The 285,610-nt window shown below is 52.8% G+C and overlaps 1 protein-coding gene across 1 annotated transcript; it reads left to right on the top strand.

Annotated features, from left to right (window-relative positions):
• Window positions 1-74,293: 74,293 nt before the first annotated feature.
• Window positions 74,294-202,888, top strand: AJAP1 (adherens junctions associated protein 1). The gene is made up of 6 exons (XM_070604109.1): window positions 74,294-74,462; window positions 135,584-136,380; window positions 189,861-189,948; window positions 192,357-192,599; window positions 194,457-194,587; window positions 201,740-202,888. The coding sequence occupies exons 1-5, from the start codon at window positions 74,434-74,436 to the stop codon at window positions 194,527-194,529; spliced, it is 1,230 nt and encodes a 409-aa protein (XP_070460210.1). The 5' UTR covers window positions 74,294-74,433; the 3' UTR covers window positions 194,530-194,587; window positions 201,740-202,888.
• The last annotated feature ends 82,722 nt before the right edge of the window (window positions 202,889-285,610 follow it).

Here is a 285,610-nt window from a genome sequence, read left to right as displayed (position 1 = left end):
ACATTTCAGATGCCCTTGGGTTTGTGACTTCTGAGAGCAGAGAAGGTAACAAGCTGACCCCTTTGGAGAAGTCGGGGTATTTGTTATCGCCCTGGGGATGGGCAGTTCAGGCAAAACCCTCTGCCTCTGCTGATGCCCTGACCCCTGACTGTGGCCAGGATCTCCTGCCAGTGCCAGGGCAGAAGGAGGAAGGGGCTGAACCCAGTGGTTGCCCAGCCTTGTTCTCTGCTCTCCTTGTGAAAGCGACCTTCACAGTTTAATCAGTTGGTAGCAGAGAGCCAGATTGCCTCTTAGTAAAGCATAGTTTAAGATCAGTTTCAGGAAGTTTCTGGGTGCTTTTTATCTTTGCAGTGAAGCCATAACGGCCCTCGCGGCAGCTGGGCAGGCTGCAGAGTTGGTGCTTCTGATTCGCTCATTAGGGTGTAATAGCATTACCGAGAGGAGACGCTCACGTGAGCGGCAGGCAGAAGCCTCACGCAGCGGCAGCTTGATGCGCAGTCCTCCTCCCCGGGGTTCTGGCTGACGCACGGGCAGCAGGGACGAACTCTACCCGCAGCTCCAGATTCTGAGAGGGTGCGGAGAGCGCTGTTTTCCAGGGTAGGGGATGGGGACAATTTTCCCACATTTGTGTAGGTGCAAATGGAGAAGCGGAAGGGGCTTGTGGGCACATTGGAGCTAGATGATGGTGATGGCGGGATGGGTTAGGGGTGATCTAAGGCCCTTTCCCCAGTTTAGATTGAGCAGTAAATTCTGACGCTGATGTGGCTATCGTATTTGACAGGATTAGGGTTTGGGAGGAAGAGTGGTCTTTGAAGTCAGGCAAATTCCCACTTCAATCTCCACCTAACCTTTTGATAATCTTGTGGCCTCAGATAAATTACTTAATCTCTTTGAGTCTCACTTTCTTTATTAGTACAACCAGTACAGCTGAGTATTCTCGTATCCTTGGCTTCATAGCAAACCAACCTAAAACTCAGCGATTTAACAACAATTTAATAATCCTTGTGCTTTTCTGGGTTGACCGGGTTCAGCATGGTGGCTTTTATTTAGCATCTCCCATGGTTATATTCAGACTGTGGCTGCGTCTAGAGTCATCCAAAGGCTTGGCCAGGCTGGAAGGTCCAACTGGCCTCTTCACTTATGTTTGGGGCGCCTAAGCGAGGATGGCTGGCAGGACCAGGGGCTGGCGGGGCAACTCTCTCTCCATGTGGCCTTTCCACGTGGTTGCCTTAGGCATGCTCACAGCATGGCTCCCTCAGGATAGTTGACTTCATACATGGCAAGTGGCTTTCCGAAGAGTGAGCATTGGAAGGTGGAGGAATTGGAAGCTGCCAGTCTCCGAAGGTCCTGGCTGAGACACAGGTGCAGAATCAGGTCCTTGGTAGTGCACTAGGCAAGCACTCACTGAGCCCACTCAGATTTGCGTGGAGGGTGGAGGGCTCCATCTCTGCACGGGAGGAGTGGCAGTGAACCTTTGTGGCCATCTTGAATCCTCCTCCCCAGTGAGAAAATGTTATCTCCAAGTGTCACTGAAAGAACTAAATGAAGGAAAATTTGTAAAGCATCTTGCTGAGAGCCTGACACATACAGACATTCAACAAATACCTGTCTCCTCTTTTGCTCTTTATCCTTCCTTAGACCTCTCAAAGGCCAGCCCTGGGGTCTAGTGGTCAAGATCCAGCCTTCTCACCAACACCGTCCAGATTCATTTCCTGCTCAGGGAACCACACGAATGTCGGTTGTCATGCTGTGGGGGCTGTGTGGTGCTGTGATGCTGAAAGCTCTGCCATCGGGATTTCCAATACCAGCAGGGTCACCCATGGTGGACAGTCTTCAGTGGAGCTTCCAGACTAAGACAGACTAAGAAAAAGGACCAGGCCACCCGCTTCTGAAAAATGTTGGCTAGAAAACTCTATGAATAGCCACAGAGCATTGTCTGTTAGTGTGCCAGAAAGTGAGAGGATGGCACAGAAAGACCGCAGGGTTCTGCTCTGCTGTCCACAGGGTCGCTAGGAGCTGGAATCCGCTCCAAGGCACTAACAACAAAGACCTTTTGAAACTGAGGTATTTCACCACCAGCTGGGCCAGGAGACCAGGGTGTCCTTTCCAGATGGCCAAGCTATGGGAACCCTGACGATCTCGGTTTTAGAATAAGGCAGGTGTTCGCAGCGCTGGATGCACGTTAGAAACACGTGGGAAAACTTTAAGAACACTAATTCTTGTCCTAACCCTGGAGTTTCCAACCTGGTTACTTGATATGGGACCCCTATGTTTCTAAGCCCCATCCCCAAGTCATTTTAACGTCTGCAATGAGAGGTTCTCTCACTGAGAGGGGAGGCTCTGAGGTTCCAGGGTCCCCACGTGCCCATGCTAACACGTTCCCAGGAGAGGTGACAGGGTGACGTATCCTGAAACCTGCCTGACTGGATGTGCAGGTCGGCCCCAGACAGCCACACAGGGCTCTGAGAGGTTAGAACTCTGCAAAATGCCTTTGATAGGCACTTGACACCCATTCCCACAAGGACCTGGACAGGGAATAGGAAACGGAGGAGGCAGACAGCAGAACCTCGTGGGGACGGTGACGGGGACCCCAAAGAGAATGTGAATTATGCACAAGCCAAATCCCAGCTGGGGCCCCTGTTTTTGATCCCTGGGTGACCTCCCTTCCACCCGGGCTCTCTGGTGCTCAAGAACATCGGGAGGATGTTGACAAAGTCATGCCAAGGTGGCCACCTCCCCATCACCCTGTCTCCTTCAGTGAGCACTGGATGAACTTTTCTTCTCTCGAGATTTAACAGCCATATTCATAAAAAGAAAGTGGTTACGCGAGACCCCTGCTGAAGAGAACCAACCACATTTGGTTCCCATCAAGCCAGGATGGCGGTGACGGATATAAATAGCTGGCTTTTACAAGGAAACTGCTGAGCAGGTACAAATATTACTCACACCTTGAAGGTATCTGCTGAGTCTTATTATTCTTGGGTAATTGGGGTTATGGGCAGTTGCTCTCTCTTATGGGTCAAAGTTTCGGTTCTGAAGGACCTGCCTCCAGGGTGAATTAGCACCCCCTTCGTAAGCAGCCATGAGCCAATTAACCCTTTCTCTCCCCAGGCAAGGAGAGTTTCTCCTAAGCTGCTCAGCTTTCCCTTCCCCACAATAACGGCCCTTCCCTGCCCTCTGCAGCCATCTAAGAGGGTAAAGACACTGGGCAGGACCTCAGGGCAAAGACGGATTAATTAGGTTGCAAGAAGCAATGTAATTTTTAGGAGCAGGACAGCAAAAGAGATGGAACGCTGTCATGGGTTCCTGATGAGAAGCGGCGTGACTGGCCTGAAAGTTCTGACTCACCCACTTGCTTTGCAGGTGGGGGCAGGGTTTTGGAGAGCCAGCTCACCTAAACAAAATTGCTCACTCGTCTGCCCACGCCTCCATCATCGCATATGACTGAGCAGCTGATGTCTTAGGAAGACCCGGAAGCAGAGTTAGGGGGACTCTCCCCCACCTACAGCTTTCCTCTTCTGTGAGTTTCTCCTCTGCTTTCATCCTCTCTGTAATTAAAACAGTTCTATGAGACTCCATTCTGATGGCCTCCAGGGTGGTGGGTGGAACCAGCTGCGGATGGGGGGATAACGAGGACCAGGGGAAGAAGTTTAAGAAGGGGCCTTAAAAACACATAGCAAAGCACAGAGAGGAGAAACTTCTAACGTTTTTTGAAAGTTGAAGGCAGTCTCTATGAAGGACTCTGATTTATACAAAATTTCATAAGGTATTTTTCTCCTTTTTAAATAATTCATTTTTGAAAATATGCTGTTTTATTAATTTTGACTGTCCATGCTGTGAGCAGCTAATTCGTAACCAGCTGTGCGACCTTCCATTGGCCTTGGCGGTGGACTGTGGACGGACCCGTAAACCATCTGCGTCAGTGTCCTGGGGCCGCCGTAACAAAGCACCACAGCCCGAGTGGCTTAAACAGCAGGCTTGCTTTCTCACAGTCCTGCAGGCTGGAAGTCCGGGATCAGGGTGTCCTGTGCGCGGGGCTGGTTTCTCCTGAGCCCTATCTCCTTGACATGCAGACGGCTGTCTTCTCTGTGCAGTCCCACGGTGGTCCTTCTGTGCGTGTCTGTGTCCTCATCTCCTCTTCTTAGAAGGACAATGGACATTTGGGATGAGGGCCCACCCGTAGGACCTCACTGTAACTTGATTATCTCTGTAAAGACCCATCTCCAAATACGGTCACACCGTGAGGTACCAGGGGTTAGGACTTCAACATATAAATTTGGAGGGACACAGGTCAGCCCATGACACCACCGAGGCCAGTCCAGCATCCTGCCTTGTGCCGCCACTTGGCACAGCCGCAGTGCGGGGGCAGAGGGGCTGGCCTGCAGAAAGGCCCTCCTCGTTGGTGCCGGCTGCTGTTTCTGTCCTGCCGCAGCTCTGTCCACTGCTGCTGCCCAGGTCGGGAGGGTCACCCACCTCACGATAGCGACCTTGGCCTCCTCACCGCCCGGTTATTTAATAATGGCAGCTTTCCCTTCCACCTCCCGCGGCCATAAACGAAGACAGATTGCTCCTCTCACGTTTAAAGGCGTTCGAATACAGAACAGAATCGATTTTATATACGGGCAAGGTGGCATTCCGTGCATGCACCAGCGTGAGCTTGCGTTTGATGACAAAGCCCCTTGCTCAGCAGATCCCTCCTCCTGGGGAGATCACACATGAAGCTGCTTCCATATGGAGGTGAGAGGACAGCAGACGTTAACGCTTAACTATCACCCGATGGGTCTGAGTTAACATTTTGTGTCCCCAGTCACTTACCAAGGATCTGCCGCCTCTCAAGGAAACAAAGTTTTGCAAATCATATAAATCGGGTCTATCAGCAGTTTCAAAACTCATTTTCTTCACTGCTCTTCCGAGGTCATGAGTCCCGGTCTTGCTTGCCAAGCAACCTCCCTGTTCTAGAACCTTCAGTGGTTCCCCATTGCCTCTCTGGTCAGGTCCAAACTCCTGCCCCTCCCCAAGGACCCAGATTCTGTCTCCTACTTGCAAAATCGGACCTGTCTTCTTTGCACAGACAGCTACTTGCAGCCCACACTGTTCTCTCCACTAAGTGCCTCCCGCTACCCACCTCCCCCGACTCCTATTGCTCACCCAGCCTGACCAGGGAATTCAGAGCACAGGAAACACTGTCTCCAGGGTATTTGTTTCAAATATATGAACCTCGTTTCTCTGAAGTTGCAGAAAGTGGAGGAGAGTGAAGAAACCGCTCTAACGTTTCTGAGCAACTGCTTGGGGTTGGGCTTCGGAAGCTAGGGCGTTTTTTTCAGGCCAGGCCATTGTTTTCTACTTTAGCAATCATGGTGTTGAAATAAAGGCATTATTTATTTATTCGAATGCCCCAAATACCTTAATCTGCCGGCTTTCACCTCCGTGTGACTCAGCTCAGTGCCCTGCAACAAAAGTGCACAGAGGCAATTATTGTCCTTTCTCTCCTGTCACCCTCAGGGCGGGGGTGGCTCGCACCTGCTGCAGAAAGGAGAGAGCCCCATCACCTGACTTGCTGAGTGACACCTCTGTCATTTCTAATTGAACTGTGAGATTTGTGGAAAGCTCACCTTTCTTTACAGATTTCCCTGCTTCTGTTTTCTCTTGTATATTTCTCAGTCTTGTTTTTGCGAACAACAGAAAAATGTAGGAATCAAGAGCATGGACTCTGGAGCCAGACAGCCAGGGCCCAAATCCTGGCTCTGCCCCTTGCTAGCTGTGTGGCTTTGGGCAATTCCTTAACGTCTCTGTGCTTTACTTTCTTCACTGGTAAAATGAGGGGAAATATTAGTACCAGTAATAGCATCTACCATAAAAGTTTGTTGAAATGCTTGAGACTTGCAGCTCCATAGCTGAATTATCAGCACCCCAACTAAAGCACCTGGCCGGCACAACCTTACTATTTGTCCTGGGAAATTCCGGCCCAGAAAGATAAGGCTGTAAATGAGTAAATTGCTGAATCGCTAGCTTCAGCAACAACCTGAAAATCTATTTAGCTGAACAGTGGTTTGCTCATTTGGGGCGAAAAACCCCATTCTCAGGACAATAGATTGCTCAAGTGGGCAAACCCACTTATTCATCAAACAACTGTTTATTCATCAAAATTTGGCCTGGCAGTGTCCGCCAGTTCTAAACTGTTATATTATGAACATCCCAGTGAGATCCACGCATTGAAAAACCCACGTGACATCACTCAAAGCCAGACCCCAAACCTTATAAGCGTTCAGCTTTCGCCCCCCTCTGCGGTCCGCCTCGGTGCCCTCTCCCTTCCTGCACGAAGCACCAAGCGGGGCTCTGCCTGACCAGCAGCCCAGCCTCCTGCTGTTCGGGGGGAAATGGCAGTTGATGGGACTCACCCAGCTGTCATTCACTCCTAATATCCAGGAAGCACTTAGAACAGCGCTCAGTGCTATATGGGCAACGGAGGTGTTAGTTACTCTTATTATGTCCCATTTTGAAGATGACTTTGGTGCATAAAGACATTTATTTTGCACTCTTTATGTCCAACTAATGCTCAGAAAGGACTCTAAGTGGACAAGTGAAGGAACGAAGGAAATGACCGCAGTGGAGGAGAAAATAACAGTGCCCGTCAGAATGGCAGGGCGACTGGGAGGGCACCAGGGGGACCTCGCCCAGGGATGGAAGAATCTGACAGCTGTTCTCGTCCCCATTTCTGCCCCCCAGCCATGAGCAGGATTCCCTTGGAGGAGTAACGACTGTTCTGAATTCTGCAGGGACTCTTCCGGCGCGACACAGGAGGCAGACTCTGCGAGAGGACACCTCGGGATTCGGGGTAGGAAGACTTTCACAGTGAACGTCCCCTCGCCACCTCTGGGAGGCTTTGGTACATGCTGCCCCACCCTGCTTGATAACCTTACACTGGAAAAGTCAATGGGAATGATGGCTTTTCCCTTTTCCCCCTCATTCCCTATTCTCTATGGGGTCTAGATCTTGTGAACTTCAGTTTTCCGACCCAGTGTACTTTTCTGGAGTGTGAACTCCATGCTAGCCAGAGGTGACAATAATCCATGACACTGTCCACAGGACTAGATCACAGCATGGATCCACTTGAAAAGGCAGGCATGCAATACTTCCAGAATGTTCTCTTCTCCCACTTTCTCACCTTTTCCATTGGATGCCAATTCCTTTGGGTGAAGGGCATCATAAGGACATTTCATGGGAAATGGCAAGGTACGAAAAGAAAACATTGTGTATGCATGCACACCAAGCCTTCTGATACATGGACACTTTCCACATCTTGACCAACAACATCGATTTTTGTCTGTGCTGCTATGTGATGCTTTTAGATCTGAGCTGGTGCTGGAGAAAGTTCAAATGGGGAGCAGGATTGTGACAGAAGGGAAGTCATCTAGGGGAGCGGCTGATGACAGAGATGCCTCAGAGACTCACTCTGGCGAGGGCTAGTGTCTATGAACCACAATCACGTGGAGGGGGTCGCGCCAGACACTTCTTCCCAATGGGTGACCCCATTTCCATCTGGAGATGGTATATGGAACTGTGTTTCACATTTGTTGGGCTTAGTTTTCTTTCTCTTTTTTTTTTTAAGTGCACACAACTAAATTACTTCTTTTCCTCTGAAAGATATTTCACTGGAGAAACACAACTACTCCCTTTCTTTCACATGCTCTTCCCTAATATACAAGTCGTTGAACTTCTTTTGAAATTGTTTTCAAAAGTAGGACATACTGCCTTGTTCATAAACCACAGGGAGGGCAGAAATGTTGACGCTGGCTCCAGATGCCAAGCCCGTCAACCGTTTTAATTGAAAACTTTAGACCCTGAAGAACTGCGTCCACTCCTCCGCCCCCAGTCTGCCAGGAGACGGCCCTCAGGAGCCCGAGGTGGGCGTGAAATGAGCCCACAGCTGCTCAGAAGCCATTCCCAGCTTGTTTTCCCAGAAAATTGGAAGCGAGGGAAAGATCGATTCAGATGTACACCACTAATCTGAAATGTATGATAATTCAGATAGAGAGGGGCTATGCTGAATGGGCGGTTTGGCCAAACAAATTTATAATGCAAACAAGATTGCAGATGCGAAGTTTAACTCCATCTAGTTGGCGGCCTGTTCGCACGGCGTCGAGGGGCGCTATGTTCATTTCATTGTAGGGGAGGAGGACATTTCCTCTCCTCAAATGGGGGTTCGTCTGGCCAGAGAACGAATTAAAGTCACATGAGACAGAATAGCAAGAGAAAATTAAACAAAGCTTTATGAGGAACCATGGCCCGGGGCCTTTCTTCCCGAAGGAAGAAAGGGCACCAAAGAAGTGGGGTGCACATAGTGGTTATATACCCCCAAACAGGGTGTTTCACATGTGATTGAAATGTCCCTCCCACAATAGTCACAAGATTGCCCTGTCAGCACAGTGCTTGATGGACACAGCAGGTAGTGATCTGCTATCTCAGTGGGCGTAGCAGGAGGCTAGTCGATTTTCTGGAGCTGTGTGGTCACAGGTGAGCGCAGCAATCAGTTCCTAGCCTAAGGAAAGATGCTTAATCCTTAAAGAAATGCCAACGTTGGGAGAGGGAGGGAAGTCAGTTACAGGAGGTTACCAGAGAAGCACAATAATATGCAGATTTTAAGTCCTTGCCTTTGGTATTGATTAAGAGTTTTAGAGAGAAGGTCATCTCCTTTCTTCTTCCTGGTACAGAGAGGGAGGCACCTTTTACAGATAGAGATTTACCTTACAAATGTAAAGGTGTCCTAGCAAAAGGCAAGTTCCATTCCTCCTTCCCTGTCCCAGTTTATCAAAAGCAATCAGCCTCAAATAATCCTGATGCCAAAGAGACATATCTTGGGGTGGCCAATTTCAGGTCCCCACATCGTCTATAATTGATTTCCCAATTACCCACCTATCTTATCTGGGTTTTGACTGGACTGTGAGGCAGGGACCTGGCGCACGCTGGGGCTGACATGATGCTCAGTACTCAGCTATTTGCTGATTGAAGAAATGAATATTTTTTTTTTTCAAAATAAGCACCCAAGGAAAAACACTTAGTTTTGGTGATTCGATACCTTGTTTGATTAATTCATCTCCATTTCTTTTAAATTCTCTATTCTAGAATCTTCACTAATCTAGATCAGTGGTTCTCAGCTGGGAGCAATTTTGCCCACTACAAGACATTTGGCAATATCCGGAGATGGCTCTGGTTGTTATAAATTGGGAGAGGGGTAAGCGTTACCGGCATCTAGCAGACAGAGGCCACCCCACGCAGCAAAGTGTTGTCTGGCCCCCAGTGTCAAAAATGCTCAAGATGAGAAACCCTGACCTGGAGGGCTTTCTCCTCGTTCGTCTGGGCAAGCGAGGCTCTGAGGTAGGATTTCTGTGGTTTCCACCGCGGCACTTGAAGGATTTTGGTGTTTCTGCTTCCTGCCCATCATCTCAGACTCAAAGAGACCCATAGATGGTGAACTCATCATTGTTATTTTATAGATGAATAGGCTTCAAAATGGGAGGGAAGGGACAACCCTCACCCTCAGTGAATTCGTGTGTCCAGTGAGAAACCTCATTTGTGCCACCAGGGGGTTTCCCCGGGGAAACGGGACCTGAGAACGATGGGCTTTGCTCAGAGCCATTGTCTCATTTCTGAACAATCCCTGGGGTGCAGCAGACTCTGAGCGAGAGTGATGTGGTGTAAGGATTAAAGCCCAAGTGAGGGAGAAGGTTCTGGAATGCCCCCTAATTAGTGGCATGAAGCAGACTCCTGTGGCTAATTGGCTGGTTTAATAAATTATCCCCTTGTGTAAGCTGGGGATTTCTGAAGTCTTGCCATCTTTTCCTGTCTGTTTGGCCAAGATTTTCATAAAATGCAATTTTGTGGCTGGGAAATATGTCCCACGGCCATGACTTGGAGTGCAGCACAAGGATGCAGAAGACAAAATGGAGCAGGGGTTTCACCTTCTCCAGGAAGCCCCGGTTTCCACTCCTGGGCAGGTAGAGCCTGATGCGGGAAGTCAGGCTCTGCATCGGGTTGGGGTTTTCCATTGGGTTCATCCAACCGCGGGGTCAAGAGCAGGGTCTAGAGTGAGGCAGAAGTGGAGTTCGACCCCAGCTCCATCACATGTTACGTCACACGGGGAGCCGCTTCAACTTGGCACACCTCAGTCTCCTCATATTTAAACCTGGGATGGTGATGCCCAGCCTCTTGGGTTGTCATGGAGACGGAGATGATGCATGCATCTTGCGCAGCCCAGTGTTTGCCATGAGGATGCTCTCAGCAACGAAAGCTGCAAACCCTTGGAGGTAACATTTCCTAAAATGGGCGTTAATGAGAATAATGCAAAAACGGTGTCTTGTGTTCATAAAAGGCTGGGAAGTAGTAAGTGAAGGTGAAATAGGTTTCTTTTTCTGCTGTAGGACTTCTCAGAAACATTACTATGCTAATGTAGATTAGGGCTCTCCAAGAGAGATAAATAGTGGGCAGCGTTTTCCAAACTTATTTTATTCATTTCACACCTAATCACTATGTTCATTTGGATGGAAAACACCGTTTGAGCTGTTCAAGATCATGCAAGAATAAGACATAATGTGCTGTCCTGTAGGTTTCAGCCCAGTGAGCAGCGCTGGAGGAAGGAGAGGAGAGCAAGCGGGAGGAAGTGGGGAGAAATATCAGTGAGTGAGAAGTTCAGAGCAGAAAATGAAAGTGACTGAGAGTGGCGGGTGGGCCACTTCGGAAGGGGAGACCAAGGCAGGACTCCAAAGAGATTTAAGTTGAGGGCTCAGTGATAAAGACACGACCAAGAAACAGTCATGGTAAAGAACATTCCAGCAAAGGAAGCAGCTAGTGCAAATGCCCTGCAGAAAGAAAGAGCATGATGTATGCAAGGAACAGAAAGAAACTCTGAACAGCGGGAATGGAGTCAGGGAAGGACAGAGCTGTGTGAAATGAGGTCAGAAAGGCAGGAGGGACCCAGTCGTGTAGCATTCGACTGAGGTTTTCAGAGGATCCATCTGGCTGCTCTGTTGTGAATAACACAGCAGGAGGTAAGGTGAGAAGCAGAGAATGTTAGGGGTCTATTACAGAAATCTATGTGGGGGATGACAGGGGCTTGGGACAGAGAGACAACTGAGGGGCTGATGAGGATGGGCGTATTCTAGATCCACGTTATTGTTCCTGTGAATAAACATTCTATACTTAAATGTTTGTTCGTATAGAACAGTGCACAAACCGTAAGTATACAGCTTGATGAATTATCACAAAGTGAGCATGTCTGTGCATTAACCAGCTGATTCTGGAAGGTCTCCCCAGTGTACCCTCCCACCACCAACCCCACCAGCCACTTCCCAAGGGTAACCAATATCCTGAGTTGTAAGGCCATAGAGTAGGGTTGTCTGTTTCTGAATTTATGCGATGGAATCACACACCCTGTATTCTCCTGCCTGCAGCTTCTTTTGGTCAACATCCTGAAAGATTCATCCTGTTGTTGATGACAGCAAGAATTCACTCAATTTGTTGCTGTGGAGAATTGTTCAAAGATCCCACAACACATTTATGCATTCTGAAGTTGATGGTCATTTGAGTTAATTCCTGTTTTGACCATTGTGAGTAATGTGTTAAAGCATTCGATCTATGCAATTCTGTTGTGTGTATACATAGGAGTGACATTTCCGGGTCGTAGGTTTTGCATCTACTCAACTTCAGTAGATACTATCTACCACTTTTCCAAAGTGACTGTACTCTTTTATTCCCCCACTACCGGGGTAAGAGGGTTTCACTTTCCCCCCGCTTGGTATTTTGAGGCTTTTAAATTTCAGCTGTTGTGGTCTGTTTATAGTGATATCATCTTGTGACCTTAATTTTCATTCCCTTGATGATTAATGAGGTTGAGCATCTTCTCGTGTTTAATGGGCTGATTTGGATACCCTCTTTCATAAAGTGCCTGTTTAAACCTTTGTCTGCTTTCCATCGCATTTGTCTGTTTAAGCATTTAATTTGTGGGTGTTTACTTTTATGTTCTAGAACTGCTTTTTGATTTATTTTTATAGTTTCCAGTTCAGTGCCAAAATTCTCTATCTTGTTCTTAAATTTCCTGAACATATTAATCACAGTTCCTTTAAGGTCTGCGTCTGAAATTGCAACATCTATGAATCACAGTGAGTTGGTTTCCATTGTCTGTTTTTCTCTCGGTTGTCACTGAATTCTTGCATTGTTTTAAGCAATAGGACACAGGAACCCAGGTGTCTTTAGCAGGGCCTCTCGTGGTTGGAGGATCCGAAGCTTTCGTTTCATCCCCTGATCACCGTGAAACTAGCAAAGATGATCCTTAGCGTCTCAGCTTCTTTCCTGCCACTTCCTTCCTGGCTTTTCAGCCTTGAGACCTCTGCTAATTGTCAGCAAACTCCTTCACCGGAAAAGCCGCACCGAACTGGGTCCTCTTGTCCCTGGAGTGTGGGAGGCCACCTAACCCAGTTTACAGGGAAGCTGTCGGAAGCTGTTTCGTGGTTTGTTGCTGTGTCGTGCCTCCCTCCGTCTTTAATTTCTTTAGGCAGGGATGGGCTAGTCTATTTCTGGTCTGCTCTCATTCCCAGGTTACAGCCCTTCACGGGTCCTCCCTGGGTCCTCCCCTGATGCGTTTCCTGAAGCACGTTCTCCCTGACAGCGTGAGCGCTCTTCACACATCCAACTCTGTGAGTCTGGAAAAACCTCTGCTCGGCTTCTCATCTCCTCGGCCTCCTTTCACCAAACCAGCAGATGCTTCAAGTAGAATAGCCATGCCAAACTCTGCTGTCCTCCCTGAGCAGCCTTCTCTCTGGGATTGTGGCCCCACATTTCCCCGGTGCGTTGTGTGCACTCGGATGCCTTCAAACAGATGTTTTATTTAAAGATATTTTTCCTGAATTTTCTACATAACAGAAATTTTCTATACAAAAATTTTTAAGTTGTTCTATACAAAAGAGATCAACCCAAGCAAGCTTGCCTACCATATCCAGATATGGAATATCTGAATATATTTTGAAGGGAGAGCCGACAAGATAACCTGAGAGATTGTATGGGTGTGAGAGAAAGAGAGTCTTCTCCAAGGGTGTCTCCAAAGACTGCGGCCGGAGAAACTGGAAGGAAGGAGTTGACATCCTTTGGGGGAAGCTGGAGAGAGTTTATGAGTTAAGTTTTGACATGCTGAATTTGAGATATTAGATATCCATGTAGAAATGTTGATTGAGCATTTGGATACATAAATCTGGAATTTTGGAGAAAGATTCTGGCTGAATGTGTAAATGACTATCACTGAGCGGGCAGACTAACATAAGAATTTGGACTTTTGGAGGGGTTTTTTCCTGAAGATGTAAATATGGAGTCACTGGCATATAGATGTTATTTTAAACCATAAAGCTGATTACCTAGGGAGTGAATATACACGAGAAGACAAGAAGGTCTGAGCTCTTTGGCACTCCAACTTTAAGAAGCTGTGGAGAAGAGGAGAAACCTCACAGGACATGACAAGGAACAACCACTGGTCTAGGAGAAAAACCAAGAGCCCGTGCCCTGCTGGAAGCCAGGGGAAGAAAACCACCACTGCAGAAAGTGATGGTCAATCTTTACAGAGGATGGCGTCAAATAGAAAGAATGTGCAGCTAATTTCTGGGACTTGCCAACACTTTTGGGTCAATCAAAGAGTGAGGAGCTGACAGGAGACTGAGTAAGAACTTCCTGTGAAACAGGAGAACACCTAGAAGAGTGTAGGGTCACAAAAGCCAAGGGGAGATGGGTTTCAAGAAGGAGGCAGTGGGTGCCAGCCTGGTGGCTAAGTGGTTAAGTTCGTGCACTCCGCTTCAGTGGCCTGGGGTTCGCCAGTTTGGATCCTGGGTGCGGATCTACGCACCGCTCATCAAGCCATGCTGAGGCGGCATCCCACGTAAAGGAACCAGAAGGACCTACAACTAAGACATACAACTATGTACTGGGGCTTTGGGAAGAGAAAAGAAAGGGGGAAGATTGGCAACAGATGTCAGCTCAGGGCCAATCTCCCCAAAAAACAAACAAACAAAAAAGGAGACAGTGTCAAATGAATCAAATGCTGCTGAAAGTTCAAATAAGATAAAAGCATAGAACCCACCATTGTTTTTGGCGATATGGAGGGCGTTGGTGAACGTAACAAGAGCAGACTCAGTTTAATGGCAAGGACGATGCCCAAGGCTGAGGGTTAAAGAAGAAGTGTTGGGAATTGTATCACTCAGGGTCCTTCACAGACACGAACCAACAGGGTGTGTGTGTGTGTGTGTGTGTGTGTATGAGTGTGCGTAGAGAGAGAGAGGGAATGGAGAGAGAGAGAGAGATTTATTTTAAGGGATTGGCTCACATGATTGTGGGGCTGGCAAGTCCAAAATTTGCAGGGTAGACCAGCAGCCTGGAGACCCAAGGAAGTAGCTCGAGTCCAAAACCGTCTGGAGGCAGAATTCCCTCTCCCTTAGGGTGTTACGGAAAGTTTGGTCTCTGAACCTGAAGCCAACCCAAATGATGAGAACAGAGTCTTGAGTGGAAAGAAAAGGCTTTACTGTCTTTGCCAGGCAGAGGGTGCAAAGCAACAGCCAGTGCCTCAAAAATTGCTATCTCCCTGTTGGGAAGCAGGTAGGGGTTTTCAAAGGTTGGGAATGTGGCTGTTTGCGGGGCTGGGGCTGGCTGTGGCCTTGCCCATCAGTGTTTTCCCACAGGCCTGTGTCTGGGCCTGCTTCCCATGGAGGAGATAAAAGGATCTCACAGACGAGTGTCCTTGGCTGTTTATCCCCATGGTGGATGGGAGACTCTGGCGTCAGGAAGCCAAGTAGCTGGGCCTGGGAAGCTTCAGTATCTTGATATTCTCTGGACGTTAGGTTCCCTGTGATAGACGCCAAGGTCCTGGGATCAGCCACAGCTTTAAGGAGCCCAGCTTGAGGCCATCTGGACTTTAACAATTTGTAACTTCTATCTGGTTGTGAACCTCAGGGGGTCAGAGGGTAAAGAAACAAACATTTACATAGGAGTGGAACCACAGAAGCAGGGAACTGGGATGTCTGCTTTTGGTTTTAACCCCATATATGCTGGGTTCAATGTAGGGGAACCCATATCAGGGCTGGTGTTAATTAAAAGCCCGTAACAAGGGGAACCTGAGTCTTTTTCCCAAAGCCTTCACCTGATTGGATGAGGCCCACGCACATTATAGAGGCCATCTGCTCTGCTCAACGTCTACTGTTGTAAATGTTAGCCCTCCAAAAAGTGCCTTCACAGAAACATCCAGAACAGCATTTGACCAGATATCTGGCAACCATGGCCTAGCAAGTTGACACGTGTCGACACAAAATAACCAACAACCCTTCCATAGATAACAGAGATAAGGTGACCTTTACTTGAGCCAAGGTGAGAGCTATAACCCGCGAAGGCAGTTTCCACAAAGGAAGAAAGCATCCTGAAGACGTGTGGTTTTCAGTACAAATTTATTTCTTTTTAGAACAAAGAACATACGTTAAACACATCCAGGATACATATTCATCTGAGTGTCAAACAGGTGTAAAGTTGCAAATTAGAAGGTCAACAGGGCCTGACGTCCGGGAAGGGGAACTTACCTTGAGGAGTACCAATACCGGCGTTTCCCATAGGGCGTCACTGACACTGTGGGCATCGCAGGAGGGGAGTAGCATTCTCACCTTAAAAGAGTGTGTTCTTTCACTTTGAGATAATGTTTAATGCACTCTTTAATGGTTAAAGTGTGTTTAAAGATGTACAGTGTGTGTTTGATAGACCGTAAATCAGGCTTCTTTAGTTCAAGCCAAATTAATTTTGAACCAGAATAGCTACTCCGTATACCCCAATATGTGAAAGTCTCTTGTCTCGCATATAATTAAGCATCACAGAGGTGAAAAGAGAAACGGGATCTGGATAATTCTTTAAGATGCTGCCTTGCGAGTGGGCTAGAGCTAGAGGGACAGGTGGAATCTGAGCATTGTTTTGTTTTCACAGAGGAGATATTTGATCACAGAGCCTTTATTTTTGGAATAATTATTAATATTTCCCTGATGTGTTCCCTGCAAACCAGTTTCGGAAATTCTGGCTTAAATATTCAAAACTCAGTTTGCAGCTTTCTTTCTAATAATCAGCGAATCAATCAAACAAACAAACAGACCCCACACTGCTTTCCAGCGTTCTCCATGCTCCATCTGTGGGTACCAGCTGATGAGTTTACCAACGTCTTCCTGCCAAGGAGTCGCTGCTAATCTCTTTAGTTCCCTACTCACATTTTGACAAGATTTCCTGGGAAGGAGCAATGCCTTTCTGTACTATATGTAGGGACCTAGAGGTCAAATGGTGTGTGCCCAGACAGTTGATGGGTTTGGTTCTTTGGGGAGATCAGCCATGTCACCGGTGTAAGAGACCATGTCAAGAGACCTCCACCACCTGGACGGAGGCAGCCTGGGTGGCTTCCCAGACACACGTAGAGCTTTAAGGTTTTCATTCACTTTCACTACCTACTTCAATAATGTTGGCAGGTACTTACTGCCCAGAAAGAGTTTGAGAAAAAAATAAGGACAATTTGAGCATCAACCTCAAGTCTGTGCCCAATTCCTGGAAAGAAATACTAACTTTCGACCAGAAAAAAATGTATGGTGATTAGCTGATGTCTGACCCCGAGGTCCTCATTGCCGATTTCCTCATTAGTGACACAGATGCCCTTGCTCTGCAGTTGTCACTAAGGAACCTAAGTTTCCATTTGCACAATGGGATTCACCTGCTTCCCACCTCTGTGTTAGCCAGAGTTCTTAGTCCCAAGCAATAGAAACCAAGGTTGTGGCTGTTTGAGCAGAAAAGGAGTCTGCTTGAGAGCCTGGGCAGCTCTCCGAGTCTTTGAGAAGTGGGGACTCGGGCTCCATGCTTGAGAGCCAAGGACGGCACTCACGTTCGTGCTGCAGAACAGCCCTGAGTGGGCCCCCCGGCGCTGGCCCGTAGCTGTTGACTTTTGCTGCCAGCATCCGCTGGTGTGAGATACAGGACTCTAGAGCCACAGGACCTGCAGCCTCGGTGCCCCAGAAGGGGTCTGGCAAACCCCTCCTCCCACAGACACTCCCCTGCCTGTACCCCTTCCCTGTATCACCAACTCCTGACTCCAAGACTGAACAACTGTGTCTGGTTGGTAGACCCTCGGTTCTTTAATTGTGCCACAAGGACAGCCAGAAACGCTGCACAGCTGCCTTTTCCTGCTTCTGTATGAAAGACTGCAAATAAGGGAAAATTCCCACACATAAGGAAGTTAGAAAGCTTAGTGGTAGGAAAAAAAGACAACGTCTACTACAGCCCACCATTTGGCGCCTCAACATCAACACACACCCCTCATTCCATCCTTACTTCTAGAATAATAGACCCCTACAATAATAGGCCCCCATCTAACATGTTTCTCTGATTTAACTGGAAACTCATCCCCTTCAATAAACAAAAAAAAGATGACTCCAAGTCTTATTAATCGCCGCATCCACCTCCACGTTCAACCATGATTCAGTCTTGATGTTCTGAAACTTGTGATCTAAACCACGAAAGCGACCACCATTGACATACTTGATAGATAATAGTGGCATCAATGGAAAGAAAAGAAGAGGAAAAAATGTAAAAAAACAAAAAAGCCAAAATATATATACGACTCAGGAAGCAAGAAGAGATGGGCAAATGCGAGCGTCCTCGTGTCCACAACTGGCACAGAGATTGCAGCTTCTATTGATGACTGCCCTCTTCCACTCGCCATTCCCTCAGCCTTCAGCCAGCATCTTGGCTGCCCAGGTTCTTTGCTGGTGGCATGTTTCAGTCCTTCATTACTGAGGGATCTGAGCCCTTGGTGGAGCGGCATGTAAACAGTAGCCCTAATGTTTCATTAACCTTTGGGCTTGGCAGCCCTAGGAGAAGCTCAGGAGCTCCTCTGAACTCCATCCCTCCACTGTTTGTCAAGAACCTATTTCTCCTTTGTGATCAAGATCCATCACTTGAGCCAACGTCTTATCCTTTTTTTCTTAGGTTTTTCCCCTAGTGACTTGAGGATCACAAAACATCTTCATAGTTACTTTGCTTCCACTTGAGCCTTCCTACCGTAATAGCTCTTACTTCATGGATCAATAAGACTGTGAGGATTTTACCTCTTACTGATAGATTTCTTCCAATTAGACACTCAGAGACTGGATTGGTTCAAGGTTCCCCTGGGCATATCAGACTGGGGACCAGGTAACTCTCCATGTGTAACCTGATCCACGTAATACTCTCCCCACACTTAGTGTGAGCTGGGCCCATTTCCAACAGTCCCTGAAGGTGGAGCACTTCCCTTTTCCCAATGCAGAGTTGAGCTGTCAAAAGGCTGCTGGTCTTTCTTGGAAAGAAGTAGGAGGAAAATTCATAGTTTTTATTTACAATTACTCCCAGATCCGTCCTCAAGCACGTGTAGCTGAATCTTGTCTCAGGAGCTCCTGGGTTTGTGGACTGACTCAGGTCGGAGGATTTGACGAGGGCTGAGGCTACATCAGCATGGCTCAGTTTAGGCTCTGTTCATCAGGCCTACACACATCAAATATGATCTTAGGTGCCGTCTGTCTATTTTGTTCCTAGGAAACACATCAATGAGCTACCTCCAATGATTTATGGACAGCAGACCATTCCAAAGACTATTTTTGGTGCCTAGGATGTAACCACATCCACTTTGCCTGGATGGTAAAGTCTTGCCATGTCCTCTGACACCCGGGATCCTGGAATTCCTATTTAAATCAGGGAGTTCACTTCAACAGAAGCATTTCCATATCTCCAGCCTAAAGACAACTGCCACTACAGTTCTCTTTAAAGTCTCAGGCCCTTCTGTCAACAAAGTATTTCTTAATCCTTTAGTAGAGGGAGTGCTCTGAGCTTTCTTGTAGAACATAATTAAGGAGTGGGAGTGGGTGATAAATCCACTCCAGCATTTTAACCTTCCTCATCTTGGATTCTTTCCAGTCATCAAAAGAAGGCTGGCATTCCCAACTCGATGAGCGCAAGCCTCTGGTGGAAAGTTGAGTCCTGGTTTCATTCAACCAACTCAACAAATAATCAGAAAAGTTTTCAGAGGTTTGACCTAGCATATTACAATCAAAATCTCTGATACACGCCCCCATATTTGGGAAAAAAGTCAACCTGTTTAATGCTGTGTTCTTTCTGCTTGGACTAGCCCCTTGAGATTTAGCGCCCCCTTCATCACCCTCAGACGTAATTCCTAGCCTTAATTTTGTGGTTATCAATTCCTTACTATTCTTTAGATGTTCGTCATGTTTTAAAATCTTCAAACAGTATATTGAATCTTGTATGCCTTGGCCCTGATACTTAATGGGGTCTATGTTTAATGTTTTTGTCTGGGCCTTGATTTTATTGGTCAAGATTAGAGTTGAAACATTTTTTTGATATAAATAAACAAAGTTTTGAAATTCTTTTGGTATTTTGGTTTACAATTGGTCCTGCCGTGGATGTGCTGGGTTGAAAGGTTTGAAGAAAAGGAGGATTCATGTAGGCACAGCTTCTACTCACAGAGGTCCTCGGGCAAGGTCATTAGGGCATCTTCAAGCAAGGGTGGGAACCACTCCATCAAAGGATGAAGCGGAGCTGCTTCACCTGGCAAGGAGCTTCAGCGGCCGGGGTCCTGTGGTTCATCAGACTCCTCCCACATGCCTCCACTCCAGTTCCTGGCTCCAGTGAGGATGCTGCTCCTGAAAACTAGATGCTGCAGTTTGTACCATCAGTTATTGGTACTGGGTGTCACCAAGGGCTCTAGGAACTCAAGTTGACTACAGTCCCCACTGCCACAGAGAGTCCTCGCATCCTTCCCATGCCTCACTCGCTCCCGGTTCCAGGTCAGGCAAGAACACTGGATCGGTGGAGCCTGGTAACATGAATATCTGGCATTTTCAGCTTTTCTAATGCGAAATAATTCTGCTTCCCATCAAGACCCACAAAGGGAGAGAATTCCCCACACATAGGAAAGGGTTTCAGTTGCAAGGCAGCCAAAAAAGAATGACAAATGTTGATCACTTTCTAGCAAAATTAAGAATTGGATTCCCTTCTCTTGCTAGTGAAAATCAGATCTCAAATGTTATAAAAAACAAAGTAAAAATTAAATTTTAGTGGGAAGATCCTGATTTATTCGATCATGCTCATAACGAGGCCCTAAGAGAGGGAAAGTTTCGCGATCTTTCATCCATTCAAACCCTTCTTTATGGAGCACTAACCACAGGCAGACATCCTGCCGTGCTGGGAGCACAGTAATAATTAACCCAGAAACAGTGCTAGTCTTCAGGGAGATTACTCTCTACCTGGGAAGACATGTAACAAATAAACAACACAAAGAACAAAGTAATTGATAATATCATAAGAACAATGAAGAAAAAGTGCACGGTGTTAAAAGACTCCCTAACAAGGATATCAACCTGTCTCGGGCTCATCCCTCCCTCTTCCCCACTCTTCGAGGCAATAATCATTGGTCTCCTGGAGGGGCTTGTGAGGGAAAGCTGGCGAGAGAAGGTAATGGTCCACACAGAAGACAAAATGTGTCTCGATCCCTGTGGTGAAAAGGAGTTTGGCGAGCTCATGGGAATATTGGACTTGAGCATTTAACACAGAGTGAGCAGGGTGGAGACAGACACGTCACAGAGATTGAGTGTTGGGGTCCTAGATCTCAGAGACAAAACAGAGGAAGCAAGAAGGAGCACGTGGGCTTTGCCTGGCTTCTTGGCAGCTTTGGAGTAAACCTGAAGTGAATCCAAGTTGCTGTCTCCTCATCCTCCAGCCAGGCCCCGGATCTGTCGTAGCTCAGGCATGATTAGATTCACATTTCAGGAAAAAATTCTCCCGGCTGCGCATGGGGACAGAATCGTGTGGCAGCGAGTGAGAAGACATCCCAGAACACAATGGCAGCAGCTATGGCAAGAGACGGGGGATGCAGCTTATACCAGGGTGGCAGAGTGGAGACAGTGGCAGGGCATCCTGAAGGTAGAATTGAGTGGATGATGCGTAATCATGATGTATTCTCAAATATCAGAGGAGCAGGAAAATGCTGAGACTGAACGACAAAAATAAATCATCTTTCAAACCAAAGGATTATTTTCTGGAACATATGAAATACTCTAGTTTTGTTTTTTTGACCATCTCCCCCGCCCCACTGTTTCCAGAGTCACTTCTTGGGACTTGTTTTAGTCAGGGCTCGCCAGACGAACAGAACCAACAGGATGTGTATATATAGAGAAAAAGACTTAAAGGACTTGGCTCACGTAATTGTGGTGACTGGCAAGTCCGGAATCCTTGGGGGAGGCTGACAGGCTGGAGACTGGGGAGAGAGCTGCAGTTTGAGCCCAAAGGCAGTCAGCTGTGACCCAGGCAGAGCTCTGCTTACCAGGTCCTACGGCAGCCTGCGGGCAGGTTCCCTCTTGCTAGAAGGAAATCAGCCTTTGCTCCATGCAGGCCTTCAACTGACTGGATGAGGTCCACACTGGAGAGGGCAACATGCTCAACTCAAGTCCACTGATCTAAATGTTACTTATCCCAAAACACTCTCACAGAAACATCCGGAATAATGTTTGACCACAGATCGGGGCTCCATGGCCCAAGCAAGTGGACCCATAGAGTTAACCTTCACAGGGCTGCATCTGAAACCCTAGCTGGGATCATCTCTGAGAGGCACCTCTGGGTCCTCGGCTCACTCCTAGGGTCCCCCGAGCTGATGCTTTTCTGTGACTCAGGGGCCATTTCCAGGAATTGAGCAGGAACTCTCTCTCTCCACCCAAATGATGTTCTCTGAATGCTATTACTCCCCACGAGCAGGAGCTCAACGCAAACAAATGTTTCTATAAACGGCAGCCAGCAATAGGTGGCCTGGAAAGATGTGACATCTGTCCCCAGGGACCTTCGACAAGAGAATGCAAACCATCCGTCCTACCGGGTTCAGCCTGGGCGCCCACAGGCTTGTGCAGGGGACGGGGCCAGATGTCCTCCTGACCTCTCATCTTACCAAAGACCTCGCAACACAGAGCCCTTCATTTCTTCTGAATCAACAGCTGCTGATTTCATTCAAATAATCCGATTTGAAATTCTGTTTCTGGAACACAGACAGCTTCTTCTGCCCAGGAAGGACAAAGAGAGTGGAACGGGGGCCTTAATGGGAGATATTTTGGGTGTTTTCAGACACAGAAGTCAACATGCTGTTCACTCGGGGGGCTCTGACCTCTTGCTTTGAAGGAAAACAGGAAAAAGGAGCTGGGTACAAAGAACACAAATATTTTACTTTCACCAATTCTCCAGTCTGGGCTCAAACAAATGTCTCTGCTGGACCCTCCCTCCCTCCCCCTCCCTGAACACATCTTTGAAAATCAACGTGAAGATCAGATGAGAGAAACGGATTTGAAAGGTAATTTGCCAGTTTTGAAGAAATACAGGTCGTAGATGCATCTATGTGTTTCAAGGAGAAAGAGGGAGTTTTCTCAGAGGCGTATAGGAGCCCTTGGAGGAACAGACGATGTCCTTCCCATGCGGTGCTGGGCTTGACCAGGAGGGGAGGGCAGAAAGGCCGGGTCCACTCCGTGTTAGGATCTGCAGTGTAAATGCATCGAGGGTAATAGGAGCTGAAGACTCCTGCACAGGGGGACACGCCTAGCTGCAAACCTGTGTCCGCGTCTGAGCCTGGATCCCTGCCGGGTCTCCTGCCCCTGGTGGCACATCTCGGAACTGCCCCTGCGTCTCAACCCCTGCGGTCCAGCCCAGCAAAGTGCTTTACCACAAAGGCCAGAGCCCTCATTGCCTTCTCCCTCTGCAGTCTGGGATCCCTCAGAGTAATTTCCAAAGGAAGACCCCGGCCAGATGAGGGGCAGCAATAGGGACAAGACGGAGGCTGGTCCTGGTTGAACCCCTGGATCAAGGCAAGGACGGGCTGTGTGAGCGGTTTACAGAAAGAGTGAAGTAACTGGGATTATTTTTTCTGGGAAAAACCTGAGACAGATTTTCCCATTATCACAGAAATATAAGATCTTATTTTTTAAATGAAAAATTAAATGTACAGATGATGAAATAGAAGGATTACTGCCCCTTGAGACCAGAGTCCTCTACAGCAAAGCGGCCCTGCCAGAGAACTCAGCCGCTGAGCGCTCATCCCGCCGCACCCTGCTCCCTCCCCTCGCTGGGGTCAGGAGATGGGCGTCCTCCCACTGCAGTGGCTCTTTGGGGTGGTCCTGATCCAGGAAGCCTGACCATTCAATTAAACCCGCAAGAGTCTTGAGCACTTGCTGTGAATCAGACGTAATGAGGGTGCTGCCACGTGAGGATAAATATCCTCTTTTCAAGGAGAACAAGGTTTTGCAAAGAAAATAGATGTATGTTGTGTTGTCATTTGTAAAGTAAAAGGGAAGTAAAAAATATGCTGTGGGAAAGCGGAGGAGGGGGTGACCACCTTTGCAAAAGGGTGCTGCAGCTGGCTTCACAGAGGAGTGAAATTAGGACTGGGGGTCCAGGAGTGGGAGGTGTCCGGGGTGGGGGCGGGCGCCCGGAAGACCTGCTGGGGAAGGTTCAGAGGGACAAGGAGAGGATGCTACTGATGGAGGAGAGTGAGAGGCACCAGCCAGAGGTGAAGGGAGAAAAATAATTTGGAGGCAGAAGGTGAAAACCCTTGAGTGCTACCCTAAGATGTGAGACACCGTCAGTGGCCCCCCGCAGCAAAGGAGCCTCAGAAGGGGGCGTACAACTTCGCTTATTCACTCACCCATTCATTAGCTCGTCAGCAATGTGGTGGAGCCCATCAGACCTACGTTTATTGACCTTAGAGGGATTTGGCTAGATGTGCTCAGTGAAGGGTGGGAGAGAGACTGAGAGCAGAGAGACCCAGAGGGCTGCCTGTTGCCCCAGAAAGAAATGTGATTTAACCCACAAAAGGGCAAGGTCCAGTGGCGGGGGGCTCGGACCTGCTTCCCCCCAGCCACACCACCCACAGCAGCGTCCACATCTCGCTGGGTTGGGAGAGACTCTCTCGTTCAAAGGTCCATATTTTTCTTGTGTCACGGTCCCTAAGTGCACGCCCACTACTCTGTGCAGATGCAAAACCACCTCTTTTCCAGGATGGTCTTGATAGTCCGGTAAGAAGTGCCCACACCGTCTGTAGTGTGTGGCCGCCACAGTGTCAGACACAAACAGCCCAGTGAGGGCTCTGGCCACACCCACCGGACAATGCCATCCAAGAGGGCGGCTCTTGATCCTGCAGCTTAGAAGGAGGTGAGTACCGCCTGTGATGACCTAGGCTTTCCTTCCCGTTCCTCCCCTTGTCCTCCCACATGTGTGGCTCCGGAGTGAGTTCTGACTCACTTTGTTGAAGATGCCAATCACCAGGGACTTAGGGTGACCCGTGCCCAGATGGCGGGGGCTCAGCTCTATCCACTCCCCTCGGCACCTTAGCTTAGCTCAGAAGACAGCCTTTGTCAAGCCCCAGGCTGACGCTTGTGCCAGAATGGAGTGGCGGCACCAAGAAGTGCTTTAACGTCGGGAACAGACTCACGTCCCTTTCTGCTCTGAACCTCTGCCACAGCGTCGCCCCAGCAGAGACGTCCTGGCCCCTAGGCTGTGGATGCATCTAGGACAGACCAAGCATGAGGGAGGTGCTCGTTCCCAAACAGCATCTCCTGCATTTCTCAAGGTGGCGTCTCGGAGGAACAAGGGGCCTCTGTCCCCCAGTGCCAGGCCTGCCGCTCTCGTTTCTCTGGACGAGTGGTCCCGGAGACGCATCTGTGGAAACCCTCACTCTGTGTTGGTTGGACAAGGTCGGTGGTTCCGCCATCCACAGGCGTCAAGCCGGCTTTGAGTAAATCCTCTTTAAAAAGAGAGTTGGGGTGGTGGGCGGGGGCAGTTCCACAAATGCCCTGAAATTGGCTCACACCCTTAGAAAGCTTTAAGTCGGGGACCGTGTTTCTGCCACTCACCCCGTGCACTGGAAGGCCGCCGGGTCCTAGGCAGACGGTCAGGTCCTGAGTGTTGTACCGTCCCTGCTGAGGGACTGCTCTGGAAGAGCTACCCTGACCCTCCTCCCCGTCTGTTGGGCTGTGAAAGCTGAGCTGCTCAGTCGCCTGGTCTGTAGGAAAGCCCGTGTCTTCACTCTCCCGCCAGGGCAGCTCCAGAGCTCCAAGCCCTGCGTGACCGAGAAATCCTCTTCTCTTCACTTTTCTCCTGGTGTTCCTGGAGCACTGGCTCTTCTCCCACCTCAGGGCCTTTGCACTGCTGTCCCCTCTACCCCCAGCATCTCTGTGGCTCATGTCCTCAGCTGCTCCCTGGGGCCTTGACTCAGAGGAGGCCTCCCCACTCCCCGCATCACTGTGGGACTCTCCGGGCTCTGCCCCTCAATCCACACCCCTTACGCATATTTTCTCTGGTTTCTTTGTCCACCCAGCACTTGGGACTCCCCGCTGACCTGCTCTACACTCAGGTGGGGGTTTGCTTGTTTCTCGTCTGGCTCCCCCTCACTGGCATGTGAGCTCCAGGAGGACACAGTTTGGACATCCTCTTCTCACTGCTTCTCCAGGCACAGGGCACTGCCTGCAAGCGGCCATCTCTCAAGAAACATCTGTTGGTGGAATGAACCTATTTCTGGTTTCTCCACCCATCACACCTCTGCCGGGTCTCCCAGCCTCCAGCCACCCTTGCCCCCAAGCCCAGAGTCTACGCGCACAGGTAGGGAGGGGCGGTCAGCTTGGAGCCAACACATCCGCCCACCCCTTGGGCCTACCGTCCAAGAAGCTGACCTGAGAACTCCGCTTGGGAGAGCCTGGCCATTCCTTCACAGCTCAGCCGTCCTGGAAGAGCCACCTGTTGGCAGGTGTGGGTGTTTCCTCTAACTTAACTGCAGGTGACTGCCGCTTTTGAGGCCACGGGTGACCCTGCGGTGGTAAGAGCTCTCTCCCGTCCTGGAGCCTGCCAGGAAGGCGGTGATACATTCCTCCAAGAACAGCTGATTCTCCCGTTGTCGCATCCCCCCAGGAGAGCCATGGGGCCACCCTATGACAGGGAGAGAAGATCCAATTTCTCTGTCAGGCGCCAACACTCAGGCCTCCAGGAAAGAGGGACAAAGAGAAGGTGGGCTGCTGGCTGAGAGCGAAGGCCCCTCCCGCGCCCTGCGGGTTTGCGCTGCGTTTCTCACTGCACTTTGCGCCCCGTGAGGCAATCAAGTTTAGAGCAGAGTCTGCAGGTTTGTAGGGCAAAGGGTGTTTTGCCGTTCCAAAATGCGAGTGCAGCTACCGAGCCCAGGCCTCTGCCAGGAGCTCAGGACTGTCGGAGAGGCGGACAGTGACGCAGCAAGGGAGGAGTGCCGGGCACAGACTCAGAGCCAGGTGGGCAGCGGGGTGGCACGGGGTGCTTCCTGGAGGAGGCGAACCTCAGCTAAGCTAGAAAGAAGGAGGGAGGTGGCCCCATGTCAGGTTCCTAGGCTGCTGTAACCAACCACCAAAATCATGACGGCTTAAAACTCCGTGGCTATTCCCTCGTGGTCTGGAGGGCAGGCGTCTGCCATCAGGGCCACGCTCCCTCCGAGCTCTAGGGGAGAATCTGTTCCCTGGCTCTTCCTCCTTCCTGAGCTGCACCCATCTCATCCCCCTGCTCGTGGCCCCTTCCTCCATCTTCACACGAGCCGCACAGCGTCTTCTTCCGTCTTCACGTTGCCCTCTCAGTCTGCGTCAAACCTCCCTCTGCTTCTCCTTTATAAGGACACTTGTGATGGCATTTAGGGCCCACGCGGGGAGGCCGGGACCCTCTTCCATCTCAGGTTCCCTAACTTCACCACATCTGGGGCCACCGGTTCTCCATACGAAGTTTCTGGGACTAGGACGTGCAGACCTTGGGGACATTATTCAGCCTTCGGAGGAATCCACTCCTGATCCCTCCATCCCGATAGGAGCTCCTATTGTTTACCAAACCGGGGACAGAGTCTGCTCTGATCCTCCCCTGGAGGAGCTCTGAGCGTTTTAGGAGATGGTGTCTGGGGGCCCCTGGTGTCCACGTGTCGTGGGGGTGGGGGGCCCGGTCTGGGGCTGAATGTGCAGCTGCTCCCCAGCTCAGGCACCGGAATCTGCCCGTCCTCTCTGTTGCTGCTCCCGCGCCCCCTCCCCCTCCCTCCGAGCCCCAGCCAGACAAAAGCAGGCAGAGAGTTCCAGAAACAGCTCTGGGGGTTACAAGCAACCTCACATGTTTGGAGAAGGGAAAAGAAAAAGGATGAGGAAGTATTAAAAGAAGCCCTGAGGCGATGCGTTTGGAGGCTCCACTGAGCAGGGAAGCCGGGCGGGGCAGGGGGCGGGGTAGGGGGCTCCGAGGTGCCCCCACTCCTTTGGAAACAGGCTTGGGGCTCCCCTTGCTCAGTCCCAGTGGGGAGTGCAGCCGCGGAGGGCCAGGCCGCATCATCGTCCTCCTGCTGGAGCTGGGGTGCACCTGCGCGCGGGCCTGCGCCTGAGCCCCCTAGTGGAAGTGCGGACGGCAGAGCCCGTAGCACTGGCCACACGCCTGCTCCCACGGGCTGCCCCTGAGCCTTGTCGGCCGACCCGGCCGGGTAAGGGAGGGGAGGAGCCCACCCCCAGCAGCAGACAGAGCTCGGGCATCTCTGGGGTAAACCCAGACCCCAAATCCCAGAACCCACATCTGGGCACCGACGCACGAGTGTATCCCAGCCCAAGCGGCCACATTTCCTTGCGCCCGCGGCTCTCCTCTGGCCCTGACCCAGCCAGAGCGGCTGAGGACGCCTGAGGACAGTCTCACCGGGTGGTGAGATGTTCATTGAGAATAAAACAAAGCAAAACAAAATAGAGAAATTCAACGAGCTGAGGCATAAGTGGTCATATATTTTGGAATTTGGAGAATAACAGGCAAAGGTCTTCAGAATCAAATTTTAAGAAACATTTCTCACTTTATCCCAAAAGTAATCACCGACCTTCAGTGAAAGGCGTGGCAGTCATACTGGAACGTGAGCCCCAGGAGGGGCTCGGCGTCTGTACACGTCGCCCACTGCTCTGTCCCAGCCCCCAGAAGATGGTCTGGCTCATAGTAGGCCCTCAATACAAATGGTTTTAGAAAGAATGTTTCATGTGCTCCTGAGAAGCCCGCCGCCCTGCTGGAGCCTGTGTGGAAGGACATCCTGGAATCTGACCCTGGGAATCCCTGTGTGACCTCTTTCAAACCAATAGCTTCTCTGGCCTCGGCTTTCCTTTCTGCAAAATGGAGCTCACACTGGTGAATAGCCAAACGTTTGAGAAATTACCAGCGCTAAGTAACAGAATTTCAGCTCAGGGCACAAAGTGAGCAGCAGCGACAGCCCTGCTCTCTCGGCACACGTTCTCCCAGCGTCTACAGCGCTGGCTACACAGAGACCAGCAAGGTGGGGCCTCTGTGCATGAGAACCTCACCAGCCCGGATGAGCTGGTGGAGGAGCCAGCCAGGCCCTTCTCTGCCGGGACTGAGGAGGCTCCGTAAGGAACGTGGAGGCGGCTGTAGCCCATCCTTCGCTCCACGTGACTTGCAAGGACACCAAATCCCAGGAGGGTTGGGGGCTGTGTTATAATCAGGGCCCGGGCCGCCATCACTGGTCTTGGGGACCCTCGTGGGTAGGATGGATTCTTCATCCATTTCTAAGGCACCCACCACCTGGGGCAGGGGTCCGGGCCTTCCTCCCGCCTTAATGCATGTGATGAATGATAGGTGTGGCCAGCCTGTCACCCCCACAACTGGACCTCTCAACTGTCCACTACAGGCTGAGCCAGGCCCGGTGGGCCATGGGGCGTGTGTCCTGGCCGGCGTCCCAGGCACAGAGGCTGTGGGTGAGGAGGCGTCCGTGAGACATGGTCATAGGAAAACCTTGAATCAGCCCAGATTTATATTAAAAAGATCACCTGGAGGTGTTAACTGACCTTGTTCTGGTAGTGGTTGCTCCCAGATCCATTCATCACAACGCCTCCCACGTCATCGCCGGCTCGGTTTCCTGACCTTCAGAATCCGCCCGGGCCCAGAAGCCCCTCCGCCAGTCCTGCGTTTCCCTTCCCAGGACGTGGGGCTAAGTCCCAGGATAGGGAGTCAGTGGGTACCCAAGGGGCTCCCCTCTTCTCTTGGGGTATCAGAGCCCCACTGACCCCAACCCAGACAAGCCAGGTGGCCACATAGCTGGCTCGGGAGCATTGGAAGATGGAAGAGCCCTCAGCAGGAGGAACCACAACATGCCAATGTCGCTTGGCATCTCCCCAGCAGTTCACATGCGGCCTTCTCATTGGTTGCTCCTGGAGGAGAACCCCAGATGGGTGCTGAAATCGTGGATGTGAGTGAGTGTGAGTGAGTGTGTGTATGTGTGTGCACCTGCCTGAACACGGAGAGGCGGCCGATCCCGGGCGTCCCTTTTCCTTTGAGTCAGGTGGGTGTGACTCTCATGCAAGAAGCTGGCCACACTCCAGAGCAGTTTGGACCCGGGAGGATGAGCGGCAACACACACGGGAGAACCTCGCTTTAGCTAATGAAGTTCTGGGCTGCTTAATATAATCACAATGTTTGTAAATAAAACACATTTTAGTCGCCCCGGGAGACGTCCTATTTAGAGAAACTTTGCAGGATGTCTGTACCGATTCAGTAAGGACTTAAGTGTCTCCAGCTCTGCGTCAGGACACGGACGCAGAGATCAACAAAAGCCCCATGCAAAGAGTTCACAAACCCCCAGACGGAGGGCGTGAGTCCTCACAGCCGACCCCCAAGGGACTGATGTTTGGGTGGTGTGTGTCTTCCCATTGATTCCGCACCCACCAGCAGTCGGCTTTCATTCCAGAGTCATTTTTCACCAAGGAGTAAAGTTTTGATCATGTCGTCAGATTTTCTAGGTAATACTAGTAAATTACTAAGTATTTACTTACTTATTAACTACCTGCTATTTAGATACTAGGTATACCTATTTAAATACCTAGTATTTAAATCGTGCCCACCAGGTGTTTACCTACCTATTACCTAGTAAATTGCACCTTACCTGGCAAGTTACACGCTACCAGGTAATATGCAAACAGCAACAAACATGTGGGTGCTTGGCCGTCTGCTAGGCTCACTTCTTAGCTAAGTGATTCACTTTCCCACTCTCCCCTCTTAACTCAAATCCATGACTTAAATCCAAATCCTAACAAAATTCCTGGGGTTGCTGTAAACCTTCAGTCGCCTGTGTTTTTGCCTGTATCTGCTATGGGTTGCTGTGCCAAGCCCTGAGGTGGCAGATCACTTAGCTGGGGAGGGGGGCTGTCAGGGACAGCTTTGGGACTAGAGACGTGCTCGGGCATTGCCGGATGGGCAGGGGTTCCGAGGGAGGGTGGAGAGTGTCCTGGCAGAGGGGGCATGCGGCCCGGCTGCAGGGGAGGAGAAAGTGGGGAGGTATAGGCAGAGCTGTGGGCTAGGAGGAGGGCCTTGGAAACCAAGGGAAAGGGCTGGTCCTTCCCCGGAGGCCCCTTCAGAAAGGCCCACACGGGAGAAGCAGCAGGTCCAAGCTCTGGCAATGCGGCAGGCACCTGGCTGGAGTGTGGCTGGGCTGGGGCAGCAGGGACACTTGGCCTGGACAGACACGGGTTCCGCCCTGGACGTCATTTATAGCCCTATGTGTGCCCTGGACTATGGCTTAACCTCCATAAGCCTCCCCTTTTCCTTCTGTAAAAGGGGAACTGTAAAGGGGCAGAGCAGGCTTCCAGCCAGTGCCACTATCCCCTGTTATTAAGACACTTTCGCCACCGTCTAGGAAGGGCTCTAGTGCGATGGGGGCGCCGGGGCGGAGAGAGGACTCTGTGGTAACTCACATGTGTGGGGCACTCCAAAGTGTGCGGAGCTCCCTGCCACCTCATCTGGTTCTCCCAAGTGCCCTGGAAGGTCGCCGGCAGGTGCACCGTTCCTCTGGCACAGATGCAGGAGTTGGGTGTGCAGAGCAATCTGACTTTTTTACACATGAAGTGTCACAAAGGGGAACGTGCTCATGAAGCGTCTGACCCAGAGCCGGCTCGTGCTCTTCCCTCTTCCTCTGCCCTCCCAGGCGAATGCCTGTGATCGCCTCCCTTCCTCCCTCTCTAGGAGCCTTCGGGGTTTCCAGCCTGACATGGGGCAGCTGAGTGCTCGTTTTCCAGGGTCAGGAGTCCGTGGCCCCTCTGAGGCTGGGATCTGTGACAGCCTTTCTCAGGACAGATGCATGAGGCGGGGGCCACAGCTTTGTTGACCAAATCCCACCCAGGATGGGCAAAGAAAAAACTCCCCACTTTCACTGTTGCCCAGATCATCACTTTCATACACCAGCAAGAGAGCTGTGAGGCTCCCAAGTCACTTTGAAACTATGAAAAGAGGGGATGGTGAGAGACAAGGAGGAAACAGGCGTGAGCGGGGCGCCCCGCAGATCCAGCGCCCCCCAACTCAACCCGGCATCTCCATCCCCGCGGCCTCCCTGCTGTTCTGGAGCTCAGGCCGTCTCTCCGGAGGCGGCTGTCCTGGAACCAGCACCCCTTTCCCTGCCTCTTCCTGTTTGTTCTGGAAGGGACAAAACCACACTCCGGTGCTTTCTGACCCCTGGTCCCCCAGTGCTCATGGGGCGATCTCCAGTGTGCTCCAGGTCACCCTGTCAGTCTCAGGGGAGGCGGCTGCTGATGGAAACATTGCCGTGGGGTGGATTCACCAACAACACCTAGAAAGACAAAGGGAATCAGGTGTCAGCCAGCTCTGGTTTGTGACCAGGAGCAAGAGAGGGAGTGGCAGCTGTTTGCAGGACAGACTCACACACCTCTCCTCAATTCATCCTGGCGATTCCCGTGTGTGCAGGCTGTGGGACCCTCCCTGGGTCCTCTGCTGTCAGGACACTGCCCCCATCGGGGCTGCGCCCCTGCCTGAATGAGGGAGGGGGCCACTCAGTCACAGCCTGACCTGGTCCTACCTTGAGACAAGAGCATTCTCAGCTCCAGGGACTCTGATGGGCACACACTATTCTTTCCCAGAGAGTTCTAGAATTCCCAGAATTGTCTCACCCACACTCTGAAAACAAGGGTTCCCAGAAAGAAACAATAATAGCCCCAACAACAGGCATGCATTTCCATCTTAATCTTAATTCCCCCAAATAGCGGAATTTCTATGGGACAAAGAGGCTACGAAGATTGGCCACAAAAGGGCTGCCTTACAGCCAGCTCACGCGCCTCCCCCCACTCCCATCTTTCACAGCAAAAGCAAACCTAGTAGCAGGCAGCTCCCCGCCCCCCACAGCCTTTCAGCCTAACTAGGTCTCGTCCTGGATAAGCCCCAGGCTGCTCAAAGAGCCCCCTGGGAGTGGCTGTCCTGCCCCAGGCAGACACATGAGCAGAGGCCCCAGGAGGGCCAGAGCCCAGCGCACAAAGGCGGGCCAGGTGTGCCGACTTCTCTCCGGCGCCACCCCAGCCTCACCTGGCTTGGGGACACTTTATCCTTCTGCCTGTGCAGTCTCTGCTTTATTTGTTTTCACACTTGTCAGCCTGGTAGGTTTCCAATTGTTCTCAGCAATCTTCTGTTTGAAAGGAAAGGGACGGCACCCAAAGGTGTCATAAAAACCAGCGGATCAGCTGGCAAAACACAATTCCTTTTAAAGCCTGAGAATTAAGATTTTCTGGATGGCTCACAGCAGAACCTTCACAGATACAAGCATGCAGACACAGCCAGTGAGAGAGAGAGAGACAGAGAGAGAGAGAGACTGGTATGATGAAAAGACTCCAAACGCGACGCGGGAAAGGAAGGGTGGTCAGAGCCGACCTTGTGGGAGCCTTTGCAGAGAAACTCAGACGAAAACTCGGGTGAAGGCACGCCTTCCTGTCAAAACCTTGGGGAAGAGCATCTCATGTTTGTTGGCACCTATGTTCTGACCAATGACTGAGTACTGAGCAGGCCAGATCGGTTCCATTGGCAAATTTTATTTTAAATAATTAGGCCATCTACGGGTGGTGGCCAAGGGCCTCTTGCTTGTCCTGACACAGCACTAGGAGCCCAAGGTGAAGGGGGGAGCCCCGTCCTTGCAGAGCACAGCTGGGGTGGAGCCACAAACACCCTGGGAGAAGCCCCATCATCCTTCCACCAGAAAAAGGGAAAAAATAGTCAAGACCGCCTCTTGCATCAGACTCAGACTTGTCTCCAGAGAAAGGTGTTGGCAGGAAATCTCAGATTCCCACTTCTCGCCTTATTCTTCATGCCCGCGGTGCTCTGGGGGCTGGGTCCCTGCAGAGGCAGAGGATAGGAAGTGCCACGCTGTCCCAAGGCAAGACCACCGCCCAGAGCGTTTCATGTCGGGGGTCCCACCCCTGATTTCAGATTTATCTGTTCTCTGCTCCAGCGAAGGCGGGGGGACACCAGCTGGTTCAAGGCCTAACTGGCAGTATGATAGGAATCTCTCTTCGGAATGGAGCTCAGAGTGTGGGCCTAAGTCCGACAGGGGCAAGGAAGGGCTGCGGCTGGGGAAGGATCCCAGCCTTGCTCAGTGTCAGATGCGCCCACGAGACCCTGGGGCGTCCCCGGGTGAACAAAATTTGGCTGCAGGAAGAAGACACTCAGGCTTCACCAGGGGCAGCGCCCCATATTCCAAGTACCCACCAGGGGCCACGTTGGCACCGCCCTCTGGAGGGGTTTGTTTTCATGTTTTTGAAAGTTCCGTCATCTGCCGTAGACAGGAAAATGCCAGAATTTACTGTTCAATTCTAGCAGCATTTTGGGAAGATGTTCAGGTTTAGAAGAGTCACTTAAGAGAAGATGAGGCAGCTTCGGGTTTGAATTTAGTTACTACATGTGAACAGAATTAGGAATCTGCAAATTAATATGTGTGTAATTAATTAACATAATACATGTAGGTATCCTATCTCATAATTGTAATAAAGCGGGGGCTGAGAATGGATTGAGGCAGGTGCTCCACTGTCTAACCCTAATTTAACTACCCAGGAATGTCTTGTGAAAGAACTTAGGAAGCCAGGTTCCCACTCCCAGGCTGCAGTTTGCATACCTGATCTCCAGTGTCTAACGCAGCTAACGGGGGTGCGGGGGCAGCTCCAGCCATCCTGACATGTTTAGGGCATCTTTTTTATATACAGACTTTATTTTTTGGAGCAGTTTTCAGTTCACAGAAAAATTGAGCAGAAGGTACAGAGATTTCCCATACAACCCCTGCCCCCACGCATGCACAGTTGCCCCCACCATCAGCATCCCCGCCAGAGTGCTACATTTGTTACAAGTGACGAACCTACACTGACACGTAATCATCACCCAGAGCCCAGAGTTGACACTAGGGTTCACTCTCGGTGTTGGACATTCTGTGGGTTTGGACAAATGTGTAATGACGTGTAGCCATCATTCTGGTATCATGCCAAGTATGTGCACTGCCCTAAATATCCTCTGTGTGCTGCCTGTTCATGTCTTTCCCCACCCGCCTCAGCCCCTGGAAACCACTGATCTTTTTGCTGTCTCCATAGTTTTGTCTTTTCCAAAATGTCATGTAGTTGGAATCATACAGCATGAGGCTTCTTTCACTCAGTAAAATGCATTTAAGGATCTTCCATGTCTTTTCATGGTTTGGTAGCTCATTTCTTTTTGGCGCTGAATAGTACTCCATTATATGGATGGACCACTGTTTATTTATCCATTCTCCTACTGAAGGGCATCTGGGATGCTTCCAAGTTTTGGCAATGATGAATAAAGTTGCTACAAACATCTGTGTGCAGAGTTTCGTGTGGACGAAAGTTTTCAACTAATTCGTTGTAAATACCAAGGAGCACCACTACCAGATAGTGTGGTAGGAAGATGTTTAGTTTTCTAAGACGCTGCCCAACTGCCTTCCAAAGTGGCTGAGCCATCCTGCGTTCCCACCAGTTGTGGGTGAGTGCCTGCTGCTCCCCATCCTCGCCAGCATTTGGTGGTGTCAGTGTTCTGGATTTGGGCCATTCCAATAGGTGTGCAGTGCTGTCGTCGTTATTTTAATTTGCATTTCCCTGATGACCTTTGGTGTGGAGCATCTTTTCATATGCTTATTTCCCATCTGTATATCTTCTTTGATGAGATGTCTGTCCAGGTCCTTTGCCCATTTTTTAATTGGGTGGTTTGTTTTCTTATGGTTGAGTTTTAACAGTTTTTCACATATTTTGGAAAACAGTCCTTTATCAGATGTGTCGTTTAGGGTTTCTTTATGACATGATGAAACCCCATGATTGAAAAACAATGACCTTGGTCATCAAAGCTCTTAAAAAACCTCGCCCTGGGCCCAGGAGCTGAGCAGGCCTCTGGAAAGGAGGAAATACAGCGTTAATTATGTAGCTCGCTATGACCCAGTGAATTCACAGAGCGAGTCCCCAACAACTGCTGGGTAAAGTTGAGGACGTGCGCACTGGGGGAACAGGGCCTTGCACACACACCATCGCTTCCATAGACCCCACGGCCAGCAGAACTCCCACGTGGCTTCGTAGTCTCTCACTCGGGGAGGCAGCCGATGTGACTGATGCTTTGCCAAACGTTGGGTTAAGTGGCTTCCAGGAACTGTTTCTGCTTCTCGTCAGCAGCAACCTGTCTGGCACAGGGTCAAGTCCAGCCTCACCACTGAAAACTGACCCTCTCAAGGTTGCCTAGGACTCTCTTGTCGCTGCAGAGGACTCGTCTGCCTTCCAACAGCACCTAGCTCTGTGGACCCTTCCGCCCTCCCCCGGGCTGCTTCCTGCCCCACCATCCGCTCCCTCCCCATCTTCTCTGCTGTCCTGCTCCGGGTCCAGTCGCCAAAGGTCTCCGTCTTACCTCTCCTGGTCTCTGTCTCCACCCATCATTCATCACCCAGCCCCGCGGCTTTAAACGACCCTTCGGAGCTGATGACTCACAGGAGTCTCTCTCCCTTGGGTGCTCCAGGCCACACGTCCAGCTGCTTGCTTGACTTCTCCACTTGAAAATACACCAAGCCTCTCAGGCTCAGCATGCCCGCACGGGGCCCTGTGTCCTGCCCTGTCCCTAGCGTTGTCCTTCTGCTGGTCTTCCACGGGCCCTGGGTCTGTTCTCTGTAAGCCACCTCCATGGTGGGCTTTAACTTGCTTGTTTCTAATGTAAATCAGATCCCTCATTCTCCTCCTTGATCTTATCTTTTTCTTTTTTCTTTTTGAGGAAGATTAGCCCTGAGCTAACCTCCACTGCCAGTCCTCCTCTTTTTGCTGAGGAAGATTGGCCCGGAGCTAACATCCATGCCCATCTTCCTCTGCTTTATTTGTGGGACGCCTGCCACAGCATGGCTTGATGAGCAGTGCATAGGTCCGCACCCGGGATCCAAACCCTTGAACCCCAGGTTGCCAGAGCAGAATGTGTGAACTTAACTGCTACGCCACTGGGCCTGCCCCCATCACTCTCCTCCTTAAAACACTCCACTAACGTCCTGAGTACTTAGAAGACAAGCTGAACTCCTTGGGCAGCCAATGTGACCGCTGTGGACTGGTCTCTGCTCCTTGCCCAGGGCACGATCCCTGGCCTTGGGCGTCTTAGGCTGGGTGTGGGCTTCATCTTTGCCTCTTCCTCTCCCTGGGAGGTTCTGCCTCGCCCTTTGCAGAGCTGCCTCCCTCCAACTCTAGGGAAACCCTCTCGAAGGTGGCGTTTGTGCTTCTGCTTGTGTGAGTCGGCTCGGGCACCACAGCAAGCACCCAGACCCGGGCTTAAACAACAGGAACGTATTCTCTCCCCGTCTGAAGGCTGGAAGCCCACACTCTAGGTGCTGGAGGGCCCTGCTCCCTCTGAAGGCTCGGGGGGGATCGTTCCTGCCTCCTCCAGCTTTGGGGGGCTCCAGGCACTTCTTGTCTTGTTGTCACATCCCTCCCGTCTCTGCCTCAGTCTTCATGCAGCCTCCTCTCTACGTGCCTGGCTGAAAACTCCCTTGGCCTCTCTCTCAGGAAGAGACACACGATTGTGTTTATGGCCCACCTGGATAATTCAGGACAAGCTCCTCCTGGCAGGACCCTCTGCCATCGCAGGTCACATTGATACGTTCTGGGATTAGACGCAGTCGTATCTTTGGGGCACCGTTTGGCCCACTGCACTCAGTTTTGTGAGTTTCTTAGATAAATAGGAGCCATGCCTGTGGGATAAAGGGAAGGGCCCCTGCATGTCTTGCAGGCTGGTCCACCCCCCATCTTTGCGGCGTGACATTTGAAGTTGCTTTTCTGCCGTTGCAGGAATATTCTCAATATGAAAAGATAAGACCTTGGTGTTTGTCTAGAAAATAGCACTCCTGTCTTTCAGGGCAGGAGGCGGCCGCATACTCAGGAGGAGGGGAGGTGGCAGGTGCCTGGTGCATGCCTGGCTGCTGGACAGGTGGTCTTTCCCAGGACTGGGTGAGCTGGAAAGCTGCCAAGGACAGATTTGAAGAAGACAACCCTGGGGGCCAGCAAGCAGCAGCTGGATGGAAACCATGCAGCGTTTTCCTGGGGAGGAAAGGCTGCCGAGTTCTTCGTCTGCCTTCATCTGGAGCAGGGTGTACTCCACCCCTCCAAGAGGGTGCACTCCACTCCTCCAACAACAAATACCTGGGAAATGGCTGGGAATGAGGCAGGGGTGGTTGCCCTTGTCCGCTGTCCTGCCGGGTTGGCTCCCTGGCCGTCCCCATGGCTCTCTTCCTGGCGTGTGTGTCAGCATGCGGCTCAGGTTTCCACTCTCTTGGGACTCAGAGGACCCTTTTTTCCCTCCTTACTGCCCCTTTTAGGTACGGCTGTGATGTGCATGGCTGGTCCAGAGGGAAAAGCCCAGATTACGGACTTTAAAAATAGAAGTCAGTTTGTCCTGCCTAGGAGTAAGAACCAGACCCCCGGCAATGCAAACAGACTTACATTGCGCTCCTGCTTGAAGCTCTGCTCCTCCGGAGGAGGCAGAAAGGGAACACTACCTTCCTTTTTCTTGCTAGAAAAGCAAAATGCAAATAAGTCTTCTGAAAATTGCTTCCACATATTAAGAATTTTGTGTAATGTTTTAGAACAGACAGGGCAGACAGAGGGACAGACACACAGATGGGGAGCTGGGAGTTAACCAGGCGTGTCCTCGCTTCTGTCTTCAGCTCTGCCCTGGACCTTCTGTGAGAACTTAGATTGGGCTGTAGCCACACTGGGCCTCTTTTCCTTTAAAACCCATAGAGATGAAGCGTGATCGGGTTTAAAAAAAAAAAGAAAACATGAGTTTTAGAACCAGACAAAACTTCATTCAAACACTACCCAGTCGTGTGATCTTGGGAAAGTGATTTCACTATTCTAACTCTATTTCCTGAGCTGATATAAACAGGTCATATGTTCCTCATCAGGTTGTTATGTAAATTGAATCAGAAAATACACCTGAAAATGCACAGTCCAAACTCTTGCACGTAAGCACTCAAAAACAGCGGTCTTTCCTCCTTTCCTGAGTGAAACCGAGAATTAAACCACAGAAGTGAGCAGTCGAGTCTGGCCCCATCCCACGGCTAAGAGCTGTGCTCATAGCTGCAGCAAGCTAAATAGTTTCTTCTCCACCAAGAGGAACTTGATTTTTATGAATTTGCTCAGAAATAATATCTTTTTCCCCAAACAGTTAATTCGAGGCGTTGAAATGTCTGATTTTAAATGTTACCCTCTGAATACTGCCTTCAATGATCAAATCAGCGAGAAAGGGTGAATTTCTGTAGTGAACTGTGTTTTAGTCATGTAGCTCGTGTCTTTCTCTTTCTCCTGCAGCACCGAGCTCTTTGACCTTATTTGGTCATCATTTGGGGACACCAGGGCCCCTGGGAAGGTGCCTGGGTCACGCTCGCTGTGTGGTTGGAGCACATGTCTTTCTGGGAAAACATGCTTGGACCTCGCTCCGGCCCAGCCATACATGCCCCTTCCCTTACTTTGGAGACCGTGTCGGTCAGGAATTCTCTGCTCACAGATCTGCAGAGCCCACTGAAGACTGGCTGAAATAAGGCAGGGCATTCACGAGCTCTCCTGACCTCGTGGTCCAGAGGTGGAAACACCCTCCACGGCCCCCAGCAGAGCAGCGTCACTCTCAGATCAGGTCCCTAGGGCTGCTGTAACAGAGCGCTCAAGCTGGGGGCCTCAAAATAACCGAGAGTCCTTGTCTCACAGCGCTGGCAGCCAGCCGTCTGAGATCAAGGTGTCAGCAGGTGCGTGCTCTCTCTGGAAGCCCCAGAGGGGATCCTTCTGTGCCTCTCTCAGGCTCTGGGGGCTCTCGCAGTCCTTGGTGTTCCTCGGCTTACAGACACATCGCTCCCGTCTCTGCCGCCTTCTTCCCTCGGTGTGTGTCTCTGTGTCTCCCCTCCTCTTCTCGTAAGGACTCCTGTCCTATTGGATTTAGGGCCCACTCTATTCTGGTATGACCTCGCTTAACTAAGCACATCTGCAAAGATCTCTCATTCTGAGGTTCCAGCTGGGCGTGAATTTGGGGGACAGGATTCAGCCCACCACGCCCTCCCACGCCTGATTTCTCCTGGTCTCTCCACACTGCTTTCAGGAGGTTCCTAAGGCTGATTCTCCCCTCGTCTTTGCAGAATGACTGCCAGGCCACTAGCCACTGGGACGGTAGCCTTCCTGTGCCCAACCTGTGGGAGAAAGTGGAGTTCCGTCTCCTCCTCACCTTTCCCAGAAGATGGCAGGAAGGTCGTCAGTCGGGGCTTCAGTCTTGTGCTGCCGACAATGACCCTTGATCCTGTGGTCAAGGTGATGGAAATCACTGACTGGCTGGAGCCAGGCAAGGCCCCACAGGAGCCCCTGAGAGAGCATGGCAGGACTTCCAAAGAAGTGGGGGTGCCCTTTCCTTAAAGAGGGAAGTGGATGGTGGGTGGAAGAAAACAGGCGCCCACACGAGAGGGAGGGAGAGACGCCATTAGAAACGGCAAGAACAGGGGCCAGCTTGTGGCCAAGCGGTTGAGTTCCTGCTCTCCACTTCTCTGGCCCAGGGTTTCTCTGGTTCGGATCCTGGTGCAGACATGGCACCGCTCATCAGGCCATGCGGAGGCAGCGTCCCACACAGCGCGACCAGAGGGACCTACACTAGGATATACGACTACGTAGTGGGGGGCTTTGGGGAGAAGGAGAAGAAGAAGAGAAAGAAGATTGGCAACAGATGTTAGCTCAGGGCCAATCTTCAAGAAGAAAAAAAGAAAAGAAATAGCAAAATAGCAAGAAGAGCAGTGAAAGGATGCGCTCCATCCAGCTGCCGCTGAGAGGAGGCCCCTTGGCTGAATTGCTCGGCCTGACAATACCCAAATCAAAAGGTGCTTAAACAAGCTCAATGATTTAAATGGCAGTTCCTCTGGAACCCTGCCAGCGGAGACGACAAAAGGACACTCCAGACCCACCAGCCCCTCTCCTGCCACACCCCCAGGGGCTAATCAGGGCCCCAGCTTTGTCTTTCGATGGGTCTGAGGGGCTCTCGTATTATCAGCTCAGCTTTGTTCCCCATCAGGATCTGAAGTGGTTTCCTTCGTTTTTAAATAAATAAAACACAGCAGTGATGAACTCTCATTTCACCGGCATTCAGTTAGAAGAGAAAGCCGTGCTGGGGAGATGAAGTTGGATAATTGTCGGCACAGAACTGGCAGAGGGCAGATTCCACATCGACACGTCCCTGCTCCCTGTGACCAGGATGGGTGGGTTAGAAACTGAAGGGGTCCCCAAGGCTGGCAGGCATAGCCCGCTAGAGTCAATAATGAGACATGAGACGTGGCGTCCAGGGGGTCTGCGGGCGGCCTGGCTTTGAAGTTCTTCTGGCCCCACAAACTGGCAGGCTGCTGGCCCCTCTGCTTCCCCTCCCCTCCTCCTGACCCACCTGCCCCCCATCTCTGCCCTAGATTCCCTCTCCCCTTGCTGTTAGTCTGTCTGTAGGATGAGCACACAGTCATAGCCGTTTCGACAACCAAGGCCAAAATCTTCTTGGGGCTCTGCACAGCCAAATCCAGGGCACTCCGGCCAGGGGACGGCTGTGTTTTGCTGAGGGACAGCCGGGGGTGCGATCAGACTCCTGTCCAGAGCCCAGTTGCTCACAGTGGAAGGACACCCCCAAGAATGCTGCAGGGGGGCTCCTGAGCAGAGCAGATAACAAGGCTGTACCGAGGTCTCTCCCATTTCTGGATGGGGCGCCCACTCCCAGAATCGACTTCACCATCGGGGGGGCCTACACGGTCCAGAGGATGGGGCCAGCAGGGAGCGATGCTAGGGTCATTCCTGAAAGGGCCTTTCCCGCTGGCCTCCTGCTCCGACCTGCCCCCTCCCCACCCCAGGGCGCTGTGGGTCTGCAGTACCCACACGGGCTCCCCTGGTCACCTGCAGGACGATAGAACATGGATCATTTCACATGTTAGTGGCCTTCATTCTCGCTCCATGACGGCTTCACCCTCCGGAAGTTTCTCCTAGAAGTGAACAGAAAGATAGTGTTAAGTCTGGGCATGGGGAGGGTGGGAATGAAAATGGAAACACAAATTGTCAGGTGCCCAAGTGGGGGCAGTAAATTAACAGTTCCGCCGTAAATCAGGCTTACGCTTTGCAGTTTTCATGTAATTGTTAGATTGCTTTAAAAATAAGTCACGGATAAAATGAATAATGATCTAGTTTGCCTCATCCCTGACTCGGTTTGAACCAAGAGCTGACACGGACGTGGTTGCTTTCATACTCGTCATTTGGCAGTGGCAGAGGAAAGGCTTTTATTCCCCTGGGTTTGGGATCCACTTCAATGAAGGAGAGCTGGGTTCAAAGCCAGCCGAGTTTCGGCGTGCAGGCCCTGCCCCTTGGCAAGGAGCGATGCCCTCCCTCCCCTGTGCCCTGAGTCTGCAGCCTGAGCACCTCTCTGCACGCCGAGGCTGCATTCTCAGGCCCGCTCTCCCTACTCAGGCCCCTAATTAACTATCCTTTGTACTGAACTTTCCCCGTTCACCGACCTCGTGGATTCTTGATCGGACCCTGACGGTTACACCAAATTATCTGGACCCAGAAGAAAAGCCGCAGGCCTGAAATCTCATTGACGAGCCTGAGAACATGCAGTCACCCCGGCCTCCCAGAGGGCTCAGCCTTCCGGCCTGCGTTGACCTCAGTCCCCTTCCTTGGCAATTCTATGCCTGGGCTTCTCATGGGGGCTTTTAGGGTGCTGCAGAGACAGCAGGGGGTCCCAGGGCCCCAAGAGACCTGGTCATATATGAGCCTGACACCACACACATCACGGCCCCCAGCTGTAGAAGCAGAGGACCCACAGCCACCTGCAGAGCCGTCCCTCGTGGGGATGAGGTCACGCAAAGTGTGCCCAAGGATGAGTAAGTTGAATCCATTTCACTGAGTTTGAATGAGACCTGACTCTTCGGACCAGCACGTGGCAGGATGACCTCGTACATCCCGGGGGAGCTCAGAGGCTGCCTGTGGGGGGCATGCACCTATAAACATGACCTGCAGGTAGGCCTTGTGCCACGAGGTCAAAGGTGAAGAACGAGGTCACCAGCCTCACTTTGTGAGCATGTGAGCAACAACCCCGGGAGAGAAGAGCCCCCGAGGGGGCACAAGGACAGAGACACGCACGTGTGCGTTCAACGCCCACACACCAGGGTGGAGTTTGCACCAGCCGTTGGACCGCTCAGGCGGAGTGCAGGGGGCAGGAGTGGGAAGGGCACCCTGCAGAAATCGGCCCCAGAGCGGGGTCTTCAAGAGTGACTAGACTGCAGGCAGGGAGGGGAGCACTGGAGGGCGGGCACAGAGACGGGGCAGCGTGAGTGAAGGGATGCATGGTGACATGGCGGGAATTCACATAGTAGAGCGTCAGGTTGGAAGCTGGGAGGTGGAGCACTGAGCTGGAGAGGCAGGGGTGGACACGACCCTGGAGGTCTCTGCGTGCTACAGAGGAGCGTAGCCTCCACCGTCCGGGTACTGGGGAGCCATAGCAGAGCTAGAGAGAGCAGCAGCACATTCAGACTGGACCCTGAGGAGGGGAACTTTGAATGATGGAAGGGGCAGGAGGAGCCAACCTTTCGAGAGGTGAGAAGTGGTCTGGCATTGAGTTCGACTGTACTGCGTGGGAGGAGACCGAGCACCCTGGGGGGATTCTCCTAGCAGCCTGGCCTCAGGTCCCTGGGGGCTCCCATGGCTAGTGTAGACATGGACTTGGGTCATCCCCTAGGTGTGGTGCAAACTGCCTGCGGCCCCTCTGGGCCAGCCTGCTATGCCCGGCTCTCCAGCGTCATGCCCAGGGGACATGGCTGCTGATGGAGGGGTCGTCTGCTTCAAGAAACAGAGCAGTCCCAAACCCCCGGCCCCCCGAGATCCTGCCTCAGAAATCAGGCGGAGAGCAGCCCATGGGGCCGTTCCCCCGAAGGAACCCCTCCTGCCAACCTGGCAGTGCAGAAAGCTGTCAGGAGCTGTTTTGATTGGCTCATTTCAGCGGGGCTCATTAGTTTTACAGGGAACAATTTCTAACAATTTTCCTTGTCACTCAGGGCGCTTGCTGCTGGCTGAGCTGCTCAGGCCGTTATAAATACTTATCAGACACCTTCAACAAGCGCTCGCAGGTAAAAATAATCCCCTCTGCGTTTGCTCTGTGGGCGCAGCTCTGGGACCGAGTTCTGGTGAGGGAGACACCCTCGCTGCTCCGCATTGTGTCTCCTGCAGGGCGGGGGTTGGGGGATTGGAGCTGCACAGCCCCTAGGGCCTGGGTCCAGGGGGTGGGGGCTCAGAATGCCCGGAGGTGTGAGGCCCCCTTCCCTAACCCTTCCTGGTGATGGGGGTTCCTGCAGCAGCTGAGGGTTAGCGATGCAAAGCCACTGAGATGAAGCCCAGAACGTGGAAGGGACCTGCAGGCTGGTGGCCCCTGTGCCCTTTGCATTAGCATCACCTGGGAGCTTCGTAACAGGCAAACCCTAAGGCAGACCTGCTGGATCGGAGCCTCTGGGAACGGGGCCAGGAACACTCTGGGAGCACACCTAGGAGGTTTCGAAGTGAAGGCTGAGGCCCAGGCAGGACATGCACACCCGCATCTCCAACGGGCCTGGCAGGATGGAGCCAGGAGGCAGAGCCAGAAAAGCCAGCCTCGAAGTCCGCTTCCAGCACCTTCTAGCTGGGTGTGGGGACCTGACTTCTCCGAGCCTCAGTTTTGTCTTCTGTAAAGTAGGCACAATACAGCTTACCATGTAGGAGTGTTTCACATTCAACTGTAACAGCCCTTCACAGGCGCTCACAATCACAGTAGTGTCATGAAGAGATCACGGTGAAGGAGGGCCTGCCGGCTGCCACCGCTTCCAGCTGCGTGACCGAGAGCAACAAGCTCATCTCTCACACTCCCTCCTCTCACAGCTTTGGTCGTGTCCAGTGCTAGGCAGAGTGCCTGGAACACCGAGGACAGCACAAGCTGGGGGCATCGGGCTCGTCTTCACCGGGTAACTAGAGCCACATGTGCTACGGGCCCTGGGCAGTGGGTGGGCGTGAGGGACATGACTATGGGACACAGGGACATGGATCCCTCTTGGAGTCTGAAGGGAGAAGAGTTTTCAAGGAGACGGAACTCAGGGCAGTGGAGATGGTCATGAGTCTGTCTGAAGAAGGAAGGTTACAGGGAGCTTGGGCAGACAGACAGGACAGCTGGGACATAGGTAGGACACCTGGTACATAGGTAGGACACCTGGCAGGCAAGTAAGACACCTGGTACATAGGTAGGACATCAGGTACACAAGTATGACAGCTGGCAGACAGGTAAGGCAGAACAGGACACCTTGATAGAATTGGCGGTGGAATTGGGGGTGACGGGACCCCATGGCTGGCGGGAGCCTGCTGTCCCCATCCTCAGTCTTGCCTGGCTGTGCTCACCTTTGCTGAGTGCCAACCTGAAGCCCAACTCTGAGCCAACACCTCAGCTACTCAAGGTGTCTCTGGCAGCCCCGGGGGCTCTGGGCTGTGGCTGCGGGGAGAGGGAACTGCTGTTGCCGCTCACAGCTGCTCTGCGCCTGAGCCAGCGCTCAGACCCAGATCCTTCTGAGTTCAGATCAGAGAAGAAGGGCTACCTAGGGAGATAGGGAATTAACTGCAAAGGGCACAAAAGAACTTTCTAGAGTGATGGAGATGTTCTTTGTCTTGGTTGGGTGTTGGTCACAGGGGTGTCCACATATGTCAAAGCTTATTCACTTGTATGCGTAAGAGTTTTGCGTTTCACTGTGTTGTAAATTGTACCTCGATTACAAAAGCAACAACATAGGTCTCGGCCTCCCTGCGTCGGGATGAAATAAGCCGCCAGGAGATCCTGAAGTTTGAAACCTCCGCGTTCCGCGAACTTGGATGGCGTGTAGGCTGGTCACTCAATCTGTCATTCAGACTGGGCCATGTTAAGAGTGAAAGGGGGGGGGCTGGCTCCGTGGCCGAGTGGTTAAGTTCGCGCGCTCTGCTGCAGGCGGCCCAGTGTTTCGTTGGTTCGAATCCTGGGCGCGGACATGGCACTGCTCATCAAACCACACTGAGGCAGCGTCCCATATGCCACAACTAGAAGGACCCACAACGAAGAACATACAACTATGTACTGGGGGGCTTTGGGGAGAAAAAGGAAAAAATAAAATCTTTAAAAAAAAAAAAGAGTGAAAGAGGGCACTAAAAATAATTATAGCTATATGCTTGGAAAGTATTTTTGACTGATAAGTGGGTTTTAATAGATTGGTAGACCCATTGGAATTTTTCTGAAGAATAAGTATTCTTCAATAGAATCTTAATGTTTTAAATTTTCCATGAAACTCCTTGTGCCCTTCCTTAAAGATGAGGTTTTTTGTTAATACATTTGAAATTGTTGACACCTTAAACTGACTCCTCTCTGTTAGACCATAACATTTTTAATCCAGACCATTTTCTCTCTGCAGGTGCAGGGTCACCTGAGCAGCTCAGAGCAGATCCGCTCCACACAGGAGAGGTTCGTGGTCATTTTCTTCCACGTTGAAATGTGGAATGTTTCACCCAAATGCATTTTCAGAGGCTGGCTTCTTGCTTCCATTCTGAGAACCTTTCCTTGACAAACACTTTCACAAGATAAAGCTCATCAAATAAGTTGTCTATTTTGAAGTTGTTTTTGTATACGATTCTCTTGAACGTGCCTCCAAACTTAGATGCAGCAAACTTGTAGATCTTTTCACTTTGTTCCATCCTCGTTCTGGATATAAATTTGTTTAATTAAAAATAGGGCTTCATTAAATGATGCTTTCTCCTCATTGAGACACTCCAAAGCACAATTATATAATTTCTAAATTAAATCTTATATGCTGTCGGGACTTGCATTGTTCTGTTTGTTCCCTCCCTCCCTTGCTTGTATAGGGATAAATTTAACGTCTTCCTGTTTGCAAGCTTTGTTTCCAATAATTATAATTTTCTAAAAGCCTCAAAAGCTGAAGTGTTTTTGTTGTTGCAGCTCTAGTCATTGAGTTATTCGATGCAACCAAAATTCAGAGGATTTGTTCACAAAAGGTTCAAAGCCGTTACAGGACACAGGGATGGACTTACAAAGAGCCTCTTCAGAGCTCAAACGTTTCTGGAATCTTATTCATGGTGAGCAGCAGAGAGAAAGCACATATTGCCACATTGAAGAGTTTTCTAAAATCCAATGTTCGTTTGTCACAAAATGTTGCAATTCAGTTTCTCTAACTGTATACATATAAATATTTGTCAATATTTGGCACCGACAACTGCATGATTTGATTGTTAGATTGTCTCAACTTGTGGGACACAATTTTGAATTATGCGTGCCCCACAACCGACGACTCCTTCTTATCTGCTCCATACATTTCTTGCTATAAGAAGAACATCGCTTTTATCCTGAAACTTTTATCAAATATATACGCATATTATCATCACAATAGTACAAATAATTTTATCTTCAATGTAGAACTTTTCAAATGAATTTGCAAAAGCACTCACAATAGCCTGGTACATTTTGCCTCCAACAGAGTGACATTCTAAAAGCTGCATTTTTAGTTCATAAATTAGATTGAAAAATATTAACCATTCTTGGAATTCGTTGATTTCCTATCTGAGGTATCTTTGACCAGTGTGCAAAGTCTTTCTTCACTCGTGGCACTGACACATTAATAAGCTCACTGCGTTACCTTTCACAGGTGCACAAGAAAACTTAGAAATGCACCACCTGTGTTTGGAGGAACAGCATTGGATCTAAAGGAAAAATCACGCCTTACAGGGTGACGTGCAAGAGACCTTCTCCAGCCACACGTAGCAAATGCCCGTCTTCAGTAAACATCTTCTTAAAATGACCACTAAGGTTGGAAGTAAAGGCCTTGCATGGTCAGTGTCCTCGCTGCGGCCCGGGGTGAGATGGACAGCTCAAGCGAGAGTTTTGTGCACGCTACAGCTTCAGGACAATTTCAACGACCAATGGGAATTCAGCATTTGCTTTTTTATTGAACGTATATTTTCATTATTTTAGCTCGTTGCTGCCAAAAGGGTTTATTAGAAAATTTAAAAAGCATTAGCAAACAATAAAATAAATACTCAGTTGTGTATTGAGCCCTACAGTAAAGAAAGGGTCATTGTCAGGAACACTCACCTCTCTGTTTTCCTTGGGCTGTTCATAGGTTTGGCTTACGATGTCCCACTGACCCCACCGACTGCCAGCTGGGCCTTTAATGTCTTGCAGGTGGTGCCAGGGACCACAGTGCAGCTGGATGTCCACAAGGATTGGCCTGGGTGGGACAGTAACATGGGACACTTCTCCCTTTGCCTGAGGCCAGAAGAGTTAATTCTTGCTGCCACTCACGTCATAATGGTGCCCGTGGGTCATCCTCATGGAGGCAGGAGAGACAGACTTGGGGTCTGCAAAGAGTTAAGAATGAGGCTATCTGGTCACCACTGGTAGTCTTTCAGCCTGAAGCACGTGTTAAATTAAAACTGCTCATGCACGTGCCTCACACACCAGTGGACAAGACCATCGTGGAAGGCAGGGGTCAAAAGGTGGCGTCTGTCAGACCACACCTGCTTATCTTAATGCCAATGTTCATGACAACACTTGGGTAGAAAATGAAAAATCTGGCACAAATGCCAAACCGATGAGGTGCTGAGGCAACAGGTGTAGACTGGGGTGAAGGTTATGGACTGAATATTTGTGTCCCCCCAAATCCGTATGTTGAAATCCTATGTGATGGTGTTAGGAGGTGGGGCCTCTGGGAGGTGATCAGGTCATGAGGCTGCGGCCCTCATGAATGGGATTAGCGCCCTTATGAAAGGGACCCCATGGAGCTTCTTCACCCCTTCTGCCGTGTGAGGACACAGGAGAAGACACTATCCATGAACGAGGAAGCAGGCCCTCACCAGACACAAAATCTTCCTGTGCCTTGATCTTGGACTTCCAGCCTCCAGAACTGTGAGAAGTAAACACCTGTTGTTTATAAGCCCCCAGGCTGTGGGGTTCTGTTATGGCAGCCTGATGGACAGTCACCCTCCTGGGGACAACCAACTGCCACTGCCCAGGGGTGTCCATCTTCCATGAGCCCAGGAGCCAAGAGCTGATTTTCTTGTACCATCTCCTCATCTAGCCCCTCCAGATGGGGCAGCTATGCCTGTGCCTGCTGTCACCAGCCCCTGCTGCTGTGACGAGCAGAACGTCTGGTCTTCTCTCCGTGCTCAGCCCACATGCACAGGGGAGCTCCAGCCGACTGACTTCATGACAAGTCTAGAGGCAGGGACCTGAGTCTGCATTTCAGCAGGAACCCCGGTGGTTCCAATCCAGGTGAGCACTTTCCCTCCAGGTGGTTCCCGTGCAGGTGAGCACTTTCCCTCCAGGTAGCCCTGTTGGGATGCGGGCAGGTGAGCCCAGTCCATTGCTTCCTCCCCACCTCTACTCCAACCCACTTAGTTTAGGGGAGAGCATGGCTGCACACAGCTCCCTGGGACGCTGTGAGTGGACTCCTGGCCCACGTGACGTTTCAGAGAGCCTCTCGGCCCAGCCCTGGCAGAGAGACCCCTCCTGGGGCAACTTTGCTTGGAAGTTGGGCTGGACACTCTGAGGGAGCACCTTCTGCCCCTCCATGTGCAGGACACTTGCTTTCTCGACCTGGAACCAGGCCCCAGAGAGAAGGAAGCTGCTCCTTCCAGGCCAGAGGGAAAAGCGTGAGGAGGGGTGGACTTCCGTGAGAACCAATGACTTGCAGTGCCGTGTGCTGTACATTCACCCTCAGATGAGTTCCCACCACAACTCTGGGGGAAAACCAGCTCAAAGTCCTGGAAGCAACAGAGGGAACCCCCGTCCCCATGCCTGGGTGGGCTGGGGTACAGCAAGCCCCTGATAGGCTGGTCCCTGAGCTCAAAGCTTCGTCCGGGGCTCCTCCGCTCCCTCTGTGTCTCTTTATGGAGCTTCGTCCTCATGGCTCTTAGCAAAAGAGACCCAGGCTTGTTAGCAATGCTGAATTCCCCTCTATTTGACCCCAAATCTTCATGCAAACTGAAATCCAGAGGCTTTCCAGGCTCTACCAGGGCCACACAGCTGCTTGGTTTCAGGGCTGAGGTCTGAACCCAGGTGTGGCTGACGCCAGACCCCGAGCCCAGGTGGCCTGCTTTCCCTCGCTTGGCTCACCCAGAGGTCACCCCAGGCCCGGAACAGCTTCAGCTGCCTGAACCAGCCCTTGGTCCTCCCCGGTGCCTGGCATCTCTGTTCTCTGTTCCTTTGTCTCATTCCCCTGGGACCAGCTCCCCTTGCTCCTGAGGCCCCACTAGGGAACGTGAGGAAAGTTCAGGTGCAGGTCCCTCTGGGCGCCTCTGGCACAGTGAGGTAGGAGATGGCTGGCAGAGTGCTGGGGTCCCTTCTGGAGATGGGCCATCTTAGGACATCTGCTGCCCGGGGCAGGCTGCGTCCTCGCACCTCCAGGGAGCTGGTCTCACTTACAGCAGAAGGCAGATCAATGCCTCCCTGAGGCGCCTTGCATGCAGACGCACTGAGAGAGGATACACGGCAATTTGTCCAAATTATAAACAGGAAGACTTTCAAACATCCACCGCGATTAATGGCAATGCTTTAATCCCACGTGCTTTTGTGACAGGAAGAATGGTAAATGTGAGCCAGCCTCAGCTCCCTTCCTGCGTGGTTGTCAGGTCTGTAAATGAACTAATAAACTGGGCTGTCTTATGGGAGCCACCCTCCATCCATCCATGGATGATGCTCTTATTGAGCACCTATTATGCGCCTGGCAGAGCTAAACACGCAGTCAGTGTTTTCTGGGTCTGCCCAAGCGGTCCTGGGAAGGGAATGGAAGGACCAGAGCTGACATCAGTCGGGAGGTGACCAAGCCGCTTTGGGGTTTTCCTCCATGGAGCTCCTGCTGCATCCAAGCTTGTGTTTGTGGCCTGGGCCAGTGGCCATCCCCTCATTCAGCAGAGACTCACTATGCACTTAAGCTCCCAGACCCCATGTTGCCTGGTGTCACAGAGACATGAGGAAGATCTAAGCCGAGACCCCCACGCAGAGGGAACAGGGCGGATAAGTATAAAATGACGTGCAGAGAACGTGCTGGGATCTACGCAGCGTTGGGAGGTCCTTAATCTGGCCAAGAGGTGGCTTCCTAAAGAAAGAGACCGACACGCCTGTGCTGCGCTGGCTGGAGCAGGATGGGACGGGAGCCCGGTTGGGCGAGGGGCCCACACTGGAAGGTGTGGAAGTGACAAACAGGAGGCTCTACGTGGCTGGGGCACAAAGGCCAAGGGGGAGTGGGTGAGGCGCGGGGAGGGAGTCTGCGGACAGCAGGCCTGGCATGCATCACCAACGTGGCCTGGCTTTGCTGCATGTCATGAGCCTGCAGAAGAGGTCGCCTGCCCTCCGGAGGCAGAGAGAATGAGCGTCAGCACAGTGGCCCCGCTCCTACACATGGGACTTGCTGTCGGAGCAGAGTGGTCCGGAACGGCCGGCAGGGGCAGGCCCGTGAGAGCCAGCTGTCGGATACTCAGGTTACTGAGCAGGTTGTTCTGGGGCTGGTGGTGTGAATCGGGCCACTGGGAGCATTGACACCATGGGAATTGGCAAAGACCACAAAGTAAGACTTCTTTTTCTTTTTATCCCTGTGAGCTGGTTTGCCGGCTAGCCAGTGCGAGGAGGGGTAGGATGCGTGTGGAGAGCAGCAGCCAGAGGTGGCTCTGTCAGTGAGCCTGGGGGGGCGGATGGGAAGGAGAGGCCGACCTGGACACCAGGGGAGGAGCAGCAGCTCAGTGTCACATTTCTCAGCAGCCGCGGGGCGGGGCCAGCGAGAGCGAGGGCCATGGCAGCAGGTTTACAGGGCCTGCTGGTTCTGCCAGGACGCAGCTGGGAGCAGCTCCACCTGCGGCTTCCTGAGTGGGAATAGGAAGTGAGCAAGACAAGTCAGCGTCTTCACGGCTGTGCTGGGGGACAGCTCGGCTCAGAAGGCTGGACCTTCCTACCACCCACGAGGACACTGAAAACACTAAAAAAAAGCAGTTAGAGAAGATTTGTGATGTCCAGTGTGAGAAGTTGCAGGGGGTGTGGGGTAGAGGGAGACAGGCCAACGGTCGCAGGTCGCGGCTCTCGGTAGGTCCTGCAGAGGCAGGTTCAGGTCAGCCGGAACGTGCCTGCGCCCCAGACCGAGGCGGGGGCCTCCACCTGCTGAGCAGCCAGCTCCCGGGGCCGCCTCCCTGCAGGGCCTCCTCCCTGAGTTTGAAAGCACAGGGAAGGGTTTTCATGGTGCCACTTTGAATTAAAATCTCTCCATTTTGTGGAATTGTCAGCTGCTGGAGGAAATAAAACTGTTCGGCGGCTTAGTCATTTAAATACGACATTTCAAGATGGGCGATGACATGCAGAGGAGTAGAAGTCGCCCCACTTTCAGCACAGACAGATCACAGAAATGATTACTCGCCATAACTTTCCATTGGAGGGTTTAGTGTTACAGGCCTGCTCTGCGTCGATAAATAGCTCGGGCGGAGAAAAAGGCCCGGGGCGCGGAGGCGAGGCTCCGGGAGGGGAGAGGGGCCTCTGCCGTGGGAGCCGGGCAGGGAGGCCGCGGGTCTCCCCAGCTCGGGCGCCGTGACAAAGGTGGAGGACTGGGGGCTCAAACAACAGACATTGTTGCTCACAGCTCTGGAGGTTGGAGGTCCGGGATCAAGGCACCAGCAGACCGGGGTCTGGCGAGGACCCGCCTCCTGGCTCACAGACGGCTGGCCGCTGTCTCACTGTGTCCTGCCCAGCAGAGAGAGATCGTCTCTCGAGTCTCTTCTTCTAAGGGCGCCGTTCACGAGGCCTCCACCCTCAGGACCTCCCAGAGGCCCCACGTCCTAATGCCTCATGTTTGGGGTAGGACTTCAATACAGGCATTCAGGGGAGACGGCCCCTGGCAGGCAGTCACTGGGCCAACGTAGCAGGAATGCTAAGTGGTTCTCTAACTCCCGACGGCCAGAGCCTGCTGTCTCACCAGACTCAGGCCTGCAGGCCGCCCGGGGCTGCCGCTCCAGGCCCACCTGCAGGCCGAGAGCAGGGCGACAGTTGCCGGCATGTCCATGTCCTCAAGCAGATTGCAAAGTAGAGGGGCAGAGCCTGGGCTCTGGAGTCAGATCTGGACTCCCAATTCCCGCTTGCTTGTCTGGTCCCCGCTGTGTGATACGGGACCCGCTGGGAATTGTGAAGTGGGATAAACCACAAGTACATTTTGGTAGAAGTACAGCTCATGCAGAATTTGGGACATACTTATGAAACATGATTTACTGTTCATCTGAACTTCAGATTTAACTGGGTGTCCTGTATTTTATCTCGAAGCCCCAGGCCCAGGCTGGCCTTGGCTCCTCCAAGCCTCAGCTCCTCGTCCCAAGACGATGTCCACCCGATGTGACAGACTGATTCCAGGTAACACAGGCGCGGCCTTCTCTGTCTGGTGATGGGTAGGTCTTGGTGGTCCTCCTAGTGACCCAGGTGCACAGGAACACCCAGAAGTCCCTGCAAGGTGATGGTGCAGAGACAGGCGCAGGACCGGGGTGGAAGCGTCCATTCACTACTGACACAGGGCCGGGCTCAGGGCATGGCTTCAGGAAGAAGCGGGGCAGGGAGGGGGTGCTGGATATGAGCAACGCTGCGAAGACACGGCCTGTGCCCTGCCATGCCGGCACGCCCTCCAGCGCAGTCGGAACCTGTGACAGGCTTCCAGACCGTTGACTCTAGGTATGTCATTAAGGTACCCAGTCAGTTGATTCTGAGCTCATCCAAAGGGAGTTTATTCTAGATGGGCCTGATCTAATCAGGTAAAGGTCCTTACACAGGGGACTGGGGCCCTCCCCATGTCCAGGACTCTCTCTCCTGCTGGCCTTGAGGAAGGAAGCCACTACGATTCCCACAGCTGCAAGGAACTAAATTCTGCCAACAAACCAAGGAGCTTGGAAGAGGACCCCAAGCTCAGGAGAGACCTCAGCCCACACCAGTATCTTGACTGCAGCCTTGTGAGATCCACATGGAGGACCCAGCCTGGACCCCTGACCCACGGCGACGGTGACATGAAGGACAGGTGTGTGTAAGCTGCTGAATGTGTGGGGACAGGCTTCGCACCGTGGACAGCTGTGCAGGCCCTGAGTGCCCTGTGCCTCTGTGTCATGGAGAGACTTCCTGTTGGGTGAAAGAGGGCACCAGACCACCCGCCCTCGGGACCTAGGCCCATTGTTCCAAGTCCCTGCAAAGACTAGAAGGTGGGCATCATTCGTTCATTCATTCATTCACTTCAACACATTTTGTGCAAAGTGTGTGTTTGAGCAAAACCCCAGGTGGCGCCTGCCCATGGGGCTCATACACGTGGAGACCAGATGTTGGCACAGAGACACGTGGCAGCTGGCTCATGCCACACAGCGAGGCCTGTGGGGCAGGGAGGGCCCTGGGAAGGGGTTGACCAAGCCGGGGCTGGGGGCCTCCCGGAGGAAGGGACGGCTGGGGAAAATCAGCGACCTGGGTTTGCTGTGTTGACACAGAGAGGGTAGATCTTCCCTCAGGGCAACCGAAGGGGTGGGCCAGGTGGGCCTTGGGGACTCTGGCCTCCCTCACCTGGGCCAGGGCTCCTGCCATGTGGCCCCCAGGCTTTCACTCAAGTCTCCTCTCTCACTTCGCTTCCATGTGGGGGTTGCAGGCCCTCCAACCACCAGGTCCTCACTTTGGGCTCAGAGGAGGAGGAGAAGGAGGAGGAAAAGGGGAGCGTGGAAGACACAAGAAGGTAAGGGAAGCAGATGAGGGTGTGGGCTCTGATTTAAAGGGGCTGTAGGCAGCTCTGGCCCCCGGTCTGTTGGGGCAGCCCGTTTTTGTAACATCGCAGACAAACTGGTGCAGCGGGCCTCAGCGCACGTCGCTCAGCTCTGCTGTGGGCACCCCTTCTTCTGGCCCAGTGAAGAAGCGAGTTTCCATTTGGGATCTGGAAAGGTCCTCCTGCCGCCAGAGCCTTCTTTCCAAACAAGGCGCTGTTCTTCACTGCTCTCTGCACAGCAGGAAATTTGCATTTTTAATGCTCAGTGCCGCCTGTGTTGATGGAAATTACACTGATTTGCATTTTCGAGGTGGTCAGCCACTGGAGCTGTTTTTCTAATTCACATTTCTTAGAGAAAAAACTCAGAGCCATAAGCCCTCATAATGAGCCGCAGAGGACCTGGAATGTGGAAGCAGCTGTTGGAGCCCCCCTTGGACGGGGAGTGCAGGGGGGTCCCAGGACAAGGGCCAGGAAAGGAGGCCGGCGCTTGGGGCCTGGTGTGAATGCTGGACAACCCTCCTGGGGCGTGGCTTTCCGCATTGGTGGGATTGGGGGCTGTACCCGGAGTTGGCCGGACTCCAAGGTCGGAGGACCCAGTCTCCACACAAGACCACTCTCACTTCTGACACCAACATCCTTGGGAGGGGTTCCCAAACCACCCTCAGGTTTGAAAATTTGCTGGAAAGACTCAGAGGACCCACTAAACCTGTTCACTCTCAGTTACTGTTTCTTACGGGCTGGGACACGGGGCAGAGGCCAGTGGGGCAGAGTCTGGACAGGCTCCCAACAGGAAGCTTTCACTGTCCCCTCGGGGTCAGGACGCACCCCTCCAGCATCAAGGAGTGACAACACATGCCAAGTGTCACCAACCAGACCAGCTCACCCGAGCCTGGCCCCCACAGCTTTATCGGGGCTCCAGTAGGTAGACACGATTGATTGATGATTGACTAATCGGTGATTGATTGATTGGCTGATTGATTGCCCATGAGGTTGACCTCAGTCACCAGGTTGGCTGAGACAGTCACATGATTGGTCTTTCTGCCTGGCCAGTGTCACCCCAGACAAAGGTCCTCCTGTCCAGATGACCTAGGCCACCTCCCAGAAGCCAAGGGCAAAGACCAAACTGCTTTTTGGGGAAGGCCAAATTCTTTACTACACAGGGGACTCCACCGGATCCCCCAAGGCCAGGCCATGCCCGCAGCTCTCCCTGAAGGAGCCCCAGGCTCTGAGGGGCTCGGGACAGTCAGCGGCAGAGCCCGTGCGTTGATCCGGTGGCCTGGCTCGGGGCAGGGGTCATGGTGTGTCTGGAGCTGGACGGCAGGATGGAAGCCCCTGAGCCAGGCAGGGGGGTGGAGACAGGCGCTCCAGCCATGACCTCCGGCCGTGTCACCATCCGCCGGCCGCACCGGCTTGGCTCTTGCTGCCTGCACAGGTGGTGCTCTGCTCTGTGACCGCGCCAGCGCTGGGCCGGCCCCTCCTCACCCATCTGGTCTCCCGTCCCAGGTCACCTCCTCAGGGGGGCTCTCCGGCTGCCCAGTTAAAGCAGCTGCGAGCCCACAGTCCTCCTCCAGCAGGTGATTTCGAGCCCGTGACTCTGGTTTATTTCATTCATAGACTTTTTTCAATTTCCTGTTGCTGCTCGAGCAAAATTCCGTTAAGCCTGGGGACTTGCAACAACACGAGTTTATTCTCCTACAGTTCTAGAGATGAGGAGTCCGGACATTGCGTGCTCGGCAGGGCTGCGTTCTTTGTGGAGGCTCTGAGGAGAACCCTGTCCTGCCTCTTCTGGCTTCTACAGGCCCCTGGCATTCCTTGGCTGGTGGTCCCATCCTTCCTCCTCAAAGCCAGCAGGGCAGCATCTTCCAATCTCTGTCTCTGACTGTGACCTCCTGCCTCCCTCTTATAAGGAGCCTGTGACGACATTGGGCCACCAGACAATCCAAGACCACCTCCCATCTCAGGAGCCTGAATTTAATCCCATGGGCAAAGCGCCTTTGCCACGTCAGGTCGCACGGTCAGAGGCTCTGGGCGTGAGGATGGGGCATCTTTGGGGGCCGTATTCTGCCCTCCATGGGAGGGATTATCTATGTCTATGCAGCGTCTGTTCATTTTCTTCCCTCACTATCTGCCCCCACACACCAGGCTAGACGTCTCCTGGGGGCAGGACTTGTTCATTGCTGCACCCCCAGGGCCTACTAAGTGCCCAGCACACAGTCGGGGGTCCCTGTAGATGCGTGACGTGAAGGAACTCGTGAATTCAGTGGCCAGAGTTAATGGGGCCCTTCTCGAGAAGGTTCGGAGAGGACCCGGGCGAGGGCCGAGACCTTGCTGGCTGCAGTCGGGGGCTGCAGAGCGTCCTCCTGGGACACCTGCCATGAGAGCTGGCGGCTCACAGCCCAGAGGCTGGACATGCAGCCCTGCTTCTGAGAAATGTGGGCAAGTGGCCCCAGGGAGAGAAGAGCTGCAGGAGGTCACCCAGCCACCATGCAGGCTGGTTCTCCCTCCCTTGTCCCCACGATGGGGAACACGGAGCTATGCCCTCTCTCTGGCTGCCCTCCTGCCCAGGATGCCGTTCTAGCGGGGAATCTGTGGGCCACAAATAACAGCACTAGGGCAGGTACCTGGAACCCTAGGAGGGCCTCAGGCTTTGGGGTGCCATGCCCTCCAGTCCCATCAGACTCCTCTCGGGTTCCAGAAGTTACCACCTCATTGCTCCTCCGTCGTCCACGTGGCCCTGAGCTGGGAGGGAAGCGTGGACAGCAGTGGGTGCGATCCTGTTAGTTCAAGATAAGCAGCTGTCTCTGCCTGAGCCCCCACGACCCGTCCTCCCACTGGGATCCCCGTCGTCTCTCTGCAACTTTGGTCTCCCCTCTTCGGGAAGTGGGCCTGCTTTGTTTCTGAGTGAATCAGACATCCTGAGCTATTGTGCTTTGCTTTTCATTTGTTTTTTAAAAGTCTTCAGAGCCCAAAATAGCATAATCTTCCCTGGGCACGTAAAGGCAATTGATGAGGTTGTACCAGTCTCTCCAGTACTGATGGCAGCAGGCAGAGCCGCGTGGAGAGCCTGTCTGCAAGCAGCCGTATCCAGCTGCTCCTCCTGGTGAAACCGACACCTCGTTCTCAGGCAGTTAATCCCAAAGTGCAGTCAAGAGCCTGGCGCTTAGCAAAATTCTTGGGTACAATGGGCTTCCAGAATGAATTGTCACTTAGGATATTTAACAACAATGGGAGGAGATGTCTGCTCTTTAAGGGCCTCTTAGAACGAACTTCCATCAGTTTGTCAGAGGGTTTTATGATGACACAAGGGGCCGAGTCTGCCAGGCGACTCAAGGAGCACCCCCTGCAGGACAGAGAGGGTACAAGGAGCCTGCGATGACCCTCGTGGCCCACTGCACACCCATCCACTCATCTGCCCTCTCAACACACAGCCACTCGGCACCCTCGGCCAGTCAGGCAGTGAGTGGTCCCTCTGTCATCTCTCTGTGACCCCTGAAAAGCCTAATGAGAGGGGAGGAGCTTGCCCAAGAGGCGTGGGCGTCGCCTCTGTTCACAGACACTGGACTCCACGTTGAGGTTCGCGCACTCCTGGCGGAGCTGGGAAGGGAGTCCCAGGGTGGTATCTGGCATTTGCCATGACGAGGCACTAAGGCGGCCAGTTCAAGTTCTGCCCCAGAGGAAAGGGTGGTCCAGAAGATGAGGATGAAAGAAAGAGCAGATAGAAGAGGAGGACGGCGGGGAGGAGACCGGCCACGGGTTGTGGCGACAGAGAACACACGTGGGGTGCTGTGGACACACAGAAGAGAGACATCTAATCCAAAGCTTCCCAGAGGAGGTGACACTGAGCTGAGTCCTAAAGAGCTGGGGCGAGCTGGCCAGGAACACAAGAGCAATGAGGAGGAGCTTTCTAAGAGAGACCACCGGCCAGTGCAGAGGCCTGAGGGCGAGTAAGGTGGTGCAGAGAGCTTCACAACGCACAGGGCAGTGGCGGTACTCAGATGGGGTGGGCTGTGAGGTGGCGAGTACCGAGAAACGAAGGTAGAGGGGTAAGAAGGCCCAGGACCTGAAGAGCCTTGTGTGCCACGCCAAGGGCCTGGGTTGTCTCGGAGCAGTAGGGAGCCATGGTTGAAATTTAAGCCAGAGAGTGACATCACCACAGCCACCACCCACTTCACCATGATTTACTGAGTACTTGCCATGCACCAAACACCATTCCAAGGCCTGGATCTCTGATGACTCATGTAATGCTTAGAACCCCCAAGAGGTAGAAACTACTATTAACCTCATTTTACAGAAGCACAGAAGGGTTAAGTAACTTGCCCAAGGACACACAGCTGAAATATGTGATGCGAAGCCAAGCCATCTGGCCAGAGGCTGCACCTTACCTGTGCTCTTCTGTTGCAGCACAGATCCGATTTGCCTCCACCTTTGATTGAAGCCACCACTCCTGGGAAGAGGGCGGCGTGAGGGTGACCCGGCTGGCTGTGGAGAATTTCAGTATCTTAGACACCCAAGGCCCCACTTCCTTCAGTTTTGGGGGACTTTTTGCCTCTGACATCAGTGCCTGGACCCCACTTAACAGATACATCCCGTCTCAGGACTTCCTTGTCCTATTAATCATACTGGGTAGAAATCAGAGATTTTTCCATCAAGAGTCTGAAAGCTCCATTTTCAAAGGGTGCCTCTCATTGTACGCATGGATAGCCGTCTCCTTATAAAGCATTCTGCTTTGAAACCCCAGGATGAAAGGGCTGGAGTCCCAGCGATCGGAGAGATGGGAGGAATGGTAACAGTAATCCTTGTCGTCATCTTGCACAGTGGTTGTATTTTTGAAGTTAGGGGAGGGCTCGTTAGTGCTCACGCCTTCACACTCGGGGCCTGAGCCACGCCCTTCCTGAGAGCAGGAATGACGTCCGTCCGGCGAGGAAAGTTGATCCAGCAGAGACAGGGCCTTGCTGAGGTACTGCTCCCAGCATGGGGGTTCTCCTCCCCACCCCGGGCCTTTTGAAGATCCGACAAAAATGCTTTAGTGCCACGCAGGAGCCCCCAGGGCCACCAGGACTTAAACGTGTAAGAGCCCAGGACAAATTTCACGGCAGCTCCCGGCCACGTGTCCATCCTGCGCCGCTGGCGTCAGGAGGTGGTGATTCTGTTCTGCCCCAAATACAAGGAAATCCCTCTCGTTGGACCAGGGCAGGAAGAGCCTCAGGCAGTGGCGTGTGCATAAAAAGACCCTGAAGATACTAACAGTCAGGAAGAGGGAAAGGGGGCAGCGGGCCGCCACCCCCAGAGGAACTGTCAGGCTGGTCACACACACGATGCCCTTCTCGTCCACACCACCCTCCGAAAGGTCTTCCTCCGCTGCTCGCTGGAGCACAGGAGGCTGCCGGGCGGGCTGCGCCGGTGAGGGCGAGAGAAATCACAAGATGTTCACAGCCGCCGACCGTCCTTGTCGGGCTGCGGAAAAGCAAGGGCGATCTGGGCTGAGAGAGCAGGAACGGAGCCTGCAGAACTGGGATGTGATCTCCAGCCAGGAAACTCACTTAGGGATGCTCCCCACAGGGAAACACCTGGAGAGGACAGGCGTTTTAACCTTAAGTCCCCCGAGGGTCACCCCTCCCCATCCTGCACAAGATAAGGTGGGGAGCGTCCCCCCCAAACAATCTCTGGGGTTGCCCCAGATGCTCATGGGTCAGAGGTGCTGAGATGAGGCAAAAAAAGACAGAGTTCTCCAAGACGGTCAGGCAGATGCTATACCAGGGCGCTGTCCAGGTCAAACTAGGGGAGCGTGTCCACTGGCTTTCTAGACCCTGGTGGGAGCAAAAACAGCAGGCAGAGTCTGCCTGGCTCTCCCAGCACTGGGGCGAGCACCCAGTGGTCACTCTGGCTGAGCAGGTGACCAGAGGCTGCTGGAGGGCTCGGCTTCGAGAATCTTCCAGTTAACAGAGGATGAGGCAAAAATCCCATCTTGATTCCTGAACTTGCAGATAATCCTTCGGAAACGCCTCGTCTGGCCCCCATTGCAAATCTCAATGTGGACGAGGGAACGGGCCCCTTATCTGCGGGCAGGGGCTCCTGTGGTCAGCGTTGCTCCTGTTGGGGAGGGAGCAGATGGAGAAGAACGGGGAACCGGAATGACCCCTGGGGGCTTGCTTTCTGGTTTCTCATTTATCTCCTTTTGTGGAGCTCAGGTGCACAGAATCTGATTAACCCTGCGTCTCCCTTCAAGACCCACCACCGTGCGTGGCCCTCTTTTGTTGTTACTGTTGTCGCTTTTGGCTGTTTTGATTATTTCTTTATTTTTAATAATATAAGGAACTCCTGCGAATCCACCACAGGATTTTGTGTTCATCGTTCCTTCTTTAAAAATAGTTGTGTCCTAGCTATATGTACGCCTAACAAGATATTATTCATACTGTTTAATTCTGCTGCTTTGATTTTTATAAAGAATATCATGCTGTGTGTGGTCTTCTCATACTTGCTTTTCTCCGTGAAACCTAATTACCAATGAGGTTGGGTACTTCTTCAAATATTTATTGGCCATGCCTATTTTCTCTTCTGTGAAGTTTCTTTTCCTCTATTTTCATCCATTTTCCCAATGCAAGTTTATCCTTGCGTTACTAGTGTGTAGTTTTACAAATTTATGTGTTATTGATATTAACGGTTTTTCAATTTTCTGTGTTGGAAACGTCTTCTCCCAGTTTGTAGCCTGCCTTTACTGTCTGTGAGGAAACTTGATAAACAGAAGTTCTAATTTTAATGAAGATGCATGTTTTAATCTTTTACGTAAGAGCTTTTTTTTTTTTTTTAAGAAATCTGGCCATCCCCCAAGATAAAACTACAGTTTCTTTAAGTGTTGCAAAGTTTGCTTTTGGTTTGTAAGACTGTAGCAGCTGGAGGAGAGCTTCCGTATGGTTGTATGGTGTGAGGTAGGGGTCCAACTTCAAGCTTTCCTCCTGGGTCATGACTTTTCCAGCTTCAGTGGGTGAGGAGACCCCTTTCTTCAGCGCCCTGACAGACTGGGCCTGGATCTTTCATGTCTGTCTTCAGCCCCTGACTGGAAGTTGGTAGGTGTAAAACAGTTAATTCCCAGTTCCTTGTAGAGGCCCCAGTTGATGGGGATCCAGGGTCCCTGAGTCAGAGCAGCCTGGAGCAGTGACTTTGGACCCTTCGGGCTGCTGTCCCTGTGGCTGTATAGGGTTCCTACATGACCGGCCAGAGTCAACACATAATATGGGGTTTCATCTGAGTTGTGCATTCCCACCTGCTGTCTCATTTTAACTTCCCACTCAGTGAAACTGGAAAGCCCTAGGACACTGAGGTACGAGGGGGTGTGTGGAATCCTGGACGCAAACTCAGCCAGGAGTGGGTGGGGTTGGGACCTGACTCCTTCCTCTTGGTCAAGCCCACACTGACCACCTCCTCTTGACACTGTGGGAGGGAAATAGTATGGGGACAAGTGGCATCTGGATGAAGCTCCTTCCTAAATGAACTTGTAACCAGGAGTCACTCCCACATGGTTCATTCAGTCCAGAAGGAAACACAGGAAGGAAGCCCACCCTGCAGAATTGGGAGCTGTGGCCGCTCAGACGCCGGACGTGGTCTTGCCCTCTCCTTCCTTCCCCTTAGCCTGCTGTCCTGATGCCCGAGACTAGATCATCACAACTGGAGGCCGCCTTCCAGGGCTCTGCGCCTGAGCTGGAGGGGCCGGGAAGAACTGCGACCAAGACACTCTGGGGCTCTCCTCCCCATCAGCACAGCTTCTCACTCTGGTTCACGGCGGTGCTGGATGCATATCGCGGAGTGAACAAACGAATGAATGAATGAATGACCAGCACTACAGAGATTCTGATCCAGACAGTGAAATCCAGCTGTGTTACTGTCCAGACTTGGTCCCACGTCTCACTCCCACTGGTCATGTCCCTCCACTGTGGGGGACTTTGTCCCCTCTCTCTCATCCTGGAAATGTTGTCCTCATGCCCACCCTCTTTGACCTGCTTAACCGCTGCTCATAGTTGAACAGGAATAGAAACTGTGGTCCTGGGGCAGCTGGAGGAACTCCTGGACACCCTTACTGTCTGCTGGGCTCTGTGTCAATGAGAGACAGTGGAAGGGGCAGTGAGCGCTTGTGGACGGTTGGCAGGTGGGCGCCATGCGGTCCTGTTTCGGCCAGCTCTGGCTGCCATAGCAAACATCGCACCAGGCAGTTCAAGCAGCAGATGTTTATCTCTCACAGTTCTGGAGGCTGGAAGTCCACGGCCTGTCCTGGGGAGGGCCCTCCGCCTGGCTTGCAGACAGCTGCCTTCTCACTGTGCCCTCACTTGGCAGAGAGAGAACTGTAGCCTCTTCGTCTTCTTAAAAGGGCACCAATCCCATCGTGGGAGCCCCACCTTCACGACCTCATCTAACCCTAATCACCTCCCAAAGGGCCCCTCCGAACCCATCACACTGGGGTCAGGGATTCAACACGTGGACTTGACGGGACACAGACATTCAGTCCACAACACCTCCCAGCAGCCATAAGAGAGGCAGGACGATTATCCCAAGTTTACAGGTGAGGTGGAGAGAGGTGACGTCACTGGCCTGAGGCCACGCTGCTCCTAAGTCCAAGATCTAGACCTGACGATCCGGCTTGAAGGACTGTATTCCTAACCATTGAGCTACCCTACCCTGCAGGCTGACCAGGAAGCCAGCAGGTGGGAACCCAATGCCGTCAGGATGTGGCTGAGGTAGATCCCAGCCTCATCCCCCAGAACTAAATCTGGAAGGATGGGGGAGAGGCTAATGTCGCCCATGATGATCACAGCGAACATCCCCTGAGCGCCTTCCCCGTGGCCACTGAGGATGCTACAGCCACCGACACACGTGCCCACCGCGCCGAGCCCGCGGGGAGGATCTGCGCGTCGGTGTTAACCACGGAAGGCCTGTGCCTCTTGTCCAGGTAGCCCCAGCCGGCAAAAGCCCAGACAAGCCATGACGGGGCTCTGCTCCAGAACACGCACTGCCCGCCTGTCCCCGGGCTGCCTCCCGAGCAGCCGCCTGGGCAATGATGCTCCTTCACAGGGCTGCTGTGGGGGTTAAACGGCCCAGACTTCTAAAGCACTTGACGCATAGTAGGTCGTTTAGAACATTAGCTAGAATTAATGTAATTATCATCATCCTCACCCAGGCACTGAGTGGGCGTTCAACGACCTTTTGAATGAATGAATGAATGAATGAATGAACAGCTGTGTAAGTTCAGTAACAATACTATGTCTATTTTATAGCCGAGGCCAGTAGCCGGCCACTGAGTCTTCAAAGCCTCCCTCCTTTTAAAGAAATGATTGTCGTTAATGTAAAAAACATTTTTATTAAAAATAACATTTTCAAATAAAAAGAAACTGTATAAGACGTGGGTTCTCGTATCCGTGTCTTTATTCAGCGTGTTGCAATATGTCATTTTGGTTGAAGTATATGGAGAAAATGCCGGCTCAGACATACACATGGTCTGGAAAGAGATGAGGACTGAATAGCCCTTCCAGCTGACTGTGGGATCGTGTTTGATCCCACGCTGAAATGGGACAAGCGGTAGTCTCTTAAAGCCTCGTGGCAGTGTGGAACCCATGCCCACGCCTCTTGTATTGTGTTACATTAAAACCCACTGGTTTATCTTACTTGAATGGATCTTTTACCCATGCATGGTTTTTTAATAGCTTTATTGAGATATAATTCACATTTTATACAATTCAGCCATTTGAAGTGTACAATTCAATGGTCTTGGTATAGCCACACCTATGTGCAGCCATCACCGAAGTCAATTTTAGAACACTTCCATCACCTCCAAAAGAAGTTGCACCCTTTAGCTCTCTCTCTCCTATCTTCCTCCTCCCTCCACCCCCACCCCAGCCCTGAGCATCCTGTAATCTACTCCCAGTCTCCGCAGATGTCCCTATTCTGCACATTTCACGTCAATCAGCAGCATGTGGCTTTTTGTCTGCTTCTCTCCCTCAGCACCACGACTGCAAGCTTCATCCATGCAGCAGCCTGTGTCAGTGCTCCACTCCTTTTCACGACTGAGTAATATTCCATTGTGTGGACAGACCTCTTTTGTTTATCTATTCTTCTGTCAATGGACATTTGCATTGTGTCCACCTTTTGGTGATTATGAACAGCCACGTGCAAGGTTCTGTGAGGACTTTCACTCGTTCGTGACGCTCTGGTGGCTTATATCCCCCAGGGGGGCTCTCTCGCACGCCTGATAGCTTTTGATGTGGGAGTACTTGACTGATCAGGTCAACATAAAGTTTATAGTCCAGACCAGGACCTTTTGAGAGCTAGATGGGGCGCTGTGAACAACGACTCCAGGAGGACGGTCCCAGGCAGACTGGAACCTATGGGCCCCTGCTTGCCTCCCTCTGGGACACCCACCTCCCCTAGAGTGGCAATCTCCTTCTTCAATACCATCCGGATGAGGCTGCCCGCCCCTCTCCCCATCGTCAAGCAAGATTTAACAAGCCTGGTGCTCCAGTCACGGACAGTTACTAACTTTCCCAGCTGGGAGTGTGGGGCTTGGGGTCTGACCAGAGGAGTCTGGGCACGGAGACGCCCAATGTCACCAGCCCCTAACGCCAAGTCCAGCTTCCAAAGGGATGTTTGTCAAGTCTGCATTTTCTAGAAGTCACTGGAATGAAACACCCTGAGAGGAGAGACCTCATTTGTCCGATTCGACAGTCACAGAATACATTCTGGCGAAATGAATGAGGGAATTGAAGAGTGACCCTGAACTGCTGGCCGCTCCGCCCGAAGAGAAGTTAGCCCGAACGTGCGGGCGTCAGGGTTCCCCGAGGGTTGCCCGAGCTCCTCAGAGGCGGGCAGCTTTCTCTCCCTCCGGCACTCAGCAGGTGCTCGCCTGCCGTAGGGACGCTCAGTTCCCGTTGAGTAAGTGATGGCTCAGGAACATGCGTGGACGGAGCACGGCTTTCCTACAGGGTCATCTGCGACCTCCCTTCTGAGACCCGGACACCGTCCTTCCACGGCAACTCACAGCGTCATTTGCTGCTGTGGGAAGGAAGGCTGGGGGCAGAGTTTGCAGGCTTCTGGCCCCTGAGAGCAGGAGAGAACTTAGGAGGGAGGTGGTGGTGCTGACTGTCACAGACAATAGCTGGCCAGTGACCTTCAGAAGGTTGGCGATGGATGGTTATGCATTTATAGCTTGTGCGTCTGTTTATTATCTGAATTCTACACTGAACCGTAAGTCCTGTGAGGGAGGGACCAGTGCGTTTAACTTACCACAGTATACCTGGTACGGAGGACCTGGTACAATAAATACTGGTGGCCCGAGGAGTAAGTTAGTAGACAGCTGGCTCCTGTCCTCAGATGTCCCTCAGTCCTACTGATGGCAGCCTCTTCCTGAACGCGGCGGCTCTGGGAGCGCCCAGTGTGGCGGAGCACGGCACAGCCCGTCTAATTCAGTCCTCCTGTGGCTTGCTCCTTCCTCCCCCATTTTTCAAGACGTGAGAACCGTGGTCAAGGAGGTGTTGGAACTGGTCTGAGATCATCCAGCTGGTAAGAAGTGGAGGCAGGACTTGAAATTATTTGTTTGATTCTTAAAAAAAGAAAAAAAAAATGCAAACCGTGTTCTTCCGACCACCATAAGCGTCCTTTTTTGGATGCGATTATCCGTACTGATTTTTCGCATCTCTGTCCTGGGTTGTGGGAGTCGGGGAGGGAGAGGTCTAGTGGTGTTGCTCCTCGGAAATATCCTGGATTGCTGTCGTCACTTTTTATAGCCTGGAGAACAGAAACTCCTTAAGCTCATTTGGGAAGCCTTGGGCCTGATTCAGCTTTTCGACACCTGCTCCAGACACTGCGGATGTGCGCTGCCTCCTCCTGAGCCTTTGTTGGCTTCTGCAACAAAGGAGAACTCCGAAGCACCAGCCATCACACCCAGAGCCGGGAGTCACTGTCTCCTGGGACACTTGGCATTTACCTTCTCGCTCAGTGAAATTTCTGGAGACACTGGAACAGAAGGGATAATGCATTCCTTAGCTTCACTGTCCCAAAGCCAGTGCAGAACTCAGCCAAAGGCGCGACATTGGGCCTTGATGAAAGAGGCATAAAGCAAGACGTGTAGTGGATAATGTGAAGGCTTACCTTAAAACTCACGTGCTACGTTTCTATTTAGCCTTTGATTCCAGATTTATCTCAGTCGCCCTCTTCGATTACAACATTTAGCAGAGGTAAGTAAAATTCCTCCCCAGAAAATTGAAAACCTTGCAGAAATGAAGGCCTATGCCTGAGTTTTACCAGCCTTGCAGGTAAGCACTGACCTGCTCTGTCAAGTTAGGATTACATTTGTCCAAAAGTTATAGAAAGCTGGAGTAAGCTGTAGCTTGAACTAAAGAGAGATTCATTTTTCTTGTCTAACAGGAAGTCTGTAGGTAGCTTCAACTGGGGTTCACATGGATGTCCACAATGCCCTAACTACTTCTATCCATTTGCTCTGGCATTCTCCAGATGTAGCTTCTACCCTCACACTTGTCACCTCATGGTTACAACAGGGCTGCATGATCTCCTGCATCCCATTGCATTCCAGGTGGGAATAGTAATGAGAAAGAAAGCAAAAGGTGTGTTCTAAAGGGTCAGCCCCCTTCTGCAGAACTTTGCCAGAAGTTCCATCAAGCAATTTCTGCTCATATCTGGTTGGCCAGAACTGTGTCACCGGCCACTTTAGGTACAAGAGAGGCTGAAATATGTAAACTTTGGGCCAGGCACATTTATCCTCTCACTACCACCACCAATTCTGTTAGTAAGGAAGAAGGGGAGAATGGACTTTGGGCGGTCAGCTGGCAGCCAGTGATTTCAGCCACGCTCCCTAGGAGACTAAACAAAAGAGAGCATTTTGGAGAAGCACAATTTCAAGGGGGAAACGCAGGGCTAGCAGGGGTTGTGCGGCAACCGGCCACACTGTGTAGGAGGTAAGAAGAACCGAGGGCAGCAACAGGTAGAGTCTGGATGTCGCTGTCGTGAACACATGTTGCTCCCCAGTGTTCTGCTTTTTAACGTGCTCAGGAAGCGGGCAGTGAAGTGGCTCTCTTTGCAGTGTCCTCCAGGTGCTGCCCTATAGAGAGCCTGCGTGTCGCACGGGCCCGACTGGAGTACCAGCCAAGCGGTCCCTTCCCTGCTGAGTGATGTTGGCCAATGGCTTTGAACTCCTTATACGTATGCGTGTGATGAGACCTGACATCCAGCCTGCGGGCCCAGAGCAGCCACACCAGATAGCACGATATTCAAATGCCTTCACACCAGTTGGAAACAGCCCCTGAACTTCCCTAGCACCACCCCGGATTGCCTCAGGTCCTCGCCCAGAGCTGCCCCCTGGCTTTGTGGCCATGGCCAGCCTCCATTCCAGGGCCCATGTTGCACAGCATTAAATATTTTAAATATTAGGCCCAGGTCTGATAATATTACCAATCTCTCCGGTTGTTGCAGAAGTTAAGCTCAGAAATGTAAAATTCATCACAGCGGCTGAGGCTTACAGACTCGAGTGCATCTCAGGCCACACTGGGCAAACCATCTGCGTCTCTGCCCGACATCTGCGCTCTCAATAAGTGACATGTCTTCCTCTCTTCTTAACGTGTTCCGGAAGCCTCTTCAAGTTCAAGGATAACAGCTCGGACAAGGCATTGTTAGAGGCAAGTGGCTTTTTCGCTCAATTACTCTCCAGATTGGCTGGGAGCAGCCCAGATGCCACCTTGGGGAAGATGGGGTCTGACAATTACTGGATGAGGAAGGGGACCATAGATGAGTCTGCTGCTTTTTGGTGTATTGAGAATGAGTCTCTGAGTAGAGCCTGAGCTCCAACAAAATTTTTAAAAATGACGATAATTGTGATGATGATAGTGATAATGAAAATGGTGATGGTGATGATATTGGTGATGAGAGTGATGACGGTGACGGTGATAATGATGGGGATCATGATCATGGTGATGATAATGGTGGTGATAACAGCAATGATTATGAGGATGGTGACGATTATGAGGAAGATGGCAATGATCTTTCTTGATGAATAACAGCGCTTCCCTCTAGACAGAAGCACAGCCCCCAAAGATGCATTATCTGACCCATGTTACAGTTAGAGGTGAGCCAATCATTGTTGACAAGTGTCTGCCTCTGAGTTTCCAGCATTAGTCAGATGCCTGCCTCTTGGGCAGGTGATGAAGTCTAGTCTCGAATCTTCCCTGCCTTGAGATTCAACGATCTGTTCAGAGTGTGGAGGTAGAAAAAGGTGTGCAAACTCAGCATGCTTGCCAGAAAACATGCTTTCTTCCTCTGAATAAATTCTGGCATCGTCAAGTTTAGGGGCTCAGTGAAAACAAGATATAAATTATCTCCTTTCATTGTTGATACCTGCTGGTAGGTGTAGAAGATTCTATGATTGTGTAAAGTGTTGCCTGCCCTCCCTGTGTGATGTCTATGCTTCCTCAGCCCACTGGCGTCAGTGTGGCCGTGTCCCTTGCTTTGGCCAGTGAAATGTGCATGGAAGTGACATGCACCCCTTCCCAGTAGAACCGTTAAGGGCCGTGGCGAGGTTTTGCCACGAGCCCTGGCCCTGTGCTGTGACAGGGGATGTCCAGGTAAGAGCAGCTCCTTCTGGCTGGGTCCCAGAGTGAAGACAACATGCAGTGGGCTGATGGTAACTACTGGTGGTTGTGAGCGTGAGTAAGAAAGCCCCCTTTGTTGGGCTCGGCCACCCAGCTCGGGGTTGTCTGTTGACACAATGTAATCTAGCCTGAGCTGACCCACGTGGTTTATGAATCGATTTAGAAGAGACATCAATAGCCCAGACTCATTGGTGTCCCGCTTTGCCTTTTCTGCCTGGAGCCAAGGAGCAGTGACCACCCCGGGGCAGACCTCCTTCCTGAGCACTTGCCCCGGATGAGGAGTTTCTCTTGCTGCCAGCGGTGCTCGTGCCCAGACAGTCACTGGAACTTTCTGCACACCCTCAGGGCTCAATCCGCAAGATGAGCACATCCCCTCACCTCTCCTACTAGCAGGAGTCGGAACTTCGGGGGCCAGGGAGAGACTCAGCGCCCAGCCCCTTCTCTTACTCCTAAGTGTAAACAAATGACCCACTCCTTCATGTCCCCGATCTTCACCCCTTTACCCTAATATCTAAATAAACCTGTCCCAAGCACTGTGTGAAGTCCAGCATCTCTTCCTCCCCCACTCCCACCCAGGCCCAGAGCATTCTAGAATATAAGAGAGGAAGGGAATTTTGCTCACATTTCTTCCCAAGATAGTTACTGTGTCCCACTTCTTCCTCCTGGCTACGCCCTGGACCTGGTCATTGTTGTCTCCCCTGCCCCTGCCTGCCCCCAGTAGAGACCACCCCTTTCCTCACTCCTGACACATCCCTAACAGGAGCCCCACTGCCCTGGAGCGGAAACACAGCACAAAACACACGTCAGCCTGGGGTCTCAGCCACAGTTGTGAGAAAACACAAGGCCTCAAGTGGGCACTGCGGCCCCTACCCCTGGGGCCCCTGGCCTCTGACTGGCTTCCCCATGTGCGACTGCCCACTCGGAAGACCCTCTCCTCTTCTCTCCAGCTTCCCCTCCAAACCTCGTGGACCCACAATGCCAGGACTGCCTTTTGCAATGCTGATCAGTCCTTTTTCTAGTCCTCCTTGACCCTCAAATAGAAGAGGCCGATCTGACATCACAGAGAATCTCCAAAAGGTTGGGAATGATGGTTTTCCTCCATCCCGGGCCAAACCTAATGTTTAGGCAGCCCTCCTTCCACCCGCGGAGAGAGTCCGTCGCTGGCTCAGAGTAAGCCCCAGGGTCGCCTTTTCCTCTTTCTGATACACACGTACATTTGAGCTGGGGTGGAGGCCTGCGCTCTCTCGCCAGCCCTGGGCTGAGGGATGTCGGCCTGTGAGTCAGCGTGTCTGGGAGTCTCAGCCTCCTTCTCCCTCCAGAATCTCACCAGGCGGCCTGGCCCCTTCACTCAGCTGGAGTTTGCAGCTGTGTGTGCAGCCTCACTGGGGAACAGCTCTGACGCCCCAGGAGGAACCCCAGGGTCTGGGCACTTAACCTCCCCGAGAAGTAGAAGTGACGTGGAGCACCCCCCTCCCACCATGTGCTCCCCCCACCACATTCAAGCTTTATTGGGTGGGGGGAGCTAGCGAGGCAGGAGGGTGGAGAAGATAATGCTGTGACTGCTTTAAAGAAACTTCTAATAATTTTAATCAGCATTTTCCCTTCCCTTTAAAATCACAAACTTAGCTACTTAATCAAATGTCATGCTTAAGACACATTTGCCTCCTTGGGAGAAAAATGAACAATGGCAGCTCAATTTGGCTTTGGATGGGTTTTAAAAATAGTCGAGTCTGTGAAGGCCATTAGGTAAATGGCCTGAGAGAGCTTCAAAGAGGGCCTCCTGCGGGCTCGGCCAGCTCCTTTGTTTGGAAAATAGGGCGAGGCAAGGCAGGGAGCTGAGAGCCCCAGGTGGTTCTGGGTTCCGGGGTGCAGACTTCTCCCGGGGAGGGGGAGCACGAGACTTTCCACAGCGGGCACATCTGAAAACTTCTCTTTTGCACTTGTTGAAGATGGTAGGCGTGTGTGTGTGTGTGTGTGTGTGTGTGTAACTATGTGTGTGACAGTGTGTGTTGGGTGTGGGATGACATAACGCCTACCCTCTCAATTCCCAAGAAAGGAGAAAAATGGAATGGTCAGAACTGTGAGGTGCTGTCAACCTGTAGGAGACCAGTTGCATTGGTGGTGAAATAAAAGTCCTGCTTTTATTGTTTTATGGCATGTAAAAGTGACAGTGTTTCCATCAGGAGAAAAAACGAAAGCAAACTAAAGGCACTGCTTTCTTTGGAGGGGGCTAGACTGGTGTCACCGGTGCCGCCGAGGAAGAGAGAAGCTCCCGCGCTTGCTCCTAGACCCTGCTTTCCAGCCTGGGCGGGTGGGGCATCCTGCCTCCCCAAGGTCAAGAGGCCACACCCACCTGGCTTCTTTAGCCTCTGACCTGCCCTCGTGACTTCTGCTGCAGCTTATTCCCACTGCTGGGTCAGAAAACACTCCTGTTGAATATCTTCTTAGCCTGGGGTTCAAACCTGGGGTCTGGGGACCCCTAGGGTATGTGGGTAGAATTCAAGGGGTGTTTACACTTGGATAGGGCAAAAATTACATCTTTATTTTTGCGAACTCCAGCTGAAATGCAGCATTTCCTTCCACTCTAGGTGTGGGCAGCAGATCGCAGCGCATGACGGGACCTCATGCCTCTGACCATCAGACAGAAACTGCGGGCGTTTCCAATCCCCTTCCTGTGATTACAGATTTCTCAAAAACTACTGCTGCGTATCTCAACACCCAAATTGTGGTATTTTTTTGGATCGGCCAAGTAATTACCTAATGTAGTAATAAAAAAGAGCATACATGGCTATATAAAAAATTTATTTTATTAAAATTTTGACACTGTATTTCAGTATAATTGGTTTCCTAATAATCCTGTGCATTTTAGTGTATGCGCCTAAAAATACTCTGAGACAAGTTCCGGAGGGCTGCGTTCCCGGAGCAGAGCCGGTCGGGAGCCTCTGGAGAGCAGGCCCGGCTTCCTCCAGGGTCATTCTGGCTCCTGGAAGGGCCTCCCAGTGTAGCACCCCCACTTTGGGCCGCTAGGTGGCAGCAGTGCCAGCACCCCCTTCTCTCCTGGCCGTCCTGGGCCCAGCCTGTTGTTCCGGGACCTCCAGTCTCCTAATGGGATCTCTCCCCCAAACCCTTCAAGGAGAGGGCTCTAGGGGGAGGACGGTGCATGAGCGGCCAGGCAGGCAACATGCCGGCTCAGCCTGGTGTGTCTCTGGACCATAACAGTTACACTGGGTATGAGGCCATCTCCTTTAACCCCCACAAACATCTCTGTGTGGAAAGGAACATGAAACCCATTTTACAGATGAGGAAACTGAGGGTCAGCGAGGTTAGATAATGCACCCAGGACCCCACGATTAGTAAACAGCAGCGCCTGGTCTGCCCATGTCAAGACTTGGGTTCCTGCTGCCACCTTCCTAGCCCCAGTCGTCTCCTCCGGGATCTTATGGAAGGCAGGTCACCCTACCCTCCTAGACCCTTTGGCTCTCAAAGACCTGGAGGCCCAAGGGGGAAGGGCCTGCCTGGAGGCCACAGTCCTAGCCATGCTAAGCCTGGCTCTGTCCCCCTCCCCAGCTGCCTCAGTGGCTCACTGGGGCCTGGGTGCTGGTTGCACGGGGCTAGGGTGACCCCAGAGCTTAGATGGCAGAGGCACCTGCCTGGAGCAGGCACCATCAGTTAACTGGACTCCCGCCTCCACATCTGCAGCCTCAGAGCAGCACTGGCTTGATTTCTAGGCCGGGTTTGCACCTCCCCGGAGAGCCTTGAGAGATGAAAGCAGGGCTGTGTTGTGGTTTCCCAAGGAGTCAGCAGGTGTGGCTTTCAGTGGAGTGTCTTGTGTGTCATCTTTTCAGGGCAAGGGTCCCCATCAGTGCTTTTACTCCTCTAGTCACTGTCTTGCAAATAAAGCCTACCCAGGTAGGTGTAGGGGGTGGGGTGGGGAGTCCTAGGATGGGGAAGGGGCCAGAACGGAGGATCCAGGAGGCCGAGTCCTCCGGAGCCAGGAGCGGCCTGGCCCAGTAGCAGCTGCGGTGGGGCGAGCAGGGGCTGCCAGACGCTCCGCCCAGGACTGCTGGAGCGTCGGGATTCGGGACCGGGCTGGGATGGGGCAGAAGGTGCTGAAGCTCCGACCAGGCACAGAGACTTCTTCCCCAGGGTCCGGGCGGGGGCAGGGCAGCGGGAAGAGAGGAATCCCTGGGAGGGGCCCCCTCTGTCTCCCACAGACTCCGCGCCCCTCTCCTGCAGCTCCGCCTGGAGGAAACTTTCCGCGCAGCCCCCCCCGCTCCGTGAGCCCCCGAGCGCTCCCTCAGGAACGCCCCCTCCCCAAATCAGCTCTCCGGGTCCGCCCTGCGCACCCGTAACCGGGTCGGAACCTCAAACTGCTTCGCAGGCCATCTGGTTACCGTGGCAACACCATCCGGCGGCGCCCGGCGGTCCAATCCGAGCCCGCGGCCTTTCTCTAGCCTTTCCCAAGGTGGGGACCGGACGAGGCCGGGATGGGGGAAGGGGCGGCCCGGGGCCCCGCCTGGGGTGTCGCCTGGGTCTGGCACAGCCCCCCGCGGCGAGGCGGACCACTGCGAGGCGGGGCGGCGAGCGGCAGCCGGGCCGGACAGGGGGCTAGGGCTCCAGTTTGAGGGGCGGGGAAGCGGGTGACGTGAGCCGGGCCGGGCGGGCGGAGTTGGGACCCGCTCGGGGAGGCGGGGGCGAGCTCGCAGAGAGGCAGACGCGCGGAGGGAGGAGGCTGAGCGGCGCGGGCGGCTCTGCGGCGGGCGCGGTGGGCGCGGGCGGCGGGGCCCCGGGATCCCCGCGCGCCTCCTCGGCGCGGCGCCGCCGCCGCGCGTCCCCACGCCCCGCGCTCCACGGCGCCCTCGCCCCGCGCGCCTCCCGTGCCCGCCTCCTGCCAGACTCCGGTGCCGCGGCCGTCTGCAGGGCGAGCGCTCAGACGGAGCCCCCGGCCAACTTGAGCTGCGCCGACCGGTGGCCGAGCCCTGGGCACAGCCCCCTCACCTGGCGGCGCGCCGAGGGGACTCGCGTCCACCTGCGTCGCCGCCGCCTGCGCCCCCAGACCGCGCCGCCCCCTCGGCGCGGGGGTCGGACTAGAGGCAAGAGCCACGCCGCGAGACACGCACCGTGCGCGGCGTCGCCCCCTGGCTTCCTTCCTCGCTGCCCCGGGAGGGCGAAGCCGCTGCTCCTCTGACCCTCGCCGCGCTGCCATAGCGCCGGAGCGCGCCCCTCCCAGGCCGGCCGCGGGCGCCCGCGCCTCGCCGCTGCCTTCCCTGGGTCGCCCCCGGAGGGGCCGCGAGCCCCGCGCCCCGGCCAGAAGATGTGCGCCCCCGCGGGCCGCCCCGCCTGAGCCATGCGCCCCAGCGGCGGCGGCGCGCCGGCCGGCATGGAGCCCCGCGCGGCCGCGCTCTGACTCGTTCTGCGCCCCGCGGCCGGCGGGTGGCGGGCGGCGGGCGGCGGGCGGCGGCGGACCGAGAGCCAGAGACCGGCGCCTCGGGACGGAAGCGAGCGGGCGCGGGCGCCGCGCAGATGGCCGGGGCGAGCAAGGTCTGAGGCTCCGCTCCCCGAAACGTGACCATGTGGATTCAACAGCTTTTAGGACTCAGGTGAGCGACCCGGCTGGCGCCCGGGGTGCGAGTGGGTGCGTGGGTGCGTGGGTGCCCGGCTGGGCTGAAGCGGTGCTTTGCTTAGTGTTGCAAATAAAGGCACCCCCTGACTGCTCCCCGCGGGCAGCCAACGGCGTGCGCTGGGAGCCGGGTCGGAGCGCCAGTCCGGAGCTCGGAGCCCCGCGGCCCCGCAGGGAGCGGCCGGCTCTCCCGGGCTCCGCGCCTCCGGGTCCGGGCAGGGACGCCCGCCTCAGCTCCCCGGGCAAGCTCCCGGCGCCAGCAGCGCAGTGTCCTGGCCGGCCGCCCCGGCGCGCCTCCTCCCTAGGGCCCGGGGCGAGGATCGGGCCGCTGGGCGCGGCGGCCCGTGGACCCAGGGCGGGGGCCGAGGCTGCCGGGTAAAGCCAGGGCCCCCGGCTCCCGGCGGGAGCTTGGCAGGCGGAGTTGGAGGAAACCAAAATCCAACTGCCACTCTGCCCTCCCTTCCCTTTCCTCGGGGCTCCGGGGCCGGGCAGGGGCCTCCCGAGCTCCCAGCTGCCGATCCAGCTGTTTGCCGGTGACCTCCTGGCCCGACGGGCGCGCACAGCTGGCGGGCAGCTGGGGCGGGAGACACTGGGGCTCTGGGGGAGCATGAGCGGGCACCCTCCCCTCCCCCAACACCCGCGGGAGCGTCCCAGCGTTTGTCTGTGTCCCGGACTCCGGGGCCAACTGGAACCGGGGCTTCGAGCTCGGAGCCCGCAGTAGGGGTACCTAGGAAGACCCTTTTCGGCAAACTTTGCCCGCGTGCCTGGCGCTCGGCCTCCAGACCCTGCCGTGGGCGGCCTAGGGCCCAGCAGGGCACCGTTGACCCCTTGGCGGGGCAGGCTGCTTCCGAGCCGTCCGTCGCCTCCTGGGGGGTTCCGCGGAGCTGGTGCGTTTGGGTCCCGGATTGCAACCGAGAGCCGGGAGGACACAGGCGGAGGCGGAGAAAGCCAGCGTGCGGTTCTCGAGTTTGTCCACTGGGATGCACTGCGCTCCCGCGTTGGGGAGGAAAGGGGCCGGGAGCTGCTGGAGAAGGCTGCCCGAGCCGCCCCCACCGCCGCCGATGAAAAGCTGGGGGGAGCGAGCCGAGGGGAGGATCAAGTGCGCGTCCTGGTTTTGAGAAATCGGAGGAGGATGGAGCACGCCAAGCGTTTCCTAGCTACCCTTGGTTTGTGAGACGATTCCCCACTCTGGGGATAAAGACTGTTTAAAACATCTAGTGAAAACTGTCAAATATATTCATGGCCTTTTTCTGGAAAGCCGCGTTGCTTCTCCTGGTGGCCACAGCCCCTTGCCGCGTGGGCTTTAAAACGTTAAGTATGAAGCGGATCACGTTGGGTATGGGCTCGGCCTGAGTTGATACCTTGTGCTTCGACTAGATAAAGTCTGGGCCTTTCTGGGACACAGACAAAATGGAGCGAGTGCAGCTTTGAGGGGTGACCCCATCCAGGTGCCCTGCTGTCTGCCTCTCAGTCTCAGCCAGACCTCGAGGGCCTTGGGAACATCAAAGGGGTCCCCGCCTGGCCATGGTGCACCTTCAGCTCTAGAGGCTTCCTGACTGCCGGCAAGTTATTTGAATGGACATCTTTTTTTTTATTACTAAGTTGTTAGATTGAAAGATTAGTACATTTTGATAAGGGGAGAGGAGAGTAAATAGCACAGAAAGAAACCTCTGTGTTGGTTCAAAATTCACTGAAACGGTTCCTCTCCAGCCTGTCCACATGAGAGCTGCCTGGGATTTTACTTTAGGAAATAGTTCTCTTGGTGATTTTGAAGTTTGACCTTTTGTTTTTTTTCCCTTCAGCGTTAGCACAAGAGATTTTCTGTAAGTGTGCCTCTAAGGACGAGCTGTCACCTGCTGGGGAGGCTGACAGGAGAGGGCTCTGTCATGTCTGTTAGAGCTGTCCCCTGGCCAGGAGAAGGGGCCCAAGCTGGGAGGGGCCGGCACTTCGCATCCCACCAGGCACACCATAGTGGTAACCGAAAGCCGGGCATTGCTTGCTTGAGACCTGGAAATGTGCTTTTTCCTTGAAGACAGCCCATCACCTTGGCTTACCAGCCCCTGCATGGCTCCCAGGTGAGCACTGGGCATCCTGCTGCCACGCTTCGAGCCTGGTGATGTCAGGCAGACACTGAGCCTGGAGCCCAGGTGACGGGGGCAGCTCGGGCATTGCCGGAGTGAGGGGCTGTCAGCTCTGAGCTTGGACTTTTGCTCCTGTGTTTGGAAGGAGCTGTGCCTGTAGCCTTTTCTTCTTGGGGGAGCACAGATTGAGTCTTAGTGAGCTGTTTATGCCTTTTTGGTGGTAGTTGTAGTGACGCTCCAAAGTGCCTTCCAGCAGCACAGCACGGAAAACGGTGTCTCTTAAAGGCGGCCCGGAGTGAGGCCAGCTGGGGGGACACTCACTCACAGCCAGGCTCGAGGGCCGCTTGCTGGGTGCGCTTACTCAGCAAGCGGTGGCCGGAGAGCTCTGAGTCCGGATGCCTGGTCCTGAGTGGCCTCTCAGGCCACAGCCCTCTGTGGATGCCGCAGCTCGGGGCTCGGAGCATACATGGGATCTGCTTGGCATCCTCAAGAGCACAGTGGCTAGCCCACGCCACAGCTTCTCCCCAGGCCGCGTCCCTTGGGGTCACTGTCTGTTCCTCCACCCTAGGTTTGGGAGGCCCTGGGAGAGTGTGTGTGTGCAGAGGGGGTGGGCTGTGTGACAACATAATGTGACTCTCTTCTTCCGTGGGGCTCTTCACAGCTCCCAAGCCCTCGCCGTGCACGCTGTGGTACTTTCAGGCTCGCGCATGGACCCAGTGGGGGGGCTGCCACCGTCCCTGCCTGTGAAGTCCTCCATCAGCTGGGGCTGTGCAGCCTGGCTTTAGAGGACGGAAGCACACACTCTGTCCACAGACATCGACCTCCTGGTGAATCCTGGCTCATGCCCATTTCCAGCTGCTGCTACCGAATTGATTGCAACTGGGATCGTCGAGTGCCAGTGGCTGCGATACTCCTCGGGGACAATAATGCTGGCAGAAATGGCCATTTTAGGAGGCAGCTCAAATCTTTCCACCACGTGGGTGCCTCCCCCTTCCCTCACCCCCACCCCCCCCACCTCAGGGGATCCACTGTCTAAGCGGAGGCCTGGTGGCCTCCTCCCAGTCTGTCCTTTCTGTTGACTTATTTTAATCACCTGCTTCCTTTTCTTCTGCGCATCCAAAGGGACGATGAGCAGGGGGCAGGGCAAGAGAGCCCCGTGCCTTCCTGAGATGTGTGGCTCTGGGTCCCTGCAGAGGGAGCGGCTTGCTTCCCTACTGCATCCTGCATCCTCCTGACCTGGGGCACCGGCTGGTGTGGGAAGGGCCATGTCGCATCCCGGCCTTGGCCTCCAGCCCACTGACCTGGGCACCCTCGAGGTGTTTGGCAGAAGTGGGCTGTGTGTGCTTCCTGAGTCCTTCCTTTCTCCAGGCTTTTTGGGGGACAATCAGAGGGTGCTGGAGCATGTGGATGGAAGCGCCCCCGGATCGTGATGGAGTGGCCAAACACAAAACCCCCGACCCCAGTGACCACCCCCGAGCCTCCCAGAGCCCAGGGGCTCTGGTCTGGGGTTACGTAAGAGTCATCTGCTTTCCATGCGTGGTTGCCAAATTTTCTTCAAAGGGTTACAAGTCAGTAGAGACCAAATTGATGTAAAGATTAGCTTGGAAAGCCAAATATATGCTTGATCTAGATTCTCATGTTTGAAGTCTGGCTCGAGAGGGTTTCTCCTGCCTGATGCCAATCAGGCACGAGGGGGAGGCAGGAGCAGGGGCTTGCTGGAGCCGGAGTGACAAACCGTGCGCACACTCGACTCTCTCCCTCTGAGACCCCCTTCCAGGAATGCAAAGGCGTCGGGAGCCATGAGGCTGCCAAGTGGGGAGTGGCGGTTACATAACTCAGATTAACTCTCAGTTAATAGAAAGTCAGAAGCTGCAGCAAGCCCCTGTCAGAGCTCCGGGGGCCCTGGCTTCCCCTACGTCCATGCACGTTGGGGCTGGATCAGGTCTGGGTGCCTGGTGGAGGCCTGTCTGCTCCGGCCCCCACCCCCAGGGACAGCAGTCTGTACCCAGCATCAAGCAGGAAGAGTTAGGCTGCTTCTTGGGCACCAGGTCCCGGAAGCCCCTTCGGGAAGATGTGCAGGACTCATTCCCTGACTGCTCCCGGGGGCGGGGGAGCTGCCTGATGTCTCCCAGCAGCCTCTGGGCTTACCGTGGAGTTAATCGGGATGCCCCAGCGGGCACAGGGAAGTGGCTGTGCTGGGCTCCGGCTTCTCTCTTTACAAAGGGCCCAGGGATGGTGAGAGGTCAGACCCCCACCATTTGTCGGTGGGGATCTTCACGTGACCCAAAGAGAGCCCAGAGTGGAGGGTGGCATCAGAGTCGTGTGTCAGCTGGGGCCCGGTCCTGCTTCTGGACCAAGGGCGGATGCGGGTGGGGCGGTGACGTGGGCTTGTATTTGCGTTTCCATCTGATGAGGGCACTCTGCAATAGGGTGTCGCTTTATTTCTTGATCCTCTCCCACCCAAGAAAAGATTGGGGTGGCCATGCTGGGTCCATCTGTGCTTCCGCCTCCCCAGCCCGCCATTCACTGTGCTGCTTCTGTCCCCTCAGTGGGACTCATGCCATTTGTTGCACTTTCCTTCGGGTGGCTGGCCAAGGAGGGCTGGCTGGCAGGGCCTGCCGCCTCTCTGCCCTCCCCTGGTTTCCAGCCCCGTGTGGAAACCTGGCCATGTGGCTGCTCAGGCCTTGCCACCTGCCCTCCTGGGGGAGTCGGTGTGCGGGCCTGCATGTGACCTCGGAGGCTTCTGGAAAGGGCGGCACCAACAGCAGTGCCAGGACTGTGTAGCTGGCAGTGGAGACTAAGGGGCGTGTCCACCAGGGGACCTCGGGCACTGTGTGCAGGCTTCCTGTTTGGCACTGGAGAGGAGCCTTGCTCTCTGGACCATGGGCCCGTGAGGGCAAGGGCTGTGACTCATTCTTTATCACCTCCTGAGCAGAGTGTCTGGCACGTAGTAGATGCTCAGGAGATGTCTGCGGATGAGTGACTGTATGCCTGGTACAGTGCCCTTGCTTTGTCAAGTCTTGCCCTTGTGGTTACTTGTCCCTACCTCCACACTGAGACTCAGGAAAGGAGCGCCCAGCCAGGGCCAGCCTTAGGTTTAGGCCCTGTCCTACTGCAAATAGATATACCACTTCTTCAACATGACTTTCTGGCACTCACAAATCCACCATTAGAGATTCATTCCTATGGCTTGAGGATGTAGTCACAATTGGAATGCAAGCGTGTTCAGGAAACACTATGCCTTTGAGCTCTTTCAGTCATTATTGGTTCAATAGGAGTGAAAGCATCCAGTTTCTAACTGTCTGGGAGGAAGGGTGGGTGTAGATGGGAAGAGAACATGAAGGCAGGTGGCACAGGTCTGGCAGTGGGATGAGGGGACAAAGGTAACACCGAGGGAGGACAGGAGACGGGGAGGGGCTTGTGGCAAAAGGGAAACTTACTGCCTTTACGATTGGGCTGAGGTCTCCCTTTCTCCTCGGCTTTTGAGGACTGGGGAGTTCATACACTTGCTAGGACTCAGAAGGGTTAACTGGCGACAGAGCCAGTCCATTCGAAAGAGGAAGCTCTGGTCAGCGTATGAGCCCGTGAACAGACGTGTGTACACCTAACACCTCTGCTTCTGTCCCAGATGTGAGCTACAGAATTTGCCCTGTGCTTGATAAAACATGTCTGCTTTTTTTGAGATACAGTTGACATACAATATCTTACTAGTTTCAGGCGTACAACATGACAATGTGATATTTGTATACACTGCGAAATGATCACCACAATAAGTCAGTTAACATCCATCACCTTACACAGTTACCCAATTTTTTTTCTTGTGATAAGAACTTTTTATGGTCTACTCTCTTAGCACCTTCCGAACATGTGGTGCAGAGAGCAGGTTGGTGGTTGCCAGAGGCTGGGCAAAATGGGTGAGGGGTCAAAAGGTGCAAACCCTTCAGTTGTAAAATGAAGAAGTCATGGGGGCGTCATGCACGGCCTGGCGACTGCAGTTAATAGAGCGTGTCCACGTTCAGTGTCTGTGAACGAGCAGCCAAAGCCCTCGTCTCTGTTTGCGTTCGTTTCGTTTGCCTTTAATTCTTCCCCTGGCTCTTGAGCCCTGGGGGGTGGCCGGCCACAGCCAGACGCCACCCAGACCCTGAAATGAGTGGATTCCTGCCCTCAAGGACTCCGCAGTCCAATCATCAAGGGGAATATGTGTGAATAAAAATACTCTTATCAGAGTAGAGACCAGCACTGTCCGATAGAAATATGATACAGGCCACATTTGTATTTTGAAAATTTCCAGTAGCCATAATAAAAGAAAAAAGCAACAACAGGTAAAAATCAATTTATAATGAAATATTTAACTCAATATATGTAAAATATTATCATTTCAATGTGTAATCAATAAAAATAGTGTTAATTTGACATTCTTACCCTGTTCTAAGTCTTTGAAATCAGCATCATCATTCGTTCTTACGACACGTCGCGCTGTGGGCCGGCCACCCTTGGGCGCTCAGTGGCCTCGTGGGCTGATGGCCGCCGTATTGGACCCTTTCCTCTGGAAACTCAGAAGTGAGAAAAGTAAATGTTTAGAGCCTGCCACCTCCTCCGCCAGTGTCTGACTTTGGCACCGTTGCTCCCTTAGTTTGAGCTCTGGAGGACCAGCCTGGCCCGCAGCCCTCCTAACACAACAGTGGCCGTTTGCTGCGTGCCAGCTCTGTGCCTGGTCAGTGCCAATGATGGAGGCAGAACGATGGGCAGGTGGGGGCCGGCAGGCACTGCCTTGGGGGGCCGTGCTCTCGAGAGGGAGGCAGCCGGCCATGCGAGCAGGTCATTCATACCTGCTGGGGCACTTCCCCCACCAGCTTGTCACAAAGAGCCTTTGGGGACCTGAGGAGGGAGTGACAGAGCCTGCTCACTTGTGACGGAGGTGTCAGAGGCCGGGTGGTCAGTTGGTGGAGAGGTAAGGCTAACAAGTGAAGGAGCAGGAGCAGGGTCACCTGCCAGAGGGAGAGCTGACCTCCTGGAGGGTCGTTTTCAGGGTTCTCCCCTGACGCGCCCCAGAGCCAGTGGGAGCCAAGTGGTCCAGACTGAAGATGCCCTGCGGTGGGTGGCATCCCACTGGCTCCTCCTGAGCTCCAGCAAAGCACAGTCACCAGACCTGACCTGCAGGCAGGCCTTCTCCCCTCGCTGCAGCCCAGAGCCTATCCCGATGCCAGGAGTCCCTGCCACCTCGGGCCCTGTGGGACTGGGAGGGATGGCGAATTCAACGCCTGGCTTCACTGAAAACCTTCAGGAATATTGTTCCAGAAGTAGGAGTAGGTGTGTGTATTTGCATGCTGTGTGTGGGGGGCAGTGGGTGCATCTGTTGGGCAGTATATGTGGGTCTGCATGTGTATGTGGGTGTGTGCGATGTGGGTATGAGTGATTGTGTGTGTGTGTGCTATGTGTGGGTGTGTGTGGTGTGTGTTGGGGAGTTTGGGGGCCAGCAGGTATCAAAGCACTTATTATCAAGAGCTCCAACCCCAAGGGAAGAGACCAGTTTTTAAAACAAAACTCCTGAAGCAGGAAACTTGCTGGGTTCACGGAACAGAGAGTCTGAATGAGAAAGTGTGGAACCTCCTACATTAGAACCTGGCTGCTGACAAGTGTGCAGAGAGGCACCTGGTTCCAGCGCTGCACAGGTGCGAGGCGGGCACTGAGGGGGTTTTGAGGGTGTGCCCTCATGGACGAGCCCACCCAGAGCCTTCACAGAACCCTGGTGGGGCGCCTACTAAGTGTGAGGCCCAGCACAGGCAGGGCTTCCAGGCAGCGGAGTGAGACCTGTGACAGGCGTGCCCTTTGCTGAGATGCCTGCGTGATCATCTGTGGCCACTCTTCCTTGAGTATTAAAATAAAGAATTTGTCTTGCTGGACAGTTCCACAATTTGGGAGCTCTGTTTAAATTAAACGGTAACCTCTGAGCTGAGGCAGCTCCCACTGTGATTTCACGTGAGTTATTTTGAATGCACTAAATTGAAGGCACAGATTCATTCTAAGACCCCTACCTTCAAACTTGTGGAACTTTGGGATGACTGAATAGCAGATCGAGTGCTTTCTTTTGGCGAAATCCAATGGTGCAAGCTCCTTAAATTGACATGAGTGTTCTATTAGCTGTTGTGAAGATTCCAGCAAATGAAGGGTGGGGGGCAAATAAACAGCAGTGGCTCCAGGGGGGTGATCTCAGGAGTTCAGTGCTGACTGATGGGCCACAGGGCACCAGGGCCCTGCAGGGCGTTTTCATGCTGTTTCATGGGATCCCTGGTCCTGAAGAAAGAATGTTTAGGTTGGGAGAAGGGGAAACCTCAGTGGGGAAGGTCTGGCATCAGGAAAGTGCTGTTAAAGAACCTAACCTTCTCAATTCATTCTATGAACCTGATAACACAGCCAAACAAAGACAGGACAAAAGAAGAAAACTACAGACCAATATCGCTTGTGAAAATAGAGCCCCCCCTGAAAAAAAAAATCCTTAACAAAATATTAGCAAATAAAATTCAGCAATATGTAAAAAGAAACATCTACTATGACCAAGTGGGGTTTATTCCAGGGGTGCAAGGATGGTTCAATATTTGAAAATCCATCAGTGAAATCCATCATGTGAAAAGGCTAACAAAGAAAAATCATATGATCATAGGCATTTGATAAATTCAACACCTATCGTGATAAGAACCCTCAGAAAACAGGAATCGAGGGCAACTCAGTAAAGAACGTCTGCAAAGCCTCCCGCTAGCTTCATACTTAATGGTGAGAAACCGGAAGCTTTTCCCCTGAGATCAGGAGCAAGTCAAGGATGTCCACTCTCACTACTCTTATTCCACATGGTGCTGGAGGTTCTAGCCAGCGTGATACAGGAAGAAAAGGAAATAAAAGACATACAGAAAGGAAGAAATGAAACTATCTGTACTTGCAGATGATATGATTGTCTACATGGAAGATCTCATGTAATCTATAAAAACTCCTAAAACTAGTAAGTGAGCTTAGGAAGGTTGCAGGATACAAGATAAACGTACAAAAGTGAGTTGTTTTTCTATCTATTAGCAATAGACACATAGACACTGAAATTAAAAATGTGATATGATTTAGAATTGCTTAAAAATGAAATATTTCAGTGTAAATATGAAAAAACATTATGCTGACAACTTATATGCTGAGAACTACACAATGCGGATGGAAGAAATCCAAGAAGTTCTAAGTAAACGGAGAGACGTACCATGTTCATGGAGGGGAAGACTCAACATGGTAAGGATATCACTTCTCCTCAAGTTGATATCGAGGTTTAATAAAATTCTTATAGAAATCCCAGCAAAATGTTTGCACATAAAGATTACTCTTAAGCGCATATGTGAAGGTAAAGGAACTAAAATAGTTTTGAAAAAGAATAATAAAATGAGAAGCATCGGTCTATCTGATGACAAGACTTCTTATACAGCTACTGCATTCAAGACTGTGTAGTATCAATAGGAGGGGCAGAGACATAGATCAATGAAACGGAACAGAGACTCCAGAGATGGACTCCCACAAATATGCCCAGCTGGTTTCTGACAAAGGTGTAAGTTCCGTGGAGGAAAGTAGGCTTTCCAACAAATGGTACCAGAACAACAGGACATTTGTAGCCAATGCCCCCCCCCCCAAAAAAAAAAAACCTTGACATAAGTCTCACTCCTTGTACAAGATTAACTCAAGATGGGTCACAGAACTAAATGTAGCATGTAAAACTTTTAGGAGAAAAATAAGGAGAAAATCTTCAGGCTGTGGGGCTAGGCAAAGAGTTCTTAGACTTGACAACAAAAGCTCGATTCATAAAAGGAAAAACTGATAAAGAAGACCTCATCACAATTTTAAAATTTTCTTTGTGAAAGACTCCTTTAAGAGGATGAAAGATAAGCTATGGAGTGGGAGAGAATATTTGCAAACCACATATCTGACAAAGGATGAGTATCCAAGATACATAATGACCTCTCAAAACTCAACCATGAAAAAACTCAAACAAAGAAATTAGAAACAGGTAAAAGGCCTGCAGGGCCATTTCATCAAAAAGGATATTTAGATGGTAAAAAAGCACATGGAAAGATGTTCAGCGTCATCAGCTACTACAGAAACGCAAATTAAAACCACAGTGAGACGTCACCATCCATCTATCAGAATGGCTAAAATAAAAAATATTGACAACGACAAATGCTGGCAAGGATGTGGCGAAACTGGATCCCTCCTCCACTGCAGGTGGGAAGGTAAAATGGCCCAGCTCCTCTGGAAAGCAGTCCGGCAGTTTCTCCTGAAATGGAACACACCATGCTCGTACAATGGGGCTTTTCACTCTTGGGCATTTATGCTGGGGAAATGAAGACTTATGTTCACACAAAAACCTGTACACGAATGTTTATAGCAGCTTGATTTGTAATAGTCTCAAATTGGAAGCCACCCAGATGCCCTTCAGTGGGTGAATGGTGAAACAAACTGTGGTTCATTCACACCGTGGCATCGCGCCCAGCAGTAAAAGTGAAAGGACTGTTGGTGCTCCCAGCAACCTGCCTGAGTCTCCAGGGAGTTATGCTGAGTGGACAAAGCCGGTCAAGGAGGTTGCGTACTGTGTGATGATTCCGCAGTGTTCCTGAAATGACGACATCATGGAGGGATGTGCAGAACAGAGTGGTCATCACCAGGGGTTAGAGAGAGGGTGGGAGGTGGGAGGAAAGAGGGGGTGGCTGTCACAGGGCAACCTGACGGGTCCTAGTGGCGGTGCGGATGCTTGCTATCCTGATTGCGTCGAGTGTGTCAGTGTCAACATCCTGTTTCCATCACCATGCTGTCGAGTTGCTGCTGGGGGAATGGGGTGAGGGGTAGAGCGGCTCTCTCTGTTGCTTGTTACCGCGCTCGTGAGTCTACAGTTAACCTAAAATAAAAAGTTTAATTAAAAAGCTATTAGTCTCTACCTATCTGTCAAAGATTAGCACCTCATCGTTTGGGGAGTCCGTGTGTGACCTCTTTAGGGACCACGTATTTGGACTCAGTGACAGTCACGGGTGATGTGGAAATGAGGAAAGGGGTGAAAATTTTACTTTACGAAATTTGCTATGTTGTGATTCTGCCACATTTTTTAGAATGCAAAATACAGCAGCAAATGAATGTGCGGTGATGCTAATGTTATGAGATTCATCATCAGTGACAGTAATAAATGACCTGGTGCATAATTATTGGATAAGAAGAGCTGTCCAGATCCTACATAAATCAGGTCAGCTCCGAAAATAGAGCAGCGTTTTTGGGGACAGCCCCACTTCCCTGCCTGGCACATGGGGTGGCTTCAAGACCACGCTCCGAGGATTTTAAGTCAAATGGGAAAACAGTTGGTTTCTTGTTTCTCGATCAGTAAGACGTGAGCCTCAGGTTTGTGAAGGCAGAATGTTAGTTTGTGGCTTTGCTGTTTTCACTTCATTTTGGTCTTTATGATAAAAGAACTGGAGTGTGTGTGTGTGTGTGTGTGTGTGTGTGTGTGTGTGTGCATGTGCGTGCATGCCCTACAAATGCTTGTTAAATGAAGTCAGTGGTGCATTGGGGAGCTCTGTGTTAGACTTGGCCATGAGCTTCTGAGATCTGAACTCAGCCCATTACTTCTCTGTTCCGTCCTTTTCCATCCAGCCAGGAGGCGTGGTAACACACTAGTTCTATACCTTTCAATAACCCAGGCTTTGCACTAAGTGACTCAAGCAAAATGCGTCATCTCAGTCCATCCTCAAGATCCTCATGACCACCCTGCAATGCTGGTATGTTGCTCTCATTTTACAAGGAGGAAACTGAAGCTCAGAGAGGTGAAGTAATTTGCCCAAGATCACACCACTAACTAGTGGGAGAGCTGAGAGTTGAACCCAGGTTTCATGGACTTCAAGGTTCGTTCATGCTCTTCCCACTGTCTGCTATGGCCCCCATGTTTTGTTTTGTTTTGTTTTTTTCTTAAAGATTTTATTTTTTCCCTTTTTCTCCCCAAAGTCCCTCAGTACATAGTTGTATATTCTTCGTTGTGGGTCCTTCTAGTTGTATTATGTGGGACGCTGCCTCAGCGTGGTTTGATGAGCAGTGCCAAGTCCGCACCCAGGATTCGAACCAACGAAACACTGGGCCGCCTACAGCGGAGCACGTGAACTTAACCACTCGGCCACGGGGCCAGCCCCTGGACCCCATGTTTTATATAAAATCTACTTCTCTTTTGATTAAGTTACATGTTGCCCTTTTGAGAAAAACAAAACAAAATTAAAAAAAAAAAAAGAACAAAACTAGAAGGACCCAGCTGCCACGATGTCAGGTCAGCGCTTTGCGATGCAGCCCTCGAATCCAGCTGAGTCTGGAGTCCCAGGTGCTTCCGGCACCCACGATGCAGGGACAAGCTTTATGGTCCAGATGAGGGATTACTTTGTAGCTAAGGATTAATGAAATGTCCTAAAGGGAGGACAACATGTCTGTGACACAGATCCTGTTAGTCGGTCTATTTAGTGATTTCAAATAAATATGGCCCTTAATCCGAGGAGGACCGTCTTGAGAGCTCTGGTGAAATTAAACTGTGGAAATGAGTGAACGGCCACGTGGAGAAAGTTGAGTTTAGCATAACTTAGGAGCCTGGGTGAAGAGGATTGCCCAGTGTGTGTGTGCACATGTGTGTGTGTGTTTACTGAGGTATGATTTATGTTCCATAACATTCACCCATGTTAGTGTACAAGTCAATGATTTTTAGTGAGTTCCCCGTGTGCAGCCCTCCCACAGCCGTTCTGGAACATTTCCTTCAACCCCGCTAAGATGCCTCGAGTCTATAGTTTCTCTCTGTTCCTACGCGCAGCCTCAAGTGACCGCTAATCTGATTTTCATCTCCAGAGAGTTGCCTATTCTGGACATTTCCCGTAAATGGAATCATACAATATGTGTTTCTTTTGTCTGGTTTTCCTCAGTAGCACAATGTCCTTGAGGCCTGTCTACGTTGCAGCCTGTTCCTTCGCTCCTTTATTATTTCTGAGTCCATCCCAGGTTTGGACGTACCACAGTCAGTATCTCCGCTCACCTGTGGTGGCCATTTGGCTGGTTTTTACTTTGTGGCAAATCACGCTGCTGTGAACATTGTATCCACTTCTCTTGCCACCTTGTATACTTCGTAACCACGGCAGTGAAAGCTTGGGGTTGGGCATACAGAGAAACCCCCGTGCGTTGTCGGGTTGGTGGAAATGCTCCGGGCCAGGTGTCCAGGATTCCAGCTCCGGCTTCAGATTTGCTCCTTCCCTTCCCTCAAAGGAGAAGAGCTGACTGCAAACAAGCCATGTCTATTTGTTCATTTTTCATTTGATAAACATCTATTGAGTGTCAGCTGTGTGTCGCCGTGGCGCTGTGTCTTGGCGAGATGGAGACGGGGACAGAGGTTTCCGCTGGCTTCGGCGTGGATCCTCTGAGAAGGAACATTTCCATTCGTGGGAGGAGGGGCTCCTCACTGGCCTGGGCGCGGGTCCGGTGGCTGGAGGAAGGCAGTGCCTGGCTGGGGATGGGGGGGTGGGGTGGAGGGGTTGGCAGGTGGTCCTGCGAGGAGCCCCCCCATGGAGCCTCCTCCCGCTGCGCCGGGGTGCTGTGTCCCTCGGCCTCAGGGAGCCTGAGGGAGGCGCCCTGCTGTCTCAGTGGATGGCGCGCTTCCTTCCAGAGGACAGTGTCGCTAGAAGTCCAGCCTCCTGGCAAAGGGCTGTGGGTATCCTTTTAGATGAAAGAGACAGTGCCGGGTCCTGTCCTCAGTCACACTGTGTGCGGTCCGAGAAGGGGATAGATCAGAGGAGCTGGGACCTTTGAAGAACGTGATCTTGTAGAAGGAAAACAGTGAAGCGAGTATTTACTGTCACGCAAATAGACAGCAGACCCACCTGTTATCCTGCCTTTCAGGCTGGGGGCGGGGTCCTGGCGTCCTTCCCAGGCTCAGCCGTGTGTGTGCACTGGACTCATGGCCCAGCGGGCCCTAGGGGGTGCTGCTCTCAAATGCCAGCGCATTGGCCGATGTCAAGAGCAGGGACTCCAGACCTGGGCGTGGAGGAGAGAGCTCACCTCTGGTGACCAGTGCTGGTTGGTCGTAGTTGCTTCCTTGAGCTCTCTGTTGAGGATTCTGAGTTCCTGAGGCTCACAGATGGAAAGGTGCCCCAGGCACACTGACTGCAGCGCCGCTAGTAGTCACGGGCTGAACACCTTTGTGGAGGCCCGTATGTGTCAGTGAACACGTGTGCTTACTGCGTCCCAGGCTGTGCTCTAAGCGCTTGACTTATCTTAACTCATCTTCGCAACAGGCTGTGATGTAGGTATTTAATTATCTCCTTTTTCCAGGGGAGGCACAGAGAGGTTGAGTGGCTTGCCCAAGATCACACAGCCAGTAAATGGCAGAGCTAAGACTCAAACTGAGGCGATTGGGCTCCAGCATCTATCCTCTGAACCATACCGTCCTGCTCTTCCTAGCCTAGAAGACAACATATAAAATTTGGATGTATTGAAGGACTATGACATCGCCAGGCCTGGGCAGGCAGCATGGTGTGGGGTTGGAGCCCACGTCCGGGGCCTGCTTCCTTCCTGCCCACTCTCTGTGGGACACATGTGGACGCCCAGGATGTGGAGGTGAGAAGGACATGGCCCCACCTTCAGGTCCTCTGAGGCTGGTAGGAAAGATGATGGCCATGGAGTGCCCGTGTGGCGACAGAAGCCTGTCGCTGTGGTTGGGGCCAGGGCCCCAGGAGTTGGGCCGGCCTGGCGACCAGCTGGGGAGCCTCGAAGGCTGCTGCCCCTGGTAGGCTCTTGCCCACGACTGGCTGCAGAACCTCTGGACAGCACCCTGCTGCCGGGGTGGGTGGGGAACGCTGTCCCCACGCAGGTCGAGGACGGCCCTGGGAGGAGGTCGTGATTGAGAGACAGGGCAGGTCAAGTCCACAGCTGCTGCGGTTTCCTTCCGAGAAGCCTTGGGTGCGGCTGCACTTGGCTCCGATGTGCTTCGGCTGGAGCGTCTGAACAGTGCGCCTCACCTTGGGCAGGAGCCCCGTAAGCACCCACCTGGACCCACAGCACTGTGATCAAAAGTCAGTGTTCCAGGGCCAGCCATGGGGGCCTAGTGATTAAGTTCAGCGTTCTCTGCTTTGGCGGCCCGGGTTCGGTTCTGGGTGTGGACCTACACTGCTCTGTTAGTGGCCATGCTGTGCTGGTGGCCCAAATACTGAAAAACAGAAGAAGATTGGTGTGGATGTTAGCTCAGGGCAAATCGTCCTCAGGAAAAAAAAAAAAAGGAAAAAAGTAAATGTTCCCTTGTATATTCAATCTCCCAAATTGTTGCAAAAATCCAGCTTGAGCGATGGTGCAGAATTGCCCAGGGACGGCTGATAGACTTCATTGGCATGCAACTACTATTTTTTAAAATTGACTTTTCTAAAAAAGAGTCTGTTACCAGGCAGGGGCATTATATCTCGCATACCGCGATGAAGCTCCCGAAACCACGAGGCCAGGCTTCTGACAAAAGCCTCAGCCTCCAGACCTGCTGACGACCGTGCTCCAGCCCTCAGCCAGGAGAAGGTTATAATGAGGAGGGAAAGAGCCCACCCAGGGGCCTGTTTTCCCTCGCCCTCCACCCCATCTTCTTTGTAAGGAGAAAATTGAGGACCGTACCCAGATGCTGAGAAAGCTGTGCTCCCTGCCGAGGGACATGGCGGCTTTCAGAACGCGAGGGTTCTTTAGGGAGCCAATTATGCAAGACGAGCGTAAGCATGTTTATTTTTATGGCACCACATTTCAAACTCCCAGCGAATGTGGATGGAATGGCCCCATTAGGTGCGCGGGTCCCCCGATGCTGTGGGGTTACACTCGCGGGTTTGCAGGGGGCATTCGCGGGCTCGCGATTCCGGCCGGCACTGGGCTGATTTACTGCCCTTACCACCCAGAGCTCTGTTTCAGCAATCCCGGCTCCAGCTTCCTTCCCCCCTCAGCATTTCTCAGGCTAATTCTGTTCCCTTCGCAGGAGCTGATGCTCCAGGACACCTGAGGTGCGGGCTCCCAGCTGCATCTGTTTCTCACGTTCTCACGCCTAGGTCACGTGGGAGGTCAGGCTGTGGCTTTGTAGCATCGGCTGCCCAGGTGGTCCCTCCAGGGTCTGCTGCCCCAGGACCACCGCCCAGGCTGGCTCTGGGCCTGGTGGGGCCGAGAAGAGCCCCTCCTGATGCTTTCATCAGCAGATGAAGATGGAGTGCCCACTGTGTGCAGGTGCAGTGCTGGGCAGGGCGTGGGGGACCCTCTCTGGCCCTCAGGGACTTCAAAGCAGAGGTACAAATCCACCAGGAGCCAAGAGGGGGAAGCAGGGAGCTCTCCCTGGAGCCCTTGGGAAGGCTTCTTGGAGGAAGTGGCACTTGACCCCCATCTGGGAGGATGCGTGGAAGGAGCCAGGTGGGCCCAAGAAGGAAGGTGCATCCAGGCCGAGGGAGCGGGTGGCTGCCGGTTGCGGAGCACTTCACGGTGCGAATGCTTCAGTGGCAGGGACACAGAGGCACCTGGCAATTAAGGGACCTGCTGGGGTCCCCTCCCCAGGAGGAGCGCAGGTGGAGGAGGGGCGGAGCAGGTCCATTTGCTCGGTCTCCAGGTTCTGTGTTGCCGGAGAGGAAGATGCATGTGGGGCAGCATGGGGAGGAGCCTGGGTGGGCCAGCTGGGACCTAGTGTGGGGCCTTGAACGCCAGGCCTAGGACTCTGGTTTCTGTCCCGTAGGCTGGGGAGCCATGGAAAGTCCTGGGAGAGGTTCTCTCTCTGTGCCTGTGTGTGTTCAGGTGGAAGGGGAAAGAGACCCTGGGGGGTGAGCGGGAGGAGGGGGGCCCCTGAGAGTCTGGGGAGTGAGCAGACCTGGAGGAGCCCTGAGCGTGGTTGGGTGCTGGGTGCGTGGTTGGGTGCTGGGCCCAGAGGATGATCAGAATGGAGGCTGAGCGCCCTGGGGCAGAGGCCCCAAGGAGGCCTCGGTGGTGGGGAGGGGCTCGGGCGAGGGAAGACAGCCGGCCAGTCCTCAGGGTGTGCCTGCAGCCAGCTACCCTGCGACTCTGGTCCGCGTTCACTCGGAGCTCATCCGAGGGAGAAGGCTGGCTGGAGACCAGGTGGGACAGCGTGCACCGTGCTGCGACCACCCCCCAGGGCTCTGAGTGGCCCTGTCCCCGCCACGCCCCTCAGAGAAACCATCCCCTCCCGGGCACGCTCGACTTGTCCTGCCACATCGCACGGGGGATTTGGGGCAGCGCCCCGGGATGCGAGGTGACGACGCGGCAGCGGGTCGGTGTGGGATCCCAAGGAGGAAGGCGCAGTCTGTAGGGAATTCTCCCCCCTAAATAGTCTCGTCAGGGGGCTGCTTCCTTTGTCCCCGTGGGTCCACACCCATGTGGCAGTGCCCTCTTCTTAAAGTAGCTTAGGGAGAAAACTGGGGGGTGTGTGTGTGTCTTTGTGGGGTGTGTGTATGCATGTGTGGGGTACGTGTATACAGGTGTTATGTATGTGTCTGTGTATGTGTAGGTGTGTGTATGTCTGACAGTGTGTATGAAGGTGTGTATGTGTGTTTGTGTTTGGGGTATGTATATGTAGGTGTGTGTGTACGTGTGTGTATGTATGTCCGAGTGAGTGGGATGTGTGTAAATGTGTGTGCATGTAAGTGTTGTGTAGGTGTGTTTGTGTATGTGCATATAGGTGGGTGTGTGGAGTATGTGCATATAGGTGCATACATGGAGGGGTGTGTGTATATTGTGAGGTGTGTGTGTATATGTGGAGTGTGTGTGTCTGTAGCTGGGTCTGTGTATGGAGAATGTGTGTGTAGGTGTGTGTGTGCGGGAGTGTGGAGTGTGTGCATGTAGATGCATATGTGGAGGTGTGTATGCATGTGTCTGTGTGTTGTGGGGGGGATGTATCTGTGTGTGTGTGTAGGTATTATGTAGGTATATGTGTGTATGTAGGTGTTGTGTAGGAGTGTGTGCGCGTAGGTACCTTTGTGGAGGTGTGTGTTTATGTTTGTGGGTGTAGGTGTGTGTGTGTCTGTATCTGAGTCTATGTGTGGAGTGTGTGCATAGGGGTATGTGTGTGTGTGTGTAGGTGTGTGTGAGGAGTGTGTGCACGTAGGTACCTTTGTGGAGGTGTGTGTTTATGTTTGTGGGTGTAGGTGTGTGTGTGTCTGTATCTGAGTCTGTGTGTGGAGTGTGTGCATAGGGGTATGTGTGTGTGTGTGTAGGTGTGTGTGAGGAGTGTGTGCATGTAGGTACCTTTGTGGAGGTGTGTGGGTGTAGGTGTTATGTAGGTGTAGGTGTGTGTCTATAGCTGGGAGTGTGTGTGGAGTGTGTGTACATAGGGGTGCGTGTGTGTGTAGGAGTGTGTGTAGGTGTGTGCATGGAGTGTGTATCTGTGTGCTGTGTGGGGCGTGAGTAGAAGGCATCGGTGGACTTGAAAATCACCAATTAGTCAGTCTCTGCCCTTTGCACCCATGCAGCCAAGCAGCTCAAACACGTTAATTAACGGCGTCTCTCAGCAGCCCTCCAAGGTCAGCAAATACCACCAGCCTTATTTCACAGATGGGTAAACTGAGGCAGAGCGGGGTGGAGCAGTTTTTCTAAGGCTATGCAAAGTCTGCAGGGTGGTGCCCGAGGGCTCCGAGAGGAACTTGCCCAGACACCGGCAGCCCCTGCCCGGCCCAGTCCCCGAGGGGATGCTGGGGAGAGGGCCATGCGTTCTTGTCTTGTTCGCTGTTGTGCGTGTCCAGGAGCCAGGAGCCCCCGTCTGGGAGGCAGAGCGCGTCCGGGGCTGATGGCCGTGGTGTGGAGCCCTCCCGGGCCGGCCTGCTTGCTGGGTCCACCTGCCTCTGATTCTCTGTTCGTTTTTGTGAGAGCCTGTGGGCTGTAGCAGCTCTTAGGGGATGGGAAGGGTGGGCTTACATGCCCCCACGTGATCTCCCTCAGCCCCTCGCATCGTGCTAAGACCCCCTTCCCTGCAGGAATTCCAGAGTCCTACCGAGTCACAAGCAGGTAGAATTATGTCCTTGGCCACAGGGCATATTTGGACTTCACAGGAGGGGCTCAGACTCAGCCAACACTTCTTTTTCTGTTACTTTTTTTTGAGGTGAAATTCACATGACGTAACCATTCTAACCATTTTAAAGTGTACGCTTCAGTGGCATTTAATACATATGCAATATTCTGTGACCATCACTGCTAGCTAGTTCCAAAATATTTTCATTTTCTAAAAGGAAACTTGGTTCCCATTAACTACCACTTACTTGCCTTTGGCCCTCCCCAGCCCCTGACAACCACCAGTCTCCTCTCTGTCTCTCGGATTTGCCTGCCTGTTCTGGACAGTTCATGGAAAGGGGACCTGACGATATGGGACCTTTTGTGTCTTTGTGGTTCATCCACGTTGTAGCCTGTGTCAGTGCCTCACTCCTTTGTATGGCTGAGTAATATTCTGCTGTGTGGGTGGACCACATTTTGTTATCCGGTCATCCATTGATGCCATCTGGGTTGTTTTACCTTTTGGCTATTGTGAATGGTGCTGCTGTGAACATGGATGTACAAGTGTCTGTTTCGGTCCCTGTTTTTGATTCTATGGGGTGCTTGCCTGGGTGCCAACATTTCTTGAATGTGGGTTTTACCCATAGGAGCCTGGGTTGGAAACAGCTGCACCGCGTGCGTGATCTCGAGCAGTGCCCATGGTCCCTCCGAGCCTGGGTTTGCTCACCTGAAGGATGGGCACGTCACCCTGCGTGGGGCAGGGAGGATGGTGACTGTGCGTGAAAAGCACAGCCCAGCGCCTGGCGAGCACCGGTGGCTGCTCGGTGGCGGAGCCAGCCCAGGCCCCCCTGCCCCGTCTCAGAGCAGACGGTCCCCCACTTTGCCTGTGGGCCGAACGTGGAGCCCTGGGCGTGGAGCAGCTGTTCCGTCTTTACTCCCAACACATCCCCAGGGAGGAGGCTCGGGCGAGAAGCAGCACTTTTTCTAAGCTCTCCACTAAAGAGGGATTAGGAGCCATTCCGGGAGTGGATTAAAGCAGTCGCCCTGGGATGAATCTTATTCTCGGTGACTTTTGCTTTCCCCTCTTCTGGACCTCAGCACTGAGCCAAGTGGTCTATTGAAAAATACCTGAGCTGACATTTATCCTTTTAGTGAGATTCCAGCCCGGACCTCGCAGGAATGTGGGACCTCCGTGACCCAGCCATGTGCCGTGAACTTGCAGCTTCCCCGGTGATGACCCAGCTTGTTGAGACTGTCGCTTTGCATTGAGAGCTGCATCTTGCTGGCACCAAAACAGGATGCCCGTTCTGCTGCTGGCTCCCAGGAACCTGCCGCCCCTCCGCTCCAGCGCCCCGGTCGCTGAGCAGCAACGAGGCGGAGGTGTCACCGTCCGGCCTCACCCATCTGCGGTTTCCTATCCCAAGAATCCACTGGGCAATGTGTCCAGCAAAAACCCAAGTAACTGGAGCACGGTTTTCCAGAATGTTCTTTTGCCCTCTCCCTTTTGGAGGAGAGGAAAGAGCAAATGACAACAAGCTAAGTTGATGCTGGGGATTTTATTTTGGAAAACATCTTTTCAGGGATGTCCTGGCAGGCACGTCGTCTGAGAAAATATCCTGAACCTTATCCATCATTACTCTCTGCAGAGATGATGGTGATAGTAACACTTGCTGGTATTTTGGTTTGCATCACACTTCCCCTGCATTGTTTCCGTTGTTCTTCACAGCAACGAGCAGAGTTGGGTGCTTGTGTTCATTTTATAGTAGAAGAAACTGAGGTCCAAAGCGTAATAATGCCGACATTGTGATGACAGTCTTTATAAAAATAACAACGGCGGCTGACTGTTAGGAGGAACTTACAATGTGTCGCGTAGCGTGCTTCCGTCGTCTGCCTTAATCCTCATGCTCCCGCCCCTCCGCTTTGGAACCCAGGCCATCCCGTCTAACAGGCGTGGGGTCCCGGGCTCAGGATGGCTCCGACTTTCCAGGGTGCCCCCCAGGATCCCTCCCAGGTCCTGCATCCTTCTCCAAACGCCCCTCCCAGTTCTCTGCCCTCGTCATATGCCCATTCATCAAAGGATCCTGGCATGGCAACATGGAAACCTCGTTAGCTGTGCTTCTAATCTAAAAGATATTGGCCCATTATTTTTCCTGTTTTCGTAAATCCAGAGACTGAACAAAATTGAATCCCTGGGTAACCAGAAAATGTAGTTAATGGGAACATGAAGTTTCACAGGGAAGCTGGTTCGAGCCTGCTTTCATTGTACTGGTCTGACCAGGCACCCACGGTGCAGACCTCCCACCGGGCGCCTGGTGAGAGCAGAGACCGTGGAGAACGAGTGCTCTCGCGGGTGCTGGTCTTCCTGTTCGCTGGTGTCCTCGCGGGACCCCTCACCTGCCGCCCTTGGGATCCTGTTGGCTTGGGCCCAGCTGGTCTGAGGCTCTCCGAGCTGCTTGCGGATCACGTTGTGACGTGTACATGTAAGCCAAGCAGCCGGGCGTCTCCACGGGGTGTGGACGGTTATGGGGGTTGTCATGGAGCGTGTGTGCAGCCAAGCCGAGTGGAAGGAGCAGTCAGGGGTCACTCGGGCCTGCCACGGTTGGACCTATGGCTGCCAAATATCACCGAAGTTGCTGAACCTCAAATCGCTGAGACATGAACGAGCTCCAGGCATATCAGACAAAAATGAAACAGCCGAGCCACCAGGAGCCTCGCAGGGCCACACACAGGCAGGTGTTTTCGTGTCGGGCGCACTGCGGTGGTGGAAGACTCTGCTCCCGCATGAGCTCTGCCCACCTGACACTGGGATATAGTGTGCTTCTGCTCGGGACCCCACGTTGCGCTTCCAAACGATGATGAACCTCGAACCCTAAGGGTCATTCTGGGAGCAGAATGTCTGACATAAACTCCTCATTAAGCCCCAAAGCAGCGGTTTGCTGGGCACCAGACCCAGGGTGGAGGTGCTCCCACTGCAAATGCCAGCTCTCTCCAATGTCATTTCCAGGGGTGGGGCCGTGTCTGTCCGGTGCACCAGTGTGTCCCCAGTGGTGTGTGTCCCTGTCTCGTGGGTGATATATGGGGACCTGTGAACCTCAGGCAAGTCCTAACCCTAGTTCCCGGGCTATGACTGTGATGTGACCTCACGTCCTGAATATGTCACCTGACATGCATCAGGGGCTTTGCAGAGGTAATTAAGGTCACTAATCAGTTGATCCTAAGATAGGGAGATTACCCCAGATTATCCAGGTGGGTCCAATACTTGCCCTTAAACACAGAGAAAAAAAGAAAGATGGAGAGATGCAGTAGGGGAGGGGTCAGAGAAAGATGCAACGTGGCTCGAAGATGGAGAGAGCCACGTGTGGAGGAGAGCGGGACCTCAGTCCTGCAACCATGGGGGACTGCATTCTGTCAACCACCTGAGGGAGCTTGGAAGCGGATCTTTCCTTGGGTCTCCAGAAAGGGACACAGCCTGGCAGTGCCTTGCTGTGAGCTTGTGTGACCCTGAGCAGAGAACCAGCTGCGCCACTCTGGCCTCTGACCCAGAGAACTAAGTGCTAATGAACGGGTGGTGTTTTAAGCTGCTGTCTTTGTGGTCATTTGTTAGGCAGGAATGGATAAGTGACACAAATAAATTAGCTGTGAGGTGCCCTTGATGGTCCAGTTTTCTAGTTTTCTCCCCCTCTCTTTCTTTTCCTCCTTCATTCCCCAGCCCCCCCTCCCCCTCACTCTTCTGTGCAGCTTGTACTCCGGATGTGGGGCAGGGTGGGTGGGGTCCATGAGTCCTCTTTTGCACCGAGGGCTGTGGACACATGGATGTAGCTGGCAGCCGTCGCCACAGCTGGGTTTGTGCAGTGACTTCCAGTCTCCGTGTGGACAGACTTGGGTGTGAGTCTTGGCTCTGCGTCACGTCTGGTCAGTGACTGAGTCAGTTCACCATCGGCATTTTAGACGCACGCGTTTTCTTGCCTGCTCTAATCAAGGCTTTATCGGAATCACTGGTTCCCGGGAGGCGCTGGTCCTGAGCCAGGAGCCAAGAATTTGGGATCTCTGTGGAATGTGTTGAACCACACCGCCCCGCCCCAGACAGGGGTGCTAGAGGAGACACAGGATGGCTGACTATGTGTCAATTTCAGACCAACAGCAAGTGCTTTTTTGGTCTAAGTATGTCCCGAGTTTTGTGTGGGATATCCTTATACTAAAAAAAAGCTGTGTATCTCTGAAATGCAAATGTAACTGGGCATCCTGTATTTTTTTTTTGCTAAATCTGGCTGCCCTGGTCCCAGAGATTGCACATAGGCGGCGAGACTGAGTTAGAGCCCAAGGTGTGGGTGGGCAGAGGGCTTGGAGAGAAGATTTGGTGAAGCTTCAGGCGTTAGTAAGGATCCTGTAGGTCAGGGGTCAGCAAACTGCAGACCGAGGGACAAATCCCTCAGCTGCATGATTTTAAATAAAGTTTTATTGGCACATGGCCACACCCACGAGTTTTCAGATTGTCGGTGGCTCCTTTTGTGCTACAAAGGACAGAACTGAGTGGTTGTGATCGAGACCCCTGCCCAACCCACAAAGCCTAAAACACTTGCTCCCTGGGCCTTTCTAGAAACAGTTTACTGATCCCTGCCGTGGGTTCAGAGGTCAACAGGAGATCAGAAGCGCTGGGAGTGGGGTGAAGGACTGAACTCAGACACAAGGGAGACTTTCTGATGAGAGGGCTACTGGCCAGGCCTCTGGGTGCGGTGGGCAGCAGCTATAGCCGCTGGTCCTGGGACCCCCGCTCCTGGGGCCCTGGTTCCGGGAGAAGCTTTGAGCGCTCTAGTTCTTGTCCCGTGGGGTACAGGGCGGGTGAGCAGGCTGCATCCTGCTCTGCCTCCCCGGCTCCATATTTCGAGGTCTCTGGCAGAAAGTTCTGTGCAAACAAAAGCCTCGTTTCCTCTGCATCTGCCTATTTCTGTCTCATTGCCTACTTCTGCTCTTCTTGACATTCAGCATTTTCAAACACAGTTTCTGCACAGAGCATGAATCATGTTGCCATGTGGCAATGGAGAAGATGTCTTGGGCGCTGGCTCTCCATATTCCTGCAGGCTGGAGACTGCTGTCCCTTCGCCATGAGGCCCAGGCGTCAGAGTGTCAGGACTGGAAGGAGGGGGCAGGACCCGGAGCACACCCCGTGCCCTCCTCTCCTGGCCCCCTTCCCCTTTCTAACCCCTCAAGGGCCAGCCGTGGACGCATGCTTAAGCAAAATGGGAGGGAGCTGTCCCCAGGACCACTCTCACTTCTAATGTTGCCTCCAGCATTTGGGCGTCCCAGGGCCACCCTTATATCTAACAACAACTGTAGTGTTTGGGGGTCCCCAGGTCCACTCCCACTTCTGACACCAACTATAGCGTTTGGGATCCCCAGGACCACGTCCACTTCTGACATCAGCTGCAGCATTTGGGGGTCCTCATTACTACCCTCAGCTTCAGTAATTCACTAGAAGGACTCCCAGAACTCAGAAAAGCCCTATATTCACAGTTGAGGTTTCCCTCAGGGACGGGATATGGATTGAAATCAGCCAAGGGAAGAGATGCATGGGGCAGAGTCCAGGAAGGAGCCAAACACAGACTGCCCACTGTCCTCTCTCCATGGAGTCAGGACACCTTACTTTTCGGGTGACAGTGGGTGACAGTTCACATGCAGTGTTGCCCGCCAGGGAAGCTCACCTGTGTCTTGGTGTCCAGAGTTTTTACCGGGGCTCAGTCACATGACCTGGTTGACAGCCCACCTGGCTGATGTCAGTCTTCAGCCCCTTGAGAGGGCAAGCAGATCCCCAAAGCCCCCAGCCTAAATCATACTGTTAGACTGTTTCGTGGCCAAGATGCCCAGGAAAACACAGACACTCTCATTAGGCAGGACATTCCCAGGGCCTGGAGACACCTCCCAGTAGCTAAGGGCAAAGGCTGGACTTCTAATTGGGCAAGATTAAATTCTTTACTACACGGTGTGCCTTACACCAGGGTCTGGTATTCTCACATAATCCCACCATTGGTGACCGTGTAGCCAAAGCCAGTTAAACACTGCCCTGAAGGAAAGCCTTCTGGGCAGAAAAGCCAAGGAGCGGATGGAGAGTGGTTTCTCCATTAACCAGCAAGACATCCTGGCATGTACAGTAAAGTTGCTGCAAGAAGCATCTTTGGAGCCATCACATTTCCCGCGAGGACGCAGACGCCCACGCAGGAGAGGAAGGCTGCCCCGTGGGCTCCCAGCTCGGTGTCCTTGCACGGGGACAGCCAGCCCTGCCGGTGGCTCGCTGTGCCTCCTCCGAAGTGGCTTTTGGACACTCGGTGTATTTCAGGAGAGGAGCCTTTGCTCGTTGCTGCAGAGATCAGTGGGCACCAAGGGTTTGCCTCCTCGTTTCATTTTTGTGCCTGTGTATTAGTCACGCTCCTCTGATTTCCTCATCGCCCATGCACTTGCTCGTGTGCTTTTTTTTTTAACCAGTTCCAAAAAAAGATGATTTGTGTGAAGGAAGTGAAAATTGAGTTTATTTACGACAAATCTAAACTTTGGTGAAGAAATCCAGGAGAGGCCACTGGCTTCTGAAATGTGTCTGGTTGCATCATCATGTGAAGTTTTCAGTCCAGCTGGCCGGGTTAGACTCTGACCCTCGCTCCTGTCCTCCTGGGGTCCCCAGTATCTACTTCTACACCAGCCCTTCTCAGAGACGGTAAGACCAGCGCTGTCTGAGGGACTCTGGGAAGTCAGCTTTCAAATAACGCACACTATGGAAGAGAGAAGAAAGGCTGTTCTTTGGGAACTCCAGCCCACAAAGCACCTGGACGTCGATCTGGGGGCGAGAGCAGGCGGGACTGAGTGAGGGAGCCCTAGGAGCGTTGGGTCCCCCACTCGTCTGCCATTTGGGGACGACACAGCTCTCAAACAGGTCGTTTCTCCCAGGGTCTGCCCCAAGGAGCCAGGCGACAAACATGGTCACTGGAGGGTTTCAGCCTCTCGATGCCAAGAGGTGTATTATTGTGTTACTGAATTTGCTAAAAGTGGGGAAAATAAATGCAATGGTGCTGGCTCCCACAGTTAAAAAAATTACAAAAATATCACTGATGCACTGCTGTCAGCTGGATTTGAGTAGAAGGTTCGGGAAGGGGTGGAAGGGTGTGAGGTGGAGTAAAGGTCTCCAGCCACCCGCAGAACAAGCTCACATTTGTCTTCTTCAGTCATCCCGGCCTCTTCGGGCTGACCCTGTGCTCGCTCTTCCCTCCTGGTCCTTCCTGGAGAAGATGGCTCTGCCTCTACCCAGTGAAGAGGTAGCCATGGGGGCTGTCTTGCCCACACCCAGGAAATGATGAGCCTGAGGAAGACCAAGCAGCAGGTCCAAAGATGCCTGTGGAGATCCTGACCCTCGCCCACCACACGCCTTCCTGTTTCCCAGAGATAAGCAGGCCAAGCCAGTCCCACCAGGGGCCATGGGGAGAACATTCTGGAAGCAGGAATGACTGCCTGGAGTGCCCCAGTGCCCAGCATTTTCCTTGGCTTGTTTGTTCTCACCCCCACAGGTCTCTGTGTCAGTGTATGTCCCTGGCCGTCCTTCTCAAAGGGCCTCCCAAGGCTTCATCACACCCCTCTTTGTGTGTATCTCATCTGAGACTGTCTAGAATGGCCTTGTTGAAACGGTTGCTTCCACTGGGACAGATGCTCCAGGAGAGTGAGAGTTCTGTCCATCTTGCTCCTCCTGGGTCCCAGCGTGGAGCGCAGGCCTGGTGCGTCCCCAGTGGGTGCCTTGACAGTGTTTGTTGACCCCATGGATGGACGGGGGGTGATAGATGGACTGAATGTGTGGACACCTTGGGGCTGTTTGTTCATCTGGGAGGAGAGAAGGCTTGGGAGAGTCGGGAAAGGATCAAGGCCGTGAGAGCTGAGCTCACAAGTCAGGAGGGAAGTCTGGTGGCGTGTGTGGGCCCCGTGATAGAACGGGAAGCCATGGGCAGGAGTTGCAGGGTGGCTGGGATTAGTTCAAGGTAAACAGTGATGTCGTCATTGCAGATATCCAGTGATAAAATGAGCCACCCATGGTGAGAGTGAGTTCCCCGCAGGGAGAAGTGTGTAAGCCTGGGTTGAGTGACAGGTGGCAGGGATGTTGGGGGGGACACCGTGGCAGACATTCAGAGTGGGCCGTAATTTCAGGCACGTTCCAGCTTGTAGGGCTCCCGAAGGTTGAGTGCTCTGACCTCAGACGCCCCTGCTTCCACCGGTGGAGAGGCGGCGCGTGTGTGCAGCCACCCCGCAGAGCATGCTGCGAGGATTAATTGCTTTTATTTGTGGTAAATGAACTGTTCAAATAGAGGATGGCCTCGACGGGAACTGGCCAGCAGCTTTTCTCTACTTTTCCCAGAGGGTAGCCCACCCTCTCTGCTGTGCCACGCAGAGGACAGAGAAGGGATTAAGGAGGGAGCGGGGAGATTAAGAAGAAAACTAACATCTGAAACCAAAGCTGCCAAAGAGTGGGCGTGAAGCTGTGGTTTGCAGGAGGAACTCTTTTAAAGTCAGTCACGGATATTCACATGGGGTGGAAGAGATTTGCCTCATAAGAAGGAACCAGCTAATGCTCTGAATGAAAATGACTTGAAATTCCAAAAGAAAAAAGAAAGTGCATATGTGAGTGTCAGTTCAGGTCATTAAGAGCCAATAGCTAAATATATCCTACAAATGATAAAAATGAAACTTCTTTTCTCCATCCATAATGGTCCTGGAGCTAACCATTGGTTCAAATCAGAATGCCACTTTATTAATTTTAAGAAGAAACATAAATAACACATGGAGCGGGATACTTGTTTGCACAAATAGTGCATTTTCTCCCTGCAGGTGCTTTGCTGAGCCCGGATGAGCCTGAGTGGGGGGTAGGTGGTGGGTACAGCAGCCCCCATGGGGCAGACTGAGACGTCTCCCACTCGCGTAGGGATGGCCCTTTCTCAAGCGCGAGGGGCCATGTGGAGTTACCAGCTCCCTTATGAGTCTTCCCTGTGACCTGAAATTCCTAGGATTCTTCCAGGTCTGGTTGAGGAAGAGCGTGCATTTGTGAGTCACTTGGAGCAGCATCTGGTACAGAAAGTGTGTGTATCACAGACGTCAGTGAATCTGGCCCAGAATCTGCACTGCAGGGCCAGGCCTGTTTCTAAAGATGAGCAGTGTTTGTGTTAGTTATCACTTGCTGTGTAACAAATTAACACAAGCTCACTGGCTCAAAACAATACCCACTTATCATCTCACACTTTCTGTGGGGCAGGAGCCTGGAGCAGGCTTAGCTGGGCGCTGTGCACGTCAGGATGTCAGCTGGGCTGCAGTCTCAGCTGAGGCTCGACGGGGAAGGGTCCACTGCCAGGCTCGTGGTGGGTGCAGCAGGCAGTCCTTGAAGGCTGCCTGACCGGGGGCCTCCATTTCTCGCTGCCTGTCAGCTCCTCACGCTGGGGCCCTCGCCCAGTGGTAGCTCACAACCTAGCAACCTTGCTTCTTCAAAGCCAGCCAGGGAGCGAGTACCCTAGCAAGATGGAAGTTAGGATCTTATATAGTGCTATCCCGGAAGTGACATCGCCACCTTTGCTGTTTTCTGTCAGTTGGAAAAGAGTCACAGGTCCTGCCCACACTCAGGAGTGGGTTATGTAAGGCCTGAACCCCAGGAGGTGGGGACTGCACCCCACTGGAGTCTGTCTACCATCGTGGTAAATTGCTCTGTCTGGGGACCCCAAATAATTGCTAGCATTTATGAACTCAACAGAACCAGGACCAGGGACACCTACCTTGAATCATCTCATCTCATCCTCATAACAATCCAGTGAGCTCGACCATGACATTATCCCCATCTGACAGCTGAGAAAATTGATTCACAGAGAGGTTCAGTAACTTGCCCAAGGCCACACAGCAGGTGTTGAACTACACAGTCAGGTGTGCATGCCCTTACCTGTTTCACCCCTGAAGGTCAAGGACAAACTGCTGACTAGGACCTGGACTCTGAGGGACAGCTCTATGCCACGCACCCTCTGCTTCCCCCAGTCTTAAAGGTACCATCTTATTTCTAACAGCACCCCCTCCTTAACGCTCTGTATCCCACTTCCTGATGTGCTCATTTCACTCGCTCCTCACTGTCTGGTCCACTGTACATTTGCCTGAGCTGTGTCTGGCCTGTCTCCCCTCCTAGAACGTCAGGTCCATGAGGGCAGCGAGCTGCATGCTGTGTCCCCACATCCTAGAACAGAGACCCTCAGAGAGTAGACACTCAGTGCACTCAGTAAGTATTTGGTGGATCAATGAATGAGCAAACGGATGAGTGAGGCTCACATGCTGGACTCTTCGGTAGGGGCCTTGGCTCATAAGTGCCCCCACTGGGTTAGTGTCCCAGGGCTGTCACAACAAAGGACCACACGCTGAGGGGCTTAAAACAGCAGGAATTGATTCTCTCACGGTTCTGGAGGCCAGAGGTCAAAGGTCAAGGTGTGGGCAGGGCCATGCTCCCTCTGAAGGCTCTTGGGGAGTGTGTCCTTGCCTCTTCCAGCTTCTGGTGGCTGCAGGCCATCCGTGGCTTGTGGCTGCGTCACCCCAACCTCTGCCTCTGTCTCAGTGTGGGCTTCTTCCCCCCGTGTGTCTGTGTGCCCTCTCTGCTTATAAAGACACCAGTTGTATTAGTCAGGGTTCTCCAGAGAAGCAGAAAAGCAGAACCAATAGAAATCATGTCTGTGTATATATATATAAACACACATGTATATATATACACACACACGTATATATAAACACACACGCATGTATACACACACGTATATACATACACACACATATAAATATGCACACATATATGTACATACACATGTATACACATATAAACACACACGTGTATATACACATGTGTATACACACACAAACACACATGTGTATATATACACATATCTAAACACATGCATACACACATTTGTATAAACACACGCGTATATACACATGCATAAATATGCACATGTGCATACACACATAACACACATGTGTACACACATATATAAACACGTGCACATATATACACACATGCAAACACACAAGTGTGTATATATACACACGTATAAACACACACATGCACACACGTATAAATGCACACGTGTACACATATACACACAAACAAACGTATGTATACACACATAAACACACGTGTGTATATACACACATAAACACACAAGTGTGCATGCACACATAAACACGCACACGTGTGCACACACGTGTGCACACGTGTATACATGCACACACGTATAAACACACATGTATATATACACACATACAATCACACGTCAATTAATGACAGGGATAGGTTCTGAGAAATGGGTTGTTGGGCAATTTTGTTGTTACGTGAGCAGCAGCATAGAGTGTACTTACTCAAGCCCAGAGGGTATAGCCTGCCACACACCTGGGCTGTACGGTACTAAGCTTATGGGACCATCATTGTAGAAACGGTTCATCATTGACTGAAAAGTTGTTATGCAGCACGTGACTGCATGTATGTGTGTGTGTATGTAACCAGCCCTGGGGTTCTAGTGGTTCAGATTTGGCGCTCTCACCACTGCAGCCTGGGTTCGTTTCCTGGTCAGGGAACCACACCACCGTCTGTTGTTTGTCACACTGTGGTGGCTGCGTGTTGCTGTGATGCTGAAAGCTCTGCCACCAGGATTTCCAATACCAGCAGGGTCACCCATGGTGGACAGGCTTCACTGGAGCTTCCAGACTAGACAGACGAGGAAGAAGGACCTGGCCACCCACTTCCGAAAACACTGGCCACGAAAACCCTGTGAATAGAAGTGGAGTGTTGTCTGATACAGTACTGGAAGGTGAGAGGGTGGCGCAGAAAGACTGGGCAGGGCTCCGCTCTGCTGTGCACAGGGTCGCTAGGACTCAGAATCCACTCAACAGCACTAACAACAAAAAATATGTGTGTATATGTGTGTGTGTGTGTATAAATGTATATACGTAGTATTAGGTATATATTTGTATATGCAGAAATAAGAAGAGACTAATTATAAGGAATTGGATCTTGTGATTATGGAGGCTGACAAGTTCCAAGCCTGTGGTTTACAGGCTAGAGACCCAGGCGAGCCGACGATGTTAAGTTCCAGTCAAAGATCAGTAGACTTGAGACCCAAAGAAGGGCCAAGACTTCAGCGTGAATCTGAAGGTGGGAGAAGATCGCTGTCGTAGCTCAAAGCAGGCGTAGAACGAGCCGCCTCTCGCTCAGCCGTTTTGGTTCTATTCAGATCTCTAACTGATGTGGTGAGGCCCACCCACAGCGGGGAGGGCCATCTGCTTTCCTCAGTCTGCTCATTCCAATGTGGCTCTCGTCCAGAAACACCCTCCCAGACACACCCAGGACAACCTTTGACCAAAGTCTGGGCACCCCTTGGCCCGCCCCTTGGCCAATCAAGTTGACGCATAAAACTACCCCTCACGCTAGATGTTAGACTTAGGGTCCACCATAATCCAAGATGACGTCATCTTAACTTAATTACATCTTCAAAAACCCTCTGTCCAAATAAGGGTTCCAGGCAGACATGAATTTTGGGGGGACTCTGTTCACCCCACTCTACCCTCCTACGGGAGGCAGAAGCCGGGAAGGAGCTGGCTTGTGGGTCAGCAGGCTCTGCCTCCCTCCATCCCACAGACGCTTGTGAACGAATGACCATCATGGGGCTGCTCACAGCGCCTCCTGCTGGCCCCGCCTCTGGCCACCATCCAGGCCGCGGCTGTCCATTTCACTCCCTTGCAAAGCTGCTCTCGAGTCTGGCACAAATGTCAGGCAACGATGTCTCTCGGGAAGGAGGATTACAGTGTGTTTTCAGGTGCCCTGGAGTTGTTCTCTATAGTCATTTAAAATGTGCTTCCACCCGGTAAGAATGGTGATGTTCAGCGTGGCATTGCCGCTCAGGAGCTTTGAGTCCGGCACGAGCATCCTTCTGGAGCTGTTTTTATATGGGCTTTTGGCTGAAGGGGAGTAGAAATGGACCATTTCTCTGCAGGATTAGTTTAGTGTCTTATAACCTATACGATATATAAGCTAAATAATAGGACTTTGGCATTGGAATTCAGGTGGATTTGGAAATATTGCAAAGATAAACTTCTGAGCAAGTTCTGTTTGAAATGGAGTGTTTTCCAGCACCCGTTATTGGCTTAAAATCCTGAGGGGAAGAGTTAAATAAATCAAAGAGACAGGTGCAGTTTTTAGATTAAACAGCCAAACTCATACAAAATCCCTTTGTCTAGACTGGACAAACATCAAGTGTTATTTGAGACAGTTTGATGAAATGCCCCACTGTTAGCCGCAGCCCGCTAAATGCCCGCAGTGTTTGGTAAAGCCCTTCGGAAGCCCGTGTTTTCAGCAGCACGGACAGTGTGCAAAATTGCCACAGACTGGAACGGAGAGGGGTGTCAACCGGGCCACGCTGTGGCCAGCCACAGGCCGAGGAAAGGAGGCCAAGTGCCCGCCAGAGCAGGGCTGGAGCGCCGGCCACACCCTGCTCAGGGACGGGCTCTGGGGGATGGCCTCCGTCTGGTCCAGGAGTCTGGCCTGAGGCAGGGCCGCGTTCTGTCTGTTCCAGGCACTGCTGCTCACCTCATCAGACAAGGCTGGAAGGGTGGACAAGGGGCAGAGGGGACACGTGTAGACAGAGGCCACTCCTGGGGCAGAGGAGTTCCCCTTTTCGCCTGACCAAGCCCTGCCCTCCATTGTGGTGTAGAAGTGAGGCCTCTCTAGAAATGGCGCATCCTGCAGGTGCAGCTCCCGCGGGGTCTCCCGGAGGAGGGGCGGGCCAGGTGCGGGAAGGCCACACACTTGGGTTCTGACAGACTCAAGTGGGGAACCTTAGTCAGCCCTGTGACCTTGGGCAGGTTAGTCAGGTTTTCTGCCTCAGTCTCCGCATCTGCGAAATGAAGCTGATGACAAAAGCTGCGGCCACAGCTTCTCTTGAGCCTGCTGGTTCCAGGTACTGCTCTGAGCACTGGCCACAGTGCCATGGTCCATCCTCAGCACCCCTGCCATGTCCCCATTTGACAGATGAAGAAACTGAGGCACAGAGAGGAGAAGTAAGTTCATAAGGCCACGCAGCTAGGAGGTACCAGGGCCGGAATCAGTCTAGGGAGTCTGGCTCAGAGTCCACTGATAACATGGTAGTCAGTGCTACCTACGATGCTGTGGACTGGCAACGCATCCGCATCGCCCAACTTTGGAGTTGCTGAATGGGCAGGCAGCATGTGACTCAGAATCCACAGGATACAGAGGTGCTGGCGTCGCAGGGCTTGGTGCTTGTTGATGAGGTTCTCCGTGAACAGTGAACGGTTGTCACCATGTGGTTGTCATCACTGAAGTAGCCTCTCCCTGCTCAGGGGTGCTTCCTCCCCTCCCCAGTCCAGTCCGGCCACCCCTCTGGCTTCCGCCTTCCTCCGTGTGGCTGTCTCCCTCCAGCCCCACCCAGGCCCGCCCCCACCTGTGCCTCCACCTGCACCGCCTTTTCTCTGATCTCCAGCCATGAGACCACATCAGCCCTTCGAGGCCAGCTCGCGTCTCCACTGCCCATGGGTTCTGGGGCCCCTTCCCTGAGCTCTGTCTCCCACGTGGCTCCATGGCGCCTGCATGGAGTCGGCTTGGTTTCATGTGGTCTCAGACCCAAGGCTGCCTTGTGTGCTTCCTGTCTCCCCACCCCCACAGCACCAGAGCCATGCTGAGCCTTCATGGGTTTTGGACCTGGGTGTGGTGATGATGATGACAGTCTGTGAGGAGTAAGGCAGCCTCGTTGTGAAGCCCCCTATGTCAGCTCAGACCCCCAGTGCTGTCTCTGTCCCTCAGTCTGCAGGCTCCAACTGTACCACCTGCCAGAGTCCCAGCTCTGAAATAAGCTAGGCCTCAAATCTGGACTCTTATCTGCTGTGTGGCCTTGGGTGCATTATTCACCCTCTCTGTGCCTCCTTCCCATTATCTGTAAAGTGAGCTTAATCACAGTGTCTGTCCTCAGGGGTGCAGGAGGATTAAGTTGGAGACCGTGTAGAGCCTTGCACAGAGCCCGCCGGGAGCACGTGCTCAGGGAAGGTCGGTGGAGAGTCCCACTCACCTGCAGAGCGTGGAGTCACTGCCGGCCGTGTGAGAAGGCAGATTCTCTGACTTGGTGGGTCTGGGTGGGGCCTGAGAGTTTGCATGTCTCACCAGCTCCCAGGCGATGCTGGTTCCACTGGCCCCGGGACCCTCTCAGAACCTCCAAGCCAGTCCCTTCCGTTTCAGTGGATCTTCTGCGACCTTGATGTGGGCGAAAGGCAAAGGGGACCCACACACTCAGGACAGCAGAGAGCAGGAAACGCCGACGTGGTGCGTTTTAGGGTTTCCGCTTCCTGTGCTAGGTGCCCGCCTTCCTGGCTCCCCGTGGGGACTCTGGCAGATGTTCTGGCCTCAGAGCTTAGCAAACCTCCAGGAGACTCACAGGCCGAGAAGTTGTTGTCCCAAGCCCTTTCTGTCATTCAGTCCGCAGCCATTGGAGGGCACTGCCTGCGTTCCAGCTCCGAGAGGGTTCCAGGGGCTGCGGAGGCGGGAAGGATAGGTCCTTACTGCCTCAGAAAGCCGGGGCTGGACCCCGACAGGTGCAGACAGGTGCAGCGTGAGAAGCGACAGGAGAGCTTGATGCAAGGGGCTAGAGGCATGAGGAAGGGGGGCGGGCAGGGCCAGGAGGAGGAGGAAGAAGGTGGAGCGAGGAGGGGGTAGGGCGGAAGGCCCAGGGGAGCAGCCCAGAAAGGCCAGGAAGGGCAGGGCCCTTGGGTGTGCAAGGGCTGGCTGTGCAAGGGCTGGCTGTGCAAGGGCTCCCTCCAGTGCATTTAGTTTCCTGCATCTGTAAAGCTCCAGAGATCACAAAATGTTGCTGCTCTCTGCATGCGCAGGGTAGAATGCGTCCCCACCTGCTTGGGGGGCAGCTGTTAAGGAGCCGATAATTTTCCTCTGTGGACACTGTTCTCCATTCCGTTTGCTCTGGGCTCAGCACATCTTGCAGGTTTAAGAGTTCACAGGGCAGGCAGGAAGGAGGAGGCCATGAGACTCCCCAACGGCCGGGCCGAGGGAGCTACATGGCCACGTTTATGAGGCCACATTTATGAGCGGCAGCTTTCGCAGCCATCAGCTTAATGAGCTGCAGGAGGGAGAGTTCAGGGAACGAGACCCAGGGCGGCTCAGAGGCCTGCCTGGCTGCCTGGTGGAGGCAACAGGGTGGGGATGGAGGGGGTAAGCAGCTGGGGAGGGGAGAGGAGAAGAGGTGGGGGCAGCAATATGAGCAAATTACCCACACATCCTGGTCCCAAGGAGCTCTTTCTCTCCTGCTTCTTAGCCACTCCAAATCTGCTGCCTTTCTTGGGTAGACTCTGGGATGGGGAGATTTTTCAGGCACCTCTGGCTCATCGCTTGCTACCAAATACAGCTGCGTGTTAACCATCAGAGACAGATGGGCATCTCTCCACTTCACAGATGGGAATGCTGAGGCACAGGGATGTGACTTGTCCAAGGGCAGCTGATAAACGCAGAGCAGGCACAGCGATTGAACAGAGGCAGGGTCAGACGGTCTAGTGCGCTCACCTCCCCAGGCTCCTGGCTTCCCAGGGAGCCCCCTGAGTTCTTGCTGTGGACAGCAGGCCTCAGAGAATGGAGTCAGACCTGGTCCCAAGCAATTGTCTTCTGCCTTTTGTTATCATAAGTCATCATGGCAGGAGGAAAAAGGACAAGATGACAAAGGCAACCTCCTGTGGCTGGAGTTTCCCTCTCAGCAGGGTTTCTCTGGGGCTTGTGATAATGGCCTGGATCCCATCCGGCAGCCATCCCGCAGCGGTGTGACAGCCAGCCAGCCTTCCTGGGCACCAAAGGCACGCGTTAGCATGATCGTGTCCAGAACCACGAGCTGTGAAATGCTCCAGGCCCGTAAATCATGGAAAACAAGGACATAACCTTGGTTCTTTCTGCACCATCAATACATTACCTAATTCAATCATAAAATGGAAGAGCAGTTCCATTTGTATAATTCCGTATGAAAAATCAGCAGATCTCTGCATTTTAAATGCTGCCTGCATAGCCTCTCCACGGGGACGAGCGAGCCTCCCTTTGATGGAACAAGTGTCAAGCAGAAAGGATATAAACAAGCCTCGTGTCACCACCTTCGGCGAGGACACTGATTTAGGGGATCTTTGAATGCCTTGCTGTGATGGTTTATTTGCAAATGGTCTGCAAGCTGCTAACCGTTTGTATTTCACAATTTGTGGGAGCCCAGTGGCAGCCACCGTCCTTACTAATAACACTGACGGGCCACCAAACCTGGCATCTTTGCCTCCAGGCTGCTGCTGGCAGGATCTCCCTCCAGGGACCAGGGCCCTGACCCCACTCCAGGGCTGCCTGCCCCGCCCACCCAAGCAACGGACACACAGGCTCCATGAAGACCGCTCCTTGTGCCATTTTAACGTGCGCAATGGGGACCTCTGCTCTGCCCCCACGGTGCACACCTGACTGGGGGTGGGTGCTGCTGGTGGCCTGTGGTCAGCCATCTGGTCAACCTGAGGCCATGCGGTTGAAGGCCTGCATGCTTGGTCATCACAGCCTCTGCCAGTTTGGGGACGGCTGGAAGCGCCAGGCAACAGAGGGACGCAGGTGGCCACTGAGGCCCACACCAAATTTGGCAGGACCCCTTCCTTCAGGAGTTGCCCTCCATTTTCCCCGGCTAAGCCAAGACGGGAGCCAGGATGGCAGGGCCTTTTCTTCTCCTGTGGGGTAGTCCGCAGAAAGCACATGCAGGCACAGGCGGCTGGTGATTGATAGTTGCCGAACTGAGGGTTTAGCCTCATTTTTGCTCCTTCCTTATAGCCAGTACGATCCCCTTTACTCAGCGACCCTTTATCAAATGGACACAACTGTGTTAGTGTCCTGGGGTTGCTGTAAGAAAGTACCACTGACTGGGGGCTCGAAACCACGGGAATATATCCTCCCACAGCTCTGGAGGCCAGAACTCCGAGATCAAGGTGTCGGCTGGGCCCTGCTTCCTCCGGAGGCCCTAGGGGAGAGTCCTTCCTGTCCTTCCAGCTCCTGGGGCTCCAGGGGCTCCTTGGCTTGTGGCCGCATCGCTCCCGTCTCTGCCTCCATCTTCACGTGGCCGTCTTCTCTGTCTCTCAAATCTCCCTTTGTCTTTCTCTTAGAAGGACACTTGTCCTCCTGTTTTGGGCTCACCCAGATAATCCAGGATGACCTCATCGCCAGAACTTTAACTTAATCACGTCTGCAAAGACCCTTTTTCCAAATAAGGCCACATTCTGAAGTTCAGGGGGTTGGGACATGGACATATCTTTTTGGGGGCTGCCATTCAACCCATACAACCACATTGTCACATTGAGTGTCTACTGTGTGCCCGGGACCTTGTGTCCATCGTCCATGTTCTTTCTAAAAACCCCACCAGGAGCTTCTGTCATTCATAATTTACAGAGGAAGAAACCGAGGCTCCCAAGGAGGCAGTCACACCGACGGAAGGCTGCATGGAGCAGCCAGGGAGCGAGCGGCTGAGCCCGATCTCACCCCTGGACGGCTGGGCTTCAAGGTTCAGATTCCTACCTTGATGACCCCGTCTCCTTCCTCCGATGGGAACTTCAAGGGGCGCTGGGTTCAAGTCCTTTCTTCATTGAGAGTGGTGTGTAAGTCCCTAATTCGTTTGTGCCCCCAGAATAGCCCCATCTCCAAAAGAGCACCCCACACACATGTTGGCTTCGGTAAGTCGATGGAACGGTAAACCCCAGTCCTTCTGGATCCCTCCCCAGCTCTGAGGGGCAGGTAAGCCCGTGGCAGGCCCCCACTGAGCCTTCTTGTCGTGTGGCACCAGTAGGAATTTATTTCCTCATTGCCATCTACCAGTCTCAATGCCTACAGATAAAAAAGGAGATTAGCTTGGACGCCGGTGTGGAAAGACCATCGTTCCAGAATGTTTCACTGCTCTGCTGGCTGTGGTCAGGATGCCAGCCTGGGGCACGATGAGCCCTTGGTCTTTGTCCCCTTCAGCCTTCCAGAAGTCACCAGTTCTTCCGTTCCCTCAGTGAGACTCACTGGCTTGTATCAACCCTGCTTTTGGGATTCCAACTCCAGGTGCAGGGCAGTCTCCACTTCCGCAGGGGGATCAGAGCAGGCAGAGTTAGCGCCCGAGTCTGACCAGCCAGCACCATTGCTTCCTGCTGCCTGGCCCCAAGCTGACCGGCCCGCCACCTGTCAGCTATCAGCCACGTCCCCCACGAGGGAGCCCTCCCATAAGTCCCAGGACTGAGAAGATGGATGGTGACAGCAGCCAGGAGCCCTGGTCCCTCCCTCAGACCCTTTAATTGGTATCTTCCTCCTAAAAGATGGCTGAGTGTCTGTCTGTCTGTCTCCTTTCTCTCTCTATGGAATCAATTCAATGAACATAGAAAAGTATTTAATTAGTTTTGTGAGGAAGATTGGCCCTGAGCTCACATCTGTGTCAGTCTTCGTCTGTTTTATGTGGGATGCCACCACAGCATGGCTTGATGAGCGGTGTGTAAGTCTGCGCCCGGGATCTGAACCTGTGAAGCCCCGGCTGCCGAAGCGGAGTGTGTGAGCTTAACCACTACGCCACCTGGCCAGCCCTGAAGAGTATTTAACTTTTAAAACCCTAATCACAGTGAGAGTATAGGATTGAGGGCTTGAAAAGCTCATGAAATCCACCGTGGGCCCTCACCATGTAGCGGAATCCTGGGGAATTTATTTAGGGAAGCCAGGGATCATTGTTGCAATCTCCCACAATTATCTGTTGTCTCAGCTGAAATTCGGAGCTAGGTTCCCCTTAAGCCCAGCACGGAAAAGGACAGAAATGCCACACACCTTCTGTGGCCTCAACGTACTGATAGATGCAGCTGTACCACACCATGCCCTGCATGAGGTCAAGCCCGGGTAGGGCAGCCTGGTGGGCATCCTCTGGGCTGGGACTGGAACCCCTGGGGTTTGTGTGCTGGACCAGCTTCCCTGAGGTCTGAGTTTCCTGTTTGAATGGAAATAAAAGACCTAATACCTTTTCTGCGCTCCTCACGGTGGGGGACAGGGGTTCAGTGGTGCCAGGCGAGGTGAGCGTGTCTTACCTGAGGGCCTGGAGGGATCTGACACGGAGCAGGCCCAACGAAGGTGTGTTAGCCAGGGGGTGGACTGACTGATCCACAAAGAAAGGAGGGAAAACGGAGAGAAGAGAGGGAGGGAGACAGAGAGAGACAGAGACAGAGAGAGACAGAGACAGGGAGAGAGAGATGGAAGCCCTGAGATGAAATGCAACATGGGAGAAATTTAAATACACTGATCGACATTCAAACATTGACTTGTTTAGTGAAAACACTCAAGGTGTAGCTTCTCACTTAAAAACAAACAAGTGATTAACTTGAAAATAGAATTCTTAAAAAAAAAAAGGCCCTGATTCCATGTTTTTTCTCGTCGTTTTCCTTGGCTGTGGAGATTCTCCACATACTCGAATCGTATCAACTCACGAGTTCAGGGGACGTCCCTAAGAACATCCCTGCCCTTCCAAAGATGGGGAAACTGAGGCAAGGAGGCATGGGCTGGCCGCCCAGCCCTGCGGGTGCCTGGGCTCCCCTCGCAGGCCCCCGTCAGCCCACACCCATCGCAAGAGAGGCTCGTCTGGATGGGAGACTCTCCTGAGGCCGAGAGGCTCTCCTGGCACCTGGGGGAGGAAGGCAAGCATCCCCTTCCCCCATCACTCCCTTTAGGGCGGCGAGGGCTCCTGGCCGATGCCGACATAGCAGCTCTGGTCTGGAACACTCTCTATTCTCTGTGGAATGTTCCCGATCATGTAGAGGGAGCAGAGCATCCAGAACAGCTCCTGGCAGAGTAAAGAGAGAGAGAGACACCGACATCCTTCTGCCCCAAAAGAGGTTTCAGAGACGATTACCGATAAATCAGAACATCGTGCCCAGTATGAATTCAACTGATTAAGGTGGTTAAATTGTTTTCCCTTGCCTAAGGGTTGCCCGATTAACAACCGAACAAGCAATTTGTTATACCTAAAATACCTATTTTCTGATCTAATGGCAAGATGAGTGGAGTCTGGCAGAGCCCACCCAGGGGCGGGCGGCGGCTGGGCCACCGAGGCCCAGGCCTGCTCTCCATGCGGAAGGTAGAAGGCATTCCTGGTGGAGTTTTGCACACAGCAGGGTGACTACCAGACCCTCCACTACCCAGGCCCCTGGGGCGGCCCAGAGGATGGCACCCAGCTCTCCGTCCTGTGGATTCTGCCGGACGTGGTCGCCGTGCGAAGCTGGAACAAGATGCAGGATGAGGACGGGGGCCGGGGAGACCCGGGGCTTGGTTTCAGCTCCTTTGTGGGGGTGCACCTCGGCGGCTCCCTGGACTTCAAGCACTGGTGTCCTCAGCCGTGGACCACGATTGGGCCGAGAGCATCCAGCGCGAGCATGAAGGAGATGGTGCTTTCCACGCTGTCAGGTGCTCGCCACGCGTGAAGGACGGCTGTGAGGACCGTGGAGAGGCGGGGAAGCGGGGCCGGTGGGAAGCACAGCTGCCGGGGGTGGGCAAGTCAGGAAAGGGGTTTGTTCTTTCTTGCTCTGGAAAGAGAAAAGGAGTTCCCGCCCCCGTCTGAGCTGCCTGGGCAGGACAGCGTCCGGATTTCATGGCTGCCCCCCATTGTAACAGAACCTCCCCACCTCCGGGCACATGGGCCACCTGGTCACCCCGGGAGAATTGATGGATGTGTTTCCTGTTCTCCGACAGAGACAACCAGACTCGGCCCTTCCCTGCAGGAGCACAGAGTCAAGGGTGGGGCTCACCCCTGCCCGTGGCTGGACCATGTTCCCGACTTCCTCCAGGAGGCCTGTGGGAGCTGCACCCAGCCAGACCAGCAGGAGGATTTCTGGGCTCTGAAATCGGCCCCTTCGTTGTCCCAAAGGCCAGTCCCCCAGGCAGGGATGGTCTCTACCCTGCCACCACCTCAGGGTCTGGGATGCTGAGCTGGGGCTGCAAAGCCGACCCTAATGTGTCCAGATCTTCCCACCTTTACGACTTGTATGACCTCTGGTTTTAAGGACGGGAGCCCAGAGGAGCAGCAATTGGCAGCCCCCATGCCCACTGCCTCTCATCGCTGTGGATCCTCAACCAGGGCCCCATGTGCTGGAGCAGGCCACTGGGAGAGGGGACGCTGTTCCTTCTGTGTGCGTCTCTGGGCCTGGTGGGCGCTGGATGCAGTGCTGGTCTCAGAGAAACATGCTCGTCCCTTGTTAGTTGAGCATCTGCCAGGGGCCGGGTCCTGGACTGACCTTACTCCGTTTAGTCCTCACCACAACTCCAGAGACAGGCATTTCAGTCCATTCTACAGATGGGGGCGCCGAGAGCTTAAGCAGCTGCCCAAGGCTGCACGGTCCACAAGGAGGAATGGAACTTTCCCGAGTTCTCCCGACACTCAAGGTCCTCGAACCATTTCTGGTAAAAGAGAAATCTCCACTCTGGTTGACTCAGTTCCTCCTCAGGGGGCACGCCTGGGGCTGGGGACTCCCCGCCACTCTGGGCAGCCCTCCCTGCCTCCCTGCAGCTTTCTCAAACCAGGCTGGGGCTGGGTGGTGGGCTCAGGCAGGGCCCAATGACCGCCTCCCTGGGTCCACCTCTGGGCAGTAGGGCTTGGCCTCCAGAGGCTGTGGACAGAGTGCCCTGGGCTGCCAGTCCGTTAGCAGGAGCCAGCTGCCTGCTTGCTCTGAGAGTGCCGGGCACAAAGCAGATCTCAGGGGAGTGTACATGTGTCTTACTGGACACATGTCCTGGGCTGGCCAAGGTGGGATCCAGAGAGGACAGTCGGGCGCCGGCTCTTGCACCCCATCTTGACCGCGAGCCCAAGAGGTATTGCAGGAGAATCCAAGAGTTAGCTGGCCTTCCGAGACGCCCTGGCTGATGGGAGCACCTGCTGGGTGCTAAAAGCAGGGGACTGGCTAACTGTGGTCTGGGGTCAGGAGGGGACAAGGAAGGAGGGGAGAGGCCAGGGGGATGCGGAGGAGACAGGCAGGCGATCCCAACTGGGAGAAAGCCACAGGCAAGGGTTTCGAGGCCGGAGTGTGAAAATGCGTTTGGGGAGAGTCTCGTAGAGGGGCCCCCTGTGGCCCCCAGATCCAAGCCTGCCCCTGATTCCTCCTCTCAGGAGCCTGTGGAAAAGCCCAGCCCAGCCCTGTCCTGTCCTGAGTCAGGCTTGGGGGGCATTGCACGTGGGCCTGGGCCTGGCTGGCCTGAGCTTGGCAGGGTGGCGGGGGGGCAGAGGGAGTGAGAACAGCCTTGCCCCATGGGCTGTCTCCCTCTGCCTCCCTTCTGAGGCCGGACACAGCCCAGGGCTTCCTTCCAAGGAGGCCTTGCCCCTCCTTGTCAAGGACAACAGGAGGCCTGTGGGCAACAGCGGCGGTCCTCGGGGCTAGGCTCCAGCCCTGCACTCCTGTTACCTTCTCCTCCCGCTGCCTTCCTGGGGCTCGGGTGTGCTCCCGCTTTACAGGTGAGGAAACTGAGGCTCCGAGAGGGCTCCCCCTTCCCCGGTGCCTCTGCAGGGTCTTGCAGAAAAGGGGTCTTCTCTCCTATGTGCCTGCTGCCCTCTCCCATCCTCTGCCTCCCTTGCTCAGCTCTTACCCTCCCACCGGCCCCAAACCTCCACCTCCACCTGGGAGGCACAGGGGCAGGTTCCGCAGGGGGAAGTGGCGTCAGTGACTCAAGATTAGGGGGACTTTTAACGGCTTTGCTGGCCGGTGCCGAGGAAGCGCCTGCCTGTCTTGAAGGGAAACAGAGCACGAGAGGGGCTTTCTGGTCCAGAGAAAAGCCGTGGGCACTGAGGACCCCCAGGGGACCCGGGGCCACCACTGCGTGTGGTCACCAGGATTGCACCCTTCGACGTCGCTCCCCCAAATCTTCCTCTGGGAATCATCCACCGAGTGCATCTCTTCACCCTCTGCTCCGCAAGGCAAAACAGCAGAGCCGTGGTGCCCGGGCCTTCGGGCCCAGAGCTGGGCCTGAACCCCGGGTGCGCAGATCACCTCTCCCTGTCTTATTGATGAGGAAACTGAGGCACAGGGAGGCGGGTGTCCTCCATCGTCGTGTCATCATGGGACTCGCTGGGCTCAGGACAGTGAGAGCCCAGCCCTGCTCCTGCCCAGGCAGAGTGCTCAGTGACTGTTGGGGGGTTCCTAATGTCCCAGCAAAAAGGGTGCCAAGAGTTCCCCTGCCCACCTTCCTCGCAGCCCTCCTGACTGCTGTTGGGTCTCCCCGAGTGGACTCCACAAACCAAACCACGGCATTCCTTCCGCTCGCCCCACCTCCTCTCCCCCGTAAACTTTGATGGGCATTCCAGACCCATCACCTCCTCCGAGCAGGCCCCCAGGCTCACCCAGACAGAGCTGAATCCACCCCAGCATGCTGACTGCCCTGCCTCTGGCTCATTTGTCGGCTAAAATGCCTGTTTTCCCGAGTGGGCTGCAAGCTCCTGACTCGTCCGTTTGTTCACTCATTCACTCCGTAGATGATCGTCGAGTGCACGTTTGTGAGGAAGCCCGTGAGGCGTGCGCTGAATCCAGGAAGGCGGGGACGTTCTCTCCTCATTTCCACATCCCCCGCGCCCATCCTAGTAGTTGCTTAATCAATGGTTGTAGAATAATTGGATAAAAATAAAAATCAAGAAGCATAGTTAGCTTTAGTATTAAAACGTAATTAATATTAAATAACAATCAAGCTTAATAAACGCCCACCTCAGGCTGCAATTTGTTTCTCCTTGCGCCGTCCCTCCTCCTCCACAGCCTTCGGAGGTCGGCCGGGCCAGGCTCCTCTCCCATTTTATGGGGAGAAACCTTCTGCGGAAACCCCAGTGAAGCCCCCGGGATGCTGCCAGGATGCAAAGACCCGCCTAACGGAAGCGAACGGGGGTGCCCCAGTGGTCACGGGGTACACAGGCAGGCGCTGGTGGAGGTGGACTCGGCTTCAGGGGAAGTCCTGTGGGGACCAGAAGAGAGGAAGGTAGAGGGAGGGGGTAGTCATGGAGGGCTTCTTGGAGGTGGTGTGAGGAGGGGCTAGGGATTAGAGGATGCCCAAGGATGGGCAAGGAGGGCTTCTTGTGGGTGGAGGGAAGGGAACGGGGCTAGAGGACGCCCTCCTTGGAAGGTCCAGACCCCCAACTCCTACTGGCTGCAAAGTGGCCCTTCCTCCCCCAAGTGAGGCTGGGCGCACGTGCATTGGGCACCGAGGGACTGAGAGAGGGAGAGAGAGTTGCCAAGTTGTGTCAGGAATGGTTAGTGCCAGAGGAAAATGAGCCCCCTGCCCTGAATCAGGGACAAGTGGAGGAGAACGGACAGTCTCAGGGAGGAGATCCCCTGTGGGGCCCGCAGGGTGCCCCTCCATGGAGCTGCTCCTTCTGTCTCCAATGACTCTTTGACCCCTGCAGCTGGGAGGCGCGGGCTGAGGTCCGTGTGCTGCATCTCCTTATGGTCCTCCCAGACCCAGCGGGCACCAGCCCCATCCTCATGGAGTGCACGCCCTTGCACAGTGTCCTCCGCTCATGGTGGGGAGGCTCCGAACCCATCCAGGAACCTCGATGGTCAGGGCCCCCTCCAGGGATGGTGGTCATGTGACCGTCCCAGAGCTGGCACCATTTCCTCTCTCCGGCAGGTGCAGGAAACTGAGGCTTAGAGAGGTCAAGTGACTTAAGTACTCATTCGTTCCTTCACTCACCATCCGTCCATTCCCTACACGAATCTCTGTGGGGTGCCTGCTCTGCCCGGGGGTCTGCGTGCTCATTGGAGAGACCCCGGTGAGGAAGGTGGCGCAGTGCCTGTTCTCCTGGCGGGTCAACTCCAGAGAAAATGAATAAGCAAACTAAGGAGGAGATGAGCTCGTGGGTTGCACAAGGGGGCTTCCTTTGGATTTGTGGAAACTCGGGTCATCTCCCTGGAAGGATGCTGAGAGGGAGGAGTGGTGCACCGTTCATGTAGGTTTTAGCATTGTTTTGGTAGCTGGATGGAAAGTGGATGGTGGGGAGCCAGCGTGAAGCGGGAGACGGTATGGAGTCAGGCAAGATGGCAACCTGGAGGAAGTGAGGGTGGAGACAGGGCTGGATTCAAGGCATGTGTTACAGCAATGATTCTCAACTGGGGCAGCTGCGCCCCCCAGGGCATGTGTGGCAATGTCTGGAGACCTTTTTAGTTGTCACAACTTGGGGGCTGCTATTGGCATCTTCTGGGGGGAGGCCAGGGGTGCTGCTGACCATCCCACAATGCGCAGGACAGCCCCCCAACAAAGAATGATCCAGTCACATGTCCATGCGCAGAAGCTGAGAAGCCCTGCATGGCAGGGAGGAATGGACAGGGTCCACTGAGCGTGTGTTGGGGGAGCCGGGAAGGAAAGGGTGGGATTCGATGGCCTTTAGATTTTCGACTGTGGTACCTGGTAAATGGTAGTGCCATCTGGGCACGCAAATGGGTGTGCCATTTTGAAGCAGGCAGGGCTTTTGCAGGGGCTGTGTTGAGTTCTGCTGTGAGCTGGCCATGAGGCTTGTTAAGCCTGGTCCAGATCTGTGAGGCAGGGTCATGTTTGGGAGTGACCCTTGCATGTACAGCATCTGGAGCCTTGGTCCCTGATCCCCTAGGGACAGAGTGAAGATGGAGATGAGCCCAAGGCACTGAGCCCTGGACACCTCCAGGTGGGAGCTGAGGCAGGAGTAGCAGAAGGGGGAGGGGCCTCAGTCAGCTTGGCAGCCATCACAAAGCACCTCAGACAGGACCCATTCAGGGTTAGGGATGGGCTGGAGGTCCAAGACCAAGGCGTCCGCAGGGCTGGTTTCTCCTGAGGCCTCTCTCCTTGACTTGCACGTGGCCGTCTTCTCCCTGTGTCCACACGTGGTCCTCCCTCTGTGCATGTCTGTGTCCTAACCTCCTCTTCTTGTAGGAATGCCAGTCATGTTGGATTAGGGCCACCATGTGACCTCATTTTACCACAGTCACACTGAGGTCCCGGGGGTCAGGACTTTAGCATATGACTTTGGGGAGGACTCAGTTCAGTCCATGACAGAGCCTCCGGGAGGTGGGAGGTCGACCCTGAGGGAAGACCCCACTTGGTGAGAACAGAGGGCAACTGTTCTTGGTGTTGCCGACAGGTCCTGCCTGGTGACAGCCGCGGCCTGCCTGCTGGTTTGCATCCGATGGTTGGAGGCGATCCTGACGGGTCTGTGGAACAGGGAGCTGGAAGCCAGGCCAGAGCAGGCTGCGGTGGCGAGAGGGCGCCAGGGCAGCCCCTTTGCGGAAAAAACTGCCCTAAGGCCCACAAGCACAGGGTATTCTCGGCCCCGGGGGGCTTTCTTCACACCAGGGCAATGTTCCCACGAGGGGCAGCTCAGCGCCCAGACTCATGCCTAGAAGGATCGCAGCTTCTGTGGACAGGCCTTTCTCTCCATGCTCTTCCTCCCTTGAAACTCAGCCTGGCCAGTGGTCCCTAGGAGGCCATGACCTCTGCCCCCGCTCCAGCCTAAGGGCCAGCTTTGGAGCAGTGAGCTTTTGCCATGTGACTGTCTCATAGTTCTTAGTTAATGATGTTTAATGACACAACAAAAGGCCGTTGATTTCTGCAGAGAGGAGCCGTCCCAGCCCCTTGTAAGGGTGGTGACCTGTGATGATAGAAGGTGGTGTGGTGACAGGTGGAGGTTGGACACATTTAGCTCTTGGCTCTGTCCCCAATCACCCCCCCACTTAACTGCTTGCCACCTTGGGCCTCAGTGTCCCCATGTTCACAGTGGGAATGGCCGTTCCTGCCCTGCCTGTATCTGACATCGTCTTTGGAGCATGGAGCTCAGATGCAAGATGGAGCTGAGATGTAAAGTCAGACCCGCTTGTCACAGACGCTGCAAGATAGAGCTGCCAATTCCAGGGAGCTTGTCAATATCCCATTGCCATGCGTCCTGGGGGACGAGAGGTGGAGAACTTTCCAGAGAATCATATGAAACCCACTGTTGAGTAGGGAATGCAGATCTATAACCCAGCCTCTCTTGGAAGTACCCAGAAGCTGGTCAGAGACTTCCACACAAAGCCAACCAGAGCTTGAAGCCAGGCATCCTGGGATGGGGTGGGGGGAGGCCTCCTCTGCCCCTGGTCCCTCAGAGCCCGGCATTTGGGGACTTGGATTGCCCAGGAAACAGAGGCCTTCTTCTCCCTTCAAGGCACAGCTGCTGCCCAGAAGCTCTGGGCTTCCTGGAAGTGCTATCACGCGCCCTAGATGTTCCAGGAAGAACCCCCAGGACACCCACTCCCCAGGACGTCATCAGGATGGGTGATCTTGTCAGGAGTCCGAGTCCTGGCCCCTGGGAACCCCTTCCTGGTCCGCACACAGGCCTGCCTCCCCTGGGTTCTTCTGGGAAGAATTTTCCCAGTTTTCTGTCCCCATACCAGTGGCGGCCGTTGTGTCAGGTTGATGCCATGCATGTTTGTGGCCAAGCTCTGGACACTGCACTCGGAGACTCAGGCGAGATGGTGTGTGCCCGGCGGGGGCAGCAAGGACACTGGGTCTCCCAGCCGTGCCGCAAGACGAGATGATAGGGGACCGGACAGGGGACAGGGGGGCTAGTGTCTGTGTGTGCATGTGTGTTGCTGTGTGTGCACATGTGTGTGTGCCTCTGTGTATCCATGTGTGTCTGTGTGGAGGCATGTGTATGAATGTGTGTATGTGTCTGTGTGTGCGAAGTGTCTGTGTATGTATATATCTGTGTGTCTGTGATTGTGTGTGTCTGTATGTCCCTATGTGTGTCTGGGTGTGCGCAGCCATGTGTGTCTGAGTCCATGTGTGTATGTGTGTACCTGTGTGTGTATCTCCGTGTGTGACTGTATCTCTGTGTGTGTCCATGTGCATCCACAGTGTGTCCATGTGTGTCTGTGCATCCATGTGTGTCCGTGTGTGTGTCTGTGTGGGTGTCTATGTGTGTCTGAGTATCTCTATGTGTGTTCGTGTATGCCTGTATCTGTGTCTGTGTGGGTCTGTGTTGCGTCCCTGTGTCCATGTGTGTCTGTGTGTGTCCATGTGTGTCTCTCTGTGTGTGTCCGTGCCTCTCTGTGTATCCATGTGTGTCCGTGTGTCCATGTGTGTCCATCCGTGTGTGTCTTTGTCCATGTGTGCCTGTGTGTGTATATCTGTATGTGTCTGTGTGTGTCTATGTCTATGTTGTGTCCCTGGGTCCATGTGTGTCTGTGTGTGTGTCCATGTGTGTCTCTATGTGTCTCTATGTGTGTCCATGTGTGTCTCTTCGTGTGTGTCTGTGCTTCTCTGTGTATCCATGTGTGTCTGTGTGTGTCCGTGTGTCCATGTGTGTCCATCCGTGTGTGTCTTTGTCCATGTGTGCCTGTGTGTGTATCTCTGTATGTGTCTGTGTGTGTCTATGTCTATGTTGTGTCCCTGGGTCCATGTGTGTCTGTGTGTGTGTCCATGTGTGTCTGTGTGTGTGTGCATCAGGGCACATGGAAGCTGCGTGTGGGAGTGCAGCTCAGAGATTAGATGGGAGCTGAGTCCCCTGCAGGACAGAGCTGGGAGGGGAGGTAGAAACCCCATGGAAACCATCCGTGGTTCACACAGGAAGGCTTTTCTAGCTGAGACGCTGCCCCACATTTCCTCAGTGTTCTTTTGAGGTAGTGAGTTCCCCATCACTGTTTGTGTTCAAACAGAGGCTGGGAAACCACTGACGGAGGTGGTTAGAGTGGAGATGTCTGCATCAGGCCAACCTTCCCCCGGCTCCCTCTGACTCTGCACAGTGGACTGGAAGCTTGCCGCCGAGTCGCTCTGCACCCAAGCCCCTGGGGGGAGGCAGGGCCGGGTAGCTACAAGGTGCGTTCTGAGTACTGCAGGCCAGGGCTGGGTCCCTGAGGCACCACCGACTACCTGGTGACCTTGGGCAGGTGCGCTGACACCTCTGAAATGTCCATGCCCTCGTTGGTGACACAGGGGGACTGAGGTTGCCTCTCTCAGAGGGTGTGGACGGGGCAGATGGGACCAAACGAGGACCTAGGAGGGAGCTGGCTGGGGTGAGCACGCAGCACAAGGCCGTCGTAGCAGCCACTGCTGCTGCCCGGTGAGCCCATCACACCCAGGGCGCTTCCCCAGGGCAGCGTGTCCACGGCCTCACCCACAGCCCTTTGGGACCTGCGTCTGGTGCTCTCCTGTCGGCTGGGGCTGGGCTCAGGTGGGGCGTCCGGGTAGGGGAGGAGCAGAGCCTCTCTTCTCTTGACGGGGACTTGGGAACTTCTGTAGCTGGAGACCAGACAGCCGTGCCCTACATTGTGGGATTTGCATAGATGACTTCGTGTCCTCCTGGCAATTCTAGCTTGTTTCCAGGTTACCATTTTCTTTCTTCCTTCCATGGATGAGGGGGTGTTAGCTAGATCGTGGAGGAGCCCCTGACTGCCCCTGGATCCCCAGTCCCTCCACTCAGGTCCCCTGTGCCCCGTACAGGCCGCCAAGAGTCCCTTGATCCCCTGCAAAGGCCCCATTTCATCTCAGCCTCATTTACACTCAGGTGTAAAGGACTGCGGACAGTGATGCATTTGCAGCAGGGTGTGGAGAAGGCTGGCTGAGGGCTTCTGGGCTCCCCAAGCCCCCTTAGGTGGATGGGTCTACTTTTGACTGTGTAGGGCTGGACCCTCCTTCTCCCTCCTTGTGCTACCCAGAATTGGCCAGTCACAGACTCAGAAGGACCTTCAAGGTCATCTCGCCTCTCTTCACCCCCAGCAAGCTTCCGAGTCTTTCCAGGTTCTTCGGCGGTTTCAGCTCCTTCACAGCGCCCACTCTGAGCTCTTAAACTGCCGATTTCATCTTCTTCCCGGTGTATCTTCTAGTGTGAGAGGGCCACGGTGCTCTAACTACACTGAGCCCCCCTGAGCAATCACCCCCAGGAAGGTGGGCCTGGAGACCAGTGGAGAGAACTGAGAGGTCCCAGCCTTAGCTGGTCCTGGGGGCTCCTTTGGCTGTCCCCCCTCTCTGTCACTGGACACACAGCTGCTGTGTCTTAACCTCCTGTGGCCAGAGTCCAGACTTCCTTTACATTGCTAACAAGCATAGCCGGCCCTTTGCTAAGAGCTCTGCCAGCATCTTGTCATTCTTGCTCCCCTCGCACAAGGTGGGCGCATGACACCTCAGGAGACGGTGCCCAGGGGAGGTGAAGGGAGCTGCCCCAGGCCATGCGATTGGTGAGCTGGTTAGTGATGGAGCTGGACCTCGGGCGCACATCCACCTGACCACAAAGCTTTCCCTAGGCCAGGTTGCTCGTCCTTCCTGGTGCCTTGCCCTCCCCACCTCCATCAAGGTCATTCTTTCCCCGTCTCTGCAAACCCCAGGAGCCCGTGGAGCCCACTGCTGCCCTGCTCTTTTCACTCCGAGAGGAGGCAGCTCCTTGGCCGTTCTCCTCTATCTTCCTGGTTGGCTTAAAGAGTCCCTGGTGTGCGTACTGAGCTTCGTAAATACCGACATAAGAGTGGAAACAGAACCAAAATAGATCTTCCCCGTGAGGAAAGAGGGATGTCACTGGGCGTTTTGGAAGCCGGCGACATTTATTCTTCTGAGTCCACTTTTCAGGGACAAGACTATCAGTAATGAGCTGTGTGTCTCCAGGAGAGAGTCTCAGATGCTCGGAATGCATATTTCTCAACCTAAGAGGGATGGTGGGACAGTTTTCAAAACCGGGAACCTTGGAAAAACACAACCTTCCTAGAACCAGCTTCTCCCGGCGGCTGGGTATCTATCTCCTTCAGCATCCCCTGCTTCCGGTTGCATTTTTAAGAGACTTCCTCCCAGAGAACACAGCCACTATCTTGATAGTTTCCTCTCTTTTGCAAGATGAGAGTAACAGCAGCTCTTCTCTGAGGATTGCCGTGTGAACGGCATGAGACGATACCTGAGAAACACTTCGCCCGGTGCCTGGCGCGGCTGTCGCTCAGTCCACGTGGCTTCCCACTTTCGTGTTCCACTCCATCCTTTCTCTCTGCGCTCAGTCATCCTCCATCTAGTTTTCATAAATACGCTCTTGTGCAAAACTCCTGTCTTTTCACATGGGTGGGTCAGAACTTTCTCATGAGCATCTTCCGGCCTGACAATGCTGGCTGAGGCAGCTGGGCTCAGGAAGGAGAAGCGACATGTGTGTTTATGCCCTGCCCGGACCCCTGTTCTGAAGGGTCACCGGGCATCAGGCTGCCTGCAGCCTCCCTGCTCTCTCCACCACCCCCATCCTCTATCTTGAGTTAAAAAATGGACATAAGGCAGGATTAAATCTGGTCCCAGTGAGGAATGGGTGATGTTCAGCTCTCAAGCTTGAATGCCCCAGGGAGCTTCCGAAAACTACTGTTGCTGGGTCTGGTCCCTTGAGATGCTGACCGGTGGGTCTGTGGAGGGGCCCGGCTCTCAGTGTTTTGAAATCTCACTCTCCCCAAACCAGGTGGTTCTCACGTGAGGCCCAGACTCAGAATGTCTGCTGAGGGTTTGCAGAATCATCTGTGCCTCTCCAGGGCCTTCTGAGATTCTTTGTTCTGAGTCGACTTTAGTTGGGGGGGTGGGTACTAGACAGCAGGATTCTAGTCCAGCTGCTATTAATGCCCAGCTTTGCCAAGTCTGTTCCTTTGCCCAGGGGAAGATGGAGAGGACACAGGCTTTACTGTAAGATGGGCTCGCTCGTGCTGGGGCCTGTCTCATATCCTTGTCCCCACCTGCAGAGGAAGCATGTGAGGGGTAGACCCGGGTACCTGGCGGACCTGGGGAGGCCAGCCAGCCACTGGGGTAGCTGCTGGTCACATCGTGGTGCTGCCCAGAGAGGGCACAGATGCCATGTAGGAGGGACAGCTGAGCTGGGGGGACATGCTAGGCTGGAGACACTTCATGGGGCAGCTGGTCCTGGATGGCCTGCCCGCTGTCCCACTGCAGAATGGCTGCAGGAGGGCATCAGGGACCAGGCTGAAGCAGCAGGGGCTGTAGTGTCAGACACGCAGAAGCCCTGCTCCCCACTCCCGGGAGAGAACATTCCCACCCACAGTGTTACCCACCCACTGCTTGTCACCACTTCACTCCTCCGGAACGCTCGCGGGCACGTTGCCCAGGCAACCAGAACGCCAGCGTTGCTATCCTTCAGTCTCCTCAAGCACCTGCGAAGGCTGTCGAGTGACATCCCCCGTGCCTCTGAGTTCTGCAGACACCCTGCTCCGGAGCTCTCAGGGAGAGGAGGCGGGCCCCTCGGCACCGTCCATGGCCACGAGCGAGTGCAGAGATCACAGCTGACATTTGTGAGCACTTACAAGGAGCAGAGCCTAAAGTGTTCACCATAGAGTCCCTGTGATGCCCTGGTGTGGGTACCCATGCTCACCTTGTTGTACAGGTAGGGAAACTGAGGCACAGAGAGGTTATTTAGATTGCCCAAGCTCATGCAGCTAGCAGGTTGCAGCCCAAGACTGGAAGTCAGGCAGCCAACCGTGAGCCCCTCGTGTCACCACCACACCAGGCCCCTCTGGGGCACATGTGAGTCAGTCATCACTGAGTCTCTTTGCTCTTGGGGATACAGATGGTTATTCCCACCTCGCCAGGCCCTGGGAGGAGCAACCACACGTGTGCAAGAGGGTTTCTCGGCCTCAGCCCTGTGGACCCTCGGGGCTGGGTGAGTCTGGCGGCGGCGTCCTGTGCACCATAGGATGTTTTGAAGCATCCTTGGCCTCCCCCACTAGATGCCAGCAGCAATGCCCTTCAGCAGCCCGAAACCAGAAATGTCTCCAGACATTGCTGAACGTCCCCTGGAGGCACAGTCACCCCAGATGAGGAGCATCGATGTATATAAACACGCCGTGTAAACCCTCAGGACCACGGAGATGCTATGGCTTATTATCTTCTGCAGAAGCGTGCGAAGCAATTCCCTGGGCCCCACAGGGCCCTGATGCTGTGTAAGGTTGGGAGGGGGCCGTGCAGTAACACCTGCCGAGGTCCAGTGCCCACCCCACATCTCCCTGGGCAGAGCCACCGTCCAGGCTGTGGAGTCACCACCATTATGAGTACAGAGGTTCTGGTTTGGCTCTATTTTCTGTGTCCAGTATGTTCCTGGTCCCACAGGTCTAGGATTGTTGGGACCTAGTTCCTGAGCACAGAGGTTTTAAGTCCCTGAGTTCTGGGCTCTGGGTCCAGGTCCGGTGCTGGCTTGCTGTGACCCCAGCCCAGCCCCTTCAGTGGTGGGTCTCACATTGGCGCCCTTAGGGTGTGAGGGTTTGGGTTGGCAACACCCACCTCAGATGCTCCACGAGAGAAGGGTCAGTCAAGGGGCCGCTCTCCCTTTGCCTCGCCCACTGCTTCTCACACAGCTTGACCGTGGAGCCTGAGCTGCTCGCCCCGCTCGGGTCCCAAGCACCAGTGGGTGGAGGACCTGGCTTCAGGGTGGGCTGCACCAAAGACTGTGGCTCTTCCTTCCAGCCAGGACATCCTGCGATTCCCGGGGAGGCCAGTGGATGCCAGCAGGGCAGTTAGGTGGGTGCATGTTTGGTGTGGGCTGTGATGTGATGACACACTCCTTGGGCTGACCCTCGCCCTGGGGGCCATGTTACAGCCTCTCTGCAAGGTGCTGGCCCTCGGCCGCCCTGGAGTGGGCGGGAGGCATCACCCCTGGTTCACTCAGGCTTGAGCGCCTCCTGGGCTGGGACCCTGGAGTGAGGCTTTCTCTCGTGAGGGAGGGTGCTAAGAGGACCCTGGAAGCCCGTGGCTGAACCCCATGCTCCAGGAAAGAGAGTAGCCAGAGACTTCTTGTCCTTCTGGAGGTTTCTGTCAGGCACTGCTCCTTCTCTGTGGGTCAGATATCACCTGTGCACCTGACATCCACCGGGGCTGTGGAAGATGGAGCCTTCTAGATCACCGAAGTGCCTTCCCTGAGAGGGAGGAGCTGTTAGTCACGTAAGTCACGAGGGGGAGTGCAGAGCGGCTCTGACGGGACACTCGGCGACATCAGGCTGCGAGCACCGTTCAGGAGAGTCCCGGCCCCATGGTTTTTCATTAGGAAAATGGCACCTATGACTGCTTTCCAGAAGAGAGTGTGTGTTCCGTACCAGTGCTGGGGACGGAGACGGCGAGACCGTGGGTCTCTGAGTAGGGAGGGTAGGTCTCTGCTACCTTTCGGGGGACACGCTTGAAAGGAGGCACCTGAGTGTGTGTGGGTGCCAAGGATCCGTGCGTGGAGGGCAGAGACAGACGTCTGCAGCCTTGGGAGATGGTATCGCTCTCTCCTGGGCAGGGGTGCCAGAGAGCTCGGAGTGGCATGGGGTCGGGGGACAATCTGGGGGTGACAGGCCTTTTCTGCACCAGGCACCAAGATCTCCTTTCCCCCCGAAAAGCAAAACCCTCTTGCTGATGGAATGTTCATTTCAGAGGAGGACAAGGGATGAGAGGAAGGCCCCCACCTGGAGCTTTGCTCTGCCCAAAGGTGAGGGGCCGAGCGTGGCCTCCACTGGCCCCTCTGTCACAGTCTCGGGTCTGGGATTCGTTCTCAGCAGGCTCACTGCCAGCTCCATCAGTCCAGGACACAGAGCCTGCCACCCCTTGGTCGCATCTTTGCAAGGAACAGAGTATCACGTCGTGTTCTAGGAGAAGGTGGCTCTGAACGTGCCCGAGAGCCAATCTCCGTGATGACCCCCTCCCAAGCGCCCCTCCAGCGCCCCGGGGAGAGAGTTCCAGGGCCGGACACGCCGCTCCCCACTGTCAACCGGCACCCCGGGAACAGAGCCCCAGGGCCAGACACACCACTCCCCACTGCCGGCCAGCGCCCCGGGGAGAGAACCCCACGGCTGGACACGCTGCTCCCCACTGCCAGCTGGCACCCCGGGAAGAGAGCCCCAGGGCCAGACACGCCGCTCCCCACTGCTGCCCAGCCCCCTGGGGAGAGAGCCCCAGGGCTGGACACGCTGCTCCCCACTGCCAGCCAGTGCCCCAGAAGCACTCGGAGCTCAGGTTTCAAGGAAAGAGAAAGTGGTGCCTGTCATCTACCCTCTGCTCCGTGTGGGACCATTATTTCCTTAGATCCGTCCCCTTCCATTTCCTCCGGCCTGTTCTGGCTGTCAAACAGGTGAGTTAAGAAGAGTTAAGAAAGAGTGGGTGCCCCCCACCCCACAAGAGTGTGCCCTGTACTTAGTGATCTGCGTGCCAAGGTTAGCGTGTGGGAAGGGACACCTGGCGAACAGGACCTCAGCCAGGTGGCCACGGTCAACATCAACAGTGGCAAGTCGTGTTGATAGCAGGGACCCATGAAATGATGGGATGAGAAAAACCCGTTACCCCGTCTCACCACGAGAAAAGCAGCAGACGGATCCCAATAGAGGGACAGTCAACAAAATCGTGGACCAGCGCTCCTCAACTGTCAAGGTCCTGCAAAACAAGGACAGTCGGAGCAGCTGTCACAGCCCAGAGGAGCCTAACAAGACATGACGACTGGATGTCATGTGGTGTCCTGGGTGGGCTCCTGGAAGAGGAGAGGGTATTAGGGAAAAAGTAGTAAAATCCGAATAAAGCACAGAATTTCATTAATGGTAGCAGACCTGTGTTTTCCCTTAGCTGCGACAAATACACCAAGTGGCGTAGGGTGTTAACTGCAGGGGGACCCGTGACAAGAGGACACAGGAACTCTCTGTGCTCTTTGCAGTTTTCTGGAAATCCAGAACTGTCCTGAGATGACAAGGTTATTTGAGCAAACAAACCAATGGAAGATGAGTGGGATGGGGAAGTGTCTGGCCGTTTAGTCATGCCAAGGAGGGGCAGGGGGACTCCGCAGGATCCCTGGGCCCCAGGTGAGGGGACGTCCATGTCTGCAGGTGCAGAGTGTCCACAAAGGATCACGGACTCCCATGAGCAAACCAAGCGTGAGAAGCTCTCCGTGTCTCTTCTGCTTGCATCCGTGGTGTCATTTCCATCTGTCCCCTGTCGATTATTGATCACAGACACACACATGTTCGACGGCAAGAAGACCTCAGAGCTCACCTGCTCCAACTGTCTCATGTGAAGGATGGAAAAGCTGGGGCTTGCAGAGTGGAAGCAACAGGCCCACGCTCAGGCCGACTTTTCCATCAAACAGAATTGTTCTCCTGGTGGCTTGTTCCCCGAGCCAGCTGATGGCAAGCCCAAGAGCCAGCTGATGGCAAGCCCAAGAGCAGGCCCTCGGGGGGCTGGGGGTCTTCCTCAGCCATCTAGTGCTGGGGTTGCACGTGGGGTGCCCGTCACTGCCCCTTGGACATCTCTGAGGTCCCGTCCCGTCCAGGCAATTCCGAATGGCCTCTGGGCCGTGCAGTCCCCAGGCTCCTGCTTGAGCTCCCTGCCTGGCCAGCCCAGGGCCTCATCGCCCCGGTGCTCCGGCAGCTGCTTGCAGGAAGCAGCCCTGCAAACCTCGCCCTTCAGGGAAAAGTGCAACCTTAAGTGGAAGCGATGTCTTTGTCTCCTTAAATTGACAGAGATTTTCTTCTGTGAAGGAAATATACAGAAGGTAGCGAGTTGAATCTCAATTCACTGAATCTTATTAAACTGTTCTTGGGAAAAAAAAAAAGATTTCAATAAAAATTTAAAAGGAAGAGAAGCAAGAATGCTACAAACTAGGAAATAAAGTGAGATGGAGCGGTAGTTCTCAGTTTGGAAGCAATCCTGTGGGGAGGCGGGCGAGTCTGTTCTTCATTTGAAAGTCTGGGCCAGGATGCTGCCGAGTGGGAACCAGCCCCGCCCGGCCTGCTCAGGGTGTGGACATGGGCCCTCGGGCGCTCCAGCAAGGGGCGAGCCCCAGTGAGGATCATGTGGACGGATCCAGACGTCTCCACAGCGTCATCATTGCAATGTGCCCGCAGCTCAGAGGCCCCTGTGGCCTTGGCATCCTTTCCTCCCTTCCACCTGCAGGGCCAGGGCCCAGGTTAGGACTCTGTGCAAAGCACCCCAAATTGGTCTCTCCACTACCCTCCACACATCCACTTCTTGAGATAGAACCTACCAACCCTAACATTCACCTTCAGTTCAGCAGTTTGAATGTATTCACAAGGATGTCCAGCCGTCATCAGTACTCATTCCAGAACACTTTCATCACCCCCTGAAAGAAACCCTATCACCATGAGCAGTCACTCCCTGTTCCCCCCAGGCCCAGATCCTGGCACATACTGATCTATATTCTGTCTCTACGGATCTCTCTGCTGCCTCTGGGCATTTCATGTAAATGGGTCATACGACAGGAAGCCTTATGTGTGTGGCTCCTTTGACTTCACACCACGTTTTCAAGGTTCACACACATTTTAGCACCTGTCAGTTCTTCTCTTCTTTTCATGGCTTTGGGGGTGGACCACATTTTCTTTATCCGTCCATCAGTACTGGACGCTGGGTTGTTTCCACTTTCTGCTATTATGACTGATGCTGCTGTGAACACTCATGTACCCAGTTTTGTGTGGACATATATTTGTACCCAAGAGTGGAATTTCTGGGTTGGCGGTAACTCTAAATCTTTGAGAAACTATCAGGCTTTTCCACAGGGGCTGCACCATTTCGCGTTCCCACCAACAATGTCTGAGCGTTGTCGTCTGCCCACATCCTCACCAACACTCGGAATTGTCTTTTTGCTTGTAGCCGTCCTCGTGGGTGTGACGTGGGGGCATGTTCTTAAGGGGTCTGTGGATGCCCCAGAGTTTGCGGGGAGGTGACACCGCCTCTGCCTGCACCGTGGCCTGGCCTCCTTGGTGTGTCACACGCCAGCTCTGATGGTTAGTGGTGTTGTCGGCAGCCAAGGGGCCTCCCTCCTGTGGGTGTGTGGGGTCCTCTGCCATCTTAGGACATGGCTGATGGCACCACGATGCCTTCCTGGGGTGAGAGCACCTGGGAGTGGTCCTCCGAGAACCTCTTAATCAAGAAATGAGGGTGGAATTGGGGGCCTCCCGGGCCTGTGCTGAGCGGGGTCGGATGGAAGAGCGTTCCTGGGGTCCTGTGTGGTTTCAGGGTCAGCTGGAGGGATGAGGACAGAGGCCAGCTGTTGTCCCTCATGTGGTCCTTCCAGATGTGGCTGAATCCCCTTGTGCCAAGATGCAGCCTCACCGAGGAAGTCCCCACCTGAGGCTCAGGATGGGGAAGGTCCAGATCGCACATTTGGCCGACGGGCCTGGTGACAGAGCAGAGGGTGTGGGGCCTTTGACCTCTGTAAAGAGATCAATGGTGGGTTCCCTGCAGGCCGTGGAATTGGCCCCTGACCTCCCTGTGGGAGGGGCTCTCTCAGCCCACCCTCCACCCCTGGCCGGGCCTTTCCTGCCTGCTGCGGCTGAGGTGGAGCCTCTGTCCTGACTTGGCCACCTGCCCTCCTTATTTTCCCTCTCCGAACAAATCCATCACTTTAGAAAGGAAGAACCTGGACTTGATGAGGAGACGCAAACCCAGCTCTCGCTGCCGTTGCCATCAGTGGGGTTTCTGCGTAACAGCTGAGTGGCGTGGAAATGAGGGGGTTTCTATGGTAACCAATTACAGCTCATGATTGGTGACAAATGACAGAAATATCCTGTGTGTGAAGTTATGCTGGGGCAGGCAGGACAGGCTCAGGTGCTGCGGTTTTAATTTCCTGGGGCGATGTTTCTCCAAGTTCTGACAGCAGGCGGGTTTGCACGCGGCTGTTCTTTATTCAGCCTGCCTGGGGGGGGCCTGCTAGTACCCTGCGGGCCTGGGGGGATCTGAAGGTGTCTGGTGAGGCCTGGTGGTACCTGGTGTGGCCTAGTGAGGACTGGTGAGGCCAGATGGGGCCTGCTGAATCCTGGTGTTGCCCAGTGGTGGCCACTGGTCCCCTCTGGGCTTGGGCTCCACGGCCACTTGAGCAGCGTCTCATTTCTCCGAGGCAGCGCTCTTTCCGGTGTGCAGAGCGGTGGGAGAAGCAGAGGCCTAAAGCATCCACCCTCGGTCTCTGCGGCCTCAGAGTTGCTGCCCTTAGCTGTGCAGGGCAATTTCACCCTGACCTAAATTTCTGTGTGCAGTGACGGGGCGGCCCCAGTCCCTGCCCCGAGCCTGCCTGGCTGTGCGGGGAAATTGCACCGCGACAGAAGCCTGCGGGGGCATTAGCATAATGAGCAATTCCTAATTTTTGCAGTAAAGCACTTTCATTCTGATTAAAACGCTGGGGCCTTGTTATTTGGGGATTAGTCCTTTTTGGTAATTAGCGCTCGTTAATGCAAGTTTCTTCCTTTCCACATCCTGGTGGCCGGCGGGAGCGCACAGACCTCAGTGTCAGCACAAGAGGGTCAGCCCCACAGGGCCTCAGTGCAGACTGCGGAGGGGAGCACACACACGGACACACCCACGCCAACACTCACACACACGCCGACACACTCACCTCACAGTCACACACTGACACACACTCAAGCACCAACACACTCACTCACACGCTGATGCACTCACACCCACTGTACACTCAGTCTGTCACACTGACACACGCTCATGCACTGACACACTCACACATGTACTGATGCACATGGACATACCCACACAGACTCACACTGACACACAGACACACACACCAATGTGCATTTCTGAGACACACCCCATGTGCACACTCACACAGTGACGCACACACACTCACTGATTTAGTCCCTTTTCCAGTCACATGACGCCTTATACGGAAAACCTGCCAAACTTCGTCTCGCGGGCCTGCGGGGAGGAGGAGCTCTTCTGCTGTGGCTCTGTGCACCGAACCCCTCGCCCACCCCACCCACAGCAGTCACCGAGGTTCTGGGCTTGTGTCAATTTTCAGACATGATGTTGGTGACAAGCACTGACTTTGAATGCACCTGTAACCAGGCCTCAATCCTCTGAGCTGGTGGGAGGGGAGCGTGGGCTGGCTGCTAGCCTTCCGCAGGTCCGCCCCCCACACCCTGCATTCTCAGGTCGCTCCGAGATCCCAGGGGGCTGCACCCTCCCCTGCAACCCGGCCCTCACCCTCACCAGGCTCTGCAGGGTCTGCCCTGTCTCCAGCCTTCCAGGGGCTGCAGAGGTACATGAGTGGGGTTCCAAGGGCGCCTGCACTGAAGATGAATGGGGTGCGGGACCTCAGTGGGACAGGGGTGGGACGTCAGCGGGACAGGGATGGGACATCAGCAGAACAGCCCTGGGCAGAGTGGGAGCATCCAGAGAGTTTCAGCTTATCCACAGCAGGTCTCAGGTTCCTGAGCGAATCCAGAGGAGGGCGAAAATAAGAAGCTTGCCCCGTGTACAGTGTTTGAAAACAAGCCTGCTTCAAAATATGCATATTCGACTGAGATGCCGGGGGAGGGGAGAGGGGAGCGCAGAGCGCAGAGCACATGCCTGGCAGGGGCTCTGGAGAAGCCTGGCCTGGGCGCCTATGGGATGTCTGGCACGGTGACCCTCTGCCCCTCCAAACATCAGGAGAGGTGGCGCCCTGCTCAGAGTCACCCGCCTGGGGCCGGGGAACTTCTGTGACCTAGAGGACAGCGCCGGCTTCTGGCCTGAGGTGTAGACTGCGTTCGGGCTCTGCTGTTCCCTCACCTTGTGTCCTCTTGGTGCCTCGGTTTTATTCTGGGTGTAAGCAAAGCAGAGAACGGAAGCCCTTTGAGGCCATCCTGTCATCAGTGGGGGGTTTTGAGGCTCGGTGTCCCTCCCGTGCAGTGGACTGTGTGTTAGTGACCAGCCGTGGGGGCTGCAAGCTCCTGGGAGGAGCCTGAGCTGCAGGCCGGGCACTGGCTCTTGAGAACACACAGTCAGGACTGTTCTTTCAAGATGCTGGTTAATAGATCGCACTTAAGGAGCCTTTGAAATGAACTAATGAAGGGTTCAGTTCCCCTCTGAAGTCAGAGTTCGAGCTCCGTACAACAAGAGAGTTTCTTTGTCTCGGCGGGGGGTGGACAGACGCCCAGGCAGAGCCTGCCCTGCGCCCCACGCTGACTGATGCTGTCTCTCTCTTCCACGCAGTTCCATGTGCATCCGCTGGCCGGGCTGCTCCCTCGGAAGCCATGCTTGGATACTGATAGCCATGTTTCAGCTCGCCATGGATCTGCCCACATGTGAGTCCCTGGGGCCCGGCCCCGAGTTCCGGCTCCTGCCGCGGCCGCCGCACCGGCCCCCCCGCCTGTGGAGTTTTAAAAGCGGACAGCCAGCCCGGGTCCCTGCGCCGGCGTGGAGCCCCCGGCCGCCCCGCGTGGAGCGCGGTCACGGGCAGCTGCAGAGCCCCCGCGCCAAGCGGGCGCACAGACCCAGGGAACAGGTGGCCACCCTGGTGCCCAAAGGGGGGCTCGCCAAGCCCCCAGCTGCTGCAAAATCCAGCCCTGCCCTCAGCTCCTCCTCCTCGTCGGCAGCGTCCCCGGCAGGCAGCGGGGCCACCACGGACCAGCAGGCCCTCCTGCGGAGGGGGAAGAGGCACCTGCAGGGGCCCGGGGTCAACAGCTTCGACTTCCGAGGCAGCAGGCCCACCACAGAGACGGAGTTCATTGCCTGGGGGCCCACGGGGGAGGAGGAGGCCCTAGAATCCAACACATTTCCGGGGTTTTACGGCCCCACCACCGTCTCCACCTTCCAAACACGGAAGACAACTGTGGCCACCACGACCACCACCACCACGGCCACCACGGCCACTTCCATGACACTGCAGACTAAGGGGGTCACCGAGCCCCTGGACCCCAGGAATAGGATCCCAGTTGGGTTTAGCACAACGGAGCCTTCCACCAGTCCCAGCAAAGACAAGCCCCCGCGGATTCTGGGGGAGACCTCAGGTACGGCCCTCTCTCTTTCGGTTGGGTTCACTTGTGGAGGGGAGGGATGCTGAGCTGTACCTGCATGATGCTACCTGGTGGGAATCTGCCTTTACCATCGGCAGAAACTAAGACAACGACGAAGGGTGAGAGCTGGGTGTGGGACCTGGGGAAGCATGGGGCGTTGTGTGTCTGTGAACTTGCACATGGGTGCGTACTGGCAAATACAGGTTGTGCTCTAGGAGGAGGAAGCCAGGCTGCTCTGGCTGCTGGAAGAAAAAGGGAGAGCCTCTGTCCTTAGTCGGGGGCTGGAAGTGGATGTAGTGCCCGCCATGCCCGTGTTGGGGGCATCTGAGCCCCACCAGACACACTGCCGCATCTTCCCAAATGGGGGAGCTTTGTCATCTGGGCCAGCCTTGGGAATAAGATGTGGGCACATCTGCTGAGGGAGTTAGGGGCCATGTGGGGTCTTCAAAACCTTCAAGGGTGTGGCCCTAAGGAGGAGCAACTGCCAGATTGGTCCAGAACTAGGAATCAACTTGAGCAGCAGGAGAGAGTGAGGTCAGGGATGCGGAGGGACTTCCTGTGCTGTTAGCTGAGGCTTCGCGGACTGACTCGGGCTGGGCAGTGAGTGTCTTTCCCCAGAGGCCCGTTGGGAGGTGTTTGGAGGACGCAGATCAGAGGGAGTGGCTGTGGCTCTTCTGCTTCCGTTATTCCAGGTGCATGTGGATGACTTCTTGGCTCTGACATATCTACTGCCATGTAGATACTCATTTTCCTTTCTCCTCCTTTACCTTCTCCTCCAAGTGCTTCAGAATTGCTCCTTGAAATCTCCCAGGCCGAAACTTGTCCCTTCACCAGTAGCATGTACCAGCTTCGTGGCCGGCTGAGGGAGAGCGCGGAGTCCGGGACTCCTGTGTTCCAACCCGCCTCCATCCCCCTTGCCTCTGTGACCCGGCCGTGGCCCCACGCCCCGCCGTGACTCCAAAGTTCACAGATCGGATCCATGCAGGAACGTCCAGGACACACAGCGGTATTTGCTGACTGCGTAAAATGAGAGGCAAATTCTGGTCATCAGCACAAAGGGGTGGGGGCTTCTTCATACCCTCCGGGGTTTGGGCTGCTGGCCCCCTACACACGGGTCCTCTTCAGAGCCAGGGGCGGAAGAGAGTTGCTCCTCAAAGATGCCACCGTTCCCCTGCGCTCAGTGTCTGCACTAGAGTCTGCATCCTGGCCGGCAGGCAGGCACGGCCGGTAGTTGGACAGGTTTTCGTGGAGGGGGTGGCCTTTGTTCCATGACCTACTTCCTTCCCTCACCGGACAAGAGAACCACAGTTTTCGTTCTGAGCTCTCTTCCCTAGAGAGCAACATATCTGTGAAAGCAAACCCAGCTCCATCTCCTTGCCGGCGGTCAGGGGCCGGGCCCCTGGGTGGACGCGGTGAGCGGGAGAGGACCGGGGAAAGGCTCTGCGGGCTGCACGTAGGCCACCTCCCTCCGAGCCTCCTTCCAGAATCTACAGACACACAAGTCCTGTGGTTCATCCGCTCTGTGCCAAGCTCCCTCGAGCAGTTCACAAAGCATTTGTTTTTACCTCAATAAACTCACAAGCCATCATCATAATAGAATTTAGTGCTGCATTCACTTACTGTCCTCTCCTCTGCATACGTCACTTACTCTGTAGACACGGATGAGAAAACAGGTTCCCATTTATTCCAAATTACATTTGTTATGACTAAGTTAGACGCCCGGGACAGCATTATAAGGCTTAGCAAATTAATTCACAGTACATTGGATGTCGCTAATCCGACTCGACAGATGCTTATCTTGGAAAAGATTTATGGTTCTTCATAATATAATCTGGTGCTACATTAATTTGTTTAGCAAAACAAATTTAAAAGGGGGAAAATATGTGCATTTGCTTCTAATGCAGAGAAATGTTAATTCTGGGAAGTGATGCTGGATGCTGAGAAGGGACAGCCAGCAGTCCTTTGGCTTCCAGGCCAGGCAAAGGGGAGAGAGAAAACGTGGAGATGATTCTCCTAAGCGGGTTCATCAGAGCACAGCTGGTCCTACATAAGGGCCCCGAGCCCGGTGCACAGAGAGCCCAAGCAGGATCCCCCCGAGTCCGCGTCGCCCCTGCAGCATCCGATGTAGACCTGGGCCCCTGAGTCTCTGTGAGCACAACCACTACCCACACTTCTCAGAGCAAATTTCAGGCAGTGAGGGTGGTCTTGGGGATCCCAGTGCTGCAGTCCGGGAGGCTGTGCATGCTGCAGTTAGCAGTGTGTGCTTCCAGCCTGCAGATCTGCATGTGAATCTGGGCTCTGCTGCATGTTGCCGTGTGACCCTGGGCAAGGTCTCTTCTCTATTGGCTTCATTTTCTTCATCAGCAAAGTAAAGCTTAGAAATGTCTCTCCTCTACGGTTGCTGTGAAGACTCAGTGAATCAACACAGCGTACAAGCAATGGGGCCTGGCACCCAAGACTCCACCGTACACGCTAGTTTTTATACCCAGCAAGAGTGACTCCAAGGAGAGGGTTGCAGGTGTCAAGGGCAAGTGTGCCCCCAGGGAATCTTGTCATCTTAGACACACCCAGCTTTGCCCACTCATTGCTGGGCCACATAAAGTCTGGAATTAGGGTTTTAGAAAGTGCTATGGAGAATTCGTTGTCAGTTCTGCTGTCCAAGGAGGGATGTCTGGAATCAAAGCTTGGAAGTTGTGAGTTTTATTTTTGCTTCTGTAGAGAAATGTTTAGAAGGGGTGTGTTATGTCTTCTTGTCTGTCTGTAGCAAAGGCATTGCTGGGCATGGGAGGGCAGGTGGCTGGTGATTTGGGGCATTCTGAAATCCCTCAGGGGTCAACATTACGTGGAATACCTGCTGGAATTGTTAAAGGGCCCCTCTTGCAGGAATCACCCTGCAAGGGAAGTGACTGGGAAGTCCCTCCTGGTTTTAATGTAGTGCTTGAGAGTGCCCCTTCCTCCCTTCAGATTCCTGGCCTCACTTGTATTAGCCAGACTTGGGTCACTTGCTTGTCCTCTCTGTGCCTCAAAGGGAATTACAGAATTAACCGTCTCACAATGTTGTAAAGATTAAGTGAGATAGTGCATGCCAGGTGCTCAGTGCGTGAGACATAAAAGCTGCTCAATATGTGTTTGCTGCTGTTAATATAATAACGATGATGATGGTGGTGATGATGAAAGTGATGATGGTGATGAGGATGGCAGTGGTGATGTTGATGGTGATGATTTTGGCAATGAAGGTGATGATAACGATGGAGCAGACGATGATGGAGATAATGGTGGTGATGGTGATGATAATGATGACAGTAATTATGATGATGGAGATGATGGTGATGATGATGGTGGTATACATGATGATGTTGATGGTGATGATGTTGGTGATTAAGGTGATGATGATGGAGCAGATGATGATGGAGATAATGGTGGTGGTGGTGATGATGTTGATGGTGATGATGTTGGTGATTAAGGTGATGATGATGGAGCAGATGATGATGGAGATAATGGTGGTGGTGGTGATGATGGTGATGATGATGATGATGGTGATGGTGATAACGATGATTGTTATCTTTGTAATGATCTGCTCCACCAGCTTGCAGCTCCATTTGCTGCTCCACTGTGTGGTCCTTTGATGAGGTCCCACGTCCTCATCCCTGACCTTGGTGCTCCATGCAGAGGTGTAGGTGGTGCTAGCCAGGAACCACTCAGAATGGAAAATCACCTGGCTCAGGTTCCCCGAGGCACTGAGCTCCAGCCTCGCCCAGTGCTGGCAGAGGGTGAGTGTCAGACGGGTCAGAAGTTCACTTAAGGTCGAGAGAGGAGGGCTCCCCACAGCGAAGTGCCATCCTTCTGCGACAGCTCTCTTGCGGCTTGTGTTCTGAGTCTGGAATCACAAAGTCTCCTGGGAGAAAAACAGAAAGTCATTTCCTGGGCTTTAATCTTAAAACCCACAAAGGGAGCTGTGGGGAACGCAAGCCGGCTGGCTGGGTGGCTGCCTTTGCCTGCTGTGGGACCTGCTGGGCCGCGGGCACTCGCACACTGCCAGTGCTCTGTAAGCGTCTCCTGCACCTGACATTCTTAGACCCTGCCCGCTGGCACCCCGGCCCCGACACTCTCCGGCCTGTAGACGCATCTGGCACTTTCTTCAACAGTTCATGTCCCTGAGTCGGAAGGTGCCCCCCTCAGAAGGGGCCAAGAGGCCCTTTAGATCCCATTGTCATTTCAGGATTGGTTCCCACTTGGATCAATCACGTATTCGTGACACCCAGCTGCCCAAGGATGCGAAGGCTCAGATGTCATCCTGGTCCTGGTAATTTTCACATTGAAATTCATTCATGCGTTTCCAAGGATGATTTCCAAGTTGCTTTGTCCTTGTCACCAGGAGGCCCTCAGTGTCCTTTAGGTGTGTCCCTCTGTAGGCACGAGGGATGGGCGGGGGTCGTCTCCTTGTGCTCTGTCGCTCGGCTGACCTGCGTAGCGCTGCAGCCTCAGGTGCAGGGCTCAGGGGATGCTCTGTTTTCTCCACGCAGGATCAGATCTGAGTGGAGGGCGTGAGATGCCACCCGGTTGCGGGAAGGGGACATGCTCCTCCCCTCTGCTGGCAGCTGCGATGGTGGTTTTGATGCTGAGACCTTTTTAATTAACTGGCTGGCTGTTTGCTACCAGGGAAGTGAATCTGTCCTTAATTTAAAGATATTTGAAGCAAATGACTAATGAACTTCAAAAGTTTTGAGTGGCTTAATTGGGATAAAAGCGTCAAGGAACAAATGAGCGTTCGGAGCTCCGCTAAACGTTCGATGCTCTGTAGTGGGCAAGGCTGGCCCGTAGGGTCTTAAGTGGGGCCTTCTGAATGGATGTGGTCGCCATGTCCCGCCGGCTGTGGCCCATCCTTCCGGCTGCGGTTTCGGATGACGACCTGTCTCGGGATCGCGTGTGTCTGCCGACAGCTCTCTGGCCCCGTCCGGCCTCCCAGGCGCTCCTCTGCCTTTGCTGAGCAAAGCTGTGTTCACACCCAGCGGGTAAATGAGCTCCGACTCATTACAGCCAGCCTGGAGTTCTGGGGAGGGTGCATCGCGGCTGTCTCTCGTTCCTTTTCTCATGCTCCTCGCTCACACTTACTGCAGTCAGTGCTTCTTCAGCGTCTTTGTTTCCCTCAGGCCTCATTCTCCTTCTGAGAGATCAGAAGGTTCTTGAATTCCTGCAGAACCTCGGCATCTCTCCCAGCGCACTTTCTACCTGGGAGCCTCAGCTCGACTCACCTGCCTGGGCCCCGCAGAGCTGCAGGGAGCTCCGAGCTGGCCCTCCCTCCACCTGGAAGTCAGTCTCCTCCGGGGTTGACGACTGGGGCCGCGGCTATTCGGGTCTCAGGTGTCCGGGAGCTGCTGGGGCCACACACACCCCTGGAGAATGTGCCTTCCTTACGTCCGGCGCTTCAGGAAACGCTGGACTGATAACAGATCCGTTTGATAAACAGTGGATTGAATTTATGATTTTCATCCCCTCACAGGGAAATGCTTCTAAGTGTTGAGATTAAATATTAGACAGAACATCATTTTTAGAATTTTTATTTGGCTATGTTAAGAGGGCCGGCTGTACAAGTCCTGGCTGCTGATCAGTTGCACAGGGAACATCAACTCCGTACTTAGTTGAATTAAACACTGCATCTTGGTTGGAGGAGGGGGCGGGGGATGAAAAGCCCAGCCCCTTGCCCTCTTTTCAAGGAGTTTAAAATCTAGTGGGAAAGCCAGACAGGTAAGGACAGATGCTCGCACAGGAGAGAATTGACAGTTAAGGACGGAAGAGGAAATGTCACAGAGCCACAACTTAGGCAATGGCATAATTGTTATTCTGGAAACGTGGATCAGAGCAGGAGGGGCTGTTCCAGGTAGGAAGGGAAGGCTCAGCCAGGCTCGGTGAGCAAATGAGTCCCGAGGGTGGGGATGAGGTGCAGGGGAACAGAGGATGGGGGCAGATACTGGGTGGGTGACAGGGCTGAGCGCCAAGCAGGAGGCCAGAGCTCCCACCCAGAGGCCTGGGCGGCAGAGGGAGCAAGCAGGCAGCCCCCCGAGACTCAGTCTCCTTGCCTCTAGAACAGACGCTGGATGAGAAAACCCTTGAGGGCCATCCTCTAGTTCTGCACCACCGTGGCCCTGTGTTCCTTCTGCCCATAGCTAGAAAAATGGCTTTGGCGCGACTTCCCTCTTGGTTTTGTCATTAGTGACATTAGGGGGGAGCTTTGCCCCCACTCCCTTCCAGCATCAACAGTCTGAAGTCCTGGCTGGGGTGGGGGCAGGAGCCCAGCGGGTCCTGTGCCCTGGCCAGCTCTGGGGGCAGCAGGGCAGACAGCTGTGGACTGGACGTCAGAGCTGCCTTTTTGGGGGAGGAGTCGCTCTTTCCCTGAGCTGGGTGAGCCCCTCCCTCGGCCCCTGCCCGCGAGCGGCCCCGCATCACAGGTGTCTAACTCGAAAGGGCCCCACTGAAGCTACCTGTAGGAGAAGCGGCGGCAGCGCCCTTGCGGCAGGTGGGTTCCCCTGAAGCTCCAGCGCTCCCCGGCGGCAGCCGCCAGCTCCGGAGACTCAGCCAAGATCACGGGCAGATGCGTGATGGGCGTGCCATATGGTCAGACGGGAAGACGAAGCCTCGGGTCTTTGCTCTCGATGTGGTTCAGTGAATCTCCGCCTTGAAGTCTGTCGCTGGGAGGTAATGACCAAGCAATAATAGAGGAGTAAGTTTCCCTTTCCAGAAGTTTCTTCCGGCAGTGGAGATGCCGAGCATGTCACAGGAGTGGAGGCTCAGAGTCTCCCCACATAGGTGACCGACATATGGGACCTGTGGGGGACGAAGCTGCCCCTGCCTTGACCCAGACCTGGCCCAGGCCCTGGTTGCCCACTGACGCTGGACAGGGAGGGTGCTTGGCTGTGCCACGTGACTTTAGGGAGTCCTGGCTTCTTTGCCTGAAGAACTGGGAAATAATTTCTACCTCGCAGGGTCGTTTGAGAATTGGCCATGTTAAGCCAGGGGGAAGCTGAGCAGACAGAGGGTGTCGGTCAGAAGGCCCAGTCCACGCACAGTCCACCTTGCTTTGCGGCTGCGTTGGGGGGATGGAATAGCACTTGTGCTGCCTCCCGCAGCACCCTCCTGAAAGGTATTAGGGTCAGGACATGCAGTTGCCCGGCCAGAGCTGTTCTAGTTGTTTTGTGGCTTTTCTCTGCCCTGGAAGGCTTCAGACAGTCAGACCTACCCCAGGAAGCCATCAGCTGACACCGCCCCCCCCCCCCGCCCCACCGTAATGTGCCAGATCAGAGCAGCCCCCTGCATGTGGTTTGTGAGAGCCCCGTCACAGGGGTCCATACCTGGGAGGGGCTGGGGGGAGGCCTGGAGTGGTCAGTCTGCACGTCCTTTGCAAGGGGACAGCTTCCTCTCTCTAGGCCCTCCCCTGCACACACGCCCCTCCCTTTAAGTAGCCTGAACATCACTTTCCAAGTTGCCAAGCACAGGCTCCACTTGTCATCTTCTCAAAAGCTCCCATGGAAGGGACAGTGCTGACACTGGGGGAGGCTCATCACTGGTGAGTTGGGGGCAGGCGGGCCTGGACGCAGCTCTCCTCACCCCCGACCCGGGCCCTTTTCACGCAGGGCTGCCGGAAGCTTCAGGACATCTTGGGTGGGGGCCTAAATCCAAGAGGAGGCTGATTTCCTTATTCACTTGCAAGTTCTTGGTGTAAGTCCAGTATAAGACACTTCTCTGTCTTCTTGGGCCTTCTAGAAGCTCCAGGGGGCCTGTCCATCAGCAGAGCCCATGCCAAGGTGGGTGGGAGAGTCAGATGCCCCACCGTGTGATTTCACATGCTATCCAAAAAGGCCGGCAGCTTGGGCCCCAGCTAGGACTCCATGGATGTGTCCTGGGACCCAAGGCAGAGCTGCTGAGAGATGCACATCTGGTCCCCATCACTATTCCCACCTCCGCAAGGAGAAACTCCGTGTCATCGGGCGGGGTGGGTGGGGGCAGGAAGAAAGGCCACGAGGATAGAGGCCACTGGAGAATGCTGAGTTGGATGAAGACTGCCAGGGAGCAGGAGGAAGACAGGCCAGCCCAGCACCTGGAGTGGGCTTCCTGGCCATCCAGAGCCAGGGCCTGCGTGTTATTTATAACACATATTTGTGAGGCCCCTCTACTCACTCTCGAGGCACCTTTTCATAGAACATATAAGCTGCCTCAACCACTGGTTCTGGAAACTCATATCGTGCCCCAACTGTAATCCAGAGGACACAGGAAGGAGAGTAGCTTATGGCGAAGGCTGACCTGCGCTCGTCTTCCACAGACGGTGTGATGAGACAGTCACAGGCTCACCCCGCCGTGTGGCATGAGCAGGAACTTGATGGCAACACCAGCTGAGATGGTGTATCGTCTGGGCAACGAGGGCAGGTGACCTTCCGAAATGGTGAACAGCTCTTGGTGATGTCTGGGACAAAAATAATAGCGCCTTCTTTTGATGTACATAGTGGTTGTGTTCTTGGAAACTTCGGTGCCTATTAAAACCTTGCAAATTGCCACAACTAGAAGGACCCACAACTACAATATACAACTATGTACTGGGGGAATTTGGGGAGAAAAAGCAGAAAGAAAGAAAAGGAACCTTGCAAAAAACACTCTGGGTTCGTATGTGGAACGGGAGGAGGCTGTCTGGGCTCAGGGTGGTTGTGGCAGGAACGCGGGACACCATGCTCAGAAGTGGCACGGGACAGAGGGCCATCTGTGGGTGAGCACGTCCCTTCTCTGCTCTGCAGAGCAGGTCGCATCCTGGCCCTACTCAACGAATGTCAGTCACTGTGGCAACCAAATATGTCCCCCACATTCCTAGATGTCCCTTGCCCCCGAGAATCCCTGCTCTAGTCCTGGGCGTTCCAGGGGCAACCCTCCACCCAGGGTTAGTCCTGGCCCTTTCCTTCACCTGAATACTGTGCATGTAAGGCCAGCCTCCATCTGTGTATGAGTTTCCTGGGGCCAAGGTAACGAATTGCCACGAGCTGGGGGTCTTGAAACAACAGACGTTCATTCTCTCACAGTTCTGGAGGCCAAAAGTCCAAAATCAAGATGTCGGCAGGGCCGCACTCTCTCCGAGAGCTCTAGGGAAAGATCTTTCCTGCCTTTTCCAGCTTCTGGTGGCTTCAGACATCTCTTGGCTTGTGGCCACATCACCCCAACCTCTGCCTCCATCTTCACATGGCATTTTCCCTCTGTGTCTGTGTCTCTCCTCTTCTTACAAGGACACCAGCCATTGGATTTAGGACCCACCCAGATACTCCAGGAAGGTCTCATCTCAAGATCCTTATCTTAATTACATCTGCAAAGATGCTTTTTCTAAGTGAGGTCACATTCACAGGTTCCAGGGGTAGGACATGGGCATATCTTTTGGAGGGGCTGCCATTCAACGCACTACAGTGGGAGAAGCTTTTGTCAGCCGTGGCTGGGGGTCTGGAGTGCCTGGGGTTTTCTCCGGCAGAGGCTGGGGGAATTGCAGGTCCTCATCCTACGCCCAGGGCCACTAGTGCTGGAGAAAAAGCAGACCTGAGGACCGTCTGAGACTGACCCTCACTGTTGCTGGCCTCCCCACCGCCTACAAGTCCAGAGCTGCCCAGAGGCCTTGGGAGCCACTGGGGTTTGGAGAAAATGAAACCTTCCTTTGTATAAATTGAGCTTCACGAATAGGTCAGGGATCAAAATGCTTGGCCTCTCACTGGCCTTGCCCTCTATAGATCTATCAGTCATTCACTTGAAAGTGTTTATTGAGCGCCTATGATGTCCCAGGTTCTGTGGTAACATCAGAAGGTAATACACACCCAGTCCCTCTTCCCTCTGGGGGCAGCAGACAGACCCTCCCACCCCCGCACATACAGATGTAAATAAGCCAACTCCAGGTACGGAGGTGTGGGAGGAGAATGTACACAGGTTGGGGCAGGTAAGTATGGCTGCGGAAGCCAGGGCCCCCCGAGGAGCTGACATTTGAGACCTGAATGATAAAGAAGATGGAGGCAGGGAGCTGAGGTGGAAAGAACATGGCGGGATAAGGGACAGAAGGACCCTGGTGTGGCCTATCACTTGAATCGGAGTGGGCAAGGTCAGAACGCTGGGCTGCGGCTAGGCCCCGAGGGTGGTCTGAGGAAGTTGTGAGGGCTCTGGGTTTATTCTGAGTGTGTTGGGATAAACAGAGTGATGTGGTCCCATCGATGCTCCTGAGGGCTCTGGAGGACAGTCCATGGGAGGAGGACAAGAGGCAGTGGGCTGGGAGCAGGGGTGATGGTGGGAATCCAAGGAAGAGGTGGAAGTGAAGGAAAGAGAACAATCTAGAAAGCCTCCCAAGTCTTTGGTCTGAGCAACCTGTGTCTTCAACTGCAAGTGGTGCCTTTGACGGAGATGGGGAAGCTGGGGTGGGTGCAGATCATAGAGCAGTCAGCAGCCCCTTTGGGCCACGTTGAGTTTAAGCTGCCATGTTAGCTGCTCCAGAGGGGATGTCTGTGGGACTCCTGGGTTTGTGAGTCTGCAGCCGGGGAAGGGCCTGGCCTGGGGTGGAGATTCAAGAGCCATCCGGTGTCTAAGTGGTGTGTGGAAGGTCAAGTGGACCTGGAGGGGGTGTGGACGGCATGAGAGAGGGATGGAGGACAGGCCCTGGAGAGTTAGCTAAGCATGAGGCAGGGTGCCCAGGGAGGGGAAGCAGAGGGCGGCCCCGTGGGAGCCTGGAGAAGGAAGGGTCTCTCCAAGGGGGGCGGGGGAGGAGCAGGGGGAGGGGAGGAGGAAGGGATGAAGTGGGGGGCCGAGTGGTCCATGTCAGAGCTCCTGGGAGGCAAGAGGGATGAGCACGAGGTACCCATCACCTTCGTCCTTGTCAAGGTTAGGCAGTCGGACGCTGGATAAGAGAAAGCCCCACTGGAGGGGAGTGGAGGAAGAGGTGGGGCGAGCGAGTGGAGGCCGTGGGGGAGCCTGAGATTTTGAGGAGTTTGGTCTGAAGGAGATTGGGGATGCACAGGGTAGAGGACTACAGAGGTTAGAGAATTTTTCCTGGGGTTTTCTTTTTTTTTTTGAGGAAGATTAGCCCTAAACTAACATCAGTGCCCATCTTCCTCTACTTTATATGTGGGACCCCTGCTATAGCACGGCTTGACCAGTGGTGCATAGGTCCGAACCCGGGATCCAAACCGGTGAACCCTGGGCCACTGAAGCGGAACCTGTGAAGTTAACCCCTGCACCACTGGGCCGGCCCCATTTGCTGTTTTGTTTTGTTTTTTTTGCTTTGCTGGTTTTTAATGAGGGCGTGTTGAGGTGTGTTGGCCTGCCAATGAGAATGGTCCAGTAGAGAATGAAAATTGCTGATGGAGGGGAGAAGAGATATTGTGGAAGCAGACTCCTTAAGCAGGCAAAGAATTGGCCCTAAGTCTGTTGAAAGGCCGACCATGCACAGTCAAGCTACGCAGGACAAGTGGGGCTTGTGGTCGAGAGAGCGAGAGGCATCCGTGAGGATGTGGGTCTGGAGCCCTGCCTGATCCCACGGAAGATGTTTCTCCTTCTCACTGGTGAGGATCTAGCTCGGGTGGTCAGTGCCCATGAGGGACATGGAGGAGGTGCTGCCCTCGCAGGTGGGGACTGACAACAAGCAGGTACATGGAGGGCGTTTCCGATGGCCGTGGCACCTGCAGAGAGTCAGACCAAGTGATGGGGTTGGTGGGGTTGACTTCGGCGGGGTCGAGGAGGGCCCCTTGGAGGTGGGCGTGCGAGTGAGACCTGACTGGAGGGCAGGAGGTTGCTGGGGAGGATGCGGGCCTGGGGCCTTCCTGGCAGGAGGGAGGCCAGATTCTGGAAGAGAAGGAAGGAGGTGGTAGGGCTGGAGCTCGTGTCGGAGGGGGGTGCACGCGGTGGTCCTGGTCAGGAGCAGGAATTTGGTGTCTCCCTGAGTTCAAACAGGAGCTGTGGGAGGGCAGTCCCAAAATATGCAAGCTGCTTCTGCCCCACTGACCTTGGCAATGCCCTGGGCCTCACCTGTGACCCCTCACCTGGTGAGGTGAGCTCGGTGTCCCCACCTGGTCACCTAACGGGTCAGTGGAATCTCAAGAATGCGTCCTAGATTGCACCCTGCACCAGTGCCTGCACCCCTCCTCCGGGCCTTGCAACCTCCCCTGCCCGAGTTGGAACTGGTTCTTGGGCAAACCCCACCAGGTGCACTGAGCGTCCCAGGCGTTTTCCCCACCTTCCGTCAGCCCCTTCCCAGGTGTGGGGAGCGACTGCGGGAGCACACCCTTTAACAGCCTTCTCCAGCCACACCAGGACTGGCCTTGCTCCTGGCAGAGGTGCTGAGTCCATCATTCTTCCCTCTGAGGCCCAGGCTTTATTGGCAATGCATGTTCCCTGGGCCTCCATGGGAACGTGGGCCAACATTCAGGGCGTGCAGACCCCAGACCCAGGGCTGGCCCTGCATCCAGAACCCTCATCCGTGGTCTCTGCTTGTCCTCAGAAGACTGGGAGCCCCGTCTGCTCGGTGGAGGGCTGCCCCACCATGTAGATTAGGCAGAGTGCCCGTTCCCAAAGGCTTGGGAGACACGTGTAGCAAGGCCACAACTTGCTGGCTGCCTTTGATGGCTCAGTGGGTGCTGGGGACCTGCTAGTGCCTCCCGGCCGTTATTAGGAAAATTGAAGCATCTGGGCTGGTCATGGAGGCTGCCACTTAATGGAGAACAGACACTCTCATCTTGCTTGGCGGAACCCAGCCTTCCATGGGGTGGGTGCCATGTAGGGCAGAGCGGAGACTGCAGCGAGGAGAGGGAGGCAGGAAGTTTTCACATTTCCTAAGCTACCCTGAAAACCCATGCCTGCCATCCTCCTGGCCCCCTTCCAGCTTTCCCTTCCCATCAGCAGTTTACCCTTGGGGCAGCCGGGCTGTTGGTCACTACTGGGACACTTAAAATCCCCATCCACGCCCCACCGTGGCGAGGTGCCCCTCTGGCTCCTGTGTTAAGAACCTGGCAGCCTAGAAGGAGAGGAGGCCTCCTGGGATCCCTCAACTGGAGCAGCCGCCTCCCCTCCCCGCCCCTCTTCCCTTTACCTCTAGACCCCTGGATTCTTTGTCCCCATCTCCTGGCCTCACCGTGACTCCCCTTGTTTTATAGTCACTTTTCTCAGATGTCTGGCCTCCCTGCCCCCAACCAGTGCCAATAACAGCGAATCTCAGCTTTGAGCCCAGCACTTTCTGTGGGTGACCACCCAGCCTCGGAGCTCCCTCAGGGACAGGGACAAACCTCTCACCCCAAGTCCCGCAGCCCCTGTGCCCCCAGCACAGCGCCTGGCCCACAGCTCGCCCCACATCAGCTTTGTGAACAGTGTGAAAAAGGCAGCTTCTGGGCTTAGAGACAGTTGTGGGGCGGGGTCATCAGGCTGAAATGCCGTGTAGGTCTTTAGGAGAGACAAAGGAAAAGAAAAGGAGAGACAGGATAACAATGTTCCTGCTTTTCAAAGTCGCCAAAGCCCAGCCTGAGCAAGGGGGCTTCTGCTCCTGCTCGGACCCTCCACGCCCTGGTCTCCATGCACACCAGGGCTGCATGTGCACGGCCAGCCCGTGCCGCACCTGCCATTGTCCACCACCACCCCACGTGGGCGACCGTGGTCAATTCCAGCTCGTGTCCAGAGTGAGCAAAGCAGTCGCGTCTTGGAGAAAAGAATGTAGCCACTGGCCTGCTGCCCTGCAGGCTCCAGGTAGCCGGGAAGCTTAGGGACACTCAGCTCAGCCGAGGTTAACTGGTCCTGCAGGCGGGGTGCAGGCAGTGGCCTGCAGGAGGGGAGTCCCATCCAGGTGTGGAGAAGTCTCCTTTGGTAGGGCCCTGGGAACCCCGAGCGGCAGGGTCATGCACTGCCCAGCAGGCAGGGAGGAGGAATGTTGCTGCTATGGCAAAGCTGATGGAAGAGCAGCAGGATGGGCGGTCCCGGATATAGGTGGGGGTGGGCAGCCCCTCACTCAGATGCTGTGCAGAACATCTCACGCCCCTTCCCTGCCCGTGCGCTGAGCATCCCTGTTCCTCTGGTCCTCAGGGACATGCCAGCCTAGGAGTTGAGTAAGCTCCCTGGGATGGGGCTGTGTCCATCCCGTCCTTGAGTCCCCTGGTGCCTGGCCTAGGGCCATGAGCATGACCAACGTTCAAGGACGGCCTGTGTCATGAACAAGGAAGCCTTATGTTGGATACCTGCCTCCTCCCACCATGGGAATGAGGCTCTTTGAAAAGAGCCTGTGCTGCCCGGGGCCCCACTGCCTGTTAGTAGCCAACCCAGGATTCACATCCAGGTCACCTGACCCATCTGTGGCCTGAGAGGTCACATTAGGGCAGCATTCCCCACTGAGCTGGCCCCAGGACATTCCTTCCAATGGGGGCTTTACTTTAAAACTTTTATGTTAGAACTGAAGTGTCTGGGGAGGACTCAGGCTGACAAAGGTAAGCGGGTTTTCCTAATACAGGACTCCTGGAGCAGCTGTGGTGGGAATGTACATGTAGTAGGCTAGGGTGTCATTAGTAAAGTCAGCTGAAAAAGGAAACTGGCCAGTTGTTTTGCCTGCAGAATGAATTTATTCAGGAACAACCAAAAGAATTGCAATTTGGGACATGCAGGCTCTGGCAGACCACAGGCAAATCCAGAGAACAAAGCAGGGAAGCTGCTTTTATAGAGAAAGGGGGAGGTGGGGGGGGGGGCCGTAATAAACAAAGAGTCCATTGGAGGAAACTGGGAGTCTGAAGTGTAGAGGCTTCTCATTGGCTGGGCTGTGGCGTTTCTCATTGGCTGAGCTGCAGTTTTCTCATTGGCTGAGCTGCGCTTTTCTCATTGGCTGAGCTGCGCTTTTCTCATTGGCTGGGCTGTTGCCAGGTGGAGAGAGAAGTCTTCCTTCCTCCTGCTGGGTAGTGATGTAGAAAACACCTACCTGCGGAACATGCAAGCGTGTGCTTCCTGGTTGGTGTAATTGATGATGTGTGATAGGGTCTGAGAGCACCCCTACAGCCCTTCCAACTCCAATTGAGTTGAATTTTTTAACCATTTTCACAGAATGCCGATGTGTATCACGCACGGCCTTGAGGGGGTGGGAGATGACAGTGTTTCTCAAACTTGTTTGACCACAGAACCCTGAGTGTGAGAATCTACCAGGGTGGTGTCACATGGGTCACTCCTTGGGAAGCACCTCTCCAGTGGCTCTGTGGTCCACAGATGCAGCCTTTGTGGTTGACCACGCCATCAGTGAGTTAGTCAGCACAGATAGGTCATCAGGGGTCAAGACCAGCACTTCACAGGACTCAGTTAGAACAGGGTTGGCAAACTGGTCCATGGGCTGAACTTGGCCCTCCTCCTGCTTTTGTAAATAAAGTTTTATTGGAACACAACCACGCTCATTCATTTAGATGGTGTCTCTGGCAGATTTCTCACTTCAATAGCAAAGTTGAATAGTTGCAACACAGATCGTACAACCCACAACACTAAAATATGTCCTCCATGGCCCTTTATGGAAAACTCTTGCCCTCCCCTGGAGTAGAGTCACGCACCAAAGTGAACCCCCAATGAGAAAGGCGGAAGTGCTGGGCTTGCGTGCAGATGCTACTACACTACTTGCTTTCGTTTGGGGAGCTGTGATGGGGTGGGGATGGGTGAGGAAGAGAAGGAGTAAGAACATATAGAAGGATGTGGGTGCATGCCAGGACACAACAGGACTGTAGGGGGTGCTGATCATGTATGGACCATTGACTGGGCTCTTTGAGGGGTGTGGAGGTCACAGCTGGAAGGCGCCAGGTGGTCTTTGTCTGAGAGATGGAAATGATTATTCCCACAGTGCAGCATGGCATGGGCGTCAGAACAGAGGCTGTAACTGGCCCCGTCCCACGCTGCTCAGACAGCCGAGCAAGGCTTCCCCTCTTCTCCCTCTCCCTCCCCCGAGGAATTACCCTGAAATTGAGGTTGGAGTAATTTGGGAGCATAATGAAGAACTCCCCTGCCTTCGTGAAGCTTCTGTCTAGGGCAGAGACAGGTCTCCAAAGTGTGCTCAAGCCAGTGTGACGCGGAAGCTTTCCGGGTTGTAGCGGAGACACACCTGGTTCTGAGAGCCCGGGATGGGGTGGGTGTGGGCTGAACTGCTCGGGGGGCTTGGCTGAGGAAGAGAATAGAATGATGAAAATGGGGGGAGTGTCCAGGATGGGCCAAGAAGCCAGACTGTTCTGCTGCTGCCAGTGCATCCCAGGGGGAAAACTGGACCTGAGATGCCCATGGTCACTGCGGTGGAGGTGCTGACCCTGGAGCCCCAGTGAGTGCCTTGGGCTATGGGGATTCCTGTACTAGTCTGCTCGGGCTGCTACAGCAAAGTGCCAAAGAGCGGACGGCTTACACAACAGGATTTATGTCCTCACAGTCGTGGAGGCTGGAAGTCCAAGATTGAGGGGCGGCAGGGTTGGTTCTCCCGAGGCCTCTTCTGGGCTCCTGGACCACCACCTCCTCCCTGGGTCCTCATGTGGTCATCCCTCTGTGCAGGGGAGAGGGGGCTCTGGTGTCTCTTCCTTATAAGGACACAAGTCCTGTTGCAATAGGGCTCTGGCATCCGACCTCATTTAACCTTAATTACCTCCTTAAAGTCCCCATCTCCAGATACAGTCACATTTTGGGGTACTGGGGGGACATAATTCAGGCCACAGTGCTGAGTAGGAAAGGAAATGGTGCTCCATTCCCCATGGGATGAAGAGACATGGATGTGGAGGGCATCCCGTAGAACCTTTTGCAGAGGCTGTGTGTGTGTTTGGGGGGGCCCACTCTGGGCGGTTGTATTGAAACTCACAGTGGCCAGGGGGTTGTGTGCACTCTGAGCGGACCTGTTCCATGTTCCACCCTCTTTCCGTATGTGGTGGGGGAGCCTCAGGAGTTGCCTGGCTTGGGAATACTTTACCAGGAGCCGGAGGGTCTGCTTCCTGCAGTGAGTGGGCTTCTTGGCGGGGGGCAGATGCTGGCTGGGGTGGCAAGCTGGGAGCCTGGGGGAGCTTTCTGGGGGAGGTCTGGTCAGGAGGACGTGGCCAGGTTTGGTGTATCCGGAGGCGGGTTTCGAAGTCTCCAGACACGCTGTTTGACCTCAGGGAGGGAGAATTGGCGTCTCAGGAAACAGGAAGGAAACAGAAGAGCCCGGGAGACAGAGGCATGCCATGCCACTGCACGGGCTGGCCTTCCTGCTCTCCTTTTCTTCACCAAGTCTTCTCCCGGTGGAGAGCCCCTGCTGCACCGCCCGCCTGAGCCCAGCCCCTGGGGGCTGCCGCCAAAGCCGGCCCCTCTGCACAGCACCACCTGCGGGCTATCCCCATTGCCTCCGTCTGGGTTGCATCTACTCTATCCTGAGTCCTCGCTCAGAGCTTGGGCCACATGGCCTGTGCACACCGGGGCCCTGCGGCAGCCAGTGTGTGGATGCCACGTGACGTCTCGCTCAGCACCCTTGCCGGCCATTGGGCTGCGCATCGCATGGTCGCAGCTGGCAAGGCCTGGGCGGGAGCCTCAGGAACCTGGGAGGGAACCTGAGCCTGGGAACCTCAGAACGGGAGGGCCCTTGGTTCCCCTTTGTCACTCTGAGCCCAGAGCCAGGCTGTCCAGAGAGTTGATTGGCTCCAGGTCCCACGCCCTGTGTGTTCAGGGCTCCTGAGTCTGCCAGCCTGGCTACAATCCCTCTCCTTTGCTGAGGAAACTCACGGCTCCCTTAAACAGTATTTATTGCATGGCCCCATGGAGCAGACACTCTCCCGCCACTCCCTGCCCTGGCCTCGTCTGCCCCATGAGTGCCACCTCCTGGCAGTGGTGTCCCTTTGGGATCCCCTCCCCGGGAGCACGGTTTGGGCCTGCAACTTGCTCCTACCCGCTGGAATGTGGTGGAGGTGACAGTGCCCTCGGCCTGGGATTACCTTACATTCACGCAGATCAGGTGCCTTGCCAGTGGACTCACCAGGGAGAGTCCCCAGGGCCGGCCTTGAAGAAGCAGTTGCCATGTGGTTGGACGGCCTTTGAGGGGCCATGGCGTAGTGACCACAGGCAGCCTCTAGGAGCTGAAGATGCCCCCCAACAGCCAGCAAGAAGCCGGGATGCTCAGTCCCACGACCATGAGGAAATGAATCCTGCTGACACCTGGAATGAGCTTGAAAGCTGGCCCATCCCTAGTCAGGCCTCCAGATGAGAACGCAGCCCAGCCATGGGAGGTCCCAGGAGCCTAGAACAGTGGAGGTCTCTGGTCCCTGCTGGACACTTCTAGAGCCCAGAGAGAGGATCCAGTGAAGCCACAGTGGGGCTCCTGACCCACGAAAGCTGACATAACAAATAGGTGGTGTTAAGCCACTTGTGGCCATTTGTTACACAGTGTAGATGACTAATACGGTCTGGAGTGCCAGTAAGTGGGTTTGAATGAGTGAATGCCTGAATAAATGGCGGTCATGGGTGATGGGTCCAGGTGGGCTGTCAGGCACTGTGGCCATCCTTCATTGGCTAATGTGACCACTGCCTCAGCTGCTCAGAGAGGAGCATCAAGCCTCTGGAAACTTCCCTCTTGGGGCGCAGATGGCTGCGCCTGGTCTTCTTCTTGAGTTTTCCTCTCCACCTTGGGTCCAGGACCTGCTCACCTGCTCATCCTCTGGCCCACCCTCCTGGTGGGCTCTCCATCACCAGCTCCCCACTGGAACCACCCTCACTGGGCCTGCCGCCCCAGACATGTGCAGCCCTTGGCCCTGGCTGCAGATACCCCATCGGTCTCCCCATTAGCTCCCGAGGTTCCTGGGGCCTGTGGACCCCAACGGTCCTTCCCCACCACCCCCCACCCCCAGCCCGCTCCTTCCAGCCCTGGTTGGCACAGAGTCCATTGTTCTGCTCTGTCCTGGGAAGAATCATTGAAATGAATTATACATCAACACCGAGAGATGGATCATTAATTAATAAACTCGGCATCTCGACTTCCTACCTGTAAACAGCACTACAGGGAATGAGTAAGCAGCCCGGCTTCTGGGACCGGATATCGACGACTTGCTCCCTTTTCTTGCGGCAGGGGAGCAGGTCAGAGCAGGAGAAACACTCGATGGGCCTGCATCCCCATGGGTGTCACCACACTAACTCAGTTGCTCTGGTGGTCCACTTGGAGGGTGCAGAGCTGGGCGGCTGGAGTGGGAGAGCCGCTGCCCGCTCACCCGTGCTCAGGCCCCTCCTGGAGAGCTGCGTTTTTCCGTTCTTGGGCTCCATCAGGATGACCTGCCTGCCCTGTCCACACGCCTGTTTGCCAGGTTCCGACTTGGTGCCAGTGCATCACTGCGACACGTCAGCTGGAGCCAAATCAAAGCTCCACACACAAGGCGGGGGTGGTCTCTCTGCCTGGGGCACCTCTGTGAGTTTGCCAGGCTGCCGCGGACCCGTGGGCTTAAACCACAGACGTATCTTGTCTCAGTTCTGGAGGCTGAAGTCCAAGATCAAGGTGTGGGCGGGGCCAGTCCTTCTGAGGCCGGAAGGGAGACCATTCCAGGCCTCTCCCCCAGATTCCAGTGCTCTCAGGTGCTCCTTGGCGGGTGGAGGGTGTTGTCTCCCGTCTTCACATCGTCTTCCCTGCGTGCATGTCTGTCTCTGTGTCCAAATTTCCCCCTTTTATAAGGACATGGCTTGTACTGGATGGGGGCCCACCCTCCTGATCTCCCTGGAACTTCGTTCCCTCTGTAAAGACCCTGCTTCCCAATGAGGTCCCCTTCACAGGTCCTGGGGGTTAGGACTTCAGCATCTTTTGGGGGGACAAAGTTCAACCCTAAAAGTACGCTTCTTTCCCCACCCCGTTGCCAACCAAATAGCCCTCTCTCTCTTGTCTTCTGGTGTCAGCAGACGGCCCCTGTGTGGCCCCAGAAGAGGAGGGAAGCGGCTCTTGGCCCACTTTACAGGTTTCTGGAAGTTTTCACTGACCACACGTGGATTGTTTACCACTTGGGAGGAAGGTCAACACGCCTGCTGCTGCGTTCGTGGCAGTGTTCTTGTAAAGTTTGAAGTTATTGAGAGCTTCACTTCAGGGGAAAAGGAGCTCACGAGGCCTGAGAGCTCTCAGGGCAGAGCGCTGGGCACCGCTGTTCCTGAAGCAGGATCCCTCTCCGGCTTGCCCCGCCTGGCGCCTGAGGAGAAGCGGCAACGGGAAAGCGCCACCTCCTCTTGGTCTTGTCTCGTCACGAATTTCAAAGAAAAGCAGAAACAGGAGCCGCTCCTTCTGCCTGATTGTCGTTCGTGCGCATGATTCCTGGAAGGCAGGCAGTGTCTCCCACTAACCCAGATATCGGCGATGTTGGGGGGCCTCTTGCTCTGCAGCGGGATGTGGCTCGGTGGACCCTGGGGCCCACCTTTCAGGTCAGAGCCCGAGGGAAGGCTGTGTCTCCCTCAGGAGGAGAATACCAGCCGTTTCTGTCCTTCAGTACTGAGCCCACATCTGCTGGACCGTGGCAGCCCTGCTCCCCTTTGGAGATGAGCGTTTCTTGAGCATCTGTTCAGGTGCAGTGTGGAGCTGGGCACCCAAAGGTGCACAAGAACAGACAGACACTCTGAGCGACACTCATCCTGCCCCCCTCCTATGCTCGGTGCTTGAGCAGGTCTCATACCCTGCCTGGCTGGATCAAACTTTACCCGCAATCCTCCTTTGCCCCCTGAGCAGAAAGTATGTCGCTTTCCTTAGGTATCTCCTCTTAATCTCACTCATGGATTGAGCTCCAAAAATTGAGAAAATTGTAATGCTTTTACCATGAGGGCATTTTGTTGTTGTTGTTTTTTAAGTAACTGAAGAGCCGACATTTGCTCAGACTCTTGGAAGATGCTGTCCTTGCCCCCAAAGAATTAGGAAAAGAATGAGCTCTCAAAGCATCTTGTCGTCCACTTTAGACGTATTCAGTTTTATTTGTCGATTATGCCTCAATAAAGCTGGGGGAAAGAAAACAAAAGAGAAATAGCAGATGAAGTAGGCAGACGAGGGGCCGTGGGGCACTGTCAGTCGGCAGGGAAGACCCATCCCGTCATCATCTCGGGTCAGAGCTGCACGGACAGCTTGAGGAAGAGGAAGAGGCAGGCGGTTTAAGCAGCCGTGGCCCAACAGCTTGGCAGGTGACACATGGAGGCCCCACAGGGCAAACTTCTTCCAACACGGGGTGCTGTTTGCATGGAGCCCCGGAAGGGCTGGTGCCCACGGGCTCCCGGCTGCCTGGGACAAGACACAGAGCGGCCTCTGCCGGGAAGTTTTAGAGAAATGCTGGAGCCGCACCCAGCTCCTGGGAGAATGCCTTCCTTCCCCATGACCTTGGTCCTGATCCATCCTTGGAGGCTGGGCTCCCCCCAACACCCATCCAGAGGGGCCGGGGGGCCGGTACCAGCTGCGCTTCTCTCTGTGCTGCCCGTCCCCCAGGGCGCCTCCCTGGAGGTCAGGTGCCCCCTCCTCATCTTGGCTGTGACAGTGACAGAGAGGGTAGGGGTGCCTGTCACCCCCAGGAGGGGGCAGATGTAAGCATGCCTCCCCCTCGGGGCCCATGTCTGTGTCCCCATCTGGTCCCCAGAGAGCCTGAGAAGGGAGCTGAGGGTGGCAGGAGAGCCTCAAGGTCTGAGCGTACTGAGGGGGCCCTGCAGGTCCAGGGCACCCAAATGCCATCTCTTTTAGGACCTTTCCTTGTTGGGTGTCACACAGGCCAACCCCAGCAAGGTCTGGCCTGCAGGAGCGGGGCAGGAAGAAATGGCCCGTGGATGCTGGAGAGAAGCCTGCCCACTGCACTTCTCCCGGGTCCCGGGGCCAGGTCACTGTGCCAAGGCGAGGGCTCCAGGGGGCCCTCAGAATCGGGCCTGCAGACAGCTCTCAGGGCCAGCGCATACCAGAGACAAGAGCGTCACCCCATCCTGGGTGCCCCCAGTGCCAGCTGGTGCAGAGCAGCCTAGCAGAAGGAGCACAGGAGTGGGGTGGCACCCACCCTCTTTGAGACCTGGGGTGGGCACCTCTGTAAGTGGGGTGCCCCATGTGCCAGGCCCCCCTTGGCACTCGAGTGAGGAACGCTAGAGCTCCTGGCCAGTGCCAGCATGCCGTTGTCCCCCTCTCCCCGCCATCCTCAGGAGAGCCTGGGAGAGCTTCCTCCCCAAACAGCCATCTGCACCTGGACGTGCACCTGTGGCCTCTCCCGGTCCAGATTCCCCAAGGGTGAGCTCAAATAGGATGCTGGCCTCCTCTCTGCCCCGCAGGGCATCTGGAGCCTGTTAGCTTGGGGAACAATTAAAAAGCTGGTAAAACACTCTTTTCACCTCGGGAACCTTCCCGGGATTTCCTGGCCCCTGGGCTGTGGTCCCCGCCTGCCCCAGTTTTCTCCCTTCTGCTCTTGCAGAGTCAAGCGGGGGAGGCGGCCGGGCCCCTCCCGGTGGGCTTGGGTCAGGGTTTTCACTTGATTTGTTTTCTGTGGAAGGGCAACTCTCCTTCCCAACTGCTCACGTCCGGGAGCTCAGCTCTCTCGGGGGAAATGTGTGTCTGCACTTGCCCAGGGGCCCCAGGTACACCGAGAATCGTCACCTCCCAATCCTGGGTTGAGAAGCAGGCTGCGCAGTAGGGAGAAGCTGCTCAAGAGAATTCCATTTGCTCGTCCTTTCCTTCAATCATTCATTCATTCACCCAGCCAAAATATGCTCAGTGCCCGGCTCTGTGCTGGGAGCTGGGGCCTTAGCAGTCAGCAGGATAGTCTGGCCCCAGTCCTCATGAAGCCGCAGGCTGGGGGGCACCAAATACAGCTGAGTGGCTGCCTTCCTTGTGCCGAGAGGCCCGTTATCATCCTTCTGGAAGAACGGGGCATGGAGAACGGATCCTGCTCCCAAGCACGGCACATCCCAACCGGCACGACTTGAGGGCAAGGTCCGGGCTGTCCTGACCCACTCGGGGTGGTCTGGGATGAGCCCGTCCCCCTCGGGTGGCCGGGGCAGGAGAAGGTCACTGTGACTTGTGCTATTTCCCAGAGACCAGAGAAAATTCTGGTGTTAGGATCTGCCCACACGCTGTCGTCTGTGTCAGAGCCAGAAATAGAACGCGGAAGATTCTTGCTCTGATTTCTGCGCTCATAATTCTAGGGCAAGATGCCCTTACGAAATGTGGATCAAAGGAGATGGGGGGGCAGAGAGCAGAACGGAGCAGTTCACGCGAGGTCTGTGCGGTGCCAGCAGGGCCTCGCCGAAGCTCCAATAAGCTGCGTGTGTGAGCTATCACATCCCAACTATTGACTCGGCTCAGCCCAGGAGAAAATGAGAGCGATTTGCAAAAGGCCCCTTCAATCATGACAATTAAGATCCAACTACAGACCCGCCAATCTCCTGAACCCCAAGCGCTTGCTCTGGGTGGAGGAAGAAAGGCGCCAGCTCGGACGCTGCACCCTCTTAGAAGAAAGCATCACGTCAGGGGAGCCCGGAAAATGAAGGGGGGTCCAATTCGTATTGCCTGCCTTAATGTTAACAATTAGATCTACTGCTTACTCACGGCGAGCAGGTTCTACTGCTTGAACTAAATCTTGTATGCACGCGGCAGTCCTGAGAGGCGGACACTCCTCTGATCCTTATTCAGCAGAGGCAGAAATGGAAGTGCAGAGAGGTTACGTGAAGTGCCCAAGGTCACACAGCATGTAAGGGGTGGAGTTAGGATTTGAACCCAGTGGGATGTTATTGTAATGCACTGCACTACCCTTGGCCTTATCTTGTTTAATCCTCTCTACAACTCTTTGGGGTATATAGTATTTTTTTTTTAAGTTATTGTACAGATTAGGAAATGGAGACTAAAAGAGATTAGGGAGTCCGTGCACCATCTGGGGCACAGCAGAACGAGAGGCTGAGCCACTGCTGCCTGGCCCAAAGGCCCGCTGTTCCCAGCACCCTAGCCTCTGAGCACGCACACGTGTCCCTCCCTCCCTGGGGCCTGGCCCACCTGCTCCTGCCCAGACCCATTCTAGGGAAGCCTCTGTTCTCAGTCGCTCATGCTGCAGCCTGCACGCAGCTCCTGCTACTTCTCCAGGAGGTGCCAGTCCTGAGGGCGCCTGGTGAGGGCGCGCAGAGCAGAGCATCTGATGACGGGGGACAGGGGCCGTGTAGGAGGGGCAGGAAGGCCCCTGCATCCTGACGTTGCAGCACCACCCATCAGCTTTGGGAAACACCGTCCCTTTCCCCAGCAGCCTGGGGCCCCTGCTCTTGTCACACATGAAGGAAAGACGACCTTGTCCCTTCGTGATCTCAGACCCATCTGAGCGGGTGGGGTAGCCCCACGGGCAATGCCAGAGGCAGTGTGTGATCTGTCTTTGTGAGCATTCTAGAAGGGAGGGGAAGCAGCCCCAGAGAGGAGCCCGTGACGGCGGCGGGGGCCGACTTTCTCACCTCTGTCTGCTTCCAAGGCCCTCACCTGGGTTCGAGGCTGCGGTAAAAAGCCTTCGCTCGTGGGCTTCCCGGTCCCTCCTCGCTGGCTGCTCTGCCATCAGCCATCCTCCTTCCCTGGCCTGGCCTCTGTGGCGTCCCCTCCCTGTCTCCCCACCCTGCCCCGAGGCCCGACCACAAACACTCACTCACAGGAATATCTCGAACGCCCTGTGGTGGGAGGCATCCGTTCCTTCCCTCTGCTCAGGATGCCTTCCTGGTCCTGGTTATCCACGCAGGCGACTCAGTAAGCTGCGGCGAGGCCCTTTCTCCGGATTACCCCCCAGCCCTTCAGAGCAGAGCCTCTCTCCTTGTCTTTATCCCCTGGGGAGCAGACTGCAGACTAATGTGTACACACTGGTGCTCAGTAAGGATCTACTGAACAAGTAAATGAGAAGACGACTTAGCAATGGAGACCAGGCCACTGAAGCTCAGGTCCCAGTCGGCTGGGCGCACGCGAGGAGCAGGCAGGGGGCCCTCCCATCTTGGGAGGCAGCTCACGGGGCTCCACCTGAGCCTCCACGTGGACACGGCTGTCCTCGGCCAGCTCCTGGGGGAACGAGGCCTGGGAGGTCCAGCGGGTGAGGGCTCGTTTGCACGCCCTGGTCTAGCAAGGGCCCTCGCATCCAAGGTGCATTGGGGAGAGGGGGATTATTACCCATTTTTGCATCATCACAAGCAAAGTGGGGATGTTCTGAGTTGCTTCCTGAGAGGAGCTTGTCCCTTGACCACCTGGAGTTGCCACTGGGGTGGTGGAGGGAGCGCCTATGGGCCTCGGGGTCTCTCATCAGGGCCCCGGGGTCTCTCATCAGGGCCCAGGCCTAGAGTGGGGGTGGGGGGCTTGAAGGCAGAGCTACCTGGCGATGGGGGCAGTTTACCTCTTTGAGCACCCCAGCCGCGGCCGTCTCACCACCCGTTCAGCCCCTCACTCCTGCACATCTTGCATACACTGATTACCTGGGAGGTAGGGGGCATGTTGCTTTCTCTTTCCCTGGCTGTCCTGGGACCCGCCCCACAATGGGTGTCGGTTTGGGTGTGTGTGTTGCACAGAGTTGGGCTGGGGGGGCTGTGTCCCGGCCGTCTGAGGCCCACTTTCATGGGCTTGGGCATAACTAGAGAAATGCCAGCTGCCTAATTGTGCCGAGGGCTCAAAAGAGGGAGTGGTGGACTCAAGGAGGCGTGCCCTGTGGGTTTGGGGGTACCCTAGAGCCCAGTGTCTCCCTTGCTGGTTGGGCTCCGCCTGGTGCAGGGTGCCCGCCTGGGGCTCTCAGGCCTTCCTGGCATCGACTTTACCTGGCACTGAGGACGGATCCTACTCACTCATCTTACCAGCTGTATTTCTTTCCTCCTAATCTATCAGAAGAGCAATGAGACCCAAAGCCCGGGTCCGGGAGCCATGGGCAGCCTCGTAATTAGGATGGCACGACCCAGTGCTCAGCAGACTGCCCCAGAGTAAGGGGGTCGGGCCTAGAGAGGTGGCAGTTCATTTGGCTGGGGGACTCATGGTCGGCCGTGGAGGGGGCCCTGCAGGCAGCACAGAAGGGCCCGGGCAGCAAGCGCAGGTGAGGGGCAGCCAGGAGGCCGGGGTGCTGGGGCTGAGGGTGCGTGGAGCAGAGGGGATGGTGTGGCCAGCACTGGGCATTCAGACCACAGGCGCACTTCCCGGGAATCCAAAGCCTAGGAAGAGCCGCAGAATATGGAGCTGGGGAGCAACGGGACCCGATCTCTGTGCTCACTGTGTTCACAAGAGATGGCAGAGCAGGGAGGCCTGCGGGATCCTGGTGCGGGGCAGACGTGCAGCGGGACAGGACCAGCATGCAAGTGCTGCGACTTGACTTGGGTCAGTGACAACGGGAGGCCCCGTAGGAGAAGGATGGGGACAGCGGATGACACCAAGGTCCTGTTGGAGCAGCAGGAGCGTGAAGGCTGGGGGCAAGGGGCGTGGGGCACGCCTCGGCGTTTGGGCACCTGCAGGTGGCGAGTTGGGAAGTGGGGAGGGCAGAGCTCTTGTCCCCTCTCCCAGGAGACTGGACTTCCCATCAGCACTGGGGTGAGACCCCCGGTACTGACCAGGACCTGAATGACACGGGCAACCGAGGTCCTGGTTGACCACGGGCTCTGGGTCTGCCAGCTTGTGTCCACTCAGCACAGACAGCTCCCCTCTGTCCACACCCGTGGCCAGGTGACAGGCCCGGGAAGCTAAAGGCTGGAGATGCACCTGTGGCTCGATTCCTCCCCAGGCGCCTGTTTCCCTGGAGGGAACGTTAACCCGGGGTCTCCCTGCTGCCTCCTGAGCTTTCTGGGGAAATAAGTCAAAAAGTTAATTTGATTTTGAGCAGATTCTTAAATCAGTTCCCAAGAAGCAGACATCAGTTTGCATCTCATCTTCTCTTGCTTCGTCATCCTGCTGGTATTTCACGTGAGTTGTTGGTATTTTCATGTTCTCTCGCTGCACAGAATGACCCTTAGAGCATATTTTTAAAAAGAAAACCATCCGAAGAAGGGGAGGAGGCAGCAGGTTCTGGGGTTGTTTTTCCTCCATTTCCCCGTGTACTTGTGATTTCTGTGCCTCGCAGCATGGCGTGGTCGTTGCAACCCTCACCTGTGACTTTGAATTGTGTGTTTGGTCAAATGTCCGGGGGCTTTCTCCGTGTCCTTGGTATCTGAGTGTCTATTTGGGGGCAGGGATCCCCTACACACACTCCTCCCCAAGGTCCTCACCACTGTCTCCCGCGAGGGCGCCCGGGACAGCTCCCTCCCCTGCTGGGCATCCCCGTGCAGCCCGTGGAGGAGTTCCTCATCTTGGAAGGTGGAAGGGATCTGACAGGGCATCTTCCCAAAAGAGTGAGAGCAGAGATTTGAAGAGATACTTGCACATGTGTCTTCACAGTAGCATCATTCACAATTGCCAAAATGTGGAAGAAACCCAAGTGTCCAACGATGGATGAATGGATAAACAAAATGTGGTCCATCCGCACAATGGAGTATTACTCAGCCTTAGAAAAAAGATGGAAATTTTGACACATGCTACTACACGGGGGAAGCTTGAGAACATCATTCTCAGTGAAATAAGCCAGTCACAAAAAGCCAAATCCTGTCTGATTCCAATCATACCAGGTTCCTAGAGTCATCAAACTCAGAGAGATGGAAGGTAGGATGGAGGGTGCCGGGGGCTGGGGGAGGGGGACAGGGAGTGAGTTTATGGGGACAGAGTTTCCGTTCTGCAGGATGAAACAGTTCTGGAGATCAGTTGCACAACAATGTGAATACACAAAGCTCCTAAACTGTACACTTAAAAAGGGTTAAGGTAAATTTTATGTCTATTTTTTACCACAATTTTTTAAAATTTTTTAAAAAAAGGGATTGACAGGGCTATGTGCAGTGTGAGGACCTGGTGTCTTGCTTCTGGTGCCGCCTTCATCCTCAGGAAGCATCTGGAGCTGAGACGTTCTGGAGGGCCTGATGGCGCAGGAGCTGCGGGGACTCTGCACGTGCGGAGGAAGCCTGTCTCTCGGCTGGAAGGCCAGTGCCGGTGGCCGTGCCGGGGGACATGAGAGCAGGCCGGTGGCCGGTGGGGCTGGGATCAGCCTCCAGCAGGCACAGAGCAGATAAGGAAACCCGTCCTGGGAGCCAGGCTTCCCGCTGGGGCGGGGGAGGCACGATTTGGAAAGGGCGGCTGGAGTGATCGATGGGAGTGGGTTGGACTGGAGGCTGGATTGGAGGTTACATTGGCTTCTGCAACAAACTGGGGCTTGGCCACAAACTGGGGGTTTAAAACAATAGAGATTGATTCTCTCTCGGTTCTGGAAGCCAGACGTCCAAAATCCAGGTGTTGGCAGGGCCGAGCTCGCTCTGGGGCTCTTGGGCAGAATCCTTCTTTGCCTCTTCCAGCTCCTGGTGGCTCCAGGCGTTCCTTGCCTTGTGACCGCGTCCCTCCACCTCTGCCTCTGTCTTCACCTGGCGTTATCCCCCGTGTGTATGTCTTTGTGTCCTCTCCTTTTCTTAGGAGGACACCAGCCATTGGATTTAGGGCCCCCCTAATCCAGTATGGCCTCATCTTACCTCATCACCTGTTGAAGACCCTGTTCCAAATAAGGTCACTTGCAGAGGTTACAGGTAGACTTGAATTTGGGGGGACAGTATTCAACCCACTACAGAGGTATTAGTGAGTGGCCATAAATAGATTTCCTAGCTCTCCGACTAAGAGGCCCTGGGGGCAGAAACACCCCCATGGTGATGAGCACGCCCAGCACGCGGGCCTTGGTTTCCAGCATTCTCCATCAGAGGACCAGGGCTCTGCAGAAGTGGCTGCTTCTAGGGCTGGGACAGAGAAAGAACAAATGAGGCCTGGAACATCTTGTTGGACCAGAAGGTAAGGGAGTGCTCAGAGAACAATGGGGACGTGTCAGGAAGACTGAGAAGCGGGTTGAAGGGGCTCCCACTGCCCAGATCTGAGACAGCTGCAGGGACAAAATAAGAAATGATGGTATGACCCGTTGAGTAAAGTGGGGATCCCTGAGTGAATAAAGAAATGAAAAGAGAAAGTTCCTCTTCTTGACAGCAGGATGCCAGCCAATAAATGCAGACGGAATGAGGGAATTAGAACAGTTGCCACCATCGTAGTAATCATTAATTCAGGCAAGAAACATCAACAGATGATAAAAGAGTGGGCAAAGTTGGGCAAGACATGGGACTTGACATCTCAGATTATCTCCCAGAAAATACTTGTTTCTATGAAGTGGGAAAGTAACTTGGCAGTGAAGACACTTGACAGACACCGCGTGGGCCCAGTGGTCCAAGTCACCCCCACCAAGAGGGGAACGAGTCAGCCTCATGCTCCAGCTGATAGGAGGCACTGAGGACCCAGCATCCTTCATGATTTTCCTCCCTGACACCCGTAACTCACCAGGAAACACCAGACAAATCAAAATTGAGGGACCTCCTGCAAAATGACTGGTTGTTCTGTAACCTTCAAAGATGCTGAGGTCGTGAAAGTCAAGGGAAGCCTGGGAAATTGTTCCAGATCAAAGGAGATTAGTGACAAGCCAAAACTAAAGGCGGCATGCAGTCCGGGAGGGGAGATGTCAGGACCATTGGCGAAACTGGGCGGGGTCTCTGGGGAAAGGGTACGCACTGTTTTTATGCTGTCCTCACCCCTTTTCTTGACGTTTGAGATTGTCTCAAAATCCAAAGTGAGTTAAGTTAAATAAGTCAGTCTAAACGCATCACCTTCTCAGTTCCTCCCTAACCCTCCCCCTGCACACACACAAGAAAAAGCGTCCCTGTCTTCAGGGATCAACACGAGGCACAACGAGGTCGTAGCTACCGCACTCCCAGCTGAGAAATAGTTCAGAGACAATGCTTTTATTTTTCTCCAAAAGCCCTGGTATTCAGAGGCCATTGCCACCATGAATGGGCTTTATGTTGTTTTCTTTGGGTAAATGCATCCTGTAGGGAAAAAAAATGCGGCAATGATGGCAAAGATGATGGACCCAGTAGACCTCATGCCAGTCCCCAGTTATCTGGAAAAGTAGATCCAGGTGTGCTGGCAGGTGCTGGAGACGCTCCCCAGGGCCCACCTGCCGGCAGACCCTGTGCCAGTTCCCTGGCTGCCTCCAGAGTGTGACCTGGGGCACTGAGCTCGGCCTGTGCCCAAGCACTTGCCCCATTGGGCTGCAGTGCCCTCCACACCCACCGAAGGCCACCCTTGGGCGTGTGTGAGGGCTCTTGTGAAATGGAAATGCTCTCTGCTGGGCAGTCCACGGGGTCCCTTTGGCTCCTTATTGTCAGGTTATCAGGACTTCGTCAGAGTCCTGGGGCAACAGGACACAGGACAGAGCTTGAAAAGCAGGGATCTGAACTCCCAGCCTGGCTGAGACGGGAACTGGTGCGCGTTGGGGCAGGGGCAGGGCGGTGGAAGGTGTGCGGTTAAGGGTCCGGAGATGGGCATGAGGGTCCGGAGATGGGCATAAGGGTCCAGAGATGGGCATAAGGGTCCAGAGATGGGCATGAGGGTGTAGAGAACTACAGGGCAGAGGACTCAGCTTGGGCGGAGAAACACCAAAAACAAACTTCGCGGAAACCAGGTACCATCCCTACCCGCTCTCCCCGCACGCCCGTGCATTCACTCATTCACTCATTCACTCATTCCACAGTAGGCCATCAGATAAGTGCTGAGACTCTACAGGAGCTTGCAGTTAGATGGGCCTGAGTGGTTGTCCAGTTTCTCCCCCTCCCCAACCCCTGCAAGTCCATCTTTCACGTTTTGACCTGACCCCTTAAGTGCTCTGCGCACCCGGGCAGATTTGCAAGGTGAAGGTCAGGTTGGCTCAACGCCAGCTGTCGGAGGTCTCACCAGGAACAATTCCTGACTTACCTACTCAGAATTGATTGGGGAATAATCAGCCTCCTGACTTCAGGAGGCTCCTGGGCTGCTTCTGTCTTGATGATATAATGACGGGAGAAGGCGGGGCCTCGGTAGGCCCCGGACTATCACAGTGAGAGCTCTCGAGGCTGGGTCTGCCGTTCGGGATGGGAGATGAAGCGATTAGGTCTTCTACTTGGGAGAAGATGGGATCTGTATGGGCAGGCTGGGGGGCTGTTAAAAGGGGTTATAAGAGGGGAGTGGGAGAGAGGTGCACAGAGACACATGGGCTTCCAGTCAATGACACCGTGACCTCAAGGGACATCTGAACATGTAGACCAGATTGGCCCTTTGAGGGCCTGAATCGTTTGTCGAGGCCAGAGAAGCCAGGCCAGAGCTCTGCAGCACACGGTGCAGCCTCTTGCATATAGGTTTAGACCCAGAAGGAGCCCTGGCTCACAAGCTGGATGTGGCCATGCCTCCTCTTCCCAGCCTTAAACATAATCCTCACATTTGCACAATGCTTCATGATTTTTAAAGGACTCTCATGTATTTTTTCCTCTGGCAGATGAGTAGGCTGAGAATTTAAGTGATTTGTCCAAGGTCAATGAATCAATCAACAGAGCAATGATTGAACTCTATCAGAGAGCCAGGTGCTGAGTGCCCAGGAGAGGCCCCGGGGAGAATGACACAGGCCTGGCTGAGCCGGGCCGGAGAGAGGGTGGAGCTGAATGCAGATGCAGGCACGTGTGTGCACACAAGTACGTGCACACCAGCATGCTCAGCCTTCTGCACACAGCACACACAGGCACATACACTCACGTGCATGCAAACACACATGCACATACACTCACGTGCATGCACACACACATGCACATGTGCACTCTCATGCACACACACCTGCACGCCCAGTCTTAGGCATGCAGTGCACACCAGCACATGCACAGGCACACACACATGCAGCACACAGACACATACACACCCAAAGACAAATTCCAGTTTCAGGTCAAGCGTGATGGTTTGCCCCAGGGTGGTGGCACCACCATAAAGGGTGACCGGAAAGCAGAGGAAGTAGAAACACGTGGTTCTGGGGGCTTCAGGGGAGAGGCAGACCTCAGTGGGGCCCGAATGCTGGGCTAGGCAGCACTTAAGTGGCGTAGGGGTCCGGACCCCACCCACACCTCCCCCGTCTTGGGCCGACGCCACCGCACCCAGGAAAGAGCCCTTAGACCAAGTCTCCTTGGAAGGCGGGAAGGAGGCAACACCAGCGACACTTCCAGCTGCATTTCCCCTCCACAGCTAGGATTGAAATAATCAAAATAAGGCTATGCAATCACTCCAGAGAACAATGTGTAACAATAACAAATGGCTGTCAGGGGCTCCCTCGAAGGCCTGGAGCTTGTTGGAGAGCCTAGGATGACAATTTCCTAAATGAATTGTTCTGCAGAGACGCGTGGTCGCGGGTGCTGAAGTGTGCTCAGTTAGGACTCCGCTCCCTTCTCCCCAGGAGGAACAGGTGTTCGGGCTTCTCTCTTTTCTTTCCCCATTAAGAGTCTTTGGCTTCTCTCCACACCTTTGAGAGTAATGCCGCCCCACCTCCCACCTTGACGGCAGCTACAGATCTGGGTGCTTTGATGAGAAAGTAATAAAGCTCAGTACAGCACTGAGCGGGGTCCGAGGGGGCCCTCCTCTGGGGTTCTTCTCCTCCTTCTGCCAGGACCACACCTCCCTCCTGCTGCCAGGCAGCAGTGTGCTTCTCAGACTGATTTCTGCTCAGGGGTGAATTATGTATGTCTCGCAGTTCCCCGAGCGCCCTGGCTGGAGCGCGGCCCGTGGAGATGGCAGGCCGCCTCCGAAAGGGGGGAAGCCTCCCTTTGCGTTTGGCTTTGAGTCCAGAGTAGCAGGATCATTTGGGGGTCTCAGGTGGAGTCTGGCCAGCAGAAGCTGCGGGGTCCTGAGAAACACATTCTCTTGGAGAATGTCCTTGTCCCATGCCCCTCCATTGCTGGGGCGAGTGGCCTGCTTGGGTGTTTGGCTGGGACCTGAGGACACATGGAAAGAGTGCGGGTTTTGGAATCAGGCTGAGCTGAGTCCGCACATGGGCTCTGCCACTCGTCAGACTGCAAGTAACCTGAACAAGCCTCGCCTTACTCCTTGTAGAGTGAAGACAGCAAAGTCTACTGCATGAGTTTCCAGAATAAGTCACCACAAACTTGGGGGCTTGCAACAAGAGAAATTGATCATCTCACAGATCTTGAGGCCACAAGTCCCAAATCCAGGTGTGGGCAGGGCCCTGCTGCCTCCAAAAGCTTGAGGGGCGTCCTTCCTGTCTCTTCCAGCTTCTGGGGGCTCCAGGTGTTCTTGGCTTGTGGCTGCATCCCTCCATCGCTGCCTCCTCCTCACATGGCCCTTTCCCCTGTGTCTCTCTCTGTGTGTCCCGAATCTCCCTCTCTTTTCTCTTATAAGGATACCTATCTTTGGATTTAGGGCCCACCCTAAGTCCAGGATAATTGAGATCCTTAACTAATTACATCTGCCAAGACTCTGTTTCCAAATGAGGTCACACTCAGAGGGGAGGGAGTTAGGAATTGGGTATATCTTTGGGGGGCCAGCATTAGACCCCCTACACCCGCTCTGTGAGATTGCTGTATGCATCGGGCCTGGCACAGTGCCTGGCCTGTAGCAAGGACCCAGCCAACGGTAGCTCATTGTCGTCCTCCATGAAAAGACCCAGACTCTCCCACACTGACCACTCCAGGTCCTCTCTGAAGCTAGTTTCACACCATGACAGAAAATATGCTTCATGACTTAGGGTGAAAGTAGTCATATTTAGTAGAAACTATTTCCGTTGAATTCCATCCTTCTGCAGCTCAGCGGGCGCCCGCTTGGGTGGTGTTGTCACACGGAACGAACAGCAGGCTTCCTATTTGGCCTGCTCGCTTGCTTGCTCACGGCTTGGCCTCTGGAAATGCTCCCCAGCCTGTGGAATTGCCCCCTCAAATCAGGAGTTTAGCTGATAAGTCAGCTGGTGACCTTTGGTGTCCCGGATGAGACAATGGTGCCCCACTGGTCACCGCACGCCGTCTTGGGAAGGTGCTGTGCCCTGTGGTCCCTGCGCTGCCGGGATGGAGGGTCTGGGTGTGGAGCCATGGGTGGGATCCCCGGGTTAGGCTGCAATGAAGAGGCTGGCCCTGCAGTGTGGGCGGGACGAGGTGCGTTCTCTGGGGTCCACCCCACCCTCTCCAACAGAAGACCTTCCGTGGAGGCTTGGCTGCCCGACCCCGAAGAATTCAGTCTTTACCGTTTATGTTAGTTTCTTGTGGCTGCTGTGACAAAGCACCAAAAACCGGCGGGCTTAAAACACCAGAAATTTACTCTCTCACAGTCTGGAGGTCAGAAGTCTGAAATCAAGGTGTGGACAGGGCTGCGCCTCCTACACACATTCCAGGGGAGGGTCCTCCCTCTTCCACTTCCTGTGTCATTGGCTGGAGGCCGGATCTCTGATCTCTGCCTCTGTGGTCATGTGGCCTTCTTCCCTCCATGTGCATCTCTGTGTTCTCTTCTGATAAGGACACCAGCCACAGCAGATTAGAGGCCACCCTGCTCCAGGATGTTCTCATACCTAATTACATTTTCCATGACCCTATTTCCAAATAAGGGCACATTCTAAGTACTGGGGTTAGGGCTTCACCCTGTCTTTTAGGGGGCACACAAGTCAACCAACAACACCATTTCTGTGCTGCCATCGCATTCCAGGTGTCCCCCTAGCCGGCGGTTCAGCCTTAAGGGCTTGCATTGTTTCAATCCCATTAAGTTTGTATTCCCTGCTTGAGCGGCAAGTACCCTCGGGAGTTTAAACAGCTGATGGGACCCCCCCTGAGGTCCCAGGGGGCCCTGGAGCAGCTCTCAGGACATACCCCTGCAGGGCCTCTTGCCTGGAGTGGGCCCCCACTAAGTGGTACTCTGCTTTGTCCTGCCAAGTCTCCTTGGAGAAGTCACCTTGTCCCCGGATCCTCGGTCTTCTCTGCAAAATTGAGAGCAGCACCACCAGTGGGTCTCTGCAGAGAGCGGAGGCAGGAGACACTGTGATCCCAGATGCGTGAGGCTGTGCAGGGACCGCAGGTGCTTCGGTGCATGTGCCCTTCTCAAGCGCAAGCTCCCGGAGGACAGGCTGACGGGCCTTCCTGAGACCCGGAGGGAGGGAGGCATGCCGTGTTGGGGCCGTGAGCCGATAAGAGGCGGACCAGGGAAAACAAAGTGTTTGGTGCATTTGCTTCATCACCAGGAGCCCATGCACTGAGGGAAGAGACAATGGGCAGTGCAGGGCCCCACGTGTGAGGGACTCTGAGGCAGAGAGGGTGTTTCAGGAAGGGTGTGTGTGTGTGTTTGTCCATGTTGTGTTTGTGTGCTTGTGCCTGTGTGTGTACACATGCACCGGAGGCAAACGATGGAAGAGTGGACACACTTCACACCGTCAAGGTGGGAGGCGCCTGGTGCCTCACTGCCCTCCAGACTTTTGTGCTAACGAGGGACACAGGAGGTGACCAATGGGACCTGACAGCCGACCTCATCATCCTGGTAACTCTCTCTTTAAAGTAGTTTTCACGGAAGCCTGGAGGGAATGGAGCACCCGGCAGCCACTGACGGAACCGTTCTCGCCCCAGGCCAGGACGAGTGGTTTCCCCAGGTGTGGGGCTGAGGTGGAGCCCCAGCCTGGCGGGGAGACGTAATGAACCTCAAAAACCTCCTGTGAAACCCCTTCATCCTCCATCACCGTGTCCTCCATTCCAACCCCTCCTGCTGTCACCACGGGTGGATGTGGTCCAGATTCGGTCTGATTGGACTAGAGAGGATGGGAGCCGACCTTCCCAGAGAGAGACAGAGAGAGAGATAATGAGAGAGAGAGCGCGAGGGAGGGAGGAGTGATGTGGTCATCCTGGTCAGCGGGCGATGTATTGGATGGACCTGCCGGGAGCCAGGGTCGAGAGGGCCCTACCCCCTGACCTGGGCTGGGACAGCCAGTGGGGAAGTGGTCGGCTTTTTTGATCCCATTGTAGAATCGAGACTCCGAGCAGTCGGCTGATCTGCTTGCTCAGGGTCACCCAGCTGGTCATAACCAGGCCACTTCTGGAACCTGCCTGGGTGGCCCCAAGGTCAGTGCTCCTCATTGCCCTCCACTGCTTCCCGTGCCGGTGGTCACCTATAGAACCTGCCTGGGCAGGTCCTGCTCCTCTGGACTACCCATGTCTCCCCCGTCATGATCATTTCTTCCTCACCCTCACCTGCAGACCCTGTCACGGTCACTGGCTATGGCAGTGTTCTGGGCCTAGGAAGGATTCTGAAATCTTCATCCCACACAGTGTTGGGCACACGGGGTGACCGTGACTGAGCATCTGATTCCGGTTAGTTCCAGAAAGTGGCTGACGTGATGAGACTGTGAGGTGGTGCTCCCTGCCTCAGTGTGATGCAGGAGATAAAGGAGAGGGGCCCAGCCCGCAGCCAGGTGCACCACAGTCGGCGCACGGCTCACCCTCATGGCTGTGCATGTTCTATCTGGGGTGTCTGTTCCCCGGTTTTATCCAGGGATCAGCCATTTCACCTAAAGAACAGAGAGGTGAGCAGACCAGATGATGGTGTTCTGTCCAAGAAGACAGAAGGGCTGTTGAAACAAAAGCCAAGGGGAAACATCCTGCTCTCTGCGAAGTGTTTCCACTTTGCTGGTCATTGGGACGTGATAGGCCCGCCAACCGGGCCTGGGCAGAAGCCGAGTACACAGGTGACTCCAGATACAGTGGCTGAGGGCTGGGCGGGGTCCTGGCTGCTGGACTCAGCCCCCACATTGCATCCTAATGCAACCAGACCTCCTCCTGCGACATGAGGCTGCCATCTCACCAGATGCTGATGTCAGGGCCACAGTGGGATGGGGTGAGTTAGCCAGGAAAGCCACCATGCAAAGTCCAGGGCTCAGTGGATGGAAGAAACTCCATGAGACACATGAGGAAGGCAAAGCCACAGCGTGTCATGAAAGGAGGGGCAGAAAAGAGAGGCGAGGGAGGGAGAGTAGGGAGAGGAGAGGGGAGACACTGGTGGCATCCACTGAGATCGAAAGGCAAGGAAGGAACAGGTTTGTTTTGGGCTGGCGGGGTGCAGAATTACCCCAGGTAGAGACCCAGCAGATGGAAGAATGTAGAGGGTGAGGAATCCTGGAGAGAGGATGCTGTGGGTGTGGTCAGTGTGGAGGCGGGAATCACAGTGCTGAGAGCTGACCTGGTTGCCCAGGGAGGGCGCCTGTGCAGTCTCTGCGAGCCCGTATTCATCATCCTGCGGAGCTGGGAAGGCTGAGCAGTCCAGTGGCACGTCGTAGTAAGATTGTTATGTTGGAGCCTGCGTTCGATGAGCAGGAGGAGCCTCGTGCAGTTTCCGGCACGGGGTTCTCACCCAGGGTTGGCCTCCACCCTTCCCTCGCTTCTCGACGTCTCCTCTGCACCAGGACTCACTCAGGATCTTCTTGCTTCTCTGAATCCCTCTTGCCACGAAGAAGTGATCCTGACTCCCCACGCCCCCACCCACTTACACCCTCACCTGAATGATTTATTCTGCCATGGAGAGTTTGCTCCTAAAAGACATACAAAATCGGGATCCAAGTGGTGGAATTCAAGGCAATAGACAAAGGCTGGGTGCTGTAGGGAGAGGGGCCTCGTGGAGCCTATAAAGACGCATCCTGATGCACAGGGGGGAGTGCGTCCCCGTTCTGCTCCGGCCTCCTTGTGCTCTGTGCACAGACTCCTGCCATCCATGAGCTGGGGGCTCCTTGGCCACATGGCCTTTGTTCTGGCCACCCCTACAGGCCCCTTCCCTGGGCCTCTCCTGATTACCCCATCCCTGCTTCTGAGGATGCTAGCCGGAGCCTGTCAGGAAGCTCCTCCCTTTTCAGAATCCACATCGTTGCTGCCAGAAGGGCCCTCGTGCACTAACCAACCTAAAGGTTTTCAGTTTCAGAGTTCTTTTAGTGACATGTTTCATCCCCAGGATGGAGAACAGGTTGAAGGAGGACACACGGTGTGGAGAGAGAGTGGGGACCCCAGAGCCTCCTTCTGGATTCTTCTCCAGCTCCTTGAAGACACAATGTCAAGACTCTGAGGAACAGTTGGAGGACCACTGAGATGGGCGCAGTTCCCCACTACACAGATGGGGAAACCAGGACCCAGAAAAGAAGCAAGACTTGCCCAGGGCCGATCACACAGGAATTAGCAGGAATAGATTGTTTTCTTCAAAAGTAGTCATACGTATTATTCATATATAAACATAGAAATTATTCATATGAATTACTTACATATAAGATATTAGCATTTATGTAAGTCCCAGTTCTCTCTTGAAATTCTCCATCTTGTAATCTATTTTTTCTAATATGTTAAATGTGGTGGCTGCTAACTCCAGGACCTAGATATTCTACAAGATGATTTCTTTTGTCTGTTACTTTTCTCCTCTCTTGGTTTTCGGAGGTTTGGTCTGCCCTCTAGTGTGCCTGGTAATCTTGCATTCAGTGCCGGACACTGTGTACAAAAAACTGGAGAGAGAACCTGAGGGTGTAGATGAGAGGCTGGCAAACCATGGCCCCTGGGCCAAATCCTGCCTGTTTCCTGTTTTTGTGCATTTTGGGAGCTAAGAGTGGTTTTTTACACATTTAAATGGTTGAAAAAAATCAAAAGGATAATATTTCATGACCTGTGAAAATTATTTGAGATTTGAACATCAGTATCCACAAGCAAAACCTTATCGGAACACGGCTAAGCCGGTTGCTTTGCGTTTGTCTGTGGCAGTTTCTGAGCTACACTGGCAGAGTCGAGTGGTCACAACAGGGACTGGAGTGGCCACAAGGTCTAAAGTTTTAACTGTTTGGCCCTATACAGGTAACGGCTACTGACTGCCGCTCTGGCGGCTGCTTCTCAGCCCGTGGTTGGATCATGTGGCCTGGAAGCTGGGTTTCCGTCTTTCTGGAGGGCCCATCCTCCTGGGAAGGCTTCAGCCTCTGTTTTCATCTCTGCGGCCTGTGGACGCCTCCTTGACTCCAAATGGCTGTCATTTTGGGAGTAGGAGAAGAGTGCCTTTCTGTGTTCCAGACTCACAGGGAATTCCTGGCTTCTGATTTCCCAGACTGAACCTGAACATTTTTCTGCGTGTTTGTTTCTGCTTGTTCTCTGTGACGGGGGTCTCAGCCTCGTGCTTTGAAAGGCTGTCTCGCACACTTGGGTTAGGATGTCACAAGGATCCCACAGCAAAGCGAAGGGCAGCTGTTGTCCCGGTCGCTTCCTTCTTCCACCAGGAGCTCCCCTCCCCTGTGCCTGCCCCCTGTCAGGCCCTCCTCCCTGCTCTCCTGGCACCCTGGGGCCAAGAGCCCAAAGCCGGCACTGCAGCAGCCCTGGGAGCAAGATGTGGGAGAGGCCCCGCCCCACCTGGCCCGACAGGTGGCTCTGCCATGGAGCTGGGGGTGGACAGCCGTGATTCTCATCAAGCGCCCCATCCTAGTGGGAGAAAGGGGTGCAGACCACTGCCTGAGGGCAACAGACCGCCAAGCAGAGCCGCTGGGTGGGGGAAGGGGGTATTGGGGCCTTTTAATGCATCTATTTGCCTGTTTATTGTTTTTAATAAAGTGGCAGTTAGTGGCATAAAGACAGCGACTGCTGTTGGATTTAGCGACATTCCCCACCACGAAGGCTTTACCACGTGTTCAGAGAGCCCCTGTAGAGCTGGTCCTGGGAGCTCCTGCATTGGCCTCCTCTCGCACCTTCCCTTCCCCCATCAAAATTGCATCGAATTTCCCCAAACTTTGTGGCTGCATAGTTTTAATGGCATGTAGGGGTGGCCGTCTCCCTCCTGCTGGCTCCACTCACACTCTCAGTGGATTTTGAAGGCAGAGCTGAGCCAGCCAGACGGCCAGGTGCTCGGAGGAGATGAGGCCGGACCTCCCCCCTGCCTCTCAGACTCTGTTGAACCCTGAGGGTTGACTCAGAGCTCGCTGGGAGGTGGCTGCCAAGGGAGTTCTGCAGCTGTATCAATGACCAGATGGAGGGGCGGCCACCACGGGACCCCAAGTGAGAAGCAGCCAGCCCAGGGGAGAGACTCGGTCCGGCAGGAAGCAGCTCTGTGAGGCCTGAGAGATGACTGTCACCACACGGCGGGGTACCCTGGCTCGGAGCCCAGGACCCGTGCTCCAAAGTTCTGGGCAACATTTGTAGTAGACATGCATCCTGGTTGGCTCTTCTTTTAATTTCTGAAGCAGGAGCTGATCCCAGCCACGACTGCGCACCAGGGAGCGTCCCCCTGGACTGGCGATTCCCAAGCTGAGTCTCTTCCTTCCCTCCCATAGATGCTCACAAGGGCTGAGGATAGGGTGCTGGATTTGGAGAAGCCGCAGCGAGCAGGCCCATGAGACAGGGGCTCGCTCCTCTCCTGAGCCTACGTTCTGCCGAGTTCCATGGAGACTCGTTTCGCCCGGGGGTTCAGACGCGGCTGTTCTGTGGGAGGAGCGTGCAGGTGTCACGTTGTCTGGGGAACGCTGGGTTCAACCAACTCTCTGAAGTAGGTTTCGTTTCTGGAGGCTTCTCAAAGACGCCTCATGCGTCTCCAGGAGGGAGCTAAGCTTCGTGCACAGGGTCCCTGTTCTGATCGGAGCACAGAACTCTTGCTTTTCTGGAGTGCTGAGCGGGGTCTTTGGGGAACGCAGGGCTGCATCCGCCATAGTCCCTGCAGACAGGGTGCCTTCGGGCTGCCACAGCCACCTCCCTAAATCCCTCTCTCTCTGCAGAGCAAAGCCCATCTGTGCCACATCCCTTCCCTTCGTCCCAGGTGGCAGAGCCCGGGGTTCCTGAAGGGAGAGTCTGAGACGAGGCTCCTGTGTGAGCAGCTCTTTGGGGAAGTGACAGCAGTGTGAGTGAGGCTGGGAAGACCAGGTGGAGCACCTGGTGACGTCTGATGATGCTCTGAGCTCTCTGGATGGGAAGCTGCCCTGCCCCCTCGGGAGCTGTGATCCCCTGTATTGTTGTCAGTGAGGGCTTCCCGCCGCGAGCCTCCAGCCCAGCCCACCCTTCCTGCATGCGGTTCCTTCTCCTTGCCTGAAAGACCATCCCCTCCCCTCTTTGCCCAGAGTGTCGGCTAGCTATGGCCCCAGAAATGCCGTGTAACAAACAGCACCAAATCTCGGGGCACACAACATAAGAGTGTATGTCTCGGCTCCTCTTACGTGCCTGGGGGTTGCCGTCTGTCTGCTGATCTGGGCTGGCTTCAGTTCCCGTGACTGAGGCTGTCAGCTCTGCTCCACGTGTCTCTCATCTGCCAGTGGCTGGCCTGGGCATGTTCTCCTGGCGATGGCAAAGTGCATGAGAGCCAGCCTCACACACGTGCCCGTGTCCAGCCTCTGCTCTCGTTGCTGGCGCAGCCCAGAAGTGACACGGGGAGTGCTGCAAAGTGACACAGCAAAGAGCATGTCTGGGGGTGGACAACTTGGGGCCACAGTGGTGACATATCACTCCCAGGGGATGGTCTTAGTCTCCTTGGGGACCCTCTCTCCAACTTCCTGATTGGTTCTGATACTTCTTATCATTGAAGCTTTGTCGCAGATACAGCGCACTTTCATTTCTGAGTGTGCTTGCTTGGCCTGCCTCTTCAGCTCCTGACTGCGCATGCTCAGGCTGGGGACTGGCCTGCTCTTGTCCCCAACTGCAGCTTAGTGTCCAGCCTGGTGCCTGCACATAGTAGGGCCTCAATAGACAGCTACTGAATGGACACATAGCACTTTTCTATCTAAGAGGGACCCTCAGGAGACACAATGTTTCACTCTTCAATCATGTCTCTTTGGGGGTCTGTCAGGCCCTGCACGAGGATGAGCGAGAGAAATGATGGCGTGGCCGTCTGTGGCCCTACAGGCCCAGCACAGAGACATGGCCCTACCCTATCTCCCTCTGGTGAAGGGCGTGCGGCACCGTCGTCAAGCAGCATAGCTCCTTCCGGGCAGCCTGACGCAGAAGGCGTTCTTGCAAGGGACCCTTGTGGGTCCAGGGGTCCGGGTGCAGCTTCCATCGGAGATCAGGTTCTCAGGGCCGAGTCCCAGACACTGCTCTTTCCTCTACCCAAGACCCCAGGACAGGAGCAGCGATGGTGGGCGGCTCTGTGCTGGGCTAGAGGCTGCCTGTGCTGCGCCTGCGACCTTCTGAGCGATTCTGAAGGGAGGCAGCTCGAAGTTACAGAGCGGAGGTCAGAATGCAAGTAGAACCGGCTTCAAGTGTGATCGAGTCCGTTGTTACGTTTGTTTCTGCCGCACGATCTTGTCTTTGTCTGTGACACACCGACAGCAAGGGGTCTTCTTGCTCGACTTGATCTGAGTGCCCCTCTCGTGCTTGCCCAGCATCCAAGACCTGCTTGCTCCATCCTTCGCCTGGTCTCTGCCTGTAGATGGTGAAGGTCGTGCCCAAATGCCCTGCTCTTGGATGGAGCCTCTAGGTGGGCGTATCCATCTGGGGCCACGGTCAATACGCTGAAACATCACTGAAAATAAGTAGGTGACAAGGACGCAGACCACAGGGAGGTAAATGTCTTGTGGTTTAGTCTCTCGTCTGTCTACTTCAGGTAGGTGATGGGGCACAGGGAATATCTTTTTAGAGAGCCTCAAATGAAAATTAGTGAGACTAAGACCCCTGGGACTGACACTGCGTGGGAGTGGGCCGTGGTGCTCTGAGCATCCTGGGGCTTTCTGAGACAGATGAGACATTGGTCCCCCCGTCTGTTTAGAACATGTTTACCAAGAGTCTGCTGCGGGCCGTGCCCTTACTGTCTCGCTCCGGGAAGGTGGCTGAGCGTCTGCCCAGACTTGGCTGTAATGATACACAGGGTGAAAGGCTCCAGCCCCCGCACACCTACTGTGTGCCAGCGTTGGACCTGGAGTACCATGGCAGCGCCAGGAGCATCATCTGCAGAACAGGACTGTCGAGGTCACGTGGCAAGGATGGCTCCGAGGGAGAGCAGCCAGGCTTTGTGGGGGAGAGCCTCGCCACTTGCTTGGAGGTTTGATCCATTCACCATTTGATGGGCTAAATATAGACTCCGTCGCGATGGTGGGTGCTGGGGCTGCTGGTGAGTAATCCGGTCACAGGCTCTGCAGCTGACACGTGGGACCCAGAGCCCCGGCTGCCAGGCCCAGCTCCGTGGACCGAGCTGCTTTGATAGCAGAAGGAACCTCTGCCCTCTGAAGCGCTGCTCATAGGTGCCACGTGGGTGTCCCTTCCCAGCCCCCCTGACCTCTCTTGTTAGCAAGGAGCGATGCTGGCTTCCCCCAGCACATTCCTTCTCAGCCTGTCATCCTTTGTTGAAATATTCAAATGCTATTGGGAGTTAAGAGAAAGAAATGGGTCATTTCCATGTTGGCTCCTGAGCTCGGAGCTGAATATCAGCTGCTTCTGTTCTTCAGTGATGAGCAGTAAGTTCAGTATGCCTGCGTGTGTGCATGCGTGTGTGTGTGTGCCCGAGAGTCCTGGGAGGAAATGGGGAAAACAGGGGGAGGAGGAGGCAGGGACAGGCTTAAGAAGCCCCGATGCTCATGCTCTGAAGTGTAGAGTCCTGTCCTGTCTCTGGGGGGGGGCTTTGCATTTCCCACGGGACTGGCCTCCTGTTCGGAAACGATGCTGCCTGTAAATGAGCAGGTCTGATCCCCACGCCTGGGGCGGCCGGGTCCAAGGCTCGGAGGCACATTTCCTGGGACCTGATTCAGCATCCCCGTCTCTGCTACCCACCGACTGTGAGTCTGAGGGACCCGATGGATGGATGGGTCCTGGCTTCCATGTGTAACCCACTCTCAGAGCCGTGAAATGCAGTTCAGAAATGCGTATAAAGCCTCCGCTGCTTTCCACAAGGGTGACTTTGCAGGCTTGACTTTCCGGATCCGTATGACCACACGGTGGGAGAGGTCCATGAGAAGAGTGGGTGGGCAGGGTCATGGAGGGTCAGCCCTCGCTCCTCCCAGCTGCCCACTCGTGCCCCAGCCAGTGCCACACACAACAGTGCCCACCCTGGGATGCTCGGGCATCCTCTAGGGCAAGACCCCAAACTTTTCCTTAAAGGACCAGACAGCAAACATTTTAGGCTTTCAGGTCTCAACCCTGCGGTTGTAGAATAAAGGCAGGCTTGGCTGATGTGTAAGTGAATAGACGTGGCCATGTGCCAATAACTTATTTACAAAATCTGGCTGCATGTGGCCCGAGGGCCCTAGGTTTCTGACCTCAACCCAAAGAGCGGAGAGACACAGAATCTCGGCCCCTCGGAGGAAGGGCTGCCGACTCAGGATCTGCATTTACCAGCATCTCTGGAGGATTTGCTGGCGTGGGCAGAGAGGAGCGGGGCTGCACAGGCCCAGCCCGAGTGCCACACAGGAGAAGAAACTGCACTCACGGGGGCTTCCTGTGCCCTGGGCGTGCGGCCGTCGATGCGGCTGCATCCTCTGCAGAAATCCTCCCTCCATCTTTTTGCAAATGAGGAAACTGAGGCAAAGTGGGTGTATTAATTTCCTGGGGCTGCCGTGACAAATTACCACAAACCAAGTGGCTTAAAACAACCGAAATGTGTTCTCTCCCAGTTCAGGAGGCCAGAAGCCAAAATCAAGCTGTCGGCAGCCCCACCTCCCTCCAGAGGCCCAGGGGAGGATCCTTCCAGCCTTTCCTGGCTTCTGGGGGCCACCGGCAATCTTTGGCTTGTGGCCGCGTGGCTCCATCTGTGCCTCCACCTTCATGTGGATTTCTTCCCTGTGTCTGTGTCCTCTTCTGTCTCTTACAAGGACACCAGCTTTTGGATTGAGGGCGCACCTTGAATCTAGGATGATTTCATCTCAAGATCCTTAGGTAATTGATTAAATTTGTGAAGACTCTATTTGCCAATAAGGTTCCAGGTGGACATGAATTGTGGGGGGCACCGGCCAATCCACTACAGAGAAACCAAGTCACTTGTCCGGGGGCTGGACGCCCAGGTCCTGGTGCCATCTGTCGCAGGGCCCACAGAGTGTGCAGTTAAGATGGTGGCTCTGGAGTCAGCTGTGAAGCGGGTCATGATGTTGTGAATACACAGCAAGGGCATGGGCCCCTTTGCCTCTCACTGATGCCCCCAGGCACCCGAGCCTTCAGAAGGCATTCCAGCTCCGAGGGAGAGTTGGCTTCCACGGCTGCCATGACCGCGTACCACAGTGTAAACAGCGCAATTTACCGGCTCACAGTCTGGAGGCCGGAAGCCGGAGATCGAGGTGTCTGCAAGCTCTGCAGAGGATGCTCCAGGCCACTCTGCTGGCTTTTGGTGGTTCCTTGGCTGGTGGCAGCCTCACACCAGTCTTCCTCCTGTGTGCCTATCTGTCCCCAAATGTCTCCTTTTTGGAAGGACACCAGTCATTTTGGATTTGAGGCCCGCCCTGCTCCCAGTACAACCTTATCTTAACTCAACCCATTACATCTGCAGCTACCCTCTTTCCAAATCAAGTCACATTCTGAGGTACTGGGGGGCTAGGACTTCAACACATGAATTTGTAGGGGGTCACAATTTGACCCAGGGCGTGGAGTTTCCCAAGCTCTCTGCCCACCACGTCCCACCCAGGTCTGAAAGGGCAGTGCTTGCCGCGGAGCAAGCTGAGCTGTGGTCGAGAGATGATGCTGAGAAGTGGAGGTAGATGGATGCTTTGGTTGGAGTCTGGATCTGGCTGCTGTGTGACTGTGTGACTGTTTCAGCCCCTAGGCTCCCTCTGCCTCCCCGCCCGTGGCTCCGTGCTCTCAAATTCAGAGGAGTCTCCAAGTGCAAAGAAAGTTTCCTTGTCCAAGGGATCTGCTCTGCAATGTGGTCAACCCAGGGATGGGACAGCTTTAGCTGAGCCTAACGTCAGGGGATATGAGTCCAAGGGCAAGTCCCTTTGGAAGGCCCAGCCAGCAGGGTTTGTACCACGATCCCCAGGTGCTCCCTGGACTGTGGCGCCACGGCCACTGACCATCCACCTATGGAGAAGGGGCCACTGTGCTCCAACAGGTTGTTCAGGGGAGACACTAAAGGCACGGGCCCCAGAGCAAGGCTTCTTGGATCTGAGTCCCCTGTTTGCTGGGTCTTAGCTGTGTGTGCAGTAAATAGTCAACCTTGCTCAAAGAAATGTCCTTGACTTCAGCTCCTGGAGGTCACCTCTAAGCCCTGGAAAGATCCTGCCTGATAAGAATGTCTTTGTTTACCTGGGGGCCTTGGACTATAGGATGTCAGCTCTACCTCTAAAGGGGCAGGAGACTAAGACCAGCCACGCAGGAGGTCGACTATGTCCACCTGATGGAGCCCCACCAAAGACTGGACACCCAGGCTCAGGGGAGCTCCTGGCTGGTGACACTTGGGCGTGTGGTCACTGTCATCACTGGGAGGAGCTGGTGCTGTGACATTCCTCCCTGGGAGAGGATGGCTACAAGCCCGCGCCTGGTCTCTCCTGAACTCTGCCCCACGTGCCTCTTCCCGTTGCTGACTTGAGTCTGTATCCTTTCCCTGTAATAAGCCGTGACTGCAGTGTAACAGCTTTCTTCAATTCTGTGGGTCCTTCCAGGGAATTATTCAACCTGAGGGTGGTCTTGCACCATGTAACCTCGAGAAACCCCCTTAACCTCCCTGTGGCAATGGGGGCATCTTTGTGCCCATGTCGTGGGGTTGTGGTGAGCTGTGTGTGAACTAGTTCACTTGGAAGGACATGTGGCGCCCGCTCCCAGTAGGATGAGCATCAGTTCATGATGTGGACTGACTCTCCAACAGCCGGAATCAGGCCTGCAGGCCCCTCCCAGCCCGCCTGTGCTATCCCTGAGGAAGGGCTGAAGGGAGAGAAGGGCACATGGGGGGAAAGGACCACATTTCTCACTGTGTGGCCACATGGGGTGTGATCAAGGGACATTTCTGACTCGCTAACCACAGGCTTCCACACTGATGGTGTCCCAGTGAATCAATTCAGATGGTGTGATGTGGGCTTGTGACTCAGATGCCCATTTCTTGATGTCGTTCATGCATTTCTCCCATTAGCCTCCCATGACAACCTCAGGACCACTGACATTTTGGGCTGGATCATTCTTTCTTATGGGGTCATCCTGTGCATTGCAGGATCCTGCCAGCATCGTTGGCCCCCACCCTCAGATGCCAATAGAATCACCCCACCTTCTGTGTGACAGTCAGAAATGTCTCCACACATGGCTGGATGTCCAGGGTGAGGACCACTGCTGCCACCTGACTCTGAGGTCCTTTTGGGGTGATTCCTTGAGGACTCACTTTCACCGTGTAGTGGGGACAAAGCCGAGTCCTGTGAGACATCAGCACAGCTGTTTCCCCGGTGGTGTTCTGTGCTCTCTGAGGATGATCCTGCCCTGAGCTGGAGGGATTTCCAGTGAGAGGAGGCTTGTCTCAATGGGCCTCGCTCGAGCTCCTCCATGAGTCACCCCATGGAACGCTCTGTAGGGTCACTCAGGAAATGGCATGGCTTTGTGCCCCTGCCACCAAAGCTGGTGGCCTTATTTGTCTGTGAACATCCCAGTTTTAGAAGGTGAATTTTCCTCAACATCCTGCCCCCACCCCCAAGGTGGCCTACTGCCTCAGAACGAGCCTAAACCTCGGCGTAAACCCTGCAGCATAAACCTGCTCAGGAAGGTCGACTGGCCTCTTGCCTGTCCCAGGGGACAGTGTGAGCGTCACCACGTTCCAGAGGCTGTTTGTCAAGGGCGAACTGAGGAGTCATCGTTCTGCAGCCTTTGTGGAAAAGGAACGGTTTCTTTGCAACAGAGTCACCACTTTGAACACCCATTGTCACCTCTCACCTGTCAACCCCCTGAAGACGCACATCCTTGGATCCACTGGCCGCTGAGTCTTTGTTCCGACAGCGCAGGCACATGGGATCCCTGCATTGTGAGATGAGCGGCTGTAAACACGAAAACGTCGTCCCTTTGCTTCGGTGAATTCCAGGGCCGTTGTTCCTGCCTTCACCCAAGCGTCCCAGCCAGGTGTGCCACTCACCCCTCTCAAGGGCTAGAAAAGAAGGCCCTCAATGGGGTTGTTTTTGTCATGGACAACGGCCCATGTTTCGTTTAATAGGAAATTCGTCCAGACCCAGAGATGGATTACCAACTTCCACATCAATCTTCGGGGCCTGATCTTATTACAAACCACCACAAATATAACCATAAAAGCACTATTGATTGATGCAGAGCTTGGTAATCCATCTGTCCCCATCCATTATTCCGGGTATAATTTTTCATTATCTGGATGGCAGCTGATTCCTAGCGCATTAGTATACAGTGGCAATTACCAGGAGCAGAAAGAACCCCTAAATTAGCAGGAACAATAACACCTGTCAGGAAAGGGAGGCAAGAGTCCCCGCACAGCATGCTCCGCACTCTGGGGCCTTGTCTGAATTGCAAAGAGTTTGAAGATGGATTTGATATTGACCTTGGAAGTGGAGGGGAGAAAGTTTTGTTTGTTGTTTTCCCCTTTCTTGGGGGTATGAAGTGTATGTTCCCTTAAGGTGACATCATGATCAACCCAATCACGGCCCACCTGGCAGCTAGCATAGACCCTGTTGGAGGATGGCCTTGCCCAGGGTCAGTGGGGTTTATGGGACAGATGGTCCTGCCTGCGTTACTTAGTGACCACCAGAGGTTGACCCGAGGGAACGTGATTTAAGGTGTGATTGCTGAGAGAAATTAGTAAGGATGGAGAGCGGCTGGGGAGATGTCCTCCTAAGAACGGGGCCCTTTGCATGAGGCAGGCAGCGCTGTCCATGGACCGTCACCACAGTGATTGCAGGATCTCCACGGCCTTGTCTTTTGCAAGATGCGGTTTCTTGTCAACCTTCATGGAGAAAATTGAGAGATACATGGCTGAAAGATTTCTGAGCGTCACTGGAAGGAGCAAATGGGTAAAATTCTCCCTGAGATTCAGTTTCCAAAAAGCAAGAATCCTTTCTGATTGAGCTCTTAAGGGGGACCGTCACACGAAGTGATCTGTCCTCGCGTCGACTTCACGTGAACAAACCCAGTGGGGCGAAGCTGCCCGCTGCTGGGTTTTATGGCCCAACTTGATAAGATAGTAGCTGTGTCTGTCTTTGAAATCACCTTGTCAGCGGCCAGTGAAAATCTCGAAAGACGGTAAACCTTTGAAGATGGAGTGTGAAGGTTCTAGCGTTCAGAACCAAAGGATTGTGGTCTGAGTCCCAGCTTTAACTAGCCATTCGAAATGATGCATTCTTTTATTTAATTTGTAAGCCCAGCCACCTTCAATTATTCACCCAAATCAGGTGTCCTCAAACTGTAGCCCATGAGCCAAATCTGACCTCTGTCTGTTTATATAAATAAAGATTTATTAGAACACAGCCATTTGTTTGCCTACTGTCCGTGGCTGCTCTTGCGCTATCACGGCAGCGTTGAGAAACGGTGACAGAGACCGTGCTCCCCTCAAAACCTAAAATATTTACTATATGGACCTTTAGGGCAAGCTTTGCCTGCCCAGGATCCATGCGAAGACTTAAGGGTCTTACACAGGTGGGGAAATGACTCCTGGCATTTGGGGAGGACTAGATGCCAGGACAGAAATGCTGCGCAACTTCTTGCGTCTTGTTCTGCTCTCTTCTTAGTAGCTGACCCCTTGAGGACAGGAAATGGTGAAGCATCCTTATGGATTTTCCATCTTCCAACCTGCTTCCTACAAACATCGTTCTTACCACCTGTCAGAAGCGTGGGGCCTGTGGGGTCCACTGGTAGCCATTGATTCCTTACACTGGAGCCCAGCGGCCCATCAAGAGCCACAGGCCAGGCGGCGAAGCACAAGGCCAGTTGCTTTGCAAGCCAAGTATGTGAGGAGTAGTGAGCTGTTACCTCTAACCAATTTTATTGCCAGGAAGTGGCCACAGATGTGTTCGATTTGGACTTAGATATTTGGTTTTCACCAGGACCCCAGAGCAGAGAATTGCCCTTGACCCTGGCTCTGCCGAATGACTATGGGAAAGTCATTTTACTCCTTTGAGTATCAGGCAGGTGCGAAACTGCAGATGGGCGATGTGTTAAATTGATCACGTGTGTGAAGACTTAGCAAGGTGCCTGGGGTAGAGAAGTCTTTCCAGAAAGCGTAGTCGTTATACTATTGTATTTCTGCCCAGATGATCTTAGTTGGTTATGAACCCACATACCGTTTCCTCCAATTGTTGATTTGGCAAGTCCTACAGAGAAACTCACGCAGAAGGCAGGAGAAGGGCCTCCAACACAGGGCAAACATTGGGGTTATGTTGTTCCCTTTCTGCCTCTTCCCTGGTTTTTATTCTCTGCTTTTCAGATGTAGACTCAGTGAGTCCCACAGCTGCTGTTGTAAGGCGCTGTGTCAGGCCGTGCATGGCAGGGAGGGGTGGCTATAAGGATGATGGAGGTTTGCCTTTTCTTAAGGGGCTCAGAGACTCCTGAGGACCTCAGGCAAAGGTGTGGGCTTCTATTCTTCCAGTCGTAGGTGAGGGCTCCCTGGAGCTGCTGTTTTCCCCTCAGGGCCTCAGTTTCTTTGATCCATCAGAAGAAGAGAGTCAGTGCTTTCCTGTTCTCACCCGCAGGGGGAATGGGAGGGAATGAGCCATCTGAGCCACAGCTGGTCACGGACTCTTCCCTCCCAAGGGGTTTGGCCGCCGCACATGTTCACCCCACAGAAGAATCCCCTTAGTAAGAAGAGGAAAGGTCAAAGCTTGGACCTCCTCTGGCCCTGCCGAGGCCGGGGAATGGACGAGAGTGCTCTGCTGTTGCAGGGGGTCGCTCAGTGCCTCTAGCTGGGCATGGCCCCGTAGGTGAACAGGTCCCCACACTCCTGTTGGCTCACTCCCACTCACTGTGCTCTTTGACATTACCCACCCCTCAGCTGTTGAATTCTCCTGACCCAGAAGACGGCAGATTTAGCACAAGAAACCAAGGTTTATTTCTTGCCGTGGAGATTGGGGTGTGACCTGCCTAGAGAGGGCTGAGGGGCTTTGGGCATGGGCCCGCGGCGCTCCCCGAGGGCTCTGTCCCTGAGGAGGTGGTGGGGCTCAGGCACCCGCCTCCATGATTTAGAAGCTTGTTCTCCCCCAGGAACATAGAGGGGAGAGGGGCCAGCCTCTGCCTCAGAAGTAGTGAGGCTGGCAGGTCAAAGCCAAAACTTAGACGAATAAAGTCCGAGCTTGGAATCGTACAACACTACTGCTCTTAGGATGGCCTTGGAGCCCACAGGTCTTGCTGACCCAAGGAGTTTACATAAACCTGCCCAGAGTTCTCACTTCCGTTAATGATGACAAAAGGCAGTATCTGCCTTTGAGAGTTGTGGGCAGGAGTAAATGGGATAATACACACCTGACGATTGCTACCACTTGTTGAGCATGCTATGATTATCTTCATCACTATCATCGTCATCACCATCCTCATCACCATCAGCATCATCGTCACCATCATCACCATCATCAGCATCACCATCATCATCATCATCGTCATCACCACCATCACCATCACCATCGTCACCAGCATCCTTCTCATCAAAGGAAGCACAGACACAGGATGGAGAGTGAGGGGAGACTGAGCAGCCATCCTCCCTGGTTGTTCATTAAACTAGACATCCTTTTCAGCCTCCCTCTGCCAACAAAGTCTGAGTTGGGTCTCTGGGAAGCTGGTGAATAAACAGGGATTACTGAGGCTGGTGGGCCCTCCATTGTTGGTGAGATTGAGGGTGGCCCCTGTGGCATAGCTAGCTTTCAGCGCCATTGGCAAGCTGATTTGGCAGTCCTAGAGGAGAAGGAAAGCTGGCCTAGAAGTTTCTAGCAGATGCCGCCAATTGGGCACAACTGAATAGCAAACCATTGGCCAGAACCAGCAGTGAGTGCTGCCCCTTTAAAACATGGCACCAGAGCAGCTGTTTGCTGAGGGTGGCACCACAGCTGAATTGGTCAAAACTGTCACTACCTGGCACTCAGCAGGTGCTCAATAAATGGTTCTGGAATCAAAGGATGGAAGAGTGAATGAAGGGAGGCCCACGACGTCCGTGTACGCGCCCCAGTTCTCCTGGTGGTGCTCATCCTGTGGGCTCAGGATGAGATTCCCTCGTGAGAACGAGAAACAGCTCGGAAGAGAGGTGAACAGGAAGGGAAAGCTTGCTTTCTGGCCTCACCAACTTTGCATCGTTTGTTAGAATTCCCCCCACGAGGCTCCTCGTCAGTAGAGAGGTAACATCTGTTTGCGAGACTGTGTCCTTGGGAGGCCGCCAGAAAACGCTTCCCGTCTGAAGCCCTCCACAGGGGAACACGTGCGGCGTGCTCTCGCCCCAGGACCCCTCAGGTGTGATGGGTGGGTCTCTGCAAATGGGCATCAGGATGGGGAGCCAGGCGTGGAGGGGGACCGGTGCTCCAGCGGGGATCGGCACTTCTGTGGGGTGAGGCGCAGCCCCTCACAGCCTCCATTGCCCGGCCCTTTGGGTGTGGCTCTCGCTGACAGCAGGAAGGCTGGGCCAGATCTCTGGACCTTCCCAATGGTCCTAACTGACCAGTGGAGTCCGCCGGCAGGGGCCCTTAGAGTCCGTGTCCCGGGAAAGATGTGGCAGATGTCTCGTCAGGAGGAACATGGGGGGCTGGAGGTGGGAGCTGCTGCCAGCCTGCCTTTCCTCCCCACCCTGTGTCTGTGGCTGCTGGGAGGTGGTTCAGGGGGCGGGGGGCAGAGGGAGAGTACGGGAGAGAGTTCCTGTCCCCGGCTGCCCATGTGTGGGGTTCACAGACAGCTCAGCTGGGGCTCTGGCTGCCCTGTTTCTGGAGTGGCTGGTCCTTCTGTCCCTGTCCTATTGTTTCTGCTGCCTCTGTACCACCACCACGCGCACGCACACAGAGCAAGGACAGGGCGGCGAGGCCAGACCGCCGATGCTCCTCTGAGCCTTCAGGAAGCATCAGCCACTGGACCTGGAACTTTTATTCCCTGGAACCTCATCAGGCAGTGAACTTCTTACAGAAAACTCTGGAAAGAGAGGCTGTTTCCCAGTGATCCAAGTGCCTGCGTCTGCAAGGCTGTCAGCACATGTGTCCCGCTCCCTCATCTTTCCAAGAAGTCCGGGGCCATCCTGGCTCCTCCTGGGTCCAGCCAAACCCGGCTCCCACTCGCAAACCAGCTGCGCTGGTGCTTAGAATGGAGGAGCAGGCTTACCCAGGGTGCGAGGAGAGAAAGATGGGGTGACCGGCACTGGGGACGCCTCAGCCAGAGCTTACCTGTGCCAGGTGAGGGGCTCGTGCAGAAAGGACACAGCCTCCCACGGGGTCATGGCTCGCGGAGTGAGAGAGGCTGGGCTGGGGCCTCCCTTCTGAGACTGCGGGTGAGAGCAGCCCCGGTGCCCACAGCCCCTGCCAGGATGTGATGTGGGGCAGGAGAGACCCGAGAGCCTGTCCTGGTCCCAGGCAGCCACCCCACACGGCCCCTTGCCGGGGCGGCTGCAGACTGCAAGTGACAGGACCTGGCGCGTGCACGTCCAGGTTGACAGGAACACGTGTCTCGTCCCCTCGGTCCATCTTCCCGTGTGGTCCGTGCCCCCGCCTGCCCATCCTGTGCCTGGGCTCCTTCATCTCACGGCCCTGGTTTCACAGCTCCCCTCTCCCTTTCTCTGTTCCCAGGTTTGGCTGTCCATCAGATTATCACCATCACCGTCTCCCTCATCATGGTCATAGCTGCCCTGATTACAACTCTTGTCTTAAAAAACTGGTAAGGATCCTCGGCTCCTCTGGCCTGGAAATGGGGGGCTGTGGGCATCCGTGGGGAAGCGTGCACAGAAGGATCAAACCCAACCTGGCCGCTCACAGCCCAGGGAAGGGTTTTTCCATTTGGGCCAGGGACTCCAGCGGCCCCTTCTGCCGTGGCACAGCCCACCCACCTAGGCCCTGGGGCAGCTTGGCCACCACGGGCGCCAGGCTCCCTGACAACTGCCCTGGGGTGTAGCCCCCACTGGGGCTTTCCCTGCAGAACTCGAGCGAGCCCGGGCTTCCTGACACTTCCTCAGGCAGCAGGTTCCTGTCTCCAAAGCCTGTCTCTGGATCCAGGCGCGACCTTTGGGCATCGCCCATCCGGTGCACGACTCTTTTTCTGTGTTTCATACCAGCCGCCTGGACTGGTCCATGCCCGCCCCTTGCTGTCCCAGGCTGTCCCCGCGGCCGGTGCTCGGCCAGCCTCCTTGTATCCATCGTCCCTCTCGCGGCCGCTCTGTGTTTGCCGAACTAGGTTACTGCTTTGCTCCAGGCGGCCTGTCTTTGCCTATTTCCTCCTGAAAATTGGCCTACTTTGAGGTTGGGCTTGCTGGGTGTACACACCTGCTCACCCCTGGGAAGCTCGGGGAGCTGCGGGGTGACCTGTTGCTCACACGCCACAGAGGCCCCGTCTGCGGGCAGCCACTCCTCCAGCAGACGTGGCTCCTTTCATCAGAGCTTGAGCTCCCTCATGGAGCAATAGACCCAAAGGATGCCCTGCTGCCTGCAGGTGTGACAGAAATCAGACAGGGCCGATGGGTGTCGGGGGTGGCAAAACCCCAAAGAGACCTCCCACCAAACTGGCAAGGCCTGGAGCTGCCACCTGATGGCCAGCAAGCCTGAGACCCAGGGCATTTTCTGCGACAGATGACGAGGACGAGACTCAGTTCACAGGGGGCCACTTAGGCAGGAGCTGGCCAGCTGGAGGAGCACTCCAGAGCTCTGGACCGTGTGGACACATGGCAGGACAATCCCATCGAGCATCTTCTTCTTCGTCTTCTTCTTCTTTTGGTGAGGAAGATTGGCCCTGAGCTAACATGTGTGCCAATCTTCCTCTACTTTGTATAGCATGGCTTGATGAGTGGTGTGTAGGTCTGTGCCTGGGATCCAAACCCGAGAACCCCAGGCCGCCGAAACAGAGCACAGACCTAACCACTACACCGCCGGGCTGACCCCTCGTCGAGCATCTTGATGAAGGAAAAGCCCCCTCTCCCAAGGAGACAGCGGACTTTGTGACCCACCATGGAAAGCGGGCCAGCTTCCCCGTGGTTTTCCCACACATTTGGGTTTACAGCCCCTCGAGGGAGACAGTGCAGAGGGTGGATGAGTGGGTTCCATGACCTTGGGGATCCCCTGACTTTTTCATTCATTCACCCTCATTTATGGGGTGGGGCTTCCACACCAGCAGTCGGGATTCCTCTCATTGGGAAGACAAGGCAGAGGCATGTCCACGACTTATGGGGACACAGGCTCAGGCCCCTCCACCCCTTGCAGCACCCTCATTCTGCATCGGCTCTGAGCACAGAGTTGGGGAGAGGAGAAGGGGACCAGGTGCCCAGTGCCCTGATAAGGTTCCCTGGGCTCCCCAAATTTCCTCCCAGCTGTCACCCTCTGTGGGGATGGGTCTCCCGCCCGTCCCTGTGAACTTGCCAGAAGTGACATCCAGGGTGGGGAGGGCTCATTGATTGTCTGCTCCATCAAATCCCTTGGCTGAGAAGGGTGGGATTCCCATGTGTGTCCTTGGGGACGTCTGGAAGCCTTCGTGGTCCAGAGGAATGGGACATGGAAGCAGGTGTCCATGGGACACTTGGGATGGTTCTCTCCATAGACCAGACTGGAGGGGAAGGACAGACAATCCCACGTCGTTTCCAACTTGTGGGCAGGGGAGGGGCTGAGCACACGGGCTCTCAACTTCCCAACTCTCCCCAAAGATAGTGAAGTAGTCTGCTCCAAAATGAACAGTCGGGCCACCCCAGCTTGTACTCAAGGGCTTCCCCATGAGCACCAGCAGCGTTGATCCCATCAAGGTGTTCCTGGGGAAACCGAGTCAGCATCACTGTCCAGCTGACCTTCTTTGGCCAGACAAGGCCTCAGCTCTGGGGTAACACAGCTCAACTGCTCACTTCATAATCCTCCTTGCAATAATGACAACATTTAAAATTTAAATCTTATTTAAAAAAAAGAGCTGATTGCTTGATTGGGGTTGATCTTTCTGAAGAGGCTGGGAATTACCGTTTAATATTAAATGATGTATAATTAATGCCTGGAGACGAAGGTTCCACCGTTTAGCGCTGGAGTCATGTTCCCGGGCGGGCTTCAGCATCTGCCCGCCCCCACCCCCCACCCCACCCCGACTTGTGTGTCTTCCAGCTGTGCCCAAAGCGGGAACACTCGTAGGAACAGCCACCAGCGGAAAATCAACCAGCAGGAGGAAAGCTGCCAGAACCTGACGGACTTCACCCCCGCCCGGGTGCCCAGCAGCCTGGACATCTTCACGGCCTATAACGAGACCCTGCAGTGCTCGCACGAGTGTGTCCGGGCGTCCGTGCCTGTGTACACCGACGAGACGCTGCACCCAACGGGGGAGTACAAATCCACGTTTAACGGGAACCGGTAAGCTCATGCTTGGGCCAGCCCCGGCCGCTGCAAACCGCTGGTGGCACCGCATTGTCACGGGGGCTGTTGATCCATGTGAGGCATCCTTCCCATCTCTTTAAGGGCCTGAGCAAGTGCAGGAAGGCAATTTGGTGAAACAAGAGGGGCAGGGTAGACATGCACAGGTGTTTCTCCCCCCAGAGAGAGAAGGCTGCGGCAGCCAGCGTTCGCTTGGATAGTGGACACAAACGCGTTCCCCAGCACTCAGTGCCACCTGGCGAGACCGGCGTCATGGTGCAGCCAGCTCTGCTGTACTGGGCCTCCTAAATATCAACAAACCCTGATGGATGGCTCCCCGGTCAGCATCTCTGAACCCCATCAATAAAATGTCAGCAGCAAATCTAGCAAAACTATCAAATACCAACCAGACTCCTGGTTATTAAATGCTCTTTTTTATTAATCATGTGTAATCTCTCAGAGAAGCCATGGCCCTAAGACCATCCCTGGGAATATTGAAGAAACCCTTGAGTCAGCTTCTGAAGGTTTATCCGGAATTAGATTAAAACATCAATAAGCTATTTTTTTAAGTGAGCATGCATTCATGCATCATTTTGTAAAGTAAAAAAAAAAAAATTCTCCAACAACTTAAAAAGCTTAGGAAGAAATGAGTAGGAACCAGGCTGCCTTGAAGGGCTGTCTGTCAGCAGCAGGACCCACAGCCGGGGACACTGCCTGGGGTGCCCAGAAGGGTCCCCGGAACCATGGTCGAGGGGGCGCAGGGTCACCGGCTCGCTGGCCCCTGGTTTACTCGCTCATCAGGGGAGGCAGAGCCCTGGGAGCGAGGGCCGCCTGTAGCCACAGTGCCTGCGCTTAACGTGTCCGTCCTGCCCACGAGAAGAGCGAATGCTCCTTCAATTACTTCTAGCCACTCCTATTCTCCCATCTCCACGCTGGACGCTGCCGTCTTCTCTGTCTGAGAGGCTCCCTTCCCGGAGGAGGAGAATGGACAGCAGAAACCTCAGAACCATCCTTCTAAACAAACTACTTTCCTTTCACTCAGCAGCATTTGGGGAGCACATTGGTTGCATCCCAGCCTTCCAGAAGGCCGAGTTCACAGAGAATTGGCAAAAGGATTTTCAAACCATTCCACTGAACGTGTGTGTCGGTTTGGGTGTGAATCCTGGCGAACCAGGGCTTCAGCCTTGGGGGCTGTGGAGGGGTCATTGTTCCTCTCTGTCCCACTCTCCGCCCCTGTGTCCTGGGTGGCATGAGAGCCCTGTCCACGTGCAGGACGGGCACGGCTGGCGCTCCTCCGCCCTGGCTCGGAACATCGGGCGGAACCGGTTCTTGCTTGTTGGCGGAAGGTACTGCCCTGTTGGCTCCCCCTGGCCTTGGGAAATGGAAGCTTAGTCTCAAAGGTGACAAAATACAGGGCAGCCGTTTCAGGGCTCAGGCCCTGCCTCTAAGCGAGAACGTGGGTGGAACTCCTGCTCTCTCAGGCAGAGACACGGGGCTTTGTGCTTGTCCCACGAATTCAAAAACTAAAATCTGGAGATGCCACCATGTACTGGAGCACCAGCCTTCCTGCCTTGGCGCCAGACTCCTCCTGTGCACGGATCCCTCAGGCTGCGTCCTCCAAGGCCTCCGGGGGAGGGGGAGGGAAGTGAGCATGGCCGGCCACAGGGAGGCAGAGGGGCCCTTCCTGCCACAGGCCAGTGGGTCCAAGCCGGGCATGGACTTCCTGGGTTCTTTTCTGCTCAAAAGCCAGTTTTCTGCTGCAGCCTGACTCGGCCTGCCCGGCAGCGTGACGCCAGCACGTGCGGGCCCGGCCGCGTGACGCCAGCACGTGCGGGCCTGTTTTTCTTCTTGCTGCAGACCCTCTTCTTCTGATCGGCATCTTATTCCTGTGGCCTTTGTGTCTGAGAAATGGTTTGAGATCTCCTGCTGACTGGCCGAAGTCTTTTTTACCTCCTGGGGCAGGGCAGACGCCATGTGTCTATTTTATGGTACGTATCTCTCTTTTTGGACATGGTTGGTCTTTCCCTCTGCCTCACCTTCCCCACCCGTGTCCACTGTGGGGTAACCAGGAGCCCTTCTCACTGTGGCGGGTGGCATTCCACCGGCGTTTCCCCGCTTGGAGGGCTGGGCTTGTGGTCTCTCTGCTGCACCTGTTAGACGTGCCCCAGGTCCCGGGAGGGGAGTAACAGACGCCCACGAGCCCGACTCGGCACCAGGGCTGATGCTGTCAGCGCTGGCCCATCCTCGAGGAAGGGCGGGTGTGGCCTGTGGGGTAGGGAGGATCAGTTCCTGAAAGAGCTGCCATCACAGCTCTCATTTCCCTCAACGCGAAGAGATGGCTCAGCGGCCAAGTGGGCCGGCGTCACACCGCCGCCACGTGCCTGCACATCGAAGGAAGGGCGCCAGGCAGAATTAAAACACAATTTTGAAACATAAAAATAGGAGATAAGAAGGAAAATGATAAAGAAAGGAAGTGAAGACTTGAGACATCTACTAATTTGAAGCCAGGGACCGGTACGAAGGCAGGATGAATTTTCCACGCTCTGCTGGATAGGAACATTTGGTTTGCTTTCAATGATATTAACTTTAATGCTGACATTAAATTGCTTTCTTCTCCAAACGCCCGGCTGCTGGGGGGAGCATTTCGCCCCCGTGGCTGCACGTTCTGTGTGCACAGTCAGTAGATGCCACCCAGGGTTCTGTCTTTGTTTTACTTTTCAGTGCTAGGTTTTCTGAGGGTTCGCATTTTGCTCATCCACAGAGAGCGTCTTTTTTCCCCCAGATATTCCTTTTCAACGTGACGTCAGATCTCTTCCATGAGATGGGAACCCAACTTCTAGGTTGGGATATTGATATTTGAAAGTATTTTTCCTTAGTTTGCTCACCTTCTGAAATGGGGAACTGAATGGACAAGGCCGCCTTCAGAGTGGAGTGGGGGCCCGGGCAGGCGGGCAGCACACGGGACCTCTGAGGACTCAGCCCGTGCCGTTGAGCTGGGGGCCAACTGCCCTCAGAAGTAGGAATGAAGCGGTCAGTTCCTAATTCCATCCATTACTGCCCACCCTGAAGCCAAAATGATCTGCTTAGCATGATGTTCAGCCAAAGAACAAAGAGACGTAATTAGATTAGGATGGAAAGCAAGCCCCCCAAAAGGTCTTTGCTGAGACTGTGCAGGCGAGGCGGGCGAGAGGCAGTCTGTCCTCAACCATTCAAGGCCAGATGCGCTGGGCATGGCCCATCCTTCAAAAGCTTCTGCCTTTGTCTGCCTCGATGTGACTCACCTCATTAAGGCCACGGGTGGAGCTCGCTTCTGAGTTCCAACCAACCAGGCTAGCAACGGGGAGCTTGCTTATTAGCAGTGGAGTTCCTGCCTGTCTGGTGAAGCCTCTGCAGGGCTGGGCCAGGTGGTTGCCAGCATCTTCGTTAGGATTTCAAAAATGCATAAAAGCGTAAAACATTGACCTGGGAGATGCTGGCCCTGCGTATCAAAGTGCTCCACCCCTTCGTCCAGGAGCTGGGGGCCCACAGGCCTGGAGGCAGCCACACTTCCTGCTCCAGGCAGACCCGCTGGGGGGAACGGTCCCCTAATGTGGGCATTCAGACGGCAGCTCATTGGAGCACTGTGTACATCTACGAGCTCCTGCAGTTCTCCCACAAATCCCGTCTTACGTAGGGGGAAACAGAGGCACAGGGTGGTTAAGTGGCTTGCCTGAGGTCAGTCAGGTTGTAAGCGGCGGGGCCGGATCCCCCAAGCCTCCTGGCTCTGCCCACCCATCAGAGGGCAAGCACCCCTTGGGGACCCTCTGCAATGCCTCTGTGCCCCGTTCACCGCCAGCCCGGCCCCGCGTGGGAAGAGAGTTGGGTGGTGGGAGGTGAAGTCGGTCTTTCCAACTAAATTGACGTCCCCGGGACAGTCAGCCTGATTCTGCGGGGCAAGGAGCCGTGCAGCTGAGTGGTCAGCTCCTGAGCTCCCAAAAGCCTGGCCCAACGGCCTCGTCATCCACATGGGAACGGGGATCTCCAGCCCTGACTTTAAAAAAATCAAAGTGGGAAAACAGTGCTGTTTTTACTCCTCTGCTCCAGAAAACCTGCTCATCTCATTAGTCGAGTTCTCTCCTGGCAACACGGGGCACCAAAGGAGTCCCAGAAAGAGCGTTGATGGGCTCTCCCCGTGTGCCACCCCCAGGGACGGATGCGCCATGTGGGCACCCCTGGATGGGCCTTGGGAGGGCCATGTTCTTCTCAAGCTGCCCGGCCCCCACTTCCTAACGCCGCCTGAGGAGCTTTCTCAGGACCACTGCCATTCACAGAAGGAGACGCCTCTGTGTCCAAGGAGCCTGATCCCCTCACTGTGGGTCGCACGGAGGCCGTTTCAGAGGTGAGAAGAGCCGAGGGGACTGACTCCGGCCTGGCCGCACTCAGCCGCCATGCCTGCAGCCACAGAGCGAGGACCCCCTCCAGCCGTCTATTGTTCCTACAGACGGGGACCAGGAGGGCCGTGCAAGCAGCCCTGAGCGTCCTTGAAAAGTGCTTAAAGATTCCTCGCTGCGTGTCTGAAAGACTGTTTCTCACTCGCTGGGAGGAAAGCATTTGGATTCTAAGAATCCCTGATTTTTGCAATTAATGTCTGGACATGAGCATTGAGCGGAGAATGGCCCGGAAGATCACGCAGATTGACTAGGTACTTATTGTCCCTTAAATAAATAGCAATTAATACTAAATCATTTAATTAAGAGTTAAGAGCCGGTGGAGATATTTATCTCGTGTGGAGCTGGTAAGCCTCTCTGCTGCATTTTTAATGATGACAGAGCAGTTTGAGACCACGCCGTCTTGTCTGCCCACGCCATCCCACATGCACGTCTGGGGCCCGACCGGGGCCAAGTTGGCTCCCTGGCAGGCCGGTTGTCAGCAACGCTCGGACGTGTGGACGCCGGCGCCCGGGCCTGGGCGGACGGTCACTGTCTCCCTAGATTCAGTCTCTGCGACAGATTCCAGCCCCCTCCTGCCTCCTTCAGACCTCCAAGGAGGGGCTCGCTTGCTCTGGATGAGACAGAAGCAGCTGCCCTTCCCCCGGCGTGGCAGGGAAAGAGCCTTGGACACAGGATGCGCCTGCCATTGGCTCTGGGCTAATTTCCTGTCATTTTTCATGTAACAAGTAAACTTCAGAAAACCTCATTAGTGTTCAGATCTTCCCATTTGCCAAGGCCACTTCATTCCGAAGGGAGCCTGAAAAGTAATAAAAGCTCTTGCATCTGAAGCAAGAGAGAAATAAATCATGTGTTATTATTATTTGCAAAAACACACTGAAGACGTAAGTAATAAAAAACAAGAACCACACCTGAGCCTTCCCACTTTGTTCTAAAAAATACATTAACAGAAGATCCAGCTTTTGAAATGCAAAGGAACACTCTTTTCCAAAGCAACATCCAGACCCTTCTGGAAACCATTCTCTCTAAGCCGAGAACCAGCACCAAGGAAAACTTTGGGGGGAAGCGGCCCTTTTGGGATGTGGGGGAATTGACTAGCAGGCACAGCGCTCCAGGCAGCTCTCGCTGTAGTCTGTCTGTTCTCTTTGTTTTGCAAAAGCAGACGCTGATCATTAAGCCCAAGGCCTGCTGTGTGTCTGGAGCCGGGAGGGGGCCGGGCGAGCTGAGAAGCCCCTTCTGGGCAGCAGAGGGCGCTAGTTTCCCCAAAGTCAGGGTTTATCCCAGATCCCGATGTCTCAGATCCCTCGCTGGCACAAGGCTTCCCCTGTTGGTCGGGGACGTCCTTGCTCGTGTCCTTCTCCAGCCAAGACTTGGAGGACTCACCTTGTCAGTCTTTCCCAACTGGCCTGGGACACGCGTCCCTCTTTGGCCCCTCGCCAGGTCAGTGCCCAGCCGAGAGGCTCACGTGCTGAGCCTCTGAAACAGAAAAGCACCAGCTCCCCTGCACCTTGGGCTGAGTGCAAGCAGCAGAGTTTTGGCAGGAACGGGGGGCAGGCCTGGAAGTTGCCCTTGGGGGCCTCAGACCCTCCTCCTGGCCTGACGGGCTGACACTGCCCTTGCAGGAGCCCCTTGCAGGGGACCCATCCACCTCTGCAGGAAGCCAGCCCTGTTCTTAGCTTGGCAATTCAAGGCGCAGGGTTGGAGCCATCTCCCTGGTTGTCTGTGTCATCCCGAGACACTGGGTAGAGACAGATGCCCGTCGGTTTGAAAGAGGCTCCACCCCGAGGTGGCCTGACTGTCGATTCTCCATGCGGCTCTCCCTTGAGTGTCCACCTGCAGGCAGCCGTGCAGGCCGTCCCAGGCGTCAGTGTCAGGGGCCGAGGACAAGGCTACTTCCACGCGGACGCCTCTTCTCTCAGCTTCATCCAGCGGTGATTTCCCTCTTGGGGCCAAGTCGGAGCTGGAACCCGGGCAAACCAAAGGTCGACCTGGCAGGCACCCCCTGACCCCTGGGGTGGCACGTGACACACACACGCCCAGATAAACACCAGCACAGCTCATCCTCTGCCCGAGAAGCCACAGAACCGGATGTTGCAATAGACAGAAACGGAATAGAGAACACGTTAGGAAGAGAGGGGCGTCCACAAAGGCCTCCCCAGGGAGGTGACCATCAGCAGCACCTTGAAGGAGCTGAGGTCTGAGACTTGCCATTGGAGGCTGGGGTGCCACCTGGAAAGTAGAGAAGAAGAGGAAGAGAGAGGGATGAGGGGAACGGGAGACGGGACCGGGTCGGGAAGGGTCCGAGGAGCCGAGTCAGAAGCACTGAAGACGTTGAAGTAGGAACGTGGTGGGACAAGGTCTATTTTGGAAAACCCCCAGGAGAGGCCTGCCCGAGGGAAGGAGCAGAAGCCGGCCTCCCACCTTGATCGGTCTAGTTAAGGTCAGAATAAGGGACCAGAAAGTAGCCACTGGCAAGGAAACCTTCTGCAGGAAACCTTCCTTGTCAGGGCGGGCAGCCAACGACCGGTGGTCCAACCCTGGACCCATCTGAGAGTGAGGGGACGACTGATGGCAGCTTAAACCAGAGGCTGTCCCAGGCTGCCAGAACTGGGTGGATAGTCACTGGGCCAAGCTTTTAGTGTCCCCATACCTTTTTAATATATTTTTTTAATTTTTAAAATTGTGGTGAAAGAGACATAACATAAAGTTTACTCTTTTACCCGTTTTTAAGTGTACAGGTCAGTGGCATCGAGTACATTCACCTTGTTGTGCAACCATCACCCCTATGCATCTCCAGAACTGCTGCCTCTTCCCAAACTGAAACTCTGTCGCCCTTAAACTCTCACTCCCCGCCCCGGCCCCAGCCCCTGGACCCTCATTCTACTCTCAGTCTCTGAATTTGACTCCTCCAGAGACCTCATAGAAGTGGGATCATACGGTATTTGTCTCTGCATTTTTTAACTTTCAAAACATCAGAATGAAGGTAGACGTGCAAGACGGACACTTCTCTCATTTTAATTCCTTCACTTTGTTAGCCCCCCGCCCCCAATTCTAGAAAGCGCAGGGGGTAGGCGGAGACGGGATGCAGCTGGAGGAAAGCTACCCTGAGTAGTCCAGCACCCATCTGATGAGGTGACACCCTTGCTCACAGCAGAGTGGGCGACCCCACGGGAGATGAGTAGATGCTCTATTTAGGCCTCCTGGAGTTGCCCAAACAGGTGGCATTTGAAGGTAGAAGGCAAGTGGGTAAGGTGATGAGCGGGGCCCTGCCTCTGTTGTCCAGACCAGGAGGGGTCCTAGAGAGGGAGCAGGCACACCCCCTCCACTCCAGGGGGAATAGACCTGCATGTACTAAGGCTCTTGGAGAGGACAACAAAGACGGTGCTGAGCAGGTGCCATCCTGAAGCCCGCAGAAGGGCCCCCCACCTGTGTGCCCCTCAGTCCCGGCGGGAATCACCCAGCTGGCTTATTTCACTCAGCCGAAAGAACCCCATACCCTGGTCTGTTGATAAGAACAGGGTAATGGGCCCGGGGCTGGCATGTCATCAGTCACCTGGAGAGCTTGTAGAAGCCCATATTCACAGGCCCCGCCCAGAGGACGTGATTCTGGGTCTCCAGAGTGGGGCCCAGGAATCTGTATTTCTGAACTGCTCCGAAGATGACTGGGATGGGGCCAGTCAGGCTGCCGTGTCTGGGAACTGCTGTGAACGGGTCAGAGCTCCAGCTGAGTGCTTCCCACCTTCACTGTGGCATCATTGGGTCCCTGACCCACTTTCTAATTTGTATTGGCTGCATAGATGAGGGTGCAGTGGCAATCCCCTTTATGCTGTTTGAGCGTCCTACTTTCCTGTAGTTGCAGGGTGCTGGTGGGAGCTCTGAGCGACAGCAGAGAGAAACAATGCCCCCTCCTTGTAACAGGGATGCAGCTTCAAGCGAAAGTGCCCCCGGGCTTGGCTATGATGCATTCCAACTCACCTGGCCGTGCCCAGGCCGGCTGTGGCTCTCTGACTCTCTGGGGGATGCTGACTTCTGGGGTCTATCACTGAGGCAGGAAGACTTTGGGGCTCCCACTTTCTGAGGCAGGCACCCAGGCTGGGTGAGAGCCACCCCCTTCTTTGCAGCCAGCAGACCTGGCCTGCATGCACGTGTGATTCATGGTCTTTCTCTCTTCAGCAAGATCACCTCTTAGGGAGATGCGGGAGGTGGTTTTCTGATGAAATCCATTCATCTTTCTGGAGTCCCGGCCTCAGTGATATGACAAGGGGTTGACATGGACCCCACTGCTGCCTGCAGTCGAGGAACGCAGCCACAGCGTTGCCGCCCTCGGTGGGGGGAGCTGGAAGGGGAGCGAGCATGCGCTGGATGCATTCAGTCATTGGCAGGCTGGGGGTACAGTGGCCCCTCGTGACTTAACGGCAGGGTGGTCCCATCCCCTCTCGGGAAGCCCCCACCCACTTCTGGTGCAGGCAGCTGAAACAACTCCTCCACTGATGGCGGTGGTAAGCACGAGGGCTGGGCCGCTTCACGCCCCCGGGATTCCTCGCGTGCGTACCGGGTCCTGGTGGCTGGGTCTAGTCAGCATCCTTCGTGTTCTGAGGACACTTCGGTGTCCGCTGGCCGGGAAGCAGAGCGAGTGGCTCAGAGAGGCTGCATAGACTCACCCCACCCTGGGTCCACTGCCACTTAATCTCTTCTTGTTTTCTTTCCACACAGGATTCCGTTGGTGAACCTGTAAAAAAATAAAATAAAAAAATAAAAACACAAAACCTAAAACTAAACTATCTAAGGGGAGGGTCCCCGCACCTACCACTTCTGTTTGCCGGTGGGGAACTGACAGAGCAGGACGCTATAGGCCAAATATATTTTTATAAAAATGCTCACGCCTATGGGGCACTGCCTTCTCCCAAGTTTTCTTTGGAGAACAGAACCAAGAAATGCAAGAACGGACCTGGAGACGGAGAGGAGAGGAGACCAAGCGAAAGGACAGAAGGAAGCACCTGCAGCCTGGGGTTTGTCCTCTGACTCTGAACCTGTGCCAATAATACCATTATGTGCCATGTACTGACCGAAAGACTTGGTGACAGCTGAAGCCAAGCGAACCACGCGTAGAAACTCACAGAAAACAGGGGTGGGAATCTCTTCCGATAGAGTCTCTATTTCTGGTTAATATATATATATAAATATATAAATACACACAGACACACACACACACACTTTTTTTGTACTGTAGCAATTTTTGAAGATCTTCAATGTTCCTTTTTAAAAAAATCTGTTGTCGGTTACAAAATCTGATTTATTTAACATGCTTAGTACGAACAGAATAAACTGGTGTTTTCTACTTTGGCAGTTCACACACCACACATGCACACATACCCGCACACACAGACACATACACGCATAGATATGCATATATTGGAAATGCAGTTCCACGAGTGAGCATATTCTTTCCGGTAACCTGGTATCCCATTGCCATCCATCCTGGGGAACAGCCTCAACCCATGCAAAGAGACCCTTAAATGACATGTCCTGTGTCTGCTAGGTACTTGGTGAGTGGCGACAGATGGGCGATTTATTACTTGGTCCAGAATTAAGAATGCCATGGTTTTGTATACATACCTATATATATATATATATACACACACATATATATACACACACACATAAATATGATCTTTTTCACTTAATTGTTTAAAGAAGCTGTCTAACAGCCATGCGCACATTTACGTAGCTGGCTGCTTACATAGGGGCCCGAGCCTCAGATTGGGTGGGTGGTGGATTCTTGGCCATCTTTGTGTTATACAAGCATAGACCGAATTAAAGAAATTTTCCAGCTTCAAAAATTAAAGAAATATATCCTTATAATGTGTGTGTGTATGTCAGAGCAGAACTCAGAAATTTACGAGGGCCTGAGTTTATTTGAAAATGAGACAAAATTCCATGTGCAAAGGACCCACCTGCTCCCACGTGAGCCATGCCTTAGCATGATCTGCGTTTCTTTCCCACACCTTGGTGGACAGAGGTTGCCCGCTCTTTCTTGAGCCGGAGAGTGACTTTGAATCTTGGGGGAGACTGTAGCAAAGATGCTGTCTCTTGTCGGCTCCCATTGGGCGACGTTTGTGTTTTGACATCAAGAATCCTACTTGGGAACTTTCCATTGGAAATTTGGGCTCCAGACCAGAGCCCCCTTACAGAGAATCCCAACCACACACACTTCCTTAGAAGCACTGCCATGTTCAGGCGAGGTGACTGCCTCACAAGCCCCACGCACGCAGGCGCCCTGGTGCCCCATCAAGCTGTCAGTAGAGGGTGCTGTAAGGGATGAGAGGGTTCACCGGAGGCCCTCACGCTTCCCCATTGGAGAGCAGGGTGTGTCCTCCTCATGTGGACCCCAGATCAGGTTCGCATGGCCTGTCTCCTATCAATGGCCCACCTGCGACTTTGGTGTCATCAGTAGGGTATGTGAGCCGGTCTGGTGGAATGCCTGCAGACCAGGTTCAAAGGTTAAAGATCAGGCGAACAGCTAACCTTGCGCCCACTTAACCTTGTTTCCACTTGTTGGCCGGGCTGGTGACATCCTGATTTTTCCACTGGGCTCAGTCTCCCTCTGCAACACCTTAAAACGTGCTTGAAAAGTTCACTTTGCTCCTCTTGAAAGATGGGAGAGGGAAGCGATGTCAGTGAAGGGAAAACAAGTGTTTTTGTAACACCGTAGTGTTCAGGTCTGTTTTCATGGCATTGCTCGTGACGTAGGAAAGTCGTGTTTTTTGGTTTTGGTTTTGTCGTTTTCCCCCAAAGCTTCAGCACATACGGAGACACCACAAACATCTGCCACCGGCGCGTGATCATCTCCAGGTTCCTGGGATCACCTGTGTGCCGCTTGATCTTGCACCTCTTTGTCCGTCATTCAGCTCATCCATCTCATTACCTTCAAGTCACGCTCCGGCTGGAGGCTGGCGCTGGCGCCTTCCTGACTCAGGTGAGCACAGCTCCATGTCACTGTCACCAAGGCGAGGCTGTCAGCATCCGTCAGGGCCGTGGAAGCTGCTCTGCTCTCTGACACGCTGAGCTCCAGCGAGCCCAGCCAGGAAGGAGGTGATGGCAGGGGGCTTGTTCATTCTCCAACGGTGGGAACCCAGGATTCCCCATGGGGCCACAGTTCGGTGTCCACCACGTCACCTCTGACTGCAGCTCAGCCGCTTCCCAGGACCTCGGGCTGTTCTCTGGATGCCCGAACTCGTTCCAGAGTGCCATGTGACTCCGAGCTTTGGAAGGAAGCTTGCAATAACAAAGCCCCCCGCCCCCCAGACACAGGCACACACAGCCCCTTGGGCACATGCTCAGGGCAGGGCCAGGATACGCACGAGTACAACCTCCAGACAAGCCAGCACCTGCACGTCCCCACCAGGAAGTCTAGTTCTGTACTGACGTTTGTAAAAACAAACCCACTTGGGGAAGGCTGCCATTTTATGATGATGGAGCGAGTGTGTGTAGAGATGGTTTATTTGATTTTTTAATTGGTTACCTGGAAACATCATCTCTGTACAAAGAGATAATAAATGAAAGTGAGCAGGCTTACAAAATCCAGCTCCACCCACAGTAAGGTCTACAAAACAACACAGCCTAGTTTTTTCTGAATCAGGCCCTATGTACACATGTCCAAACATTTTATGAGTCGGTGTCTGATGAATGTGGCCCGGCCATCCTTTTGCAGCCTTGGGGCAATGTTCTGGGTTGGTCACTGTTCTCTCTTCTCGTCTTTCTAGATTTCAGGTCCATCAGCAACCCCACAGTGTTCCATCCATCACAAAGGCTATATCTTCTTAGCCCCCAGGGCTCGGTCCTTACTTTTGCTTTTTTCCCAAAGAAAGGCACTCAAAGGAAGGGCGATGGGCTTTGATAAGGTCCCCAAATTATTGTCCACCTCCATCTCATCCCTTCAGTGACTCCCTGAGATCTCACAGTCACGATTCCCCGGCCAGCGCATGAACCACTATCCGTTGCCTACCATTAGACTCTTAAAGCTTCCAAAACAGCTGGGCTTGGCTTTTGGGGACCCTCTGCTTTGTAGTCAAGTCAACTTCTAGGCTTAATCACTTCTAATCTTCATGTGTTTGATGTCATTTTTATCGGGTTGAAGTAATGGGTATGATGAGTTTTGTTTATAAGTTCTGAGTACTAAGGGGAAGATGCTGCGGGCGTGGCCAGGAAAGCTTCCTGGCCATTTCCCTCCGGGCTCAGATTCCAGCATGGTCCAAGGCAAAGCCAGGCTGTGTGGCACCGAGTCTTCCTTCTCAGCTCCAGTATGCTCACGCACAGTGTGGAAGTTGAGGGACCCCAGGGCGTGTCAGAAGGTTGTTAGTGTTCAGAGGTAGTGTCCCTTTTGCACAGAAAGGAGAGATGACTCAGGAGGCCATCATTTCTGCCAAGTGTGTCTGGTCCCTCCCAATCTTGAGTTTGGGTCGACTTCTCATGCTGCATTCAACTCCCAGAAATTCATCTCAGTCCTTCATGGAGCATTTTAAATTTAGAAACCTGGACTCATCTGCAAATCCTACCAGCTCTCTGAATTGGACGTCCAAGAATTCAGTGATTACTTCAGTCATCTTGCAGTCGCAAGCACTCTCTCTTCTCACAAATGCATTGCTCTTTCTCAGCCACATTTCAACATCAGGCAGAAGCTTCCTTACAGGTTTTGGTCTTCAGGAATTTGGTGCATGGATATCTGCTCCCATCTGTCACAGAATGAAGTGAACACATCAGAGAATTGACCCCTTCGCCTTGTACAGTGTCTGTTTGACTCTATTGCCCATGGAGATGTTCCATCTCTTTTGCTTTTTCTCCCAGATGATCCAGTATCTGAATCCCAGGTTCTTGGAGACCAGATGAGGAACCAGGGCTGAGGTTCAGAGCGGGGCCCAGCAGCCCTTTCACGGTCAGGCTGGAGCTTCCCATGGCTGTCATTTCAAAATGGTGTCAGTACACACCGTTTCTTTGTCTATATATGGCACTGCCACCCTCTTTCAGCAGGGAGATCTCAGCAAACATGTGTTGATACTCTGCTGGGCTGTCTTTGCCCCTCTCTTCCATGGAGTCATCCCGAAAGTCACCATGAGAAAAGATACTGAGATTCCTGAGTTCCGTCAAGATTCCAGGGCCATTTTGTTTCGGCATGTGAGTTCTTTAAGAAGACACTACTCACGTATGCAATTAGAAGAGAAACAGCTCTTCCTGGATCCCCATAACTAGCTGAGCATTTATCCATCTGCTTAGTCAACAAAGACTTGTTGAACTTCTCCATGTTAGTGATACAGTGAGGAACAAGACAGACACAGTCCTGCCTTCATGTGTTTTACTCTACTCTGAGAGGAGGCAGATAATTAATTAACCTAAAAGCAAATGAAATGATTTCCAGAGACAGTGATAAGTGATAGGAAGGGAACAGAGCAGAGTGACAGGAGAGAGAGAGAAGAGGGAGTTGTCTGTGTCTCTTTGTCCTGCCATGACCTCCTCCTGGGAGATCATCACTCACTTACCGAGGGCTGGTTTGGGGTTGTAGGGAGCAAGAAAGCCTTACTCCTACCTCCTGGATGAAGATGCAGTGCAGTGCTGTGGATAAGATGTCTCAGTCATTACAGACTCTTCCATGTGGTTTTCCACCAAACCTCTCCATCATTCAGCAAGGAGTGGTACTGCAGGGGAAGCAGAGAGGTGGGGCCAAGATGAGGGACCTTACCGTGATGATGAACTTCTGTCTTCCTTGAGTGCTGTCTCTGCCACTGGGCTCCTCCCCTTGCACGCAGCTCTGTTGTCAAGTCACCATTAGGTTAACCAGGTCTCAAGGAGGACAAAGGAATTCAGGGACAGAGATGCAGCCTACGGGGCACTGGGGGCCCCGGGGAGAGTCATCCCTCCGCCTAAGAGAAGGCAGCTGCCTTTTCAAAAGTTCACCCTCAACACTGATCACACTTAGCAACGTACTTAAACAACATCTGCTTTTAAACAAGCAGCTATTCCCAAACATGCCATGATTCATGTAATTTTGGAGTGGTTACTTCGGTGCAGTTTGTCAATTTGCTATGCCATACTGTTTTCTGATCATTTGTTTGTTTTCCAGTGTAAATAGCACAGCCCACATAAATGAGCCAAACTCGCACCATCTGAGCGTCTTTGATCATTCATCCTTATTTTACATTGATGTGCTTCCCGTGTGAAGATGAACTTGTTCTTTTTCCCCCACTCTGAGCCAAGATTTGTGTGTTACTTATACTCAGTGTTATCCGTGGGGTTTCCAGCAGTCTTACATGGTTCGTTGACATTCTGAAATATGCTACCAGCCCTTCCTTCCAAAAAGTGCAGAGCATGGTGGTACAGAGTTTCGCGTTTCTGGGTTTAGAGTTTGCATTTGAATGTAAGGAGTGGGTAAATAGAGGCAGAGAATTATCATCTTTTTGATCACTCCAACTTTCAAACAAAGAGAAAGATTGATCTTCTTTTGACCTCAAATGATTCTAGAAAGATCTTAGCCAGCAAGTACTCTCTAGCCAATCTCTGGACTTCAAATCAGTCACCACGCGAGCAGGCAATCCCTGGGCAGGAAACTGACCTCTGTGCACAGTCTCCCTTTGTGCCAAAGAGCCAGCAGTAGCATCTGCACTGAATCGGAGGAGCAGCCCCTGCAGAACCGGGACAGCCAGGCTCCAGTGTGCTCCACATTCCCCTGCCATTCTGTTCCACTTTGCTCTGGGGGAGGTTAAACACAAGTTCAGCTGATGAGAAAGCTGCGCACACAATGGCACCAAGAACGTAGAATGATACAGGAGTGAGAGGCGAGATGCTGGCCATGGGCTCTTTAAGGCAGTAGTGCAGGTCAGCAGAGGGCTTCTTGCCTGATTCCCAGACAGCACGCCAGCCGCAGATCCACACTCCACGCTTGGAAAAGCACAGCCCACGCCCAGCTGTAAAGGCAACTGATGAGAATGGTTAACTCGGTTATAATATGTGTCTGTATTGGAGCCGAAATGCTAAAATAAATCCTTCCCGGAGCTCCATTGCATTTCCCACTTGATAGATTCCCTGCTAAATGTTCTGAGAGTTACTGTGAATAGAATCAAGAGAGTAGTTTTGAATGAAACCATAAATCTAAGTCATAGATGGAAGAGTCTTGGCTTAAGAGGCATGATAGAAACAGGGCCGACCTTGCCCGTGTGGGACACGTAGGTTTAGAAGCACTTAGAGTGGGAGTGGTTGAAGCAGCTAGTGAGTAGTGAGCGGGGGGAGGGCGGGTCAGTGAATGTACAGGCGGCTGTGTTCTCTCTCTATGTGTAGGTTGGAATCAGAACACACATGCACCATAGATAGTGTAAGTCAAATGGGCTAATGTAACAAACCAAGAGAGTTGATAGGACATCCCCTGCAGCTGAAATGACTCTTAGCAATGTCTTGAATGTCACAGTAAAAGATCTGCTGAGTGACGCATGGCAGGAATGGATGCAGAGAGCGTGGGCTCGTAGGAGATGCTCCTCTATGGAAGGTGATTCGTTCTGTCCCAGGTAGTCTCTTGAAATAGAATCCCCTGGAGACCTGGATTTTCCTGCATAAATCAATGCCCAAATATTTGCAAAACCAGATAACAACTTTCTAGAAGCTTCATTCTCATGTGGACATAAAGTCCTCTGATCACACTAGTTAACTTTTGTTGAATTTCTGAAATTCTGCAATAAAATTCTTTAGTGTTGATGTTTATAGCTTTTGGGTTGGCAAACTGTCAGTTCATGCTAGTCTGACTGCATTTGGCAAGTTATTGCTTCCCGACAGTCCGGGAGAGCTTGGGCCCTGGGAGAGGCAAGAATACTATGCAGTCCTAAGTTTGACTTTTTGGCACCATCACATAGATTCCTAACCACTAAAAATCTAGGATGGGGGAGCCTTTGAGGACCCCCATATAATTGTTTCAAATCATTATGCAGGAAACTGCAAGGACAAACACCATTGTACCAACCTCCTGGCCACCGTCCTATTTCCCAAGAGAACCATCCCATCCTTTTCCACTCTGCCGTCATCCCAAGCCAAAAGGGACAATTTCAAAGCCATTGTGATACCTCAAACCCAACTTCCAACCTTTGGGAGACGAATTGGAGTAAGAGAGAGGGGTTTTGCTGAAGTCCTAGACTGCCGAAGTCTCTGTAAGGGTGTAGCAGCAAGCCCATAGCATTGTTCGGGACAAGGTTTGTGTAGCAGCTGCTGCCAGCAGGAGGAACTCTCTCCCTCTGCTCTAAAGTCTGTTTCAGGATGGGAACACCACTCTGTATTGCTTCCCTCTTATGCATGTGGATTTCTAATGTTAGGTTATGTGACTGCCTATAACTTAACGTCTACAAAGCATAATGAGTGGGTTTTTTCTCGATGAGTTTACCGCAAGGAAACATGAACTCACATGAAAGTTCTGGAGAGGAGGGATCCCTTAGGTGCTCTTAGCTCTTGTGCCATTTCCCACACAAGCATAACTGCTCTCCCAGGGAAGGCCTTAAAGACGTGGATGGTTTTGAAAAGTCAGCGGGCATTACAGATCCCACGTTTGGCCACACGCTCCTTGAATTGAACTGCCATGACTTTCAGAGGCATTTTGTTTCATTTTTTGCTGTTGTTTGCTTTTCGCTTGCATTTGGGTTGCTTCCTCTGAAGCCAGAAGGGTGAAATGACCTTAGCAAAACTGGTTCTCACTCAACTGGCCATAACGTTGTTCCTTAAAGATGAATTCTCAACCCAAGATGACGTGGAACGGCTGGAGGTTCAGTGGACATTTCAAGACCTTTGCGTGTTGCACGCGGTGGGAATACAGGAGAGAGCTGCCCACGGCATTAGCCGCTCCCAGAAACTTCCACCAGTCGTGGTGAGAGGGAGATGTGGGAACTTGTGAAGTTTTGGAGTGAAACTTTGCGATTTTAGGAAAACGTGACCAGTTTTGAGCTCCAGGTAATTGTTTACTTAAAAACTAGAGAGCTGGGTTTTTAAAATTTCTTCTTCTTCTGGTGGCCCTATTTGGAACATTTCTTCCTCTTACCATCCCTGGAGAAACAAGATGGCAGGTACCGGAACCCAGAACATGTTGGTTACCCTTCAGTTAAAGTTATTTAAATGAAAGGCAGATCAACAGCAACAAAGCGTCACCCGAACTTGACCTTGTTGATCAAGTCTGCATAACTAGTGATTGATGTATGGATCGACCAGAGATTCATGGGACTGAAAAGCAATTTTCAGTCTCTCTACACGTGCGATTGTGTGGGAGTCTCCTCAAACATGAGTTGGCCCCAGAAAGTGGACCTTGGTGGAAGTAGGAGGCCATGCTTTGATTGTATTTTTTAAAGACTTTTACATTTTTTTTCAAAAGGAATAGATGTTTACTGCAAAACATTCAGAAAATACCAATAACCAAACAGAACGGAAACATCCGAAACCCTTCAATTATTGTTTAATTCAGTGGAAACTGGTCATTAAATCCTGAACTAGCAAGGACAAGTTGCAGGGGTCTCTCCATGGTTAGCACAGTTGACAATTCTGGCTCCAGTGAATGTTGTAGAAAAAGGACGTCCAATTAGCTTTTGACTGTGTCTTTGCCAGTTTCACTTGTCACTGACTCAACTCATTATTGATCATTAGAGTGTCTCTGTCATTAAGTGGAAAAGGCAGTCGACCATTTGGATGTTCTGCTTTCACATCATCCAGCATGGGCCATTGGGCACGCCTGGGTGTTAGGGTGCGCTAAATAGCATACCCAGAGAAACATCCAAATGACGGGCTGGATTTTTCACGTGGGGCATCTATCCGAGAGACGTAGGTCTGAGACACAAGAAGGGTTCATTTCCATTTTGACACTCCCAATGTGTTTGAATAACACTGAATCCACCAGGTCGCATTCCATAAATTTAAAGGTGAGGCTGATTCCTCCTCCTCTTCCCCAGCTCACCCATGGAACCAGAAAATTCCCAAACCAGGAACCTGAACCACAGGACAAGGATTAGTGACAATGGCCACAATAGCCTATTCTCACAGGTTTTAAGTTGAATGTTTTAGAACTTTATTTTTTCCCCCCTTACTCATGTATAGTAAAACTGGTTTATTTTGATTTTCCTAAATTATTTTCTGATACAATAAACTGTTAACTGTTTATTTATACTTTTCCACGGAGCACTTGTTATTTTTCAATAGAAAAAGCTCTCTGTTTCAGTGTTATACATAGATCTATACCACGGCTGTCCTTATACATATTTATATATCATCTTCTTAAAGGAGTTAAATTATCGCGGTTTATTGTTGTTTTTCTTTAACTGCATATCATAATCATGTTAATAAACAGAAACGACACAATATATTTGGGTAGGGGTGGGGGGCTAGGTGTGATTTCCATACAGGTGAACTTTTATTCCAGATTTTTTTAAGTTGTTTCTGTATTTGGAAGCTATGTATTTGGAAAACATTGTAAATGCAACACCTATATCAACTTTCCTGTGTATATTTAGTACTCTGATGTTGCTATTAAAAAAAAACATAATATGAAAAAAATGAGAAAAGAATCGCCGTGAGTTCAGGCCATGATCTCAAACGGACTTTTTTTCTAATGTCATTTGTTTACTTTTTGGGCAATCTCATCTAAGACCTACTCTGAGAATACGCACACTCAGGTTTCCATGCTGTGGCTCACTGATGCTAAGATTTCTGCCCCGGGTCTTCGTTATTTCCAAACCACTGCTTTCCCACTTTAACAACTAAGAGAACGTTTCCAGATCTCCGTGTGCAGGTTCTGGGGTTGGTGCAGCTGAGGCTGGGCCGCCTGGGACGGCCCCACGGGCTGTACTTGAGGCCGCCAGTGCCCACAGCAGTGGCAGGGGGTTCCTGTTGCCCTTTGAAGGACGGTCGGAGCCCAGCCCTAACTGCAGAGATTCCTGCAGAGGAAACTGGCCCGGGAAGCTGCCTCTGAAGTGTATGACGGTGCATCTGTGCCCACTGGAGCCGGGGGACACGTGGAAGGCACAGAGTTTACAGAGGGCAAAAGGCACTCACGGGTGGGCGAGGGCTCTACCGCCAGCCCCGAGGCTCTTAACCAGGGGAGGTTTGGCCCCAGGGAAACATCTGGCAATGTCTGGAGACATTTCTGGTTGTCACAGCTGGGGAGGGGGTGCTACCGGCATCGGTTGGGTAGAAGCTGGAGAGGCTGCCAAAGATCTTACAGTGCCCAGGACAGCTCCCCAACAGAGAATTCTCCTGCCCCAAACGTCAACAGTGCTGAGGCTGAGCCTGCCCTCTGAGGTCAGGGTTGCTGGACTGAACTCTGCCTCTGGTGGGAGCAGGGGCCCTGACCTAGATGTAAAGAGGAAGCCCTGGCGTCAGCGGCTGAGGTTTCCCACCCCTGGGCCGGGGACTCTAAGACAGTCTAAGAAAGCCAGGGCGATAAGGCAGCCATGGAACAGATGGGACAGACCAGGGCACCATGAGAGAATGTGGCTTGTGAAGGGGCCCTGGCCTGGGATGGGTGGGACAAAGCTGGACCCAGCACCGTAGCCAGTCCACCCCAGCTCCAACCACAGCCTCGCGTGCCTCCAGAAACCTCACGTCTTCCTGGCACGATCAACCTGCTGCTAAGTTTTCTGGCCCCTCTTACTTAAAGCTGTTGCTGAGGCCAAGGACCAGCATCAGCAAGACAGGACGGAAGGAGGCAGGGAGCCACACTCCTAGGGATCAGCCAACCCAGAAGAGCTGACCTGTATGTAAGGACACAACTGAGGGTCCACAGAGCTGGAGAAGTGAGGTCTCCGCCATCTTTTCTTAAGAGCAAAACACATTCAAGGATGCAGACATTCCAAGGACTGAAGGCAGTGGTAGAACATCCCTTACAGATTGAAGGAGCATCATTTCCCTCTAATTAGCTTGGGAGAGCAGGTGGCACTCTGCCCCGCCCCCACCCCATGTCCACTGTGGAATCGATAGCCAATTTCCGCATTGCCTCCTCCAGCACATGGGACCTTCAGTGACACACGAGCTTCGTTCTGTCTTAGTTTGGAGTACTGCCTTTGTCTCTGCTGCCCATACACCCCGCAGCCTCCATTTGTTTCTGAGGCTGTGAGCTGGCAGATGGCTGAAGTGACCGCTGGCTCTCCGGGGAAAAGCTCCCCTGAATGAGTGAGGGGCTAATGCCCGGAGACACACTGATGAATGGGATACATAACTGTCTTTAACAAGCAGGAAAAACAATACCACTTTGGTCATTTAACTGAGTTAAACAAATCAACAGCCTGGATACCATTAAAATAAACTTAATTTGCTCACCAGTGAGAGGGAGAAATTGGGATTCTAGTATCCATTTGCTAGTGCATCGAGCTCTTGCCTTTGAACCAAAGCCAAGAAAATAAATATGGGGTCCCAATATGGCTGAATCAATTTGGCAGAGCTCACCGCTCCAGGTTTCCAAATACGCAAGCACAGCAGAAACCTTTTGGCGTGGACAATGCCTGGAGAGGCCCCCTCCCAGTGCAGGGGAGTTGGGCTGAGCATCAGAGGACATGGCTTGTTACACAGGATCTCATTAGCTAGTGTCCCCACCAACTGTAGGGAGAAGAAAGAGGGCAGAGACCGCAGCATCACTCCGGTCTCCCCGCGGCCTTCCCCCTGCGTTTTCGGGGAGCTGGGGGCCCCACATCGCTTCCTGTGCGAGAAAGGCAATTCAGTAGTCTAGAAGGCCAAGGTGCACATTGGGACTGTCACCAACAACCCGGGCTGGGAAAGACCACAGGATGCTAGACCCTTCCAGGCCACTGGTCTACAGAGGCCCTCTATATTGCAACCATTCATTTTCCTCCTAATAAGAGCCTTTTAAGCAGATGCATGCCCTGTGCTTTACTGCTGGGCGTCACCTTCAGAAGCAAGAACGTGGGGTCTAAGGACACGTGATTGGCTCCTTTAGGAGAGTAGCTCTTATCCAGGGGGCATTTGGCCACCCCGCCCCATCCCCTAAGAGACTTTTGGCACTGCCTGGAGACATTTTCGGTTGTCACAGCTGGGGAGGGGGGTGTTGCTGGCATCTGGGGTGTGGAGGCCGGGGCTGCTGCCACACCTCCGACACACAGGACGGTCCCCACAGCAGACGGTGATCCTGCCCCAAGTGCCGCCGGTGCTGACACTGGGAAAGCCTGCCCGAGGGGCGTGGACGTGGACCTTCTCTCTGCAGGCGGTGTTGCGAGTACACGGGATGTTACCATCCAGGACGTGCTGTATGCCCCCGGCTGGCTCCCAGGACTGACCAGAGTCTTCCCCAAGCAGCGACTCCACCGGGAAGCAGTAGAGGTGTCCCAGGACGTGAAGTGTGGCCTCCCTTTTCCCTGGGTTTAGTTGGTTTTGCTTTTTACCCTGGGGTCTTAGTTTGCTCTGGCTGCTGGAACAGAGCACCATGAGCCGAGTGGTTTAGAACAATAGAAATGTGTCGTCTCAGAGTTCTGGAGGCCAGCAGTCCAAAAGCGAAGAGCCAGCACAGCCGTGCTCCCTCACAGGATGTCCCAGGCTTCTCCTGGCTTCTGGTAGTTCCTTGTGTTGTGGCAGCATCACTCCGGTCTCCCCGCGGCCTTCCCCCTGCATGTGCTGTGTCCAAATTCCCCTTTCCATAAGGACACCATCCTATTGGATTAGGGCCTCATGGCCGCATCTTCACTCCTTACAACTGCGCTGCCCTATTTCTATATAAGGTCTCACCTGAGGTACAGGGGTTAGGGTCCCGCATGTGAAGTTGGGGGTGGCACAAATAAGCCCAGAACAGTGGCAGTCAGAGTGAGGTGCATGACTAGCTTGGAAACCTGCCCACTTCTCCTTGTTCTGTGTCTATGCCGAGAAAAGTAGGGGGCTGGGGGCGGGGTGGGACCCAGAAAGGAGGTTCAAGTTCCTCCTCCCCCACGCCCTGCTGAGGCTGGGGGCTGGTCTGGGCAAACGCGGGACAGTGGCCGCAGCACCTTTTAGTCTCGAGGCAGCTGGGTTTCCAGTTGGAGGCCCAGCTGGGCTTTGAAAGGAGAAGCAGCTTCCTTTTCAAGTGACTGCCCCCAGAATGGCGATTTTGTTTTGGTTTCAGGTTGCCAGACAGGTGAAGCAGCCACCACAGGGATCAGCTATAATAAAACTTAGGAAAAGGGAGCCTGAATACGTACTTCCTCGCACGACAGCAGCTGCAAAGGCAGAGATCTGCCTCTTTCTTTCTTGTTTTGCATCCCTGGCTCCTTATTTCTGTTTCTCTTCCTCCTTCAAGTCCCGAGCTTGCTGTCTTGCTCCTGGCACTTCCTCCTGCAGCATCATGGTGTCCCCACCAGGATCTGGGGCATCGAGAAGGGAAGGAGGCCGTTGTTGCTGGCGAGAGATGCTTTCGGCAACTTGGCCTCATGATGCACTGGGCTCTTCCCAGCACTTCTCCCCCCCAGCACACTCACCTTTGGCAAGAGGGTCTGGACTTAGAAAGGACCCCTCTGCCCTCTGACCTGTGCAGGCCCAGCGCTGTACGCTCCCCCTTCTCTACAGCACGCTCTGCGTTCCCTAACTATTCAGCTTTGAACTTGGCAGAAATGATGCAGCGAAATCTCCAGCCTTTGCAGCTGCGGCTCTCCAGGCCTGCCGAGTTTCTGGGCTCAAGGTTGAAGGCCCTGAAGGGGAGTGGGGGTGAGAGGGGGCGGGAGGGAGGCCGTGCCTCAGCTGCGATGCAGAGCGGGTCTGCAGTTGTCCTCTCCGGCGCTTGTAGCCCTGCTCAAAGATGGTCCCAGAAGGTCCCAGAGCTCCCGTTGGTGCTGGCGATGCTGAAGTCAGTTCACTTGTTCTCTGTGGCTTGATAACGCATCTTGAGAACCGGCACGCAGATACCCTGCTGAGAGTTTTAGAGGCAGTCACCCAGAGTGTGGTTGCTGAGAATGTTTCTACACAAACAAGAGCTTCTGGAAAACTACAAGATAATGAGTTTTTGATAATGATACCGAATGAGCTGTGGACACAGGCTAGACCTTTCTCGGACCACAAACCACCTCCGACTGGCCTCGTTAACACCAGCAGGCTTTGTGGGGCTGTCATCACCAAAACAGCTGAGTCAGAAGAGCACCCCCGGGGTTCTGACGGCTTCACGTATGTTCTGTTAGAGTCGTGCTTCAATGCGGTTCGGTCTGTGACCCGGCTTATCTTATATCCTCCCCCACGTCCACGAGGGACCCCCCATTATGCTAGGTCACTTTGGGTCACAGAGAAAAAATAATAGTGAAGTGTTATCATGGGCATCTGCCTGAGCTTCGTTCTTCCTGTGAGAGCAGAAATCATCCCACAGTCGCTCTGAGAACGAGGCAGACATCTGATTCGCTGGACCAGACCCTCGCTGGGCTTCAAGCCGGTGCCCTGCGGGTGAGTAATGGTTGGGTGTGAGCGTCCCTCAGCCCAGGTCCTTATGTATGATAACATTATGCAGGAAAATAATGAGAACCATTGAAAGATGCTCTTCGCTCTGGGATTGAATTACCGCTTAAATCAAACCGACAGTGGGCAGGGGGCTTGCAGAATGAAATTAGGGAGGAAGCTGTATTTCAATTGGGAAGCTGGGTGCTTTCCAGGAGAGTGGGGCTCCTCCAAATGAAATACAACTCTGAGCTCCCATTCCATCCTCGGTGATTTATCTGAGCTGAAGAGGCCTGTTTGAATGGTTCCGAATGTTATTTTCAAAGAGCAAATGAACATCTCATTCTGGAATCGGTGACATGGGAAACGGGCTTGGAAGAACATGGCGCTGGGAGAGAGCACAGGAGGCAACGGACAGCTCTGCCGTCTTCCCTGTTGAATCCCCAGCTCAAGGCAGGATGGAGGGGCATGTGGGGGGGTACCCGTGGGGGGGATGGGAAGGGTGCCGCCTGGGGCTTTTCCTCTGAGTGTTGTCAAGGGGAATTGGGCTTGTCTCCCATGGTCAGTGCCTGTGGGGCGATGCATACAGCCAGGGGCTGAGGGGCGAGGGTGCGCCAGCCAGGGAAGTAGACAGAGCCCAGCCTTCAGACCCAAATCTTCCCAGTTGGGTCCCACTGGCCCCCAGACCATCTCAGTGCTGGACACGTCCCCCCCTCCTCTTCCTGCATGTCCAATCCCAGGTGGTCAATGCTTCACTCTACAAATCAGAACCTCCGCTTGTTCTCCTGCAACGGAGGTCAAAGATGACCTTGTTTCAGTCCTCTCATCGGGGGGTCTTTTTGATGGTACAGCCAAGCTTCTGTCAACCTGCCCACGGGTGTGGCTCTCAAAGCAAGCAGCATCTTTTGATGGCTCACATTCACCTTCTGCATGACATTATCACATACAAGCACGTGGGCTGAGGGACGCTCACCCCCAGGCAAGGCTCACCCACCTTGCGTGGTCTCTGAACCTGTCCTGGTCGCCTCAGCACAGGACTCTTGGGAGAGGCGGCTGAGAGGGGTCTGCTCTAAGTCAGTCCTCATGATTATTTTTAACTTTCCTGGACAGAAATATGGATTCGCAACGTAACTTGGGTGAAGCACGCATGAGGGAGAATAATGGTTCGGCTCCAGTTCTGCAGAAAGGGCAGATGGGAGGGCCATGGGGTGCTGCAGCCTCGTCACTGCTGTTTAGACGCACGCGAGTGAAGCCAGGGCTGTTCTGATCCATGGACCATTTGCCTCCAAACCCAGGGGCTGCAGCTCCCCCAGGCCCTACTTCCCACTCAAGCTTCCTCCGTCCTCCTTCCTCCGTTTCCCCACCTCCCCAACCCCCAGAACAGCATCTTCTCTGGAATGTAAGGAGCCATCTTCTTGAACTTAAGGAGGAGGAGCCTTAATCCCTCCTTGGGTTCACTCTTCCTCCTGCTGCTGAGCTTTGCCAGGAAAGCACAGTGTACCAGGCAGGGCAACTTGCTGGAGGGCAGCAGGAAGAGGAGGTGCCTTGGAGCCAGAGGGCGGGCGTCCCTCCAGGGAGACTGTGGCTTCTTCCTCTTCCTCTGTCACGGCGCCATCACCAGAGAGCGCGAGCCCTTCCTGGCCACAGATCCAGCGCCAAGCACACTGGTCACCTTGCCTCATTTACTCCTCACAACCACACTAGGAAGGAGGCATTCGTGCCATCCCAGCTTTACAGATGAGGAAACTGAGGCAGAGAGATATTGAGTAACTTTCCCAAGGTCACATAGCCTGATTTGGACCAGGTGGTCCTACTCCAGCACAGACACACTTCACCACTCCGCTAAGCCGCCTGCCAGGAAGGCCAGTCTAGAATGCCACATACTGGTGGTGACTTAGTGGGTTTTGGCAAAGTCCTCTGGAGGAGAGGCCTTCAGCCTAGATTCCTGGAGGATTTGTGGGTCCTGGGAAGAAGACTCACCTTCAGGTGGGGGAGGGAAACTGAGTCAGCTACATAACAATGCGAAGTCCAAGACAGTGTGTGCTTCAAGCACGTGAAAGTTACAGCTGAGTGGGCCTGGGTGTGCGGAGGAGGACCCCATGGGAGTGAAGATGCCACACTCTGTCTAGTTGCCTCTCTCCGTCAGTTGACCAAGGTTTGCTGGTGGTGCAGTTTGTGGCCCTCCGGGAAGATCACTGGGCACCAGACTCATTCTTTCCTAGGGAAGAGGCTGGGCTCTCTGGTGGCGACCTTCTCCATGAGCCCCATCATGGCCTCCACGGTGGAGGCCGCTGAACTTGTGCCCACTTGAGCAGTGGGGACAGGGCAGCAGCTATGCCTACTCCCTGAGTCCAGACAAGGCTTCATTTCACACCTCCCACCTCCCCTTCCACCCGGCTGGTCCCCGTGGCCAAGTGAGGTGTTACAAGTCCTGCTTAGCGCTTACACATGTGGCCACTCTCTGAGCTGGGCCTGCAGAGAGCTGTGGGCTGTGTCCACTTGCCAGCTCCCCCAGCACACCATGCCTGGGTGATCCCTTGATGTTGCCAGGCCAGGCCAGTTCAGGTCGTTTAAACCTGGACATGCACAGGGGTTAACAACCTGTGGGGCAAGCTTTGAGAGAAGGAGGGAAAGAAGGAGATGGGAGACAAATTCTTCTCCTTTCCTCCCCAATGGACCACTCCAAACAGAGTGTGTCCACGTGGCCTTTCTGGAGAAGTCCTGCCTGACCAAGCAAGCCCACTGTGTGTCCTGGGGAGGCCACGGTCAAGGCGGCAACTCACCCCACCTTGCGTTTGTTTCCCTTCCGCACTCGTCTCCTCCCCACTAATGGTTGCGTTCCTAGAATTTTGCCCCTCCACTGAAGCGTCAGCACGAAGTCCTCTCTCAGTTTCCAGGGAACTCCAAGGGAGGCGGAGTTGGGGGGGAAGGTGTCCACGGGAGTCGTGGCTTGGCGGCAACATCAGGGAACCTGAAGGAGAGCAGTGTGCTCCAGAGTTTTCATCCCGGGAGCAATTTCAATGAGGCTACAGAGTACGACCAGGCCCTGATGGACGGGTTCAGACATTCCGACCTCATTCTGTGGACCAGAGGGGAACACATTCAGTTGTCACACACTGGGTCACCTGGACAAGGAGCTCTCTTTCAGACTAAATGTGTCTGGTTTTAAAAGACGTCTCAGGTGGACCAGATGTAACCCACCAGGGCAGAATCACTTCTTCAGGCCATTGGTGTTTTTGAGCGGAGGGGGTGGGGTGAAATGAACAGAGCAGAGTTTGAGGAAAAAGCCTTGGGCAACAGATTGGAGGAAATGAGACCAGAGCCAAGAGTCAGAGAGGAGATGTGAGAGCAGTCACCCAGGCAAGAGGTCACCCAAGGCAGATCCATGGCCCGGGGAGAATGCACAGGGGAATGGAACAGAGAGCTGTCTCCATGGCCATCTGGGGTGCTCACCAGGAAGCCAGATGTCCGTGCTGGAAGATGTCCACACACAAGGCTGCTGCTGGCAAAAGTCCCGAAGGTGGTGGAGCTGGATGGGGTGGAAGGTCTTATGGTGTGAGCTGGGAGAAAACAGAGGCAAGGAACCCAGCCAGGACCAGAAAACCCCATTCTCCCAGACACGGGTCCCCCATGGTGGCCCGTCAGCCCCGCCACTTGCTCACCACCCATAGGGACTACTGTCTTAACCTTGCAGGAGTGTGGCCAGAGAGGAGGAAGGGACATGAGCCAGTCGGTGAAGAAGGATCTTAGGCTGGGTTCTCGTGAATAAAGACAGAGGAGCATAACAGAGATTGGGGGCTGCCCAGGGCTGAGGATGGCAGGGGGGCCACCTAGGAACCAAGACCCCATCACTGGGGAAGCCACTTCTCCCCTCAGGTCATTCTGAAATGCCTCTACCCTCTCCCTCTCTCCATCCCTCTCACGTTGTTCTGATCAAGCTTTGTGGTCCTTCATTGGCATCATTTGCATCATTTTCTAATTGGTCTGCCCACCCTCTCACCTAAACTTCTCACTGCCTGTCACAAATCTGACCTTAAATATTTTCTGCACAAAAATCTCCAGTGGCTCCTGATTGGCCCAAATGCCTTCACGGAGCTTCCAAACCTATTCAACCTCTGTCTGTGTGACATCCTTGGGGAAGGCCTGAGTTTTCATTTCATCTGTCCACCCAGGAAATGGACATCCTTGAATTCACTTTTTGCCTAGAAAAGAGCAGTCCTTTGGAAATTGACAGCCAGGGGAAGGTTTATTTTATTCAATGAAAGACAAAGCCTAATTCTTTTAAGGGTGTTTCCTACGGTCCCCTTGATGATGGAGTCTCACTTCCCAGTTGCATCCAGATTTTCTGGGTCGATTTTAATTATGGTTAGACCAGTCGTTTTCTCTAAAAGCTATCCCCTGGGTGTCTTCTGTCATCTGTGCCCTGTTTGAGAGCTCACCAAGGTGAACTGTACCACCAAAAGAAGATTTCTTCCTTTTCCTTTTATTAAGATTTGGGCTCTGGCGCGTGACAGGTCTGGGAATAACAAACATCACAGAAAGCATACAAAACAAACCACTGAGCTGTTGGAAGCCCTTTGCTGGGCACCTGGGAGAGGCAGGTGCCTCCACCCCACCCTTTCCTGGCTGTGTTCTAGAGTACTGGCATGCATCCCACAGCACCCTGCCTGCAGTCGGGGATGCTGGGCTGAGCACGGAAGGAGCATCTGCCCAGCATGACCTTACAACATCAACTTCTGGAAATATGGTGGGACAATGGCCAAACCAGGCTCATATCTTTTGCTGCTGTAGCCCTGCTGTTAGCATATCACCCTTGAGATAAGGCATTCCTCTTGTATCTGATACTTGGATAAGATAAAGCACCCAGGAGAATCAAATGAAGGAGTCTCCAAAGCTGGATATTTTCTGTCAATGGGAAGCCACCCTTGGCCTTTAAGAGGCACTAGATTGAACAGGTTGTTCCCCGCCCTCACAGCCTTTTTGGTTCCCTTGCCACTCCTCCGCTTCAACCTCATGGACCAAAGCATTTGTCCCCCACTAGAAATTATTCTTTGGGACCCACGCTTAAACTGTTTGCCAAGACTAAATTGTTCCTCTCCCAAGAAAAGTATTTCAATCTTCTTGCCATTCTAACACACACCCTCACCTTCAGGATGTGTCTGCCCCTGCCCTAAGCTCCCACGGCGCTGGGTCATGACTGTAGTACACGCCCATCACTGTACAAGCAGTGCTGGAGGTAATGGTAGAGACAACAGGTGGCGTCTCCTGGGCGTTTACCTTGTGCACAGCTACACCAGTCTTCCCTGACAGTGGCCTGAATGGCCAGTGTGAGATGAGGTCAGTTGTCTAGTTGTCTGTTGCTATAGAACAAGCCACCACAAATTGGGTGACTTACAGTAAAAATGATCATTTTATTTTTTATCTCTTACTCTCTTGGGAGTTGACTGGGCTCAGTTGGGTGGTCCTCTCTCGAGGTCCCTCACCTGATTGTAGTCAGATGGTGGCTGGAGCTGAAATCCTCTGAAGGCTCCATCACTCATGTGTCTGGAGCCTGAGCTGGGCAGACAAGAACAATTGGGCCTCCTTGGGCATCTCTCTCTATGTGTCCCCCGTGAGCTTCAGTTTCCTCATTTCTAAATCAGAGCTGATAATATGAACTATCTGTTGGGATGGTTGTCAAATTCAAATGAGTAGGTAAACACTTGACAAATATCAGCTGATATGGTGACAGCTGTTGTCATTACCAAGAAGACTTGGGAGTGATGAGAAGTCTTTGGATACTTAACAGTGACCATTGGAATATAGGACAACCGTTGTCTACACACATTCAGAAGGAAGACTGAGGCCAATGGATTGAAGTTATGTGGAAGAAGCTTCTGGTGTAACTTCTAACGATAAAATAAAATAGTTCAGAATTAGAAAAAGCTGCCATGACAAAGAGTAAGGTCCCAATTATCGAGTGGTTTCAACACAGCCTAGCTGACCATTTACTAGGGAGTGGCAGGGGGATCCTGCATTGAATGGAGGATTAGACTAAGTTGCTTCTAGGCTTTTCTAACTCTGACTTCCTACAAGTCTCTGATTCCCTTTTGTTGCCGTTGATGGGATCAAGAACATACAAGTAAACATCACCCTTATTTCTTCATCCAGGCCTTCATTTATTCAACAAATACTTATTGAGTATCCTGCCAGTGCCTGGTCCTGTGCTGGGCACTGATGATAGAGTGGTGATTGTAGCAGCACCACAAATACATAGGGTACATGGGCCTCATCCTAGAATCTAGTGGAGGATACAGTTACAAAATTGTGCAATAGGAGACATGCTCTGTTGGGAAAGAAACCCAGACAGAGGCCACCAAACCTCATCTGTGGAAGAGGACAGAAGGGAAGCTTTTCGGAAAGAAGGAATATTTCATTTGAGAACTGAAAGATGATTAGAAGTTTGGAGACCATGTATGGTTAGGGAGGAGATGTGGGAAAGAAGATTGGGTCAAGAGGAGGGAATAGTATGCAGAAAAATTCAGAGATGAGAGACAGCATGGTAGAGGGGCTTAATATAGCCATTTAAGTGCCCAGGGCACAGGATATGGAGTGGACTGACATGTGTGAAGAGCCTTGTTGATCACTGAGAGGCATTCTTGTGTCTCTGGTATATATGCTGTCACACAGCCTCCTCCCACAGTCTCTCATTTAGAAAGCTATTATTGAATTGATGAGGGCCTGTCTTAGTAAGGTTGCAGTAGAAAGAGAAAGAAGACAGTAGATTTAAAAGATCTTCAAAGAAGAATTGGCACGCTTTGAAACTTAAAATGATTTTAAAAAGGAGATGGACAATTAAGTTAGTGTTTAAAGATGACCAAGATTCTGAGCTCGGCAGAACAGGAAAACTAGAAAGAAGAGCTGATGAGAAGGAAAGATAAGGAATTCACTTTGGCACATGTGACTCAGAGATAATGGCAGGGCAGGAAATGTCCTCCAAGTAATTAGAGATGAAAGCCAGACACTGAGTGAAAGGCTGGGCTGGACTTACTGACTCAAGAAGCAGCAGGAAGATGCATCTTTGCTTCCACTAATCCAGAGTAAATGATGCCAGACTTGTATTCCTATGATAACCAACTAGAAAACTGGAGAAAACACATGAAACATTTGAGAACTGGCAGACTAGGACTGTGGTCCATGAGAGAAGGAGCAAATAAGGTGCTTGCTTTCTCCACGTCGGTACTTTCCGTACTGCGGCACAGAGAGGGGGACCCGAGCAGACAACAGACAACAGAGGTGAGGAGACAGAGACTGGGGTTTGGGGAGCCTGAGGTTGGAATTGGTGGGAGTGCAATACTAGAAAGGAGAGAGTCATGTTGAAAAAGGAGCTTCAGAAAGTTCATGAAACCTCTCCTGAGGATCTTCAGGGTTGTTAAAGTGTTCTTAGGGTTGTTAAACACCAAGCAGCATAGGGGTTTATGCTTTACTCCATAAAATTTGGTAAAGGACTACCAAGAAGCTGTAAGGTGAGCAATTCCTGAAGTCCACCCAGGGTTCTGGAACCTGGGTTCTCTTCAGTCACCGTGGAGAGACTTTGCCTAACGTCTGTGACATTCAAGAGAGACCCAAAGATGTTCACCTTATTATTCAGGTCAAACTGCCATAGGTTAAAGGCTACTCTGGACTTGTCCGAAAAGAAACTAACAATGAGTCTCAAAAGAATCAAACTGATCCACAAATAACTTAACCACAACCAGAACAAAATTCAATATATTCCAAAGGAAATCAAAATGCAGACACTCAACAATGTCATAGTCAAAATATCTAGAATCCAATAAAAAATTACCAGACATGTAAAGAAGCAGGATACAGTGACCAATTATAAGGAGAAAACTTATTTAAGAGAAGCAGACCCAGAAATCACAGAGATGATGGCATTAACAGTCAAGTTCTTTAAAACTAATTATGAATATGCTCAAGGGCTTATGGAGAAAAAGAAAATAAAGAGAAAAACAGAATATATAAAAAAGTACCAGATGGAACTTCTAAAGGTGACAAATAGAATATCTGAAATAAAAAACTTCCTGGATCAGCTTAACAGCAGATTAAATGCTTAAGGAAAAAAGATCAGTGAACTTGAAGATATAAAAGGAAAAATTATCCAGTTGAAACACAGAAAGAGAAAAAGATGAAAGAAATAAAGCTTTATTGATGTGTAGGACAAAAATCAGCCAGAGTAACACATGTATAATTGGAGTCTCAGAAGGAGAGGATGGAAAGGGGTCAGAAAAATATTTGAAGAAAAAATGGCTGAAATTTTCCCAATTTGATAAGAGTATCACCCACAGATCCAAGAAACGTGACAGACTTTAACAAGATAAGCATAAAGAAAACCACACCAAGTCAAATTGACACCAAATTCCTGAAAACCAGTGACAGAGAAAATCTTAAAAATATTTGGAGTAAGAAAAGACACCTTCCATACAGGGGAATAAAGATAAGACTTATCATAGGTGTCTCATCAAAAACAGTGCAAGACAGAAGCCAGTGAAAGGATATCTTTAAAAGGAGAAATAAAGACTTTTAAAGAGAACACAAGCATCAGTGAGAGAACTCGTGGCTAGTAAACTTGTACTAAGAAATGCTCAAGTTTTCTGGGCTGAAAGAAAATGATAACGAAGGAAACTCAGATCCACACAAAGCAATGAAGAATATCAGAAATGATAAATAAGAGGGTAAATTAAAATAAGCTCTTTTCATCTTTAAAAAAATAATTTACTTTTTCGAGCAAAATACACAGTGTTCTGTGGAATTTAAATAAATATGTAAATAAAATGTATAACAATATTAACACAAAGGGTGGGAAGGAGAAAGGAAGTTTATTTATTGCAAAGTTGGTACATATACATGAAATGGCATAATATTGGGTGAAGCCAGACTGTGATTAGTGAAAATGCATATGATAAGTCCTATATAAATAACTAAAAACTTTTAAGAAAAACTAAAGCCAGAGATGAAGATGAAATGAAACACTAAAAAATAATCAATCCAAAGTAAGGCAGGAGAAAAAGAGAAAGAAGAGCAAAGAGAATATGACACAAATAGAAAGCTGATGGACTCAAACCTAATCTTACTGATAATTACATGGTGTAAATAGTCAACATATTCAAATTAAAGGCAGCTGTCATCAGACTGAAGAAAGCAAAGCCAGTGGTCTGCTGGTAAATGTTTTATCAGCAGCTTCCCAGAGGAATAAAAGCCCTAATTTGTATCAACTGCTGATTTGTGTGGTGTAAATACTCCCACTAAGGCCAATTTCAAGCTACGACATCACATCCCCCAGCCTGCAAAATTCCTGAAGAGTTAACAATCAACTCTTCTGAGCTGGTCTGATTTGGCTCCAGCACATCACTGATCAAAAACCTCATGTATGTAGTGTCTTCAAGAAACACACTATAAATATAAGGCATTAATAGGTTAAAAGCAAAAAGAAAAAAAAAGGGAAAAGATATACTATGCTAAAAATACTCATGAGAAAGCTTGAGTGGCTACGTTAATTTCTGACAGACTACGAGAAATATTACCAGGAAAAAAGAAGGAATATTTTATAATGATAAAGGAGTCTATTCATCTAGCAGACATAACAATTCTAAATATGTATGCAACTAATAACAGGACTTCAAAACACACTAAGGAAAAACTGGCAGAACTGAAATAAAGATATATTTGAAGTTATAGTTTCAATAGTCGTCTGTTAGTATTGTTGGGACAATTGGACTGAAAATCAGGGCAGTATGGAAGACTTGAACAACACTGTCAATCACTTCGACCTACTTGACATTTATAGAAAATTATCCCAAACAAGAGAAGACTACATTTTCTTTTCAAGTGCATGTGTAAAATTCACCAATTTAAGCTGATGCCATAAAACAAGTATCAATAAATTTAAAATATTGAAACCTCACACAGTATGTGCCCTGATCACAATAAAATTTTGTTAGAAATAAAAACTAAAAACATATCTGGATTACATCCAAATCTTTAGAAATTAAATAACACTCTTCTTAAAAAACAAGTTATGAGAGACATTAGAAAATCTTTTGAATATAATGAATATAGTGAAAACATAAAGAGGAAATCACAAGGGAAGTTACAACACATTTGGACCCAATGGTAATGAAAACACGACATACGAAACTTTGTGAGATCCAGCTAGGACAGTGCTCAGAGGGGAATTTGCAGCTTTGAATGTTAATACATGAAAAGAATCAGGTTGTAAGACCAAGGATCTAATTTTCCCACAAGCAAAAATGAAAACAAAAGTGGACATCAATGAATTAGAGTATTAACAAACAAAAGAAAAAAATCAATGAAATGAAAAATTGATTCTTTTAAAATATCCATTAAATCATAAACTCCAGCTGGGTTAATTTTAAAAACCCAGATAAGCCACCACATTAGAATGAAAGTGGGACATCGGCCCTCCAGATAATAAAAGAGCAGTCAGGGGATATTAGGAACATCTTTATGGGAATAAGTTTAACAATTTAGATGAAATGAACAAATTCTTTGAAAGATACAAATTACTAAAACCGATACAAGAAGAAGAAAAAGTTCTGGCTGGCTCTGTACCCATTAAAGTAATTGAATTCACAACTGAAAACATCCCACAAGGAAAGCTCTGGGTCCGGATGACTTCCCACTGGTGAACCACAGCACCCGCCCCGGAGAAGTAACACCATTCCTGAGCGACCTTCCACCAAAAGGAAGAACGAGTACTTCCCAGCTCATCTGTGAGTCGAGAACCAAAAAGAGACATGACAAAAAAAAACAGAACCCACAAACAAAAATACTACTGACCAGCATCCCTCACTGACACAGATGAAAAAAATCCTTAATACAATGTCCCAAATCAAACACAGGTTTATATGAGAAAGGATAATATCGCAGGCACCAACTTTAGGAATATGAAATAGGTTTAATATTCAAAAACTCAATTAGATGTTTCTTTATATTAACAGGAAAAAACCATATGATCATTTCAATGGAATAGGGAAAAGCGTTTGACAAAATTCAGCACTCATAATGTTAACAACTCTTAGCAAAGTAGAAAGAGAAGGAAACATCATGACTGATAAAAGGCATCCAAAAAAACATCCACAATACAACAATAATAAAATTTATTACTAAAATCACACTCAATGGTGAAAGCGTAAACATTTACAGGAACGTGTCAAGGATGTCCATTCTCATTATTTCTATTCTCTGTTCACTGGAGGTCCCAGCCAGTACAATAATGCAACGAAAAGAAATAATACAAATTGGACAGGAAGCAGTAAGTCTGTCTTTATTCACAGACGACCTGATCACGTATGTAGAAAATCCTACAGAATCTCCAGAAGCATTACTAAAGCGAATGGCTAAATGTAGCAAGTTCTCTGAAAACAAAGTCAGTCTACAAACATCAGTTTTATCTCTATATTACAGCAACAAAACATGGAAAATGTTATAAAAATAACATCACTTGCAATATCATCAAAAAAGTGAAATTTTAAGGATATATATTTATTCAGTATAGTTAGATACACCTAATATATTATATGTACTATAGAAAATATGTAAATATTTGGAGATACACGTATGTGTATGTACATATACATACAAGAACTGCCTACTGAAAAACTACCAAACATTGCTGAAAGAAATTAAAAACCTACATAAATGGAGAGAAATATCTTGTTCAAAGACTGAAAGACTCAATATTAAGATGTTAATTCTTCCCGAATTCATCTATAGATTCAACGCAATCCCGATCCAAATCCACTCAGAATTTTTTTTTGGAAATTGACAACTGATTCTAAACTTGACCTAGAAATGCAAAAAAATCTAGAACAGACAAACTTTTTGAAGAAAGGTTTTGAAGAAAGAATAGTGTCAGTCCCTTCTGGCTGCTATGACAAAACACCATAAACTGGGTATCATAGACAGTTTGGGGGACTGGAAAGTCTGAGATCATAGGGTGGCAGGTGGGGGGTGGAGAAGTGAGAGAGAGAGATTGGGAGGGAGAAGGCAAGCTCTCTGGTGAAGGGTACTAACATTATCCTGGGGGCCCCACCCTCACCACCCCATCTAAACCTAATTACCTCCCAAAGGCCGCAACCCCTAATGCCATCATCAAATTGGGGGTTAGGGTTCTAACATAGGAATTGGGGGGGGGCACAAATGAAATCTGTAACAAATAGCAAAGTGGGGAACTTACCATTTCTTGATTTCAGTACTTACAAATCCACAGTAATCAGGGCAGTGTGGTTCAGCCATAGGACAGACATATAAGTCAGTGGAACAGAATAGAGATTCAAGAAATCTTAAGTTTTCATTTGTATATCAATGAACTTTCAATAGATGTCAAGGTAATTTAACAGGGAAATGACAGTCTTTTCAAAAGTTCTGGGGCAGCTGAACACCCATATACAAAAAACTTAGTTTTGATTCTTGCCTTGCACCATATTAAAAAGCTTATTTGAAATGAACCATAGACTAAAATATAAAAGCTGGAAGTATAAACTTTTGGAATAAAATGTAGGAGAAATCTTTATGATCTTGAGGTGAGCAAAGATTTCACAGGGCACAGAGAGGACAAAGCACAAAAGAAAAATGATAACTTCTGCTTTTCAAAAAACATCATTAAGAAAATTAAGTCACTACGTCCCGGTGGCGTAGTGGTTAAGTTTGCGTGCCTCTGCTTCGGTGGCCCAGGGTTCATGGGTTCAGATGTCAGGTGGGGACCTACATACCACTCATCAAGCCGTGCTGTGGCAGTGTCCCACATACCCACATACAAAAAATAGAGGAAGATTGGCCCAGATGTTAGTTCAGGGCCAATCTTTCGCATCAAAAAAAAAAAAAAAAAAAAGAAAAGAAAGTCATAGACTTGGAGAAAGTATTTACAATATATATTCCTGACAAGAGCTTGTATCCAGACTACATAAGGAACAGAACATGAAATGAACCCGATAAAAGAAGACAAAAAACTTTACTTAAAAAATGGGTGAAATACATAACACTTCACAAAAGAAGATATTCGAGTGACCAATAAGCACGTGAAAAGGCACTCGGCATCCTTAGCCATCAAAAAATACAAAGTAAAATTTGTCAAAAGAGATACTACTTTATACCTCAAGAATGGCTAAAGTCAATGGAAAAACACCAGCGTTGCAAGTACGTGGAGCCCCTGGAAGGCTCAGACGTTGCTGGTCACAACCATGTGCTTTGGGAAACAGTTTGACAGTTTCTCGTGAAGTTAGAAATGTGCTTCCCATAAACCCGGCAATCCACGCCTAGGCATTTATCCAAGAGAGATGAAAACGCGTCTACACAGAGTTACTCCCAGACGGTCAGAGCAGCTTCATTCGTAACACCCCAAACTGGAAAGACCCAGAATGCCACCGCCAGGTGACAGGCTATGAAATTGTGGTATCACCCTGTTAAGGAGGACACAGCACTGCGAAAGATCCAGTACTGACGGACACAGTAACACGGGCGAGTGAAACAAGGTGAACAGGATGAAGAGCACAGACTGTATGATTCCCTGTGGGCGAAAGTCGAGAACAGGCACAAGCAGATCAGAGTGCCGGGCACGGGGCTGGGGCGGGCCGTTCACGGCACGTGAAAGGAGGCCACGTTCTGCACCACGGACATATTCTATATTGCGTGGTGGTGGGTACATGTGTCTACACATCTGTCAAACCTATCAAAGTCTACACACAAAATAGATGCTTTCTATTGTTTGTAACTTACACCTCAATAAAGTTGATTTTTAAAAGTGTGAAGGACATTCCAGGGACAAGTAGCTGGGCATCAAAAACTAGAGAAGCCACATGGAATCCCGGGGGGCACCTGTCACAGGTAGCATTGGGGATTGTGACATGGACAGAAGCTGAGGGGGTGAGCCGGGACCCTTAGGCCCCCAGGAACAGGATCGAATCCTGGCTGGTGGAGGTCCTCCTCAGGGATTAATGTGTGGAGATTTGGTTTTCGCTCTCGCTTCTGCCACTTGTGTAGATATAAATTCTAAGACGCCATGCAGGCAACTTAGGGATGAAGTCGGGTATGCAGAAATCATGAAAAGTGAGAATAACCAAGAAAAAGCATTTGAGGCAAAACTGAGAGGCTTTGGAAATTGATTTGCTGAGGGGATGAGGGAGAGGCAAGACTTTTGAAAAATCAACAAGCAAAATTTTTGTTTTTGTCTTTTTTGATGATGAAGATTGGCCCTGAGCTAACGGCTGCACCAATCCTCCTCTACTTTGTATGTGAGACACTGCCACAGCGTGGCTTGATGAGTGGTGTGTAGGTCCACGAACATCCAGGATCCAAACCCGAGAACCCCAGGCTGCCGAAGTGAAGGGAGCAAACTTAACCACTATGCTACAGGGACAGCCCCAATTACAATTTGTTAAAAAGATGGATTGCCCTGTATGAAAAAGCAAACATCGTGAACAGACACCTCACAAAGGAGGACCTACGAATAGCCAATAAACACACGAAAAAGTGCTCAATGTAATTAATCACCAGAAGAATGCAAATGGAACCCACAAGAATACACCCCATTGCAACAATGTGATTGGCAACAGTTCAACAGTCTGACACTCTCGGCTGTTTCTCAAGGACGTGAAACAACAGAAACACATATTAATTGTTGCAACCAGTTTGTAACACGGTTGAGCATCATCTGCTAAAATTTGACACACACGTTCCCTATGCCCTACTGACTTCACTCCCAGGTCTATGCCCGGGTGCACCAGCGCACCTGGACCTGTGTCCAGAGGCTCCCTAGAGACAACAGCCCAAACTGGAAACAAGCCAGACTGCCATCGAGGGCAGAACAGATCCATGAACTGCAGGACATTCTTACAACGAAATACTTAAGCGGCAGTAAGGATGAATGAACTGCATCAACAGGCACGGGCGGATCTCACCAACGTAATGTTGAGCGAAAGAAGCTGGACGCAGGATACGCACAGCATGATTCAGTTTATGCACCGCGTGCAGAACACGCGTAACATGATCCAGTTCACAGTGTTGTGTACAGAGCACACACAGCATGAGTCAGTTTATGGTGTCACAGGTAGCGCACACACAGCACGATTCAGCCCACAGCATTCCACGACAGACAGAGCTAAGGTATGGCCTTTAGGGATGCACGCTTGGGTGACATCGCTATAGCAACAGCGACAACCAAAGAAAGGAAGGAGTCACTGTGAAAGGCAAGATAGGGCCACCTCTGTGGAAGGGACACTAAATGTCCTCCTGGTGTGCTGGCAATAGTCCATGTCTTGCCTGAGGTGACAGTTGCAGGGGTGTCTGCTGTAGAACTATTCATTATTCTGAGCAGTTATGTTTCATCCACTTTTCTTTGTGTATATTATATTCACAACTTAAAAAACTCAAAAAGGTCACAGAATATGGGCTGATCTTTGAAAGTGTCAGAAGCACAGGGCCACTGTGCATTGGTGCACAGGTTGTGCACTGCACACCACCAGTGGGAGCCACTCACATAGACACCAACGAATCCCAAATGCGAGTGAAGAGAGGAGAACCCAGCACCTGGTCTGAGGCCTTGATAGATAGGTGAAACGAATGAACAGTGAGCCGTTGAAGATTAGGTAGCTAGGAACTGAAGAGATTTCCTTTCTGCAATTATTGATCATAGCTTTTAGCCGCTCCCCCACCCATCGTTAACTGCGCTGCTTGGGCAATATGCTCTCTGACTCCCACTAGGCTCCTATAGATAACATTTCCCTGGAGCCTGGGTTACCATGGTAATGGGTGTGTGAGCTGTTCTTCAGGAACTAGCACGCCTTGGTCCACTCCAGGCCAGTTGAGACAACCAACCCATCAACTGGGCCCTCACAGATGTCTGATAGGCAGCATTTTGACATCAAGAGGCTAAAAATTCCAGCCTCAGGTCATACTCATGCCGCCATTTTGTGAGCACGCGTCCTATGAAGAGGCATGGAGTCTTGCGCACATCTTCAGTTACCTCACCTCCAATCACCCCCAATCACCTCTCTCCACACTTCAGACCACCCTGCCCCCTACCCCATAAATATCCCCCAGTCCTCATTTTCAGGGAAGCAGATTTGAAACTCGCTCTCCCATTTCCTCCCTTGAGGGAGGGAGGGAGATAGAGGGAGACAGATGGAGAGGGAGAGAGAGAAGAAGGAAGGGAGGGAGGAAAGACAGAGGCAGAAAGAGGGGGAGGAGTACTTCCCTGTCATTTATTAATAATAATACCAAGGGACAGCCCACATCCACTGAGTGCCCACTGTGGGCCAGGCGCTGTTCCATGCACATCCCAGGGAACAGCTCACTTACAATTAGGGGTTCACATCAGAAACCTCCAAGGGCTCCCTGTGGTCATTCGGGACCCTGGGACCCCAGAGCATGGGATGCTGAGTCCTTGGGTCAGGACGGGGCCTCAGCCACAGCACTTCTCATCTACATAGGCGAGGGCCCCTGGCTTATTACAAAAGCCAAGCAAAGAGCAAAACAACTCAAACAACAACAAAACCCCCATCATTAGCCGTTGTCCAGCCTCACGACTGTAATTAAGGCAGAGAGGCATGTCTGGGGCATTTTAAGCCGCAGTCGAGATTCATTTTTAAAAGTGGAAAACAGAATTCTGAGGCAACAGGTCACGGCCTTTTGTAAATAGCCATTTGAACCCCTGATTCTCGGTGCCCCCACTCCCCCATTCCTTCTTTTCAGACCCAGGTCCAGCTGCAAGTCCTTTCCGGGTGGCAGGCGCAGTGGTGAACCAGGGTGCGGAGTGTCCCTCTGTAGCCTGGGGCCTCCAGGACCAGTTCAACTGACCCGTCTCTTATCAACAGAGGGATTAAGAAGTGCCTTTCAGAAAATCTGCAGAGTCACGAAGCCAGAGCATGTGCAAAAGAAATCGTGACCTGAAACGACCTGGGCACCACAGGTCCTCCGCCCCACGGAACCCGAGGACCGGACACGACGGGAGCTGGAAAGTCGACTCTCATCAGAAGCGAGGGGTCCCGCATTCAGGAAGATCTGGTGTTATAATTTCTTCCCCACCTCATCATAAATGTTTAAGGTCCTGTTACAAATGTTTAAAACCTCACCATAAAGGCTTGAAGCCCACCAAGCTAAACGTGTCCCACCAGCATTTCCGCGTGCCAGCCCGTTCTCCCTAACTTCCTAAATTCTGCCCCACATCCCGAATCCGGGAGACAGATCGGAGGGCACACGCCCCGTCTCCCTGCAGATCCATCTTGCAGAATAAGGCTGCTTTCTCCCCCAAAGGCTGATGCATAATTAATTGACTTGTTTATGCCTCACCCTAGCCACGCTCCTCACGGGGACACCCTCATCCCCACACCTGCTCGTCATGAGCATTGCACACATACAGGCCACCGAAAGGTGGTTCATGAACCCCCAACCTCCCCCAGTGCCGGCCCCCTGCCACCTGCCCACAGGTGTGCTCACGCCTTCACTCCTGAGCCCAGAGGAGGCCAGATGCCGCAGGCTCCCCCCAACCTGGAGCCAAGAGCCCAGGGGCCTCTACCTTCTTTCTGCTTCTTTTTCTCGTGTTAACACATCTTTCTCTCTCCTCTGGGGACTCACGGGAGAGGCTGCTGCCAGTCAGGAGCAGATAACATCTGCCTGACACCTTCTGGGCAATAAATGTCGGTGCAGCAACAATTGATGGGTGGGACCGTTTCCTGTTGCTTCCAGAAGATAAAGTTGTTGTTTGAAGTGTATTCGCAGCAGGGGGTGGGGTGTAAGAGGGCGGTGAGAAAGGGGGTTTGCAAGGAGTGTCTGTGGGGTGTGAGGGTGTGGGGGTGCATGCACGCACAGGCGGGTTTGAAGTCCACGTGCATCTACCACTGTGGGAGGGTGGGTGTGTGGGAGGTGTGCCTGCGTGTTTGTGGGGGGGGGGTGGCAGTGATGTCTGTCGGTGATGATGTGTCTATGAGCATGTGGCTGGGGCCATCGAGAGTCTGCGTCTGTCACTAGCGGAGCGGACTCGTGGACTGGGGGAGCGGCACCAGAGGGTCTGTGTGTACCCACGGGTGCGGGTGTGCATTCACGTCTGACGTGTGGGAGGTTGTTACTGTTTGGGTTGGAGGGTTGGAGACGTCTTTACATTTCCATGGGGAGGTTTTTTCTCAGACGTGAGCTCTCTCCTCTTCCACTCCTCCAGCCAGAAGAGGGGCGTGGGACTTCACTTAAGGGATGAGAAGCGTGGTTTCTAGGGCGTTTCCATGTTCTTACCTAAAGAGGGAGCCACGTGCCTCACCTAAACACACACATGTGTGCACATGCACACACACACACAAACACGCACACACATCCCTTCCACAATCTCAGACTTACAGAAAACCAAACACTACCACCCACCGAGGGGTAGTCCACGGAAGGCGGGACGCTGAGAGAAAACCTCACCATCCATCTCCCCATCTCTCAACACTAAGCGGTCACTCTCTGGAACCTGGACAGCGTCCCGGCTTCTGTGACGGTGAGCGGTCCCTTTGCCTTGCTGTAGTTCTGGCTTTTAGGTACAAAAAGGCTTAATTAGATCTGCCCCAAACCGGTGGTACTGAAACATGATGACGTGGGGACGACAGCTGTGATCTGCTCTGTGAGTGGTTGTTACGTGGCAGGTGCTCTCTGAGCCTTGTGTGCATTATCTCATTTAACCTTCACAACAACGCCAGAGGGTCTGTATTTCTCCTCACTGGGACTGAGGGGAGAGAACCCGCCAGGTCACTGGTGGAAGACTGCTGCCACCCGTCCCCCTCTTTGGGTCCTCGCATCTTCCTCCAGAAAGGACTTTAGCTGGGTGGATGGCTGCCTCTAAAGTCTGCATATTCTGCCCATCCTTGCATATGATGAGGTCATAGATCAGGCTAGTGGGGAGTGAGTGACAGTGACACATGCTGCCTCGCAGGGGTCTTTCCCTAAAATGGATCAGCTGTGCCTTTGCCTGGTCCTTCCTCTTCCAACGGGCTGGGGGTTGGCAAGAGCTGGTGCATCCCCATGACCCACGAGAGGATGCTGCAAGTTAAAGATGCAGAGCTGTCCTGCTGGTCGCGGAGTGCTTACTTCTAGCTAGAGCATGAGAGAGAAAGTTTTGACAGTGATTAATCTGGTCCCCTGGCTAGAGCATCGCAGATTGCTCTCTGATTAATACAGAAATGGGTACCAGAAATGGGAAGTGCCATACTTACACCAAAAAGATGTGGGATTGACCTAGTGAGGGCCCTCATCACTGGCTGGAAGCACCCTTCAGCACAGTCTCATAACACCAAGAAGACCAGTGAGAGGCGGCCACGTGCTCAAGAAGAACTGGTTGAGAAGAGGGAAAAGATGAGAACAAGTCAGCATCTTCTCTTTGATTTTAGCAAAGCCCAACAAGAGAGGAGTCCAGACAAGCACCAGCTTTGCAGGTGGACAGCGGGGAGAAGGGTGACCACTCTGCTCAGGACGCCTTTCCGCCGGTGCCCACGTGCCAAGTGGACAGAGTGTTCAAAGGCAGGTGACCTTGTGGCTTGACAAAGTCAACTGCTTTTGAACCACAAACAGTGGGATGCAAGTGCGGGGGCCTCTGCCTTTCCTGAGAGTCTCTCATTAACACTCCTGGTGAGAGAGTAGAGCCAGTCCAGCGGCAGAGCCAGATTTAGGCAGATTGAGGGTGGGTCCCCACCCAAGCCTATCGTTTCTGATGGTCTCAAATGAGCCATCATTGAGAAGAAGGGAAACGGGACGAGCCATGAGCAGAGGCCCGCACATGAACGAGGAGACGCAGGCTCAAGCCTCGAGGTAAAGGATGACTTCGCCTCTGATTACTGGGACCCCGAACAGCCTGGAAGCCTGTAAGACATGGAGAGAACCGGTTTGCCAAGGACAATGCAAAATTTGCCTGCAAATGCTGTGATTATTAAAACCTGGAAGCAAGTCCCAGCTCCCAAAATGGTGTCCCTTAAGGAGGGCGTCCTGCAATGCCTCCCTCGAGTGCCCAAGGCGGGTCCGGAGGGGAAGGCCAGAGGCCGCCGACAGTGGACGGCAAGCTTCCCGGAGAACAGAGTCAGAATGTGAGGGAGGAACACGTGCGCCTCGGGGACAGGAGCCTCGAGAAGCCTTACCCAGCAGGAGCAAATCCAACTCTCGAGGGCAAGAAGCCGATACAATTTTAAGGCCTTCTCATATTTAAAATACAAATGCATGTGCAAACTTAGATTCTGGAGTGAAAATTTATTTAAAATGAGAAAAAAATCATAATGTGTTTGGAATCTTAAAAAGCTGACAAGCACATTTTCCTTTGGTTTACGTTTTTGACTTCCATTAGGATGCTCCTTTCCCTCACATTTGAATTTTGAGTGTGATCCATAATTCTGAAAGAATTAAAAAAATTAATCAGAAATCAATGCATTTTCCTGCCGCTGCTATGTTGCATTGAGCTACATCACTGTGCGATCAAATTATTCCATCCTCAGTCGGTTAACTCACTGATGAATTTGTATAGTTTTGTCTCTGAAACCTTTATTTCATCAGCCGTTTCACTGGCTTGGTGGTATTGTACGCTATTTTGGCTGAAAATTCTAGCCTTGCTCAGGACACAGACAGTGAGTGTATCAGGACTTGATCCCACACCCCGGCAGGTGTAGCCCTGGGGCTGTCGCACACAGCTATTGCCGATGGCAGCTCGGCTAAAGGTTTGTGTCTTACAAACACAATTCTAGTAAAGTCTATTTTGCAATTTTCACCATAAAGGAAAAAATACATATATTTTGCAATTTTCACCATAAAGGAAAAAATACATAACATGTTTGGAATTGTGTACACAGCACCACGGAGCGTGTTCCTGTGAGCATCTCTTTTCACGAGGGGACAAGGAGACCCAGCCGCCCCTCACTGTGTTCATGCCCTGTGGTGGGAAGAACTGACCACACACTAGCTTTGGCTCTGTGTGCTCCACACCAGGATGCCCCTCCCCTGCACACATCATCCCAGTGCTGGGCAGGAAGAAACATTTCGTATCAGGACGTAACCTCTGCCCCTGATTCTCAGGTCACAACTCTTGGTGAGTGGGCACACCGGCAGCAGGAGAATTTCCAGAAGCCATCCCTGCAGCAGACAGCTAGCAAAGCCCTATACACGGAGACACACCCCAGCATCCCCAGCTCAAGCCCCCTTAGCCACACCCCCATGGCCACTCCAACATCCCGGATGGGAAAGGAAACGGGATGAGGGACATTGGAGAGGAAAGAAACAGTGGCTTAACCATTGCAGTTCCAATGTCTCCCGTGAATTTTATAAAACCACAGCGCAGCGCAACCCTAATGAAACCCATGAATTATTTAAGTAAGGAAAAATTAGAAGAGTTAGGAAATATGGGAGGATCGGTCGAGGAGGTTTGGGGCTTGATCTCCTGGTGAGCCCTCAGAGGTGACGTAGGAGGTGGAACGAGGATGTGATTTTGCATCAGGAGAGGGAGACTGGAGCCCCACCCCGCCACTGACTCCCCAGGAGACCCGGGCAAGTCGGCTCCCTCTCTGTGTCTCCATTTCCTGGGGACTAAAACAGGCAGTGAGAATGTCAGCTCCATATGCCTCCTCTGTTGTCGTGAGGATCAGGCCACTGAGCACTGCAGGATGTGCTTTGTCCACCAGGCCACATGGGAGCTGAGTCATTACCCACGCCGGCACGTTTGCGGGAAGGTGGAAATCAGCCTCCGTGGAGGCCACTCCATCTCTACAGAGCAGCCAGCGGGACAAGCTCCATACCGGGAGACCGAGTGTCTGGGCATTTCCATTCGCAAACTCCATCTTCATTTTTTCATTGTTCACTGACTCAGAAACGTCTGGAGCACCCACTCCATGCCAGATGCTGGCCTTACAGAGACAAAGAGGCTGGCAAAGTTCTTGCTTTCATGGCACTTGTGCTTTAGCTGTGGAAGTAAACCTGGACATAGATGGGACCAGACTGGACCAGCCCTTCTTCCTGCTTTATAGTCCCGGGCTGGAGTCCATGCTGCCAGGAGCTGGAGTCAAGGACAGAGCAAACCATGACTGCTGCTGTATCTGGGCAGATCCGTCCTGATTTTCAAGCCAGGCTTCTTGTTGTGGTGGTGGTTGATGATGTGGCGATGGTGGCAGTGGCAGCGGTGGTGGTGGTTATGGTGGTGTGGCAGTTGTTATGGTGGTTGTGGTTGTTGATGTTACTGTTGTTGGGGGAGTGGTGGTGATTGTTATTGTGGTGGTGGTTGTTGCTGTTGGTGGTATTGGTAGTCGATGTTGTTGCAGTGTTGCAGTGGTGGTGGAGGTTGTGGTGGTGCTTGTTGATGTCACCTGTTGAAGCGGTGCTGGTGGTTGATGTTGATGTGGCTGTTCTTATGGTGGTGGTGTTGGCAGTTGACGGGCTTGTTGCAACGTTAGTGGTGGTTGTGGTTGATGATGTTGTGGTGGCGGTTGGTTGTTGATGTTGTGATGTTGGTGTTGGTGGTGTTGGTAGTGCTGCAATGACGGTGGTGGTGGTTGTGGTTGATGATGTTGTGGTGGCAGTTGGTTGTTGATGTTGCGATGTTGGTGTTGGTGGTGTTGGTAGTTGGTGGTGTTGTAGTCGTGCAATGACGGTGGTGGTGGTGGTGAAGCCACTGCGTCTGGGTGGTGCTGGTGGCAGTAGTTTGGACTACATCTGTTTCCAAGTGCATCCGCTGTGGCCCCTTTTCCCAGAGAGCCACATTTACTTCTCTGAATTATGATAGAGAAGTTAGTTAAAACACAGAGCTTCTGCCGCCACAGAGCACCAGTCTTCAGATGCTCTCCCTTTGCCGTTTATCGTGGCCCTCTCTTCACAGGGGGTGATCCAGGCTTCCGTCTAGGTGACAATGTTCCAATCCCAGCCAATTTAAATAATTCTGCCCGTAAAAATTCCACAAGATGCTATGGAACATTTTATGAGTCTAAATACATAGCACCAAGTGTGTCTAATCATCTTTTTGCTAAATCCTATCGGGAGGAGACAAGCAATAAAGAACGTCGACATAATGCACTCTTATGAGTCCCTCTTATTATTGTTTGGGATTCCTGAATCTTCCATTTTGTCTCCTAATTTTTCGATTATTCTATTTACTTGAAAATACCCTGCTGGGTGACATCTGACAGCTGTTTCGTTCTATGCATGCAGGTAAGTCTCCACACGAGGCTTTCTTTGCTGGCTAGCGGTGGGCTTGGGACAACTGGCGCCCCAGCCGTGAGAGCGCAGAAGGGCTGCAACAGCCCGGGGACCTGTGCTCCCATCCAGCCGCCAGTGGCTTGACTTTGTGCTGCAGATTAATTGCTGAGTCTGTTTCTTCATCTGTAACTTCGGGGTCACAATGCCAACCCGCAGGGCTGTCCTGAGGAAGAAATGAGGTCAGGACAAAAAGCTCCCCAAGCTGAGGCCTGCACCGCTGAGCAGCCGCTCGACAAGGAGGCGCAAGGTCTCTTATAGCAAGAGGACTGAGCGATCGCTGCGCCCGTGCACCTGCCGACCGCCTCCCTCACCCCTCATCAGCATATCTCCTAGGGACCACTGGCCAGGAGGGGGCATCCTCTGGGTGCATGGGCATCTCCTCCCTTGCTCAGTATTGAGTTCCTATCTTCTCTCCCCAGGGCCCTCCTTGCCGGCCGTGATGCAAACTGGAAAACAACAAGAACAAGGCAGTCAGTTCTTGCCTGGAGAAGCCCATTTTCTGCTGAAGAAGCCAGACAGGCTGCATAATTTGCCGGGCCCAGTGCAAAAGGGAAACGTGGGGCCCAGTGCTCATGAATTACTAAAACCTTCAAAACAGCGGGGGATTACACCAAACACAGGGCCCTTCTAAAGGCAGGTCCTTGTGCGACTGCGCAGGTCACAGGCCCCTGAAGCCATTCCTGGGGAGAAGGGAATGCCTGTCACCTTCCTGCTCGTGACAGGCCCTGCCAGGCTTTCTCTGTGTTTCATTGAAGAAGCCCAAAGGGTAGCTATCACTTCTGTCCCTCATTCTAGATAAGGGAAACCCACGGCTTGAAGAGTAGAGAGATTTCCCAAGTACAGATGTCTTCAAAGTCCACGCTCTACTGATGATGCTGGAAATTGGATTCTCCGTGGTCCCCGCGGGGCCGCCCCGGGCTGCAGTGTTGGGGAGGAGACAGGCCCCCTTCATACAGCCTGGCTCCAGGCCTGGGTCTGGATCTGCCTTGACTGTTAAGAGGAGAGTCTCTAGGCCCAGCTTCAAACCCTGTCTTTACCTCCTACGAGCTGGGTAGTAATTGGACCAGTTACTAAAATCCTCTGGGCCTCAATATCCCCATCTGTAAAAGAGGGAAAATGACACCTCATATTGTTGCTGAGAGGATCGGACGAGTGAAGATAAGAGAAGCATTTAGAATTGTGCCTGACATATTAGCAATTCTTATATTAGTGTTGCTAGATTGTATAATAATAATAACAGTTCATGTGGATCCAGAGTAAACAGTAGGCTTCATTTCAGAAACTGAAGGGTCCTTCTGGGGAAAGAACTGTGAGGTTGGGAGAGGGTGCCACGATCCTTTATTAATGTCTGCAGGGGGCGCAGGTGGAAGGCGGGGCAAGCCGTGCGTTGCTGGCCTTCTAGACAAGGTGAGTAGGGAACTCAGGAATGAGGAACGTGGATTGATCCTCTCTCATCACTGGAACCCACTGGACCACGGATGCAGGCCCGGCACTGTGCAAAGCCCTGTCCAGCGCGACCTCACTTAATCCTCACGTGACTCAGTGTTGAATCTCTGCTTCAGCCAGGGGCCATTTCCACCAAATGCTTGAGCATCTGAGGGAAGATAGGAAAAGAGCTACCCCCAAGACCACTTTCCGTTTGACACCAGCTCCCAACTGAGCGACTGAAATGGGGCTAGCCTGACCGGAGATGAGCCTGATTTTGAAGATTCAGTATGCAAAAATCATGTCAAATATCTCAACAATCTTCTATGATTACATGCTCAAGGGAAAATATTTGATGTCTGTTGGATTAAATAATGTTATAAATAATTTCACTTTTTTTTTTTTTTTTTTTACTTTTTCCAATGTGGTTTCTAGAAATGTAAAATTACATGCAAGGCTCACGTTGTAATTCTGTGGGGCCGTGCTGCCACGGAACAAACATTAGTTTTCCTCACCCTCCAAGCGTTCACCTCTGTTCCAGGCAGCCTGTGGGAAGCTCCCAGAGGCCTCGGAGCCCCAGCCGCTGCGCCGAACTCTTAGGGAGGTGGCCTGGCGAGTGCTGACTTGTGCTGCGGGAGCCCAAACCAAGCCTGCAGCTCTGGTCATAGTTGCCCAGACCAGAGGGCACCTTTCCAGAATAAAGGCTGACCACAGATGGGGTGGACATGAGCAGAGACAACAGGGGCGCCCCTTTGTGAGGGTTAAATGTGCGTCTCTGCCCTGGGGGCCTCTGTGTTGCAGGTGGGCAGACTGACCCACCCAGACCCTCTCTCTGGGGTGGGCTCAAACCCCACATATGGCCAAGGCTCCCTCCCTTTCTGGTCTTTACTCAGAGGCCCCTGGGCAGGGAGGCCTCCCTGGGGCGCCCTGCAGTGGCCAGCTACCCCCATCCGGCACCTCGCACCCTCCTCTGCCCTGATTTCTCCACGGCACCTTTCACTGTGCAGAAACCCCCGTGGTGGTTAGTTTCACGTGTCAGCTTCCCTGGCATAAGGGAGGCCCAGGCAGCTGCTGAAGCACGATTTCAGGGTGTTTCTGGAAGAGATTAGCACTCAATCCAGTGACTGAGTGAAGGGACCCGCCCTCACCAGTGTGCGGCTTCAGCCAATCTGCTGGGGCCCGAATGGAACAGGAAGGGGAAGGAAGGGCAAACTCTCTCTCCCTCTTCTCGAGTTGGGACTTCCATCTTACCTGCCCTCGGACACGGGCGCTCCTGGTTCTCGGGACTTCAGACTCTGAGAATCTCGCCAATGGCCCCCAGTTCTCAGACCTTCAGAGTCAGACTGGATTATACCTCTGGCTCTCCTGGGTCTCCAGACAGCAGAGGGCAGAGTGTGGGACTTCTCGGCCTCCATAACCTGGCGAGCCAATTCCTATAACAATTCTCCTCGTCTATTGTCTATCTATCTCTATCCATCTATCTATCTATCTATCTATCTATCTATCTATCTATCTATCTGTGTGTCTGTCTATCTATCTGTCTGTCTGTCATGTATCTATCATCTATCTATCTGTCCATTTATTATCTATCATCTGTCTATCAATCCATCATCTATCATCTATCATCTGTCTATCTATCGTGTATCTATCTATCTGTCTATTATCTGTCATCTATCAATCTATCTTGCATCTATCATGTATATATCATATATTTATCAATCTATCATCTATCAGCTATTTATCCATCATCTATCATCTATCTATCTATCTATCTATCATCTATCTGTCTATCTAGTATCTATCATTTATCATCTATCATCTATCTATCTATCACGTATCTACCTATCTATCATGTATCTATCATCTATCTACCTATCTATCCATCTATCTATCAATCTATCATCTATCCATCTTATTGGTTCTACTCTCTGGAGAACCCTGACAACCACAGGCCCCACTTCACTCATTGTTGGGCTCAGGAGAGCAGGAGCTGTGTCTGTTGTGTTCATTGTTAGCTCTCCAGCACCTGGAACATCGCGTGGTCAGCACTCAGGAAATATTTATGGGATATTGGGGAGATGCGTAGGTGGCAGAGACAGCAGGTTGGTCTCTGAACCCCTGGAGTCATGCTGAGAGCTCCTTTGCTTCCCACAGACCTGCGCTGCGTCCTGCCTACAGAACACTCAACTCCAGGGACAATGCAGCTAGAGGGACTGCGCCCTTTGCCCGACATGTACTCATGTCCCGTAAGATGCCCCCCGACACACTGCATGCCTGCTGGGTATGTTTCTTCCTGGGAATCTTAAAGAACAAGGGGAATGTCCACGATATTTCCCTGCTCCCAGTGCCATGAGGCCCAGGCCTCTGGTGAGCGCGTGCCGAGGACACGGGCAAGGTCTCCGACCCAGAGGGTGCACCCTTAGCACCGAATCTGCCCTCCACCCCTGGGGATCACAGAGCAAAGTCCCAGATTAGGTCACAGACTAGAGACGAAGATTTGGTTATATTCTTACCGTGTGTCATCATACCCACATGGCTCATAGACTCAGTTCTCTGGGGCAGAAATGACTGTCTTTTGATCTCCATATTCCCAACACGCAGCCCAGGGTGTGGCTCACACCGATGCAGGTCTAAGAATTTGGGAGGTGTGGTGGGTTGAATCGTGTCTCCCCAAAAGATTGAGGTCCTAACCCACAGACCTGCGAATGTGATCTCAGTTAGAAATAGTGTCTAAGCTGAGATGAAGTCATTAGGGTGGGCCCTGATCGAATATAATTGGTGTCCTCAAGAAAAGGGGGAATTTGGACAGAGACACACACACAGGGAGAAGGCCATGTGAAGTCAAAAGCAGAGATCAAAATGCTGCATCTACGAGCCAAGGAAGGCCAAAGATGGCAGGTAATCACCGGGAGCCGGAGAGAGGCTGGAACAGACTTTCCCTCACAGCCTCAGGAGGAACCAGCCCTGCTGACACACTGATCTCGGACTTGCAGGCTCCATAACTGAGAGACAATAAATGTTTGTTGTTTCAGCCTCCCAGTCTGTGGTGCTTTGTGACAGCAGCCCCAACAGAGTAATATAAGAGGTGGCACCGTTCTTTGTGCTGTTCACCGAATATTTCTGGTTCTTCTTCTGGGCATATGTGTGGACCACCATTCCCTGGTCCGTTCCAGTTCAGGGGGGGCATAGGACCTGCTGTGGTCAGTGCAACGTGGGCAAAGAAGTGTGTGTCAACTCTGGGTAGATGCTCCCGAACCAGCAGGTGATTTGCCACACTCCCTTTTGTCTGTTTCTGTGATCCTGGGAGCTGTACTGGGACAAAGCCTTGTCAATTTCCATCCCCCGGGGGTGGCAGTTATCTCAGCTCCCCTGCCCACCTGCAATGGGCCTTCATGAATGAGGCATAACTTCTGTTATACTGAGCCACTGAAGTTTGGGGGCTACTTGTTACACAGCATAAGCTAGTGTATCCTGGCTGATATAGGTAGCATGGAAAGACAGAAGAGAAGGAAGAACGAAAGAAGGGAGGAAGGGTGGTTGCTGGATGAGAATCAGTTTATCTCCTAGAAAAGCTGAACTCCGGGGCTTCCATGTGGCAGCGAGATGGGCCCATTAATTTCAGTCACTGATCCTGGTGGTTTAGACGTACAGTGTGCACATGGAGGTGACACGTGCATGCATGTGTATGCGTGTCCCACACAGGAGCACGCATTCCTGTGTGCATGCACATACACATGTCAATGTTCAACTGGTTCCCTCTGGAGTCCCCTTTGAAACATGACAACCACTTATGCTCAGGGGAGAGAGTGTGCCTTAGTTGAACCAGATCTGAACCCACTGAGTTGGGGACGCCGTGAGCGTCTGAAACGGGGGCTCCTCCTCCTCCTCCTGCCCTGATCCAGAGCCTCTTACCTGTGGCTGGAGCGGGTTCCCAGTGAAGAGCTAACATTAGAAAAGCGCTGATGTCAAGGTAATTTGTCATAATAAGCCTTTTCCACCTGCAATCTCCCTCAGCAGAGGTTTGAAATATGGCAGAAACTCATTGAAGGCAGAAGAATGATAACAGACCCAGAGCTCAAGAAAACCAGCTACTTTTGAGCAAAATCAGTCTTCATCAGAACCAAGCTATTAAAAAAAACAAAAACCACAGTGTGCCTCATTCTATGCAGGGCATTAGCATATTTTTCAAGTTCTTAACAGAGAAGAATCTCAAGGTGTCAGGATCGGAACCTCGAGACAGCGCCCATTCCCTGCCAAATGAACGAGTGGTGTCATTTTTAATGAAGGAAGAAAAAAGAGGCCTTTAATCCCCTGGCTGCTCTCTCTCTACCCCCACAGACAGGGAGCCCTCGCGCTGTAGGCTGCAGCAGAGAAGGGAACACGGAAATTACCCAGGTTGGGTTGAGTGCGGCTTGTCAGCCTTTTCAAACTCAACAGCCGGTTGCCTCCTGCAGGCAGGCTTGCGGGGGCTGGCAGCAAGGGGACATCAATTCCACGAGCGCTGGCTCCGACCTCAGCAAGGTTTCCAGGGGTACCGAGGCCGCACTGAGCCAGCCCAGCACCAGGCTCTGCCCTTTTAAATCAGCAGCTAAACCGCAGGGCAAGCCGTGCCTCCTGCAACGTGGAGCGGGAGGGGGCAGAGAGGCCCTGGGGCTCCCCAGGCGGGGCTTTGCGCGAATCCTGCAGAAGGTGCAAAGCTTGGGAGCAGAGAGTCTGCACAGAGCTGACCTCCCACATCTGTCCAAACAGGACCCTGCTGAGCTGTCCTTGGCTGGGGTCAGCAGGCAGCGGCCACCGTGGTGCCCCACACCCTCCTGCCATCATCGAATGTCTGCTCCTTCCTTACTACCCGCCAACGTGGCCTCCAGAGGGTTGCCCCTTTAAAAAGAAATACTCAGTGAATTTCAAGGCTCACTCACTCTAGAAGCTTTCCAGCACTGGAGGAGTGGGACTTTGTGGCACGTAAAATTTGAAGATGACCCTCAGAATCACCAGCCCCTGGTTTGCACACCCTATCTAATCTCCTCTCCTGCAGCGTGGGTGGGCCTGACCTAATCAGGTGAGCCCTTGACAAGAGAGTCTAGGGATCAGAGAAGAAAGAAGTCAGAATGATTCAAAGCTACAGAGATCCTCTCCTGTTGGCCTCAAGAGAGGAAACTGCCGTGTTGTGAGGTCCACGTGGCAAGGAATCCTAGATGGACGTGAGGAGCTGAGAGTGGCCCCTGGCCATGAGCCAGCGACAAAGCAAGGACCTCAGTCCTATAACAGGAGGAAACCGAATTCTGTCAACTCGTCCTGAGGTTAGAAGGGGTCACTGACTCCACAAAGGGATGCAGCCTGGCCGACCCCGTGACCGCAGCCTCGTGAGACGCTGAGGGGAGAGCGCGTTACGCCTGTACAGATCCTGACCTTGGAAACCCCGAGATCGTCCACGGAGGGTCTTTCGGCCACCAGCGAGCAGTCGCTTGTTAAGCGCCTTAGATAAGTGATACCGACTTCTCACCGGAAGTGGGGACTGAGCGCCGGGGCCACGTGCAGGCGCAGGGCTGGCACAGACCTGCACCCGCCTCCTGCTTTCTCCTTAGGCCCCCAACCCGCCCCCTCGCGTTAACCAGCGGGTCGCAGTGCAAGGAGGGGCTTGTGCGGGGGCCTCCTCCGTGCAGCCTGCTTTCCTGGGGGAACCGCCGCCGGTCGTCTCCCTGGGAGGGGTGAGCTCCCGGAGGGCGGGGTCTGCGTCGTTTCTATCCCCAGACGCTGCCCGCGCCCAGCAGCTGGGTAGCTGAGGACAGACGTGGCGAGCGCGCTAGTTCGGCAGCATTTTTGCGTCGCTCCGGGGACACGGCCGTTACCTCCCCGCGGCCACTGCAGCCCCCCATTTTGTAGCAGCACAGGTTTGGGTGTGGTTGATTCATCCCACCCCGGGCTCAGGGCCCAGGAACGGGCCCTGCTTGGTCTGCATCGGGCTGGGTGAGCCTCCCCACCGTCCCCTAGAGATGCGCTCATGGGCGGAAGCCCAGACAGAGGAGAATGGGTCGTGGAGCTGCCCCGGTCCCAGAGTCTGCTTAGCCGAGTGATGGGGCATTCTGCTGCTTGGTGGTTGGAGGAAGAGAATCTCCTTGCAATGTGGGCTGTCAGATGTGCACGTAGACTTCCCACAGCCGTTTGCACACCATGAGGGAAGCCGCCTTTGCATGGAGAAGGGGAGAGTCGAGACCATCACAGGGAAGTGGAGCTCTAGCCTTGATGAAGCCGTGCCTGAAAACCACCTGCTTCTGGATTTACCTTATTGTTATTCAGTCTGAGCTGGATTTTTTTTTTCCTTTGTGCAACCAAAAGTGACCCCAATAAACCAGGTAGGAAGGGTAGATATTTATTCCCTTTTCGTAGATGAGCATGGAGGCCTCAAATTTTTAACCAAATGGTACTGGAAAACATCACAACTAGAACTCATCAAAGGAGAAAAAATGAACTTGAATTTTTTCTAGTAGATGGTAGGCAGAATTCTAAGATGGTTCCCACAATTCCCGCCCCCAGTATAGACAATCTGTGTATCCCTTCCCTTTGAATATTGGCAATAGATTTGAATGAATATGATGGGACATCATTCCCACGGGTGATCAGGTTATATCATACAGCAAAGGTGAAAAGATTTTGAAGATATAATTAAACTGCAAACCAGTTGACCTTGAGTTAATCTAAAGGGAGATTGTCCTTGGTGGGTCTGACCTAATCAGATGACACCCTGAAAGAGACTAGAAGCAGCAGACACTCCGCTGCTGGTCTAGAAGAAGGCAAGCTGCCATGCTCTGGGGGTGCCGTGTGGCAGAGCCCACTGGGCAGCCTCTAGGATCTGAGGGCCTCAGAGCTACAACCACAAGAAACAGAATTCCACCAACCAGTGAGCTTGGAAGAAAACCCTGAGCTCCAGCTGAGACTTTAGCCCTGGCCGATGTCTTGATTTCAGCCTGGTGAGACCCTGAGCAGAGGGCCTAGCTAACCTGTACCCAGACTCCCAGCACGCAAAGACCACAAGATCGTAGGTTTGTGCTGTTGAAGCTGCTAAGTTTTTGTTAACTTATTACAGGGCAATAGAACACTGCTGCACACTGTATCTCACTACTCGATGGACTGATTGAGAATAAAGGATTGAACTATCTGTGGCTGCACAATCAATCAGTCTATATCTAGCTAGCCATCCATCCTTCTTCCTATCTTCTGTCTACATATCTATTACCTATCTATCAATCTATCTATCTATCTACCCATTATCTTTCTATGTATCTATAACCCTGGTCCACCCAGCATAATCTCCCTTTGATTAACTCAAAGCCAACTGATTAGAGACTGTAGTAGCTTTATCTGTAGAGTGCCTTCAGCTTTGTCATCTAACGCGTCCTAGTCACTGCAGCGATCTTTATCACACTCGTGTATATGTTCACATACCTTGAGCACTTTCTCCATGCCAGACCCTTCCAAATACACAAGCTCCCTGGTGTTCCCAATAGCCCCATGACCCAGACACTGCTGTCCTGGAGACAGTTGACACTCAGGGTCAAGTGACTTGCCGAGTGGGGCCAGAACCATCTGTGGTTGGCCTTTAACTCCAATTCTTGTCCTGTTGGAGAGAAGCCAGTTGCGTGGATGTGAGAAAGCAGATGCAGGTCTGAATCCTGGCTTTGTCACTCACTGGTTGTGGGGCTGGGTTGAGTGGCAGCATCTCCCTGTGTTTCTGCTTCCTTCACAAAAAGGAGCATAGATTTATGGTAAGGATCAAATGCGGTGTTTTGTGTAAAGTGCCTGGCACAGGGAGTAAGCATGTGGAACGGGCTGTGGTGGCTGTTACTTTCAATTAGCACTATTTTTATTGTTACCACAGCTGAGACTACCCCATAGGAAAAATGTAGCAACTTCATTGACGAGGAGAGAAGGTGACACCATCATAAACTGATGAACCTGGATGGGAAGTAGACCCTGCTTGCAGACCCTACAACCCCACCCCTTCTCCTTCCTGTTCCTCAAAACTCTGCCAAAATCATAAACATCATCACAGGACTCCAGCGACTAGAGTTCAGTAAGTTCGAACCACTAAAGTTGTGTCCAATTAGCTAGTCTTAATTGACATCAAAATAAGTAACTTTTCAAATTATATTTTTTCCTATGAAATTGGGATTGTCAGAGGGTAACCATTTCTAATTTAAATCAATGAATCAAAACAAATGTGATTCAGTGGATACTGAAAGGAGAGGGGGATTTTAATGTGCTAATCAGCTCATTCGTGTTGATGGGGGAAGTTCTAAGACACGTTGATCAGCTGTGGATAAAACAGTGGGGAGATAGTATTGTGGTGTCAGGAGCACACATAAGCAATAATGATTAAAGACAAGTGGCACTGGACATCACATCCCCCCACAGGTAGGGCTCACCTGCCACCAGCTCCTCATTTTCTCTTAGAGTTGAAAATCCTGGTCTTTAAGCGCTATGCCCACTGTCTACAAAAAGAACAGCTTGACATTTATTTTTGCTGTCTGTTTCTCGCTCATCCCACCTCTTTTCTTGTTCTAAGCTCCTGCTGACATCCAGGTCTGAGGCTTTAAAATGTATCAAACTAAGTTTTCTCTGAAATCTGATGGTACAGTGATGAAGGAAGTAGTGGATGTCAAGATGGGGAGAGAGCATGTGGCGTGGCAGCCGTTTCCTGCATGTGTTGAGAGTTGAGGGAGCCCAAAGCTGTCGCCAGAGGCAGAGGCATAGCACAAGCCCAAGGTTGTGGCAGGGGCAGCACAGTCTGTGGTTTTGGAGGTGGCCCCAGGATGCCAAACATCTTGTTCAGCTTTTCTTTGTTTTCAGCTTCCATGTTGATTAAAAAAGAAAAAAGCCAACTTTATCTTTACATTTCATATTCTATTTAAGTTGAGAAAAATGAGAGAATGTTGAATCAGTTGAGATTCTTTCTATTGAAAGTGATAAAACTTGATATAAACTGTCTTAAGCGAAAACAGGAATTTATTGGCTCATGCAACTGAAAATCTTGGAGTGTATTCAGCTTAAGGCAGAATTATAACCAAGACACAAACAAAACTCTGGGAATTTTCATCTCTTAGCTCTGCTTTCCCTCTGCCAGCTTCAGCCAGGGAGCTCCAGCTCTCCTGTCCTGGGGGCGGGATGGAGAAGCCAGCTCCAGCCTCAGCCTCCCACATAGAGATGAACAGGGAGAATGAGAGTCTTTTCTGCGGGTAGACCCTGCAGTCTTGTGGTTCACTACTTAATGGCCTGGGGAAAACGCTCTGGAGTGTGGTGGTTTAGCACTCAAGCTCTAAGTGACTTCTTGGGTTCACATCCCTTCTTTGTGTCCTTGGGCAAGTTGCTAAACCTCTCTGGGCTTCATCTATAAAAAGGGATGGTAACTACTGCATAAGGTAGATATGAGGCTTAGACAGTTTGCGCAGACTGAGTGCTCAGGGCAGTGCATGGTACACGGGAAGAGACCAGAGAATGTCAGCTACCGCTGTCATCTCCCCCCCGAATCTGTCACAGGACGAGGAGAGGAATGATCTAGACCGATTGCTTAGGCTGAGGTGCACCCCGGCAGACCACCTAGACGGAACAAGGAGAAAAGGCAGGCCCCCACACTAAATGTACATCCTCCTCAGGGGAGATGAGCCCATGTTGTGGCGTGGGTGGGGACACACTGTGACCTGGGGGAGAAGGATTGCATCTCCTTTGTGCTTCTTGGATGCTCCGAATTGGTGCATGCTCTGGGGGCGGGCCAGCTCGACTCACTGTCACTCTGCTGACTCCGGAGCTTGTATTGCAGGACAGTTCCTCTCGTTTTCTTGCTGGATGAAGAAGGAGATGAGGGAGCACTCATCCACGTGTAAGAACTGTCCAGAGGATGCTCGGAAGGTCAAACTCACCGCCATGTTACCCGGTTACCAACACGGCTTTATGCTCAAAACCCTCCCAGCTCGAGAGCATCCACTGAGCTCGGCTTCTATGGAGACGGCTCCCCTGGTGGGGAATCTGCTCCGAGTGAGGGCTTCTGAATCACGAATCACGGAGCTCGGGATGTGAAACGGTCTCCTCCAACAGGAAGCTGACAGTCAGCTCCCTGATTTGACTGAGGTGTCTCCCTCGGTCTGCCCTAACGTGCGTGCAGGGGTGACTCATGGGGCATGACCTCCATAACAACACGGGAAGTCAGGAAGGGGGAGTAGAAGCAGGGCAGGGGGCAGCGGCGTGGGCTCTGATCCTGGTAACCAGCAACTCTTAGAGGAAAGTTATGTAACATCTCTGAGCCTCAGTTTCCTCATCTGTAAAAGGGGAAAGTGATCCTACCTCGCGGAGTTGATGTAAGAGCTGAACGAGGTGATGTGTCAAGGGGCTCTGTGCGCAGCAGGCCCCGGGACGTTTGCACTGTGCAGGATTTCAGCCCATCCCTAAGGTGCCTGAGTTAGAAATAACCTTGACCTGTCCACACATCCATTTAACAAAAACGACCCTGTCTTCCTAGGCCTCGAGCCTTCCCGATGCCCCTTACCCCGTTCAAGTCCTCCACCCACAGTAAGCTAGTGCATTATCCTCTGTTCTGAACCCTGTTTTCAAACTAACTTTAAAATCTATCCTCACTGAGGGCTTTCAGTGTGAGAAAGGAGTGTTCATACAACTCTCTAGAATAGACCAGATGGCAGAAGAAGCCATCCGAATCATCCTTTTCCAGGCCCACCAAATGATGCTGTGACATCACACCCCAGGTGTGCTCAGCAGCCGCCAGCTTGACCAATGGGTCATGGTCCCCAGGCCCTCTAGACACACCTGCTCGTTGCTCTTCAGCAAGCTCCCCTGGAGTCCTCAGCCCCATTCTTCCACCACCCCCGCAGGGCGACCCCCTCGCAAGCCCACGCTCTGCCAGCAGGAAGGGTCTCCCTCTTTGCTGCTTTCACGCCTCATCTTAAATGTCCATGGGCTCTTGGACAGGATGGTGAAGCTCCCTGGGCCTCAGTTTCCTCAGCTGCAAGACAGGGAGGAAGTCAAGGGCACCTCTAAGAGCTGTTAGTGCTACTGAGGCCGGCAAACGAGCCACCTCAGGCGAAGGGCCAGGTGCTACCCAGCTGGTGGCCGCCTCAAGCTTCCTCGTCCTCCTCCTCTTCCTAGCCCATGGGAAGGATTTGAGGGTAAACTAGATAAAGCAAGTGAAAGATCTCTATAAACAAAAGAGTTCTGTGATGCCCCATCCCCGTCATCAGTATTACATGCAAGCGCTACTTGACGGTCAGTGAGCAACAACTCTCTCCCCAAGACAATGAAGCACGGGAGAGAGCGGGCAGGCTGCCATCTTGGGCCCCCCAAGTCAGCTTTCCGTCATAGATGCGCTATTTTCCAATCTTTATTTTTCCATCAAAAAAAAAAAAATAGTCCCATCCCAGAGCCTCTGCATGGCAGCGCCATGCCTTAGAAGTGGGGTCTCTGTGCTTGTTTATTTCCTAAAGAAACGGCTTTGGTGGACCAACCGGAGGAGTCCTGCGATGGCGGCATAAGTTGGCAGCTCACTAAATCAGCCACATAAGACACTGTGTGGATCCAGCATCTCCCTGATCCCTGAGGAGTCTGGTGGGGAAGAATGCAAAGCCGCAGCCCGCACCAGGCCAGACCCGTGATGGTGAGACCACAGCATGCCGCACAGAAGGGGCTGATTAAGAGCTACGGTGTGGTGCCGCCTTGGAGTAAATTCTGTAATTGTTAATCAGGCAGCATTATCGTCCCTGATGATGACCCATTCACCGCCTAAGGAGTGGAGATGCCCACCTGTGTTCTCCTGGCACGTATTTTGCAGCACAATACACCATGAGATGTGAGATGATAATTCACGGTAACGACCGTGCGTTTTATTCCTTTGTGCTGATACACATCGCCAAGAAACTCGGGGCCTTAACGAGCCTTTTCAGATGTAAAGTAGTGGAGAAGAAAAGTGGGCTCATTGCAGGGTTTCAGAGATGATGGTGATTAGGAAGCCCTATGCCCCCGATTAACGCGTGTTTATAAACACACTTGAAGTGCCCGCCTTCCGAGGCACACATGGGAAGCAGTGACTCGATTCCGATGACACCACCTTGACACGGAGGCTTGCTCCCGGTTTCCAAGCTCGTCTGTCGTCTCAGCTCAGGGGTCTGCTGTAGGAGCCGCCAGGTCAGCACCGGGCAAGCCAAGACAAACGGGCCTCGGCGCTGAGTGTTGTGTGGGCATGCAGTGGCCCCCTGCTCCCTCAGACAGGCTGAGAGTTCATCCGAGACATGATTTCACCTTCAGAAGAAGTAAGGCATGTTCAGGGCACGATGGTGAAGAGCGAGGAGGACCCGAAGGGAGAGCCTCCTAGATGCCTGAGCTGGGAGCAGCTTCTTGATGACGTGTGCTTACTTAGGAAATGCGTCAGTCAGAGTTCCTCCAGAGGAGTGGACCAGTAGGAGGTCTAATCTACACCTGTACCCGCATCTACACCTGTGTCTGTCTACGTCTATGGATATTTATATCTGCATATCTATGTCCATACCTGTACAGATACCTACATCTGTGCAGAGGGATAGAGGTGCGTGAAGATACAGCTACGGCCGTAGATAGAGCTGTGAGGTCCATCTCTGTCTCTGGATCACGTGACATAGAGATATGTGGACACGGAGACAATCTCTCTCCCTCCCTCTGTTTCCCTGTTGGTCTGTTCGGGCAGCTGTAACAGAATCCCACAGACTGGGGGCCTCGTATACAACAGACGTTAGTTTCTCACATCTCGGGAGCCTGGAAGTCCGAGCTCAGGGTGCCAGCACAGTTGGTGCTGGTGACAGCCTCTTCTGGGTGCAGATGGCTGTCTTCCTGCCGTGTGCTCACATGGCTGAGGTGGCAAGAGCGCTCCCTGGCTGAGGACACTGACCCCATTCATGAGGGCTCCACCCTCAGGACTTAATCACCTCCTAAAGCGCCCCTCACGAATTCCATTACATGGAGGTGAGGATTTCAATACATGAACTTGACAGGGCACAAACACTCAGTTCATTACAATATGTATATCATATGATACACATACAGAGAAGGAGCTACAGATATGGATACAGACATAGGTATCGAGATGTGTATTTCTATAGATAGATCGATCTATATATCTGTATCACAAGATCGATCTTGTCCGTCTGTATCTTATGATACAGATATAAAGATCTACATAGAATGTAGATATGGATCTAGAGATGGAATACTCTATGCCTCTATCTCTAGATCCATATCTATATCTGTTTTCCTTCTCCATCTATATCGTATCCATATCTACATATCATATAGTTACATCTTATCCATATCTATACAGATCTCTCTCTCTCTCTGTATGTATACCTATATATCTACATATCTATGTACGATCTCTATATCTATAGCATACGTGACATCATATACGTATTTCTTGACATCTCTATCTTTATATGTGTATATAGAGACTTCCATTTATTTTTAGATGCAAAGACAGAGAAAGATTGACAAGAGAGAGGGGTATACGTATGTGTCTACACATACATTTAGAGGTTTATTTCAAAGACTTGACTTGCGCAATGGTGGGGCTGGCAAGTCCCAGTCCGTAGGGCAGGCGGTCAGCAAGGGTGGGCTGGAGGCTCGCAGGCAGGAGCTGGAGCTGCTGTCCACAGGCCGTGCTGCTTCTTCCTCAGGGTAAGCTCAGTTCTGTTCTTAGGGTCTTTCAACTGCTTGGATCAGGCCCACCCAGATTATCAGGGTCAGCTCATTTACTGAGCGTGACTTTGGTGTACATGTCAACCACGTGCACAAAACGCCTTCACAGCAGCATTGGGTGTTAGTGGTGGGTTGACCGGGTACTGCAGCCTAGCCACATTAGTGCATCAAACTGGCTATTATAGGAATGAATATAAATTCTCTTGTTAGGGTTGAGAGGTGGGGTGTTGGGAAGTTAAATATGAGAAAATAATTTAGGGAAGGAATTTTTGTCAGTTCTTCAGATTGTTGGGTGTGTCATAGAGGTCTCACTGAATCAACTCCAGTCAGCCACGAATATGCACCCAGCACTAGGCCATGAACCCACGCACTAATCCATAAACCCACAAACTAACCCATAAACCCACCTGTGAACCCATAAACCCATGCGCTAACCCATAAACCCGTAAACCCACGTGCTAACCCATAAACCCATAAACGCATGTGTGAACCCATAAACCCATAAACCCACGCGCTACCCATAAATCCATAAACCCACGTGCTAACCCATAAACCCATGCACTAATCCGCAAACCCATAAACCCACGTGCTAACCCATACACCCACACGCTAGCCCATACACCCATGCACTAGCTCTGTCCTCCAACTTGCACCCCTGGGTCTTCTGAAGCACCCGCGATTATAGGAGAGAGAGCCCAGTTTCCTCCCCACTTTCCTGATGCAGCCATGCAGATGAAGTGGCATCTCTGGGGTCAGTGCAGCGAGCTCGTGGCAGAGCCAGGATTTGAGCCCAGGAGCACTGGCCCTTGAGTTTTTAATCATTCTTTACAAGACTTCCCAATGATCTTTGCATTTTGAGGCAATCCTGAATTATTCCTGAGAGACAGACAAGAGTCAGCACCGAGGGCACCAATTGGCAAAGTCATTTTGCCTCTCTGAGCCTCAGTTTCAGTGTGTGGAAAATGCGGGATGCCGTCCCCATTTCAGGCAGCCCCTGGTCTGCTGGCTTGCCCGAAGCTTCAGGAGCATGAAGTGAGTGGCTGTGTTTCTGTAAACCGTAGGCAAATGGGGGGGATTCTTTTCCCTTAACTTCTCCTATGTGTAATTTAACTGGCTGCCACCTCTGTGTTGGGCTCTGCTTGATGAATTGCCCCGTGTAACAGGCAGGAATAGATCCATGGCACCTGAGCTGCGATAAACAAACCCCATCTCTAAAATGGTATTTCCAGCTCCTTTAGAAGCAAGATGGGAGAGAAGTCCACCACCATTCACTTATTTCCATTGGCTCTTTCCCCCCTCCCATGTATCCTAGAACAGCGGGCTCTGGGAGACCCCTGGGCAGAGCCTGATGGCCTCTGTCAATCCTTGTCCTGGTTCAGACCCCTCTTCCTAGGAATCTCCTCTGCCCAAGCTCAGCCACCAGACATCTTGCAGAGGCTCCTGAGGGCCCATGTTTGGAGCCTGACCCTCCACAGACACCTAGCGTGAGGGTCCTGTCCCCTCCAGGCCTCAGGGACCCTGCCACACTTGGGTTTCCTTCTCCTGGTCTTGGTGCACCCCACGCCCAAAGTTTGGGCCGTTTCCTCATTCCTCTAAGCAGCCTCCAGAGCCTTCCCTTCCAGGATAACACAACGCTCGTGGGCCTCCCTTCAGAACAGCTCGCTCCAGCTTCACCCATCTCCCCCTTCACAGCAGTGCTCCCCTGGGAGTCGAGGAGCCAGGCTCTCTCGAAAGCAGAGATGATCTCTCCTCGCTGAGAAGGTGGAAAAACATGCTTCTTCCTCCTGCCCGCCTCCTCCTTCTCCTCTCCTTCCTTTTTCTCTTTTCTTGCTTAATCAAAACTGTAACTGCAAAACACCCATTCTCTTTCTAACGGGCAGCTCCCCCGTCACACCCACTGGCACAGACAAACCTGGAGAGCGGCAGTGGCCGCAGGTGCAGGAAGTGCTAGTCCCCCAGGCATCGCTCACCCCCAGCGTTTTGGGTGGAAGCTGAAAGGGAGGAGGAAGCCCATTCGAGGAGTTCTCCCAGGAAGCCTGTTGCCATGGGAACTCCAGCTTGGCACCGTATGCAAATACCTATCTCCCTTGAAATCGGCCTGACAGTGATGCTGAGCAGAAAAATATAGAACACGCTAAAATGGGTTTTAACTTTTATGTAGGGATCGTGAGAGCGGCGCCTGCTGATTAATTGTGTGTGAGCACACGAGAGGCACCTGGTAGACCTGTCGACAGGTAATGGCCTTTTGACAAATTCCTTTCAACTCTTAATTTTTTAAAGGGAATCTTTTCTTTCAGTAAATAGGATAAGAAAAGGAGAGTCAGTTCATTTAGAGCCGGCTGGTCCAGACGCCCATTAGTGGAACCCTCGCTGCACAGGTCCTCTCTGCTCCTCATTAGTGTGACAAGAACACGGCCGCCGAGGGGCCGCCCGCCCTGCCTTGTGCGCTCAGGCCAACCCCGTGGGGACGCTTCTAATGAGCGAAAGCACCGCAGAGCTCCTGCGATCCGAGCAGGGACCGCTCTCTCAGTGCCTGCCCGCCGAGGCCACCAGGGGCTTCCCAACACCAGGCACCCTCAGGGAGCGGCTCTCACGTCCAGTCTCCGGAAGGAGACTTCTGAGGAGCTCAGAAAGACGGGGACATGGAGTTTGGGTCCTGAGCTCTCCGAGGCTTCCAAGGACACAGAGAAGCTGTGTCCAGGCCCGGTGCAGCTCTCGGCTCAAGGTCACCGACGTTTATCTTCACTGTCAGAGCTGCCCAGTGAAGGGGGAAATTGAAATGTTAGGGGATGAGATGAGAATTAAGCAGAAATAATGGCATAAATGGGAGAAGCATTGAGAGTCTGTCTGTGGATGGCAGTGGCCTCTGTCATCAGGACCCGGGGCGGGCCCTGGTGAGGAACGTTCCAGAAGCAGGCCTGGAAGCACTGGACCCCTCGAGCCCACACTCCAGGATCTGGGTCCTTCTCGGTGGGGTGAGCAGAATGTGACGGCACAGCCCACAGGGACGCAGAGGCTGAGGCGGAGCGGAAGTCAGACCCTCAGTCAGTGGGGGTGGGGGCTGGTCCCTGTACACTCGCTCCAGGTTGCCCGGCTCTCCTGGGTTGACTCCTTTGATCCTCACTTCAGTGTAGCAAAGAAAACAAACCAAGTGTTGGTATGAAGACCGTGAGGCCCTCCTTCCCTTGGCTGGTGAGCGGTGAAGGCCGCCTCTTAGGATCCACCCCCTACCCACTCCCCCCGGTGCCTTACACCTCGGGCTCCACTGGCCCAGGGCTGGGTCTCTATTGGAAGGAGATAGCCTTCCAGTCGGTAATATTTCTCCAGGGGAATTTCAGCTGATGAATTGTTTAGTAGGTAAAATTCACTTCTTCCATAATTGGAAATGCAAACAGAAGTGATTATAAACTGATTTGTAGCAATTTGGCAAATTTAAGGAGCACACCATTCTGTTGGAACATAGCAGGCACTGTGGGCTCTGCCTGCTCTGCTGGATGCGGGGGCCTCACCAGGGCCCCTCACTAAGAGCGGTGGGTTCCCGGGGGATGTTCTGCCGGCACAGCGTGGTCCGAGCGTCAGGATTCCACTGTCAAAGGAGATGCTTTTACAACTCAGACCCAGGACTGTGGCTGCCACGGACACATGGAGGGGCTCTCTTCAACCACATCGAAGACCTGGGGTTTGTTTCTTGTATCACTCTGCCCCAACACACACGCATACACACACATCACCCAATCACCACACATGGTCACAGGCACACACATGTGTGCACACATCCACGCACCTACAATACACAAGCCCACACACCACCACACATGTACACGTACACATGCACACACATATACAGACGTAACACACACCACCCCACACAACACACATGTGCACAAACATTTTATGCACAGTCCTACATGCACACATGCACACGCACACATCCCATACGCCTCCTTTGTAACATCTCCTCTCACTCTGTGCTGCACCCCCTATATTCACTCAGTCCTTGGGGTTAGGGTCCTTCCAGGCATGCAGAGATACTGACGGATGCAGAGATCCTGGAGGATGCAGAGATCCTGATGGAAGCAGAGATACTGGCGGATGCAGAGATCCTGGAGGATGCAGAGATCCTGATGGATGCAGAGATCCTGACAGATGCAGAGATACTGGCAGATGCAGAGATACTGGTGGATGCAGAGACACTGGCAGATGCAGAGATCCTGGAGGATGCAGAGACACTGGTGGATGCAGAGATCCTGATGGATGCAGATACTGGTAGATGCAGAGACACTGACAGATGCAGAGATCCTGGAGGATGCAGAGATCCTGATGGAAGCAGAGATACTGGCAGATGCAGAGATCCTGGAGGATGCAGAGATCCTGACGGATGCAGAGATACTGGTGGATGCAGAGATACTGGCAGATGCAGAGATACTGGTGGATGCAGAGACACTGGCAGATGCAGAGATCCTGGAGGATGCAGAGACACTGGTGGAGGCAGAGACACTGATGGTGCCGCCTCCATTGCCTGAGTGGTCCTTCTATGTTCCAGGCTTTGCTCACATCAGCTTATTTCAGCCCTTCTTCAGCCAGGCAGAGAAATCTGTGCTTTTGAGGCATGAAATGGCCTGTCCACATGGTGCAGTGTAAGGTCCTGCATGTCCTTAGCCTCACAGCCAGGTCCTGTGTCAGGTCAGCCCGGCTTGAGCACCGTTAACCACTGGCCTTGCTGCACCCCCAAGCCCATCTCCCCATCTCCTCTTTCAGGTTCCACAGAATGTCTGATGGGAGAGCTATTGCTGCCCCACTGCCCCTCGCTGGCACGTTTCACGTACCTGCCTTGTCGACTCCAGCAGCCTCTGACAAGGCCATCACTTTCGCAATGTTTACAAGTTTGAAGTAGAGGCCAATGCCTAAATCCAAAGATTGAATCTTTCAGTGTAGAACGTTTAAGTCCTGAGAATCTTTGCCCGGAAGTTTGGATGACGTTTTGTTTAATGACTGTGTGCCTCCTTGTCCAGCTCCCAACACTGGAACACCTGCTGACCCCGCAGCTGGCTGTCCCCTCTTGTGACCCAGAATTGATGCCTCCTCTCTCACCCTCCCTGACACCCCCAGGCCTTTGGAGCACCGCGGGGTTCAGTACCATGTTTCCGTCACACACACGAGGTGGGGGGAGCTGGATGCTTCTTAGGGACCATTCCAGCACTGAGATTCCAAAGGGTCCTCACACTGGGCCTGAAAAGGGCCAGGCCTCCGGACAGCGGCCCTGTTCCCACGTGTTCACCCCCCGAGGGGCTCAGCCAGACCTTCCCCGGCAAGGGCATCCTGTGGCCAGAGGCTTCCGTGTGGATCCTGCTCCTTTCTCAACCCGAGGCTGCCACCTGGAACTACCCCCAAGGAGATTAGGCCCTGCCTGTAACACGTTAAACAGCAGTGGACTAAGCATGTGTTGACTCAGGGTGCAGAGTGATTACAAAGAGTCAATAGAAGTGAAAATGGTTTTTAAGAGCTCTGGCTTACTAAAGCCTTGGTCGTCTCCTGTCTACACCATTTTGTCTCTAATATATATCATGCAAATCTCTCTCTCTGTGTCTCTCTAATGGAAAAGTCTGGCTGGGTTTCCGTGGATTTTTAAAGTAGAAATTTAAATACAATATCTGAAGCTTTTAGCCTTACTTATGGCAACACAAAAAATCCAATTATCAATTAGAACTGATAAGTTTTATAGACTGTGCTCTTCATTAGAGCCATATTGCAGCTAATTCTCGAGAACGACTTCTCGGAAATGTCCCTGGGTTATGGTTTTGCTGACTCCATTTTGCAGAAGATTTAAGATTCGGGCGAGAGCCAGTCTGAGCATGTGGAAGGTCCCGCCGCATCTGTCCCTCGCGGCTTGGATGGCTCTGGCTCCCGCGGTGCTGGAAATGCGCCGGCAGACTCGCCCTGAGCTCCCTGAGCCTCAGTTAGGTGATTTCCCAGTGCCTCTATGCGTTTGGTTTGGGCCTTTAATCACTGCGAGGCGCACCCCTAAAGTAGCTGCGAGAGTCTGCAGAAACAGGAGGAAGCAGCCTCCTTCATAACTTTCCCACCAGCATCTCCGGCCGCAGACAGCAGGAGCTGACCCTCTGCAGGACTCATCAGCGAAACTCCCACCCCGGCCCCGTGAGCACTCCGCCAGGCCCACGTATGCAGATTAAATCTCACATCATTTGGCGCTGTGTCTGTCTTCCAGCCTCGCACAGCTTGGCTCAGCCTCCCGCCAGCAATTTAATCCAGAGGTGGTAAGCAAGCGGCTGTCTGTGCTGCACAGGCTCATTTTTCCAAGTCGAAGCGGTGGGGGAGAAAGGGCGGTTTCCACCTCAAAATGCAAACTGTGCTGGGCGAGTGGACAGGAGCAGCACGAAAGGAGCTGGCTCTCAGAGCTGATCTTTTCCAGAAGACAACTTTCAGGTTCTTATCTAATTGGACCCCTGGGAACACCAAGGTGAAGGTTATTCCTGCTTTTCCAACAGAGAAAGTGACACCCAGGAAGGTTCAGGAGCTTGTTTGGGTGTCAGAGCATTGAAGAGGTGGAGCCAGGACTCAAATTCACATTTTCTCTGTATGAGTCGTGGACACTTCCGAGACGACTTGATGCTCGGAGAGTCAGGCAGAAATGCTCTCTTTGAAAGAGAGTGCGCTGGTCGTTATGTATTTCCTCCAGTCCCGGCTTCTCAGATGTGCCGTTGTGCCACTAGGAACCACGACCACACGTCTATAACAGTCGGTGCTGACGGCTCTGTTCCCACTCTCATTACATGACTGATTGGTAATTAAGACTGAGCTAAAATTAACTCACTGTTCCCAGTGCCTGACACAGCCTCCCCCGATGGAGGCCTTGCTCATTGGATGGGTGGGTGGGGGGTGGTGGGTGAGTCAGCCATTGAGAGGGGACAGAAAGCATCATTAGTTCATTCATTCATTCAACGCATCATCACTGAATGCTGTGCTGACATAACCTCTGTCATCAGGACTCCCATATGTAGCTGCAGAGTTGTCTCATCCATGGGGTAAAAGAGGGGCTAAGTCTTGATCTGGGGTTCTTCCCCCCACCCCCTGCCCAATCCCACCACATAGCATCTCAATTAGGGATGGCTCTCAACTTGAGAGAAAACCCTATCTTCTTTAGGAGGAAAGGGAAATTGTTAAATCCAGGCAACACAATAGGATTTGCTGGATGTGGCAAAACCAAGACCAAGTGCCCCCACACCCTGAAGTGATGGGCTGAGGAGGAGACCCTTGGACACTGCTTCCCACCAAATACTGTGGTTGCCTGAGTCCAAGGTCGTTGACCTGTGGTGCCCCGCCAGTTGGATTTCTATTGATGAGGCGGAGTAGAGACCCCTGTCCCCTGTTGCTGGATGGTCTGTGGTCCTCTCTCTCCTTACTAGGGTACCTGTGGGAGATACTTAGAGTATTCTTGGCTGCAGTCTTAGATGGCAGAAGTGGGAGGGAGTGTGTTATTCAAAGTGGGAGGGAGTGTGTTATTAGTGAACCTGCAATCCTAGACAAATCACAAGGGATGTGAGAGAAGGATGGAGGAATGGAGAGTTGGGGTGACGAACTGAAGGACGAGAGGTGAATGTCCAGGAGGGTGGCGGCCTCTCCTGTCACAAGCGCGAGTGCTCCAGCTTCCCCCTGACGCTGGCATGGGCTGGTTTCCCTGGTGACCAGGTCCGTTCACTCAACAAGGCCAAAAGTGGAAAATCTTGGCCACTGTAGAGACAGAACACATACTTCTTGACCAGTACACTGAACAAAATCGCCCTCATGGACTTTCATAGAACCAGAAAAATGGTGAAGCCTTTTGCAAGTGGGATGTGGGTCTCAAACCCTAAGGGGAATTTGTTCTAGAGGACAACATGGGTTGTCCCTCCCAGCCTCTAGAACTCTCCTCAGGAAGCGGGGAGCAGAGAGATGCCCAGTGCAAATCCTGTTGCATATTTCAGCTCCTGGCAAACAAAACTCTCCCTTGTATTTTAACGAATTAGTTAGTGTGGAAGGAGCTTAGAGCACATGAACTTGCCTTCAGTTTCTCAGGAGGTTCACGCATGTTCCTGAAACACGAGGTGAAGCCCTCCCACATGATCCTTCTGAACTTTCCACAGACGCCCCGGGCTATACCCAGTTCCATCTCAACAGATTCTCGGTAGAGATCTTCAGTCCCAAGTGCTCCGAGTTCTTTGAGCTGAGAAGACCGTGGGGGCTTCTAGAAGATGACAAGTCACTGTAGGACTGAAGAATGAGGCCCTACTCTGTGAGAAGATGGGGCTTCTCCATTTAGCCCAGGGGCCTGGCCTGTTACAGTGTTAACATGTACAGTCAATGCCTCTCCTCCAAGTAAACACATACCAACCTGATAAAGAAGAATCCAGAATTGTAAGCAAATGGCCTTCAAATAGCACAAAAGATGCAGGTGGCTCCTGGGCACAAGTGAAGGGATCCTCAAGGAGCTTGGAAGCACACAGCTTCCCAAGGCAAGGAGGAGGATGGTGGAAGGGCCCCACATCCAGGACAGGACAGGACCCACACAAGGCTGAGATGCCCAGGTGAGAGGGGTGAAGGTTCCATCTTCAAAACTGATTCATAACTTGGGGCAACTTTACCATCAGCCAGTGAAGGACGGAAACAACAAGAGTGCAGAGATTTTCGGTGGGGACTCCGTGGGGGTTGCATTGCACAACGACTAAGGGCAGAAATTCAAGGAGAACAGAGCGCTCCTATGATAATTATCACCCTGAGGACCCCAAGGCCAAAGTCACCGGATCTGCTCACTTTCATCTAGAGACAGTTTCAGAAGCCAGATCCTAAAATATAAGTTGGAAGGATGTCTTCGAAGGGCTCCCTAATGATGGCTCAAGAAGGTGCTTTTATTTAGAAGTGTGCCTCGTCTGGCCAGACCACGGACGGCCAGAGGGAGGCAGACAGGGCAGCATAGTCTCCCTAATTAGTACATTCGTTCCTTTTAAGCTGCAAGGACCTGGCGCCAGGACCCCAACTTCAAGCAAAGGCTCAGAACCTTCTCCAAAGCAGCTGAGTCAGAAGCGCCACCCAAGACTTGCTCGGTGCAACCGGAAGCTCTAATGAGTGTTTTGTTCTGTTTTGCTGTTTTATTCACTGGGAACAGAAGGCATTTCCTTCTCTCCTTCAGGCCGGGGATGATGTAACCCCCTTCACTAGCTCCCTCCCTAAGGAGCTCCAAGATGCTCCATGGGCTGGGCTCCCAACTTGTAGGCAGTCAGGGGTCACTGGCTGTCTTTCTCCACCAGAGGAGTGTTCATTTGTGTTGAGCGTGGCCATGGCGCATGGGACGTCTGACACAGCACGGGCCGTCCCTCTCTCCAGGAGTGTTTGCGAGATGAGTGAACCTGGAGAGGACTACTGGAGACTTCTCAGGGTTAGCATGAGGACAACAAGAAGCACCATGGGGGAGAGAGAAGGACAGCAAAAGCCTTCTCCTAATTTGATTCAAAGGCCTGGAGGAGCATAAGGAAGAGCCAGGGGTACCTGCCGCCAGAGACCCTCCTGTGGACTGTTCTCAGAGAGCTGCCAGGAAACAGATGAGAGAGAGCCTTCCCCCTCCAACACTGCAGGGCTGAGAGGACCTGAGGAGGAAGCCAGAAGTAGGGACCTGGGAATTTGGGGCACTGGGGAGCCTGGGGCTTCTGTGCCCTGTGGAGCTTTCAGACTGAGAAGCTCCCTCCCCAGGGGGAATGGATTAGCCATGCCTATCTCGCTGTTTTTCTTTTGCTTTTTAAAGTGTGGTCTGCTGGTGCTCAGGACATGCTGCCCCCAAGCTGGCACCTTGGCATAGTGCGTATTTTACCCTGAAGGAATCTGAGAAACAGCAGGTGCAGGAAGGGCTCTCTGACCTTCCCCTTCAGCAGGTCAGGAGGCCCTCCACGAGAGGGGCCCTCTGTATGCTGAGAGGAAGGGAGCACGCTTGTCTCCGAGAAGATGAAGAGACACTGAGAGGAGTCCGAACACACAGGCCTCGCTCTTGCTCAGCTCCCCGAGTTCACTCTCCTTAGCACACACTGTCCTGTCCTGTCACGTTTTCCTTGACTTTCCACCCTTCATCAAATCTGGTATAAAACGCTCAGGTTTAACCATGCATTTGGGTCTTCACCTCCTTATGAAGGCTGTTGTGTCACATGATACTTATGTTAAAAATATTTGTGTGCTTTTCTCTCCATGATCTATCTTTCATTACAGACCCCAGCTGAGAATCTAGAGGATAGAAAGAAAAGAATTCTTTCCTCTCCTACGGACTGTAGGATTGTATTTCCCCCTCTTTGGTCGTGTCTTCTAATAAGTAGTCTTGTTCGCTGCGTCCATCCTACAGCTTGCATGGGCCACCACTTTTTCTCAAAAAGAAGGACTAAGCTTCTTGTTTGTTGAGCAGCGACCATAGCACACAGACAGGGCAGCTCAACGCTAAAATGACAGTGTAGACTATCCAGGACCATCGTGATAGGTCTGGGGACTGCTGCGGTGGGTTTTGCAGGGGGTGAGAGGTTGAGCTCACTCTTAAAACAGCCAGGAAAATACGGATTGACAGCCAAGGAGCAGGATGGGGGGGGGGGGGGGAGGGGCGCTGGTCAGCGGATGGCAAATTACTAAGAGGTGATTCTTCGCTAAACCTACCATACAGCAATCTTGCTGAAGGCAGGCCAGGGCGGTCAGATGTCACCCGGGTGATGGGGAATTTGATCAGATATCGAGAGTGATCAGATATCGAGGGCGGGGGTTCTGGCTAAACTGACTTGATGGGATTCCGGGTAAAATTTGGCAATGAGAAGACAGACACAGAAGTCCAAAAGCTAGGCCTGGTTGTGAAGAGGAAACTGGGGGCCTGATGAAACTCCAGTCAGGGACAAGCTCTGTGTTCAGGCAGGAGGCAGGAAATTGGAAAAGTCACGTTTCAGAGTGCTTACTTCGGGGCAACATCGGCCAGCATCTGACTTATTTTGTAACTAATGATTTTTGCTCACTTACTGCATGCCAAGCGCTCGTCCTGAGCTCATCCCCCTGTGCACACATTAGCTATTTGCTCCTCCCCAAACCCTGGGAGCTCAGTCTTGCAGGTGACGCCCAGGATGAGGTCTGGAAGGGTTAATTAGCGTCAGAAAGAACCCTGGACCAAGATCCTCTTGATCCAAAGTCTTGTCCTGGAAAACCCGACGGCTGAGCGGCTCCTCCTTTTTCTGACCTTGTCAAGAGAGAGGCCAAGTCGTCAGAGGCTCTCCCAGATGCTCTGAGGACCTGCAGTTCCCAGGCTTGCTGGAGGCTCCTGCAGGTAAACAGGTTTCCGAGATCCAATCCTTTTGGCAACGCTGGACTAAGCAAAGCCTTTTGAGCTGCTTCTACTCGTCTTTAAGATGCTGGGAGTGGGGTGTGGGATGCGGGGTTCTCAGGTGGATTTGACTACAGAATATTATTTTTACAGGATTAGCTCCTGACCAGTTTCCAAAGAAGAACCACTGGGAAGCATTGTCCTGGATGCTCTCAAAGGCGCCCTGCAGACGTTAAATCTCTTTGACCTGTTAATTACACAGGACTGAGGGGCAACTTGCGTCTAAGAAAATACACTTAAAAACAGAATAAAAGGAAGATCAGCCTTCCTTCCCCATAGATGGCCCACAGAGGGTAAAATTGACGGCCATCTTTCCTAGTCCCTCCTGCGTCTGCATCTGGGCAACCGGATGCTGCAAACCATCACCTTGTGTCAGCTGGACGTGATCTGTCATCGGCCGCGTTTCAACCTTTCTGCTGGGCCTCTGCGTTCGGTTTGAAAAATCGGCCGGCGTTAATTGTAAGGCTGTTTCCCTCCTGTTCCCCGAAGCAAAAGGCGAGGGCTGCTGCCTCCCCTTCGCTGCAACAGTTGTCAAAAAGAAAGACAGCTCTCCCCCAGAATGTCAATTCTGCGTCTCCGGCCCTGTGAGCTTTCCATCCACAAGCACAGCTCAAAGCCATTTGGCAGCTGAGCACCCGGGATCTCAATGAGAAAATCTGCTCAAGATTTGCAGGATGGAAGGAGGTTTATCGTTTTGGCAGGAGCCTGATTACGTAAATCGGGAGATGCTGTGCCCAGTCCCTGGAGGCCTCCCACCTTTCCAGGTGTGCTCACATCGAGGAGCAGCATTCTGCTCCCTACGCTGCCGACGGCCAAAGGACCCCCAAAGTGGGTCTGTAGATCCTGCTGGTGGGTGCAGCTCTTCCCGTCCACACTGATGTCTGGACTGCCCCCTCCTGATGTTTGAATCTCTCAGATGGATAGGGGCTTCCAGGGAGAGCAGGCAGGGCTCACAGCCAGCGAGCTCTTCTTCATTCTATAGTGCTTCTTGAGAAATGTCAGCAATGTCTTTCCAACCAATGAGTAAGACATAAGACTCTAAAATATATGTGAGCCAAAGACACAAGCAGGCACTTCGCAAACACAAACATACAGCTGAGAAGTAAATGAATGGAAAAATGTCCAACAGCCTGAACACTCAAAAATGCAGATGACAAGAGACATAATATGTGTGTGTGTTTTCGTACCGAATTAGAGGTGACTACATACATTTCTAGTAACCAGTTAGTGAAATGACTCGTTTCATTGATAGTGGCTATATAAACGGATTGATTTTGGGGGCAATATTGATCAAAAATTTAATAAAGCCTTGTAAAAAGAGTAGTTAACACTTACCAGACACCAGGCCCAACTCTAAGTACTGTAGACACCCACGGCAGGTGCCCTGTAACCTTCATCCTCATCTTCTGGGTACGCAAACGAAAGGAGAAAGACTTCAAGGAATTGGCCCAAGGCTTTGCAGCTAGAAAGTGACAGACACAGAATTTGAACTCAAGACAAGCAGCCCCAACCACCTCACTCCACTGCCCTGTGTGACTTACTGATGTGTTCCACATCTGTCAAGGAGCCTAAATCCACACTCACACAACGACTTTGACACTAAGATGTTCATCAGTTTATTTATGATAGTGATAACTGGGAAAGGACTCAGTGGAATAATACACTGCCACTTAAAAATAACATCTGGGATTTCAGGATCTAGATGTCAAAATGAATGCAAACACATTTATCTCCAGTACCTACTAAAAATGAGAATAAGTGGAAATTTTTAATAACATCTAAGATCACAAGGACAATGAGAGCAGAAAAGGGAGCAATAACGTGCTTTTGGATGCTGAGAGGCAGACAGATAAGTGTTTACAGATGCAGTTTCCAGGAAAAGTGAAGCCAGTCGACAGCACATACAATGTGGAAGGAAACTTACACAACACAGAGGGCTGACTGACACTGCAGGACCCCAGGGGGCTCAGGACTTGATGCACCTGGTGCCCTGGAAGCTCACACGGAGGTGTGGCGAGAGCAGGAGGACTGTCGACAGTCCGCGTAGGAAGTGGTGAGACCACTCCCTCTGCAGACTCGCCTTCCCCCGCTCAGTGTGCTGGAAGGGTGAGCTCCCCAGCCTGGCAGGAGACCAGAGCTTTATTCTTTGCCTAAAACAGAGCATCACTGAAAACGTGAGGATTAAATGAATGACCAGATTGAACATATAATGATTAAATGGAGGTTATCCCCTGGTTAACTCTTGGGATCCTGGCCGTCAGACCTCTCCCTTCCATCAGGAGACTGGAAGATTCTTCTCTGGTAAATCTGACCAGTCCAAGAGAAAAGACCTAAAAAACTAAGAGCAGAGTCTCCCCAACGACCTCCCAGGCAGATCACCCCACTGCAAGACCACAGGTGACGAGTGACACTGTTACATGGCCTTCCCAATCAGCGTTTTAGGGCCCATCTCTTAAATATGACCAAACTTGCAAAGATCACCAAATATTAGAAGAAAGCTTATAACATAGACAAACACCAAACAAGCAAACGGAGCCCCAGAGAAGAAAGAATCATGGAGAAAGAGGAGAATCAAAGCCAAATAAACAAGAAACATCCAATAATATCCTCAGAGTTGTAAGAGAAGATGTTACATCTATGAAGCAAGAACAGGATGCCATTAAAAAGGAGCATCAGAAAACAAAACAAAACAAGCCAGTCTGGACATTACAAAGATAATGGCAGAAACGAAAAACTCAGAGGAAAGTTTCTAAGATAAAGCTGAAGAAATCTCCCAGAAAGTAGCAAAACGACAGAGATTTTTCAAAAGATCAGAAAATTAGAGGATCAGACAAAGAAGAAGGCACAGAAGAAGAGAACAAAAATGAAGACAAAGATGAAGACGAAGGAGGAGGAGGAAGGGGGGGAGGAGGAAGAGGGGGAGGAGGAGGAGGAGGAGGAAGAGGGGGAGGAGGAAGAGGGGGAGGGGGAGGAAGAGGGGGAGGAGGAGAGGAAGAAGTTAGAGAGAGAACAGGTGTGGTAGAGGGGAACAGATCATCAAGGACTAGCAGAGACAGTTGGCAATGATGTAGTGACTCTATGTGACACGAACTATTCCAAGCATTGCCTACTAACTCAAGTATTGCATATTAACTCATATAATCCTAATAAAAACTCTTAAAGTAGACACTATTTTTATCTTATTTTACAAACAAAGACACTAAAAATCAGAGAGGTTAGAAGACTGATTACCCAAGGTCACCCGGCTGGTAGACGGCAGAGCGAGGATTTGAGCCTGGGCAGGCTGACTCTCTTGTCCAAACTCTTCACGACTCCATTCGACTGCCTCTAGGAAAAGAGCTGGTGAAAGCAAGAACTACTTCAAGATTGTTTTCCAGACCTGATGGACATGAGTTTCCAAATTGAAAGGACCCTTTGAGTGTCTGGCACAATGGATAAAAAATTATCCATAATAAGTCATACAATCATAGCATTGTGGAACTTCAGAATGCTAGGGAAAGAGCCAAGATCCTAAAAGCCGAGAGAGAGAGAGAACAAATTGCCTATAAAATCAAGAATCAGAATGACATCTGACTTCTTCTTAAGAACAAATTGGAAACAAGAAGAAAATGGAACAAGGCAATGCCTTCAGTTCTGAGGGAAATGTGGTCAAACTAGCAGGCTATACTCAGCCAAGAGGTCAAGTGTGAGGGTGGAGTAACGACATCTTTAGATACGCTGGGTCTCATGCACCTTTCCTCTGAAACCTGCTGGAGGAGGAGCGCCATCGACACGAGGGAGTCAACCAGGGAGAGGAAGGCCTGGCGTCAGGAAGAGGGGATGGACACAAGAGAAGTGGATCCCTAGGGTCAGGGGGAAGGGGGTTCTAGGATGACAGTTGTATGTCGGGACAGAATCCAGGTCAGAGCAGGTTACAAGACTGGGAGGGTTGTCTCCAAGAAGGTGAGATTCACCAGATGTGTCTGAGTGAACCGAGAAGAGACTCCAGGGAGAGACGGTTTCTACGAGAATATGGAAAAACGGCAGACAAACAAAACAAGCCAAGAAACAACACTCAGGACAATGAACTCCACTGAGAATAAGCAGTTGTTAAGGAAAGAAAAGTGATCTCATAGCATCCAGTGAATTGGATTCACATATTACCATTCACATTTGCATGGATATAAAAACATAAACACGCAATATCGATTGAATCAGAGTGGGGCTGTAACTCTGTTGTTACAGTGGGATGATGGAGGGGTGGGGACTGGCAGGTGTGGGAGTGAGAAGGATGAAAGAGCACTAGACATTTCTTGTCCTCAGTGATAAGCCGATAAGTAGCGAATGGTGTTGAGAAGTCGACAGGTATAAACATATTAGTTATTAATATAGGGATAAAGACCAAAAGAAACAGCTCAAAACTGGAAAGTGGTACATTCTAGGGGCTGGGAATGGGCAGGAGTTTGATCAGGCACTATTGATTTTCATAATAAATCTCACAGAAGTAATTGCCTCTATAGTTATGTGCACGGGTAATTGATTACAATGAAAACTCAATAGAGAAACAATGATGAATGTGAAGATCGTGTATTAACATGGAAAACGGGAATCATGTGGTGCCGAACGAACAGTAGGATCCCAAATGTTGTGAGCAGCAGATTGCAACTGTGGGAAAAACATAGAGAAAGACTGGGAGGAAACACACCAAACACTAAAGGTGGTTGGTCAGAGAGTGGGCATTTTAAAGTTTCCTCTTTTACGTGTTTGACACATTTTCTGTAATGTGATTATTGTCCTTTGATGATGAAAATGGAGGCTGAGAACGAAAGTACCCATAAAGCAGTGGCACTGCTCACTCGCTCCCTGGTGGGCATTGAGTAAACAAGGTCTCCACCTTTTGCTGGGAGCCAGGGAAACCCCCTTGTGAAATCTGATGAAATCCATGGCTATTTGTTGGTCAGGAGCCAGGGCACAGACATCTGGAGGGGCAGTCAGTAGAGAGAACTGAGAAGAGCTGGCAAAGAATCAGAAGGGAGTGCGAGGGGAGGCTGCACAGGCTGATGGCATTTAGCTGGTAGCCGCCTCCTCAACTCCCCCCGCACCGCCGTGGACCATCGGAAGGGCTGGGCCATGGACTGTCCTCTTGTGTTGCTTCCAGACACATCTCTACCACTGTGGGAGGACCATGTGGGTCAGTTCAGAGTGAGTCACCCTCTGCTCTCCCCTTCACACTTCATCCCGCACTCCCTCAACAGACCTGAGAGAGACGCCTCGTTACGAGGGTCCATGGGGCCCCACTCTCACTTCATCCGTTGTGAAATCCTCTTCCACTGCAATGTAATCATCTCCACCTCTGCCACTACACTGTGGGCTTCCTGGAGGCAGTTGTATGATGTTGCACACAGGGCAGACACACCATAAAGGAACAGATCCTACAGTAGGGAGAGTTTCCCAAACAGTGCATCTGTTTGATCAGAGCGAGAACTCTCCCAGGGGTGGCAGGGACCAGCTCACACGGGCTTGCAAGGACCAATGGTGAGCATCTCTTCCCAACTCTGTTTAAGTCATGTCAGTGGCTTGGAATTAGCTGTGATGGGAGTATTTACACCAAGATAATTGGTAAACATTACAAATAAGCTCCCAGCTCCCCGGAGAGCCAGTTGTCAAGCGTTTACCGCCACATGCCTGCAGATCTGCATCCTCTTCTTTGTTGGACGCGAGTGTTTATCCCTGGAAGCAATCAACAGTCCAGAGATGCTGGTAATGGCCACACCATCAATCTGAAGAGCATGCCAGACCGTGGACTCGGGCATCCACAGGGGCTATGCCAGCAGGGAGCGTTAAGAACCTTTATATTTGAGAGGATTGGAAGGTCAGGGCTCTTGATCCCCCAACAATTCTGCCTCATCTCTGAGGCTTTCAGAGATTTCAGTCACAACCAAGTGCGAGGGGAGGGAGAGTAGTGGTGTTCCCACCCACTGACTGACTCAGTGGCAGGACCAAGCAAACTTTCCACAGCAGACCTTGGAATTTCTAGAGGATATGTTTGAGCATTGTAATTTCTCAGAATTTTTTTTCATGAGTGTGCCTGGAAGGAAGCCACAGATCACAGCCTATGCACCCCAATGCCTGGTTTAAAAATCAAAAACGTGGTAAATGAGTCCTGGATGGATCTGCCAACCCAGTGTAATAAAGATCGATGCTTTGGAGAAGGTTCCATCTCAGAATGCAGATGTTGTCTCTGTGACTCCCAAGTATAGTCACAGTGGGTGGAAAAATCCCCGATGGGCAGTGCTGGAGCCTCTGGGTGACACCGCTGGCTCAGGTCTCTGGGTCAGAAAGCAAGGGGTCTATGGGGGACTGTCGGGGACTCTAAGATCACCATTAGGGCCAGCTCAAGTGCTTTTTGAACACCAAAACTGATGGAGTGACTGAGTCTCTCAAAGATTTCTCCTCCCTATTGGCAGGGTTCCACTATAGTCGCGCTGGAGATAAGCTTGAGATAAGCTATCGTTCATTCATTTATTCAACAAGCACTCATTGACCACCTACTTTTTGCCTGGGTTTTGTGCTGGCTGGTTCCACAGCAGCAATCTTATCTAAAACTTCAAGCAGCTCCATGCGGCAAGGACCATTGCACCCGCCTCAAGACGAGGAGACAGAGGAGGAGACTTGGAGGGTCCCTGCTGGAGCACCTTCCCCTCCCCACGACAATGTGGTCTCACTCACCTTCTCCAGACACTCTTTTCCTTCTCCGCCTCAGATGCTGACTCATTGTTGCCCGGGGGCCTTGGGCCAGTTGCTCTTTCCTCAGAAGGCCACATCTCTGTCCCAGAATTGCTTATCAGCTGAGCACTTGCTCCCTCCAGGCCACTGCAGCTTCATCTCCTCCACTGTACGGCCTCCCTGAGCCTACCCTCCAGGGTTCAGACCCTCCCCACACACCACGTCTTCCCAGACCTGCTGCCAGGAGGTGCTAAGGAGGCCACAGTGAGTCTGACCGCGACCAGTGTGAGCTCACCTCCGTGCACTGTTTTCTTATTACAACATCAGCGCCGTGACACGGGTCTCTAACTGTCAGGGCAACTGGGAGTCTTTAGTCCCCGGCTCTGCTTGGTTAGGTCCACCCTCTGTTTGACCCGCCTCACTTTGTATCTGGGCAATTTCCACTCCCTGTTTGTCTCTCCATAAGATCCTGGGGACCTGAATGTGTTCCTCTAAAAAAATTAAATGACTCTTCCTGTTCTACTTCTGCCAACAAACCCTGATCACTCACCCTCTGATCTGATAAAGCGGGTTCCCCTCTGATCTGTGCTGCCAGCTCCACAGTGGGAGGAATCTCTTTGGGCCCCAAGTTCTGTGGGTCTGTGAGTCAGCCTGTCCTCCCCTGGGAGACTGGCTGCTCCGGGGAAGTTGATGGAGCCCTCACTTTTGGTTTTCTCAGATGGCGCTTTCAGAATTGATGGGTAAACAGTCAACAATGGGAGTCATCCCACAGTTCAATAACAGAAAGACAAACCACTCCCCTAAAAAAGAAGAAAGGAAAAATATGGGGGCAAAGAAGCTTGAACAGACATTTCACAGAGGATGTGCAGATGTCCAACAGCACCTGCAGAGGAGCAAGATCATCAGTTACGAAAATGATGCACGTTACAACCACAATGCAGTCGTAAAGGCATAAGGAAACATGAAATATTAATTTAAAAAAACCCAGAAATCCCAAATGTTGGCAAGAACATGGAGCAAGCAGAAGTGAGTTGCTGGTGGAAGGTAAAATGGCACAAGGGCGCTGGGTAACTGTAGTGTCTTCACGCTAACACACTCACCTTGTCATTCAGTGTGTTTCCTTCTGGGTGTTTGTCCAGGAGAAATGAAAACAAGTGTTGAGAAATCCCAACCTGTACACAAATGTGCATGGCGGCCAAATTCATAATGTCTCCAAGCTGGAAGTGATCCCAATGCCCACCCACGAGAGGATGGACAATTACAAGTCCATGCAAAAGAATACTTCTCAACAATCAAAGGAATAAACCACCGATACACGGAACAACCTCGATGAACCTCCATGGTGTTACACGGAGCAAAAGAAGGACACCAGAGTACATACTGTTTGATGTGTTGATATGGAATTCTAGAACAGCAAAACTACTCTATGGGAAAGAAAGTCAGAATAGTAGTTGCCTGTGAGGAGTGCGGAGTTGACTGGAAAGTGGCTGGAGAACTTTCTGGGGAGATGGAAATGTTCTCTATCTTAATGGGAGTGGTATGTACACAATACACTGGGTGTGTACATATCTCAAAAGTCACCCAACTAGACACTTAAAATCTGGGTACTTAGTGTATGTGAATTATATATGGAGAGATAGAGACAGAGATAGAAATAAACAGAGAAAGAGAGAGGCAGGGTTAATCTGGGTCTTAAGGGACCACTTTGCCTTAAGAATAATGTGTAGAACTCAGAAAACCCCACTGATGAGCAGCGAGCAAGTTGAGCAAGTGCATTTGCTGTGAGAGGCATTACTCAGCCCACGCTCCCCCTTGCCCACATCCAGTCCCAGTGCCTCCTGACTTTGCTGTTCCTCCCAGTAAAAACAGAGGGTGCTCTCCCCTGTCCTGGGGCCCATCCTGTGGCTTTCTTTGGCCAGTGGAGCGTGGGGAGAGTGACAAATGCTCCTTTTGAGCCTGGCTTTGGGACACCTTGCGTGTTTCCACTTGCCCTCTGGCGCCTCTGCGGTTGCTGGGACGAGAGCTCCCAACAGCTCACTGCTGCCCCTTCTGTCTGGGCCCCAGAATGCACGCAAGTGGAGTGGACCAGATCCAGGACAGCAAGGAGCCAAGGCCGAGGGGAAGACGACAGAGCTCAGCCTAGATGACCTGAAAACGCCTGAGGAAAAAATCCTTGCTGTTGTGTGTCTCTGAGCCTCTGCGGTTGCTCGTCACTCAGCAGTAGCTAGCTGGTCAATACAATCTCCTCTCCATTCATACGACCTTTGAGTCTTCCCCAAAAAAGTCATTCCCTAACTGATACTCTCACCTCCACTCTCTCGCAATGACTATTAACATTGCCTCCCCAAAACTGCTCTGATTATGTCATGTGCCATCAGACTACCAGAATAGCTGCCAGACTTCCTATGGGTCACGAGGTAGAACCAACCTAGGTCCTTCAGCCTGTTATCCAGACTCCACTTCAGCAATGCCCAGCACCCCTTCATGCTCCGTATGCCCCAACATTTTCCCCACAACTCACAGCCAGGCATGGACCGAAACCTGCCCAGCTCCAGAGCCCCTGGTTTCCAGGTCCACCTCCCTTTAGAAGGCCTGCCTCCTGTGGGGTTAGGTGGATCCATCTCTGGTTCTCCAAGTCCTGTAGAGAATGCCCATGGAGGAAAGGGCAGGAGGAGGGAGGGAGGGACCGTGGGAGGGACGGAGGGAGGGGGAGAAAGGACTCGCCAAGGCGGGGCACAGAAGTCAGATGCAGAGTCACTGTGGATGTGGAAGCAGTGAATGGAGTCCACCAAGGGAATGAGACTGCGTCACCCCAAAACATGCTCCAGAGAATAATCGCCATAAATGCCCTCCTGTTCCAGGAGAAGAGTCAGCGCCACAATCGGGATGGTGCCACAAGACGGTCCTGTCTCCCACCTGTTCTCCTAAGGGCCCATCTATCTTTCAAAGACAGTAATTGGTGTTCCCATAAGTGCCCTCCCTCCCCTTCTCCCAGAAGTGCCCCCCTGCCCCTCCCCACAAGCTCAGATCTCACTTGGGCATTCACTTCTTTCTGTGATGCCCCTGCACACTTAAAATTAAAATTAATGAATATGCATGCTTTTTCTCCTGTTAATCGGTCTGTTGCCACTTTTAATTCACAGGTCCCCCAGCCGCTGAACCTAAGAGGGTAGAGGAAAAGATTTTCCTCCCCTATGACTGACCACATATGCACTGAGAAGTCAGATATTGGAAGCAAGAAGAGAGGTTAGAAATCATAAGATTAAGAAGCAAAGCCCAGAGGATTTTATTTTGCTTTGCTCGAAAATAGTTCTGGATCCAGCTGAAACAGCCGGCCTCTCTCTCCCCTCCCAGAGGTGACTAGGAGCCCTCTGCATCCTGGCCCCTCCAGTGGGTCGCAGGAGAAGCCTGTGATTTATAAGGACGGGGTGTTTAATGAGGCTGAAGGAGCTGCGCTCAACTGCTCCCATAAAGAGCGAGAGCCCAGCAGCGGGCGGTGGAGATGGCAACCGTGGTCTTGGCCATCAATACGAGTTAAATTTAATCGTGGGGTCTTATTGACCATAAGAGTTTTAATTATCAGGAAGAATGACCCTGTCTGTAAACAGCAGAAAAATGATAAAAACTGAAACCAAATAAACTCAAGTTGTTTGCTTGTCCTTTTATAAATGAGATTAATTGGCTAAATGGAGCCTATAGGTTAAAAGGGATAAGTGGCTGTTTTTTTTCCTACAATTGCCTTCTTAACACCCTCAGACTTATGTTCCGGAGGTTTGATGGGGGAACATTCATCAAACAGTGTTATTGTTATTGTGTTTTAATGTGTCTCTTCTCTGAATTTCTCTCACCTCAGTACTTCGTCTGCCAGGAGCTTACCGGGCCTCCTGGCTGTTGGAATCGGATGTTCTGAGGAGGCAAGTGTAATGGAAGTCCCCCTGGGAAGACACCCAGGCTCCCGCGTGCGCACACGAGGATGGCAGGTGCCTGGAAAGATTTAATTCTGGCTAAGCTATCTTTGCGCAAAGGTCCCAGTGGGAGTGGAAGAGAAAGAACTCATGTCACTGGCTGATTTCTTTTGAAAAGAAAGCCTGGGTCCTATGGTGGTATTTTCCTCTGCTAGTGACCTAGGACTTACTTGCCTTTGTTTTTGAATGGGCTTTTTTGGTGGGGGTTTTCCCCTCCCCACTCTATGCCCTTGCGACTCCAAAGCTGTGGCCACCACGCAGACTTAAGGATGTGCTGGACCCGTGCAGGGAAGGCCTTCCCGTCCAGGCTCTCATCTCAGGTTAGTCATCCACGCCCAAGAGAACAGTAATTCTTCCACTGCGGAGGGAAGAAGTTCAACATCTAAAACAACGTGGGAAGTCCAAACGAACAGAGACTCAGGCCAGCAGAGGAGTGCGCCGTGTTGTTGATCAGGCATCAACGCTCAGAGTCAGACAGGTGATTCCTCAGACCCAGGACTGGGGTCAGCTGTGCCCACACTGCTGGCCAAGGACGGATTCTGGTCCAAGACATTGGGGGCTGTGGGCGGAATTGTGCCCCCCAAATTCACCTGCTAAAGTCTGACCCCCAGGACCTCAGGATGTGACTGCATTTGGAGATAAGGTCTTTACAGAGGTGATTAAGGTAAAACGAAGTCATTAGGGTGGGCCCTAAACCCGTCTGACTGTGTCCTTGTAAGAAGAGGAGATGAGGACACAGACACGCATAAAGGGCCATGTGAGGACACAGGGAGAAGACGGCCGCGTACACGCCAAGGAGAGGCCTCAGGAGACACCAGCCCTGCTGACACCTTGATCCTGGACTTCCGGCCTCCAGGACGGTGAGAGTAAGTTTCTGTTTGTAAGCACCCCATCTGTGGTGGGTTGTAATGCAGCCCTTCTGACCAACACAGCGAGTGTCTTCTGGTCTCTGTAGGTTTTCAAAGTATAGGTTCTGAGTCTAGGAATGGGGAGGAGGCAGGTGGGTCTTGCCTGGTTCTTTTCTTGCAAGAACTTTCTGCTCTGGTCCTAACTTGTGTGGCATTTTTAAGGCATAGAAAACATCCTTGCCCTTAAATCAAAGCATTATATTTCAAAGGAAATTTAATAAAGCATGCTCTTGCAGCCTCATGGAAATGTGTGCTGTGCAAACAGTGAAGATCCTTGTCTGAAAGTAACTCTCCCCTGGCTCCTTGGGGCACCGAGGGAATGAAATCAAAGGATGGGCAGCAGTTTCAAGCTCATCATTTGTCAAAGCAAGGCGAAGCTCAAAGCCGAAGACTTTTGTGTCCCGGGCTAAATTTAGCTAATCACCCCTCTGAGTTCTGTTCTCTGTCCAGGACCCCTGGCATCCCCAGTGAAAGCATTAGCGGTAGTGACAGCAGTAATGATCATTTGTGCTTTCAGCTCCTCACTTCGGATGGTTTTCAAAGGTCTCTGCCACCCTGCCTTCCCTGTGTGGTGACATCTAGCTGAGACTGCCTGTGGAGGATGCTGAGCCTGTTTTGCAAACCACAGAACAGAGAGGCTGAAAGATGCACATCTGTCTATGCATTAGATGCGCGCAGAGCCTGGCCTGGGCACAGCACTGTCCTCCATCCTCCGGACGTGTTGAGGACACAGGGCGAGCCCCCACCCTCACGAAGCTTCCACCATGGAACATTCCAGAGAAATGGAATGCGTCACCTCCCTCTGTCTAAGGAGTTCCAAAGGTGTCCTGGTGCAGGCGTGACTTGGGGCACTGCTGGTGCAGGCTCCCGACCCATCTCCATGAGCCCTGCTGGAGCGGCACACAGGTGATGCCCAGAGGGCTGCACGTTTGATGAGGACCACAGGCCATCCCATCTCACGGGCATCCTCCAGGAAGTGTGCTTCGCTGTGACAATGGAAGGCAGAGAGAGAAACTTGAACTCCCCTAGGACCCCAAGACCCCATTTCCTGGCTGAGGGAAGTGGTACAACGTGGCCTGCAGTGGCCACGTCAGCTTTGGAGGTTGGGGGTCGGGTTGAGGGGGACAAGAGTCCCTCTCCCGTGATTTTCCTTCCATGGTGCATGGAGGGGTTGCCGATAGAGAAATGTCTTCTCTCCAACATTTCCTTCCATGGTGACAAGTGGAAGTGACATTCTCCAACGTGGGCTCCACCTGAATCCTAACATCACTTCTTAACCGTTTATTTCATTTCTCAAATGGTTCAGAACAGGGGCAGGGAGAAATGTGATATTTAACGCCACCTTTTCCTGCCCGCCCCGCACTGTGCATCTCTTCTCCTCTGAAGTGGAAGTAAATGAGGAATCTGAGTTATGTTTCTAGATATGTTTAATTATCCATGTATTCGCAATGATCCTGGATTTAAAAAAGTGGGTTTGACAACCTTGAAATCGAAACTAAAGCTCAGAACTTTTCCAGGGTCTGGAGGATCTGAGCCGAGGCCTTGTGGGAGACTCAAGTCACCTGGGGGTTCAAAGAAGTCTCTAGCTCTGCAGCCTTCTGAGAGCTCCCTCCTCCCTCCGCCTCTACGTTGTGACCACGTGCACCAGAATACAGGGAAGGTGAATGGAGACGTCCCTCTCGGCTCTCTGGCCTTCGGGGAGAGGGAACGCAGGTCCTGTGTGTGGCCTAGGTTCCGCCCATCAAGGGCTCCTGCTGTCCGGGGACCCTGCCAGCTCCCAGCAATCCAGTGAAGCTGAGGCGCATGCCAGGCTCCGAGCCCCTGCGGTCAGGGTGGCTCCAGTGACCAGTCGGCTCTGCAGGGGCAACCCACTCATCCACCAGCTCATCTCCTCCCTCCGCCTTCCTGGGCTGGTGGGTGGTTGTGGGGATGTCAGGATGAAGGAGTTCTCAACTCCATCCTCAAGAAGCTCACAGACTCATGCAGCGGAGAAAGGATGCGTCATAGCAGTGTGACCTCGACTCTGACTTCCCAGAGCTTCTTAAATGCCTCTCAAGGCCCAGCCTGGTGTGGCCCCTGCTGCTGTTGCCTCATCTGCCGTCCCCTTGCTGCCTGACTTCAGCCACACCAGCCTCCTCCCTACTCCTCAGAAGGGCTGTCACTCCCACCTCTCAGTCTGAAACTAAAACCCCTTAGAGGGTGAGGAAGGGAGCAGGTTTACAGAAGTGATGGGCTCTGCTCACTTTGGAGGGTCCAGGGTGCCCGACCACCCCCAGGCAGCTGCAGATGCCCAGATGTCATCACCAGGCTCCTCAGTGAGCCCCGGTCTGACTCTGCAGCTGCTGCCGGTGGACCCTGAAGAAGCCAGCGGCAATCAGTTTCCTCTCTGACAGGTTCATTCCTCCAGATCATGGACATTCAGAAACAACGACTCCAGTTCTTCAGAGCGGCCGACAACAGCAATCGTCTCTGCAGTGCCCGCCACTCCAGGGGCTCTGATGCCGTGGATGCCCGTCCTGTGTGACTGCAGACCTGGGCCACCAGGAGTAACGCTCTGTGATTACTCATCGCATCCCTTCCCCCGGCCCCCCTGGCTCCGCTCAGGCCCACGTTCCACGTAGAGGTGTTATTATCTGTGTGGCTCTTGCTTCAAGGCCCTCCCTTCTGCGTCTGTCAGCATCCAGGGGAATTTTCTGGGTCAACTTAGCCCGCCTGCGACAGGCATCTCCGGAGGCACGGGAAAGGAGTCTGTGCGGCAGTCCTGAGAATTCCCTGCAGCACCTGCCCTGCTCCGCAGACGCGCTGGGGACCTCCCTCACTGCTGGACCCCAGCAGGCGCCACTGTCCCTTTGCAGAGAGGAGCCACCCCGGGTTTTGTATGTCTAATTAGCTGCGCTGCAATGGAAAGAAAGAAACAGACCTGGTCCAAAGGCCTGGGAGAGAGCACGCCCCATCGCTACCTACAGCTGTGTCATCCTGTCAACCCAAGGCCTTTTCGAGCCCCGTTTATTCTTTGAAAGGGAGATGTGCTCCTGCTGGTGGGTTCGCCCTGGACAAGTGGACAAGTGAGCAGAGCTGGCACATAGGAGGCACTTCACTAAACCAAGAATTCTTTCAGTCATCAATAAAATCTGAGGCCGAGTGGATAGTGGGTCAAGGAGCCAAGCCTCAGGGGTGACATGGCGGTCAGGGCCGTCGGCCTGGCTTGGGGGCCCTTGATGTGGGGGAGAGGGGGATTAATGAAGGCTGACGTTGTTGGCCTCGGACCACAAAGGGCTTCTCACACTCTCCCACTTTAGAATCATTTCAAGGGGTGGGAGTGGGCCAGGAATTTGGGACAAATTATTAAAAACAGGGGATTTGTTAAAAAAATACAAAACAACAAAAACCTGTCTAACACATTTTATGGATGTCTATACAACATTGAGATACTGTAGAAGGATAATTTCCTTTCAAATCTCCTAGTGGGTAAATATAGTTTTCTTTATTTCTCTTTTTTCTCCTCTCCATTGGTTTTGTACTCACAGTTTCTTCTTTCAACTTTTTGTTTAGTAGTTACTAACTTTAAACTTTAATATGTCTATTAACAAAGCCTAATAATATTAAACAGCATTTCCACGTGTCACTGGAAGTTGGAAAACTTCAACTCCAAACTCTCTCCATTTCCAACTTCGTGTTTTTGTTGGCTAGTAGTTCAGTATTGTCTTATTCTTAAATCCTCTAGTCACTTTTTTAGGATATTTTATTCAGAGTTTATTTAGAGTTATTGATGTGTTCACGACTTTCTTAATTTTTCGGAGGTTTTCTTGCATCCTTACTTGTTCCTTTTGGGTCTGATTTCCTACTTGTGGAAGCGTATCCTTTAACACCTCTTTCAAAAAGCATTGCTGAAGAGCAAACAATGAACAGTAAACCCTTTCAGTCTGCATCTGAAATTGTCTGAAGGGTAGATGACCGGATACAGGACTTCTAGATTAAGAATTATTTCCTTCAGTTCTACAAGCTTATTCTACTGAATTCCATCATTTATGCTGCTAATGAGGTTTCTGCTCTCCATCTTATGTTGTTCTTTTGTTATTTTTCTGTTTCTTATCATCTCGAGAGTTTAAGATTTTCTCTCTGTCTGTGGAGTTCTGAGGATTTTATGATTTTCTCTTGGTTGATAAGTTTTGCTTGTTTTTCTATACCATGTCCCTGCGTGGATTTGTTTTATTTATTTTGCGTGAGACTGTTGGGGTTTCTTAAATCCGAGTACTCCCATTTTTCTTCACTTTTGAAAAACTGGCAGCCATTTTTTTCTTCAAGTGTTTTCTCGCCTTCGCATGTATCTAGACGCATGCAGGAGTTTCTCATACCGTGCTCCCCGCGTCTTAGCGGCTTCTGTGGCTCTCTCTCTGTGACGCCTTCTCTGCTGTCTCCTCTGATCTTCCTGCTCGCTCAAGCTGTCAGCTGTGCCTGGTCTCCTAGTGTCCCTTCCAGGAGTAACATCTAGTCGTGACAAATCAGCCTGCTGTTGTCTTTTGCACACTTTCTTGGTCCCCCCCTCCTTCCTATATGTTCTGGAGATATAAGTTAATGTCCTGAAACCTCTTTCCCCTTGCATTACCTCCCCTTCCTGAGGTGCTGATCCTGTTGTTGCTGGGTCGTGGGATCTGGTCTTGGACCAAATGTTCCTTTTCAGGAGGGATGTTCCCTCTGGAGTCTCATGGGCAGGCTGGGCTCCCCTCAGCATCCCCTCTCGCCATCTTCCTTGCAGGCAGAGCCTTGGTTTGGGTGGATTGGCCGTCGACTCTGGTAAAAATGCTCATTCCCAGACGGCCACGGGGCTGGCACTAGCCGTGTGACCCAGACCCGGAGTGAGGAGAGGTCTCTGAGCAGGGCCGCCTCCATCCTGCGCGGCCCCAGATGACCCAGCGTGGCTGCCACTCCTGGATCGCTGGCTGTGTGACATGAACAAACCCCTTACTTGCTCACTTCCAGACAGAAAGTTCTATTAGTTTCCCGATCTGGGTTCCTGCAACAAAGGCCACACCCCATATGACCACAGTCTGGGGTTCTCAGCTTTCTGGTGACAGCTTTTCCAATTTCTGTCAAAGTCACAGCTCCTTCCTTATCCCTTCCCAGGGCTGGTAGCCTGCATGACTCCATGCTTAATACGGGAGCCCCCTTGCACGTCCCCACAACTCAAGGACTTAGACACTCTCTGTGGACGTCAAATGCTCGGGCCTCAGACCCTGGTTCCGAGTCCCCTGCGAGGCCTTTGGCTCACGCTCTCTCATTGCTCCCTCTGAGTTCATTTGTCATTTCTGATCCACGAATTTCCTTTCTGGTTTGGGCCCTGGTTGGCCTTCAGCAATTCCTCCTTTACATTTGAGCTGTGAGTGAGCGGCCTCCCACTTCACTTCCCGTAGCTACATATACCTCAAGTCTCAACGGTAACTGAAAGATGGAAATCCTCCTCCCAGAATGCTGTGCTAACCACCGTGGGCATTCATGGAGGCCCCCCCTGGGTTAAGAATCCATGTTAAAAAGGGACAGAAGAGGGCCAGCCCTGTGGCATAGTGGTTATGTTCACACATGCTCTGCTTTGGCCGCCCAGGGTTCGCAGGTTCAGATCCTGGATGTGGAGCCACACACTGCCCATCAAGTCGTGGTGGTGTCCCACATGAAGTAGAGGAAGATTGGCTCAGATGTTAGCTCAGAGACAATCTTCCTCAAGCAAAAAGAAAGACTGGCAGTGAATGTTAGCTCAGGGCCAATCTTCCTCACCGCCCTCCATTCTCCCAAAACGGGGAATAGGTCCAGCCATCCCACTTCTGGTTATAGATTTGAAGGAAAGAAATCAGGATCTCAAGGAGGTACCTGCACCCCCATGTTCATTGCAGCATTATTCACAATAGCCAAGACATGGGAACACCTAAGTGTCCATCGATAGATGAATGGATAAGGAAAATGCGGTATGCATACACACATACACGATGGAATCTTATTCAGCCATGAAAAAGAAGGAAATCCAGCCATTTGCAACAACATGGATGGACTTTGAGGACTTTGTGCTGGGTGAAATAAGCCGGACAAAGGCAGACAAATATTGTATGATCTCACTTGTATGTGGAATCTAAAAATCCCAAACTCATGGAAACAGAGAGTAGAATGGCAAATTCCCAGGGCCAGGGGGTGGGGATAATGGGACGATGTTGGTCAAAGGGTATAGCTTCCAGTTACATGATTAACAAGTTCTGGGGACCTCCTGTGCAGCACGGCGACTTCATTAACAGCACTGTGTCATACACTTGAAAGTTGCTAAGAGAGTAGATCTTAAACGTTCTCACCACAATAAAAAAAAGTAATGATATGATGGGATGGAGCGACCTTGTGGTAAGCATTTTGGTATATACACGTGTATCAAATCATCGCATCCTACAGCTTAACCTTATGCGATGTCATATGTCAGTTATGTCTCAATAAAGCTGCAGGGGAAAAGGATATTTGTTAGCATGGATAGACATTCATTATATATTACATTTTTGAAAGGAAGACAACAAAATATCACAGGTGGTATGATACGCTGTGGGTTTGTACGTTGTGACACTTGTATATACAAACGTAAAATGCACACACGGAAAACGTCTGGAATGGCTTCTCCCTGAATGTTAACAATGTCTTCTTCAGGGTTCTGTGATCATGTGTGACGTAGTTGCTTCCTTTCATGTAAACGTAGCTGCTGAGATTTTTATTATAAACATTTATTTGTTTTGAAAAGTAAAGGAGGGAAGCGGACTTCCTAGACCCTTGTAAGCTGGTCTTGGAAACAGACGAGACTCCCGAGACAGGAACACGGCTCCCTTCCCATGGGAACGAGCTGCTCTTGCCCGACACGCAGGGCTGCCCTGGGAGGAGTCCTAAATCTCGGCTGATGATCCGAGGGGTCCTGAGAATGTGGTTGCCGCTCTCCGCTTGGAAGCTGCCTTTTGACTTCACTGTTGAGCCCCACAGGTAAGCCAGGGGCAGTCCCCTCCAGGGAATCTGTCACCCCCTCCCCACAGTCAGCCTGGGTGTCTTGGCCTCATTCTGCAAAGCCGTGAGAAGATCTGCCGTCACGCAAACTGCCTCCGAGAAACTGGTGCGTGTGCTCTGGGGGAATCATCAAAGACAGGACCTCCCCTTTGGGCTCGCCACTCTGCGCTGCAGGGCCGTGGGGTCCCACGTGGAGAGCGCGGTCAAGCCTCAGCCGCGGGGACGGGCCCCTTCTGGCCGGCCGGCTCTCCCGTGCCTCCTCACTCGTCTTCCTGCGTTGATCATTGAGCCTCGGTCACCCCATGCGCCCCAGATGGTGACGACTAGTCCATCGCTGGCCAATTTAGATTCAGAACACTGACCCACTGCCACCAGGCGGCCCGTTAGGACAGTGATCAGACTGTGAATGATCTGTTTGGCCATCGAGAAGGGTCCTCAGAGGATTAATTCCGCCTTTGTTAATGAGGTCTTTTTTGAGTTCCTGGCACTGCTTTTCCTGATGGATGACAGATTTATGATTCATGGAGGATTTTAATATTAATGTTGGCCTGATAGAAGATAAATCGGACACAGAATTTATTGGTGTAGTAAAGAATTAGATGTTGCCTGCCACGACAGTGAAATCGGCCGTGGGAACTCGCTCACTGGACGCCCTGAACCCCGTTTCGGGAATCATCCAGAAAGGCTCGTGTACAGAGACTGAGTCTTCGCCCAGCAGGAGAAAGTCAAGCGAGGAGGCTGCCTGTGCTTTGAGGCCCCATAAACGAGGGGACGGGGCGCGGCCGGGGGAAGCTGGCGAAGTCTGCACCTG

Source organism: Equus przewalskii, chromosome 2 (genome assembly GCF_037783145.1).
Source record: "Equus przewalskii isolate Varuska chromosome 2, EquPr2, whole genome shotgun sequence".
Taxonomy (NCBI): Eukaryota; Metazoa; Chordata; class Mammalia; order Perissodactyla; family Equidae; genus Equus; species Equus przewalskii.
This window is presented reverse-complemented; position numbering and strand designations above follow the sequence as displayed.

Coding starts and splice junctions, on each gene's coding strand:
- AJAP1 (XM_070604109.1), top strand. CDS start 74,434: ATGTGGATTCAACAGCTTTTAGGACTCAG. Junction 189,949..192,356: donor ACTCTTGTCTTAAAAAACTG/GTAAGGATCCTC, acceptor TGTGTCTTCCAG/CTGTGCCCAAAGCGGGAACA. Junction 192,600..194,456: donor TCCACGTTTAACGGGAACCG/GTAAGCTCATGC, acceptor TTCTTGCTGCAG/ACCCTCTTCTTCTGATCGGC.